The 276,704-nt window shown below is 43.6% G+C and overlaps 31 protein-coding genes and 5 long non-coding RNA genes across 59 annotated transcripts in view; 19 read left to right on the top strand and 17 right to left on the bottom strand.

The window, feature by feature from the left end:
* Positions 1–10,612: 10,612 nt before the first annotated feature.
* Positions 10,613–39,930, top strand: LOC121600219 (protein pangolin, isoforms A/H/I/S-like). Its single transcript, XM_041928632.1, has one exon. It carries the CDS (start codon positions 12,638–12,640, stop codon positions 15,455–15,457), a length of 2,820 nt encoding a protein of 939 aa, XP_041784566.1. The 5' UTR covers positions 10,613–12,637; the 3' UTR covers positions 15,458–39,930.
* A 20,798-nt stretch (positions 39,931–60,728) lies between these two features.
* On the top strand, positions 60,729–64,585 carry LOC121599944. The gene is made up of 2 exons (XR_006005761.1): positions 60,729–61,228; positions 61,319–64,585. It is a non-coding gene; the product is annotated as an uncharacterized LOC121599944 (long non-coding RNA).
* A 13,441-nt stretch (positions 64,586–78,026) lies between these two features.
* Positions 78,027–80,424, top strand: LOC121599184 (mpv17-like protein). Its single transcript, XM_041926779.1, has 5 exons — positions 78,027–78,707; positions 78,782–79,007; positions 79,091–79,179; positions 79,798–79,910; positions 79,983–80,424. Exons 2-5 carry the CDS (start codon positions 78,879–78,881, stop codon positions 80,201–80,203), a joined length of 552 nt encoding a protein of 183 aa, XP_041782713.1. The 5' UTR covers positions 78,027–78,707; positions 78,782–78,878; the 3' UTR covers positions 80,204–80,424.
* A 99-nt stretch (positions 80,425–80,523) lies between these two features.
* LOC121599186 lies at positions 80,524–83,357 on the bottom strand. Of its 2 annotated transcripts, XR_006005646.1 has the most exons (4): positions 83,128–83,355; positions 81,420–83,069; positions 81,143–81,341; positions 80,524–81,076 (listed from the first exon to the last, which is right to left on the bottom strand). It is a non-coding gene; the product is annotated as an uncharacterized LOC121599186 (long non-coding RNA). The 2 variants fall into 2 exon arrangements; XR_006005645.1 differs by having other exon boundaries at positions 80,524–81,341; positions 83,128–83,357.
* Positions 83,358–83,365: 8 nt separating this feature from the next.
* On the top strand, positions 83,366–86,174 carry LOC121599183. The gene is made up of 4 exons (XM_041926778.1): positions 83,366–84,615; positions 84,693–85,263; positions 85,349–85,512; positions 85,607–86,174. Exons 1-4 carry the CDS (start codon positions 83,737–83,739, stop codon positions 85,943–85,945), a joined length of 1,953 nt encoding a protein of 650 aa, XP_041782712.1. The 5' UTR covers positions 83,366–83,736; the 3' UTR covers positions 85,946–86,174.
* Positions 86,175–86,237: 63 nt separating this feature from the next.
* On the bottom strand, positions 86,238–90,303 carry LOC121599185. The gene is made up of 5 exons (XM_041926780.1): positions 90,115–90,303; positions 89,888–89,966; positions 88,144–88,280; positions 87,478–87,537; positions 86,238–87,415 (listed from the first exon to the last, which is right to left on the bottom strand). Exons 1-5 carry the CDS (start codon positions 90,164–90,166, stop codon positions 87,240–87,242), a joined length of 504 nt encoding a protein of 167 aa, XP_041782714.1. The 5' UTR covers positions 90,167–90,303; the 3' UTR covers positions 86,238–87,239.
* Positions 90,304–91,622: 1,319 nt separating this feature from the next.
* On the top strand, positions 91,623–94,036 carry LOC121599387 (gonadal protein gdl). 2 transcript variants are annotated; one of them, XM_041927144.1, is made up of 4 exons: positions 91,623–91,815; positions 91,885–92,045; positions 92,117–92,437; positions 93,208–94,036. In XM_041927144.1, exons 1-3 carry the CDS (start codon positions 91,655–91,657, stop codon positions 92,392–92,394), a joined length of 600 nt encoding a protein of 199 aa, XP_041783078.1. In that variant the 5' UTR covers positions 91,623–91,654; the 3' UTR covers positions 92,395–92,437; positions 93,208–94,036. The 2 variants fall into 2 exon arrangements, with proteins under 2 accessions (XP_041783078.1, XP_041783076.1); XM_041927142.1 differs by lacking the exon at positions 93,208–94,036 and having other exon boundaries at positions 92,117–93,097.
* A 389-nt stretch (positions 94,037–94,425) lies between these two features.
* Positions 94,426–96,098, bottom strand: LOC121599386 (peptide methionine sulfoxide reductase-like). The gene is made up of 4 exons (XM_041927141.1): positions 95,953–96,098; positions 95,674–95,876; positions 95,336–95,596; positions 94,426–95,013 (listed from the first exon to the last, which is right to left on the bottom strand). Exons 1-4 carry the CDS (start codon positions 95,962–95,964, stop codon positions 94,779–94,781), a joined length of 711 nt encoding a protein of 236 aa, XP_041783075.1. The 5' UTR covers positions 95,965–96,098; the 3' UTR covers positions 94,426–94,778.
* A 494-nt stretch (positions 96,099–96,592) lies between these two features.
* Positions 96,593–98,273, top strand: LOC121599385 (peptide methionine sulfoxide reductase-like). The gene is made up of 4 exons (XM_041927140.1): positions 96,593–96,745; positions 96,822–97,024; positions 97,102–97,362; positions 97,686–98,273. The coding sequence occupies exons 1-4, from the start codon at positions 96,734–96,736 to the stop codon at positions 97,918–97,920; spliced, it is 711 nt and encodes a 236-aa protein (XP_041783074.1). The 5' UTR covers positions 96,593–96,733; the 3' UTR covers positions 97,921–98,273.
* Positions 98,274–100,327: 2,054 nt separating this feature from the next.
* Positions 100,328–105,446, top strand: LOC121599693. 3 transcript variants are annotated; one of them, XR_006005721.1, is made up of 6 exons: positions 100,328–100,526; positions 100,841–101,359; positions 104,081–104,735; positions 104,803–104,972; positions 105,046–105,257; positions 105,354–105,446. It is a non-coding gene; the product is annotated as an uncharacterized LOC121599693 (long non-coding RNA). The 3 variants fall into 3 exon arrangements; XR_006005720.1 differs by having other exon boundaries at positions 105,335–105,428; XR_006005719.1 differs by lacking the exons at positions 100,328–100,526; positions 100,841–101,359 and adding an exon at positions 102,353–103,315 and having other exon boundaries at positions 105,335–105,428.
* On the bottom strand, positions 100,778–105,542 carry LOC121599692 (DNA-directed RNA polymerases I, II, and III subunit RPABC3). Its single transcript, XM_041927711.1, has 3 exons — positions 105,332–105,542; positions 104,947–105,227; positions 100,778–100,992 (listed from the first exon to the last, which is right to left on the bottom strand). The coding sequence occupies exons 1-2, from the start codon at positions 105,540–105,542 to the stop codon at positions 104,986–104,988; spliced, it is 453 nt and encodes a 150-aa protein (XP_041783645.1). The 3' UTR covers positions 100,778–100,992; positions 104,947–104,985.
* Positions 105,543–106,367: 825 nt separating this feature from the next.
* On the top strand, positions 106,368–107,892 carry LOC121599556 (COP9 signalosome complex subunit 7). Its single transcript, XM_041927433.1, has 4 exons — positions 106,368–106,655; positions 106,725–107,198; positions 107,269–107,407; positions 107,646–107,892. Exons 1-4 carry the CDS (start codon positions 106,458–106,460, stop codon positions 107,669–107,671), a joined length of 837 nt encoding a protein of 278 aa, XP_041783367.1. The 5' UTR covers positions 106,368–106,457; the 3' UTR covers positions 107,672–107,892.
* Positions 107,893–107,992: 100 nt separating this feature from the next.
* Positions 107,993–109,992, bottom strand: LOC121599554 (maltase A3-like). Its single transcript, XM_041927430.1, has 3 exons — positions 108,826–109,992; positions 108,650–108,757; positions 107,993–108,583 (listed from the first exon to the last, which is right to left on the bottom strand). The coding sequence occupies exons 1-3, from the start codon at positions 109,945–109,947 to the stop codon at positions 107,996–107,998; spliced, it is 1,818 nt and encodes a 605-aa protein (XP_041783364.1). The 5' UTR covers positions 109,948–109,992; the 3' UTR covers positions 107,993–107,995.
* A 7-nt stretch (positions 109,993–109,999) lies between these two features.
* On the top strand, positions 110,000–112,663 carry LOC121599555 (maltase A3-like). Its single transcript, XM_041927432.1, has 4 exons — positions 110,000–111,019; positions 111,117–111,683; positions 111,766–112,373; positions 112,442–112,663. The coding sequence occupies exons 1-4, from the start codon at positions 110,540–110,542 to the stop codon at positions 112,584–112,586; spliced, it is 1,800 nt and encodes a 599-aa protein (XP_041783366.1). The 5' UTR covers positions 110,000–110,539; the 3' UTR covers positions 112,587–112,663.
* Positions 112,664–113,661: 998 nt separating this feature from the next.
* Positions 113,662–115,738, top strand: LOC121600473 (probable maltase). The gene is made up of 3 exons (XM_041929099.1): positions 113,662–114,792; positions 114,875–115,470; positions 115,545–115,738. Exons 1-3 carry the CDS (start codon positions 113,716–113,718, stop codon positions 115,624–115,626), a joined length of 1,755 nt encoding a protein of 584 aa, XP_041785033.1. The 5' UTR covers positions 113,662–113,715; the 3' UTR covers positions 115,627–115,738.
* A 150-nt stretch (positions 115,739–115,888) lies between these two features.
* LOC121600478 (exosome complex component RRP43-like) lies at positions 115,889–117,080 on the top strand. Its single transcript, XM_041929110.1, has 4 exons — positions 115,889–116,011; positions 116,081–116,550; positions 116,633–116,753; positions 116,839–117,080. The coding sequence occupies exons 1-4, from the start codon at positions 115,893–115,895 to the stop codon at positions 117,050–117,052; spliced, it is 924 nt and encodes a 307-aa protein (XP_041785044.1). The 5' UTR covers positions 115,889–115,892; the 3' UTR covers positions 117,053–117,080.
* On the bottom strand, positions 117,069–129,379 carry LOC121600472. Of its 3 annotated transcripts, XM_041929098.1 has the most exons (11): positions 129,213–129,379; positions 128,908–129,132; positions 127,744–128,829; positions 127,446–127,619; positions 126,449–127,354; positions 125,989–126,324; positions 121,670–125,926; positions 121,131–121,407; positions 120,788–121,054; positions 119,798–120,698; positions 117,069–119,719 (listed from the first exon to the last, which is right to left on the bottom strand). In XM_041929098.1, exons 4-10 carry the CDS (start codon positions 127,482–127,484, stop codon positions 119,830–119,832), a joined length of 6,951 nt encoding a protein of 2,316 aa, XP_041785032.1. In that variant the 5' UTR covers positions 127,485–127,619; positions 127,744–128,829; positions 128,908–129,132; positions 129,213–129,379; the 3' UTR covers positions 117,069–119,719; positions 119,798–119,829. The 3 variants fall into 3 exon arrangements, with proteins under 3 accessions (XP_041785032.1, XP_041785031.1, XP_041785030.1); XM_041929097.1 differs by lacking the exons at positions 127,744–128,829; positions 128,908–129,132 and having other exon boundaries at positions 117,069–120,698; positions 129,249–129,379; XM_041929096.1 differs by lacking the exons at positions 127,744–128,829; positions 128,908–129,132 and having other exon boundaries at positions 117,069–120,698; positions 129,147–129,379.
* A 1,504-nt stretch (positions 129,380–130,883) lies between these two features.
* LOC121600474 (alanine--glyoxylate aminotransferase 2, mitochondrial) lies at positions 130,884–136,667 on the top strand. Of its 3 annotated transcripts, none has more exons than XM_041929101.1 (7): positions 130,884–131,026; positions 131,109–131,166; positions 132,277–132,583; positions 132,661–133,489; positions 133,568–133,681; positions 135,337–135,471; positions 136,323–136,667. In XM_041929101.1, exons 2-7 carry the CDS (start codon positions 131,136–131,138, stop codon positions 136,440–136,442), a joined length of 1,536 nt encoding a protein of 511 aa, XP_041785035.1. In that variant the 5' UTR covers positions 130,884–131,026; positions 131,109–131,135; the 3' UTR covers positions 136,443–136,667. The 3 variants fall into 3 exon arrangements, with proteins under 3 accessions (XP_041785035.1, XP_041785034.1, XP_041785036.1); XM_041929100.1 differs by having other exon boundaries at positions 130,884–131,017; XM_041929102.1 differs by lacking the exon at positions 136,323–136,667 and adding an exon at positions 135,698–135,907 and having other exon boundaries at positions 130,884–131,017.
* On the bottom strand, positions 133,679–135,235 carry LOC121600476 (protein amnionless). Its single transcript, XM_041929103.1, has 2 exons — positions 134,185–135,235; positions 133,679–134,119 (listed from the first exon to the last, which is right to left on the bottom strand). The coding sequence occupies exons 1-2, from the start codon at positions 135,200–135,202 to the stop codon at positions 133,698–133,700; spliced, it is 1,440 nt and encodes a 479-aa protein (XP_041785037.1). The 5' UTR covers positions 135,203–135,235; the 3' UTR covers positions 133,679–133,697.
* Positions 136,661–142,935, bottom strand: LOC121600477. 5 transcript variants are annotated; one of them, XM_041929106.1, is made up of 6 exons: positions 142,719–142,935; positions 142,416–142,549; positions 140,938–141,882; positions 138,776–138,899; positions 137,852–138,019; positions 136,661–137,772 (listed from the first exon to the last, which is right to left on the bottom strand). In XM_041929106.1, the coding sequence occupies exons 3-6, from the start codon at positions 141,846–141,848 to the stop codon at positions 137,647–137,649; spliced, it is 1,329 nt and encodes a 442-aa protein (XP_041785040.1). In that variant the 5' UTR covers positions 141,849–141,882; positions 142,416–142,549; positions 142,719–142,935; the 3' UTR covers positions 136,661–137,646. The 5 variants fall into 5 exon arrangements, with proteins under 5 accessions (XP_041785040.1, XP_041785042.1, XP_041785041.1 ...); XM_041929108.1 differs by having other exon boundaries at positions 136,661–137,543; positions 137,634–137,772; positions 142,416–142,935; XM_041929107.1 differs by lacking the exon at positions 142,416–142,549.
* A 6,826-nt stretch (positions 142,936–149,761) lies between these two features.
* Positions 149,762–155,864, bottom strand: LOC121598782 (protein disulfide-isomerase). Its single transcript, XM_041926062.1, has 4 exons — positions 155,776–155,864; positions 155,225–155,450; positions 150,838–152,108; positions 149,762–150,760 (listed from the first exon to the last, which is right to left on the bottom strand). Exons 2-4 carry the CDS (start codon positions 155,376–155,378, stop codon positions 150,710–150,712), a joined length of 1,476 nt encoding a protein of 491 aa, XP_041781996.1. The 5' UTR covers positions 155,379–155,450; positions 155,776–155,864; the 3' UTR covers positions 149,762–150,709.
* A 50-nt stretch (positions 155,865–155,914) lies between these two features.
* LOC121598781 (tRNA (uracil-5-)-methyltransferase homolog A) lies at positions 155,915–158,300 on the top strand. Of its 2 annotated transcripts, none has more exons than XM_041926060.1 (3): positions 155,915–156,265; positions 156,337–157,657; positions 157,721–158,300. In XM_041926060.1, exons 1-3 carry the CDS (start codon positions 156,086–156,088, stop codon positions 158,017–158,019), a joined length of 1,800 nt encoding a protein of 599 aa, XP_041781994.1. In that variant the 5' UTR covers positions 155,915–156,085; the 3' UTR covers positions 158,020–158,300. The 2 variants fall into 2 exon arrangements, with proteins under 2 accessions (XP_041781994.1, XP_041781995.1); XM_041926061.1 differs by having other exon boundaries at positions 156,439–157,657.
* A 91-nt stretch (positions 158,301–158,391) lies between these two features.
* On the top strand, positions 158,392–160,496 carry LOC121598783 (beta-1,3-glucan-binding protein 2-like). 2 transcript variants are annotated; one of them, XM_041926064.1, is made up of 3 exons: positions 158,392–158,477; positions 158,618–159,525; positions 159,600–160,496. In XM_041926064.1, exons 1-3 carry the CDS (start codon positions 158,407–158,409, stop codon positions 160,154–160,156), a joined length of 1,536 nt encoding a protein of 511 aa, XP_041781998.1. In that variant the 5' UTR covers positions 158,392–158,406; the 3' UTR covers positions 160,157–160,496. The 2 variants fall into 2 exon arrangements, with proteins under 2 accessions (XP_041781998.1, XP_041781997.1); XM_041926063.1 differs by having other exon boundaries at positions 158,394–158,477; positions 158,615–159,525.
* A 135-nt stretch (positions 160,497–160,631) lies between these two features.
* Positions 160,632–172,005, top strand: LOC121599166 (zinc finger protein 260-like). Of its 2 annotated transcripts, none has more exons than XM_041926730.1 (5): positions 160,632–163,924; positions 166,860–168,533; positions 170,424–170,807; positions 170,873–171,151; positions 171,219–172,005. In XM_041926730.1, exons 2-5 carry the CDS (start codon positions 167,853–167,855, stop codon positions 171,543–171,545), a joined length of 1,671 nt encoding a protein of 556 aa, XP_041782664.1. In that variant the 5' UTR covers positions 160,632–163,924; positions 166,860–167,852; the 3' UTR covers positions 171,546–172,005. The 2 variants fall into 2 exon arrangements, with proteins under 2 accessions (XP_041782664.1, XP_041782663.1); XM_041926729.1 differs by having other exon boundaries at positions 160,632–160,837.
* Positions 172,006–180,195: 8,190 nt separating this feature from the next.
* LOC121599202 (protein pangolin, isoforms A/H/I/S-like) lies at positions 180,196–199,244 on the bottom strand. Of its 5 annotated transcripts, none has more exons than XM_041926832.1 (4): positions 199,003–199,244; positions 197,947–198,294; positions 195,683–197,879; positions 180,196–180,285 (listed from the first exon to the last, which is right to left on the bottom strand). In XM_041926832.1, the coding sequence occupies exons 3-4, from the start codon at positions 197,149–197,151 to the stop codon at positions 180,216–180,218; spliced, it is 1,539 nt and encodes a 512-aa protein (XP_041782766.1). In that variant the 5' UTR covers positions 197,152–197,879; positions 197,947–198,294; positions 199,003–199,244; the 3' UTR covers positions 180,196–180,215. The 5 variants fall into 5 exon arrangements, with proteins under 5 accessions (XP_041782766.1, XP_041782761.1, XP_041782762.1 ...); XM_041926827.1 differs by lacking the exon at positions 180,196–180,285 and adding an exon at positions 190,843–194,743; XM_041926828.1 differs by lacking the exons at positions 180,196–180,285; positions 199,003–199,244 and adding exons at positions 190,843–194,743; positions 198,618–198,995.
* LOC121599203 lies at positions 184,717–188,037 on the bottom strand. Its single transcript, XR_006005647.1, has 2 exons — positions 186,416–188,037; positions 184,717–186,347 (listed from the first exon to the last, which is right to left on the bottom strand). It is a non-coding gene; the product is annotated as an uncharacterized LOC121599203 (long non-coding RNA).
* Positions 199,245–200,724: 1,480 nt separating the features above from the next.
* On the bottom strand, positions 200,725–204,139 carry LOC121599819 (ceramide glucosyltransferase). 2 transcript variants are annotated; one of them, XM_041927904.1, is made up of 2 exons: positions 203,818–204,139; positions 200,725–203,244 (listed from the first exon to the last, which is right to left on the bottom strand). In XM_041927904.1, exon 2 carries the CDS (start codon positions 202,454–202,456, stop codon positions 201,260–201,262), a length of 1,197 nt encoding a protein of 398 aa, XP_041783838.1. In that variant the 5' UTR covers positions 202,457–203,244; positions 203,818–204,139; the 3' UTR covers positions 200,725–201,259. The 2 variants fall into 2 exon arrangements, with proteins under 2 accessions (XP_041783838.1, XP_041783839.1); XM_041927905.1 differs by lacking the exon at positions 203,818–204,139 and adding an exon at positions 203,376–203,498.
* A 3,774-nt stretch (positions 204,140–207,913) lies between these two features.
* LOC121598350 (G2/mitotic-specific cyclin-A) lies at positions 207,914–210,913 on the top strand. Of its 2 annotated transcripts, XM_041925032.1 has the most exons (7): positions 207,914–208,372; positions 208,484–208,775; positions 208,859–209,094; positions 209,169–209,591; positions 209,662–209,866; positions 209,943–210,190; positions 210,278–210,913. In XM_041925032.1, exons 2-7 carry the CDS (start codon positions 208,551–208,553, stop codon positions 210,447–210,449), a joined length of 1,509 nt encoding a protein of 502 aa, XP_041780966.1. In that variant the 5' UTR covers positions 207,914–208,372; positions 208,484–208,550; the 3' UTR covers positions 210,450–210,913. The 2 variants fall into 2 exon arrangements, with proteins under 2 accessions (XP_041780966.1, XP_041780967.1); XM_041925033.1 differs by lacking the exon at positions 207,914–208,372 and having other exon boundaries at positions 208,382–208,775.
* A 59-nt stretch (positions 210,914–210,972) lies between these two features.
* On the bottom strand, positions 210,973–212,537 carry LOC121598355. Its single transcript, XR_006005547.1, has 2 exons — positions 212,376–212,537; positions 210,973–212,308 (listed from the first exon to the last, which is right to left on the bottom strand). It is a non-coding gene; the product is annotated as an uncharacterized LOC121598355 (long non-coding RNA).
* Positions 212,538–212,596: 59 nt separating this feature from the next.
* On the top strand, positions 212,597–215,078 carry LOC121598349 (N-acetylgalactosaminyltransferase 6-like). 3 transcript variants are annotated; one of them, XM_041925031.1, is made up of 2 exons: positions 212,597–213,032; positions 213,111–215,078. In XM_041925031.1, the coding sequence occupies exon 2, from the start codon at positions 213,126–213,128 to the stop codon at positions 214,953–214,955; it is 1,830 nt and encodes a 609-aa protein (XP_041780965.1). In that variant the 5' UTR covers positions 212,597–213,032; positions 213,111–213,125; the 3' UTR covers positions 214,956–215,078. The 3 variants fall into 3 exon arrangements, with proteins under 3 accessions (XP_041780965.1, XP_041780963.1, XP_041780964.1); XM_041925029.1 differs by having other exon boundaries at positions 212,598–213,043; XM_041925030.1 differs by having other exon boundaries at positions 212,598–213,010.
* A 21-nt stretch (positions 215,079–215,099) lies between these two features.
* LOC121598353 (mpv17-like protein 2) lies at positions 215,100–216,367 on the bottom strand. Its single transcript, XM_041925035.1, has 2 exons — positions 216,009–216,367; positions 215,100–215,931 (listed from the first exon to the last, which is right to left on the bottom strand). The coding sequence occupies exons 1-2, from the start codon at positions 216,169–216,171 to the stop codon at positions 215,510–215,512; spliced, it is 585 nt and encodes a 194-aa protein (XP_041780969.1). The 5' UTR covers positions 216,172–216,367; the 3' UTR covers positions 215,100–215,509.
* Positions 216,368–216,651: 284 nt separating this feature from the next.
* LOC121598351 (DNA-directed RNA polymerase III subunit RPC7) lies at positions 216,652–218,781 on the top strand. Its single transcript, XM_041925034.1, has 4 exons — positions 216,652–216,829; positions 216,902–217,056; positions 217,119–217,247; positions 217,324–218,781. The coding sequence occupies exons 2-4, from the start codon at positions 216,904–216,906 to the stop codon at positions 217,696–217,698; spliced, it is 657 nt and encodes a 218-aa protein (XP_041780968.1). The 5' UTR covers positions 216,652–216,829; positions 216,902–216,903; the 3' UTR covers positions 217,699–218,781.
* Positions 217,674–220,799, bottom strand: LOC121598348 (exocyst complex component 1). The gene is made up of 3 exons (XM_041925028.1): positions 218,800–220,799; positions 218,200–218,710; positions 217,674–218,121 (listed from the first exon to the last, which is right to left on the bottom strand). Exons 1-3 carry the CDS (start codon positions 220,611–220,613, stop codon positions 217,774–217,776), a joined length of 2,673 nt encoding a protein of 890 aa, XP_041780962.1. The 5' UTR covers positions 220,614–220,799; the 3' UTR covers positions 217,674–217,773.
* A 301-nt stretch (positions 220,800–221,100) lies between these two features.
* LOC121598354 lies at positions 221,101–221,880 on the bottom strand. The gene is made up of 3 exons (XM_041925036.1): positions 221,729–221,880; positions 221,448–221,617; positions 221,101–221,234 (listed from the first exon to the last, which is right to left on the bottom strand). Exons 1-3 carry the CDS (start codon positions 221,769–221,771, stop codon positions 221,178–221,180), a joined length of 270 nt encoding a protein of 89 aa, XP_041780970.1. The 5' UTR covers positions 221,772–221,880; the 3' UTR covers positions 221,101–221,177.
* A 12,382-nt stretch (positions 221,881–234,262) lies between these two features.
* Positions 234,263–236,539, bottom strand: LOC121600496 (feline leukemia virus subgroup C receptor-related protein 2-like). Its single transcript, XM_041929145.1, has 5 exons — positions 236,479–236,539; positions 235,084–235,259; positions 234,920–235,014; positions 234,677–234,854; positions 234,263–234,608 (listed from the first exon to the last, which is right to left on the bottom strand). The coding sequence occupies exons 2-5, from the start codon at positions 235,138–235,140 to the stop codon at positions 234,414–234,416; spliced, it is 525 nt and encodes a 174-aa protein (XP_041785079.1). The 5' UTR covers positions 235,141–235,259; positions 236,479–236,539; the 3' UTR covers positions 234,263–234,413.
* A 17,770-nt stretch (positions 236,540–254,309) lies between these two features.
* The window catches only part of LOC121599936, a 34,628-nt gene continuing 12,233 nt past the window's right edge, over positions 254,310–276,704 (top strand). Inside the window, exons 1-10 of the mRNA XM_041928089.1 lie at positions 254,310–254,479; positions 254,672–254,854; positions 263,054–264,767; positions 264,834–265,015; positions 265,100–266,822; positions 267,067–267,303; positions 270,496–270,627; positions 271,174–272,106; positions 272,176–272,310; positions 276,444–276,506. Of these exons, the coding sequence (XP_041784023.1) occupies positions 254,820–254,854; positions 263,054–264,767; positions 264,834–265,015; positions 265,100–266,822; positions 267,067–267,303; positions 270,496–270,627; positions 271,174–272,106; positions 272,176–272,310; positions 276,444–276,506 (5,154 nt within the window). The 5' untranslated portion in view covers positions 254,310–254,479; positions 254,672–254,819. The remainder of the gene's footprint in view (positions 254,480–254,671; positions 254,855–263,053; positions 264,768–264,833; positions 265,016–265,099; positions 266,823–267,066; positions 267,304–270,495; positions 270,628–271,173; positions 272,107–272,175; positions 272,311–276,443; positions 276,507–276,704) is intronic.

Consider the following 276,704-nt stretch of genomic DNA (forward strand, 5'->3'; position numbering starts at 1 on the left):
GGATTCCGGGAGTTGCAGAATCACCCAGAACTGCGACAATAACACACACACAACAACGAAAAAAAAAACTTCTAAACCTGTTTCCGGTTTATTGTCAGCGCCACGCTACGTTGGGAAATAAAAATTCACCCAAAGGCTTCCGGCTCCGGCAGCAAAACTTGTACCATCAGGCGATGGAGGGCCAAAATGCAAAAAAAGGGAAACTTTTACCCGACCCGAACCCCACCACTACCCACCGGGTGTCCCCTGACTGTCAAACAGTTCAATAGAGGTTGCGTACCACAGGGGAGGGGAACGCCGGGCGACGAGTGTCAGCTTATGCAGGTGAACTTTTCCACTTCTGGCCCAATCAATTCAATCAACTGCTGTATTCTTAACTACTTCCTACTCCCCCCCCCCCTCCCCCAAACACACACACACACACTTTTGGCCGACGAGTTGAATCGCGCCACCCAAAAAGTTGCCCACCTTATCGTGAGTTTGTAAAACTCGTCTCCGTTGCATTGCGATACACGCACAGTGCCAGCGTTCCCCCGCCGTACTGGAGGGTGGATTGTGGCAAAAGGATTCGAGCGAAATATGGAACCGCAACTTTGCCTTCTGTCACCGGAAATGCAAAATATCAATTCTTGGGTGACCTGACCTCGTTGGCGTGTTTCCCCCGTCTTGCTTGTCATTTGGTTTGAGTTGTTGTGTGGTTTGGCTTCGGAACATGAATGGAACGGGAATAAATTCAACGCAATGGCCGCTCACATTGTGTTGCGTGATTTTTGTATGCCTCACGGGGAGCCTCTAAACAAGCATCGGACCGGCCTGGCTAAAAACTAGATTAGGCAACTTTATTTTATTTATTTTTTCCTCACTCAATCTCCCTGCTTTGGCAAATACCAGCCCTGCAGCATTACAAGCCCTGCTACAACAACAACAACAGCAGCATCCAGCAAAAAGGATCCATCCCATCGATCCGTCCGTCTCGCCGCCTCCCGAAACTGTCCGAAAAGAACTTCCCCGCGCCCCCAACCCCTTCTTCCCATCCCTAAAAACGGCCCCCGTTTTTCCGGAGGGGATTGAATCTTGCTTCTTTTTGAAATATTGATTAAGTGATCCGCCCTTCTCGACAGGGCGCCACGAAAACATCGGCATCGGTCGGATTTTGCAAGTAGTCACGTGGTTGGGAAAAGTTAACGAACTTTCCGGTCAGGATTTTCGGCACTCTCCCTCCCCTTCCGTACAGACAAATCCACTGCCTTGCGGAGACCGGCCGGACTGTTTCCACTGACCGGGGCTGCTACGATGGTGCGGAAGCGCGGCTTTGCCCAAGGGACCGCAGATGCATTGCAAATGGTGTAGCCATAGAAACCGCTGGTAACCGTAGTGTGTGTGTGTGTGAGAGTGTATGTGTGTTGCAAACGGGCGTGCTCGCAATGCAATGCCGATTACATGCCGATGCTGGGTTGCCCTGTGTGCGATCGGGCATGGTTGTAATCAAACGTAACGAAGCTTAAATTGACAAGCAAATTGACACCCTTCGAGTCGGCCGTACCGCCCGTGGCCATTCTTGCCGGCGCACGATGCAAAAGAGGGCGAGAGAACGAACAAAAAAAACCCCCCCGAGAAACTAGGAACCGAGCCCCGGTCCCTAAGCACTTTGGCGTTTAATTAACGCTCCACCGGCCTTTGACGAATGGGGACGGATCCATCTATGTACACCGCTCCTGGGGGAAGACGATCCGGTTCGCTCTTTCGCCATCGGAGCGGTTGTAACCGACATCGAACAACAAGGACGACGACGACGACCATGACAAGTGTCACTAATCCCTCAGGTATCAGGATCGCGATGGTCACCAGTCATTACCCAACTGCGCCGGACACGGTTCACGTTCCTGCCATACCTCCGTGTGCCGCCAGTCCGCGGGATGAGTTTTGAATATTGCATCACTGCAACATTGCACCGAGCACCGAGCACGGGCGCACGGGGGTTGGAAATGGAAAAATGGCTTTCTCCGGGAATCGATTCCCATCCAATCAAATTCTGATCTTTTTCACCGCGTTTCTGTGTGTCCAGCATTGAATCGAACAAAAACGACCGCACCTGCTCGCATGAAAAACATATGACAGGGAGAGCATAGCTGGCAAGTCACAGGAACACATGCGGGATGTTTTTTGTTGTGTCTTTGCGCTGAGCGGACCATTTTCGGTATTAATACCGTCGTCCTCCGCAGAACGTGCATCCATTCATGTTCGGTTGAAAGCGAGTTCCAATCAACATTTTTTTCCAAAAACACTGAACGATTCATTCATTCCCTTGTCCCCGTCGGTACGTTTTTTGATAACGCTAATGTTTGATCAGATTCCCAAAACTCAGCGAAAGTAATCACAAAAATTACCCGCCCTTTAATTGAACCCATTCGGCTGGAAGATGGTTCGGGTTCACCGACATGCTCTTTATGATTTGGTTCTCGATTCCACCCACCATGTGGAGTTACAAAATAGCTGATATTCTACACATCCCAACAAAGCACCCCCGAGCAAATCCCCAGCAATCCGAACGGGCGTCGGCAGCAGCCAAAACAAACCCAGTACAACTGGGCGTCAACATCTCCCTCCCTCGGCCGCTGTAACGCATGATCCGGTTGAGGCCCGCTGGCGCTGTGCTAATAAATTGTCATGTTATTATTTTACGACTTGTTTGTCATAAATCCGATCGAGCAAAACGGGCTGGGAACGAGATCGACAGCAGGCAGCAGTGTAATCGTGGACATGACAACTGGATTGTACCATGAAACGGGGCTTTGGATCTATCATTTCAACATCTTCATCAGCAAACGAGCACTGATTCGGTCCGTTGCGGAGAAAGCGGAACGGTGACAAACCGGCAACTGACCGCACAATCCCGTGAATGGTCCGAATGGACTCCCGAATGGCTACCCCTGGTGGCTGTCAGGACGTGATCAAGTGCTGGTTGGTGGGATTCAAATTAGAACCTTCTCCGCCGCCCCGCATCGACAAATACCGCCGGAATCTGGGCAAGGATTAGCGCACGGAACACGTTTTACTAGCGCGCGGGGCAGCCCGCTCCTCGCCCAGGCTGTGAGAGAACCGGCCTAGTGGCAAGTACCTGTCGGATTAGCGGCTTCAGTCGCGTTTTCTTCGCTCGCCGGTTGCCTTCGTTCGATAAATCACCCTGTTGCGCGTCTCGCTCTCTTGCGCACTGCGCCGTATGCGGTTGGTCGGACGATGTGAGACGCTCTCGTCGGCTGGCTGGTCGTCTTTGTCATCAACGCCACGAGCAGTACGACGCGTAAGAAGCATTCCGCTAGCGAGTCATAAAACCATAAGTCTATAAAACGTTCCACATTCGAAACCAACGAAAGAGGCTAGAGGCTAAGGGCAAGGTAGTGCCAGCTGCTCTTACCTCGAGCGCATAATTCATCTGAAAACATAAAAAATAACTAACGGACACACGCACGCACCGTGCTGATGGCCGCAGAATGTTTTCCTGTGGCCAGTTTTCATCGCATTCTATTGACGCGACAGGCGAGACCGTGCTGGTCATTTGCCGGAACAGCCAAACCCGGGGAAAGGTCGGGATAATTTGTTTGGCCTGGCAAAGCACTGTTTGGGCGGAGGCGCGAGATCGCCATCGATAAACTTTTGTCAACAGAATGTTCATTTTTATCACCGTTCTCTCTCCCGGTCGACACTCCCTCTCCTCCCCCTCCCATCCGACGACCGCAAACGGACGCACGTGAGCGAGCAAAAAGGAATGCGAGAGTGGAAACGAATTTCCCTCATCATAAAGTGGCACGCACACGGTTCGTTTACGGCTGCCTCCTGTCCCGTCCCGTTGCAGGGACTGTGTTTGCTCCCGTAAACATCGTAAAGAAATGGAACGCCCGGCCACCCCATTTGAAGTTGCAAGTTAAAAATGTGGCGAAAATGGAAGAAAAATGAACAACTTTGTTGGAGCGCTGACTGCTGGAAAATCATAAAAAAGATGAAATAAAATGTTACAAATACTGTACTCGCTCCCTTCTCCGCACCCGGCACCAAACATTGGCTCGGTGTGGACTGACGAATGCGATAGAACGGACCGTTTCGTTGGAATTGGGTGTCAAAAAGTAAAGAAAAGCCGGGGGAAGACGATCGTGTGAAGGAAAATTTTTGACTGAAGGCAAATGAATTTGCTTAACTGATTTATGGCTTGCACGAAAGAAAAGAAAAGTCGCCTGGGCCGGAGGATAAAAAGGTCACCCGGAAGGGACCACCATTTCCTTCGGCCCGTTTTACGACCTGCTGGCCATTTCGAATCTTTTATCCACCATCACTGTCCCGTTTCACGGGAGCGAGGCCGGGTGTTGGCATTCAGTAAGCCGTTCGGTAGCGTTTCTTCGCGAAGCGTCTCGTTATTGGGAAAGTTTTGCAGGGTTTTTATTGCGATTGTTAATTGTGATTGGCTCCGAACAAAGGGCCTCCAAGAATGTTGCCCACGATTGCAGGGTGAAAGGTGCTCCTGCTTTGGTGGACGGAATTGCGGAATGATTACTTTATTTACAGTCGCTACACTGTTACGGCCAGTAAATTAAGAAAAAAATGAACAAATTGGTTTTTTTACGATACAAAACACAAAAGAGCCTTTTTGTGCTTTAAGTGTTGCAAATCTATAGTTTTGCTAGTTGAAAAGCTGCTATAAATTAGAATAGAGAATAGATGCAGTTCTGCTTACACTTTACCAAATTACCCCTCAGTGTATTTGCTACTGAAAGTATGCAATCCGCACTACACTCATACAGCTTCATAACGCAACGCCTGACAGTATGCAATTCAAACTACTTACGCTTCGAAGCACGTTCGCGCAGAACCGCCGAATATTGAAAGTGCTTTTATGCAATTGCAATTTGATTTGTACGTTTTGCTTTTTCGTTGAATATTTGAAATGTATATTTAAATGAAATAAATCATAAATTCCCAGTTGATTCCTGTTTTTTTGTTTATGTCAAGTGTTCCAGATAAGTATAGGGCGTTTTTTGTTTAATTATTCTGACGGATACACATCAGACTAACTGCTAGCAATAACAAAGACAAAATATTTTTAAGGCAATTAGGATACCTTCTGATTCCAGCTCAAACAGTTTTGTTCCTCAACTAATCACAAGTTGAATTATCCAGCGATATGTTATCAAACATAATTACTATATTAATTTGAAGTTATATCAGAGAATTAGATTGAATTCTAGTCTTAATTCTGAACACACGAATTCAGCAGTTACAAACGGAAACGTCGATGCGTCATACAAAACATGAAAAATAAAGACAAAAACTCATCATTATAATAGAAGGCTGCTCCCGAAATAAATTTTTGAAATGCTATTCTTCCGTTGCATGTCACTGGCGACTTCATCCAACTACCGGCGCCATACAACTGTTCCCCACCAACGAAATGTCTAAAATCATTTGCTCAATCTTCCAACAGCATGCGAGACAAATTAACAAGCCTTACCACACACAGCGCCAAGCTTCTCAGGACCTCCTTAACAAGCCATTCAGCAAGGCAAATAAAATCGCTATTTCATCGCTGTGCCTTTAATCCGCCGACCGCCTTTAGACACGAACAATTATCAAATCATCATTTTCTAATGCCGTACACAGCGCGCACCACCACCCTGCTCGATCGCAAACAAGCTCCGGCCACTTTGGCGGAGTGTTTTGTGTAAACGAACCAAACAACCGGATCAACCAACCGTATAATTTCCTTTGCGCACGAATATGCCGCCGAGGAGCGGCGAAGAAACGCCCGTAGTAATTACCACGTTAGCCCAAAAATTGACATACGATCAGCTTAATAAGCGCATCGACTACCAAACCCTCCCCTGCGAACGAGTCGAAATTTATTCTCCTTTAAAACGGAACCAGAAACGAGAAAAAAAACGAACTACAAGCCACACACATGCACAACCGAGACACGGATCCTCTACCGACCACCGACCGCAAGTGTTTTGACATGTTTATAATATTGACACGGTTCCGTAACATCATCATCAACATCATTTTCGGTTTTCATCAAACACCAGCTTCATCTTCATCATCGGCCCAAAGAGGGCCCAAAGCAGTGACGAGACAGGGAGCAGGCTTCCCGTCTATCGTGCCGTGGTCTGTTGTCTCGATCCTGTGAGCATATCCTTCTATGGGGCGGCATTCGGCACTTTGATCTGCTGGAGAAGCAGGGCGCGTGCACGCTTGCGTCACTACGCACGTTAGAACAAATCGACACGCTGCGCCTTCGGCAACATCTAACGATCGATAAACGATCGTACCATGGCATGGCTCGGAGGCTTTATCTTGTCCTCCGTCCTCATCCATTCAGCGTAACGAGGTGGCCGAAGAGACAACAAGAGAAATTGGGTCAAGGCTGAGATCAAGGACGATCCGCGGCCGGGTGCAGTGAACCGCAGGATTGGCCACTTGACGGCAAACGTTCCGATCGCTTTTGGCACCTTACGGGACCACATCAAAGTCGTCCGGTGTGCATACATGTCGTTCATGACACCTTGCATGAATGCCGCACCTTCACACTTCATCTTCAATTTGGCTATTGTATCGTGAATACCGAGAGCAGGATTGTGGCAATGCAAAGCTCATCCCTGGGCTAATCCGCCATCCCCTCGGGAGGAGTTGCCGAAAAGCCACTGGTTTCGGCAAAGGCTCGTACTGATGCGGCCGCATTCAACAGCGCAGTTAATCCGGGGAAGCCGATTTCCGGAGGCTTGGCGAGCTCGCAGCACATGCAGCGCTAAGCAGGAAGCCTAGCGATCGGTGTAAGCCCTCTTCTCGATCGTCGGATGACCAGCAGCTCGAATCGCTTCACAAAGGCATTTTGTTTGCATTTGTTGATGCTCGCACGCTAGACCGTGGTCCATGAGGTTTTGTTGGCGTTTGTATTTCGGCCCATTCTGGATGTAGAAAAAAAGCGAAACGCAAAGCCGAGCATAAGATTGTTTTCTTTTCCTTTCTCTTTCGCAGCCTTGTTGTTGGTCTTAGAACACTGGACTGATTGTCATAAATTACCCATAGAATTTAGGGATTCGGACGGTTGTTTTTTGTTTTGTTTTACTCCATTCCAGTTCATTCTTTACGATGCTCTTCCTCCGTGTGTGTTAAACTCCGGACCGGACAAACGGATGGACGTGATGGAAGGAAGAAAAAAAATAATGTGGCATCCAGAACCGGTTGCCAGGGGAGGAGAAGGAGCAAACGCGGGAATAGAGGCAGGAGACGATTTACGAGCTAACCGGAGAACGGAGCGGGAACGCTGCGTGAACATGAGAAATCCTTGCAGTGGTTCACGTCGTTCAACGACTACCTGCTCCGGAATCCCATTGATCCCGTTGCTTCACTAGACCGAAGGAAGGGAGGTTGGAGGGTCGAGAGGGTTCGCGAGACGGTGGTGAAAAGCCTAGCCCAGCGTCAGACCCCTCGTTGCGTTTGCTAATGATTCCGGGATCCCTGGAAGGATCTTGTGCTACGCAGCGAGAGAAAGAGAGAGAGAGAGAGAGAGAGAGAGAAAGAGAGAGAGAGAGAGCCGTAGCAACCTGCTACGCGAGAACAACATCACGCAAGGAAACGGACGAAATCGTTCAACAAACCAAAAGGACTCTGCGCTGTAAGTTTTCCCTTGCTTGAAAGACGTAAAATTTGCCCCTTTTGTTCAGCTTGATCGCTAGGAATTCTTCAAGCGTTCCCTCCACGAAGACTCATACCCACTGACACACACACACACCTATTATCCTTACCAGCCTCTCCGGACGCCTAGAACGTGCACACAATTGCCAATTTTGATGGGACTGATCAAAACCTGGCGGGTGGGCTTTACGGTGAAAATTTCTCCGAGGGAAAACATTAATCATTCGCCCAATTGTGATCCGGCGGGGGTTCCTTTTCAGGTGCGTAACATGATACATTCGAACCTGATCCTGCGCATACACCAGAAACGATCGAGTGACGATGCGTGATGAGGCGTAAATTCGGTGCAATACTTAGGGTTTTTTTTTTTTTGTTATTTGCTTCCTAAACGCGCCTCATATGTTTTTTATTTTTCTTTTCTCGGAAGGGAACGCTTGTATTTTCGGGTCGTTCAATCTTTGCGATACCCGAGGGAAAGCCAAAACAAACTGCAATAGGAATTCGTCGCTCGGCATAAATGGAACGACAGCCTGCAGGCAGACGCCGGACCGAATGTGCGAAGAATTTCCAATCCACTTCCCTGGAAGCCCTCATATACGCATCATTTACAGCGCGTCTGCGGAGACCTTTCGCCGTGTTCACAACCTGCCACAATGTGTGGTGTCGCTGGTAAGAAGCTGCAAGCCGTTTTTGATTATCACACATCGCCCATCGCACACCATTTCGATAGACAATAAATAACAACAGAAATGCTTATGCGGAGAACGAGGAAAAATGCTTGTTATGCGTCCAAACGCCTTGGCCGCTTGTAGGTGAGCTACGCAAACAACGGAGAAAGAGGAAGTGAAACCATTGAAAATGCTGGAGGACTAGTGCGTGCGAAGGACGGCAGGGAACACAATCCGTAGAATGACCGTCCCGAATCCCGGGCCCAGGGTGAACCGTACCAAATACCGAGAAATATATTCGTTCTGGTAGATTAAAAAGTAAACATTCGAAAGACGTCGTACAGACACCACCAAAAAAGGACTCGCTCCCCTGGATGCCGTACGACGATCGAGCCCTTCCGAGTCAGGATCGAGGTGTAAATAATATCCTTCGAGCTCTACCGTCTTGCGCCTCGTCCCGTCCGTTCCCGGGCCCCTATTTTGTGCATCCACCAATCGGCCAGTTTGCGTAGGACTTCGCTATCGCTTTCACGCATTCTGGAAACCCTTGGACAAGCCTGTGAACCCTGTGAGCCCGGCGGTGCACCAACAACGCAGCTTTTCTTCCTCCAAGAGACGCTGCAGGCAAGCAAAAAGGATGGGACAAAGATAAACAAGTGCGTACCAATAATAGATATTGAACCATATTTGCACAGCATGATAACAAAAGGTTTTACTATTTATTTGTACCTTTCCCTCCCTGTCAGTCTGCCTGCGATTGAGTCTGATTTTTGTCGCGTCGGGGGACTAATTTCTTCCCTGTTATTTTTTATGCCGATGTGGCCCTTTGCGTCGTCTTTACCTGTCCGTTGGGCCAGCGACGGGCGACGAGGACACTAGGGTCCGGACGGAGTGTGTGTGTGCTTGGGCGGTGGTCTGCCGCGACACCATGGCGCGACCAACGGGAAAACAGTGCACCCCGTCTGCAGTGACATTTAAAAAGTGCATTTACAAGCCCGTGGCGACGGTGTGCTTAGAGACGGGGTTCGACCACCGTCGAGGTGCGATGAAGCTGACCAGAAATGCAAACAAGGCAATACGTTTGTTTTGTTTAAGAATGGTTCTTCCTACGGGGTCCTCGATCGATCCCCACAGCCGTCTCCAACTGGCACAGCGTGCAGTTTCAGGGAAAGCTTATCCCGCCACAGATGCTGTGAGCGGGAAATAAAAACCCACAAACCATGAACACGTGACATCTATTGTTTTGCTTGCTTTGGCCTTCGTTTATGGTTTGTTTCATTTATCGATTGTATAAGGTATAAGTTGCAAGTATTCTAACATTAATACGGACATTTCTCGTCGCACTTTTCGATTATTTATTTTATATTGCAAGCACATGTATATGTGTATTGAGGTTTTACCACCTATTTTTTTTTTGTCTTTCAGTAGCGTATAGTTTCATAAAACGGATGTCAAACCCTCTTCTCCAATTACATTATTTGCTATTGTTCCTTTGCCGTCACATTAGTTCGATCATTTCAGTGCCCATAACTTACATTGCTATTCAATGTTATGTTTGACACTCGTTTTCTTTTACCTGTAATCTGTAAGCAACTTTTTTTAACTTTTGTTGGATGACATAATCAGCGAATAAATGGTAAAATATTTACATTAGACAATTTTATAAAAATTTGGATTTTAAATTATAAAGGAAATTCAAAATTCAAAAATGAAAGCTTATTTTTTATTTGCGTATTTTTTTTTATCATCTTTCTTTAACATTTCCTAAATATCATTAACTCCACAGCATAGTGAATTATGATTGTGTTCAATTCATTCAAACAAGAAAAAAGATCAAATTGCAGAAAAATAAAATTCAAATTTAAACCACCTTCGATCGTTCGTTTTCGCCAGCAAGCGTTTACACGAAGGAGTTTAATTCTTCAATTTACTTTAGTCTTTAATTCTCAATTTTAAAGGAAAGAACTCGAACGAAAATGCCATTAAAATTATTTTAAAATATTCAACTTCATTTAATTGCATATTTTAGCATCGATTCGCGTTTAAAAAGAAAACTTTGAATATTTCTAACAACATGTATGCAACCGACCTAATGTGCGCCCGCTTTTTTCAATCCCAAACGTCAGCGCCATGTTGGAAGCACTTCGGCAATCTTCGGGTCTCGCATTTTTTCGCTCTGGAATTTGACGTCGGGTTGATGGGCCCGAGCGGGGAAAGAACGGTGCAGCCGGGGGAAACGCACCATGAGATGACGAGAGAGGAACGTCACCTGCTCTCTCTCATTCATTTTCTCACCACCATCGGAGTCAGGTCGCTCGCGATCGGCGCGCGCAAGAACAAAAACAAGACGAAAAACATTCAAAAACGCACGGAAAATTGGGAAAACAATCGTTCGGAAAATTGGGAAAACGTTCGCGACCGAGCAGTGCAAGTGCCTAACGTCTTCTACCACACGCAGGTCAAGAGCGGCAGGTGCGCCAGCCCAGAATCAGCGCAAGTGTACAAGTGCCGTCGGGAATCATAACGATGCTGTGAAGGTGTTGATCCGACTGATCCGATTTATTTTTTCACCCCAACACACGAGAACCAACAACCCCGAGTGTCGCTGTGCAGTGTCCCCTGTGGTGTCGCTACTTGCCGCAGCTCTGCGGCCCGCAATATAGCCACCGTGTGGCTGCACCGTGAAAGAAAAGAAGAAAAAAACAAGGTGTGTCTTATCGTCGTGGTGGTTCGCGGTTGTGCGAGATGTGCTCCGGTTCCGGGTGCTTGTGCGGGAACGTGATGTGAATGGTGCAAAACAACGGCGCACATACAAGTCGCTAACAAGCCGTTAAGAATCAGCTTCCCGCGCCTCCGCTACCCGGCCCAAGTGTGTCTCGCTCCGTGTTGAAGCTAAGTCAATAGCCCAGGCCGTCGCAGTAGTTAGTGTGCGGATGTTGTGTTCGTAGCCGTGGAAGCTATAAAGGGAGATAAAAAGAAGTCTCATTTCCGCGGCCGGAGATTCGCCCCATTTGTCGAGAGTCGGTGTCTCGCGTACGCGATCCGTAGATTCCGTCCAGTGCCAGTGGCGAGTACAAAAAAAAAACAACAACCAAAAGCATCCTGAGCGTGCGTTGCGGTGAAGGCCATTTTCTATCGCAACAAATGTCATAATAATAGTAAAACGCACGCAGACAGGCCTCTATTACTCATCAAACGCCCCGCGAGTGCTCAAGTGTGTGCGTCGTGTCCTCAACCCGTCGGTGTCGGTTCTAACCGCTGTGTGTCGAGAAGCTCTTTGTCGCGCCAGGAGTGTGTGGAAGAATCCAAGTGTGTGTACATCGGCTAATTCCGCGAGGAGATGATGACGGCATCGTCCCGTCGCCCGGTAAGATCAGCTAGCCGTGGGTCGTGAATGCCGCAGTCGCGTCACATGCGGAACGCATTAGCATCAGCGCGGGCCGCAGCGCTTTGCTAATCTGCCGCTGCCGGGGACACACCGGAACATGATCGGACCGTCGAGCGCGTTCGCTCGGTCTCAGCCACGGAGCAGGAGCGGAACATCCGCGGAGGACGACGGCCGGGGCCGCATTCGATGGCGCCGATAGACCTCCGACCGGCAACGGATTGGCAAATACACAGACACCGCAAAATCCGGCGCACTCCGGCGGACTCGGCCGCTGGCGAACAAAGTGACGTGTGAGTGCAGTGCGTGCGCGTGTGTGTGGGTGTGCGTAAAGGGGGAAATTTGCATCTGCGAGGCGCCACCCAGAGGGGCCGGGCCTGCTGCATACCCGAAGGTGTGTAGCGTGTGTGAGAGCGTGTGCCGACTAGGAAAACCCGAACGGGGGAAGCCGTAGGCAAAAAGTGCAATTTGCAGTGTGCAAACGAGAAGAAAAAAAAAGAGTAAAGGTCCCCGTTTTTGTGCGTTTGTGAGCGAAGAAGCCACCTAGAGGGAGCAAGTGCAAAACCGTGCTAAAGAAGGAAGAGTGTCAAGGGCCCCTTTACAACAACAGCAGCGGCAGCAACAGCAGAAGTCGTGCCTTTTGTGGGGAGACGAATGCGACAAAGAGGAGTCTAATGATTAGTGTTTCTGTTGTAGGGCCCAGCTAGTATCCAGCATTCGAATTCCAAGTGCCTTATTCTATGCGAGTGCGTGTAAGAGATCGTTACGATCACATTTTGCTATATAGTATAGTAATTGCATATATTAGTGTGCGCGTGTGCGATCGTACGGTCGAGAGAAAGCGTTTGTAATTTATTAGTGATTCTATAGTGGTGGCAGTCAAGCCGCGAATAATTGTGCAACAATGCCACACAACAGCTCGACCGGCGATGAGCTGGGCAGTACGGACGAGGTGAAGGTGTTCAAGGACGAGGGCGACCGGGACGACGAGAAGCTGTCCGAGAACCTGCTGGAAGAGAAGTCCAGCCTGATCGATCTGACCGAGAGCGAGGAGAAGACGGTCAAGAATGGAACCACCCGCCACGAAAGCTCCAACACCCTCTACGGCGGAAGCGGAGGTCCCGGTGGCGCGGCCGGCCCGGGCACTAAGCTACCGCACGGTGCACCACATCCCGGCTTCAACATGGGCTACATCGTGCCGCCCTACTCCTACCCCAATGGAGCGGCCGGTGGTCTGCCGGTGTCGATGGCGAACAAGATGAGCTTGCCGCCCTTTTTCTGCCACAACGGCGACCATTTGTCTTCGCCACCGCCGGCGCACTGTGGCATCCTGCCGTACCAGCTCGACCCGAAGACGATGAGCCTGACGAGGCCTCCGCTCTACAGCTTTCCCACCAGCCAGTACCCGTACCCGATGATCAGTCCGGACATGCTGCCGGTGGCTTCCTCCTGGCATTCGCCCTCGCTCTACAGCCCAGCCGCCGGGTTCCGCACGCCCTACCCCTCCTCGCTGCAGATCTACACGTCGCTGTCGAGTGATTTCTACCGATACTCGCCCACCCTGCTTCCGCCGAGCATCCACCCTTCCCATCCGGTGCTGAATTCGGGCCATCCGGCCATCATCACTCCCGGTCCGAAGCAGGACATATCCGGCAGTGGCGGATCGTCGCATCGTGGTGGCGACCGGCAGGGAGCGTCGATCAAGCTAGAATCCTCTTCGGCCGGGAACGATCACGACAGCTCGTCAGGCCATCATCATCATCACCATCGGTCGTCCTCCTCCTCCTACCATCATCACCGATCGAGCGGATCGCATGGTGATCAGCACAGTAATAACAACAACAGCAACCATCACACGAACCACAACCATCACAACCACCACCAAAACCACCACAACAACAACAACGGCAGTGGTGGCGGCGGCGGCGGTGGCCACAAGCATCAGTCGCTGGCGGAGCGGGAAGCGGCCCTGGAGAAGAAGCGCAGCCACGTGAAGAAGCCGCTGAACGCGTTCATGCTGTACATGAAGGAGATGCGGGCGAAGGTGGTGGCCGAGTGTACGCTCAAGGAGTCGGCCGCCATTAACCAAATTCTGGGCCGCAAGTGGCACTCGCTGTCGCGGGAGGAGCAGAGCGTGTACTACGACAAGGCGCGCCAGGAGCGGCAGCTGCACATGGAGCTGTATCCGGGCTGGACGGCCCGGGACAACTACGGGTATGGGGCGAAGAAGAAGAAGAGGAAAAAGGACCGCAGTCCGGCGGATCCGGGCGGGAACAGCATGAAGAAGTGCCGGGCACGGTACGGGCTGGACCAGCAGAACCAGTGGTGCAAACCGTGTCGGCGTAAGAAGAAGTGCATCCGGTACAAGGAAGCGGGCGGAGGGGATCGGGGAGGCGATGGCAGTAGCGATCGTGAAGGAGGCCGAGACCGGGGCGATGGATCGGATGACGCGATCGGAAGCTGTGGAAGTATGGAGGACGATAGCAGCAAATCACCCGGCGAGGAGGATGAGGATCGCGAATCGATCAACCAGTCCCTGTCGAGTCCGCGGTGTCTGAGCGTGCTGTCGAGTCTGCAGTCGCCGTCGACGAGCATTGCGTCGCCGTTGAATCTGCTCGCCAGTCCGGCCACGCCGACCAACTTCTACCACCACCACGATCATCTCGGGCTCGCGTCCATGATAGCGTCCGCGCAGCAGCAGCACCAGCAGCAGCAGCTCCAGCAGCAGCTCCAGCAGCACCAGCAGCAGCAGCAACAGCATTACCTCCACCAGCACCATCACCATCATCATCACCATCACCAGCAGGCGGCGGCGGCGGCAGCGGTGGCCGCAGCCGCCCTCCAGAACGTGAGCGACAAGCTGAACAACATCAGCAACGATTCGGGCATCGGCGGGTCGCAGCTGAACAACAGCTACAGCAACAACTTCAGCCCGTACAACAACCACCACACGATGCGCACCAACTCGTCCTCTTCGTCGGCGAGCAACGGCAATGGGGGTGGTGGCGGTGGCGGTGGCGCTAGTGGTAACCTCAACAGCAGCTCCTCCAGCACGACCAACGGCACGGGCGGTGGTGGTGGGCTGGGGAAAAGTCCTACCGCGATGCTACTCCCACCAACACCCTCCACTCCGACCCTTGCCCCACCCACGCCATCCTCCTCATCGTCTTCGTCCTCGTCGTCCTCGTCCTCGTCCTCGTCCTCGTTGTCCTCCTCGTCGTCTTCCACCCCATCGCTCCAGATTCCGCCCCATCTGCAGCAGCTTAATCTGAAGACGTCACCGCCCCTGCTGCCCAACACGCCGCCCTCGTCCGGCGGCTCGTCCGTGTCCTCCACGACGGCGCTCACCATCAAGGAGGAGCTCCCCGACAGCAGCACCGGCAACGGCCCGATGGGCTCGCCCTCGTCCGGCTCGCTGCATCCGACGTCCTCCTCCAGTCCGCCGACAACCACCGGCGTTGGCGGCGGCGGCGGGTTCCTGCTGCATCCTGCCCACCATCATCACCACCTCACCACCCTCCATCAGCTCGGCCATACGCAGCTTCACGCGACCAGCAAAACCAACGGTGATCTCTCCCCCACGACGACGACGACGACGGCGGCTGGCACGGCGGGTGGGGTATCCAACAGCGGCGACGGCGGTCCAGCAGTCGTCATCAACGGCAGCACCAGCCGGAGCAGCAGCAGCAACAGCAGCAGTAGTCAAATCGCTAGTGATAGGTAGTGTACCGATAAACAAACAAACAAACAAACAAACGAAACATCACACACCCCACACACACTATACTACACTGTCCTCAACTCCCAAATCCTACCCACTTCCCTCAAGCCCGAAGGTCCTTTTCCTTCGTTTCCCATGTGCAGTGACGGGCTTCCTGCAGTACGGTTCTTCCATTGTTGTAGTTGTTGTTATGTTTAGCGCGCGGGAAAGTTGTGTAAATGTTTAGCTTAACTGTTTTGTGGCCTTAAACCCCAAGGGATCCCCGGGGGGGGTGGGGACTATTGTGCGCTATCATCCTGCGGCACCACGCTGCCGGGCGAAGGTCGTCGTCGTTCTCCGTCTGTGCGTTTTCTTTTTAAATATCTTGTCCCGTGATAATATTCCTCTAGACGGATTTATGTATGTATGTTTGTATGTATGTAATATGTATTTCATGTATGCTGTGCGTGCGTGCCCCAAACTGTTAATAGTTGTAAAGCTCTCCCTGTGTTAAGTTAGTCAGTCTCTATGTGTACATTGTTAGTTGTCCTCGTGTGCTTTAGAATAAACCCCGTTAGTAAGAGCCGAACCGGAGTCAGGTGTAGCGAAAGGGCAATCATCATTAGCGTTGTCGATGCGTGCAGATTTGAAATGTAGTCCCTTGCTACTTGCAGTAGCCCGCGATGGCTGAGCGTTTTGTCCTCAGTGTTTAGATGGTTAGCAACGCAGCGAAGGTTACAAAAGAAGGGATAATTTAGAGAAAAAAAATATCTAATTGACGATATAAAAGACTGAAAGCCAACAAGCGACCAACCAACAAACGGTTCGATCAGTGATGCAAGATTAACACACTCTCACCAGAGCAAAGAAGCAAAAAGAAGATGAGAAGTACAATCACGAACGGACCAACAACAACAAAACCCCGCGTCGTTGTGTAGTGTGAAACGGAGAATCAAAAAAGCAAAACATGTAAAAAGGCAGAATAAAGTGTACGCATGCTTGTCTGCATGCGTATGTCGCTCTCGTAATGTGCGTCTGATGCGTGGAAACGATCAATCTGTCTTCCGAGAAAACGAGCAAAACTGCGGGCGAAGCTGCGAGAGGTAGAAACGGTGGTGGTGGGTAGCTGGATTGTGCAGCTCGGGGTAAAGGGCACGGGACGAAGGCAGGAGCGACAGTCCGGGGCACCCGAAAAAAGAACGCTGGTAAGAAACCCCTGAGCTTGGTGGTTGATGGCGCAGGTTGCCGGTGTGTGAGTGCAAAGGGAGTGAAAATCAGTGGAATGCTTTGGGATGAGGATCGTAGGCTCGCGTTGCTTTTTTCCCTTTCTCCTGTCGTGGGAGGCATACGCATACTGGGACGTATAACCCGGGCGAGCGGAGCAGGAGGGTGACCGAAAGGACGAGGGCAGGGAACGAATTTCCAAAACAAGTTTTTCCCTCTCATTCATTCCCGGGGTGATTCCGGGTTGTTTTCGTTTCCAACCCCGTTGCGCCCCGTCTGGGGAGTGGGGGCATGGTGCTGCAGCGGCATGGAGCGGAGACGGGAAGGGAACGATGAAATGATTGGATGAGTTGTTTTTTTTCCCTCTCAATTTTTGTTGGGCTTGATTTCGAGAAAGCTCAGAAACAATCTGATCGCAAGAAGCGAAGAGATCGAGCATGGAAACGAGCTCCGGAGCGAGCTGCGAAGGAGGAGAAGAGCGCGCAGCGAAGAAACGGTGGAGGAAAGAACAAAATCAATCAAGTGTGTGATAGTAGAAACACACAACACAACTTGGGACTAGGAAAGGACCTGAAAAAACGTTGTGAAATATAATGAGATGAGCAGGATGAGGACGATAAAGGAGAAATGAGAGAAAAAGAACAACGAAAAAATCCCTGCCCGAGCGTCGCGGCCCAAATCAGCAGGAGACAACCAAGCCCGAGATCACCGGGGGAGAGAGCGAAAAGGATGGAAGACGTTAAATGGGAACGGGGAGTGAGGGCAACGGGCCAGGAGCGTGAGGGCATGGGGGTGTTTGGCAGGTTCGTTGGCTGGTTTGGTTGGGTTTGGGAGAAGCGATGAGCAGAAGGAGAAGCAATAATGGAGGAAAGCCAAAGGAACGGAACATAGAACATGGTTCTGGAGGACCATAACCAGCCCCGAAAGGTCGTAAAGAAACGAGATGATCGCTGGGTAGAATCAGGAGGAGCAAGATCGCAGAGCAGTGTGTGCAAGAACACAGGAAAGGAAGCAATAATACTTTTTTCGTCATTCGTTAAAAAGGCTACACGAAAAAACGCAAAACAACAACCCTAGCGCTGGCCGGGGCAGGCCTGTCCCCGGGGCCAACAGCGTCCACAGCACACAGCGCCAGACACACACTCGCACACAGCGGGTCGATAGGGGTGGAAAGTATTGCTGGGCAGGGGGCATGGGTTGCAGGAGCGGTGGAATAACGAAGAATTTATGAAGTGTCAGTACACACAGCCTCCCTCGTTTGGCTGTGGAACGGAGGCGATTCAGGCGAGGGGAGGGCGATGGAAACGTTGCGGTGTTGTGTTGGGATGGTGGAGCAGCGTCCAAGTGAGTAAGACAGAGAGAAAGAGAGAGGCACACATACTCACACACAAACACATGCACGGCTGGCTCCAAACTCCAGCCGATCTCCAGCCGGGCGCGCAGCCGCGCACGCTGTGGCGAGGAGCCTTGAATGGCTGAAGAAGGACGATCCCCGGTGGAACCAGAGTGTGTTGGAGGGAGGTTGAAGGGGCTGCCACGGAACGACAGCGAATATTTCATGTCTCGCGCGAAACGGGAAGTACGTACGTACGCGATCGTCTGCTGTGTGGACGATTTTCCACTCGCTTGGTTGGGTGTGCAGCCGGGGTTGGGCAAGAGGTCGCCGCGGCGCAAGGAAAGAGTTAACCGGGTTCATTTGTGATTTGTCTTCCACCTTTATTCTCTTTTAAAAGTTTGGAAGAAAGAAAAAAAAAAGAACGCTACTTTTTACCTCTCTTTCGCCTTCCTTTTCTTTTCCATCCGTTTTTTTTCTTTTCTTTTCTTTTTTTTGCACAATTTCAACCGTCCCCAATTCACGGATGCTGCTGCTCTCGTGGGGTACGTGGGACTTGCACGGAGATGGATGGATAATTGCGCCTTTCAAGTAGTTTGGCCACCGCTGCCACCGCTCCTGCCTGGTTCATCGTTGCTGCGGTCGATCGGTCGCCTCGGTCGGTCGCTTCTTCATGACCAGGCAGGGCAATGTCGATCGGCGGACTCCTCTCCTGCCCGGACGCTGCCCTTCCCCACTGCTCCCGTCGATTAATGGACAATCGAGATGGCGTTCTGGCTTCCCTCGAAATTCGTGTCGTATTTTTTCTCCCTTTTCCTGTAGGGAAGAACCGTGAAATCTCGTTAATTATCGGTTATTGTTGGTAGAAGGTGGTTAACGATCGACGAGTGATATTGAAATGTGTGAATTTGACGATTGTACACTGACCTGTTTGGGTTGAAGGGTGTATGTGTGTGAGAGAAAAAGAGAGAGAGAGAGCCGTGTGTCGGTCACGGTACGGTTGTGAGTGGCTAGTGCATGCGCACGATAATCATGAGGGCAGAATAGATCATCGATCATCATTTCCCGATTGAGCGGGCGTCTCTTTCGCACCCCGACGGAATGTGAAAAGTTCCTCTTTTTTTCGAGACCGTACAGAAGTAAAAGCTTTTCCCAGTACGGCAACCATGGCGCGCGATCGCGATCGACCGATGGTTGGGCCAGAATGCTTTAAGCTGTTTGTTAAGGAATAGCTTCATCTTCGGTCCACTGTTGATCTTTCCTCTTCGGCTGATTTTGTTTTATTTCTCCCGAAATGGAATAAACTTCTTAACCATCTACCATCGGCTTGGGTCGGCATAACCTGGCCGAGCCGGCGTGCTGCCATAAAAAGGGTCATTTTGTTGCAATTTGTAAAACCAATTTCACATTTTATGGTTTCTGGTTGTATATTTTGGACGAGATGGCGCATATACGGTTGCCCTGACCGCTTTGTCCGATAAATAAGGTGCGCGGAAAGCCGATCGGCTAAAGATCCCCTCGATCGGTCGCGAACGGATGGCTGGAGTGGAGCCTTCCTGCGCTTGCATGGGGGCAGCGTTGCGGAAGGTGATAGCCGGGCAGGCTGTAAAGTCTTTGATCCGGCAGTAACTTTTATTGGGTGCAGGATCACTCGAGCTTTGCAGAAAAACAAAGAAACATGCAAACCCTTCCACCGCTTCTCAGCCTTCCATCGCCATGGAGTTGTGGACGAATGGTTTTTGGCGATCTTTCTTCCCGCCATAGTGAAACAATCTTTTTCTCCCTCTCCCTGGATATGGCGTCGTCTGCATCGAACGGTACCGCCCTCTCCCTTTTTTACTACTACTATTTCACAAAAGCGGAAATACCAAAAGAGGATCGATTTATGGTGACGAATGAGAAGCCATTAGAGAAATATGAGCCTCTTTCCTCCTCGCCATCACTTCACCCAGCGCTGAGTCGGAGCGAGCGCCGTGTACTTTTGTAAGCCCCATTTAGTGGTCGGTCTGGCGCACATGAACCTTCTCCGGGCGGGCGAATCGGTGCCCCAACCGTACGGTGAAGCGTACGATCGAAGAAGGTGTGATATGGACAAACATAATAAATGGCAAATATGCCAGCATGCACTACCTGTGTGACGGGCTTGAAGGTGCCTGGACCTTTTGTCAATGAACTCTGGGGATGAAGATTCACTGCGAACAGCACTGTGCAGAGCTATGAAGGACAGCAAGTTTTAATTTGATTTTCACTGAGAAATACACATCGTCTGGGCTTGTTGCCCAAAATTGTCCTGATATGGTGTATCTTATGATAGCGTTTCCCTTCTCCTACTATTTTGTTGTTTCTTCTATTCTGATGCAGTTGATTGTCGATTGTTCAATTGAATTATGTGTTACAGTAGCTATAGAGTAGAAGTATTTATGTTCAAAGTAGATGAGTTATATGTGTTTCGTCGTTTCGTGTTATTTCGTGTGCCTACTCGCTTCCACTCCAATCCACTGCAATGAATCACGTCCACGAAGAAATCCTTTGCATTGCGCACTCCGGTTCTGAATACGTTGCTGTCTTGTTGTTTTCTCTTCCATTTAGTTTTCCATATCTTCGCTGCTGGTGAGCCACCGTAGCAGTGCGTTGCCAGCGCATCGGATTTGGTTCAATGCAAGGGACGTGAAAGGGCCGTGATCCTAGCAAATCAGTTGCAGTCGACAGGAACCCAGCGGACAACTCCTCCGCATCACAAACCAACAATGGTTGGCAAATCACAGTCACAAAGTAAGTCTGCGAATGTGAGCAGAACCAACGTAAGAGGAAGAAGGCAGAAAAAGAGAGAGAACAACGGGCTCGGTAGGCGTTACGTATGAGTCACCTTGTGGCGATTGTCTACCGAATGTTCTCAATCACACAGGGCACAATAATCGAGCCTATCTTGATCTTCCAGCAATGATTCCAGCGCTGGTGGCTCTAGTCAAGAAAACTAGCCTGCCAAGATGTCCTAGAACAAAGAACCTTCACTTTAAATCGATAAGTAAAACACGATCATTGGAAATCGTAGACAGTTAGGTGCAGAGCACAGGCTACGTTAAGTGCATTCGTTTGCAGTCGAAATCAATGCCAATCGATCGGATCGAACCTTTCCATGCCCCAATGGGGTACTGTTGAAAAAAAAAGAAGTTAGTCAAACGGAGCGGTATGTCCGTGATAAACGATAATCACATGCTCAAATATCCCCAAAATCCTACCATAATGTGTATAGCAAATCAGAGGCGTTTGGGATTGCATATAAGGTGGGAATATGACAACGAATGAACCCTTCTGCGACAGAAAGAGACGTAGAGAAAGCTAGCAAAGACAGAAGATGGAAAACAGTGGAAATAATTGACATTTGTGTAATGGCTTTTTGAGTGCACATGGTGTGCGCGGCCATGTAGTTATCTAGGTACAGTGAGATCGGATAAGCAATCGAAGTGCAAGGGAAGCGATATAAACTACCATTACCCCCAAATGGGAACGCAGCAGAAGAGGAGGTAGCGCGAAGAAAATCGAAACGAACAGAGAACTCGAAATTGAAAGCGAAACGACGATCGCCACTCAACGGGCCACATTGTACAAAGAACGGAACGGCAGCGGCAACCCAGTCGAGTGGGTGGATGCATCGCGTATCGCGTACGGCCACTGTCACAGGACCCGAACGGTCCGCAACCCAGACGACGGTCCGCAGTGGCGATCGTTTTCCCACAAAGCGAATGGCTAATAGCCAGATCGCCAATGCGAAAGAGACGCCAGAGAAAGAGACACCAACGGCAGCAATAGCAACGAACTCTAGACGACGGACATGCAGTCGGTGAAGTTTGAAATGGTGGCACTGTGGGCGAGATTTGACTCATGGAAGCGAGTTTTTCTTCCAGCATAGCCCAGCGACCACGCCACACATAAAAGGACAACCTTTAGAACGACATTTTTTGCATCGAAAATGGATGCGAAAGGTGGAAGTGATTGCGATTTTCTTTTTGTGCGCGACGAGCGTACTCTCCCTGCCTTATTCCAGTGAGATGCGCGATCACCCTCAATGTGACCATTACAGCAGGATAAAAACTCGATCACTCGAGCCACCTTCTATGACAACGATGGTCAAACAGTTTTTGAGAGGTTTTCACCAAAATCTGCTCGATGCAGTACTCTGCATGTTTTTGACAGTATGGGAACACACGATCCCACCGATAACAGACAACCCACGGTTCTTTGGAACGTGGTCATGAGCTCTGGACGAGTAAATGGAGTCGACACTCCTTCGGTGTGCGTATGACTAGGTAAACTTCTTACGCATCGAATTGTGTGCGAATGTGTAGTTTCTATTGCTGTCGTTGGTGTTGCAGTGTCTGCATTCTCAAGTGTCTCAAATTAGGGAAAACGAATGATTGAAGTACGCCTTACACTTATACCGGAAAAAATCTTGGCAATAAACATGTTACCATTCCTCATTGCAGCCAACAATTAGTAAAAGTCTTCTCCTTTCTCCAGTGTTTGTGTGTGTGTCTGGTGTTCGGCACATGGGCACATCAGACCACTTTTCAGTCCTGACCACTTATGTTCCATCCCTTAAGTGGATTTTACTAAGGACGAGGGAGCCACGACAAGGGCTTGGGATTTTGGGAAGAATTTACCACATAACGTAGGAGCGATGCTCAACAGAGAAAAAAAACATGAACGGGTCAAATCCCGAAAGATGCAAGTGATTACGTACCACGATTTTTTCCGTTACTCTACCCCGAATTATGCGTGTGTTAGCTTTCGTGGAGCGTTGCCGCTACTCCGCAGGCCACAGCCCATATCATTGTTCCAGCCCGTGGACCGCAAAGACACAAGATTGCAGCGTGTGTATGGAATCGTTTTTCGGGACGGTCGGATTGTCGCCGTCTGGCGCGTGTGGGTCGTGGCATGGAAGCCATTAAGGATTCTTCGAATTTTATGGCTTCACTGCACACGGAGCGAGCGAGACGGCCATACCCAGGCAGTGCAGTGCACACCGCTTCGCGAGCCGGGAAGCAAACTTACTGCTGCACAGTTACGATCACGGACGGTGATTGACAGTATATACGCGCTTCATAGATCCACTTGTTTGCCTACGTTCTAAGCGCCTTCTGCGCCACCCTTGGCATCCAACAACGATAACCAGGAGCAGTGCAAGACGATGTCACCCTTTCCACCATTTTTATGGTTTCTTGGGGTGGAATACAGCCCGGAGAAAATATGGGACACTGCGGACGAATTCCGGACATCCAGCGTCTTTGTTCCGAGAACTCGCGTCCACCGCAGATTAGCCCGTGCCCTGCCCTGTGCTCTCCGTGGTCGCTCATGCGGGCGGACCATGCAGCTTTACGATTTTATGCGATCCTGGAAAATGGTAAGCTGCCTGCTCCTCGACAGCAGCAGCCTTGAGCATCTATCTCTCTCTCTCTCACTCTATAGGTTGGCTACATCCGCCCGGTTGCGTGCCGACGACCCGTTCCATGAAATAAGACTGTTTTCGCGTCGGAGTGACATTTGTTTGTCCTACCAAAATGATTCCTGTGGTGCGGTGGCAGGGGTGAGTAAGTACAATCCTTTGCGAAACCTCCGCTGATCGTTGCCTCCTTGCTTGACCTTCTTTTCACCCTTCCGTGAGGCGTTTTACGGCGATGTTTCTGCACCGCTTCAACGTGCGATCCCGTCCGTTCGCGTTTGCGTTCGCGTTATTTGCGCATGGCCTCCGATCGCGCCAAGCCGGTTTTTTGAAATTCTCGTTATTGTTGATCGCGCGTTCGCGCGCTTGCGGACCCGCGCCGCCCTTCCGCCTAACCGCCGCACGACAGCAGGGTTTGTTGCTGGTGGTGATCAGTTGTGGCTGATTATCTTGCGGTCCGCGGAGCGCTGTTCACCTCGCCGCGCTGGGGAACGTTGTGCTATGACACACGCACACCGACGCACGAGCAGGGGGCTACAAGAACGTGACACTACCAATACTACCACCGTTCGGCTGGACTGGAGCCATGATGGAGCCCCGATTCTCTTGGGCAGATTCTGGGTCTGGCGTGGACTAGCTGCTACTGCGGCTACTGAGCGCGCTTCGCGGACCGCGGAATCTTCGCTGCCATGTCTTTGCTGCTGTTCTTCTCGCCATCGTTGGCTCACGTCACCATTGTGATTGTCTCTCGCTCTCTCGCTCTCTCTGTCTCTCTCGTTCTGTCCATTCTTCTGTCGGTGGGGCGTAGCAGGCGTAGCGTCTCGCGAGCGTGCTGTAATAATACTACACCAGCCAGAGACGCGGGAATGTGGCTCTCCAGTTCTGGTTGCGTTATTCTATGCGGTTGGTGCGAACGGGGTGAAGATGGCAGACGGGAAGAAAGAAAAACACCCGAATGAGAATACAGTAAAAAGACGCACACACGAATACTGATTCACTTCGAAGCAGCAGCAGAAAGGCAAAAAAACTCGCCCCGATCGAACCGGGGTGGAGTGTTTCGGAAACGAGAACCTTTTTAAATAACATAATTTATGGCATGTTGAATAAACAAATAAATATTGGGTTTTCTGAATACTGGGCAAATGTGTGTGGTGGAATCACCTCCAGTGGCCGTGGTCGCCGTCGTCGTCGTCGTCGTCGTCTTCATCTTCTTCTATTTAGTTGTGCCGGCCTGTTCGTGCGCGATAGCTGTGTGGTTGATCAAGCACACCGTGGCGGTGAGAATGGGGGGGGGCTCAGGTATTGTCCGAGCCCGAGAGCCGTGCCTTTCCGATCGAGCAGCCAATCTCGAGAAGGATGCGCTACTTCGAAAGGTGTGATCTTTATCTTTCCTTCCCACCAATCGCGGGCTTCATCGAGACAACATTCGGTGTTTACCATTATCGCGCTCGCCGGATCGACCCCTAATGCTGCTAATCTTTTTACTGTCAAAGTGTGGCATATGTCAACATTTGGTTGGCTCGAGTGGTCTGGTCGCCACGAGGAAACCTCGCCACACACTGCCAGTCCGCTTCAAGCGGGGGGCTTTAGGGCGCTTCAAATCACAACGTCTTCCTTATCCGCCGATATTTGATAAGAAAGGTGTAAAGAGGGTGTTAAAATGTATTCGATAAATACAACGCTGACACTGAAGATGGGTCAGCCCGGCAGCTCATGGACAGCACGCTACGTGTGCTATGATTACATTTGTAAGTTAAAGTTGATTGCATTGCCGTTTGTCGTTGGGTCTTTCTTTTCCACCACCCAAGCTGATTATTAACGCGTGATTATTAGGACTAGCAGAGACGCGAAAAAAGACGCTCAATCAAAATGTCTCTCCATCGACGGATCGCCTCCCAGCGGAATAGTCTCATTAAAGTGAACCGATTAAAACATTGCGCGCTAGAGCTGAAGCTCAACTTTCCACCACACTCATACGGATTGCGGTGTGAAGAAACCCCATCTTTGGCGAGAGCTGCCACGACAGCAATATCATAAAAAAAAACAGACACACTCGGTAAATTGCAAAATCACTCACTCCCGTGGGATGACAGTCAACAATTATGACTCTATAAGGATGAACAAAAAAGACGCACACTCCTTAGTCCGTTCGGACGAGATGGCAGAACGGTGGCGAGAACGGTCGAGAGGTTTCTCGGCTCGGGTTGAGCGAAGCTCTAGTATAGCCACCCCGGTGCACTTTCTTCCGCGTTTTACATGACCGCTTGTTAGTCGTCAGGGGGACGTAACGAGGTGACAGCGCACGTCGAATGAGTAGCAAAATTCCTGTCCAAAGCGCGGGATCATTGGGAAGGTGGTGTGGTCTCTAGGCGGGTGCGCGAGCTGCAAAAGGTGCGGAAACCCCATTGCATAGAACCGTAGTGAAGGTGGGACGAAGGTGAAGATGGGGCAGTGGCGCGGGAAAGTCACTGTGGTTACACTCACGAAAAAGCCACAAGACGACGCAAGTAGTAGCAGCAGCAAAACGAACAAATTAAATTGACGCTATCTCCTGGCCACACGGAATGTGCGCGCCCCGCGTGCGTGTGGGAGAGTCGCGCCGGGCCTGTGTTGCGGAACGCGGTGCTACGAGGTCACACGGGGAGGTGTACCGTGGTGTTTGTGGTGGCAGCGGCGGTGGGTCGGTTGCGCTCCGGTCGCGATGTCGTTGTCTAATCATCACCCGGCTTCGACGCCTTTTGCCGTGGCCCGGTGCAGAGTGAGAGAGGGCTACAAAAAATGCGCTCCAAGCTGAACGGACCAAGCGAGTGAGCGGGAGAGAGCGAGCGAAAAAGGCAATTGGAGTGCTCTGGGTTAAATAAGGGCTCTCGGGGCGACAAAAAACGGTGGGCCGGCTAGAAGGGGGTTGGGAGACGCACAGAAACAACACACACCGACGAGTTGTGCTCTTATCAGTGAACTCACGGGGCTACACGAACGCTAACCAAACGTTTCACCGATAGAGTGTCCTCTTCCATCACGGGAGTGTGTGTGTGTGTGTGTGTTTTTGTTTGTGTGAACCATGCCCAGCTAGTCCAGATCGAACGGGGGTAGCAAAATGGCGCGTATAAACAAGCGAGTGTTTGACTAGGCTCAGCTCCCCTGTATGGCCAACCGTGCGCAGCAATTAAAGAACGATCTTACGGAAACGGATAAAAGAAGTCTTAAGCCTCATTCAGAAGTAACTCTTTCTCTGAACTGCTCCAACTACGGCAACTCTTCATCAGGAGCTGTCAAACGCCTTTCCGTTTCCGTGGACAAGGGCACCCGTCCCAATCTACATCCGACCGGCTCGGACTCGTGTGATGTGACGTTTCGGCGTTATCATTGCACCGACATTTGACAGTCGGTTCCCATCCGATATGGCACCTTCCGCTTGGGGCGGGCGTGAAGCATCACACTGATATTTCTTAATTTTCCAATTGGGCTGAACTGAATTGGAATTTTTTGGCCTCTCTCGCACCCTCCCCTGTGGCTTCAGTTCTGTTTTTTTTTCTCCTCTCTCGCCTGTAGCGTGAATGACAGAGCATGATGGCTTCCGCTACACCACCCATCTTTCGTTATCATGCGTTTAGTTTAACAGACAGATAGAGAGAAACCAGAGCGAAAAAAAGCATGTTCTTCTCCCATACTCCCTTCGCATCCCCTCCGCCCGTTTCCTATCCTGTCGCGTATCTCGCCACCCATTAGCTGCCGGCGTTCAACCCCACAACGGCTTGCGTGTGTTGCGACAGTGATGATTGGAGCGCATCAGATAATTTTGTTGCTCATCACTCGGTCCCCCCCCCTTCCCACTGGCTGTCCAGGTCCAGCTCCAGGTCCGTTTCGTCTCCCTCATCCCCTTTCTCTTCCGCTATCCAATGAAAGAGCCCTTTTCCGATTCCTTGTTTGTACTTGGCTTTAAAACCGTCCTCCCGCTCCCCGGGTGAACGCATACACATACAAACCGATTGATAAACACGATGGCAATTGCTGCTTCTGCTGCTGCAGCGCGCGCTACCCTATCATTATTGGGCACCACAAACACACGTTTTGTGTGCTTCAACCCATCGTACAGCCCTCGGTTCCGCTGTACAACCCCTCTCCCCGATCCCTGTCAAATAGATCCCAAACTAGAACCAGCGAAGGGGAGCAGCAGCAGACCACTTAAGCATGACTTTTCATCACGGCCACCAACCGGCCCGAGGGGCCTGGGACCGATCTGTTTACACGAGGATTTGCGTATCCCATCGCACTGCTCCAGGCGCTCCACCCTTACTCCCTCTCCAGGGAAAACGGGAGTGAAAATGAAAGGAAATAAATTAATATAGGGAAATTTCTCATTCCGCCACAGTCGCCGCGCCTGATCGATCGTTTGCTGCCCTCCTAATGCTCGTTCGACATTCCGAGGCATGGCGATCCCCGCGCACCACCTCACCGAACTCGCCGCACCCGATAATGTTTGGGTCAGAACGAATTTGTGCTACGAACTATTTGTAACCAATCAGCGAACGTGTTGAAAAGTAACTTCAATCTATATTCGCCCCCACACGCCACACGCCTGACTCTCTTTCTCTCTCGGGGGAGAGAGAGAGAGACCGCGCGACCGGCCCTGGAACCGGCCGCATTTCCGCAAGACGATTTGTTTACACATTGCAATGTGAATGCGAATGGCTTTGGGACTTAATTGAATTGCGCAAGATGGAAAATGGATAGAGCGCGACTGGTGCGGCGATCGTTTCGGACGCGATAGGTTCCATTTGTGTCGATGTGCCGGCAAAGAGCGAATAAGCGGCCCAACTTTGGTACGATCATGTTGACTTTTCTGCAATAGAATGACGACGGCGTCCGGTGTTCAGATGACACACGCCCACCTAATCAATTACCACACGGCTCTTATCGGCCCAGGCCCGTCAATTTGCTGTAAGCATTATCGTGCAGCTCCGTTGAGCCGTCTTGAGATAGTTCCTATTTTGTTTCTTTTTTTTTTGTGTGTTTTTGCTCATCCGTCTATAGATTGTCAGCGACCACCACTGGCCATAAAGGTCGGAATCAACGAGAAATTCGAAGAGCCGATAAACGTGTCGATTATCTGTCGTACGTGTTTCGTCGCCAACCGCTAATCTAATGCGCGCGAGCGTGTGTAATCTTTTTATGTGGCGGTAACGCTGTGGTGGGGTAGTTTATGTCTCTGCCAACGATGGGTCGGCATAAATCGTACGCACGTACACGCCCGCTCGGTTTACTGCCAATCGGATTCGAGCCAATTGGTTGTGGCGTCATCATTGTGGGGGGGGGGGGCGATGCGACGGAACAATTAACCGAACTGCGGAATTGTAAGTTCCGGCGACTTATTACCAGGGCAAGACGCCAGGTTGACTTTACCAAATATTGATCAGTGCAGCAATTCACCGACGGAACGGTCGGTGCATCGCATTTTGTTTTGCGCTCGTACTTGGGCTGGGTTGAAGTCAAACAGCTTGTGCTTGGCTTTCTTATCGGCGCCTGCGAGTGATTTATTATGCATACATAGCCGTCATTAGAGCGAGGTCAAAGCAATTCTAATTGGCCGCACAAACACAATCGCAAGGTGCAATGATGCTGCATGTTGCGCGCGCGTGTTGCCTGCGCAGGAGTGTGAAATGAGTTTGGAGGGCATTACTTCATGCTTAGCTGCTCATAAAATCCGTTTCGATTTAAAACAACATACGTCTGACATAAGCGAGGAAAGGCGCTGCGCTGCTACGGTTAAGAAAATCATTACAAACAGATCGACGTTTCCTTCCGTGTGGATCGTTGGTGGTCCTTGAAAAGCTCGTTCCACTGATGACAAGCGTAGACAATCCAACAGACAGCCGGCGGCAGTAGTGTTTTTCTTCTTCTTCTTCTTCTTCTTCTTCTTCTTTTTCTTCTGCTTGCCTCACACTCTGGCGCCGGATCGACACTAGCACGGCCTCGACGAATGGGCGCTGCATCGTTTGCAAATCTCCCTCGGCTCGTGTGCCTCCACGGTCAAAGAGCCTTACGCCCTCGCATCGACTGGAACTGGAACTGTGTATGTTTGTTGCCATTTCTCGATCTGTTTCACATTCCCTCGTTTCCCTCCGCCATCTGTGTGCCATGTTTGTGCGCTTGCATGAGACGCGCGAGAGCACATGGGCGCAAAAGCGTTTGCGCCAACACGTTGCATGGCGCGCATACGACCGTGCGTAAGCGGGGCGCAGACTTATCGCTTTTCCAAGCTCTTGCGCACCCTTCCGCTGCTTTTCGTCCGCTTCCTCGTGATCGATTTTCGTTATGGTGAGACTAGAAGAGAAAGGGGCCCAGGGGGGGGGGGTATGCCTGGGTAAGTGATGAGCTGTCGATCAAGCCGTCGCGGATGAAGCGAAACCTATTCCTCATCGACGGGTTGATCGATCGTGGTCCACCGCAGCGCACGGTATCGGCTTTCCAGCGTCTTACCGCCCCAAACCACACACGCAACGTGGGCCGCACGGTGCGATGTAGCCGGGAAAAGAGCATTAACGATGACTAACGACGATCCCCGCCGGCCCACCCACTAGCAGCAGGGACTCAATATCAGTTGGAAGTCCTAATGCTATCCACCCGCTTTAGCAAGCGAGAGAGAGAGAGCCTCCCAGGGGGTTCTAAATGTTAAACATTTCGTTCGATTTCGCATCGATCGCAAACCGGAAACTCTTCCAAATGTGGACTTCCTAGAATTTTGGGCTGCCCGAGCTGCTCGCCTAATGAGGCTACATTCCAGCAGTGCGTCAGCTGACGCTTTCGGTGCTCGGTTATGAGTTCCATGTTTCTTGGAACATGTAAAGCACAGCTCGGCATCCAAAGGAGGTGATTTTATCGGTGCTTAATTCAACCCGGTTTGCTCTCCCCGTAATGATGCTGCCCCATGGTACGGGCCCGGCCCTCTAGGAATGCGCACAACGCCGCCGTAGTGCAATGGGAGGGAACGAATAAGCGAAAGAGAGCGAGATGGCAAGAAATATGGAGGGAAACACATTGTACGACACAGGGCTCTGTTAGTAAGTACTAATTATAGCATAATTAATTGCTCAACTATAAAACCGATACCGGGGAGTTTTGTTTTGCCTGATGGGTAGTGATGTTTTTTTTACTTTTTATTTGTTGTTATGTTGCCATTGCGCCGTCCTGATGCATCACTACACGGTGCTTCCAGGTTCCGGCCTTGGAATGATGCTGAACCGGGTGATTGCGTGGCTGCAAGCATCGACATGCATGCACCGTTAAGAGGCACGGCGTGGTGTGTGAAGTCACAGAGAGAGAAAGAGAGAGAGAGAGAGAGAGAGAGAGATGCGTTTAGAGTTGTTGGGAAAAAGAGCTGCTAGCACACAGCAATGCGCCATCCCGTCCCCCCTTCGCAAGCATCAACAGTAGTAAACAGCGTTCGGGGGAAGTGGCGCTGCACCGTCGGAAGGAAACGGAACCACCCGAAGGGAAAGGAATAATAATAACATTCATTTATTATCATAATTACTATGTGCGCAATTATTACATTTTTTGAATTTTCGATACCCTTTCCACGCAGTCCCACACAAACACACACACACACCGAGAAACGCACATATACTAGCGCAAGAAGTGCACGAAAGCGCAATGGAAGAGATGGGCCGTTCGTTGGCGATTCGTAAGTTTCGCGCGCCCGTAAGCACACCGGTGGGTAACTCCGGTAGCTAATTACTTCTTTTAAGGCTCAGCTAGGCCCCCCACAAATGGGCCCCGCAAAGTAGCTGGTTTGCCATCCTTCGCTGGCGTCTAAGTGCCCTCCCATGGTTTGCCCACCACCGTGACTCGCGCGCGCTCGTGCCTTCCTTTCCTTCCGACGAAGCCTCGAAACCTTTGGGATCCGTCTGGTGGAAAATATATTAATTAAATGCTCACACACAACACAACGAGCATAGGAGTGAAACCTGCGCCACCGCCAACCGGCGGTGTCGAGCGCCTGGGAGCGGAATGCCAACACTCCGGGGCAAACCGTTCCTGTCTCCCATTTCCCTCGTTTAGCGCTGTGGTGTTGGTGGTGTTTTTTCCTGCCACCCCTTTTGGTTGCTTCTGCTGCTACTACACATCTGTCGAACAGGTGAGCACAGGTGGCAGCAAAGCTTTCGTTCACTTCTCCCTTCGCTGAAGCGATAAGCGAACGTGCAGGAGTTGCGAAATGAGCACCCTTGACCTCCCCCATTCGGTACGCGTGTGTGTATGTGTGTGCGGTTCCGGGGGAGAGGGGAAGGGCGCCTTCATGCACACGACGGTTAATACCGGAGACCCACGCACCGAAAAACTTAACTCACCGTGAAGCTGATGAAAACTTTGAACACAACTATTACCTTTTTTTTGCCAAGTTGGTGTAGCGGGAAACAGTTTAACGTACAACACACAGCCAGCCAACTCACAGGTGAGGAAAGCAGCAGTCTTTCGCTAATGAAAAAAGAAACATTACAATTAATTACGCTTCGGACGGCTAAGAATTGGGCCGAATTGTGCCTCGGCTCAGTAATTGAAACCTCGCTTTTGCTGCCTTTGGAAACTCGAACAGGCAGCAGCGCGAGGTTTGATGAACAAATCGAAAGATCGCCATCGCCATTATCCTTATGATCGCGAACATGGTTCCGTTGGATGCCCGAATCAACTGCCCTCCCCTCCCATCTCTTTGGAGCTGCAAAACCCATCGCTGCCCCTCTCTCTCCCTCGTTCGTTCGTTCGTTCGTTCGTGCTCTACCTCAAAACCTCCGAGTGAAGGAAAAAGTATTTGCAACAAAATATTGACACTATGGTGCACCCACCCACCCACGCCAACAACTCGTTCGCACTCGTTCAACCTGCTGCCTTCGTGAGAGGCGTGTGCGGAATATGTGGCCAATTAAAACTGCTCATTCCGACAGTAGCAGTAACAACGGCGGCCGCCGCTCCAATTGACCGTTACGCTCACGTAATAAGCTGCCGCCGCTACCGATGCCGATTTGCCGATTTTTCCGACCGGGTGCGGCCACTCCAGGCCTAGTTTTTGAACACCCAGTTTCGTGGCGTTGATGTTTTTCACTCCCTTGCTTTTCGTAACGGACGCGGACACACCGATCGGACGGAGAAATTTGCGCCAAATGAGGCGCGAAAACAATGTCTTCGCCCCTTTCTCGCCTGCCGCGCGAACGCATTCCTTTTTCGGGGAGTGTTGGTGGAAAGAACCTGCCAGCGCCGAGAGTTAATATTGAAAACACCTCTTCCTTCTGTTTCCCTCCTTTGGTTCGTCAGAGAATATAAGGCGAAAATGTTTGCGCAGGTTCAAGCGGGCAAGAAATATTGCCCCCACCGTTGGTAAATGATCTATTTCATAAAGTGCCGGCAAACAGAGGGCAAGAATCGGCAACGAATTCATTTCTTACGGCATTCCATTTGTGCCCGGCTAAACCTCCCAATATGAGTGTAATAAAATCAACAGTAGTGCCACAGGAGGACGCTTTAAGCATACTCATTCATGCGGTGGTACGCGCTCGGCCCATTCAAGAGCGATCCTCTCTGCGAATATGCGCACCCAAGATGGCCATGCATATTAATGATCTTTTTTTATTGACAATAATCTATCGGGAATAAATAACACGACAGAGAATTGCCATTCCGATCGCTCACGGAAACCGAACCGCCCCATCCCGACGCCCGAGCGAGCTGTTCAAACCAAGGGAAGCTGCCGTATGTCGCAGGACAGGTGTGATGGAAGAGATAATGGAACCGAATACTTTTCAAGACAGTCTAAGTAAACAGTGAGTCGAGTTCATCGCCTTACCCAGTCGCCCGTTTGTATACACACACATACACACACGTACACAGTGTGGAGCTTTGTTTTTTCAGCATTTAATGAATAGTTGCGTAGCACCATACCATACGGAAATGTTTGATAGAGGCACCGGTTCGGGTATGTGTGCTTTTCGTCAGGTTTGTTTTCCCTTTTTTCATGTGTAAAGTGTACTATTCGTTAGCATACACGCATATGCTGTGAATGTGTGTCAGGCCCGAAGGCTTTTTTGACGAATCAAGTGAAGCTGAGAGGCAAATGCTGGCCGGGAGAAGAAAAAGTGAAAACATACAGTTTGTTGTACCGTAACCCCGTAATCCCGAAATGCGTATACCACACCACAGAAACGCACTCGCGTACACACAGCCATTTGCTTTGGCTTCTTTCGACGCACCACCATAAACACTGGCATCAGCTGCAAGTGCAACGGGGTTAAAAAACAAAACAAAAGCTGAGAGAAAGAAGAAAAAACGGTTAGGCAAACATAATTTGTTCAAAAATCAATATTTTACGTTTAAATTTCTCGCGCAAGTGCTCGGTCTGGAGCGCCCTACGAAGCGGGTGAAACGCACACCACAATGCACTCGGTTGGTGCACTCGTAACAGATATTGTTTTAGAAGCGAAGAAATTGAACGATTACGGAACGCAACATTTCACGCTATTGCTGCGTAGCCAAATGCCCGATAAGAACTGCCGCCGATACTGGCCCTTGTTTGACAAACAAAACGACGGGACAAAACGACCCCCTCCGGCTACCTTTAGCTTCAGTTAAGCGAGGATCGATTTCTTACCGGGACTACAGAAACTTCATAACAAACACCATGTTCGGATCGGGCGCTATTCAACCTCTTTAGCCTCTAATGCATGCATGATGCATCGATCAACCGAAAAAAAAAATCCAGAACACATTTACTCCGGCAGTGTTACGAATCAAGCGAAAGGTTTAGTCAACGAGCCCTTTCCCGCCTGGGCACGGAAAACTGTCACATAGTGCCCGTGCCTTTATCAAATCAAATCGAAACTGTGGGGAGGGCGCAAAAAAAACTACTGAATTCAATCAATAACCGTCATTCAGGCAAACCCGCTTGTCCCGCTTAGCACAGCAAGATCCGTGGCGCGAACGGCCGCGCGAGGAAAGGGTCGGAAAATGCGCACGGGTAAAACATGGTGCAGCAAAACAGCACAAACCCGTCCTCGATGCTCGATGCCCGGGAGCGATAGGCGACGATGTGTTTAGGTGGTCGGCCCGGGCAGCGATAATGGCGATAACCGTCGCGATGTGGCCCCGTGTTCGGTCACAGGCGACAAAATCAGCAGCAGCGATGGTTTTGCTGGTGGTGGTAGGCTCAAGGTGATTGGATTCGAGGTGCGTCCGGCAACGGGTTGAAAAAATGGGGTGCAGGGGTTTTGACGCGATCGTAATTATTTCTAATCAATCAAAAAGTAAACACAGCACATACAACAACCACTTGTATGTATGTGTATGTGTATGTGTGTGTGTGTGTCACCCCGTGAGGGTGAGCAGGGCTTTGCTGTGAGCTGTGAACGATAGTAATGAACGAGGTGAGATCGATTCGCGCAAAAGGTAAGAGTGAGAAAATCCGCCTACCTTTGGGCGGTAGAATTTCATGCCCCAGTCCATTTTCTACCCAACATGGCCGGGTTCGAAAACTGCGTCAAAACACAAAAGAAGAGAGTGTACATTATCTTTAAACTGGCTGGATTGGTAGCACACGCGTTGAATAATGAGTGGAATTGACGATGGCGATCGGGACGCCATACCGCATGCCCATTCACCGCAAATGAGTGGGCAACGAAGGCGACGAACGCATTTGAACGACACCATCAGATGAACAACAAAATACATCCACACACACACATCCGTGCACAAAATTGAAGAAAACTACATAAAATAAAGACGTCGAGAAGGGGACGCTCTCTTCTACACTTGTTTGCTGTCGATCACAAGTCAATCGATCGCGACTGGACAGCGGGCCATCCGAAGAAGGGTGCGCGGTGCGGTACGGCAGTCGGTTACGGAATTCGGGTTTGTGTACCGAAAACAAAAAAACCGTACAACCCCCTTGAACCACCCAGTGCTACGGTCAAACAACTCCGCGAGCGCTGCAGAACAACGCGCGCCCAAATCCATTCCCATTGCGTTGCTTCCGTCTCGTTGCGCATATGTTGTTTTTGTACGTCTTCTGATGATGTTTGCTATTTCACAGTGTTTCAGTTGATTTTATCAGTCCGCTCGACAGTATTTAGTGTGTGTGTTTTTATCGTTTTTTTGTTATTCGAATTCAATTGTTGGCCTTTCAAATCAGGGTACCACCGTTAATGCCATCGAAAAGCCAAAGCAGCGAATTATCGCACCGAGCGTACCGGTCGTCCGAGGGCAGAGGCGTGGACGAGCGTTTAATGTGCGAACTGAAACGGTCAACATTACATAAAGCTCTAACTTGGCGGGCGCAGAAGAGTGCAGTCTTCGATCTCATCCCTCACCACCAACGGACAACCGATAGAGATGGCCTTGCCACACGACATTCGCTCTTCTTTGCCGCCTCGACCCCCCCCTCCTCCCCCTCTCTCCACCATCGTTGGGTGGGGTGGAATGCATATAGATTTTGCTTGAGGGGAGGGAGAGACGGAGATGAGCACGAAGAGTCGACAAAAGTGCCAAACGATTGAACAAACGGAATGGAATCGCGTGTCCTGGCATTGGCAAGGTGATGGAAACAAGTGCAAGACGTGTTCACGTTCGGCAGTGTCTTTTGCTTTTATGGCACGTTAATATTTCGAACAGCTTCGTCAGTCGAGCACATCAAGTGATGGTTGTTGTTTTTTTGTTTTGTGCTCGGTTGTGTCACGCCAATATGAGTGCAAAGTTGTGGCGTTACTGTAGGACTGCAGGGGATTGACGATTTGCGCTGACACACAATACCGATACAAAAATGCGTTCCACTGAAGCATTTCGAACCCAAAAACTAATATCCACAGTTTGTAGCACAATTTCCTCGAAATACTTAGCCTAACTAAGCGCTCATAAATACAGGCTTTTCTGTGGTAATATCGAGGGAAAGCGTTCCGCCGTAACGCTTCCCCCCGGCTGGCTTGAAATATGAACTAGCTTAATGGCTTCTTCCTCTGATTTTTTAAATCTACAAATCCAATCATACCTGAGACTTATCCACGGTTTTAAAACAAATCACATTAAATGCACATCCCATCGGGACTAGAATAACACATCTACTTCTTGTGAGTAGCGTGGTGGATTGTTCTGGAAACAAACAAGAAATCCCTCCACTTTTTAGTATCAACTTACACCGTGGCCGGGCTTGGAGAACGTTGCTTTCGCTTCCGACGTTTCGGTAAGAAGTTGAAAACTATAGCACTGCTAAACCCTTACCAACACCTGCTTACCACAGGGTAAAGTTCATTCCGAGGGCTTCAGCAAGGACCGTTGACTAAGCTTCTACTGCTTCTTGACCTCGTTCGTGTGTTCCGTACACCCCCTGCTCGAAGTATTGAGGAAACCCGTCATGTGAAGGAACGCTCCACGTTGCCCGCATTCGCATTCTCAACTGACCGGAGCGCTATCTTCTTATAGGTTTTTTTCTCGGTTCAACCCAAAAAAATACTATCACCAGCTCTTTCACCCTTGGTTCCGGTTTTACTGACGCGACAACGCTCGCGCTGTAATCGTTTCTTTCCTTCCCCCGAAAGCGCAGCCTTTGCCATTTATGCTTTTTTAATGAGCATATATGTGGTGCGTTTGATAATCTGCTAATGAATGGCACTTTTAAAAGATGCTTCTAATAGTTGAGCGTCGTAGTAACCGCTCGCCCGAGAACCGCTCAAAAGCTCCAGAACACACCTGAAACGATGCACCATAAACCAAGATAAGAGACTACCGGGCGTGAGGGAGCTGGCCATCGTTGCATTTCCACCAACCCGCGCACACCCAAACGGCATGCAAAAAGCCACAGCAAACGGGTGAAGAAAATCAGTTAACGAAGTGCCAAACTCTGTTATGAGGATTATTTATTAATGTTATAATGATTACCGGTCTCATTAGTTGCGCGCTGGGACGCGAAAAAGGTGGGAAAGAACTGATCGTCGCAATCGCACTACCGAACGGCTAATAACGAAGCATTAAAGAAAGAGGAAAATGACGCCAACGAATTTGATTAGTCAAGCAAAGTTGTGGAGTGATGGAGGGGGAAGGAGGACGATAGGGAAACAATAAGAAGTTGAAATGAAACGGAGGGTGGGGAACAAATCAAGAACTGAACAGACGAAGCGAAAAAAATGGACTGCAAAGTATATGTGTATGTGTGGGTCTTTGCTTGTGTCTGGGACTTTCATTAGTCGTAACATCGCATTTACTATAGATAAGAAAAATCCACCCTACACACCTACGCCTCCGCTGTTTTCAGGTGGATTTCGGAGCTTGTTTTTGAGTTGTTTTTTATCATCTCTCATTTTCCTTCCACTTTTCTTCTCTATCGCTCTTCTAACGCACACGCACGCACTGAGAAGCACGTACACAAATAGACGATTTAGAAAATGCAAACAGTCAAATCGGATAGATAAAAAGCAACCGAATGAGCGTGGAAAGAAAACACAAACGCGCTGTTTTGTCCCTCGAGCGTCTCGAGGCAAAAGGCGCACAGAACTGATTCGGTTTTATTTTATCTTCTTGTTAACAAATAAAACATATTTAAACAAAACGAAATCAGACAACGGCGGGATGAGGGCAACAGCGCACGGCTCATCATCATCCCTGCTGGGCGAGCAAACCGGGGTGGGCAAGCCTATTGGGATAGAGTCAATGGCACGCTGAAAAGGAGAGTGAGAATGTGAAGCAAAAAAGGGCTGACTTTAATGAAACAGAACAACAAAAAACCCCAGAGGCAGCTACTTAAAACGGGCAAAAAGCATGCCTCTCATCTTAAACGAAGTGGGAACTCTGCTTAAGATGTATGCTCACACCCATACCTACCTACCAACATACATCCATACATACATACATACATACATACATACGTTCGCGTACATACCAAAGCACACAGGCATGCGCGCGGCTGCGAGATGATCAAATATTTGAATATCAACTTCCACGAGAACGCACAAGACGAAGCCAAATCAAGTGAAGAAATGGGTTAAAATTTTCAACAACTCTTACGAAAAGATCCGCCGCAAAAGATCCCCCTCCCCCCTCCTCCGTGGCCCGTGGAACGCGCAAATGGATTGCGCAAACATTCGGCGCAAATCTCGGACGCCTTTTACGCCATGCATGTTCTGAATTTTATGCTCTTCCTGCTTTTCTCAGTTTCGCCTTCCATTAGCAGATTTGTTCGGATGTTTCTTTCTTTCTTTGAGATTTCAACTTCATCGATAAACTTCCACTTGTGGGATATGGTTTCGCATGTGAAATGCAAGGCACGGAAGATTATCGTTATACCAGAACGGTAGAGTGATGAAGCCAGCATTAGAACTCAATTATTCCCATTGAACGAAACAAAGGTATGTTTTGTAAATCGACTGTAGTTTTGCAATCTTTCCGTTTTTACCACACATACAAATACATACACACAGTGGGTGCAAATTTAAAGATAGCAATAATCCGTACTTGGACAGCTGGTAATCCGTACTTTGTAGCAGCCCTCCAAACATCTTCCCTGTCCCTCTCCTTATGCGAGCAAACACTTTAACTGTAAAAGGAAAAAAAAAACATAAAAAACAGTAAAACGATCCTCGCTCCAGGAGGAAAGAAAACTTTGAAAAAGTATACATAACACCACGATTGTCTTATCAACGGTTGTTGACAACGGTTCTTCCAATCGCCCGATGCACGTGCGGGCCCGGGCAATCGATTAGATGCTAGTGCAAATGGAGAAAGGCTCTCCTAACTTTCCTAACCTTGTTGATAGAGAGACAGATTGTGCAAGCAGATGGTGGTCACGGTTGGCCAAAAGAAAAGCCTAGCAATCCAACCGGCTAGCCACCATTGTTTGTTCCAAGCGAGCTTTCTGTTTGCCTTACTTTAGCTATATTTAGCAACCAAATCCTAATGCCTTCCTCCTACCCCGCGTTAGCCTGTAAGCATCTGCTAAGCAAGCAACCGAAGGACTCTAAACATTTGAATATATTTTGCTGTTTTTATAGTTATTAAGTAAATCGAACAAAACAACATACATAAACGAACTAGAGAGAGAGAGAGAGAGAGAGAGAGAGAGCGAGAGAGATCGCGCACGGTCTGTGTAATAAGGTACAATAAGCTAATTTAATCGATGCCTTTCAAACGAGCGATAGACGTTAGTTTGCTAGTAAAATCGACAGTTTTAGGGTGCAACGGTAAAGCGGCACACACTTTCGCAAAAAACAAGCAATCAAACAGAAGTAGCGTTACGCGAAAAATGTAGAAAAATCTTTCCCAACGGGGAGGAAAATCGTATCGTAGAGCAGTAAGAGAACGCGCATCTTCCAAAATAGGTAGAAGAATTAATAATGTACGTTATAAGCATGAGTTATGCTCGCGGGGAAAGCAACGAAAGAGCAACGAACGTATCCATGTATGGATCACGCTACGGCAAAACAACAACCAACATTGTAAATAAAGAGTTTAAAAGATACACTTTGCAAAATTGAATTCTGATGCTTTTTTTCTCTTTTATGCTCCCAGGCCGGTACGTCCGAAACCCCCAAGCAAGCAACCCCAAAAAACAACGTAGTTAATTTTATGCTTAGCTTACTCACAGGACGGCTCTCTCAGGATATCTTTTGTGCAGTCGTATCCCTACACACATACATTGTTGTGCTAGGAACGTGATCTCCAATTTAACTTTACTCACATTTAGATGAGGGACTTAACTAAGTCCCTGTGTCCGGAGCGTACCCCCGGTGAGCAAGCGTAGGGAGGGGTGGGGGGGGGGGGGTGCAGCCCGTAAACCCGGTCGGACATTTAAATAATTTTGATGATGATTTTATAGCCCATATTTCATGCGTGATGTGTCCGCGTGCCGTCTTTCCTGCTCCATCACAGGGTGGCCGTGTGCGTGCCGTGTACGATGGCAGGTATGCAAGCGGCGTCGTTAGTTAGTTTACTGCCGAAAATGGTCATTTTGTTGCAAAAGGGTCGTGTTCTCATTTTGGGGTCCATTTGGGGAGCTGTAATTAAACAATCCCATCTATTTCAATTGAACTTTCATACCGAGCTCCGGGCGGCTCCATGATCATGCGGTTTCGACGGCCAATGGTTCACGCTTCCACAGTTCCCAGCAGGGTATGCAAGGCAGCACCGGGAAGTTGTGTGAGCAGTAGTTGTAAGCACTCGTACGTACACATTCGGCAATGCTCTCGAATAGTAGTGCCGGTTTGCAGGAAGAATAACGTTGAAATTATAATTTCTGCAACATTTACCCCATTCAAAGGACGGCGAGCGTCCAGGGAAGTGGCAAATGGGAGGCTTCCGTCCCTCCGATTTCGAGCCATTTGTACGCGTCTTCCCCTGCCCTATGGTTGGCAGGACGTGTGGCAAATCAACACGCCAAACGTCACCCGTCGTCGCCGGAATGTTCCGCAATGAGCCAGCAAACACCGAGGCAGCGAGGCATCGTCCAACAGCGCAGGGAAGGGAGACATCCTGAATGAGTCGTAAAAATTGTTTGAAATTTAATGGAATTTTAATATTATTGTCCGCTGTAAAACCATTTTATGGTGGATCCGCTTTCATTTGCTGCCTTTTCAGCTCGCCGTACACGTTTCATCGCTCAATCCGATGATGGGGCCACTACCAGCTCGACCCGATCGCAAAACGGTTATAGCAAACGAGAATATCTTTCATTTTATCCCCTCATTAGAGACCGTGTCCCTTCCGGCGTGTCCGTGCCGCTGCGTCCCCGCCATCGCCGGCCTGTGTGCAGTATGGAGAGTCTTTCCTTTTGGGAGGATATTATTTTTGCATTGTTAGGTTGGTCTCGTCTCGGCGCACCGGTGGGGCAATGCGAGCCGAGTTCCTCTGCCTGAGTTACAGCCCGAAACTCTGCGAATGCTGTGTTCTTATCCCCGGTGAGTGAATTCATCACGTTTCCTTTCCCATTCGGCTTATTATATTACCCATTTTCCAGGATAGAAATGCTTTCGGGGTAGTAAAACCGACTCTCAGCCAACATCCCAACCCGCCAGCCAGTCGCTGACCCCGTGCAATAGAACTCATAATGATGTTGGCATTGGAAGGTAGCACCAAACGGTATCCTCTTAAATTCTTACGAGTTGATGAAAACATGTAAAGCATTCTGTAAAATATGTTTCCAAGAGTTTTCGACGACCCTGCCGAATACGCCAAAGACCCGCTGACTTATCTCGGTTTCAATTTAAACTCGTTCGAAAAATACTTTATGGACGAAACGGTGATTATTTCGCGCCCTTAAATTGTATTACACAACCTAAATGTTGTTGCCTTCTTTCGATTCGCCTTTTCCCTATGCTTTCAATACTCACGAACAGAGAAGTGGATGAGATTTGTGCTTCATTTTTATGTCCGTTGTAGTACCTACAGTCTCGATTTGATAATCAAAAGCTTGCCCCTGATGGATTGCTACCAAAAGCTTTGTGAAGCAAGGGACAGCAGAAAAAAAGCCTGACGATGATTCCGGTGTGCCCCCTCCCCCCTGGTTCATTACTATGTCGACGTGTCTCGCCTACAACGATCAGCTCACGCCTCCTCGGGAAGACGAGTCGTGCAGCATAAAATTTTAAAGCAAAGAAGCTCACATCGATCGTCCATTCGCGGAGGTCTGTGCCTAGCAGTAGGATCGATTCTGACGAGCATGCAACCGACCATCACTTCCCATCCCAAGGCAACAGTGTCTGTTCGCGTACGCTCAAACTCTCGGAACGTGATTAGAGAACGCGAACATTTCCCACTCTTTGGGGTCTGCTGCTACTGCTGCTACCACCGGACGCCTCCCGTATGGGTTGGGCCAATCTATCCGCACGCTTTGGCTTTCCGCCAAATCCGTTTCGTCGCTTTCCGTGCGTTCTGTTGGAAGTTTGATGGGTGTTTTACGACCACGCGTGTGTGTACCGTTCCATTCCACACAGAAGAACTGTATTGTTTTAGTTATTGTCTTTTTTGTCATCCTACTGTTTTCTTTTTTCTGCAAAAGCTTTTTGGCCGTCCCTTCGTCAACGGATAACGTTCGTTCAAGACTCGAGTTGTGAATTAAACCACGCTCATTTTCAAAACCGTTTCGTTTTCACATACATATCGAGAGCAGCTAGTCCGAACGCCCTGGCCACAATTGCACGTACAAGAACAGGAAGAAACGAAACCGTCGCTCTTTTGGGCATTTGCTTTTGCTAATTTACGGGAACAGGAGGATTCATCCGTTGGCGACCGAGCGACAACAACATAATAAACTCTCAGTCGAAACACTCGAGCGTAAACAACAAACGAACAAACAAACAAAAAACAAAATACCTGCCATTGCCTGAGAGAACGGCTAAATAAGCAAATATCGTACGACGACAACTGTTTTATGATTCAACGCTTTGCTGCAAAATACACCCCCTTCGTCCCCTCTAGCGCACGTGCATTCCTGCCGTGTCTTGCGGTGCATTTCATTCGATAACGGCCATGAAATGTGTGAGAATATTCAGCCAGAGTACGCTTCAAGCACGTTACACACCGTTTTCGCAGGACCTTGCGCATGGGACGCGAGCGAAATGCAAAATCCCCATTCATGCTCGCAAAACCTGGAGACCCTGGCACAACGGTTTGGGAAGAAACTGTGGGAAAAGCCTGACGAACTTGCACTCATTACTACCTGGGACTTCTTGGGACTGGCTGATGTCGATCAGCACACAGTAGAGTGACATAGATTGGATTAAAAACGCACACACACACCTCAGGCGTGCAATGTTGTTGCTGAAGAATGTTTGTTCAACTGCCAGGTGCGCTATTATTATTGATTTCTCCCGCATTAATCGCTTCAAACGGATCGAATCGATGTGTTTCACGAAAATAATGAGAACGATTAATTTGGTCGAAAGGTTGTTTGCTAATATTTTGCCAGTTTGTTGTGTGCACAACGTTTGCGCTAAAATATGCGAATCGCTTTTGCTCGCCCCATACGGTCCCGTATTGCTTGTGAAAAACGTGACACACTGTGTGCGCACCGTGTTTTTCCATCCCCGCGCTCTAGCAGCCGCTCATAAAATGCACCTCACTGGCATCAACAAATGCGCGGAGAAAGAGGAAAAATCCCACGATACACCCGTCCGGCACATCCTATGCTAATTTCGTACACTTAGCGTTCTAGCTCGCTCTCACTCAGCGGTCGGCCCACTCGGGCGTATCCCACACCATCTTCGCGATGCCGTTGGTGCGATTTGTCGCCCAAGGGTCGCTAAGGAAATGAGGATGAGCAAGACAGCCTGAATTGGCGTGAAATTATTCAACCAGACCATTCCGAGGCCTTCTTGCGGACGAGACAGGACAGGGAGAGACGTTCAGGACTACAAAATTTACGACTGGACAACAGCCCGGGTGAGAAAAAGTTGCATTATCCGCACGCTTTCCGAAAGGGCACTGCTGTTGGTGCACATTTGGTTCTCGTTAGAATACTTTCAACAAAGACACGCGTGAAAGAACGCGTGTCGTCAACAAACTAGGCAGTGTAGTAGTAGTGCACTGTATAAACCACAAATAGAGATGATACAGGAAATTATAAAATAGGAAACACGCGCGAAACGACAAACACATTTATTCGAACATTGCAACATGTTGCAGTTTGCATCTAGTAGGCTATTTCGAGAGCTGGGTGTTACCTTGTTCTTCGCAAACCCACTCACTCACTCACTCACTCACACACAAACAAACACGCAACTGACACTTACAGCCATCTCCAGCCGATATTGGCGTTGGTTATTATACCGAACGGGGGGACACGTCAACAGGGCAAATGGTTTTTACGTGAGGGGAAGAATTATATCGATGAGTAGTAGCTGACGGTTACGAGAGCTGCTACCGGTTTGACAGTATCTGCCAGGGTCTTAACTCGAGCACAACATTCTCAGGCGCATTTCCTTGCATCCGGTTGCTGCCAGCGATCCACCAGCGGCGAGTTAATAACAACAGTTAGCAAGCAGAGGTCTTCGGTTCGGCAGCACTTAGGAAAAGTAATGCCACTTTGAACCCTTGAGTGTCTCTCCGTCCAGAGGGGGGCGGTGGCGTTCGTCAAAATAATTCTGCATTATAATCAACGCTTTGTTTCGTGCTGTTCGCCAGTGCAGCTCATGAAGAGTTCGTAGACGGGATTACGTTGACGCTTCGCTCGCTCTATACTGCCCTCACTAGCGTCTACCGCTCGGCAGTGCATGCAAGGGTTTGGACAGTTCAGCATCTTCTGCTTGGACGGTTCTCTCGCACTCCCTTGTCGTCACATTGCGTGGAAGTTCTGCAGCGACTCCAGTCCTCCTCTTCCCCCTTTTTTGCAGCCCGGCGGAATGTAATGGAAGCTGAGGAAATGGTATCGTTTAACTCATTACTTACAAGAACCGCAACTGGCCCCGTTGCAAACAGCAGCCAATACACACGCGCACACACACACGGCGAAAACATTGCCAACCGGTACGGACATAGAGATGAGAAGATGGCATTGTTTTGGTTCCGGGGCTCACGCATCAAGCCACGCCAAAAGACACCGAGGAGAAGGAGAAAAGCCCCTTCAGCTGGACTCGGACCATTTTATGCAAACTATTTCTAAATGATGCACGTGAGCGTTGGAGCAACCGGGGACTCCGGAAAGCCCAGTCATTGCCACCTGGAGCGCAAGCATTGCGCACTGCATTGCGTCACGTAGCGCCATCCATCGTGGGCTGCCCGGCACCCGTCCTGGGAATGGGCATCGGCGTCGAGCGTAATGGAGCATAGTTGCTCGCGAAGCTCGTTGAACCTGGCCCCGCCTCCCCCCCCCCCCCCTCACCCCCTTCGCCTGGCTGAGGAATGAACGACGAGCATCACCATCCCGAACCCTCGATCCAGACGCCCTCCGCCCGCCAACACACCGGTGTAAGTGGTGCAACCGATCACGATTCGCATCGAACAAGATTTTGCTCTTTTCCAACCGGGCGCGACCGGAGAAGACGGTCCAGTACGGGTCCGACACGTTTCCATCGGATCGAGCCTGCACTTTACGACCATCTTAATCCGACAGTTCGTCCGATCGAATGGGGACACGGCTTGGCGAAAAGTGGACAAGCTGCTCTCGTTCCGTGCCCGCCTCACTAAAGGAAGCGATTAGGAAAGAATCTCGCTGCACACAAGCACACACAGCTTCGAACCGGAAACCAGCGGCCCACCCGCTTGCATCACACCCGCCTGCTTCTCTATCGACACTACTTAACGGATGGATTCTTATGCCATGTGCCAAAGATAATACATGATGCGTGTTTCGAACTGGCAAACGGCGCCCTAAACACACACACACACACACACACACGCACACGCGAACCATCAAACCGTGCAAGTTTAGTTCGGATGGGATGATAAACTTCACGACAAACGCCTCCCGTGTGTGTGTGTGTGTTTGAGTATGTTTATTAATGTATTAGAAAGGGGCAGGGTCGTAACAACGGAGGGCACATAAATTATGATCCAAACGAACAGACCACGGATGAAATTAACCTGCCATGCGCGCCAATCAAACTCTGAGGAAAGGTGGGGCATCGCTTTGGGGCCCCGTAGCTTCTGCCTACCAGTGCTACCAGGGACAGCACGCCGAAGAACGGCTCGAGAGCAAAAATTTAGTGACTCACGAACAAAACTTGTGCCGCAGGCAGACAGCGAATATCAACGCAGGCCCATCGTAAAAAGCGTACCAAAAATCTTATCGAAATAACGACGCTAGAACTACAACCGGCAGCCAGCACCGGCACTGGCCAGTTTAGAAGGAGCACTGCCACCGCAACCAGCACCAGCACAAGAGAGAGAGAGAGAGAGAGAGAGAGAGAGAGAGCAAGCCGGGCAGGGCCAAAACAGGGTGAAAGAAATGGAGATAGTGAGCTCGGTGGCCGTAAAATTTAATTGTGTCCATCAGCATTAATTAAATTATACACACATGCACGGTCGGGTTCGGGCAAGCGAACGTTCCGAAACTCGCTAGAAAGAGGTCCCCAACCAGAGAGAGGCCATCTCCATCTCCGCACGCGTCCGTCAGCGCGCTGCCTCACCACCCCAACAGAAAAGCATCGCTCTCTCCCTCCTGCTCCTATTGCACGCTTTGCACGCTTTTTTGCACTCCCTGCGAGTACGTGTGCAACGCGTATGTGTGTATTAGTGCCCTTTCTCTAATGACTCGTGTCCTGATGACACCGAAACCGACCTTTGATTCGAGCACGTCCGGCAGCCCCGGTCCAGTGTATTGTATGTGTCCCCACTAGCCGGCGGCACACGTACGCACGGAAGCACGCACGAACGAGCGTTTCCATCCCGACCCCCTTTCGGTTGCCACCGGGGAGGATGAAAAACAGTAGTTTGGTTTTATCCCAAATTGGCCAGGGGTCGTAAAAAATTTCCACCACCCTCGGGCACTACGGGAACTACGAAAAGTCGAAGCTGTCATTTATACGATCCGAAGCTTTCGAAAATCTAGATCGGACCCGGACCCGATACACCGTAGGTACGGTGCTCGGCTGATGATGGTCAAAGCTGATACTGGCCGTGGCCGTGCCCGGGTCTCGCTACACCTATGGGGGAGGGGGGCTAAGATTTATAATCAATTCCCAAGAGCGAAGACCCACTACCCCCGTTGGGCCTGCCGGCTACGTAGGAGACCAGTTGAATCAGCATCTCTTTCGAAACGGTTCCTTTTTTCGGGGCTTCTTTAGCTTTCCGCAAGTCCTCAAGATTCCTCACTGGCACGTTAGCGTTGGTTGGGCTACCTGATTGTATCTATTCACTTTTTGCATTCTCTCTATCTCTTTCTTTCTCTCTCTCTCTCTCTCTCTCTCTCTCTCTCTCTCTCTCACTCTCTCCCCGGCGTCCGTCACGAACGATTGGATCTGGACCTAATGAAACGAAATTTCATAAAACTGTTTATCACTTATTTCGATCCAAACGCCGTACCGAGAGCCCAAGAGAACAGCCCTCTCCCGGCGAGGTGGGAATGATGAGTTCGAGCTCCCAGGAGGCGCGTTAACCAACTCATCTGCAGCGGCGGCCATTCTGCCGAGCTAAATGGGTGATCAATTTTTATGCTCTTAATTTGTGCAAAATTGGTTCCGAATGTTGCTTTGTTAAGGTTCACACCCTCCTCCCCCTCTTGGTAATCCCAATCTAGTTCAGAGTTAGAGGCATGTGAGAGCTTTTCGTTTGTTGTTTTATTTAGTAGAAACAGTCGTAAGGTCATATGGCTCCTTGTGAAGTTTATGAGACATGAAATTTCACCGTACTCCTCATCGGTATGTGAGAAAGGATCGACCCATACCTCTGCTCTGCTTGCAAATGTCCCGAGTAGTTTCAATCATACAAAAGTGCTCTCATAACAAAGAAATCGTAAATCCCCCAAGAATGCAACAAGAACGAGCGCCCCCAACCAGCGTCCAACCGAGGAAGAAAATCAATAACATTTTAGTGTTTGCCAACAATGCGACGCGTTAAAACCGAGCACAGTAAATTATAGAAAGATGCCTGTAATGCGATTAGCCGAACCTCTCGACCAGATTGGCCGCAAATAAAAACATTCCCCCATTTCCCGATTTCCCCCGCCAAGCCTTCCGGTGTCGATCACGATGCTTAATCTGCGTAGCCTCAAACAGGTTCGGTTCGCACGAGCCCTCGGCCATCGGTTGGTAAAACTGGGCAAAATGGGTAAAACATGCACACACACACAACACCCCCTATAATAAGGACATCAACACATAGTTAATTCTTCAAAAGGTTGTCGGATTTAGACCCGGTTACCCGATTCCCCGCCTCCCGGGTGCGGCCGTCTTTCGTCCACCGGTTGGCTCCTTTTGGCTCCCTTTGGCTCCCTTTCCCTTCTCTTGCCCATTTTTCGCCGTTTGTTTTCGTATACACAACACATCGCTTCGCCGGTTCGATTTTCCACGGTGCCGGTTCGGTGTTGTTTTTTGCAATCATGCTTCCCTCTTTTCTTTCTCGCCTTTATGGGTCGTTTCCCTAACGTAACCCTTAGCAAACGTTCGACGCCTCGTTTGTTCGATTTCTTGGCTTCTTTTTAATTCCAACATATCGTGGCTGCCTGTATGCGCTCGTACACGTACACACACACACACACACCACACACACACACACACACACACACACACACACACACACACACACACACCACACACACACACACACACACACACACACACCACACACACACACACACACACAACACACACACACACACACCACACACACACACACACACACACACACACACAACACACACACACACACACACACACACACCACACACACACACACACACACACACACACACACCACACACACACCACACACACACACACACATACACACACACACACACACACACCACACACACACACACACACACACACACACACACACACACACACACACACACCACACACACACACACACACACACCACACACCACACACACACCACACACACACACACACACACACACACACACACACACACACACACGCGCGCGGTACACACCCCGACCAAAGGCTCCCCCTGCAACGGTTCGCCTGGAACTTGAGTAGAAACAAAAGCTTCTTCCTCCCTTGGGATCCCATTTACGCCAGCCAACGTTAGAGCAGAAAAGGTAGAAACATAAGAATAACACAATACCACCAACCCCAGCGCTGACCGAGACAAAAAAGAGAGAAATAGAGAGAGTGAGATAAAAAGAGTATTCCACCCAGTTGCTCCACAACGAAGACGAACCCTGTACGGGGCTGAGAAAAAGGTGAGAACAAGGAAACTTTTCTCGGTCTCGCGCTAACGGGGAGATTCCGGTGCCTTCAATGTGGTCGTAGCAACCCGCGTGTCACGTTGTTCTTGGCCACATCCAAGCAGCCAGCCAGAAGGGTTTTGTTGCAACTTCACGTTCCAGCAACCGGCTAACAAGCCTGACAACCTATCAGGCCCAAGACAGAAAGAGAAAGCGAGAGAAAAAGAGAGAAAGTAAGGAAAGAAGAGAGGAGGAACATGAACACCAATACAGCAGCAATTGCAATCGAGTGAACAGAAGCAAAACAAAAAGAACAGTCCACGGCACCTTTTCCTGGGAGCTTTTCTACTCCACCCATCTACCGTCGCTCCCTCCCCGATCGCTCCCTACATTATGGAGCTTCCCTTTTACACCCTTTGCTGATCGCAAGCTCTTAGCTCTGTCTGCTCTTCTCGCTGCTTACATGAGGGCGAGGATCGCGTCTCGCCAGCTTTTCACCTGCCGCCGCCCACCGTACCTCGTTTCAAGCCGTACCAGCGTACCACGGGAAAGGGTACGCTTCTTCCCGCGACCGAGGCTCAAGATTCTTGCGCGTTCTCGGGCAGCAGCGACTCCGCTGCCTATAATCATATTCTTATTAGACAGCCCAAGTTTTTCGTTTGGCCAAGTGGGCTCGCGATGGTTTGCCCCAGCTCTTTGCTTGCGCGTTTGGGTTCGTTCGCTCCTTTGCCTTCGTTCTTTTTTGCTTTCAGTAGTGTTTGGTGGTTTCCTTTTCATCCCCAATTCGTTCCCGGCCAGCCACTTCGCTTGCTGCTGCTGCTGCTGCTGCTGCTGCTGCTGCTGGTGATGTTACTTTTATTTTCTCGCTCCTCTTTATCCCCACTAATTCGTTTCTTGTTAAGTTCATTTTGCATCTTTGGGCGAAGCCCAAGCAAACTCCAACAGGGAGGAGGAAGTGGCGAACGATTCAGTGTAGTAAAGCGTACGTCGAATTGAATGCCAAAAGCGAATGCGCGATGGTAGATTTTACGCGGGTTCAGCTTAGAGGTTGCACCAACCGTGGGGCACAAGGGGATGGGAGTGTGGGCTGTTGGTTGGTGCCACAGCCAGCCACGACGTCCGATGAGCTTTGAATGGGAAATAGACTATAAGCAGGAGCAAAAGAAGGAGCCAAATCGAGAGTCAGGTCGAGGGCGAGGGCGAAAATAGAATAATCGGAGTTACGTGTTCGCACGAAACAAATCCTCCTAACAGGCTGTGCACCGGTGCAAAAATGTTGTACAGGTGGGTTTGCTGTATTGTTGTGGACAGTTTGATCATTAGCTTGAGCAATGTAAAAAATAAACCATTTTTGCACTCACTTCAGCGTGAGCTCATGTTTGGGCAGCATAAACGCCCTTCCTGCTTTCAGTTGTGCAGTTTTCTTACCACTGTTCTTGGCAATCATAACACTACCAGAAGCACAACGGAGCATAATTTGAGCGCTTGTTTGTTGCCATCAGCAACATCAGCGGGAGCCACGCAAGACGATCACCACCATTCGCACGGCAACACCGATCGAACCCTACACCACCATGCGAACTCGCCCGATTTCCACTTCTGATGGGTACGTTCAGCAGAATAGCCATACCAAGCGAAGGGGTAGTACTCTTGGAAACGTGAATACACTCACCCTTCTCCCCCAACCCGGTACCAGCCCACAGGAAGAGGCGTAAAGAGCCCAACAACACGAAAAGTGTTCTCGACGAAACGAGCGAACGTCGAAACCCCGAAAACGAACCATCGAATTAGCAACGAGAAAATAGGAGTCCCGCAGAAGGAGCTGAAAAGAGACGAAAGGACGCATGCGAGAGCAAAGAAAGACGCAGCAGAAACACACACACACACACAAACACACACAGAAACGCAACAAGGTAAGGAAAAACGATCAGCATCCGTCCTCGATGCGCCCCTGCCCTCTGCTTCTTGCCTGGTGGTGTGGTACGGTTCACCCGGAAAGGTGAGAAGAGTCGATAAGGGTCGATGAGGATGAGATTTTAACGATCGAGCCCGGGAGAACCCGGTTGTAGCCGGCTGGGCCAAGCGATCGAACTGGCTCTCCGCGCGTGTTTGTGTTTGCGTGTGAGGCAAACCGAGCCAGCTTCGCGGTTCAGACACGCCAAGAAACCAGCGTACAGCAGCATCCCGCAGCATCACAATAGCCACATTCGCGCGGGAACAAAAAAACGTTTTCGAGAGGGATGGAGGCCCGTTTGGTACGGGCTGCTCGTGGAGAATGACGGTGCGTACCAGCATCACCAGATCGTCGACTAGCTGGACTGCGGACTGCGGACTTGTGTCTGTGTTGGTGTGTAGTTATTCGAACGCACAATCAGGTATTGACACGATCATCGATCGACCGAGGGCGCGCGGGATACCCTCCGTGCGAGAATGCTGTTTTGCGCTGAGACCCACCCGTTACCCCTCGTTCTTGGTGTGGCTCCATTGGACATGGTTCTCCCCCCACCCCCTCCCCCAGACAGGTTCATCGACGCGGAAGGTAGTGTGTCGGTTTCCCGTTCTTAAGCTCAGCGGCTGGTCGATCAATTGCAAAACGTAAAGGTACGCACAATTACAGCAACGGCTCGAGAGCCCGACACACACATCAAACATGCTTCAGCAAGGGGTGAATCGATCGCTTTCGGGCATTTAACACGATCGTATATTCGACACTTATGGGTTTGTAATGATTTTTACTAGCCAACCGAATCAGCTACTGGCTTGCTGTTTGATGTTCCCTCACCATTAAACATAACCAAAGTTTATTGCGGACCGTGCCGTGAGCAGATCATCTCGTTGATAAATGCACATCCTTTGATGAATTCTGACAAAGTAAAGTGCCATCTTTTGCTAGGCCCACCCAGTACTGGAACTATAATTTACATTATTTTTTACCACCTTTTCATCGACAGCACGCAACGGTCGTTTCATTGCAGATGCATGAACGATTGTTGACCATTCTATAGTCGTTACCATCAGCTATGGTCCCATTATCCATTTGCACCCCAAAGGGAATCACGGGGAGAGGAAAACAACGTCTCAAAACAAAACATTTACTCCTTTTGCTTACACACACACACATACACACGCACTCTACTCTCTGTAGCTCGTTACGGAGTGTATGTTTTCTATAATTGCGGGCCATAAATTGTTAAATAACACATAATACGCAGGTTCGGAGTGTTATGTTCGAACGATGCGGAAGATTTTTATTGCACCTCCAGCATGACTCCCCCCTCCACTCTCCACTGCCACTGCTGCGCCACTCACGACCGCACGATTATCGCACTTGATCTTCGTCGCGCAGATGGATCGTGTCGAATCTGGGTTGGCGTGCCAAAAATTCGAGTGTTAAGCCACAGCACGCACCGATCCTGCCCGTCTCGCCGCATGCCTGCCTCGACAGGACATTCTGCAACGGATGCTTGCGATCACCGACCGACCAGGCGCCGCAGCTCCCGGGCCCAATTGTGCCTTCATCTCGAGTGAGGGAAAAACGTAGCGAATCGGCGAAGGACGAACGAGAGCAATCCAGGGACGGTTGATGGCAGCGCAGACGAACAAGTAAAAAAGCAAAGAACTACACAAAACTATATCCCAAAACCCATCCCAAGACATGACACGTTGCCAACGGTGCGGCCAAGAAGCCAGAGGGGGCAAAGAGGTTAAGAAAAGAGGCAGCAACAGCAGCAGCAGCAAAAAATAAACCAGCCGCGTATGCTCAACACTCGCACATAACGAGAGCCGGAGGCACCACCGAACCTCCGGGCGCGAAGGAGCAGGCGAATGCGAGAGGACGAAAAAATGCAATAATCTAAACAAATATTCATTCCCTCGTTAACATAAGACGATCGCGGTGGCTCCAGTGCGTGATGGCCCTGGCGGCCCTCGGTCGAGATCCTGTCTGGCGTCGACACGACCACTACTACGACAGTCAACCGCTCAGACCGCTCGGAACGACCACTAGCTCTCTGGTGGCGCATGCATGTTGGCTCCTACGAAACAGAAGAAACACGACGAACCCCGCGACTGGATTCCTTTGCTGCGTGCGCTGCTGCTGCTGCTGTTGTTGCTGCGGTCGTTCCCAAACTCTCAATTTCGGCGCTAAGTTTTCTCTCTCTCTCTCCTGCTCTTGCTCTTTCAAATGATCATCTCACGACAGTATTTTTGAAAAGAAGATTTTAATTGTATTTCCGAATCAATTAACTGCCACTCAACCGACCCTGACCGTGGAGAGCTGACAACGGTAACATCAACAAAAAAGAACGCCTTACATAATGGAAAAATTTATTGTTCAATCAAACGATTCCGAGGATTGGGTTTGCATAAATCGGTTTTCCGTAGAATCCCGGCACCACAAAACATCGCCACATTTTGCTCATTGATTTACGACCCATCCCAGAATTGGGAGAGTCATCATCGCAAAAAAGCAGATCGTTAAATATGACTGTATAAAATGGACGGGCCGTCGTCTTTTTTTTTTACTTTCTGGCACCCTTCCCAACTCCCCTAGCACATGTCGCTGGATGCGGGGTGGGTAAAAATATTCAATTTATTTGCTTCTCGCATTGTATCAACAACTCAATATGATATCACCCATCTGTATGGCTCGGGATGGAAATAATCACACGGGCTGGAGCAAAACGATGGACCGAAGTGTGTCAAAACGGTTCGATTCGTTCGCACAATGACCTTCAGCATTATTATCATATTTCCCACCGCACGGTATACGCGAATTTTTAATTTGTTTCCCCTCCCTGTGTCCGATCATCTCGATCAGAGGAAAACAATAATTGCGGGAAAAGATTCACAGCATAGCTAATAAAACTTCACGAATCCTACCACCAACGAGGAACCCCATCATCCGCAGCAGCAAGGACGATTGACCTGCGCAATAAGGCTGGCTCTTTTTTCGGCTTTTGACAGTAAATCTTGAAATTTAACGCGCGTATGTTTTTCAATCCGCTCCTTCCGCTAAACCGCTTTGGCAGTGGGTCCCTCCTGTGTCCGCGCTGGCACGAGAATCCATTTCTTGCCCCCTTTTATGGAGCTTCTCGCTCACTCCCATTCGTTCTTTCGGTCTCTCTCTCTCTCTCCCTGTCTCTCTCTCTCTCTCTCTCTCTCTCTAAATCCATCTCTTCCTCAACGCATATCCCGAAGCATCCGGCGAGGTACGACGGCCAACAGTGCGAAGAAGAGGAACCGTTTCCACCCACTTCCGCCAAACACCGTGCTGGTTCCTTTCCCTTTCCGACCCTGGTATGCTTGCACAATCTCGTCCGGGCTTCTTCATGCCGATGCCATTGCGGCTGTGATTTGTTTACATATTTTGCTTCCATGTATAATAAAACTCGCACAATCCTTTTCTTTATGATTTTCCATCCCCGATTTCATATATCTTCCGTTGCCGCTTGTTCCCGTTGTATTGCGAGCAAAGGGATGCTACGATACGGGGTACGGTTGCACTGCCTTCTCTGTTGCTGTTGCTGCTGCTGCTGCTGTGTTGTTGCTGGACCGTTTCGGCCGTTTTTCCATTAAATATTATTTTATTCCCCACCACACTACCGCCGCACGATCCCCGCGGCGCATCCATCATCGTGCGCCGGATCCGTGACGGGTTCCGTGCCCGTACCCGAACCCGTTGAAAGAAATCAACGAAAGCGAACAACGAAATATCTACATCCCCGAACAGCAACGCCCGGAACCGTCGTCATCCAAATTTGGTCGTTCCCCGCGGAATCGGGCAAAGGGCGAAACGAAACGCTGCCCACGGCGGCGGTGTCCTTCCTGCGTGGTACGGAGGTGGGATCCTACCCGGTGCTTTAATGCTTGTTGCCCAATATCGCGCGCGCGCACACACGGATAGTGAGAAAACATATTTTACTAACACGCACCATCCGCGGACGGCGCGGGGGCAGTAGCAGCTCCACCACATAAACCTGGAATAAGAGGGAGGGAGTCCGGCGAGCAAACAAAAACATTACAGACACTGGCAACATAAATAGAGATTTTGAGTGTGTACGTGCGCGCGAGTTGGTACGAAAACGAGACAACACACGCACCAAAATCACGCTGAGAGGCAGGCATACGCTTTGGGGAGAAGGTGGGAATCGCAGCAAAAGTGTTGGTGTGATACATTGGCTTCGGTGCAGCACAGACACTAGCTGGAATTGCTGGCTGCATGCTGATTCGGGCACCGGTAGGAATTGATCCGAAAAATGTTTTCGTGCTCGTTTGACAGCGGTATTGCTGTTGGGATAAAATCCAGCAAACCCAACGCCTAAACACCCGGACAAACGGACACCATTGCCCAAAACCAGCCGGCCCTGCAACATGGCGTCCGGTCGGTCGGATAAGCGGGGACACGGGAGATCTGGTCGACAATCGATAATGATGTTGCAATTATCTGATCCCGTCCTGCAGTGCGCTGGACAGGTACGCAGGGCAGCAGTGCATCCTTTCGAAAAGGCTGAAGTATTTACAACGACATCGTGGCCGTGGCGACCCCTTGCAAATGCACAGTGCCGGGAGCGTGTGGTGCAGCCCGGACCCGTCCCGGAGAAAGGAGCTCGGCAGTAAATATTTGCCTTTAAAATGCAACCATACACATACCTGCGGCTAGGCCCGAGGGACCACACCGGCGATGGGCTAGTCCTTGGAAAGAAGGGAACGAATAGACCGGAATGGGAAACCAATCGCCCAGCACACAGCGCACTACAGTGCAGTAGGTCAGTCGTAGGCGATGGGCTGTGCAGCAGAGGGATGTTGTTTTTTTGTACTCTTTCCTTCCACCGGATGTGCTTTGTAATTGTTTTTATTGGACGAGAAGGCTAACAAACCTAATGTAAACCGTTTTTTAAATATCACCAAAGCTCAAGCTCAACGTCACGCTAGATACTGGATGACATGTTTAGTTTAGTGTATGATGTTCGTGACTACATCCTCCATCGGTAGACTAAAACTGCAAGCTAGAACACACATACGTTTTTGCTGTGCAGTGTGTAACATTCCGACAGCACAGGCCCGGATTCAGACCCAGGCACTGCACCTCTCCGGTACACATCGGGACTAGATTGAAGCCGATTGTGGTGGACGGGAAAGATTGACACGTAATTCTTCCAGTGCGTCATTGTCCTGATCGATTTCCCACCGGGCTCAGCGGTCAGGTATGTGGACGGTGCTCGCTTTGCCAGGCCGAACGAACGCAAGGCCAGATTGCTTAATTTTTGAGCACCGAGAATCGCACTTTTTGCACTGTTTTGATCCCACGCACATCCCACGCGCTGCATTGTGCGAAGGTGATGGTGTTTGGTGCCGTCCCGTAGCGTCCGTAGTGTGTTTTGTCCCTTCTCTGTGTGGCAGGACATTTGTTTCGTAGAAAATCACACATCGTCCAGCCTGACACAAAGAGGACCGAGGCCGGAGGAGCACATGATGTGAGATGTGTTTTGTGCAAGGTCTTTCCTAAGGCTCGTTTTGTTCAACACAAAGCTCACACACACACACACAAAATCCATTGCCAACGTTACTTGGCCCTTTTCCCATGGCGTTCGGAGCTGGTCTTTTGGAACTGGAAGGAGCGAGGACCGTTCCATGGTTCCAAGCACGGTATGGGCACGGGAAAAGCGCATTGTCGCCAGCTTCGGTCGTAACAAACCATCCTTTTTTGTTAGACACTGGGATAAAACATATAATAAACGACCGTCCCTTTCGTTGCACGTGCATTGTGGCTTCGTAAACATTTTGATGGTTTGATCGTTCCATCAATCCCGAACCTAACTACCTTTCCCTCCCACTAATCACGCTAGCTTTGGTGCCTCTGTGTGATGATTTCTGTTGCAAACTGCTTCAAACTAACTTCGCCGGCAATGTGTGGGACAGAAAGACCGCTGCGAGGCGGCGCACAGCTGGAGCCGAGTGTACCTCGAAACGGGATCCACCACCAATGATTGAAACACAAATTATGTTGATGCATTTAGCGTATGCAATAAAACAAAGCAATGATCTATGCTGTGTGGATACTGTGCTCTTTGATCCGAGAACAAAGTCTACCGTTCAGAGCAAACAGCTTGTGCAGCCCAGCTTAGAGTCGCCCGATAGCGATCGGCACAAAGCATGGCAGGGAAGTACGAAACAAAACACGAACAAAATGCTTCCAACTTGATCATGATCGTTCGCAGAGAAAATAGTTCACGATCCCCAGCCGTTTTGCCGACTGGCAGGGGCTCACTGTACGAAACCTGCACGAAAACGGCACAAGAAGCTCGTGAAGGAGAGGAAAAGAGGGGGGGGAGGAGAGCGGTTGGCCTGAAAGAAAGCAGCAGGCAAAGGGATGTTTGTGGCAGGGCACACGAGCAGTAGGAGCCAGAGGAGCATCTTTTGCACGACGCGAGAACAAAAAGAAAAGAAATTATTCATAAAATTTAAATTGATGGAAGTAATCGAGGAAAAGGCGAAAGATGAAACCCCCGAGATAAAGGAGCATCGTTAGGCGGATGAAGTGAACCGGAGCTGCCTGCAGTTTGCCGAGGGAGGAGATTGAACGATCGAATGACAGATGAGGCTTACACAGACCCGGCGGAGTGATGGCTGATAAACGGCACGGTGGATGGCCCCTCCCGGTCGGGCGGAAGGGCGGGTTGGGGCCGAACGGACAAAATAAAATGGTGAAACACATCTCTCACTTGCCAGTTGCCACACCGTGGCTGTACTGTCGATTGTCGTTTATATTCATGCGCGCACATCAAACAATCACAACCATGGTTATCCTTGCCTACTCTAGACGCGCTAATCGCGAGCGAGCGAGAGCAACAACGTGCCCCGGGAGCGAGCGAGAGCAACAAACGCTGCGTACTGCCTGCTAGGGTCGTTTTGGGCGAGCATTATGAGCGAGCTCTCCACCGTAGCGAAGGAATTTCGATTATGCACCGTGTCGCCTGCATCACTTTCGTTGCACTCACTGTCAGCACTGCATAGCGCACCTCTCGCCGCTTTGCATACGGGCAATTGATGTGTGCATAATGTGCGCCCATTTATACGCACCGCATGAAGGCGTCATAAATGAACACACAGACACGCACTGCTTGGTGCTGCTTTTTACCCTCCTTTGCCACCACATCCAGGTGTAACTCACTTTAAATGCTATACACATTCACCTGAAAATAGACACGCACAGGAAAAAAAACCAATCGCACGTATCACAACGCGTGCTTCCTTCTACCACCGGCAGGTAACCTGGAATGAATTTGTGTCTACTATGCAAGAAAAAAGGTTATATTGAACACATTTTAGTGAAAAAGTACTTCTTTCTCGATTTTGTCAAAACCAAACTCAGAACAACCCAGACACCTCGAGCAAGCACCGAAGCCTGATAATAGTCCGCGCTTCCAACATTACTCACTTTCAGCGAACGAATTACCCGTGAGTCAACGAACTTCCCACCTTGGGCGCTCAAAATTAATTCTTGGGCGTTTTCTAACCTTCATCCCACACAAAACTTCTCAGCACCAAACATAAAAAAACAACACTCCCTCCAATCTTGCATTCATCAAATGTAATGTTCCCCCATGCTCTCCACACCTCACTGTCCGCTTCCTCACCCCTAACACACGGTAAGCCCATCAATTGGGAATTATGAAAATCATGGAATAATTACTCTAATAGCACTGGAAATCAATTTGTTTTTCTCTTGTCTTACTCACCGATTCCGCCAGTGTGTCGCTCGCACTACGCACTGCTCTGCACACCAACCAGAATCCAAACATACTTTTTTCCACAGCACCACCACCCAAAGGCAGAACGTGTATGATTACATTGTTGTTTGGGGCTATTTAAATTCATTCAACTTAATTATCCTGACCATTTTAAAATACATAGCATTCCTCGTGTTTCATCCGTCGCCCTGAAGCTTCGCTTTTATTTCGCGCAACATTTTAACCCCCTCGACAACCAACGATGGATTGGCAATGTTTTAGTGCAGCATGAAGAGAACACTGCTCGTCAAAGGAAACTACAACTCATCGGAACCAAAACAACAAATGGCGACAACCCGGTGCTGGCATGGCCCTGAATGGCGAGTTGCAGTTCTACCATCTCCGCAAAGAGTGCCAAATTGCAATCATACTTCCTGTGCACCGTCGTTTTGGCTAGACGGTCACGTGTTCCCTTTGATTCGAGGATGCTCGAGGGGATGCTCGTTTTCTCGAACGTTTCTAAAACGGGCATATCTGGCATGACGAATTCGAGGAGCCAAGAGGGTAGTAATGGTGGTGGTACGGTAAAACTGAAAATAATTCTCAATAGCGGATGAAACGGCATTACAATGCAACTGCAATACCGTCCGCATTAACCCGAGAAGCGATACTTATTCGTCCTGCATTTTTGGGACAACGCTTCCTGTTTCGTGCTTTTTTTCAAGTCTGGCTTATGTGTGTGTGTGTGTGTGTGTAAGTGCTTTTTTGTACAGTTTCTTTCTCCTGCAGGGTAAAACCTTTTTTTCTCACTCATTTCCTTTCCTTTCTTGGTTTCGGGGGCTGGTGCCAAATTTGGTCGACCGAAAACCGGCGCAAGATACTCCGTGCCACGGCCCGTCCTCCTGCCAGCCTGTCCATGGGCGTATATAAATAGGGCAAAACAAAATATAACCCTGTCGCCGTTAAGTAATTTAATGATGACAACGATGGCTGGTGAAAACAATAACAGCACCAAGCACAAGCTACATAAAAGAACACGCACTCCGGAGCGGCGGACGATCGAGAGGCAGCGCAAACAAAAACATACAATCGTTATTATCACAGGCGTGTGCGGCGGAGGAAACAGCACCGCACAACGGAACGCATCGACTGCAACGGACGCGTTCAGCGTCCAAATCGAACCTGTTTGCGAAAGCGATGGCGATTCGAGAATGGAACCGTACCACGGGCCCACCACGGTATACCGGTCCAGGGCCCGTGCATTCTGGCGCAGCACGGCAGACAGATCAGCAGCTGAAGTAACCGAAAATTGGCAATCGCTGGAAAGATGTCGCCACACGAACCAACAACAACCGCGCGCTTGTAGCGTTGAAATTTGCGAGATGTACAAGAAATCTTCGAATCGAAAATCAACTTCAACAGGAGAGAAAGACAAAAAACAGCTACCACATCGGAATACAATTCGTGTAAAAGCGTGCATTTCGAAGATGTTTTTTTTATTCTCCAAAACGGTAGTCCCAATATACGCAAGGCAAAGATCTACAACAACCATACCTAAGCGATCGGCCGCGAACGACTTGCAGGGGAGCAAACGTAACGTTGTCGAGATGTGGTTACCAATGCACTTGAATGAGTAAAAAAGTGCAGCTCATGGAAGGACAAAACAGTGTACAAACAGAACAAAAAACACACTGACGTTGCTTATCTACAGTAAAAACCATTCCGGACATGCAGAGCCTGTCGTCCTGGAGATAGCTAACGGAGCGACAGAACCTGGAAGATTTTGATTTCGAGAATCGATAAATGTCTCGATATCGAAAACTACCACCAACATAATTTTGTACAAGAATCCTTTTCCTACTCGATCGCCGAAAACAATTCATCCCCTTTCCTTGGCCCTAAGATTGGATTTAGTGATCACCCAGTAACCACAGCTTCAATAACCGCCTTCCTCCTTCCACTCGACACACGACACAACACAACTACGCAGGCGTGTCAGTCTTCCGTCTTGACCGTGGCATGCTGCGGTTAAAATTGAGTGACAACTTTGTTATTAAAACGGTGTCCGAGCAGCAGATTAAAACAGGCTGCCAAGCCATTTTGCCCGCCGCACACACAAGAAAACAAGATCCCTTAGTGTTTCCCGCGTGTTCGCGACAGTTTTCACGCTTTATTAAAACATTATCTGGATTTTCCAACCAGGGCCAGACATGTTTTGATTGAAATGTCAACATGTTGGAAGCAGGAAAACAAGACGGTACGAAAAAAAAAACCAACAATCTCTCGAATACATAGCATTGCATCAATAAAGACTCATCAAGACTTTGCCATTTTTCATGAGATTTAGTTTGTTTCAACAGCATAAATACACGAAGGGAGTAAAAGTTCGGAACACGTTTGCAGCGCACATTTCACATTGGAAAACAACTATGAACCTATGTTTATTCACACCCAGGCCTGCCAGCCAGCCAGCCAGCCAGCAAACCTGCCATCCCATCATGCCAATGGTGCTCGAACATCAGTCTTACAAACAACAATCCCATGTCTCCATGTGCTGTACCCGCAGTGCAACTTGCTTCTGTTTCCATTCACAACTGCATGCCTGCGCATCGCAATGCTTTGCACTTGCGTCACGGCGAATTCTAGTTCAACAGTCTGCAGCAGCTCTCCCATCCATCGTCATCATTACCGTGGACGACTCTAGGCGACGTTCCCGACGCCTCGAGGCCCAACCACGACGAACAAGTTTCCACAAATGCCCAATCATTTTACACCGCGAAGGCAGAGCACTAAAATACCAATCAATTAAAACCACCTTTTCGTCACCTTGCTAGTCTTGGTCGATGGTCGGCCGGAGCGAGAGAGGACAGCATGGAAGGCTCCACTGCAACCAGACGCATTGGATAGGCCTAGGGTACTGGAACATGCGCTCGAACGTCTCGAGGTGTGATGGCTACACGGCTCGTTCGTCACGGTTTCCGTGCATTCGGAGGCTTCTTAATGCGTGCCCCATCGAAACGCTGGCCCTGCTGCAAGGCGCAACCTCACCGGAGGGTAGGAACCGGGAGAGGGAGGCGGTCGGCGGTGTCGACAAGAAAGCGATTAGCTTCCCATTCGCCATTCCGGTTTTCCGCAGGGCCGAGTCTGGAAAGATCGCATACTGGATGCCGGCCATGGAAGCCCACGATGAATCACGGTAAGCACAAACGACAACGGAAACATTCGTTCTCTTGCCACCATGCCGAAGTACACTATCCGTATCCGGAACGGATGGGCAGGAAATTGAAATTGAAGCAAAAGCCCCCCACTCGCCCAACGTCTCCGGCAGCATAAGCAGACGGAATGAGATCATTTGCGCAGAGGACCAGGCCGACACTTATTGGTAGGCACCCCGTTTCGCGATATCACATCTCCGAGTCCTGACCAAGCTCATCAAACTCTGCTGCCATCAGTGGAAACCGTGACCGATGGTTTAACATGTTGTACCATCGGCTTTTCCAGCCGTGCCAACCATTGAGCGATCATCAGTAAAAGATCACTGCACCAAAGGGAGACTCCAACAACCCTTTGCCGGGAACAGGTCCATCTCAACGCTAAATAAAGTAGCACTTGCGTCGAGGTGCAAACATGCAGAATTAAAACGGGAACTGACAGCACAACACCACTCGAAGTGATTCTTCACCAATGTGTTCGGTTTCCCGCGATACCGAGATAGCAGCTCTCGTGAGGCACACAATGTTTCATATGCCGTCTGAGCTGATTTTCCGTGCCCAAGATTAATTAATTTCCTTCTCTTTTATACGATACGAACAATTACCGCACTAGCTTAATGAGCAGATATGTTGCACTGGTAGATGTACATGGTAATACCTACGACGAACTTAGGTCCTCGAACGATTGCACCAAACAGTCGTCCAACGATCACCCTCGATCGTGGGCTAAACAGCGAGAGAACAAAATTCCAAGTAAATTTAGTTACGGTCGAAACAGAAGAGGGTGAGCATCATATTGTTTAGGCAATACTAAATCAAAATCTGTCAATCAGTGTCAGACCGTGTTGGGCATCGGACCATCGGATCGCTCACCCTCGCCACAAAGAGCATCCCACCTCCTTACCGTCGGCGCAGGGCACGAGGACGATCCCGCTAAAGGAAGAACGACCACCCAAAGATGGATGCAAACGGACGCGATCCGTCGAACCGAAATCATCAATTCCGTGATCCGCGAACGGAAATGGCATCACGCACAGGTCCCCCTCTTCTCCAGTCCTGAGTCGCACCACAATGCTCTGCTGAGATATTCATGCAAGTGTCAGTGATCCTGTTTTATTCTCTGGTTTGGTCGGTCCTAATGAACTCGCGAGCATCAGTTTTGGAGAATGATGCACAAAACAAAACCATCCATCTACAGCGCGCCCCCAATAAGGTTCGCATCAAAACGGATGAATAATTTCCATTTTGGAGCGCGAGTTCTTCTGCACACGCCAGCGAAGCTATTTGAGTCCTGTCAGGAGACTCGACGGAACAACATTCACACTATTGTATTTTGAAAGTAATGCAGTTTTGTCTTTTGGCTTGTGTTAATCATCGCATCGAAAGTACCAGTTTCTCAAACATTCAGCGCTCGTCATATTCCCCCTTGCAAAACTGAACACCGAACTGAATTATCTGGTGGCTTTAAGTGTTGATCCGTGGTTTAATTTCAAACTAAATACTTCCTAAAAGCCTCAACTATCAAAATACCACACCCACGGGTGACAACACACACTTCACTCATGGTAATAAACTTGTCCATTAGCATACCATCGGAAGTAGGAAATAACTTGAGTCCCTCGCCCCTATGAACGATAGGCACGTGGTGGTGGTGTATGCGAGCAACCCAGCAGGACGTCGCACACCCAAGTGCTTTGACCGGAGAACAATTCATCCCACCCGAATGTTTCGTCCTGCATCAAGCGAACGAGACAAGAAAACTCTTTCGATGGCGGTATCAGCAGTACAAGAAGTTTTGCTGTACCGAAAGGAAGTTTGAAGACTGTCCAATTGTCTCGCTCGGGTCTGTGCAAGCCTGCAACTGCATCTCGGCTATTATACGGCGCCCATTTCGAATGACTTTGGCTTTCGGCACGGCTTCCGGTTTTGCGGAGTTCCGTGCATGGCGGCTAAGAAACGAACGGTGCTCACTTTTCATGTATGACAAATGGTGTCTAATCCCAAAACTGTGTGCTATTGTAAAACAGGGGCTATGCACTGGGCGTTTGAGTGTGTGGTCAACGGCATTATCGCTGCTCCTGATATACGGACTGTTCTGCAGACGATGGGTTGTCAAAAGTTTTGCATACGACCGTTACCATGGGCCGAAAGTGGACCTAACAAGTATTTTCGAAGCGTCTCGTGAACTTCGTTATTTAGCGCTTTTCAAGTTTCTAATAGGTGGTTCCCACTCAACCTTCATTTTAAGCTAGTTAAGACGCATAGACAAACAGACAGACACACACATACACACACACACACGCGCATACGAATGAGCTCTTCTCGTTCTAGTGACTTGAAGGAAACATAATTTATCCCAAAAACGGGTCAAATTAATGTTGGAAAGAACGAACGAAATCTATTAAAAAAGGTAACCAACCAACGAAGAGAACAGACGTAGACAAATCTTCGACAAAATTGATCATTAAACAAACGTTTCAAGCCGTTCGCTCGGTCCGGAGAAGAAGAGCTTCGAGTGGTACGAAATGCCCAGCACGCCCAGCACCGTAGCCGTGACCACGCAGGAAAATGAGGCAGAGAAAAGTTGAAACCTCATTCTTAAAAATTATGTTTAGCCTAACCACAAGAGCCTCATCACGGGCCAACAAGCCCGGTCCGGTGTACGATAGAGTCTTGGGTGCGGGAAGCTGAGATCCTGAAGATCGTACGGAGATAGGACCGCGCTGTCCACGCTGTACGATCCCCACCGTATCGCGCTAGGAAGATCGAGGGGAAATAAAACACTCAGATTCATAAGGCTGCTTACACGACCATCATCGACTAGAGCGCGGGATGCGGGAAATAGCTAAGCAGCCACTGGGAGTTTGGTGCTTTGGAGCCAACCCAGCCAGCCCGCCACAACCCCGAGCGGACCTTGACGGAGGGATAGCGTTCGAGGCGCAAAGGTACAGGGAGAAAACAAAATGAGTTTAAGAACAACAACAACAACTAAAAGGGACGCACAAACTCACACAGACGCTGTAGTCATTAACAATCAAACATTATTTGACTTTGGTCGCTGTTGATGGGAGGTCGAGTATTGGAAGTGCGGATATATCGCCGAGATCTTGGGGCGCTCAGTAACCTCATCATTTCACTTGACTCAGGTCGAGTTCCATCGCAGTGAACCTTCGTTGAGGTGGTTTGAGGTTTGGCAGCAGGAAATATGTGGTCAGTTCTTGTCAATCAACAGCAACGGGGGTAAAAAAAAACCTGATAAAAAAACGATCTTTTCAAGATCGGTAAACAAGAGTAGTGCCATTTGGCTAGACTTACAAGACATCCAGCTTCATACACCTATTTCAAAGCGTCAGTTTTGTGGTTTAAGATGATTTTGTTTGTTTTTGGAACGATCATCTGCTCTTAATGTCCAACGCTGGATGATCGCATCGTTGTGCAGTTATGCAAAGTATGATCTGCTGGTTTGGTCTTTCACATCATTTGCCTGAACCCTTGGCCACAGTCAACCCATCAGAACCAGGGCATCAACCGAACGATCTCACTACGTACAAAATTGACCTTCTCTGGATGCTTGGTGTTTTGGTATCGATGGAACGACGGGTGCCCGGGAGGTAAACCAAAACCCATCAACAGAATGATTATGAGCAATTTGAATCCCGCCAGACACTCGCACACAACACTCGTGTCTTCCTGTTTGCCCTTTCTCCATCGCTCGCTTAACCATCGATCGTGTCGAGCCGTCCTCTCCCGGCTGCATCCGGGCAGCAAGAACGCTAGCACCCCTTCTAGTGTTGCAAGAGTGTTTCGGCGCGACGCAGCAAAACATTGAACGCGATGCGTACTCCACCGAAACTCCCGCCCGACTTTCACCATACGTCACGCTGTGCCCCGCTCGGTTCAACAGCCCGGCCGGTTAGAATCGATTGGATTTGTGACGGAGCGGATCGTTCTCTTCGAACACAGGGGGAGATCGTGCGAAGAAAGTGGAGAAGAAGAACGACACTCTCGAATGACGCGAGCACACGCTGGACGCCATCAAAATCAAAAACCATTATAAGCAGAGCAATTGACCTTGGATATTTGAAGCCTTTTTCCCCTCCCATCCATACAGTGTTCACACCCTCCGGCCACGGGCAACGGATGTGCCAGAAGAAGACGACGCGGCAAGAAACCGACAGAAAAAAACCCAGAGGAACCGAATAAGGCACCCATCTATCGAGCATCGCGATATGAAATCGTATATTTCTTGGCATGTTTTTGTATACACAAAAACCAAATATCTTCGAACAAAAAAAAACCGGGAAGGTGACGGAGCAAGAGACCCGAAGATGACTTGACAAACAAGAAGAAGAAGCAAAAACGCACATCTCGACGATGAGCAGGGAATGATTTGCGTTCGATTTTCAATCCTCCTAGAGGTGGTTGGTGTTTGGATTTTACGGACCGAAGCTGACAATCTGCTGTACCAATGTTGCATCTTTTGCACTGCTGTGTTTCAAAACTGTTTTAACAACCAATGGTACACTAAGTACAATAACGTTTACAGCATGCTCAAGCTTTTCCACCGTAACAAAAGCAGCCAAAGAACACCTCCAATTCGGGATGGAAAGAGTTGTTAGCGGGTGGAATGAGATGCAGGAAAACACGCCACGGGAGGGTCGGTTGTGGAAAGAAAGCCCCAGACACGAGGGGCGAGGGAGAATAGTGGGACACACTAAAGAAGAGGAAACGACAAGAGCGAACGAACCTCAGCATAAACGAGATATAAATTTATTACTGTTTCTTACGCGAGCGCGTTCTTGTTCTTATCTCTGCTCTGCTTGGTTTCTTGCCAGAACCAGCCCCAAACTCAAACACAGCGGCCCACCACCATCGCACCTTCATCTGGCTGCTCCACTGTGGTGGCTCCAGTGTCTCGCGCGCTGCGATCGTAAAAACGAGGCCTACCACACCACCACCTGGACACCGCGCAGACCCATCATGATTCAGCTCCCTTCGCATGGATCTGTGTCGTGTCGCGCGTTTGGGTGTCGTATTTTGTGGCCTTCTCCCATTGCACGCACCCCCTCTCGCGTCTCTATTGTGTGTAGAGTGAGCGGGAACGAAAAATTGAAAACAGGTCTCTCCCTGGCCCACAGTGCCACTAGGGATAGGGAGCGCACGTAAGCGGGATTGGGCTCCCCCACGAACCCACCACAGCTGCGGTAGAGCTCACGCCAAGGGACCCAAGGTCTGCCTGCGAGCCGTAGAGTGGGAGCGTTTTACAAGGACCAGTCGTTTGTGCAGGAACGGATTTGTCTTTTGCATCTCAAAACAGGCCTCTCCTGTCACCATTGCCCGTAAGATAACCCTTGCATCGTTCCTTGAAGCGGGCAGCTGCCTCCGACACTCCCGCCCAGGATACAAACGGCAACAGTGGAGCGGATTAAAGTCTTTTGTGGATTTTGGTAATTCGGGACTTTCAACTAACTTTGTCGGAAGTAAAAAGATGTTCTATTTTTGTGTAAACTACTTACAGCGTCCTTGCGTACGAAGCTACATAAACTGTAAAAGGTTCATAATGTGAAATTCCACTTTCGCCAATATACAAAGCCGTTACTCGACTGATTTCGGTCCCTTTGCTAGATCCACAAACGCTCGAGGTGGATAAATATTTGACACCGATTTCAATCCGTTGTTCTACCGCATGTTGACTTCACAGCGCACATACACACACACCCAGCCCACTCCATCCCCGAACCATCTGTTTTTCAAGCCAACATCGCACAGCCATGATCTCCATGAGCCATGTTCGCGAATCGCGGTACGCGACACACCCGTCTAAAAGGCTCGCGCACACTGCCACCACTCGCTTGGGTTTGGCGGAAGCGTTCCGTCGCGCTTTCGGGGAGGGAAAGCTACAACAGAATGTCTAATTTATTCTAATCAGCTCCATTATTGCGGACTTAAAGGTGACACATTAAACCGTCCTAAGCTGGTGTCGTACCGCGAACGGTGTATGTGTATGTGTGTGCGTGTCTCAATGTGAGGTGAGTCTCGCAGCAACTTACCAGACACTCTGCCGTGTGGTTCATTCGAAACATGCGTGTGATTTACCGCCCGGCCCAGAGCAGCTATTGACAAATAACTTGCTGCGCCGTTTGCGTCATACATTTCGTTTAAATAACAATCCTTTTTGCCGTCCCACATCCGGCGTTCGAGCGCATTTTGACATGGCCACTACCTATGTTGCTTACAATTACCGTTGGCCATATCGGCATGTTTCTCAATGTACCAACGATGTACGATTTTGTGATTGGGTTTGTGGGCAATTAAAAAAAAAACTTTCCCCAACAGCAACAGCCCAGCCCAGTCAACTGCGGCAGCGCGTTCGTCGTTGCCGAGTTGTCACTCACTTCAACAAATATGGCTCGCGTACCACGCCCTGCAAAAGTGCGGACAAATTTCATCTTACGCTCAAAATCTCCGTAAGGGAGTATCAATAACAACAGCAAAAAAAAACGACTCAACTCCTTAAAATAGAGACACCCGTAGTTGACATGGTTTTAAATTAGCATAACGCGCATAGCGTGGAACGGCTCCTGCCATCCATTCGCCATCCTCCAGCCGGAAGCAGGCAGCATGGCAGTGAGATGAAGCAGAAGAAACAGAGAGAAAAGGAAAGAGAGGGAGAGCGAGAATATACAGCGAAAAAAATACAAATCACCAACCCTATAAAATACGTAACGAGCCAAAGAAAAACGACCACCAAACCAGTTCGGATCGTTTCGCAGATTCGACCCCAAAGGTAGCTTCTGGAAGACGGACATCTTTCGCCCCCTCCCTGGCCCGGTCGTACGCAGCTTGTGGGGATGGCATTTTATGTTTATGGCGTGTTTGCTCTTTTTTTTTTTTGCTTAGCCCCTACACCATGTCAAAATCGGTCCATTGTGGAGGACGGAAAAGGGAGGGGAAGCGTTTGTTCTCAGACCTGCCACCCATGCCAGAGCCAAAGGATTCGAATGACAAGCCAATGCGTGATAAAAGCATGTTTATCATGCGTTCGCACGCTGGAAAAGAATCACGGCGACACAAGCAGATCGTGAAGACAAACCCTCACACACACACACGATGGCAGAAGTAGAAGAATTGTTATTCTTCTAATGAGATTAACACCGATCTGGTTGGCTGGTGCAAACCGTTTCTTTGTCTGGCCTTCTGCCATCGGTCCATCAAGCACCCAAGCGCGCCCAACATCCGCATCCGAATGATTGTGCTTATAAGGTTTCAATTTACCAAATATAACACCATCGAGTTTTAACCAAGCCACTCATGAGTGCTAATGCATAACCCACCAACCAAACCCTTGCGGCACGAACGAAGGCACATTTGCTAGAAATAGACAATATTTATCATGAAGCGCGATGGCCTTGAATTTTCGACGCACGTGACAGAGGACATGGAAATGCGAAACCAGTTTGCTTTTTGCAACCTTAAGCTAGTTCAACGACAAATACTGAACGTGTTTGTTGCATTTTGCCAAATGTCCACTCACACCCACAGACAGCCACAAACGACGATAGGCAGTGTCAATAAGCAAGCTAAACCGTTCCATTCAAATGAGCTCAAGATCGTTGGGTTAAAATAAATTGCACATTAATTTAGCAGTATTTGAGACATCGGTCCGAACCTTTTTACGCGATCCACGCTTAAACTCGGTCCTCAATTAGTTTATCTTGCCGTTATCAGTCGCCAGTAACGCTTGCCCTATTCACGCATCGCACTCTGCAGCATCTACAGCGTCTTATGCTAACCGACGTCGATGAGTCATTGACACATTGACATCCGGGGCAGCGCGGTTAGCACGAGGAAATAGTTTTAACGCCTTATTTTTGCACACGCGCTAGCAAAAAGCAAACGCTCCGATCAGCATAATGAGGAGTCTGTGGGTTCTTTTTCCCCTGGCCAGACTAGCCTGTCGCTTCTAAATTATGTGCCTCCATTCGCTTTGCTGCTGGGCCGAGGGGTTGGATGAGGGGGGGGGGGGGCATTGTACGTTCGATTATCGTTTTTGACGTGTTATCGTTTGTTTTGCCTGTCTTTTTCGACGTTTCGATCGAGCCTCGTTCTGCTGTGGCTCTGGCCAGCATTTCCCTCCCATGGGGTACACCCTGTCCCAACAACCAGTCTTCCATGGGTTGATTGCCATTCGATTTTCTCAATCTTCGCACACCCATTCCATCGGCACCCCACACGCCCTTCTGCCGCCAGTGTGCGTTTCCGCGCGGGATGATAATAATAATCATATCGTTTGTTATGTTTCAAGCGTGCTCACGAACGGATGGGTCTGTGCCGAGTGGCTCTCCGTTTCCTCACACTGCTACGAACAGCGTCGATCGCAGCGGAGTGGAGAAAAACGACTCTAACCATTGCCGAGGGAAGGTGATCGATCGGTCAATCGATGAGACGCGATCGCAAGCATGTGTAAAGTTGGTGTGGCGCGCTTTTCTCTGTTTTGTTTCACCCTCTCGCCCGATCGGTCGATCAATTTGGGCGCATCCGTCGCGGGTCTGAGGTGAATTAGCCCATCCAGAAAAAATAAAACCTAAGGACCCATCGACAATGGCAACCCTCCTAGCTAGTAAGAAGCGGAGAAAAAGGGTTGATAAAGGCAATTTTCAGTGTTAAATTGTAGCCCCAACAAAGGTAACTTCGTTGAAGCTGTTGGAACAATTATGCTCATCATTACGTCATACTTAGGAGCAGGAAACCCTTCGTGTAATATTAACCTCAACATCCCATGATTGGATTTTAATGAAATTACAGTACCTCAGTACCTAAACCAACATAGAAAAGCGTTTTTTACTGTACGTCAACAAACGAATTACGGCACAGTTATTGACCGATTACCTTTTAAAGATGCATCAAGCGGGAGTCGGGAAAAAAACCGGGGCAACCCGGTAAATAAACTCTTTCCACCCCCTGCCCCATCGCATTCCTAGCGCGATTCCATTTTTGGTCAACCCGGTGGCACTTCGGAGAGCATTGCTGCCGGTGGACCAGGCAAGGTGTGCGCACCAAACTCCCCCAAGTTGCCCGTGTCACAGCAACTACGGGGCACAGCCGAGAACAGTGTTGCATTCGGTCCGAGAAAATGCAAAACAAACACATACACCTCGCAGATGTGCAGCTGTGACGATGCGAGAGGAAGGTTCGACCGTACCGTGGCATGCCCTCCCCTCGGCACTCGATGTGCTATGTGCCCAATGCATAAATAATCGTTTACAAATGGTTCACTTCATTTTATTGATACATTATGGGTGCGCTCTCTTAAATCAACTCTCGGTGCCGCCGTTGCGCTACGACTCGACTAAGGGTTGCGGCGTAAACGCGCGTCGCTTAGCGCGGCGGCTTTTGCGCGCCAGTTTCGCGCGAGATACCGGACCTCTCTCTCTCTCTCTCTCTCTTCCTCTCTTTGCCGGCCCTCTTTCGTTCGCCCACGAAACTGCATTCGGCCAGAGATTAACTCAAGTTGCTGCGAAAGCAGTCGCTAGACGCGCGGCGAGAAAGGACGCGGCGGGCCTTTGCCAATGCCGCGCACACATGTGCTGCAGGCCCGCGGGTGTGCATACACGGGTACGGATCGATACTTAACATTTTACATACATTACATTTTAAGCCGCGTCGAACGCGTTGTGAGTGGTGCGTAGTCTATGCGCGTTTCGCTCGGCTGCGGTTTCCATGCGTACGGCATTTTAGGGGCTGCTGCTGCTGTTGCATTTTGTCGCGACGCAAAGACGACGCAATGCAAGCAATGAAGGGCAGCTTAAGAGGTTCATGTCTTAAAGCACACAAGCTCCGGCACTCGTCATGATCCATCTCGACCCATTTGCCTAATCACGCACACGAGCAGCACACACTCGCGCGCGCTTGTTCGCTCGCGTCGTGTCTGTGTGTGTGCTGTTCGTATGGCGGCCAGCACGGTTTCAGCTAAAGTCAGGCTCAAGTGGCTAGAGCCACTCCAGGGCACGGCCAAGGATACTCCTAAAAGTTGGATCAAGCACACACCTGAGTGCTGGGCGGAGAAAAGAAAAGCAAAAAGCGAAAAAAATTAAAACAAATATTTACCCCGTTACACATATTGGACCAGGCACCATCCACCCCACCCCACTATGGGTAGCTGATGGAAGCGAGCGAGTGGCAGCGTGTCTGCCAAGGGCCCAACAGCGTAGAAGCCCGAGTGCAGGCCGGCCGCAATGTAAAACAATCTTTCCAACACTCGGCACACACGCCGCCTATAGGTGGCCCGCTGAAGTGCTGAAGGCTCTTGAAGATAGAGAACGACGCAGCGCGCACTGCATGTGTGTGCTGCAACAAGCCCGCCCGTACCCATTTGGGGCCTGCCTGAGTGTTTGATCTAAAATTTGATCGCTCGAGCACACGGAAGATGAAAATCGTTCTGCACCATTGCACGAGCACGACCAAAAGGAATGCACCGGGTGACGCAGACGCAAGCCGTCAGGTCCGTTAAACAAAAGAAGAAGAGCAGCGAAACCGAAACGAACCACAAGAGTAAAGTTCCAAAATATTTCAAAACACCTCCTGCGCTGCGTGGTCGTAAATTATCCTTGGTAGAAAGAGAGATGACGACGACGAAAATACGCATAAAATGTTCCAAGCACCAGGAAGAACGAAACTCCAGAGAACATGATTCTCTTCGCCCCGCCCGGCTCCTCATCCCATTCTCCACCTCCCTCCCCCCAAAAGGGCATGACCGACGGGCGCGATCGGGCGAAAACGAACCATCCAAAGTGGTGAAGGTGAATAAAAACACCTCCGGCGATAGCGAAACTTGATCCGATGACGACGAAAACGGCACGGTCGGGGCTGGACGCAACCGACGAGCAAGGTGCGCAGTGCGGGGAAAAGGGCGGTCCGCTAACGAGTGCGCGCAGCCAGCACCCACCCGCCCCCTCTCCTCCTCTATCTGCCTGCTTGCGTGCAGCACACAGCGCCGTACGATCCGGTTGTAGGGCTCGTTAGAAGAGTTGAGTTGGGTCAATTAGCACATGGTGAAAACAGCTCCACGCTGATGGATGAGCCGAGGCGCTGGCCGCAGCAAGCCTCGAACGATCGTGGCGTGGGCATACACAGCTGCACCAGTGTGTGTTAGAGAGAGAGCAAAATATAGAGAGCGAGAGAGAGAGAGAGAGAGAGAGAGAGAGAGAGAGAGAGAGAGAGAGAGAGATCAAGAATGAGAAGAAAAGAAAATTAAAAAAGTAGAAAACAACAACAACAACACCATTCTTCGCCCTCACTGTGCAGATCGTCATCTCCATTTCCATGGGGCGCTGAGCGGAGCATTCAAGTTGGTTCAACCGATGGCGGCCCTAGGGTTGCAAGCCCCTTTCAAAACGGGGGCTCGGTTTTGAGTCTCGGTCGCTCTTGCCCTGCTCACTGGTGTGATCTCTCGACGATCGTCGATCCCAAATGGACGACCGACGTTGTCCGAGAACGATCATCTGTGTGAGCTTTTCCGCCACCACCGGCACCCGGTTGGGCCAACCGAGGACGGAGGCGCGCTATGACCGGGACTCAGCACTCCGGTTGGATAATTAAGTGAATGATGTCTAATCGAGCGTAATAATTTTTATGCTCTCTCGTTTTCTCCTTCACGCCAACCTTCCATTTCCATCGGGGAAGCCCCATCGTTCCAGACGCCCGCGCGGGCCCCTCGCACACTAGGTGCGTGTGCAACATGAAACCGACCAGGAACGGCAGCACCAGCATCAGCCCCTTTTACGTGCAGGACATGCAGACGTCAGCTTCTGCTGCTGCTGCTGCTGTTTTTGCTGTTGCTGCTACTGCTACTGCTGCTAGTACCACTCTGCCATGATGATGATACCGTTTCGCCATTGCTCTTAAGATAATTTTCTCGTGGCCTTCTTACCCCTTGCCCTAACCGACTGCTTGTCCCAAACGCAGACGCTTTCTGCTGCTGTCTGCTACTTAATGCGCGTTTACGCTCGCGCTCACGTTACGCCGCTCTGCCTTGTTTCCATGCGCGCTCACACAAACGCGTGTGGAAACGCATTTTCTACCGTCCTGTTATCGGTTCAATTTGAGCCACTTATCTGTTCTGCACACTTTGGACGAGCAAATTGAATCTGCTTCTCAGGTGCGAGAACGACCAATTGCGCCTGTGCCACCGAACTGCCCTGGGAAGTGTCAAACCTGGCGTGGCGGGTTCATTGAGCTCAGCTCACTCACCCATCATGTCGCTATTATCTTCGATCGGCAGCGAAGCGCCATCAGTCCAGGCGGCCATTCTGAAAAGCCGCATTCTAATAACGATGCGTTTTGCCGCTCATTGCATCATAGGTCGGGCGGCACCCACCCGAACCAGGCATAATCAATAATTGACTTCCTTTTTGTGCAAATTCTCTCTCTCCACACACACACACTCATAGGGGCGTGCGCGCGATACGCACCGCATGCATAAACAAGGCGATTGCAATTGATGCACTCTTCCCCGGTATGCCGCCTGATGCACCACGAAAAGCTCAACTCCGCTACGCGCGACTCGGTCACATGTCGTTCGCAAGACCGCCGCGGCATTGAAGCCAATCGTTATGCATGCCAATTATTACCCTAGCCCCGACCGATGCAAGTGCATCTCTGCAGTGCGATTGCACACTGCCGGGCTGCATCGTTTATGCATCGGTTTGTGGTGCCACTAGGCTGCACCCGCTAGGGCCACCCCGAAGCCATTGTTGGGTGGTGGCGGTGCCGAACAAGGCGCGCACCCGTACATAAAATCAAAAGGGAAGCCACACCGGAAAAAGGAATACTGACTGCTTCCTGAGCGGAAGGCATCGCGCAAATCGCAAAATCGAACGATCATTGAATGACTACAGAGAGCGGGAGCGAGGCAGAAAGAGAGAGAGAGAGAGAGAGAGAGAGAGAGAGAGAGAGAGAGAGAGAGAGAGAGAGAGAGCTGGAGAGGTGATCTCTAGCCCCGTTCCCAACACGTTCACTCACTACCTACCATGTTTTCCATCGTGTTTTGCCTCCACTGGCCATACCAAGGACAAGAAAGGATTACAATGAAAATAATGCCATGCACTTCGCATCCCGTGGTCCGTGGGGTTCCTTTTTCTGATGGTTGCTCCCCAGGCCAGGCTTACCGATGACGCAGCCCGTTTCGCCACTGATCGGGCAACATTTTATCTGCTCGGTTCACGATCGCGCTCAGTCCTCGGGCAAAGTGTGGACGTAAAAGTGGGGCGCACGGTTAGCAGAACGAAGCAAAACTGAGCAAAAGCAAAAAAGCAATACATAGTCTCCAGGCCGCCGCCGCCGCAGCAAATGCGCCCAGCATCCAGCCAGTTGCGCATTTGTGCCATTTGTTGCGCCTCACCGCTCGCGAAGGCGTGTTTTGCGTCTGTCGTCGTCTTCTCGTTTTGTGAATAAATTATAATTATGCACTTACATCCATTGTGTGTGAATTTCAATTACGCTTAAATTGTTTCCAATGGCACGCCGGAGTGGAGAAACTATCTTTCCACCACGAAGACGCGCCACGATGATGCTTTGCGCTTCCCTTCCACGCATCCTTCCGTCGACGCCGAACCGGCTCGATGAGTCAGGATTTCGGACGGTAATCACGGACTCCGGCGCCGGAGGTATTCTCTCGTTCGGCGTTCGGCGACCGGAAGTACTTTTCCCATCCAGATTGCCTCCCTCTCCTCGGTTAGCAGTGGTGCCGGGTTTTCCGATCTTACGAATCGCAGCTCATCACGGATCGTTCTAGCGAAACCACCTCCAGTGCAATGTGCTACACCCGTGTTGTTCGCTTGATTAGCACGGGGTAATGCTGGACGCTGCTGCTCAATCTAATAGCAACTGTGCTGCGCCCTCGCTCCCAGAATTTGTAGCATGATCACCCGCACTGGCAGCGCATGGCTTTTGCTTCCGATCCTTCGCCGTAGTGCGATGGGTCTGGCTCTGGGAGGAGCAGACGATCGAACACCAATAGGGGTTACCTCCCCCATCAGCTGCCGGTCGGATGTGGGAAATTATGAGGTCCGTTCGCCTCTACTTCGGCCTCCCGGACGTTTCTCATAATCACCGTTTGGTACTGCCAGCCTAATCCAGCTGCTCCATCATTACCGCACACACACACACACTCACTCATTTGTGTGCGATGTGTGCTGGTGAAGAATATCACTAATCACTCGCTTTGCCACGAGTGCGAGCTGACCCTGTAAACATCAGCGAATGAAAAACGAAGGTATATATGCTCGCAAGCGTGCAGAATACGCTGGCCTCTTCGCTTCGAAAGCTCTTCAGCGCCACCCAATGCCAACTGGACTCGGACTACCGACTTGAAGCTGTAGAGGAAGGGCGGTAGGGTGGGGTGCACATGCGGTTATTCAGTCATCTATATCTGTTTGTTTTCGTACGCTCCGCGAGTGCCGTTGGGAAGGAAAACATATCAATCTTCCATTATTTTATTTGCCAACACCATACACGAAGGGAATTCAGCGGCCGCTTCATTACGATCTTTTACGTTCGGGTGCCATTTTCGGGGAGTTGGCAAGAAGCGACAGCCGTGCCGTCGGTACCGTGTTTTATCCGGTGCGCACCGTGTACGTGACATCAGGTTCAAAGAAACTACCGGCTATACTACCACCCTAATGGATGTAGTGCAGCAACCACTGGCATGATGTCATACCACCGACCGATTGGTGGTGAGGTAAAGCGAAAATTCCATCCCCAATATGCAGCACACAGCAAACGCCATGCTCATGGCAGAAACGTCTACATTAGACACAACCATTTCGTGGCCACGAGGCTCCTTGCGAGTGCGCATTTTGTACATCTTATAATCGCAACAATAAAATTAATATTTATCACTCGCTGTAGATTCGGTAGCCGATCGCGACCAGGAACACACTTTGTAAAGCAGGAACACCACCGCTTAACCACCGCTGCGCCACATGTCGGCTACCCGTCTATTAGCCACGTGGTTACGCACGACGCTTGCGCCCCTTGCGCAAGGCGAACGCTTGCCATCGAATGTCATCGAACGATCATCTGGCAATATCTGGCGCCATCGTTGCAGGCCAGCCGCTGCTGCGGCACAGCTATTGCCTCGCGTTCTAGCTGCGACGCTCCGTTCACCATTGTGACCCCGTGCCAAAACAAGAATACCAGTGTCTCGATGCGTGGGCCGAGGCGCTTGTTAATGTCGTTAACTGCACCGCGGCTTCCAACTCAAACACACATCGAGCAACTGCAACGTTGTTGTTGTTGTTGTTGGTTCGTGGTGCAAGCCAAACGGCACCCAGCACAATTAACAGGGCAAGCGAACGTACGAACCAACGGTTGAGCAATACGTCACCGGTAGAGTTCTATCGAACCAAAGGAATAGTTGTTTTTTCTTCTCACTACTGCTACTAAGCAAATAATTGGATATCAATTGCAATGTGCAGTTTGATCAGCCTACGAATTGGAACGTTCGATGATATTCTTACGCCATCAAATCAGTGCAAAGCTTTTGAATGCTATCGCCACCAACACCTTCGCCACGCACGTAATGGTGCGCAGAGAAAGCAACATCCAGCGAATGCATTTGCCAATTACAAGCATGTCTTTTCTCGATGGGCACGACACGTTAGGGTGCCGCCGCCGAATCAAAGCCCGAACCGTCCGCCGCCCGCGACTGTTTTCTCTTGCCGCCCGATACTATTCGGTCGATTTCAATTTAAAACGATCGTGGCGAGTTTATTAGTATCAATTGACGGTGATTACTCTCGGCCGCAACGGTCGCGTTTTGAGGGCACCAGCACCGGCGCACTGTTGTACCGTCTACCAGTCTATCGTCCGACACCACAACGATCTGTTCTCGTATGGTCGTCCGCTTCAACCAGGGGGACCTCCGGTTAGCCGTACCGTTTCATACCCAAAGGTAAGCAGCGCTAAACACGCGGCCCTACTGCGTGACAGTATCACAACAAACGGGGGAAATGTCAAACACAGCAGCTTGATGCGTGGTAGCAATATCCCAAACATGCTTGGTGCGTTCTGCGCATGAACGATATCCCCCACGAGTTGTGTATGTGTGTGTGTGTGTGTGTGGTGCTTGTGTGTAAAGTGTCTGCAGGCATGCAGCATTGATTTGCTCTACCGCTTGACAGCTCAGTAAATCGGTACGGTCACGTTAAACTCAGCTCCCAGTGAACCGGGACCAGGACACATTTTTGCTTCCGGACACCTTACGAAGCACACATACAGCTTTTCTCCAACAGGCCTATCGCCTACTTGACTACACTTCCCCAACCGAGCATGGTGAAATTGTGATACGGTAGGGTCACCAGCATCAGTCCACGCGGGCGTTACCGCCTTCTCCCGATCAAGGTTTTCCGAAACTCGAACAAAGCGAACCAAAACGTTGCCCTTTGGCCGTTGATTTTCTGCCACTGTTGCACGATCCGGTGCGTTCTGCCTGTGCCTGCGTGTGTGGGGCGGAAAAAGCGGCACGTAAGTTATTGTCTAGTTGACTAGTTGTCCTGGTGCTGATGCACGCTACTCACCTTATTGATTATCTTCACCAGAGTTCACCGAGAGCGCAGCCAGCTGGCCAGTGAGTGGTCCGTGCACTGCAGTCAGTTTGGCACGCTTTCCAAAATACAAAGCGAACGCGCTGCTGCCATGGCAACGTTTCTGCGAGCGTTCGGTCGCTTTTTCACAAAGCACCCGTTGGCGGGAAATGGACTCGTGTACGGCACGCTGTACGTTGGTGCTGAATTTTCGCAACAAACCATTACGCGAAAATTGTTGGTAAGTATTGACGGCTTCGGTTGCGTTTCGGCAAGAGAATTAGTATATAGTACTTATTTGGCCATTTGTTTGTTTACTTTTAGACTGACCCTCCGCAAGATATCGACCGCCCCACACTGGCGCGGTACGCCGTTATGGGAACGTTTATCTACTCTCCCATACTGTACAATTGGTGGGTATACGTTCGGCGTTCTACGAGTATTGGTTTATGATTTCCAATAACTAATATATGCAACAACATATGAACAAATGCACATTTTAATTGAACATTTTTTCCCCCTAACCATGTTTCATCAAATGAACTCTTTTCTTGTTTATTTTCCCATCTCACTTTCTTTCTTTCTTTCTTTTCAACATCATTCAATCTGCATGCGCCTTAATCGAATTGTTACATTCCACGGCACAGAAATAAGCGCGACACAATAGCAAATATCACACATTTCCGCCACCAGCGATGCACAATGCATCTCGTATTTCTCATTATGCCATCGCTTGCACATCATTTCCACCTAGAAGCCTGTACAGGAGAGCAAAGGGGAAGTATAGCTGAAACAATTTGCTCATCGAAGGTAATTGCTTCACGTAATTGTCGTGAAAGGGGAAAAGTCTGTATGATTTTGGTAATAAGATTGTTTACGCTGCCGGAAAGGAAATCTCGCAAAGTATCTGCATCTGCTGCTGGTATACTGAAGCATCGTTTACATATGTATAATATGTTTGTGTGTGTGAATGTGTCTTTTAAACGAATTCCCTCCGTTTTCTCTCACATATCCCACATATCCATTCTTAGGTACAAGTGGCTGGATAAAACATTTCCCGGCACCGCCAAGCGCATTATTGTGAAGAAGCTGCTGTTGGATCAGTTCATTCTTACGCCACCATTGTTGGTCATATTTTTCACCGGTACGTATGACATAGTCCAACCAACATTAGGATACCATACCAGCACCTAACCACCGCGTTTCACCCTGTCAGGAATGTCTCTTATGGAGCGACAATCATCAATCACCGAAGAGTGCCGGCAAAAGTTTTTGCCCACGTTTGCACGATCCTGCCTGTTCTGGATGCCAGCCCAAACGCTCAACTTTGTTCTAGTGCCACCGAAATTCCGCGTCGTTTACGTGGGCTCCTGTGCCTTCGCCTGGGTCAACATCCTGTGCTGGGTAAAACGCCAGAAGATGTTAAGCTCCAACTAAGCATAAGGAAAGGCACAACAACAACTCATAGAATGTCGCCAGTAAGCTTTTAGATAGGAAAATCCAAAGGCCATACATGTTTTACCAAATGAAATAGGTCGCTAGCTAGGTGAAGCGCTTGCACAGCATTGCGTTTTATACGTCTCTTACCAGTAGCATAAGCCGTTGCGAATGTACGATGTAAACATATTTATTATTGCTATCTCAATGCAATAAATGCCTCTAAACCGAAACGCCGCAACCGTTAGCATGAATTACAACCCCGGCAGACAAATGGTTCGAATCTGCTTTCGAGGTTCGATCGCTGGAGAAAAGTTATGCGCCCAGCCCATCCATTCCTTTCCACGCATAGCATTAGAGTGCGTTCGTTCTACATCAGCTAGCAAATTGTAAATAGTAAATCTCCACTCCACTAGACAGTTTTGTCCATTTTCTCAGCTGTGTTGTGCTCCTGTTTCCCATCGTTTTTCTCATTCCCTTCCTTCTCCCCGCAAACACCATCGGGCCCGCCAGAAGCCATACGCACGGCGAATAGCAACGTAGGTGGGAATGGTATACTAATATTAGCCACGATTTATAAAAATATTTCACACCATGCGCAGCTCCAACTACTCTCCTCATGATACATACCAACCACCCCCCCCTCCCTCCGCAACTGCTCACTGAATTAATACAATTCCACATAGACTGCGTGGAGTGGTAGCGGTTTACGGTTTACCGTACGCTGGCCATATCCTAAGGTGTACACGTGAGCAGCAAAGAATCGAACCTGGGGGGCTGACTGGCTGGTTGACTGGTTGACTGGTTGGCTGGCTGGCTGGCTGGCTGGCTGGCTGGGAGGTTCGACAACGCATTTCGCTGTTGTATACAAAACTGAAAAATTGATTATAAACAAATGATTTTACTCGATCGTATTTCGCTCTCATCACCTTACCTTACCGTGGACAGGGACTGCCGGAGATGGTGGCGGTGAGCTGATATAGCCGTGTAAAGTGCACACGGACATCTAAACCCTTTACTGCTCAGTGGTACATTGTGCAGCCACGCACTGCCATTGCACGTCTCGTTATTTTTGAACTTATTGTTGGCCTTTTCTTTACAGTTACCTTGAAGCAACCCATGTTTTGTTGCATTCCAGCTAGGAAATGATTTAAAAATTTGAATAAAGTGAGGAAAAACTGTGGCAGCACTGCATTTTCTTTGCACAGCACTGTACCTGTCTTCAGCATCTCAAGTCATCGCGCACTACCTTCTCGCCCTCGGAGCGCTTTCTGCGTTCATCCAACCATCCATCCATCCATTGTGTATAATAAAAAATTAAGAATAACAAAAACAACGCAGCATCCAGTCAAGCTCGATCGTTTCAAACACCACACAATATGATCGCTGTACAACAGTAGTAGTGGTGGTAGTAACAGTAGTATCGCTGCGCTAGAACGCGAATAGGGGATGCAGCAGGGCCTGGGGAGTTCTTGGGTGGTTTCGAGTAGGATGAAAATATGCACCATGCAGGGGGGGAGGGGGGAGGGGGCACACACTCAATAGTGGACAATCCGGCGCACACGCGGACAGAGGGCGGCGGTGTACGATTTATTTAACGATCCAACAGACGATGGACGCGCGTATTTAGCGCCTCGGCTCCCCGTCTCGTCGCCTACCGCCATCGTACACGCGTGGTTTATGTACACGGGTGTATTTTGTCGTAAACCAAACCGCATGGCGCAGTTTTCCTCTCCCAAAAAGAAAAAAAAAACACCCGCACGCATTTTCCACTGACCAATGGGAGCACAACTGGGGGCGAAAATAAACTCGCTCCTATCACACCAATCCCAGCCACCTTCCTCCAGGCAATGCTACAAACCATATCTTTAGGACAAGTGCAACAATCCCTTGGCTGACCATGCTGCACATTCATTGTAGGACCACACATTGAACAAAATCTGAGGAGGTAGAGGGGGATCGCTTCTTTTTTACTGTATGTTTTCAGCGATAAAGTTCGTTCGGTCTTAGCTGCGCAGAAAGACGCACCAGCTATCGAGGCTGTGCTGGTGTTCGGTGCTATACTGCAAAACAAACAACATCTAAACGACCAAAACCCCAAGCGACACGCTGCGGGTGCACAATGTAACACGTGTTTCATATTTAACCACGTTTCTTCCGCTATTTCGTCCACTTCCTGGTGCCACAGCGGGCCCTTCTGTTGGCCCGTTGTGGCACACCGCAGGATACGAACGGAGGAAAAAGGGCACATACACCGATACGCCAGCGTAAATTTTGACCGATGCGTAATTATGTGAAGCGGCCGCCTGGTTATTGTTGTGAAGTTGTGTAAGAACGAGCTTAAATGCGCTATCCAGAAAATATGTTTTCACAACAGCGAGAGGCCTAATCTTTTACGATGTGTCCTTTCCCAGGCACTGCGTAGCAGTTCCATGTTAGGGCAGGCAATAGCTCCCTATCTGCAGCAGCATTAGGCCAAAGCATAGTTTCCAAATTACTATTCAGAACGTTACCGCAGTTGATACTGGGTGCTAGGTTACATGACACACTGCTACAAGTGCGTCAGTAATACTACCTCCATTTACGGCACTTTAAATAATTGCATCACTGACATCAACGCAAACATAACTGCATTTCACCGGAACCATTTTGCGCAACACTGTTGCATACCACATAATGGTTCTGTTCGTTCTTTTGAATGGAACAAAAAGAACATAATACACAACACGCGCTAAAAAGTAATCTACATATTAACCCTAAAGGTCAACATCCATTGCGCAAATTGAATATTTTCGAGCTTATCTACAAATATGTTTTGAGGGCTTTTTTCAGCAACCAAGCAATATATCCGCCTCTTTACACGTTGCTATAAAAGAAAAATAAAGGATAGTTATTGCAGCAACTGTAGAGCACGATTTGCTTACAATTTCTACCAGATAGTGCCCAGTAATGATTGTCTCGCTGACTTCGCCGTCGCCGTTGTCACAGAATTGATAAGGATTCCTGCCACCGAGCGCGACGCGAAGCTACTGTCGTTTAGCGCTACAGCACATGTGTTCGGTTATATACCCACAAACGAACACAAAGCGACAAAATGCATTCGCAATAGCAACTGCTGGGCAGTCAGGACAGTCGCAATACCAATAATTTAATATACATCTTTCCGTGGTTCGTCAACGGAGCCGTTAAACCCTCTGCCGGTGTCTACGTGCTCGGGGCGAAAGCTATAAAAACCCTGCCGCAACATTTCGCTCAACTTACTTCGCCCGCGACGGATCCCCTGATAACACCGCTCCACCAACGACCGTGCTGTGCCAACGACGGAAACATCCTTACGCATGGTACACTAGCGTGTGCTTCGCGTCGTGTAAGTCAACAGCTGATTGCTGGAATCGGTGCTTCCGCCACTGACCTTTGCCAAGTGATCCTCGCATTTTTGTGGTTTTGTGTGTCGCGTTCCGTTGTGAGAGCGTTCGATCGATCAAGTGCAAATTCCTTTCACCAATCCTCAGTTCCTGCTATACGCCGAATCAATGGCGCTCGAAGCTACCACATTCTTCGATTGGGCCTCCAACCAGGGCGTTTCCTTCTGGGAAGTTGTGTCCCGCAACTTTACCCACCCTGGTCCCTTCGGACCGGTGCCAATATCAAACGGTGCACAATTAGTGCCGGATGAAAATCGGCTCGATCTGCTGCTATCGCCGGCGCAGTTTGGACTACTTACTGGTGTTGTTTTGTTTCTGTTTCTGCGACACAAAATAGCCCGATGGAGGGAAGAACACAGCCACCTCAAAATGACCAGCAGCGCAGACATTCGCCGGGCAGCGTACACCTTCCTAACGTTTCTCGAGTTCCTGGCGCTCGCTCCGTTCTTGTGCACGGTTCTGCTCGTATTCCAACTGTACCGTACGGTGATAGGAGCTGTGCTAAAACACCGCCATGGGAAACATTTCAAGGGCTTGCTGGACGGTGCCGATGTCGTTTGGGCAATTGAAGATCAAAACTCTCGTGGCATGATCAACATCATGGCGAACGTAGAGGAGACCGTTGCGACCTGGACAACCGGTGAGGGCTCGATGAGCGCGGAAATTCTGCTGACTTTACGCAAACGCATCTCCTCGCGACTCATGCGCAACTACCGACCGCATCCAAAGATGTTCTGGAAACGCAACGTAGAACTTGGATACTACTTTTGGTCCGACCAGTCCGAGCTTACCGTAGAAGACTACATTCGCTATATGGATACAATGCCCTTAGCTGATGGAAAACGATTCATCGAGGAACAACAGTTGCGGAGTTTGCTGAGCAAAATTAACAATCGACACCTTCCAGCAGATCACACCTCCTCGTGGGAAGTACTCGTGGGCAGGCAACCATTGCTTGATAAAGAACGCAACATTCTCCAGTATCCGGTACGTCACGCAATACCACCGCCAGCACCGGAACAATCTTCTTTAACTTCTGTTCTGTTTTGCCCTTCCTCACACAGATTCTCTTCCGTGTCCATCATTCACTAGGAGACGGAGTGGCCCTGATGCGTCTGCTTCTGGAAGCTATTGTCGACAAGGAAGTACCATCGCGCTGGAAGCACCTGTCCAAGCTAAAGGTGATGAACATCGACTACATCCTGAAAGAACAGAAAGCCTCCGATCATCACCATTTGACTATAGGCGAAACAATGCTCCAGCGCATATGGAAAAAAATTCCCTCTCTCACCGATCTAGCAACGCAACGGGACCACATTTTGCGAATCCTTTGGACCATTTACACTGCACCTGCCTTCTTTCATGATGTATCTAGACGTCAGGTCGATAACAACTGCATTCACGCTTCACAAATGGCCAACGAGAAGGTGGTCAGCTGGATACACGAGGATCATAACCGTGATACACGCTGGGTTGAGATTATCAAGCGCACTAAACGGCTTCTGCCTGGAACGCGGTTCTCGGACGTTTTCCTCACTGCACTTTCCTCCAGTTTGGAAACATTCTTTACCAGCAAAAATGGTACATCACCAAAAAATCTCACAGTCGTGCTTCCTGCAAGAATCGAGAAAGAGTGTAAGTTTACGATACTGAACCATTCATGGAATACTATTTCCACCTCACAACTTCTCACTACTAATATGTTCGTGTCTATCTGCAGCTCCTCACTTAAAGCTACACAATCGCTTTTCGGTAGCTCTGCAAACGCTACCAATTACTCCCGGTATACAGATGAACGACACCAATAGGCATTATGCACTAACGAAGCGTATTCTGGCGGTTAATAGTTATTCCGATGTATTGCGTTCTTCGTCCGACTATTTGGTACGAACATATACAATCAAACAGACAGATAGCAGATATCGTCATAACAAGATAACAATCTGCTAAATTGATACCCTTTCGATACCTTTCGCAGATTAACTATTGGATCATGTCTAAAATGACTTGTCTCTTTCCGGAGACCATACTAAGGAAGATTCTCAAAAGCGCACACAGCACGCTGGCGATCTCGAATCTACCGGGACCGCAGCAGATGCCCCGTATTCAGGGCAGAGAGCTGAAGAATCTCTGCTTTTTCATTCCCAATCTGGGCACCACTGCCGTTGGAATTACGCTTCTTACGTACGGTGGTAAGCTGCAGCTGGGTATACTAGCCGATCGTGCGGTCATTCGCACAGAAGACGAAGCCCATAGCATTCTTCGTGGAACGATCGAGGAGATTGAACGTATGGGCCAGTTATTAGATGAAGTTTGATGAACTAAAACTTGTGATTTTTAATTTTGACTGATGTGTCTCGCATTTAAAATATACTATCATTATTTTAATCAAAATGTTCAACGTATGTGTTTTGTCCGCAAGCCGTTCGGTGTTACCTAATCAAACGATGCCGGAGTGCCAGCTTTCCTGCTGTTGGAAGTTTGACCACGATTATAATCTCGTACAATTTCGACTAGATGTATCATTATATTATCTTAGGCCTGGGTATGTAACAGTTTTCCTATAAATGGTCATTTCTTTCTTAACATTCATATTCTATAAGGTTGTATCAAATATGGTGATTCTATATTTTCATATTTTTCGCCACTTGCTTAACCAACGCAATTGCATATGCAATATGCAACTAACTTGTTCAATCTATTGCAACTAGCCCACTTCAACACAATCAAGACAACCGTATTACGATAAGCAATTCAGCCTATTATTTTTCTTCAGCCTTCTGGAACCTATTATTTTCACTTTACAAACTACTCTCAGTTATCTAATATCAGCCTAAATAGTCAATATCCAATATCAGGATGAATTGTATGCGTTTGTCAAAAGATGTCCTTGTAAAACCATGAGTCTATTTTTGTTTTCTCTTTAAATCAAAGTGACCTGAACTTTCCACAAAGAAAATTAAAGTTCGGTAGAAAATAAAACTATTTCAAAACCAGCAGGTATTGATAACTGAGAGCAGCATAGGCCTATCGAACCTGTTTATTGTTCCAAAAGAGCACGTCGCGACTACACTGCCTCACTCCAAATAAAAACAACTGAATGAAGCAGCTAACCAACACGTGCTCTTGTGAATCTTGATAATTAATTGAACGTTGCTAACAAATTTTGCAGGACTGCCAGCGAAACAGTTTCCTGTTTACGTTTCGTACTCTAAACGCTAATAAATGATCATGATGCATGACAAACGTATGAATACATTTCTTCGATAGGAACTACGTAGTAAGATCTAGGACTGGGTTTCATCTGAACATTTGCGAACTAAAACATATTGCTAACAGAACGTATGACAAAGACTAACAGAACGGAATCTACCGAGAAAACAGAAGATAAACAATGATTCCAGCATATTTTTCCCCCCGATATTTGCTTCTCAATCCATCAGCAATCATCGCGTGCATCTTGACGCATACATACATTCACAATATCGCAAGCCTCTATCAAAGCTCTCGTTTCCGCGACATCTTTGCCTCAAGAGACACACGTCAATTACTAATTAGCTATTCGTTTAAACGCTTAAAATACACATGATTAGGTAAGCAGGGGAGGTAATTCACAGACTTTTGGTTATGTTGTTAAATATTCTTTTCCCCCACCATGTCTCAAGGTCGAATGGTTTGAAATCTACTAGCAGCGGATTGGGTGGTTCATTATAATACACTGTAGACGTGCTCGATGTCGACGATACAGAAGATGTACTGCTGTTAGAAGATAGCGAGCAATTCGATCCTGAAAAGCAGATCTAACCATTAGAACAAAACCGGTATGATCGTTTGTTGCATTCGTCTTACCCGTACTATCCGGTGAACCAGGTACATCGTAAGGATTATCAGCTACCACCATATTCCATGCTGAAAAATAATAACATGATGTAGGTTAGATCGCGCAACGTTAGATTCGCAACCATAGCAGCTGATGTCGGTAGCTTGCTTGCAAAACGCATAATTCGAGTTCAATGAACGAACACCTCCCATCCATCCTACCGACTAATGAATGTGCCAAACCGTGCCAAAAATAATACACTTTCACATGACCGTTGACGTAAAAGCACGAATGAAGTAACAAACAACGCGCACACGATCAAATGTGAATCACGCTAGTAGAGAGAGAACCTGTTGTTGTTTCGCTAGCTACTGAGATATTTTACTAAAAGGTCAAGGCGCGTTATGGCCCCATGTGCCTTTCAATTTCACTCTTATCACATACATTGGTGCCGTTCGCGCTGTAACATCACAGCACGAAAACCACATCATCGATTCATTCTCGTGCACAATCGAGGTACAGCACAGCACAAATGGTACAGAATTTTGGAACTTCGAACAGGATGTTCTGCCACGCAAAAGGATGGATGGATCAGATAATCTTTATTTGTTTAGGTCGTGAACCAAGCGATAACGAAATGATTATCTAAATGGTTGGGCGATTGCTTCAATAACGGCATATTATTGAATACCTACAATCATTGATGTATTTGATGAGCTCTTCATGCTGGGGACTGACATTCTGTTCATGCTGCTGCTGCTGTTGCTGCTGAGCCTTTAGATACTGTACTGCAGCGGATTTTGTGGACGCTTGAAACACAGGCCGGGGCACACTGCAACAGAAGAGAAAACGTAAATATTTAAGATACGGCTTGCAATATAGTATTTGTACAGACTCGTAGTCGCACAAAGTAACATTAAATATTTATTTCGCACTACACTTCCCCCAACGGCCCTGCGCCTCACACCCATATTGTAACAAAGCTTGTGTGAAGCTGCAATCCAATGAAATTTTTTCACAATGATGAAAAAAAAAGCTTTTCCTCTTGTTTGCATTGTTACGCTTTCTTTCCTGCTTTGTACATCACTGATTTTCAAATTATTAACATCCAACGAAAAACTACCTCGTAGATAACGGCATGCTATTTGCTCTTCCGGAATTTTACGGATAATCCGGACACAAACCCACTACTAACGATGTAAAAAAACTACATTCCGGATAATAGGACACGAAAACAAGATGTGGTTTAAAGTTTATACTTTCTCATACTTGCCAGACTAAAACCACCACGACGAAAAATAATATTTTAACCTCAAACGACAACACTTATACCAATTAAAAAAAAAAAAAAACAATCAGCATTTGAACGCGCCTCACAAGTTACTTTTTGCTTACAAGGAAGTTGTTTAAGGATGTGAAACATTCTTTGGGTGCAGTCCAATGCAACTTTGAAACGTATGTTTCATTGCAAATGATGATGATCATCATCATCTCGAGGGCACAAAGCAACCTTAGTGTAGCAATCATGATAATGGTAACAATCTTCTCGCACATGCCGCTTCTAAATGGACCACTTGAGCCGACCTTGTCAAACAAATCTTTACTTCATTTCATTTTTCTTTTCATTTTGCCCCTGCACCTTATCATTTGCTTATGCTTTCGGCGTCATAAACATCCTCTTAAGAAGTTTCCCTTAGCAACCAAACAGTAATACCTGATTGTTTTCCTATTGGAACCACCGTACAATCATACATTCATCGAGGGAAAAGAATTCATCGTTGAACCGGCATTCCGTAACTTTAAAAATAGTTCTGTCAATCATTTTCCATGCTGCCGCTTCTAAGTGTGGTTCATACATCGTTATATAAAAAAACACCACGGTCTCTGCCCTGCTCGTAAACACGTGACTGCCATACGGCTGCTGGGCACATCTTAGCAGGAGACGGAGTTGATTTTTTTTTTTTGTTTTTGTTACATTGCGCTACCAGCGACTAGTCGTTCCTGTTTCTTTTTTCTCATAAATCGTGGAACTGATTCCTGGCATTTAGTGGATTAGCTGTTTCCATAACCCGTGTTTCGATTACCACGTGTAGTTGATGTTTCACCTCTTTGCTTAATAATCAGAACGATAAGGTGTTACAGCTAACATGTGAATTGAATTAACACCTTGAAGCGTTTGGAAAACTATCCCAATAGTGCTGAAACTGATGTACTGAATGCAATTGCCTGCATGGGTTCAATTTCGAGCACCGAATAGAGCGATTTTACCCATTACATAATACTAGCTCAAAGCACGCAGTCAGAATATATTTCAGAAGTCACTCTTCGCCGTTCCAATGCAATTGTCCCGCTTACTTCCATCATACCGTTAACCGTTCCTCACCACATTGCCTGACGTTAGCGGGTTGTTATGTAAACTTTTGCGATTTCTCCACTCACCTGAATTCACTGCTAATATCACATTCTTTCCGGCCCAGGTCACGAAACAGTTCGTATTTTTCATAGTTTTGTGGTATTCCTGTGGTCACAAATGAGAATCAACATAAAATTATGTCCTGCAGATACAAAAATCACATTTTCCGTTGCTTTTCGGCACCAAATCTATTGCACAACATTGCTTCAGCTGTTTTTCGGCTAACTCCTGCACAGTTTCTCGCTAATCTTACCTCTCCGAGTTTTTGCCACCAATTTACTAGGCCCTTTCGATACCGTATACATGATTTGTACTGTCCACTTACACCACGATTCAACTCTTGTTTCAATAATTTCAATTCAAACAAATGTCCCTCCACGAAAACAACTCACTTCTTGCGACGACCGAACTTGCCCAAGTGACAATTTCAAGTGGAAATCGTGAGAGTTTCTCCCTCTCTACACGCTCCCAAAGCATTGATGCTCTGTTTGACAACCCAATTGACACACAGAAAGCGCCCGTTAACAATTCAACTGTATGACTGTCATTTTGGAAAAAAATATCAACATACATACCTAAATTCAAATGCTATTTTTTTTTATTCAAATTTGTTTGTATGGGATTTTTTAAACTAATACATAAAAACCATCTACCAAAAAGAAACAATACTTTCTTGTTAATGTGTTGCTACTGAGTGGTTGTTTTTTATTGTATTATTGCTTTGATAAACTGTGTAACAATTAAAGCCGCAGATATTTCCTTTGATTATTCGGTTGTCTAGTGTGGATGCGTTGATATTTTATTGCCGTATCTGGGGATAGTTTCACCGGTGCTCTTGGAGTACGTATGCAGTCGAACTGACTGAGTAGATGATGATCAATTTCATAGTCTTTTCTCCGCTTACTTATGGATTTCAGGAACTCCTCTTGGATGATTTCCTCTTGTTCTAAATTGTATATACTGGAGCAATTGCTGGGTTCCAATGTGTACATTAATAGACTATTGCTAGCACCGCTACTCAACACTGGTGTCGATGTAAGCAACGTCACTCGTTGACCATTTTCTCTCTCAGCATCTCGATTCATCTCAACAACGCGTGATCGCTCCAAATGTGTACTAACTTCGTCATCAACTTCTACCAACTGTTCCGCATACGAAGTAAAATACGATGGATCTGATGGACGGTCGTGCAACGATTCCATTGTTTGCCGCAGTGACCATGAAATTTTAATCACAATTGTTACAACGATCGCACTTATCCACTCTACCAACTCCATGATGTGACTGAAGCGTCCGTACTCGGTTATTTCAGAATAGTAACTGAACACATTCTCTATGGTTTGCATAGAATTAAACTTTGTAGCTCTATAGTCTTTGCTGTTATTGGGTGTGTACCATTTTCAAACTCAACCATACATAAACGATTATCACAGGTAGTTTTACAACTTTTTAATGTGAGCTAAGACGAGACGAAAAAATAATAATTGTACCCAGCACAGCCGCACTGTACCTTTACATGCAAAATACTCATTCCTAACAGCCCAAAAATATGTTGATTTAGGTAATTTAATGTAGGGTCATGTTTCTAAAGATTATTACGGGTACTAAATTTTCATCGTTTTTGTTACATCCTGTACAATATAAACTGGAGAATATTCGTATCTGGAGAATAATATCTAATGGTAAATGTGTTACATGGGTACAGACGAATACGCTTGTCCAATAAGGCTCCCACTGTGTGCTTTAACTGCTGTCATTTAAGCTAGCTTGCACTGTGCCGGTGGTTTGTAAACATGGAAAACTCGAACAGCACGGAAAATGCTGCAACAATCAAACCAGATGCAGGAATACCACCAGACACTGTTGCAGATCCGTTCAGCAATCAGGAATATCTCCAAAGAAAACTATACTTCCTTTTAGAGCATCTTAAAAAAATGCACAGCGATCTGCCAGAGTAAGTATGTTGCTTACATCGAACAATCGCACGGCTGGTGTAAAAAGGCTCCGTATTTCTCTTTTTCAGACAGTATCAAATGAGAATATCTTACGATCTATTAGCTGGCCTAGCTAACTCTTTGCTAAACGATACGATCTTTGAAATCGTAAAAGGATTGATGGAAATTCAGCATGTAACCGAGGCTCATTTGATGCAAGTGCGCGAAAAAGTCGAAAATGACCACCAGCGTACGTATGCACCAAAGTGAGTAATTGGCTCAAAGTTCTATCACAATATTTTTTTTCTATATTCGCTACAGTCGAACTGAAACAATGGGAATCGAAAATACAGGATCCTGAAGAGCTAGAGCATATTGTGGCTCTGATGAAAATCAAGCATGGAAAGAATATGAAGGAAACCGATATGAAACTAGTTCTTCATCTCGATCAGAAAGTAAAAGATCAACAATCTACTCTGGAAAAAGCAGGCGTTCCTGGATTTTACGTCACAGACAATCCAAAAGAAATCAAAATCCAGATGTATTTATTGGATTTCATTCTCCGACTTAGTCGCATTAAGTTTGAATCGAACAAATAGCATACGGATGAATTTGGATAAATACTGGCTGTTCCGGAGACAGGTAATTTTCTCAAGCTTAGCTAATACAAGAACCCAACACTAGAAAAGGCCTTTCGCCTGGATAACAATCATTACATGGTAGTGGTGAAAATCGGTTGGTTGTGTATGGGCAGTTTGTGCATGTGTGTATGAAAACATTGACGTCGGCAGCTTTATGCTACGATCTCGAACATGTGGCTGTAGGAGACGGGAATAAAGCAAGCCGCATCTTCCATAGCTACTACACTTTTTGCTTCTTTAAAAAAACTTTGCTGATTTTCGCACGCTTTATGTCATTCGTTTGAACAGCTGATACAAAATTGTAAAACTCTATACATTCAGTACATGTAAATGCTACATATGCTAAACTACAACTGCGTACGCCAGCTGATGTATAGCATAAGGTCAATGACCTATTAATACATAGGACATAAAGCAGTTTTTTGTACTTTTAAAATATGTTTTGTACAATCGTTAAAAGTACGTGATCGGTTATTTGGGCGCCTTTTTGTCTAAGAAAGCAATTATCAGCACATTTACAATCACGTTATCAAACCAAAGCAAAAGATGCTCTTCTTGTATAAAGCATCATATATGCCGCTCTTCGCAAAGACTTAATTATTTGTAAGTTATTAAACAACATAAACCTATAAAAATAAAAATCCTAGATATAAAAATAATATATCTGAGTAGTTATGCATTAATATTCAGTTTCATAGTTACACGCATCACAACCTGTATCGAAATAAAGATCTCGTTTCACCCTTTCCGAAAAACTTACTTTCACTCCAGTTCGCCCTTTGGAACTGGCTGAAATCGCGACGAGAAAAATAATTTGAATGAAATTCGCCATCCCACATCGGAAGCAAGTGCGCGCCGTTATCATCGTCACGAGCAAGGTATTGCCCCGACCGACAGCGACGGAAAGTCTTGAATCACCGCCAAGCGAAGCGAGAACGACAAGCAGCGGTTGACGCCGGCAGGGAGAGGCAGCACGAGACAAAGACGAACCACGCCGGTAATTGCCCATGCGCACGGGCTAAGCGTGGTTTGGCGGTGTGATGATCTTGAAAAAAAAAACGTCCCACTGTTTCTTTGCAACAGTAATGGACGGCTGCGAAGCGCGAGCTTTCTGAGCCGGAAAGGGAGTCACAATTCCTTTTGGGAACTGACCTCACATTGGTACCGCCAATATGCGAGACATTTTCTGCGACGCAATAAGGTTTTCTTGTGTGAATTGGCGAATGTTTCTTTTTGCTCAAATTTGATTGGCTTTGATTATCACAGAAATAGACCCATTTCATCCCCTCCTGAACTTGTCCAATGATTGCTAGTTCACGTGCACATTGAAAGCTTGTAGCACACACTTTCAAATCTCACCGCATGATAGCTCAAACACTAGCACACGGTACGCGCACACCTTCAAGTGAACCGACGGGCACATCAGCGCACAGCTGGCACCCCCGAGATAACCTCATCATCACTTATCGCTCACGAAAGTTGCAAATCATCTTATTTTTCCGTCCCATTTTTATTCATATTCATATACTTGACATTCAATTGTACAACAATCATCAAATGCCATGCGTTTCGCTATCCTAACGAGATATTATTTGATAAAATAAACCGTATGGAACTGTCCTGTAGGATAACCGGAAAACGAACAATTAACAAAATCCCATTCTGGATTTTAAATCTCATATGTACCGGTCCCGAGGGAGGTGCATCTGAAGTGTGCTAAATTGTTTCATAAAGAAAAATCATAACGCTTAGTTGGTATGACTCCGAGAAACTTAGACTCCTTTGGACCTCTTTCGTCTCTTAAACCATACTAAGGCGCACTAGCCACAAACAGTAAATAAGCCCACCGTAACATTTGATCCCCTGGAGCTGAAATCGCTGCTAGGATCACCTGATAAGACATACTGTTTCGAAAGTAGTAGTAAGTTTCTTCCTCTTTTCGGTTTTATCAAGGCCCAGTCCATCAAGATGCAATACGACGTAGCTGTGTTAAAGTAGTGCAACACTTCAGTATTTTATTCAATTACTTATTATCTATTGTTGGCATCTTCCAGCTCCTAACACCTTATCACAGCAGGTTTATCAAGAACGAATCTGCCATTTAAAAAACATCTTGCTTGTAATCAGTATGGCTAACATCACTTGTCAAATCGCATCGTAGCGATCGATCGCTAATCTATCGGCGATCCAGTTTTTAAATGTAAAAATGACAACGCTTTATGAAACCGTTGTCAGCAATCGCTCCAGCGACAGAGAAAGCCTCACTGTGTTCAGTTCTCCATCAAGTCGAGAATGGATTATATACACTGTTGTTTCTTTCCTCACAATGCGTCCGGAATGCTTCAACAAAAAATGCCACCGCCCTCGTTCTGGATGACGTACTCGCGGACGTACTGCACCTGATCCTTACTCAATCCCAGCAGATCGGCCTCATCTTCAAACTGCTTCAGTCCGGATACGCCGATGAGATATCCGTTCAATCGAGCCGCCACGTGTGACGTATGCAGCAAGTCCGGCGTGAGTCCGATGCCCTTGGCCAGATCGGTGTGGCCCTGCAGGCGGTACTTTTGATGGTAGCTGAATGAGGAACACAGAACGAATATGCCAAACATCGTGAGTATCTCGTGATTGCACAGAAGGCCAGTGTATGATGAGCGAGGGGAAGTGTTAGACGAATAGACGTGGTAGTGCGTTAAATGCGGTGAATCTCTACCGTAGTGGTGGTGTTTTCGCGCTTTAGCTGCGAACACAGCTTGTTTGATGTTGGTGAAGCCTTTCGCGACGTCGCCATAGAAACTGAGCTGTGACAGTGAACTTGTGAGATCGACTTGCGGCACACGCATCAAGTGTACGACCCTGAAAGTTGAACGATCTTTCGCGTTCGGCAAGAGATACTCACTTTTCGGCAGGATAGAATGGACCGGCTGGTGCAATTTCGGTGATGATCTGCTCCGGAGCACGCTTCACCTGCTCCTCTGCCCGGCTCGCTTCCGCAATTTGACGTTGTTGCTCGTTATGATACAAAATCAGCGACATGTACTGGCGCTTCATGCGAGTGGTCAGACCGTACTCGTGGTTGTTCCAAAACAAATCCAACAGATCATTGTAACTGATCGTTTGAGGATCATAATCAATTTCGATGACTTCCGTGTGATCTCCCCTGTGGAAAACAAGACACAGCAAACCATTAGAGCTGTCGGTCTGATCGACGCACTATGCACAGGAAGAAATACGTACATCTTCTTATAGGCCGGCGACTCGGTAGAGCCTCCCGCATAGCCTACACGTGTCCGCAGAACTCCCTTGGTGGCGCCAAAGAGTGAGTCACATCCCCAAAAGCAACCCATTCCGAAGGTGGCCTTCTCAAAAGGCGTGTCGATCTGATGCAGCGGCTGCTGGGGGATATTTTCCAGCCTTCCAGCTTGATCGTGTGCGTGTTCCTAGAGGGGCAAAGCGTCAAAGGAAAGATTTAGCGTCGACCATTGATGCAGCAGTCCTCAGTCCGCTTCTACTTACTGTAGCTACCATGTTGATGGTTTTGACCAAATTAGCAGCGATCGCTCGGATAAATAACGCGTGTATGATAGTGTTCACGCAGCTGTCTGAACGATTGTGACGATCGCTCGACACAAGCAGTGACTTGGGTTTGATGCTGCGGTTTCTCGCGCGCCAGATTTATATACATCCCCCACCCCGCTCGGGGTGAAAACAAACCGGTCCGCTTGTAATACTCACACAACTAACTGGTTCGTTTCGCGATAAGGCATTCGATGTAGCTACACAACTTGTCGTTATTATATGAGGTTGAATGTATTGTGCACGAACATTCAACGATATTTCTAGCCAGTGAAACATTTTTTTAGTTTTCAATTAGATAGCTTCTACAGACGAGAGGCAGATACAGGCAAGATGATAAAAATAACCAAGCAGGTAACCCAGTTTTTCGCGTACAAAAGGTTTTTATGCCTGTAGCTTTAAAACGCTCATAGACAACTCACACAGATCTGCTGGCATATGCGCACACAATACATTCCTTATGTTGTGAATACGATTGACTCGGGCCGTATTCGGACACCAACCAGTTAGCTGTGTGAGTATTACAAGCGGACCGGTTTGTTTTCACCCCGAGCGGGGTGGGGGATGTATATAAATCTGGCGCGCGAGAAACCGCAGCATCAAACCCAAGTCACTGCTTGTGTCGAGCGATCGTCACAATCGTTCAGACAGCTGCGTGAACACTATCATACACGCGTTATTTATCCGAGCGATCGCTGCTAATTTGGTCAAAACCATCAACATGGTAGCTACAGTAAGTAGAAGCGGACTGAGGACTGCTGCATCAATGGTCGACGCTAAATCTTTCCTTTGACGCTTTGCCCCTCTAGGAACACGCACACGATCAAGCTGGAAGGCTGGAAAATATCCCCCAGCAGCCGCTGCATCAGATCGACACGCCTTTTGAGAAGGCCACCTTCGGAATGGGTTGCTTTTGGGGATGTGACTCACTCTTTGGCGCCACCAAGGGAGTTCTGCGGACACGTGTAGGCTATGCGGGAGGCTCTACCGAGTCGCCGGCCTATAAGAAGATGTACGTATTTCTTCCTGTGCATAGTGCGTCGATCAGACCGACAGCTCTAATGGTTTGCTGTGTCTTGTTTTCCACAGGGGAGATCACACGGAAGTCATCGAAATTGATTATGATCCTCAAACGATCAGTTACAATGATCTGTTGGATTTGTTTTGGAACAACCACGAGTACGGTCTGACCACTCGCATGAAGCGCCAGTACATGTCGCTGATTTTGTATCATAACGAGCAACAACGTCAAATTGCGGAAGCGAGCCGGGCAGAGGAGCAGGTGAAGCGTGCTCCGGAGCAGATCATCACCGAAATTGCACCAGCCGGTCCATTCTATCCTGCCGAAAAGTGAGTATCTCTTGCCGAACGCGAAAGATCGTTCAACTTTCAGGGTCGTACACTTGATGCGTGTGCCGCAAGTCGATCTCACAAGTTCACTGTCACAGCTCAGTTTCTATGGCGACGTCGCGAAAGGCTTCACCAACATCAAACAAGCTGTGTTCGCAGCTAAAGCGCGAAAACACCACCACTACGGTAGAGATTCACCGCATTTTAACGCACTACCACGTCTATTCGTCTAACACTTCCCCTCGCTCATCATACACTGGCCTTCTGTGCAATCACGAGATACTCACGATGTTTGGCATATTCGTTCTGTGTTCCTCATTCAGCTACCATCAAAAGTACCGCCTGCAGGGCCACACCGATCTGGCCAAGGGCATCGGACTCACGCCGGACTTGCTGCATACGTCACACGTGGCGGCTCGATTGAACGGATATCTCATCGGCGTATCCGGACTGAAGCAGTTTGAAGATGAGGCCGATCTGCTGGGATTGAGTAAGGATCAGGTGCAGTACGTCCGCGAGTACGTCATCCAGAACGAGGGCGGTGGCATTTTTTGTTGAAGCATTCCGGACGCATTGTGAGGAAAGAAACAACAGTGTATATAATCCATTCTCGACTTGATGGAGAACTGAACACAGTGAGGCTTTCTCTGTCGCTGGAGCGATTGCTGACAACGGTTTCATAAAGCGTTGTCATTTTTACATTTAAAAACTGGATCGCCGATAGATTAGCGATCGATCGCTACGATGCGATTTGACAAGTGATGTTAGCCATACTGATTACAAGCAAGATGTTTTTTTAATGGCAGATTCGTTCTTGATAAACCTGCTGTGATAAGGTGTTAGGAGCTGGAAGATGCCAACAATAGATAATAAGTAATTGAATAAAATACTGAAGTGTTGCACTACTTTAACACAGCTACGTCGTATTGCATCTTGATGGACTGGGCCTTGATAAAACCGAAAAGAGGAAGAAACTTACTACTACTTTCGAAACAGTATGTCTTATCAGGTGATCCTAGCAGCGATTTCAGCTCCAGGGGATCAAATGTTACGGTGGGCTTATTTACTGTTTGTGGCTAGTGCGCCTTAGTATGGTTTAAGAGACGAAAGAGGTCCAAAGGAGTCTAAGTTTCTCGGAGTCATACCAACTAAGCGTTATGATTTTTCTTTATGAAACAATTTAGCACACTTCAGATGCACCTCCCTCGGGACGTGTATATATGAGATTTAAAATCCAGAATGGGATTTTGTTAATTGTTCGTTTTCCGGTTATCCTACAGGACAGTTCCATACGGTTTATTTTATCAAATAATATCTCGTTAGGATAGCGAAACGCATGGCATTTGATGATTGTTGTACAATTGAATGTCAAGTATATGAATATGAATAAAAATGGGACGGAAAAATAAGATGATTTGCAACTTTCGTGAGCGATAAGTGATGATGAGGTTATCTCGGGGGTGCCAGCTGTGCGCTGATGTGCCCGTCGGTTCACTTGAAGGTGTGCGCGTACCGTGTGCTAGTGTTTGAGCTATCATGCGGTGAGATTTGAAAGTGTGTGCTACAAGCTTTCAATGTGCACGTGAACTAGCAATCATTGGACAAGTTCAGGAGGGGATGAAATGGGTCTATTTCTGTGATAATCAAAGCCAATCAAATTTGAGCAAAAAGAAACATTCGCCAATTCACACAAGAAAACCTTATTGCGTCGCAGAAAATGTCTCGCATATTGGCGGTACCAATGTGAGGTCAGTTCCCAAAAGGAATTGTGACTCCCTTTCCGGCTCAGAAAGCTCGCGCTTCGCAGCCGTCCATTACTGTTGCAAAGAAACAGTGGGACGTTTTTTTTTTCAAGATCATCACACCGCCAAACCACGCTTAGCCCGTGCGCATGGGCAATTACCGGCGTGGTTCGTCTTTGTCTCGTGCTGCCTCTCCCTGCCGGCGTCAACCGCTGCTTGTCGTTCTCGCTTCGCTTGGCGGTGATTCAAGACTTTCCGTCGCTGTCGGTCGGGGCAATACCTTGCTCGTGACGATGATAACGGCGCGCACTTGCTTCCGATGTGGGATGGCGAATTTCATTCAAATTATTTTTCTCGTCGCGATTTCAGCCAGTTCCATAGGGCGAACTGGAGTGAAAGTAAGTTTTTCGGAAAGGGTGAAACGAGATCTTTATTTCGATACAGTTTGTGATGCGTGTAAACATGAAACTTAACACATGCATTGCACAAATTGATGCGTAATTACTCAGATATATTATCAGATATAATACTTTCATTGTTATTTTAAATCGAAATTCCCAATAATTCTTTATAATACACACTGAGTTCAAGGAAACACAGACGCCACTTCATTCATGTAACACACAATGTAACACATGTGCGTTTCATTTAATGGTTTGTTTTATTTAAATTTCGCCTGTCTAATCAAATGTGCTTCCCGCAAGCTTTTTTAACAGATGATTGAGCACGCACTATCACTCTTCAAAACATTTTAGATTGCAAATAATCGGTCACATGTGCTTTGTCTATTCGCACGGTACATGTATGCAAAGAATGCGATCGAGCGGACATTATCCGAGTGATGTTGAATTTGAACTGCATACATGATCAAATATCATTGGTGGGATTTTATACCATCAAACTTTTCGGAAATTAGGATGAGATTAAAAGTGCGAAAACCCCGCAAACAAAAATGTTTTGAAAAAAAACGAAACGTGCTGCAGACATACATTTGTTTGTATTCCCGCCCCGTTAAATAGATGTGTTAGTGTATGGTATGGTGCTGCTTCTCAACACACACATACACACATTACACAGTTCTTAAAATATTACTCACACATACGCAGCCAATTAAAAGGCCTTTCAAACGGTGCGATGAAGGGCGAGAGATTGTTGCATAGGTTGTTGTATTAGCTAACATTATAATGCTTCGCTTGAGCTAGCACCGTTACTTGTTTGACAGATTGTTACAGCTAACGTCTGTCAATCGTAAATCTGTCCATGTTTATTTTTCACAAAGGCTGCTACACCAATAGGCTCCATTTTCATAACCTGGTAGACATTATTGTTGATAAAGTTTAAATTATTTCCCCTTAAACAACAGTGCCAAAGCAATTCCGCATACAAAATGTGCAAATGCATCGCTGGAACATGTGTCTGCTGGTAAGAATTAGTTACTCACATTTCACACACATTTGTAGCGCAGCATCTATCCATACTCAAAAATTAGCGCCTTTGTTATAGGTTTTCACTTAATTTATTACTTTGCATTTTCTAGAAAACTGACTAAAGCTCCCATGAAAATAGGGATATGAACCTTTTTATCGCGGAGCTATCATAATCAAATCATTTCTTTCTATTCCCAAATGCATGTCTCAACTCGGTCAAATTTGAAACCCATATGCCATATTACGTACAAGCAAACATTATAATGGTTTATTAAAAGATACATTTAATTTTCTTTTCTATTTTAACAGTTGCTGCCAATGCGCTATGAGCATGTTCATATCGCTGCTGTTTGTCTTCATACTGATCGCTGCAGCTGTCGCATTAGGAATTTACTTCGGACTGCTGAACGTGGACGATACAGCTCCGGATGTATCGGACTTCGTGCATAAAACTGGCGATTCTATAAAAGATAGCATTAAGGATAAGTTCCAATAGCTCCTCTCCGTATTCTATGGTTACAACATAATTTTAAAGTTTTTACATCACATTGTGAATCTCTCCATAATTATACGCTATGCACACCCGAAAAAAGGGTTAACTACCATTGTAAACCAACGATAGTGGCCTACAGCAATTAAGCTACGCAATCGTACAACACATAAGTGCTTTAATCGTCTATGCATGAAATGGTCAGTACGACCAGCAAACGTATTATTCATCGCTGCAGAGCCATCCAGAGAAACATAACAAGCATGATAGAAACATACATTTGCTCAGGAACAATTACCACTGCTCCGCTCTTCATTCCAAGGTGCTTCATTGACGTGGTAAGTTTACCAAATTTAAATTCCATCTCCGGTCCTTGCGTTATTATTTCCATTCGGTGACCGACACAATTCACATTCAGTTGGTTCGCCATTCTATATGATTCATTCAAAACAACTGAACCAATAGTATGTATTGTCGTTAAACGATTTCACACTGCACACTGAGAGCTTAGTACGCCCAATACAGACATTGAAGTTAACGCCAGTTTTTCTTTCAAATGTCCCACAAAACATGACCTTAGTTTTCAGTAAAGTATGCTACCGCACTCATAAAAGGAAGGAGCTTATCCTTGATTTACAATGCCATCAAGGTTCAATGGTCTTTTTTAACCCCGGCTACCTGTAGAGCAAAAGTGGTGAAGGATATCGCGATGCTTGCGTGCTAACTGATTGGAACAGTGGGCTGGTTAACAGTTCAAGGGCAGGTATGTCCATAATTATTTTGAGCTAGACATGTTAAATACATCTATGTTACGGATACAAGTTCACAAACTATCATATTTGAACTCCATTTGCTATAAAGAAAGTTCTTTCTCTTTCGATTTGCTTTACGATCACTGTGTAAAGAGGAAATATCACGCAGCAAGCGCATTATAGGGAAGGGTGTTGCTAGGGTGAAAATAACTCATACCCTCTACCATACTACTGTATATTGAATTAAAAAGGTGGGATAATGGCTTCAAGCGTTCCGACTAGTGTTGGCCGTTCCGGTTTGAACCTAATAAAAAAGGTCCTTTCTTTTAATTGGCCGTTCTGTTTCGATCCCTTATACAAAATCGTTCCGTTCCGTTCAAATCCATTCATTTCGTTATTTCCGTTCCTTCCGTTCCGTTCCTTTCATTACGTTCCTTCCGCCCCGTTCTATTCATTTCGTTTGTTTCGTTCATTTCGTTCGTTTCGTCCGTTTCGTTCATTTCGTTCCGTTCTTTGCCGCTTCAATATTGTTAGTAAGGTGCTCTCGTTTGTGCGTTCCGTTCTTTAGAAAAAAAAAACCGGTTTGGTCCGGCTGTTGCTTGCTGCTTGACAGATGACTGTTCACTCTTTCTCGCACATAATCTCTGTTGCTTTCGCTCGCTCACATGCTCCCAAGAATATTTATCGCACTTCGTCGCTTATCGTTTACACAAATCGCGGTAAGCGAAACAGAAAATGGTGCAGCATATAGTATTATGATGCAATTTCAATATCTGTTGTACCTTGTGTAATTAAATTATCTTATTTTAACAAGACAAATGGTTATTCTAATATTTGAAGCTACACTCATACATAGAACAGGTCGGAAGAGATTGGAGCTTGAAGGCAAGAGGAGTCGATAAAACTTTCAATGATTCGAATTTATTGGCATGATTGCAATATTTGGCCATTCGATTCCAAGCAACAATTTGTTTAAAATAATTAGTGAAATTAAAATAATTAGTCGTTCTCGTGATTCACTCGTCAACTCGTACGACTTAACAACATGCTCGTCTCGGATTAAAGCCTCGAAAGGACCGTGCTCCCATACGTAGGACTGATTATCCTGCTACGGGTAATTAATAAGTCACTAATAGCCAAGACTTAGTGGTACAAGAAGAATTTGATCGACAATTGTTGTTGCATAAAAAAAGGAAAAGAAGTTTGAATAATGCTATTTAGCTTGATACAGCTGGTACAGCTCATTGGGCATAGATAGCTGGTTCACATTCCGTTCCTTTTCAAAAATGAACTAGTTCCGTTCCGTTCCTTTATTTTAACTTTGTTTTCCCAACACTAGTTCTGACGTATATCAATTGCTTGTGTAGTGGTGAAGCATCAGACACGTTTGAGTGCGATCGTGGTCGCATAAACATTGGCATTCATTACAAGGCTCATTGGTCGAGATCGCAAGACGTGTTTTCTAAAGGTTCTTCGAAAAGTTTTGCAAGCCATAGGGAAAGGAGTTGCAAAAATGTGTCACTGTGGAACAATTATTGTCTGGTAAATAATCAAGTTCGTTGTTGTATCGGGTTTCGAACAAGTGAATAGAAATCAGTACTTTCCTTTCGTACGCCATAGCCATCAATCATCCAAATGAGCAACTTCATTCCAAAACAATGTCATATTACTCAGAGGAAAAGGCTTTCAAAAATAATGTTTACCGTCGATTACTAACATAAAAATGATTTCCGTTTTTACAAGCATGTTTTGCTCTTCCGCTTGAAATCTAATATTGTGCAAGCAAAACGTGAGTGTAGTGTACACTTTTGCACGGCTCTTCCCCCACTCCCTCATTTCAACTCAAGGTTATTCTTGTTGAACAAAGTTAATTGAGTTTTTGTGCACAAGCAAATTACATCATGTGCAAATAAAACGTGGGAAACGTGTCTGTGAAATAGAAAAATAGGCTCAACTTTCAATTGCAAAACAAACGTATGAAAAGGAAATACCCCAGCGGAGTCAGAATATGTTACGCTTCTCACAAGGTAACAGTGATACAGTGCCTCAATCGGAAAAACGTACAGCTCAATAAAGTTTTGTCTTGTTCAAAATAGTTCAAACTAGATTTGTCTAGTTTTCCGATTGAGGCACACTGTATGTTATTTTCTACGATCTCAAACCCACACAACGACAACGAACAGCCAACAAAGAAACTAGACTTCGGAGTTACGCGAATCATGAATCACCATACTATCACAAACATGCATGCAGTAATAGCAAAAATATGTATTATAAATTGCGTTTGTAAACCACTTCTCATTTCAGTTGCATTCTTTTCGCTATCGCCATTGCCGTAGCCGTTTACTATGGAGTTATTCACGTCGATGAGTCCGCTTCCGATGTAATAAAGGACACTGGATCTAAGATTAAGGATTCCATTAAAGATGGCTTTAAAAAGCTAAGCGACAATTGAGCGTGTTTGCAAATGTTACAACACACAACACAGAAGATGCTACCTGAAAATGGAACACCACCTCACTACCAAAAACGTGCCAGCTATTACGCATACAGATATTTGCTCCCATCTATACAAACACATAATACTATTCCGTATAAAACGAAGCATGTAACGCACCTACCTCGAAGGTAGGCCTACAATCACTAACAGAGATCTGGTATTAATCTCAGCAGATTGCTAATTTATTAAATCCGCGATTCAAAGGAAGCTTTTTATGAAGAATTTTTGCGATATTAATTGAATAAAATTTCTATTTAACATGTAATCGTCTAATTTTGCTGAGTTTCATGTTTCTTGCATATCTCTGTTCAGAGATCGCTTAACAACTAGCACAGCTGACGTACCCAGATTTGGTAACAGATATCTGATCCTCAGTATGCTTTGCATGCATGGAATAACCGTTGCTCCTCCACCAATGGATTCATCCCAAATTTCCGAAATCCAACATACTTCTTGGTTGTGGTAAGTTTTTGAAATCACGAAAAATCAAATGCACATGCCTAATAGCATTTCTAATTATTAATTTCAGTCTCATTTGTACGACACTGGTGATTCTGGTGATGACAATAAGTGTCGCACTTAACATTTTTTTATGGATACGACTTTCAAAAGCATTCCAGCAATAGTGATCATCATGAACCGGGGTAAAATAAAGTAGATAAACTCAACTCACGTTTGTTCCTTGTTAAGTGTACTCAGGTACGAATACAAACTAAAACGCCAGCTTCTTCATTAGCAAAAACATGTGTTGATCAATTTCAAATCCATGTAGATTGTTGGCATCTCCCTGCAATCGCATCAACAGACCACCAAACGAAACGTACGCCGACAGCCGATTGGAAGACTCGGTCTGTGAATCGTCACCTTCAATCCTGTAAACCTTGCCGAACATTACGTACTCGAAACTGTCGGCACGCGATCCTTCTATTTCTGCAGCGTTGTACTCCATGCTGGCTGTGAAAGAAGCGACGTTCAAATACAATGGTAGGCAAGACTTTCTACAACAATATGTTCTGTAGTTGTACGTATGTATCTCTCGCCTCTTCCAACCCACTCACCAGCTGTTCCATCTTCGTGCAGAGTCGTTGCCAGAACGAGACGAAATTTGTCTCCCAGTTCCAGAGGGTAGAGCCACGAGTTGATGTCTAATATGAGATCCATTTTGAACGATTCGGATTCACAGTGAAGCCGGCTAACTCGATCAAACTTTTTCCCTTCTGGGTCCATGTCCTTCACATTGAAAATATCTTCGAACAATATTCCCGACATTCTGTTGCCAATGTGAAGCGCGCGTGCCTTCCAAACTTGAGGTTATGATGACCGGTTATTCGGTTTCCAAAGTTAACACCACAAACCAGTCCGATTTTTGCTTGTTAATGTATAAAAATGGCGTCTAATGTTTATAAGACGCTATTTTGTACTTAGTTTAATTCGATTGCGAGGAATTAACTTTGTTTTAAATGTGCTATTTCGCGATTGCTTGTGGCAATCTCGTTGCCGCACTTGTTTGTTTATTTCTGTGGCGTTGCCATTTTGACGTTTCCGTTTTAGCTGATCTACACCGTGTATTGCAAAACTTGCCCACATCATTGTCTGGCAAAGTTCATCGTAAAATAAATGAAAATATTATATATTACAGTGGCTGAATCAAAGTGCCTATTTCTGAAATATTTAATAAAATTGTTTATATTTTACCAGTGAATGCCACAGTGTTATTACTTCCAGATCAAAATTAGCTAATATAAACTAATATCATACAGTCTGCTCCCGAGTTACGCTGCTTGTGCGTTCCCGAGAAATCCACGTAAGTCGAATTTCGCAGTTTTAGACCAAACTACAATTGGTTACTCAGTATTTTTTATTCAATTTAATACTTTTATACATTTTATCATGTATTTTATTCGATTCGTGCAGAACATTCTGATATTTTTCGCTTGTAAGTGGATTAAATTTATTAGTTAAAATGCAATTTATACTGCATTAGGAGCAAATTGTACTGATTTGACACTTGATCTATAAAATTTTGAAAACCGCGTATCTCCGAATCCGCGTAAGTCGAGAATCGCGCATCTCGGGAACAGACTGTATCTGCAGATCGTAAATGTCAATCGATGTTTCCAAACCATTTTCACGCGGAGTAACAAATAGAACAGGTCGTTTGCAAGAAAAAGTACAACTAGCGCAATGACTCCGGAATTATCGAATTTTGAAACCGACTCTCCGGCCCGTCAGCAGTACTCAGCGCACAATCCAATAGAGCAATACGTTTTGCTCGCTAAAGGAGCCAAAGGTGCGGCCTGTACGGAATTGATCAAACAGGTACTGGAAGCACCGGGAGTTCACGTATTTGGAGAACTGTTGGCGATGCCCAACATTGAAGAGGTAAGCAATAATGGAAGGAAGATTGTGTTTGTTGATGTTTTACTACTGTACCTGATGATTGCCTTTTAGCTACAAAATGGTCCACACTCTAACTACTACAACACACTGAATTTGTTTGCCTATGGAACATATCGTCAGTATCTAGAGAATCAGACGAAACTTATACAGCTTTCCCCGGCAATGCAAAAGAAGCTGCAACACCTGACGGTGGTATCTTTGGCGATTAAAAGCAAATGCATTCCGTACAACGAGCTGCTCGATGAGCTGGACATTAAAAATGTACGTGTGCTGGAGGATCTAATCATCGAAGCAATTTACGCCGATGTGATTCATGGCAAGCTGGACCAGAAAAATAAGCAGCTGGAAGTAGATTACGCCATTGGACGAGACATCCGCAAGGGTGATGTGAAGGAGATTGCCTCCACCCTGCAAGAATGGAGTGATTCGTGCGAAACCATTCTGCTCTGTCTTGAGACCCAAATTAATCGAGCCAACACTGAAAAGCAGAAACGTATAAAGCACAAGGAATCGATCGATCAAGAGGTGCGTTTGTAAGGGTGGGAGCGATGGAAGGATACGTTCGAAAAGTAAATTACCATCCTTTCTGTTTCAGATTGCCAATTTGAAAAAAGCGATAAAAACTCAAGCAGTAGAGTCCGACGAAGCGATGGCTACAGACACATGCCGGGATATCGTCGGTGGGCTGGATCTGCGAAAAAAACCAGCCAAATCGAAGAGCCTTAAAGGTTCCGGTAAGTCGTGGTTTAAAAATTTTACCTAAGTTAACTTAAAGGGCTATTTTGTATGGTCAGTTATAGATGATTTCTTGTTGCTTTACACTGGTCTTACGGCCTGCTACCGAAAGCATCCATTTCATTCCGTTGAGTGTCAATGACGCTCTCTGTTCTTTCATTGTTTCTTTCAACATTGTTTTATTATTTTGTTTTGATTTTGTTTTTCATACAATTCACTTATTTTCTCATTCGAAAGGTCCAGGAAAGTCAGTATCGAAATGATTGGCTTAACTCCCTCCCAAGAAGACACACGCGCCTCAGCCTGCTAACCAAAGGGCAGCTTTTGGGATATTAATTCATGAGTGTCTTTTTACTTTACTTATTCACATTATTTATTCGACGTTTCGAGGAAAGACGGTACACGTGGTGCCGTTTCTTTATTTTTCTCATTACTAAACTATGTAATGCAATGCGCGAATAAAAAAATATATATATATCAGCGATTCAAAATGAGCGAGTCTAGCAAGCTAAGGATAATCCGAAAGAGTAACTCTATGCCAATACAGTGTACTATTTAAAACAATGAGCCATTCTTGAGATGGAAGGCTAGATTTGTACAACTTCCGGCTGAATATGGTATGCCACTAGAACGAACGATTCCTTCGGTCCCACAACTATGCTATCCATTAGCACTGGTTCATTTTTCTCATGAACAGAATTGACACTCAAAATCGCAAGCAAGCCCACTTTCAGGGACGGTTCATACAGAGTAAGATTGATTGTTGTCTGCTGATTTCCAATGTTTGCAATTGTGTAGACAGAGCTTAGCGTACCACCTATATTGGCCTGTCGCAAGATGATTAGTACATTATCTTGCACAAACGTGGCTAAGGTATGCGGAATATATGAAACTTTCTGCTTCATTTCAACCAATCTACGATAAACGTGAAGGTGGCTATTTTCATTTTCTTTAAGCTGCTTTTCTACATTCACTAGTGTGTAGTTCGGTGAAACTGGGAGCCATGTATGGTTTGCTGTCGAGAAGCCAGCATTCTTAGACGAATCCCACTGGAAAGGTGTCCGCTCCGGATCGCGTGTTGTATACTGGTAACGATCTGGGCCCGCATTACAAGCCGCTGGATCTACAGTGTCGTTGTACGATATCCATACGTCGTCCATACCTATCTCTTCACCCTAAAAGTATATGCAATTTTAGATGCTTTGGTTTCGAGCTGATGGCACAAATCTGTTAATGCGTACATTGTAAGTAATGGCAACACCCGGCAGCGAAAGCATAATCATATTCATGGAATCTATCATATCTTCGCCAAATCGACTAGCTACACGGTGTTGGTCGTGGTTTCCTAGCTAAAAAGCATACAAGATGCATTCGAGATTAAATGTAATACAGGCTTCGTACAAGCTATTACACCTACCACCCAATTTGGAACGACAGAGTCCATCGGAGGCATATGGTCGATCCAGTAGTTGATAGTATTCAGAAAATCCTGTGCCGTAGAATCTTTATTGAGATCGGTTATGAAATGAAAATTGAACGGAATTTGTGCTCCAGGCACGGTTTCATTGCCGTAATACTTCATAACGATATCAATAGGCGAGTATGTTTCCGCCATAATAATACGTTCCCGTACGCCGTATTGCTGCTGGAACTCGTCCAGAACGGCACGCCACTGATAAACCATATCAAGCGTTTCGTTTCGATCCTGTGTATAGATGTGCACCAGATAGCCAGGGTCGTCCGGGTCATTGGTGTTTCCACTCAGCGGCTCATCCGGGTACTGGCCATCGGCATCAGGAGCTACTTCGAACAAGGTCGGCACCGCATCAATGCGAAATCCTGCTACGCCGCGTCCCAGCCAAAATCGCATTACGTCTTTCATTGCTTCCACCACGGCTGGATTGCGATAGTTTAGATCCGGTTGCTTCACCGAGAATTGATGCAGGTAATACTCCTGGCGTGTTTTGCTCCACTGCCAGGCACTGCCACGGAAAAAGCTAACCCAGTTGCACGGTGCGAGGGGCTGACCGTTGGTATCGTTTGGGTTCGGTCGTCCAGGATGCCAGATGTAAAAATCTTCAAAACCGGGCACTCTTAGCTCGGATTTTTTAAACCATTCGTGCTCATCGCTTGTGTGATTGGGCACGAAGTCCAAAATTACCTCCATATTCAAATCGTTAGCCTTCTTTAACATTGCGTCGAAATCAGCCATGGTGCCATACTCTGGTTGAATTTTGTAGTAATCCGATATGTCGTAACCAAAATCAGCCATCGGAGATGCGAATATTGGTGATAGCCAGAACCCGGTGATGTTGTGAAGATCCAAATAACCCAACCGTGACGTGATGCCACACAAATCGCCTATACCATCACCATTGCTATCCATGAACGATCGCGGATAGATTTGATAGAATACAGCTGATTTCCACCACCCGTTATCATTTCTTTTATCATGTTGTGCACTTTGGGCGAGGAAGTTTCCTAAACCTAGCCAAAACACAAACAAAACACTATATACGGCACACAATTTATTTCTCATCTCACCGCAGCCGAGTGCAGAGACAGACTGAAGAGAGAACACGACCACATTTCTTAGCAGCACCCGCATTATTATGTGTGCCCGAAGGGAGATAAGATTATTACCCGAATCATGTGGTTAGCTATTTTTAGAACCGCATAACGAGTGCAGCTCACGCTGCTCACTCGTCTTTCCCGTCGTACACAAAGCATAGGAAGCGATTGAAATATTGTGATGCGATTGTATGCTTTGCACCCCAAATGCAATGCGATGAGTGTGTTTGTGTATCAAGACGCACTGCTGATGCCTTAGACGCACGCGGACTGACATGCTGGAAGAGGTGTTTTGAAACCTTTCTTACCTTCAATGTCCAATAGGAATCATCGAAAAGAGAAAATACTACATGCGAACACGGCCGTGTGATTCTGTATCCCCTCGAGAGCCATTGTCGAGAGGTTTGCAAATAGGAAACTAGTAATCAACGCTTTCCGCGATTATAAGATCCGCTCGATAACGGTAGTAGGTGTACCTATAAATGCAACTATGGTTTTGAAACACCGACAGCAGTTTGTTGAGTTGTGTGCACCTAACTACGTCTCAACTGTGTGCCAGCATGGCCCTGTACTACTGGCTAGCTTTACTACTGTTGGGCTTGTCTACTGTGACCGCCCAGAAGGATTGGTGGGAAAGTGCGAGCTTCTATCAAATCTATCCGCGATCGTTTCAAGATAGTAACGGCGATGGAATAGGCGATCTGAATGGCATCAGAAGTCGGTTACCGTATCTGAAGTCACTCGGCATAACTGCATTTTGGCTTTCCCCGATCTACCCTTCACCGATGGCCGACTTTGGGTATGATATCTCTAACTTTATGGACATTCATCCGAGCTTTGGAACGTTGGCTGATTTTAAGCAGCTGGTGGAAGAAGCAAAAAAACTGCAACTACGCATCATCCTTGACTTTGTGCCTAACCATTCGAGCGACGACCATGAGTGGTTCAAGAAAAGCGTTCAGCGAGTAAGTGGGTACGAAGACTATTACGTGTGGCAGGATCCCAAACCGGGCACGGAACGCGACCCTCCAAACAACTGGGTAAGAAATAAGGAATAAGAAAGCTTCGCTTTGCCGCTTGTTGTCGTATCGAAATTGTTCTTTTGATTTACAAAGCTCTGCTTTCTGCTTTAAAAAGGTTGCAGCATGGTACGGTTCGGCGTGGGAGTGGAATGACGAGAGAAAGCAATTTTATCTGCATCAGTTCCACAAGAAGCAGCCAGATCTGAACTACCGCAACCCGGCCGTGGTGCAGGCTATGAAGGATGTGCTTCGCTTCTGGTTGGACCAGGGCGTCGACGGCTTCCGTATTGATGCGGTCCCGTGGCTGTTCGAGACGGTGGGTTTCCCAGACGAACCCGTTAGCGGTCATTCCACCGATCCGTTGAGTCAGAACTACCTTACCCACATTTATACGCTCGATCAACCGGAAACCGTCGACATGGTGTATCAGTGGCGGGAATTGATGGATCAGTACAAACAGGAGCACAATACCACCACCAAAGTGCTCATGACCGAGGCATGGTCCTCGTTGGATGTTGTAAAAACGTACTTCAACGACAGTAATAACCGGCAAGGGTCGCAAATGCCGTTCAACTTCCAGTTAATCATGCGGCTGGATCAAAATTCTAAAGCATCCGATTTTCAGACGGTTATTAACTCGTGGCTGGATATCATTCCTCCTGGCCACACGCCCAACTGGGTGGTAAGTAGTGGATTGCTTCCCACTGGTTTGTTGTAACCTGACCAAATAATAAAATAAAAATTGTTTCCTCGTTTCCTACTAGCTTGGTAATCACGACAAACGTCGTGTTTCGTCACGAATGGGTGGAGATCATATGGTAGACATAATGGCTATGATCGAACTCACCTTACCCGGCATAACGGTCACATACCAGGGAGAAGAAATTGGAATGCATGACGTTGATATCTCGTGGACGGACACTCAAGATCCTGCTGCATGCCAGCTAACCGAAGAGACGTATCAGGAAGGTACACGTGACCCAGCCAGAACACCGTTCCAGTGGGATTCTACTGCAAACGCAGGTTTTACGAACGCTTCTGTAAAACCGTGGCTTCCGCTAGCTGCCGATTATCCGCTGGTGAACGTAAAAACACAACAAGAATCAGCCCAAAACAGTCATTTAAAGGTGTTCAAGGAGCTGATGAACTTACGCGGCACAAACACGCTTATCTGGGGCTCGTTTAAGTCACTGGTACTTGGCGAAAATGTGTACGCTATACTGCGTTCTTTCCCCAACGACAAACGAACATATGTCGTGCTGGCAAACATTGGCTCCAAGAGCGAAATAATTGACGCTACAAAACTGGACAACAGTTTGCCGAACGATCTTGTGTTTCGCGTGGTAAGCGTATCGTCAAATCATATCACCGGGTAAGACAATCCTCGCCAAATTTCTTTGCCCTGCACTACATCTATCGTTAAACTTATTTATTTTTTAGAGAATCGGTCGCAACAAACAACATTCTATTGCAGCCTTACGAAGCCGTGGTGTTGGCCAACCATGCAATTCGATTGGCGCAGCAGCTTTATGTATTGATCGGTGCTTTTTGTATGTTGGTGGGTGTGCAATTGTTTAAGGCGTAAACACAAAATTCGCTTAAAAGTTTAGCAGTGAAAAAATAAAAAAAGGAAGATCCTTCAAAATATGTAATTGTATTTTATCACATGTTTTGAAATATTATAAAACCTATATAAGCTTTGAGAAATGTATGATCCCGCTAACATGTACGGCATTAAAGGAAATTTGTTTGAGATTGACTGGTCCATGGGCCGGATTGTCTTATCTCTTCCGCCTGCCTGTACCACACTCCTGGGCATGGCTTTCAGTGACTTACTGATTCTGTACACATCGCAGAATAGTCAAATCAAGGTCCTATGCGGATGGGGTGAACGTAAAAACACAACAACGGGGGCACGATCCATTCGGGGTTTGAAGCCATGACGGGCATGTTGTTAAAGTCTTTGTCGTTGACCACCAGACCGGCCCAAATCCAAATATCTGTTATTAATATGTGATATTATTCATTCTTTCTAACCATGTTAAGTGTTATGGTGAATGGCTAGCTAAAGCCTTTTCAAAGTAGAAAAACCTTTAAGGGTTCTCATTGTTCGTCATTAGATGGAAGTAGATGTTATCGGAATCTCGAGAAATGTATGGAGGTTATGTAGTATAAAGTAGGTAGAAGTGTTTGAAACAAACAAGAATTTATTATCTTTTAGAAACTGTCGTAATAAAAATGATATATTCGAAACGATATAATAATTTGTAGCTCATTGATAGCATTGAGTTTAAAGAATACAAAATCAAATCACTCACTGTACTGCACTTTAGGTGGCAAGTGCAACCATTGAAGTCAAGAAACAATGCCACCCCCGGTGACCCCTTCCAAACCGTTAGTGGGTATAAAAAATGATCAATTTGTCGCCTCGTGAGTGTCCGGAAAAACAACACTGAACTCTGTGTGATTGTGTCTTATCAATCGGCAAACATCGTTCAAGTCATCGCGTTTAGCGATTCACTTCTATCTCGCATGCCGGTTTGCATAGGCATTGTTTAGTTTGTGCATCAAACAGCAAATACTCATCATCATCAAAAAGATCAACTACCGGTAGCTTCAGGGCGAGCGCGAAGGGAAGGAATGTAAAACGCCTATAAAAATAGCAGCTGCCGTATGGCCGGGAAGCATAGTAATTCCCCCGCCCAACGCAGCGCATGGTCGTGACAATGTGGTCCACGGTGATTCTTCTAAGTGTGCTTTTGATCGTGCCATCGCTGCTGGCCGACGAACACTGGTGGCAGCATGCCAACTTTTATCAGATCTATCCACGATCGTTCAAAGACAGTGACGGCGATGGAGTCGGAGATTTGCGCGGCATAATGGAAAAAGTTCCGTACCTGCGACGCGAGCTCGGCATCGATGCAATATGGCTGTCGCCGATCTTCAAGTCACCGATGGCCGACTTTGGCTACGATATTGCCGATTTCCGCGACATTCATTCGGAGTTTGGAACAATTGCGGACCTGGAAGCGCTGGCGACCGCTTGTAATGCAGAGGGGCTTAAGCTAATCCTGGACTTTGTTCCGAACCACAGCAGCGATGAAAGTGAGTGGTTTCTAAAGTCCGTCCAGAAAGATCCCACCTACAGCGATTACTATGTGTGGCATCCGGGTAAGACGCTGGCTAACGGGACGCGCGTGCCTCCTTCGAACTGGGTGAGTGTTTTCCGTGGTTCAGCCTGGGAATGGAACGACGTGCGGAAGGAGTACTATCTCCACCAGTTCCTGGTTAAGCAGCCCGATCTGAACTATCGCAATCCCGCGCTAGTACAAGAAATGAAAGATGTGATGACGTTCTGGCTTGGCAAAGGCGTCCATGGGTTCCGCATCGATGCCGTGCCGTATCTTTTTGAATCGCTGCCCGTTAATGGCGTGTATCCGGACGAGGAGAAAAGTGGCGAAACGGATGACCCAGACAATCCGACGTACTTGGTTCACCAGCACACACAGAATCTAGATGAAACGTTCGACATGATGTACCAGTGGAGAAAGGTGGTGGATGACTTCAAGCAACAGACACAATCCGAGGATATTGTCCTGATGGCGGAGGCTTACACGCCCCTACTGAACATTATCCGGCTATTTGGTAATGAAGTTTCGGAAGGAGCACACATTCCGTTCAACTTCGAGGTCCTTAGCAATACGTTCAAGGATACAACGGGACAACAGTTTTACGACAACATCAAGCGTTGGCTGGACGTGGTGCCAGAGAAGAGATTTTCCAACTGGGTGGTATGTACACCCGATCGACCCGGGCACCGCACGATTATGCCTTTCTCATACCGTTTTTCCCCTCTTATTTTGATCCGTTTAGCTTGGCAATCACGACAACAAACGAGTCTCATCGCGCCTGGGTGTTGCACGGGCAGATCTTTACCAGATAGCGCTGAACGTGCTGCCGGGAGTTGCTGTCACGTACAATGGCGACGAACTAGCGATGGAGGATGTCTTCATCTCCTGGAAGGACACCATCGATCCGGCAGCCTGCAATTCTAACCCCAAGGACTATCTGCTGTACAGCCGCGACCCGGTGCGAACACCGTTCCAGTGGGACGATTCGGTTAGTGCCGGTTTCTCAACCAACCGCACCACCTGGCTACCGGTCGCCTCCAACTACAAAACCCTCAACTACAAAGCGCAGAAAGCTGCGCCACGCTCGCACGTGAAAATATTCAAAGCTCTCGTTCGGCTCCGCAAACAGCGCACACTGCGCGAAGGAACGATGGAAATGCAGATGATAGGTGATAACATAATCGTGATTAAACGGCACCTGGAAGGAGCGAGCACAATTATTACCGTGCTTAACTTCAACAAAACCACCGAAACCGTTAAACTGTCGTCGGTGTTTCAAGGACTTCCATCCGCCTTTGAGGTGATTACCTCGTCGATGCAAACCAACTACATAGATGGGTAAGGTTGTTCGCTCAATCGACTCACCAATTACTTTCAAGATTAAACGAGTGGATTACCATTTCTAATTCCAGTTCCATCGTAGGACGAGATGAAGTTGTGTTGCCCGCTGACGCAGCTATCGTCTTCGAAGGAAATGTCGCAAATGGCATTTAGATCGCGGCTTTATTATCATTTGACTGTTGTTATTCAAAATATGTAGCAAACTTTAAGTGTATAAATTGCGAGTGGACAGTTCTTTCCACTAATAAAAAAAGAATAAAAACTATTCCGGAACATCACGGCACCCTTAGATTCTTCCCACTTCCGGTTACCATTCCTACTAAAAACTAGCCCGCGCGGCAAGAGTTTATATTAGAACCGCTGTATTGTTTTGATTGCGTATTTAGAACAACGTCGTTTGACGTACGCTTCGGTTCAGGATGACGTTTCTACATAACCTCCTCTCGTGGCGGCGCGCTGCTGCAGCACATTCATTTGTAAACATTGTCGCGAAACGATTGCCCTGCGGCCCCAAAACGATGGATCTCAAAACGTTCAAGTGGGTATTCACTCTTGCAATTTGCGCACTTCATGCAGTTTTAAAGTACGGGCCACTTATTTTATACAGATTGCTGCATCCTGTGAAGTACTACAAAGATTACCTCGAAAACAACATTCGTCCCGATGGGCGCGAACTGGAAGAGCTGCGGCCACTGGCTATTAGCTTCGATGTGATCAAAAGCGCGGATGGATCCGCAATAGTGAAAGTGGGCAACACAACGGTTGTGTGCGGAATTAAGGCAGAACTGGCCACACCGAACGCGTTAGCACCGGGGCACGGCTTTCTCGTGCCGAATGTCGATCTGTCACCGGTATCGTCACCGTCGTACCGTCCCGGGCCACCGTGCGATGAGGCTCAGGTGTACAGCCAATCGGTAGCGGACGCGATCAGCAATGCCCGCTGCATCGATTTGCAGGAGCTTTGCATCTCGCCCGGAAAGCTGGTATGGTGTTTGTACTGCGATTTAGTATGTCTGGATCATGACGGATGCGTCTTAGATGCTGCTATAATAGCACTCGTAGCCGCTTTCCACACAGGTAACGAAGAATGGGGTACCACGGATGCCGAGTGCGATGCATAATACTGCTCCAATGTTTGATAATATATTTCATTTTGCAGTAAATCTTCCCACCATTCAATACAATAGTGACACAGAGGAAACGGAAGCAGACCCATCCAGGCGTTTGCCGTTGACGGTTGACTGTGTGCCTGTAACGACCTCGTTCGTGATGGTTGCTGGGTAAGTTATAAATGACAACGCCCAACACGGTGAACCATATGTATGATTCGATAGTCGGAATGAGATATCATCTATCATCTTCCAGCCGCTTGATTGCGGATCCGACCACCGAAGAAGAAAAACTTGCGAGCACGACCTTAACGGTAACGGTAAGCGATGGCAAGATGAGCTTTTTCAACCAGTCCGGCGGCGATCCAATGGACAGCAGAACGCTTAAAAAGTGCACCGACAGTGCAATAAAACGCGAACGGTCCGTGAAAAAGATGATTCAAACCATGCAAAGAAAAGCATCCAGCTGAGCGCAAATGAAAATAAAACTATTAAGAATTGAGAACAGTTTCGGTCATGAGTGTAGCTCATTTTAATTAAGTTTCAGTTCATTATTCACTTTCGTAACAGAAATACATACACTTCGGCGTGTGGCCGTCAGATGAGTAGTATAAGTACCTGGGTGAAGCTGAGATTTCCATCAATAATTCATCATTCGGTCCAACCACAAGCGTCGAACATTATATGTCCGATGGATAGTCCGTTGTAGGTTTCATGGCTAAATCATCCGGGCTTATCCGACTACTAAATGGTTGCTCTCTTTAACTCACCCCTCCAGTCCTGTCTCTGCTTTCAATATCAAACCATCTGCAAGATTATTCAAAGCAGCATCGCCTCAAACTACATATGGGAAGCGTTTTTGTACATCAGGAACGTTACACTGTGGTACACTGTCTACGAACATCCAGATTCCATGTCTAACATATCATCTAGATGATGGCTTAGCACTGTTTATCGTTACACGCAGCAAATAGTAGTAGCAGCACGACACGCGATCCTGCTTCTCGGCGGGCAGTACAAACATTTAAACCAACTATCTGTTTACTCTCTTACATACATAATCACATACCTATGAATAATATTTTCTTAGCGCATGGGTCGACTCTTGGTTTAATCAATAGCGTTAAAAAAACTAAGAAACAATCGGGAAAAAATAACTGAAAAAGTGTTTCATTAAATAATACAAATTTTTATTTACACCAAAAATAAACCAGCTGCTTTGAGTTTCAGTCATACTATTTGTAACTGAATTCTGGCTATGCATTACACAAATCACGCTCGCCTGAGCATGCGTAACCAAATCAACTTAAAAAAAAAAACGTCGATCCATGTGTGGTGTCCTCGCTTACTATTGAGATATGTTGAACACAATACACCGCCGCTGCCTATCTGTCTCGTCCCTTCGTTTGTGAAGCAATTGAATTTTGCAAATTATCAGAAAGGTCAGAAACCCATTGGTTCTGCGGTTATGGAAGGCCTGGATTCATTCTGCTGCTTTACATTTGTCACAACGTCAACATTCCCTTTATACACTACGGCAAAGCTTTCTGCTACATGTACCTGGCTGTTCTGTCTTTCACACTGCAAAATGTATTGCATCGTTTCGAAACTGAAATTTGACAATTTTCTCTCGTAACATTCCTTACTCCATGGTCTATCTAACTTCTTTTTCGTCTTCTTCTTCTTTGCTCGGGTTTCTTCGGTGTTCCCGGTATGCAATGCCCTTTCCCAATTCAGCCTAACAGCGCATTATTGTATTTTCTATTTAAATATATTAAATTGTTATTACTTTCACGTGTTTCCGACGAATTTTCAATTTGTTTGTGTTGCCTATGTTACTACTTCTTTCACCCGTAGCATTCGGTACACGCAATATCAACATATTATTGTTATCCACGATTATGCTTGTCCTCATTCACATATCTCTGCCGTTTCCTACTACTCTATCGGTTGCAATCTTTAAGTTAGTTTGTATCGTGACTGGAGTTCACGAGTTCCAACACCACCACGACGACCAATCAGACTATTTCAATAGTAGTAGGTTCTGACTTCGGTAGCGGAATTACTGTCGATACCATCCATCCAACCATCATATCGGTTAAGCTTCACTTATCTACGTGTGCATTTTAAGATGAATGGTTTCAGTTAATTTATTTATGCATCGGACTACGTCTTAACATTAACGGCAAGGTAATTTTTACTTTTGGTTCTTACGTACGGTCTACAAAAAGTGTCGCACTCCTATCACGTATTGTTCGCTTTAATCAGGATCTAATTCGGACTAGCAGAGTGCGATCTGACTAAGATGATGCCTTTTCCTTGCCCCTGTTGACTCTACTCATGCCTAGTTGAAGCAACCATACGAGTTACCAAAAATTCAAATCAGCCCATTTGATCATTCAATCAAACAAATCAATTTAAGAACACGCGAAGTATCATCAATCCAACACGTGTGATATCGGCCCACTTTTCAGACAACGTATCAATTTAATTAAATTTGTACGACATATTGTTCCGCATATGAAGATACAGAATCGCAAGCACAGTTGCAAAAAGAAATGAATAGACATGCACAACCGGAAGGAGTTTTTAAAAAGTTGAGACAATGACTTTCGACTTCATTAAACGAACTAAAGTCTACAGGTACTGAGAAAAAAAAATCAGTAAGAATGTGTCTTCGGAAATAAAATTAAAATTTTACTCGAGGAAAGATAACAAACTATAGTAGCAGTAAAAATTAATCAATCTTATTACAAAAAGGTACATTAGAGTAAAATACGCCTCATCTCACTGAGTTTTGAGGAGTTTTGGCCATCATGCACCGTGTTATGCAGTATTTACCAACATTTCAGTATGCGCACTTAGTGTAACAAACCTCCTCATTGTAATGTTTTTACACATTTTTAGTCTACTCTCGGTAACCATGCACGGTAACCTGTAAATGTCTGTTTCATTATGTTCACTTTATCGGAACCAAGTAGACAGTAATACCAACTTTGGAGTTGGAGCAGTAACATGACAGGCAATATTTGAATGATATCGCTTTGCTTCGCATAACTTAGTTGCACTGCATACTGGGGGCTCGCCATATGCTCCGACCAACGTCCACGTATCGTGTTTCAGCTACAGGAGTAAAACTAATAATAGTAATACGTGAAACGATAATAGCGTTTTGCCAAAGACTTGATCACCTCTGACGGGTGTGTCAGACCTACCGAGGATTCTCATCTATTATCGAATACGTCTGCTACTTATTCATGTCAGCTGCCGATCTTCTCCTATGTTTGCTAGCTGCAGTAGCCGCAGTGATTGCGTTAATATTAGGATGAGCGGTCGCTTGGGACATTACTGCACTCGCCACTGCCACAGGGCTTGACATCGATAGTGGAGTCATCACCGTATTGTTTATAATGTTTATCTGCTGAGTAGCTTGTGGTTGTGCTTGTGGTTGTTGCTGCTGTTGTAACAATTGTGGCGTTTGTTGTGATTGCTGCTGAATGTGAATTTGGGTCGTACCTGGCTGTTGTTGATTACTAGCAGCAGCTATTATTTGCTGTGCCGGTTGTTGTTGTTTCTGCAGCTGCTGCTGTTGCTGCTGCTGTTGCTGTTGCTGTTGCTGTTGCTGTTGCTGTTGCTGTTGCTGTTGCTGTTGCTGTTGCTGTTGCTGTTGCTGTTGCTGTTGCTGTTGCTGTTGCTGTTGCTGTTGCTGTTGCTGTTGCTGTTGCTGTTGCTGTTGTTGTTGTTGTTGCTGTTGCTGTTGCTGTTGCTGTTGCTGTTGCTGTTGCTGTTGCTGTTGCTGTTGCTGTTGCTGTTGCTGTTGCTGTTGCTGTTGCTGTTGCTGTTGCTGTTGCTGTTGCTGTTGCTGTTGCTGTTGCTGTTGCTGTTGCTGTTGCTGTTGCTGTTGCTGTTGCTGTTGCTGTTGCTGTTGCTGTTGCTGTTGCTGCTGCTGCTGCTGCTGCTGCTGCAGCTGCTGTTGCTGTTGCTGTTGCTGCTGCTGCTGCTGCTGCTGCTGCTGAAGCTTTAGTTGTAGTTGTTTCGTACTCATGACCAATTGATTAGACGTAGTATTAGTAGTCACGTTTAAATTACTGCCCAGTTGTCCTGCATGATGGGAGGCTTAAATTTGTTCAATAAATATTTCAAGTTCACACTGGTAAGCACACATTGTATGGCAAGATATACAATCACACGACCAGATTATTTACCTGTAATTGGGGTTGCTATTTTCAATGTCGATCCGCCTGCTGTGCCCATTTGTTGGCGATGATGTAACACCCGCGCCGTTAACTGTTTGGTTGCCATCGCAGAGGTGCCTGTGCAGCTAACCACAGGAAGCTGTCCAGCACGTGGACGTTGGCTGATGTTCAACAGTTGAATTTGCTGACCCGGTTGACCAGTATTTACAGTTAACGGTGTGCCGGTTCGTATACTCTGCTGGCCAAGCCCTTTCATACCGGAAGTTACAATTTGAGCTGAAACAATCACGAACTGTTAGTAAAAGACCCACATGAAATGAGCTAAGTTATCGCTAAGGAGAAATACATTTACCAATTGGAAGAGAGAGTAGACTAGATCCACTCGTCTGTGGATTTGTAAGAACAACTGTTTGCGTCGTCTGCGAGTTGCCAGAGAGTATGTTGCTAGTACCACTGGCGTTGATGGTGTTCACAACCTGTGTTGTGTTAGTCACTGGGACAGACACTAGCAAGCTAGTTGTTTGACCTGCGTTGTTAGCAGCCGTATTGTTCAATACGCTCGTGGCACCTCCAGATGGTGTTGATGATAGGGACAGCGAAATAGGTTGCGCAAGTCCCGGAATTTGTACCTATGGTTGCGAAACAAAGCATTTTGTGTATTAATTGGATACGCCAAAAAGAAAACGAAACACACAGATGTTTCTCTTAGAAGCTGCAGCAATTGCTGTTATGCCATACTATCTCATTAACCATAATATCATTTATCTCATAGTCATCATCAAACTAAATGATGCTCCTGCATGTCAAAGAAGTAAAAGGAATAAATTCCCGACCACCGTGACGTCCAAAAGGAGAGTTTTTAACGAAGCACAAATGATTTAATATATTTACCTGCACATTTTGCAATCCAGGGATGGAAGTCATTGCGCCATGTAGGCTGGCAAAGTTCAAGCCTTGCAAATTGACTGTGGTAGGTTGCTGCTGTTGCGTTCCAGCTTGCGGATGCACCTGGCCGTGCTGTGATTGCTGGGATTGATGCTGCTGAAGCTGTTGGTGCTGTTGCTGCGGATGGATGGTGGAGGACTGTGGTGGAGGACTAGAGAGGGGCGATATCGAGCCTGCGGGTGATTGTATCTGAAGATGCGTTTGAGATTGCTGTTGAGGCGTTTTTGGCGATGGGATGGTAAACTGCAATCCGGGACTCGCCGCCGGCAGGTTACTATTACTAGTTAGATTTAAGCTACTAGATGAAGTCAGTCTTTCGATTAATGCTGAGTTTGTAGAGCTATTGCCGCACAAGGTAGCGTTGCTGCTACTGCTACTGGCAATGTTGTTGCTGTTATTAGAGTTGCTTGATAATCCACCTAGCCCGACGACGGTCGTTGCCCCAACCACGGATACAGGGTTCTGCATTGTCCCATCTCCATTGTCACTGGCACCGGTAGCTAGTGTGGGTTGCGTTACACCAGAACTGGCTGTATTTGCGAGCGAGGCGCTTAAGCCGGTCATGTTGTTAAAGATGATGCTATTTGCATTAGCACCATTCAATGTACCTACACTGCTACCAGCACCGCCTCCATTGCTGGCGAGTGAAGTGGACGATGCATTGGAGTGATCACTACCGGGCGAAGCAATGCTCTGTATCTGAAGCTGATCGGACACAGCTGTACGGCGCAATCCACTTTCTGACGTGACACTAGTAATATTGCTTATGTTTCCACCTGCAGAAAGGTTTGCCGAGCTTTGAGTGGCAGTGAGTCCCTGAATTTGAAGCTGTATGCCACCATCAGTACCCGTCGCAGGGTTGCCAGTCGCACTGACCCGTCGAATTGCTCCTCCGAAAGCGGCAGCAACAACAGCGGCTGTTGAGGTGGTTGTCGCAGCGTTGGTATTGATGTTCAACACACGCTGATTGGCGTTGTTTATTATCAATTTACTGCTAGAAGTGTTACCACCACTAAACGAACCAGTGTTTTGGGAGGAAACAGTAGTACCGGAAGCATTGCCACTAGATGTTGCTGCAGCTGCAGCAGCAACATTGAAGCTCTGGGGCAGATTGGAAGTAGTTAAGATGGCGGGTGGAGATGCCAATTGCGTAGCTAATGCAGACATAGTAACACGTATATTGCCTGGTTGTTGCGTTTGTTGCTGCTGCTGTTGCTGTTGTTGTGGCCCCATTGATTGGACTAATGTTTGTCCAGATTGATGTTGCTGTTGGTGATGTTGCAAATCGCTTGTTTGAATATTGATGAGCTGCGTTTGATTGTTGGTTCCAGCACCGCCACTGACAGTGATGAGATTGGCATGGTTGAGGATACGGTTTTGAGAGCCCTGTGCTTGTTGAATGTTTATTTTTCTGCCTCCCACACTATTAAAAAGGGCTGCAGCGGTACCTCCACTAATCGTTGTCGTTCCTACCCCTGCTGTTTGAAGATGATGTATGGTATGTTGCGGTTGTTGTTGTTGCTGCTGCAGTTGTTGCTGTTGCGGTTGCAGTTGCTGTTGCTGCTGCAGTTGTTGCTGTTGCGGTTGCTGTTGCTGTTGCTGTTGCTGTTGCTGTTGCTGTTGCTGTTGCTGTTGCTGTTGCTGTTGCTGTTGCTGTTGCTGTTGCTGTTGCTGTTGCTGTTGCTGTTGCTGTTGCTGTTGCTGTTGCTGTTGCTGTTGCTGTTGCTGTTGCTGTTGCTGTTGCTGTTGCTGTTGCTGTTGCTGTTGCTGTTGCTGTTGCTGTTGCTGTTGCTGTTGCTGTTGCTGTTGCTGTTGCTGTTGCTGCTGCTGCTGCTGCTGCTGCTGTTGCGGTTGCTGCTGCTGTTGTTGTTGCTGATGCTGTAGCTGCTGTTGTTGTAATTCTGTTACTGTTTTGCCAGCTGGTAGCGTAAGACTACTGCTCAATACCGGCGAATTGGTCATCGCAGCAGGTGCGCTATTCAAGAGGCTAAGAATTGCTGCATTACTATTCGATTTTGCACTGGACTGTTGCTGTTGTTGCTGCTGCTGCCGGTTGGTAAATTGATTGGCTGAATTCATTATGCTTATAGCAATTGCCTTGATCTCAGGATTTGTTGTGTGGATCGAGCTGGACTGATTTTGCAATTGCTGTGTGTGTTGAGTTAACTGCTGCGATTGCTGAATTTGTACCACATTCTGCTGTTGTGTTTGAAGTTGTACATGACCGGCAGATGTTGTTTGCTGGGACAGAGCGGAAATCAAATTTCCCGAAGCATCCCGTGACACCTTTGTGTTGTCCAGGCGAACGAGCAGCGGAACGGTGTTGCCAATTGTTCGAGCACCGGCTTGATTTATTATTGTAGCTGTTTGTCCACCCGATGAGAATGTAAAACTTTGCGCTCCGGTCACTGCATTTCCACCTGCTCCGGCAGCAGTTGCTAACAGTTGCTGTTGTCCGGCAGCATTGGTGGTCATTGTAAGATTCGATATTTGACCAGAAGGTTGCACGAGCAGCAACGATCCATTACTCAGACTGAGCGTTTGCTGTGGTTGTTGATTTGGTTGCAATTGCTGCTGTGGCTGTTGCTGTGACGATGGTTGAGTTTGGAGCGTAATAGTTGTCCCTTGTGAAGTCGCTATGTTGTTAGCTGTTGTGCCTGCACCAGTGTTTACGACATTGGTCGAATCGTTGCTTGTATCACAGGTGTTTGTGTTAAACATTTGCTGTTGGTGGCCAGAACTAGCTAGTAAATGTTGCGGTTGAATATGGATGTGCGTTTGCGCAGCCTGCTGAACTGGTGAGTGTAATGGTTGCGTAGCTGACGCTGTTGAACCAATACTTATAATATTTGGACCAGTAGTCGCTGTCGGTATAACCTGCTGGTGCGACAACGTCTGATGAACGGTAGCCGATGGGCTCGATGTAGTTTGCGACTGCTGCGACTGATTGCCAGGAAGTGTGTTAGGATTCGTTGCATTCAGTGTGATGCTGCCATTGACTCCCGTTGCTGTTGCTATTTGTGATGCCAAAGCTGGATTGGTCGCCTGTAACCGGGTAAGCAATGCTTGCGTTGGGTGTGATTGCAACCGTTGTTGAATTTGAGATATTTGTTGTTGAACTAGCGATTGCTGCTGTTGTTGCTGTTGCTGTTGCTTTTGCTGTTGCTGTTGCTGTTGCTGTTGCTGTTGCTGTTGCTGTTGCTGTTGCTGTTGCTGTTGCTGTTGCTGTTGCTGCTGCTGTTGCTGTTGCTGTTGCTGTTGCTGTTGCTGTTGCTGGTGCTGTTGCTGCTGTTGTTGTTGCTGCTGAAGTTGTTGTTGCTGTAATTGCTGTTGCTGATGTTGTTGCAACTGCTGCTGTTGCTGTTGTAACTGTTGCTGTTGAACGTTTTGTTCTCGCATACCAGCGGTGTGCAACACCTTGGGAATCTGCCCCGGTACAAGATGGGTTATTTTGACAGATTTTCTGCCTTCTTCAGTAAATATTTCCGTAAATTGTTGAATATACCGATGGGCATGAGCACGCGTTCCGAGCGAAAATTGACATGCTTCGCCATTTCGTTCGTTCTCGCGATAGTCTCGATCGACATACAGTTCACCAAGATATTCCGAATTGGATGGCCGCTGAAATATGGACAGCTTAATGTGATACACTCTTGTATCGCCCCGATTTACAACACGGTCTGTTTCCAATATGTATTCTTCGATCAGTTGCGGTATACAATCGCGACTTTCCTTGGGAGCCTCATATTTGCGGGCATACTTTTCAACGTTTACTTCAGAGGGTGTGGCCAGTTCGGGCAGCTCCAGGTTGGGTAGGTTCACAGTCGGCACCACCTCGGAAGGCTTTTTAGGTAAAGTGAAGCTTACCACACCACGCCGGATGTTCTGTTGGCGGGGAGGACGCGCCCGGTACTTATTCATAAAATCGCTAAGTTCCAGCCCAAAGTTGTGTGTGAACTGATCGGTTTTCCTCTTCCGGTTGACTGCGACCTGAGAGAACTTTTTCGCCTGTCGCCGGATTGGAGCTGTGTTGAGCAATTGTCTTCGATGTTGCTGGTTAATAGCCATCATCCCGACTGCCGGATTTGGATCGAGACATAACGGTTCCGCAGTTGCCAGTACAAGCTGACTTTCCAAAGCCAGCTTATCCTCAGCACTCCACTCTCCCTCAGCAGTCAGGATATTCACATCGGCCAACAATGTCTGAAAACAAAGATCATATTCTAAGCGAGGTAAGCCAATGAGCACCGCCGTGAACTGCTCACCTGATTGGTGGGTTTCAGCAACACATGGAAAGTATCACAGGTAAAAATAGGAAACGATTGTCGGTAGTCGCGAACCTCCGCCACCACACAACCGCAGTAAAACAGTGCCGGACACTTGCTCTCCAATATATCCACTAACACCAACGGCAGTTCCTCTCGATCGATGGAGTCTAGCAAATCCTCTTCCTCATATGGCCATCGGATGGTTTCCTGCAGGTTTTCACTATTGAGATCACCAGCATTCGACGTCATTGAATCGTTGCCGGACGGTGGCCCTACTCCTGTTCCCATCGACGAGAAACCCGACAGGGTAGCAGCAGCTCCACTTTTCGAGACCTAAAACCAAACATATAAAACCATATAAAGAACACTTAACACAGTTACACCAAATCCAGCAGAAGCTTTCCAGCGCTTCCAACGTTTACAACACAGGTTAAAACAATGATGAAATGTTACATACATTCCGACATCCTTCCTCCTGTGACCCGAGTCGAAATGCTAGGGAGTAGCCTTTATTCCCTGGGTACAGATTCACAATCAGGGTGTTCAGCTGCTCACGCAAGATGAGTTTTTCCAGCAAAAAAGATGTACTCCTTAGACTTAGTCGGTCACTTTCACTAGAATCCTCCGCAAGAAGTTCCAGAAATAATTCTCTTAGCTTGTCATGTATGTTTAATCTCTCGTGTGTGCCTCCATGCCCCGCAGAACCGCCTGACGTTGGCGAGGAAGTGCACAGGAGGCCATCGACAGTTCGCGATGGTTGCAGTACCCCGCTGGCCATAGTGACTCCATTGCCGCTGCCCGCATCTTCACCACTGTTATAGTTGTGATGGTATTGGTGCTGACGATATAGGACGGAAGACGACGAGGTTGACGCCGTGTAAACGTGAAAAGAGGATGGGGACGACGACGTCGAGGAAGAAAGCTTTGTTTTTTTCGAAGGAGTTCCACTCCCGTAGCATGACGCATCTGATGCTAAACGCTTTTCTACGTGTGGATGATGATTGGGAGCTACCGAAGATGAGCGGTTCGAGCTGCTGCCCGTAGGTGTAGTAGGTGTAATCGTTGTTGTCGTTGTGGTCGTCGCCGTCGTCGTTCTGGTGGTCGGTGAGGATGACGGTGAAGGTGAAGCTAGTAACGTCGCCGGCGGCGAAGTGGAGTGATGCCCGGCGCTTAGAGAGGCGAATGTCGTCAATGGTGAGCCAGGGTTCGGACTGTTGCCGGATGACGAGGTATTGAATAGTGGCGTGCTGTCGTTAAGAAGGGGACTGGGTAGATTGGGATACTGCGGCGGAGGATCAATCATCAGGGACGATTGCCGTGCGGGGGATTTCCTCAGCTTGCAGTAGGCATCATTTAGCATAAACTAGAAATGAACAATCATCCAATCGTGTTAGATATTCTATAACTATTCGCTGGAAGAAAAAATCTTATCAGCAGTGATCGTGTTTGCTTACGTCGGCTTCTTGGCATGATGTTGTTTCCAGACTTTGCATTGTGCTCTTTGCCACCACCGACCGCGACTGCTTGTTGATGCATTCACCCAGCAAGCGATTATAGGAATCGCACTCTTTGGATCGCAATGTGTGGGTATAGACACTTTTTTACATTGAACAGCTTACATAAGAAATCTGCAAAGAATATGGGATTTGTTTTCATTATTTCTAGCGCAGCTAGCAATACTTCATGTCCTGACACTACACCACAAGGTCGACTGCCTATTTTGCAGACTAATGCGCCATGTAATACATGTACCTCTGCCCGTCAGCCTACAGTACGCATGCAAAATTTCACTGATTCGGTAGCCGAGTTTTGCTTACAAAGTTACTTTCTCGATCTCTGATTCAATTAAAACGCATATGTATGCGAGCAATAAAGCTTCATTTTTATACCTTCAACATCGTCCTTGAATGTTCAGCACTTACAACGGAACTATGCGTGCATCCCTTTTGATTGTCGCATTTAGAGAATGTTTCGTGGAATGGAAGCTCATAGCAGCATCAAATAAATAAACATTTATCCATGCTAATCCTTACATTTCTTCCAACGATCTGCTGTTGTTGAGTCTGCTGCTCCTGCACTGGCGACAGTGTAGGATGCAATAATGATTGTGGAATCCGCCTAGTGCTACTGCCTACAATAGCGTTACCGCAGTCGCTTTCTTGCCTCTCAAAATACTGCTGTTTCGGATATGGGCAAGTATCGCGGACCTTTCCAGAAGACACTAGCAGTTCAAGTAAACGAAGTAATGTAAATTTCTCGTCGATTGCTTCGTCTGCCGAATAGGAGCATTCGGACAGCAGCAACAACAACAGAGACAGAATCCTTGTGGCCACTATGTGTACAGCATCATCACTCTGTATCCTTGCTATACAGAAGCATTTAACGCACTTTTGCACACGGTGTTGGATTCGCACTACCAAACGTGACGTACAGCAGCTTCACGGCGATCCTTTCTTTTCACAAAACATTCATTTTTTCCTCACGATTTCCTTAAGCCTCTTGGACTGCTTTTTCGTGCCTGCTTTTGATGGACTTTTCAGCTTTTCTCGTTTTCGCTCACACCACCCGTTTCCGTGGGTTCTCTGTTTCCTGCCTCGTCTTTCGTACCTTTCCCTTTCGCTCTCATGCGAATTTGACAATTCATAACTGACAGTTCTCTCGTGGAAAATCTGCACATGTTTACATTAAGGTGCTTGACACTTTAGCTCTGGCGACGGTTGCGGCATCCGCTCATTGTGTAACCTATTTTCATATCCATAACAAGCTTTACGCCTATAGCAGGAGCAAGACTAATCTCCAACAGCATTAGTAAGTTTAATTTTATTCCTTAGCTAAGCACTAAAAAAACACCAACATGAAGAAAAAAAACATACGCTTCAGCGATTAGGTCGTTTTCGCGAGCAAGGAACAACCTACTCTGCATGCCTTAGCATTCAGCAAACACGATTTGTCAAGCCAACCGACCAAAACATTCACTTTGTTTGGCCTGTGATTACCAATTGTTTTGCTTGCTTGTACTTTCCTCTGCGTTCGCGCAGCGTTCTGTTCATCACGACCCAGCACCTACTACCGTTGCTGGAGTACTTTTCTTTGACGCACAGCTACTAAAACAATCCCGCTGAGGATGTATGTATCGCTTTCCTGTAAATCCTTACTTTAGTAATGGTGTTCCTTGCAAATGACCACAATGCGTCTAGACCATATCGGATCTGCTCACGTACATAAGATCGAGACGTGCGTTTCGCGATTATCACTACCTCAAAACACACTACAAGGATACCGAAAGCACACGTCGAAATTGTTCACAGTCGTAACGAACGGGACGATACATGAATTGCTGGATGAAAATGGAACGAACACTTTTCTTTTCCGACGTCGCTTTCGTATATAAACATGATCATGACGTTTATCGTTCACCGCTAATCGCGTCAGGGCTCTTCTACACTGGACGAATGTGGCGCGTTCGCTCGTTTGACGAACTTGGCTCATTTTCAAATTTATGAATGAAAATCAGGCAGTTTGTGGTACTCGCGCACCCTTCAGGTGTGGACGCCACACGAAGTTTGTCGATTACACGTTCAAACCAAAAATCAAAAACTTTGTAAGAAAGGTAATTTTAAGTTGTTTTGATTAATGAAAATGTTTGCAACACTAGTGAACAATTGTATGTAATACAGACGTCACACTAGGCGTAAATTAAAAAAAATTACGCTTGATTTGTATGGGAGTGCGTAAACTTCCAGTCAAAAGGTTGTAGGGTTGTATGGCTGAAATCCAATTTACGCCAAAGTGTATGCTTCGTGTGACGTACCTATAACACATACAGTTTAACGCAGTTTATCCGGGTACCTTTTATCCGGCTTTCCGTTTATCCGTGCTGTTGATAAATGACATTTCAATACAAATGTCACCGCGTTCCGAGGAGGATATTTTTAAACACGGTTATCAAATCACATTGCGAGAGTAAAAAACTCTATGTTTCATGGAAAATTTCAAATATTCTCATTGGAAAACATGAAGTCAATAAAAATTGGGTATTTTTACCAAAACATAAAATAAATTTAAAAAACCATTATTAATGGCGCTCCACTGTATTAACATTTTTTGTCACAAGTCGGTTGAACTGTCCAGTTCGCAAGTGTGTCGAGAGTTCGTGCCAATTTCGGTATATTGAGCTACAGCCGGACTGAGCTACAGGTTCGTCGAACGCGCGAATTGTCACATTCGTCCGGTGTTCGGAAAGAGCTCTAAGCGGTGGATAGACGATGCTGTGCCTATTATCCCGCACAAAAGCCTGTTCGTCCGAAGGCATGCTGTAGTCGTTGTGGGTTTGAATTTAATCTTTGGCCGCTTGGATGTTAATTTGTGATTGGTAATCAAATAATACATTTTGCAATAAAATATTTAAATCCGGTATTCTCGCGTCAATGGCAAAATATCCAACAGGGAAGAGTTGCAACGCGTCTTATTAATGCAACTCACTATGAAATGCAGCTTAAGTGATCGCTTATGTTTACTTGGGTTTCTCAACAAAATCAAGTTTTTATCCAACTTGTGATTGATTACTCAAAAAAAAAACAAAATTATTTCCATCCTAAATCTAGCTGCTTCCATACTAACCGTCGCAATTTTGGAAAAATAAAATCCAAAGCATTATTTGCACATTTTTCTCTACATTTCTCATTATTTCTTTAAGAAAAATGGTAATGTAAGCATGAAGTTCTTCTGTGCATAAGATGGCTTCATTTTAGAATAAATTTTATGAGCCGTCCCGCAAATTGCGTGTGCTCACTTCTTCAAAAAAGAGCAGATCAAATGCACACAACGACTATTGCGCCCGTTCGTGGAACCCGCCTGGGTCGAGAGTAGTGGGTCAGAAATGTTCATTCAATTTCATCCGCTCACACCAGTCTTCCGTTGATCGTCGAGCGCTGAAGTTCATCGGTGCGGCACCCTCGAGCAACGTCGGGCGTAAATTGCAATCAAAACCAACACCGTGTGCGCTTGTGTGTCTGCGCCTGTTAACGTATGCCTTGTGAATACTGTTAATACGTCCCTTTGATTACAACGAGTGCTCCCTTTTCCACGTGGTATATTTTTGTTGTTCCCCTTTTCAGACGTTCAAAAACCACGACCGGTTTGAGATGCTCCTGATGAACCTACAGCGCTTATCAGGTTAGTCGGTGATGTTGATCTAGATTATACCACTACTGCACCAAAAACTACTAACCGATGTTAAACCGAAACGTGAAACTGAACAAACGATTGAGAATTTGTTTTGCTGCAAATCGCAAGTATGCTAACGGTTTTGTGAGTAGTTGAGATACACGTGGTTTTTTTTTTTTCGTAATGTTCCGTGGGCATGGATTATATGTGCGTACCTCGTACGTGACCATTATCTTGTGTCTACGTGAGCTTCTGCTTGCGCGAGCATGGTAGAGAAGCTTATGTGGTTCGAGGCTAAACTTCCTTAGGCGGGCATGAATGAAGCAAATGGTGATCTCTGGCACGATCATAAGGAAGTAAAAAGAAAAAAAGTAAACACACACACACACACGCACTGGCTTGTTTCCCTCAACAAAAACCAGTTGTAAACCAGTGACACAGCTTTAAATGGGGTCTTTTGCAAAAGATCCGTCGTCTTCAAGATGCGAATATAGTTCAGCACGCTAAGAACACAAATGGCCACGCACGCTATTGTGATGGTTCATTGGTTAACGAAGAATAACGCCGCAGCGATGATGATTGCCGCTCAAACTCGTGCTATTTTTAGCCACGCGATCGTATCGCGTTCTAACTGTTGATTAAGCGCCGCAAACTGGTCGACATTCTTAAGAGAGGATCGAGATTGCTACTACAGAAATGTGAATCGGTGACATTGCACACGCATTTCACAGCAAATTCATGATAAAACCCGCTAAAACAAGTTCCTTTCTTACGCTTCAAATCGCACAACTTGTGTCTCGCCTTTTCAGTTTTCACCGAACCGGTTTAAGCCCCAACAATCCCCCGTGCCCGATGGCAAATCCAACCCACTCGAGCGGTCGGAAATCGGAGGATTAAAGGGCATTTCCGATGCGCAAATAAAAATGTAAATAAACTTGACCTTCGCGATCTCTCGCCGGAGAGCACGAGGTGCGTTGAAATGTTCAAAATTTGGTCGAAAGACCCGTTCTCCTTGATATGCACCGAACCGGTCGATCGATGGCAAAAAGAGCAACCAAATCATTCCCTAGCATTGGTAAAACATAACAAAGGAATAATACATGTGTCTACTCCTAACAGCTAGTTCACTTGGAGGCCGATCCCTGTGCCGAAGACTCACAACTCAACCCAACACCCAACATCCAGAATCGGTAAAGCGGCAGCTACGACAGACCCAAACGCAGCATGAGTCGCCACCGTACAAGGGCCAAAGTTTCGATGAGGTCGTGGAGCTGCGTAAGCAGTACCTGACGCCAAATGTGACCTCGTATTACAAGAAGCCGTTGTTAATTCATAAAGGCAGCGGGTCACAGCTGTTTGACCAGGACAAAAGCTATTTGGACATGTTTGGTGGTATCGTTACGGTGTCTGTAGGCCACTGCCATCCGTAAGTGTTCCCTTCGTGTTTGTTGATAGCTGCAGTTTGCAACCTTTAATGCCATTTAAACGTCGTTCATGCGCTAGGAAAGTAAATGCCGCCCTCGAAGAACAGCTTCGCACCCTGTGGCATACGACGAACATTTACATGCACCCAAAGCTGCACCAATATGCGGAGAAGCTGGTCGCTAAAATGCCGGGCGATCTGAAAAACGTTTACTTTGTCAACTCGGGCTCTGAGGCGAACGATTTGGCCATGATGATTGCGCGCCTGTACACAGGCAACCATGACATCATCAGCTTCCGAAACGCTTATCACGGAGCGTCGCCATATACGATGGGCCTGACGGCGCACTCTACCTGGCGCTATCCGCTGCCCGGTCTCAATAGCGGCATTCTGCACGCGATGAATCCCGACCCCTACACGGGAATCTGGGGCGGCAAGCAGTGCCGTGATTCGCCGGTACAAACTACACGCAGTTGCGACTGCCAGGAGGGCCAGTGCAAGGCGACGGATATGTACTATGACCAGCTGGAGCAGCTATTCAAATACTCTCTGCCGCGCGGCAAGGTGGCCGGCATGTTTGCTGAATCGATTCAGGGCGTCGGAGGCACTGTGCAATACACCAAGGGCTACATAAAGCGGGCCGCCGAGCTTGTGCGAGCAAACGGTGGACTGTTCATCTCGGACGAGGTGCAATCCGGTTTCGGTCGCACTGGAGAGCACTATTGGGGATTCGAAGCCCATGACATCGTGCCGGATATAGTGACCATGGCGAAAGGAATCGGAAATGGTTTCCCTATGGGTGCGGTGGTTACTTCGCGCAAAGTGGCGGAGGTACTGTGCCAGGCCCTGCATTTCAACACCTTTGGTGGCAACCCGCTCGCCTGTGCGGTCGGAATGGCTGTTCTGGACGTAAGTTGTTGGTGGATATGGTTTATTTAACAAAAAAAAACCGAACATAAGCACACCCTTTCTTTGCCGTTGCTTCAGGTCATCGATGAAGAGGAGCTACAAAAAAACTCACTTGATGTAGGCACCTACATGTTGAAGGGATTGGAACGGCTCCGGGACAAGCACGATGTAATTGGGGACGTGCGAGGAAAGGTAAGACATTTTGCTGTTACTTCACGAGCAACTCCACATCATCGACCGCCTCCATTGCGGGATCAACCTTCGGCGCAGGCTTTTCGTACATTGGGTTATTGAACGAGGAAGCGTGATGGTTTCCCACATCATCACCCAGAGCTGCTGATTCTTCCCTTTCTTCGTTGGCTAGTTGCACTGCGCTAGGGTAGTTAACGTCCACCGAAAGCCCGTCCACATCATTGTTCGGATCGAAACGTGCAAACACAAAGGGTGTCGTGAAAAACTGACGATTGCGTACCGCCGCTCTAAGCCGCGGAAGCAGCACATCGTCATAGTAATACACATACATAATGCTGAAGAAAGTGGACGCTACGATAAGGGTTAGCATGACGAACGCCAACAGCTGACCTCCCTCCAATGGTGTATGCGGTTGACCGGCGTGTGTTACTTGAAAACCTGTGGAAATGGGAAGAAAGGTGTAACGGCTTCTGCTAAGACGGCATCAAGCACATGACTCTTACCTGAGGAGAATTGCTTCTCGAAGAATGGTCGCAAACTGTCCATCATTCGGGTACTCTTTTCACCATACTCGCCCTTGTCTACGATGATCAGCTGAACAACGTTCGCCCCAGTCGATCGATCCACACCGATATGAAACTCCACGCCGGAATCGTCCACCTCACCCGTATTGATCTTGCGTCGCAATTTGTCCATGAACGTTTGCATGTCAAACACGCCCTTGATCGTGGCCATATCCATGCGCAAACAACTACCACATATCGGACAACAGTGTCCCGGCGGATGTATAGGCGAAAGACAATGCGGTACGGTACAGCGTACGTTCGAGCAAATGGCATCCATCTGCCGTGGTTCTTGGCAGGGACATTTGTCCGCATTGGCACATTTACCTTGGCGGACTAGCGTGTCCTCGGCATTGTAGAACAGGAACTGTCCCAGCTCAGACGACATGAAGTTTTGAAAGCTGTCCAATCCTTCGATCGTGTCTCCAAAGTGTACATTTCCAACTTCGATCGATTCGTGGTACTGCATGTCAATTGGTTTCGGCATATTTTTTCCCACCTCGAAAACGGCCAGCTCATACTGACAGGGCACACGCTCGGAGTGCGGAACGGCGGCATTGGGTGACGAGTGGGTAGATCGTTGCTCGTCGTAAGTTGCCCAGTTGCTACCGGAATAGTAGGGTGTGCGCCCGGGAGCGTTGAAGATCGCTACAGAAATCGCCGCCGGGTCACGCGAAACGACATTCAGCGAAAACGAATGGTCAGGAAAAAGTACGCCACCTTGCTGTGGGAGTATAAGCGACGACACGGTCCAAATGCCCACCGGGAAACTGACGAGCGCGTTCAGTTTGCTGGGAAAGACGATCGTTTGGCCAGCGGTAGGCAAATTACCCGATACCCAATTCGCAGCGTCCGAGAAGCTTACGTGAGGCACCCAAATTTTAACACCATTGCTAGGATGATGGGTCGCAACTACTAGCAGTATTACAACAACACTAGCTGCGGGAGTTGCTTTCATATTGAACACTTGAAATGAACTGTATTCGTTCTATCCTGACCCATGATCAGAATGGGGCGTATAGCCACTGAAAACTACACACTGAATCAGCGATAACCACCCCAATCCCATGTGTGTTTTTTTGCCTTTTTCAGGGATTGATGATTGGTGTGGAGCTGGTTGCCGATAAAGAAACGCGACAGCATCTGAGTGCACCGCATTTTGTCGACATCTGGGAGATGTGTAAAGACATGGGCGTTTTGTTCGGCCGCGGTGGTCTGAATGCAAACGTAAGTATGTTTGCTCGTATGATTATTTGCGATCATTTCCAATGTCCATCCGTACATTCCGCCACAATCAATAGTATTCTTCAGCTCACCTCTTCTAACAGAATTGATTAAGCTTTTTTTTTTTTGTTGTTGCTGTATGGCAGTAGTAGATAACGAGCGACAAAAACACCGATAGTAGATAATATTTAACGAATTGCATTTCGTATTGTTCCCTTCCTCTCAACAGGTCCTTAGAATTAAGCCTCCGATGTGCATAACAAAAGCTGACGTCGATTTTTCCTTGCAAGTTCTTGATATTGCCCTGCGCAAACATTCGGAAAAAACACACTAAAATATCTGAGCTTCTGATTAGCACGGAATTCGCAATAATGAAGAAGATGTTCGAAACATACATACACTATTTGGCAAATAAACAATCAATTGAAGCACAACTCAATCAACATTCTAAAACAGTTTCGGAATAACTATTTCATTCGAATCTCCTATCAACTAATTGCTCTTAACACACTAGCTTTTCCTAATGCAATCGGGGCACTCATTTGATATTAACATCGTGTTTGTGGTTATACGTTTATCACGAGTGGACATGTTTAAGCAGAAGCACAACGGTATCAGTATCTTGCATTAGCTAGACTAGATTCTTTGCTTTATTTTGTGTCTGCATGCTTTTAACTAAGCTATCCGATTGCTTATCTAACCTAGCGCGCTAATTGAATCGTTCCATCCTTACTAACACAATACTATCTTCCTTGGTTTTGTTGCGTGGATTTTACCGGGCGTTTTGTATTTTGGAACAAACATTTAAATTTTTACAATAATCTCCATCGATTTGTTTGATTTGATTATTATAGGTATTGCGTATTAAACCGCCAATGTGTGTCAATCGAACGGATGCTGACTATGCACTGGCCGTCATCGATTATTGTTGCGATCAGTACATGAAGAAACAAAAGCGTGGCTCCAGACGCTGACTCTTGTCAAATGTGTTCTACTGTGATTTTTGAGATTCCCTTCAGGTTTTGGACACCTGCATATATTTTAAGTGCAAGTATTTTTTATGATTAAGTAAGTTTATGCCTGCTCTTACGAAACATTACATTCCATATTTTATCTGTGATGTAAGACTGTGAAACAATAAAAAGAAAAACAATAAATTCAACTCTTTGAGTGGATACTATTTCGGATAACAAATGAAACGAAACGGTGTTGTTTTTACTACTTACACGGCTCCAAATGGTTTAATAATTTTCTTTAGGTATCGTGGGATCGTCTTACTTCGATGCTACATTAAATTACAAAATTTAAAATGGGTCCACGTTATATATTTTACCGATAGATATGGAATCGAGGCAAAATCCGATGCCCATTAAAACTGCCTCTAAAACTAATTTCAACGCTCAAGCTCGCCAGCGACTCAAAACTTAAACGTTGAAAGGTGAAAAGAAATTATTCTTCAAAAATTATATATTGTATGTATGATTTTTTGTTTTACATTTCCACATATATGTTCGAATCTTAGTTGAGCCGCGTATAAACATATTGAACATACATGCACTTTACCAGCATTCGAAAAAGTCAGTAAAATTACACGTATGCAACAGCATTTTTGGTATGCTACAGACTTGTATCATTCATTTGGGAAATAGTTACGGCGTTGGCAAATGCATTGCAGAAAAATAAAACTATCTTACTTGCTTGCTTGTAACTGTTTAGTTCTTTTCTCTCACAACTTGCCACAACTTGTACACATTCTTATGGAAAATTAGCTCGTTGCTATTCCAGACGGAAATTAAAATGCATATAAATAGGTGAACAAAGAGTTGTTAGCCTACGGACGGTTTTTGACAGTCAAGAACGTGCTCGGTCTGATCTTCGATTGACGTGGTTAGTGTGATTGAGATTCTTTCTTTATCATAATTCATACGAGAGAATGTTTTTTCGTTGTGTGCATACAGACTTACAGCAATTACTGTTGGTTTTCAGTGGTTTCGTACATGGGTATATGCCTGCGAATGCGTTTGGGATCCTTAATCGCTAGCTGGGTCTGGTAGACCAATAAATATCACTATCACCTAGAACAATACAAATATTAACAACTGATTGACTTATTTCACTAGCCTGGCGTGGAAGGACTCGAACGATTTTTTGGAGTCGAAACTGACAGTCGTATCACAACTATGCCTCGATTTCGATCAGTATTTTTTCGTCCGAATCCGCATCGGTCGTAGCGAGCAGCGCTGCTGAGAGTTCCAGTCGCGCCTTTTGTATAACCCATATCATAAGAGCGGCGCCAACAATCACCTAACAATTGAAAATCGATCGATATTAGCACTTCAAACTTCCAGAGCACGCAAAAAGAAATGGTTTATAATGCTCTTACCTCCACCACAAATACGCCATATCCTGCCAGTCCCAGAGCAGCATTGTGGTCACTTAGTACCTCGTGAATAGAGCGTAGCTTCGAGCCAAGGTATACGTTAATAGTTTGCGCTGGGAGCAGTCCAATTAGCGTTCCAGCATGGTAGCTCCGGGTATTTACGGAGCTTATCTGTAAGATGAAAGGATTGACAGTATAATATCAGATGGCATGAACCACGTTGGACAGCCGAAAGCCGTTTTTTACACACTATAAACAATCCAAACACAGCCCTAACCCGAACGTACGTGCTCGAAGGGAAATAAACTAGCAAAATGGAAAAAAAGAACGTTACTGCTCACCATTATACCATTTCGAAAAAAAAAAAACTCTTTGAACCAATATGAGTGCACGAGTATTTTAATCTGATTTTATAAGATATAAATAGACATTTCTAACGACAACTATTCCAGCACTTTACTGATATTCTATTCAAGGTAACATTCACAAACAACAGCCGACAGAAAACGAGCGTGAAAAGCTGACAAAATCTCTGGGACGGTAATGATTTTACCAGCAATAGAATAGCTACAAACTTGAAAAGTTTATAATTTTACACCTTCGAGTAAAGTGGTCCATGGTTGGTTGATTGTGTTTGGGATGTTCATAATATTTGTTTTGGCAACAATACGACAATGTTTGCTCATTTTAGTATACGCATCTTTTTTCTCGATGCCATATGCAGTGACTTGACGCATTAAACACAGCCTGTTACAAGACTGATTCTACCAAGTGAACTATCACGCTTTTCTAGCCTAGTTGCATTATAAGCTCGAGAATAGTTTCTGGCCCGCACATCACGTGAAACTAAGCCACATGGTGTCACGTTTTACGGATTTCGTTCAAGCATGTCTACTCACGAGGCAACTCAGTCTAAAGTCAACTTACGCCGAATATGGTGTTTTGCAGCCCGAATGGTATTGGTGTTAAGCGTGCAAAGAGTACAATTTTGAAGGCCCTTGGTCCGGATATAACCCGCAGGATGGCACGGCCAGTTTCGTTTCTGATGAGCCTAGAAAGAGAGAAATACGACGAAACATTACCGAACGACAAATGCAGCTAAACACAACCAGCCAGATGTTATGTATGTTGTCAAGCGAACACAGACCGAAAGGCGAATTACGTTTCATGGCCACTTAATAGGGCCAAGTGTTAACCAGTGCGATTTAAATCACCACAACTCTCAATTCTACACACCCTATGGCTATGGGTAAAAAACCAAATATGCCTGACATATACATATATTCAAACTAAACAAATATTTATTAATTAACACGAACAGAGGAGAAGTCGAGCTTCTTTACAATCTTATACTACTGTTTCCAAATCTCTGAATTGATTCTTTTGAAGTATTAGACACAAACTTTGCAGCAATATTTTACTAAAACAAAACTAATACTGCAATGTTTCAATTATCTAGAGCGACTCTTTTAACATCTTTACTCGATTACGCTGCAAACGCACGTAGGGAACCACTTTGATCAGTTGTCAAAGCGGCTGACCTCGATATAAGCGTAACCTAAAACGAGTAAAAATTGAAGTGATGTTTCCACGTGCGGCTGCTGTGAGCCAACGCATACAACGGTAAATTACAGATACATACGAATTTACTAGCCTAGCTCCCAGCTTCGGCCATTGCCTTTATAATAGCTCCATGATGCTGTTTGTTTGTTTGTTCGACGTTAGTATTGGGTGCGAATGTCTCTCGCTGCTACTTATGGAGCATGCGTCTGGTGCTTTAATACATTCTAACGCTTCGAAGAATATTACATCAATTTTTGTGTGTAGATACTGTTTGCGTTGGTGCAAAAAAACTCTTATTCACATTCAATGCGCAATACACCGCAACGGTTTCCGAAAGCCAGTGATATTTTTAATTGGTAAACTACCAAGGAATGATGGATTTGGATAAATAATAATGACAATTTTGTTAACCGAAATTTAATGTTCATACTACAACTTAACTACAGTGAACCCTCTCTTATTTGACACCTCTCCAAATTGAAAAACCTCTCTTATTTGAACATTTTGCACAGTCCCTTGATTTCCAATACATTTTTGTTCCTCTAATTTGGAAAACCTCTGAAATCTGTGTCCCTCTTATTTGAGTATGGTGTTGCCATGGTTATTGAAAGATGTATGCTCAAATTAGCGATTCTGTTCGCAGTTTCCTATAGCAACAGTTAAGGCTGCATACTAAATGTTCTGTCTCTTTCTTGTCTTGTATGGACCTTTCATTCACTTTCAACCTCTGTAATTTGAAAACCCCTCTTATTCGACAGTCCCATCGCCTCTCAAATAAGAGAGAGTTCACTGTATTAGGCTTTTTTGGCTCATATATTATTTTTGTTCGATTATTCGATTCGATTGCCCGAACCATTAAGCGAACTTCAATTGCTACCTTTAGCAACTAGCAACTAACTCGCTATTGGGAGTCATTCTTGGTGAGTGTAGAAACACAAATAATTGTTGCCGCAAGTGTGCCATGGAAAAGAGTTTCAACTGTTCAATACCACGTAGCAACCGTTTAGTTTGCCGCTGTTGCTAACTTATTTGAACACATGCGCCACGTCACATCCACCCTTTCCTAAATTGAGACTGGTAAATTAATGTTAATCATGAGTAAACATATTCCTCTGCTTTAGTATGTGCCGTGTCCACTGCTATCTGTATGATCCAACAACAATTTCAACAATATTAGCAACAGTGGCGATTTGGCAAAAAGATTCATGTATCACCATAGTTCATCACGGTGAGTCAGATGCTTTACATTCTTAAATATTTGAAATATCGTATCTATTCAGCATTTCAATATTATTAAGGTAAATGTAATTATCAGCATCCTCCTATAACACATATAAGTGACTCCTTATCGATCACATGCGCTTAAAGCATGTTAAACTTTTGCGTAAACAAGTATACTTCTATCATCACATACCATCATGTACTATGTACAGTATTAATTTGCAGTCCCAGAATAACCGCTGGAAAAATAACAGCCTCAAACAGCCCCAACTGCTAAAGAAATGTTTGAAATAAATAATACTCACTTGTGTACGGGCAGTTTGCTTTGGAGCGATTTGATTGTATTGTGCGCAATGGTCACGCCAAGATTAGCGCCGATCACCACAGTCAGCAGCCCCCGAATGAACCCAAACAGGTAGCCGCTGGCAATGATCAGCACTAGATAACCGACCGTTACGGGAAAACTTACGACGGTGAACATGCACAGAAAGATGACAAATATTATCCACGTGTTTTGCGTTTCGATCCAGAACAGGACACCTTTGGCGGTATCTCTGAACGTGTAGATTAATAGCATGATCCCGATCAGCAGGCACAAGGGAAGCAGATAGCTGAACATGGGCCTACGCTGTGAGGCCACTATGCGCTGCAGCCGGTACAGCCAACTATCGCGCATTGCGATCGTGTCACCGTCTATCGATGATCGCTTCCTATCATTAGTGTTCGTTGCCTTGGTAACTGGCAATGAGGAAGGCCTTGATAAAACTGCTTTTGCGGGTAGTTCCCCGAACAGACTGTAGTTTCCAAACTGTTGCTGTTCGTAAAACGATAGACAGGCGCCGCTGGCCGTCTGTTGCGTCACAGGATCGTACTCATATAAGCAACTGCTCGGTTTCTTCTTTGGGCTAGTTCCTTCCAGTGATACTACTGTGAAAAATGCTTCTGTCGGTTGTACCAATGATACTGGCGATTGGTCCTTTACACTAGCAGTCGAATGATGTATGCCCTTAAAGAAAGGCTTATTGTGATGGGCGTTCCGGATCGGAGGCGAAGCAGGTGTTGATATCGTCCTAGGTGATGTGATAGTTTGTGATGCCGTTAGAACGAATGTCGGTGAGGTCAGTGTCGGCAACTGTCGAAAGTCCTGCGTCGTCTTTTGAACCAATGATAGTGCTTGTTCATCGAATTTGATTCCATTCTCGTTCGAACAGTTCATACTGGTTGCAAGATCCACGGAAGCACGCAGAACACTAGGTAGGATTAATTTAAAACGAATAAAACCAATCAGTACACACTATCAACGTCTCAAGTGAGGGCCAGTTAGTTATTCCCCTTTTATGTGAGATCGGTTACCGTAGCTATTTTGGTCGAATGGAGACCGAGAGAAAGTGAGCAAAATACCACAACCATCAACAAATGTGAGCAGTGTGTTAAATCGGTGTCGGAATGGCGACAAGCACTCACAAAAGAAATGAGTGAAAGTGGCACTTTAGCCGGAACTAGCCCACAGGAAAACAAAAAAAATGTACTTAACACCATCGGAATTGGTGAATCGTACTATTTAAGCTAGAAAACGCACGTTAAGGCAATTCTATATGAAAATAGATTCTTGTTCCACCACACCATAATCAAAATAAAACACGCAGAAGCGCATTCGCACTCAAACCCACTTCCACGTAGAAAACATATTGAATAGAATGAGATGAAACAATGGTACAAAATCGATCGTTTTAATTTACAGCAATCACCGTCACCATAAAAAGGCCCACTTGCACTCATTTACCACTGATGCACGAAAACGTGACGGAGGGGCAATATGTTCCCATCGGTGCTGCGGTAAATAAAGATGTATCTCCAGTAGCAGGGTCCATTTTCCAACCAAAAAACACACCAGTAAAGTTACATCTTCTTTGAAGCCTGCAAATCATCCAACGTTACATTGACATACACTGCTCGAACCACGGCACTATCGTTTTAGAGACTCGTTTGTTGTGCAAACTTCTCAAATGCTTTTAATTACACGCCACAACTGCATTGCGCGTATGTGCTCCGATGCATACACAGGAATCACGCAAAAAAAACTTACTTCGGCTTCGGAGTTTCAATGCACAGAGCGCGAATGTTTAAATTTTAACTTATTTTCGCACACATACGAACAAAGTTTTCTCTTTGCATTTAACGTAAAACGGAAGAATATACAGCACTTCACGACTCGCTCATACTTAACACACACTCCTTTTCTTCACAACAGACTACGTGAGAATACGAGGATGATCGCGCTTCCATCGACAACAAACCTTTTTTTTGTATTAATATTTTTCTTATTTTCTTCGCAGTGTCGTTTGGCTCCCCGTACAACATGGCGAGGGTTTTTGACGTTCGAATATCGTTGCACCTCGCTCATTTTCTCTACCTTCTTTTACTTGCCTCCAGTGTTCTTGCTCCAGTGAGCTTTTGTGCCCCCCTTCTCCCACTATACAACGAACGCTTCGTCCACCATTGTACATATATATATATATATATATATATATATATATATATATATATATATATATATATATATATATATATATATATATATATATATATATATATATATACCCAAGTGCCACAAATCCACTAAACGACCACTAAACGGCTTCTAAACGACTCAAGTTCTCTACCTAAACGGAATATAGAAAGACTTCGTTTAGCAGACGGCAAACGACTCATTCATTCTAAAAATAGCAAAAAAGCTGGTGGCGCTCTCTGTTGGTGGGATACCCCAACCAGTTGAGCTTCATCGCTTGGAGGAGAGCTTTCTCATTTCTTCTGTACTGTTGTATGGTTTCGCATTGAAGTTATGCATCGCTAGAACTAGAACGGCGATACGATTGTTTAAATACTAAACTCCAATGGAAACCACCAGTACTGAAGCAAGTGAGATTTGAGTAATGGTCGTTGGTGTTGATACCCATGTATCTGACCACAAGACCATTCATATAGATTTTTGCTCGGAAAGTTAGAAGGCTATATAATAGGTATAATAGCGAAACACATTGCAAGAAAAGGATAGCAATATAATGATGAGTTGTAATACGCCATCTATTGATCAAACCAATGAAGCTGTGGAGCTTTCATTTTTTTTATATGGATATTCAATTTTTCAGTCGTTTAAGCTTAATCTGTGGCGCTTGGGTATATATATATATATATATATATGTCATAAAAAAAATCAAAGCTACGAATGTAAAATGAGCTCGACGGCATCGTCAATCGATAGAAGAAAGTCTAATTTACGAACTCACTGCCTGCGCCTACACGTATGGTCCAAAACAACCGAAGTCATACAAAATCATGAAAAAGTCTGCGCCTTTTTGTTCCGGCGTCCTCGTGAAGTTTACCGAGCCGAACCAAATAGTTGTGTTCGATAAATATGTGTGCGTATCAGGTAGCAGCATTTGTACTGCTTACCTGCCGTATGCCGCTGCGATACCGAGCGAGACGCATAGACAACCCATCAACAGGACATGTGTAGCCGTGAGGAAATTTTTCTGTGTCTCTTTTGCCTTGTCCTTGCCTTTAGATCCTGATGAGTGAAGCATGCATACCTTTCGGGTACGTTCGGGGTATAAGCTCTGTCCCTCTCATGTTAATGGTGAAGATAGAATCGTATGCCATCGGCTCTGCATTCGGGCGTGGGCAGGCCCGTGGACGCCGTCTGTTCGCACGTACTAAATCTTAGCGCTTTCAACACACTTGATTTTGCACAAATCTACAATTTCAGGCGTATCGAGTACTAATCGAGCAGATATGGGAAAACAATTTCGAGCAAATGTCACTTGGGTTGGTAACAATTTACGCGCATCATATACCGAGGTGTGTATGTTCTCGCTCGTTGTATCATGCCATCTCGTTCGCGCATATAACGTAAAAACGTAAACAAACTTGGTGGTGGGCTAAATTTAGTGTGCCCAATTTTGCTCAATTATTTGCATCGGAATCGATAACAGTTTAGTACAAATGTAATTAAATTGCTTGTAAAGGGCCGTAGGAAAGTTGCGCAACCCGTACGATCTCAATTCAAAGAGGCACATGCAAAAATCGCCGCGAGAAAAAGTCCTGGATGACCAAATGCTTGATCTTTAAGCATTACATTAACAAGGCGTGATATTTTGCATCTTGCAGATCATCATTTTGCCTCTAAAGCGTAATGCTGCAGCGGGTACATTGCAAGAGATAGGATTTACAAAACACGCAGCTCAACCTGATCCAGCCCTCGAGCACGCTGTGCGATGCTGCGCATAGTACCGTACAGCATGTCCTATTAATCACCCTGACAACGCATGTGTCCGCTTTTTTGCCATTTAATTTTGTCCACCAACACAATCGCACACCAGCGCGAGCTTTTTAGCGGCCATCTTTAACCCTCAATAACCCTCACAATGACTTACGAAAACGCTCGCCATCGAGGGAAAATCGCACTGATTTGGAGCGTTGGCGAGCTCGTAACAACCGGTTTTTGGCCTTCGGGTTCTGCATCTATACTTCCAGCGCGAACAATCAACGATATGCCCATGCAATGCCATGTCGTTGTTTTGGACCTTTGAAAAATGAATACGAATTACAGTAGAACGTCGATTATCTGGGCAGCTCGGGACCGGACTATTGCCGGTTAATCGATTTGCACGGATAATCGTTCAAGAAATGTCAAATCCATATAAAATTTATAAAATTCACTAGTTTTATGATAAATTCACCTTGAATCAATGGATTTATCGTTAGTAGAATATTATTTTAATCAATAACTATAGGTTTAACAGCTGTTCATGAACAAAAATGAATTTCGAATATACCACTAGACACTACAGAGATGCACAAAAAACTAGGTTTCCACTTGACTATCGCTGCAAATGTTCGCCGTACGTTTGAACAGCTGTCACATTTATAAGCACGGTTAAGCCGCCCACCGGTTAATCCGCCTCCGGATAATCGACGTTCTACTGTAAAACCGTTAGATTGCTATGTTATTTCATTTATCACAGCGGACCTTCTGGCGTAACTTAGGCTGCGCTCTGGCACCAATCGAACACGACATCCGACTCGAACAAACCCATATAATCATATAATCATATCCCATTGTGCTGACACAAACAAACACAAAAGACAAACATGGCAAATCCCATACATTTTTCATGTTCGATGTCGTGTTCGATTGGTGCTAGAGCATCGGGCTAGGAATTAAGTTTTAGGTTCCTGCCGCAAATGTTATGAATTACAGAGTTGTGGTAGAGAAATTGTGTACGTAAAAGATACATTGTGTTGTATCTTAACTTTTGCTGTTTTTTTAACACTTAGTCAACGCGATACAGTAGAAAATTGAACAATTATCGACACTAATCAATACACTTAACGATACCGACCCAACGCAATGCCCCCGGACAACGATTAAAATGGGCTCATGGAACGTACGCACTCTTAGCAAAGCCGGAGCCTTGAAACAACTTGATGACGCCCTAGCCACATTGAGCATGGACCTCGTAGCTCTACAAGAGATTCGGTGGCTAGGGAACGGTGTGCACAACAGGCGTGGTAAGCAATGCTACGATATTTACTACAGCTGCCACGACCGCCACCACGTGCTCGGAACGGGTTTCGCCGTAGGTCCCCGGCTGAAATCCGTAATCATAGATTTCAAGGCTATAAACGATAGGCTATGCACCCTGCGCATGCGAGGCAAATTTTTTAATATAAGCCTCATAAACGTTCACGCCCCTACCGAAGATAAAGAGGAAGAGGAGAAGGACCTATTTTACGGCCGCCTCGCTAGAACTATAGATGCGTGCCCCAGGCATGACCTCAAAATCATCCTGGGGGACTTCAACGCAAAAGTCGGTAGGGAGCCAATGTACCGCCAATACACTGGCTGTCACAGTCTGCATGAGCACAGTAACGATAATGGTAGTAGATTGGTCCAGTTCGCCGCAGCGAACAATCTGGTTGTAGGAAGTACCAAATTTGCGCGGAGGGACATCCACAAAATGACGTGGGCGCACCCGGATGGCGAATCCTTCAACCAGATCGACCACGTGTTAATAAGCCGCCGACGACAGTCGAGCCTGTTAAACGTCAGAACTTATCGAGGAGCCAATATCGATTCCGATCACTACTTGGTTGGCTTAGTGATACGTTGTAGAATCGCCCGCCCCCGCACCAATGGGGGCGGAGAAAACACGCAGCCTCGGCTCAACACGGACTCTCTAAGGGACATTACTGTCCAACAGGAATTCAAAGCCGCTTTAGACGAGTCTCTACTACCAGAAAACAGATATGAAACTACGAGCGAGAGGTGGAACGCTCTAAAAACAAAAATAATAAACTGTGCAAGAAATATACTCCCACCACGTCGTGGCAACACCAAATCTGGCTGGTTCGACGATGAATGCAGACAAGTGACCGAACGTAAGAATACTGCATACCGAGCAATGCAGCAACGGCATAGAACGCGGGCATGCGCAGAGGAATATTCACGGCTCAGACGCGAAGAGAAACGAGTTCACCGCTCTAAGAAGCATGCTTTGGAAGAGCAAAACATGCGGGAACTCGAGCAAACCAGAGAGGCGTACGGACCGACACGAAAGTTTTACCAAGCGATAGCAGGTCACCGAAACAACGTGGTACCTAAGGTAACCTGCTGTCGCAACAAGGATGGAGATCTGGTTAGTAACCAGCCAGAGGTCCTCTCGCGGTGGGCTCAGTACTTTGATGAATTACTCAACGACCAGTTAAACGAACAGCTAGAAGCGCCACTAGCAGATAGTGTCATGCTACTGCCACCTAGCATAGAAGAAACACGAAAGGCTATCCGTCGGCTGAAAAATAACAAGGCACCCGGAACCGACGGAATTGCAGCTGAACTGGTCAAGAATGGAGGTGCACGACTAGAAAACGAGATTCATCAAATTGTTACTGAGGTGTGGGATAGCGAATCGATGCCTTGTGATTGGAATCTCGGCATCATCTACCCCGTATACAAGAAGGGAGACAGGTTGGACTGCAACAACTACAGGGGTATTACGGTGTTGAATACCGCCTATAAAATATTTTCCCTGATCCTTCAGGATCGCCTTGTCCCGCACGTCGAAGAGATAGTAGGAAACTATCAAAGAGGATTCCGAAACGGAAAATCAACCACTGATCAGATCTTCACCATGCGGCAGATCTTGGAGAAGATGGCTGAATACAAAAACGACACATACCATCTCTTCATAGACTTCAAAGCCGCATACGATAGCATAGCCAGGGTAAAACTGTACGACGCTATGAGCTCATTTGGAATCCCGGCCAAACTGATAAGGCTAGTTAGAATGACTATGACCAACGTCACATGCCAGGTGAGGGTGGATGGAAAACTCTCAGGACCTTTTGCTACCACCAAAGGTCTGCGCCAGGGGGACGGGCTTGCCTGTCTCCTATTCAACTTGGCGCTAGAGAGGGCCATCCGCGACTCGAGGGTGGAGACTACGGGAACCATCTTCTATAAGTCAACCCAGATCCTGGCATACGCTGATGATATAGACATCATTGGTCTGCGGCTCTCCTATGTAGCAGAAGCCTACCAATTGATTGATCAGGCGGCAGAGAGCCTCGGATTGCAGATAAACGAGGCAAAGACCAAACTGATGGTGGCAACATCAGCGGACCTACCAATAAATAATCCGAATCTACGTAGGTGTGACGTACAGATAGGTGAACGCACTTTTGAAGTCGTCCCACAATTCACCTATCTTGGGTCAAAGGTCAGCAACGACAACAGCATGGAAGCTGAGTTGCGCGCAAGGATGCTGGCTGCCAACCGGTCATTCTACAGCCTGAAAAAGCAGTTTACCTCAAAGAACCTGTCGCGACGGACGAAGCTGGGACTATATAGTACCTATATAGTACCAGTACTCACATACGCCTCTGAGACATGGACACTGTCCAAATCTGACGAAACCCTCTTAGCCGCGTTCGAGAGGAAGATGCTCAGAAGGATACTTGGCCCCGTATGTGTGGAAGGACAATGGAGGAGCCGCTATAATGACGAGCTATACGAGATGTACGGCGACCTCACTGTCGTACAGCGTATAAAGCTCGCCAGGCTCCGGTGGGCTGGCATTGTTATACGCATGGAAACGGACGACCCAGCCCGTAAAGTCTTTTTAGGCCGTCCACAAGGACAGAGGAGGCGTGGTAGGCCCAAATTGAGGTGGCAAGATGGCGTGGAGGCGTCCGCCATTAAGGCCGGGATAACGGACTGGCAGACGAAGGCGCGAGACCGTGAGCGGTTTCGGACACTCCTGAGGCAGGCCAAGACCGCAAAGCGGTTGTAGTGCCGGATAAGTAAGTAAGTAATCAATACACGTTAAAATACTAGACCGCACCAGCTGAACCGAGCGCCCCTACCGAGAGCTCCTGCTCGATCGGCCTTTATGCACATTCTGCCTGCCGTGCCTAGCTACCATGGCGAATTCAGTGGTCGGCACATCTGTCCACAACAGGTACAGTTCCAGGAACGGAATAAATTCGGGGGCTATTTCTGGATTGGTATATCCATATCAGTTCCAGGCTCGGTATGGATTCAGTATCGGTTCCAGGACCGGTATGGGTTCAGTATCGGTTCCAGGACCGATATGATTTCATGTTTTTTTTCCAGAACCGGTATGGCTCCAACTTCAACTCCAGCAGCGGTATGGGTTCATCATCATCCGTTCCAAGACCGATATGGCATTATGATCTATTCTAGGATCGGTATGGGTTCAGTTTCAACTCCAACACCGGTATGAGTTCATCGAATCGAATCTATAACTATAATAAAAAAGCCCATGCTACATAAGGCGACGCTCTAGCAGCAATCGAACACGACATCCGACACGAACAAACCCATATAATCATATGGAGGTGCACTGTCAGACACAAACAAACAAACAAACAAGACAAACATGTCAAATCCCATACCTTTTTCATGTTCGATGTCGTGTTCGATTGATGCTAGAGCGCCGGGTAAAGCTAGGAAAATCGTTGGGTGCAACCGAGCCAAACCGAGAAAATGACGCCGTTCTTTCTGAATATAAAAACAAACTTCGCAAAAAGCTGCAAAAAATCCGCTAATTTTTCAGTTTTGTTAAGTTTTCATTTTAATGCCTCGAGTGTTATTACATGGTTTGTCGTTGGTGTTTGTGTCTGTGAATGTGTGTGTATGTGGACTCTGTATCTTTGTTGTGTGAAGGAAGAATTCTTCTGCCTTTCGTCCATCGTAGAAAATCGACGGAGATGTATATCCTAATGTTAATATAACATTCTTCTCGGCATGTTCTTAACGAAGAATCTTATCAAATGCAATTTTTTGTCTGGTTTAGTCACTACCTGTTTCTCCATAGTTTTGGAATTTTCGTTTTAACATGGAATTCATACACCATCATACTGTGTTTGTTGCTTCTGTCCTAGTAGTCCGATCTTCCCCTACTGATGGATAACCAATTTGCTCGATTTTTTCGGCAGCGCTTCAGTGTTAATTACTCTTGTGGAGCTTACCTCTTATTTTGTTAAGCTTTCAAATTAACTAAGGAAGAAAGAGCGATAGTAGGGAAGGTCGCGAAAACGAATGAATGCAAACATAACTATTGCAAAAATGTAGAGATCTTGAATAGCGGGCCTATCAGATGTTCAGACGTTTTGTGTAATTTATCTATATCGCTTCATCTAACATATTACAGTTTCCTTCATAAAATATAGTATATTACAGTCTCTTTGCGATGTTTTATATTACTATTATGCATAAGCTATCTCTTCTATTCTTTTGAATTTTTATGTTGCTTCACTTATGATTTTTTTAGGCTTCACGGGCGTTCGTTACATGATGTTTCTAGTCGATAACGCTTGAAAACCTATGAAACTGAAACATTACTGTATTGTTTTGATGGTGATTTGGACTTAGAATATTTTTGTAGTTTGTTATGGTATTAATTCACTTTGTTGCTTTTCCTTCCCCGCAGATTTAACGATCTAGGGCAGACACTGTTGACGATCGTGTTGTTTAAAAGCCCGCTCTTCTCACGCTTATAGCTCGTCCTTTGTCGGTTTATCTTCCTTTTCCTCTTCTTCTGGTTGCTGTTTGGTGAAAAGAAAAATTCGGTTACATTAGTGTTACATGCCGGTAGCATAAAGCACTTGCAGTCCAAACGTACCTCATCCTTTTCGCCTTCCAGGAATTTAACGAAACCCTCCAGCGTACGCTCGCCCTTAAACTCCACCTTCTCGTTGTCGCCCTTTCGGTACAGGTAAATAGTTGGGAAGGAAGAAATCTTAGTATGCTCCAACTCGTTTGCAGTTGCGTCAATCTTAGCAATGACTACACTGTCACTGTCCTTGTATTTCTCTCCGAGCTTGTCATAGATCGGCACCAGCTGTTTGCAGTGGCCGCACCACGGAGCGTAGAATTCTACCAACACGTCCTTGGTTTTATCGAACGCAACCTCATCAAATTTGGTGGCAACAAGCACCTTCACTGGCTCTTTGTCCCAATCTTCGGGCAAGTCCTGTGACAGCAGGTGCTGCTTCACCTTGCCATCCAAGAACGACTGCACAAACTCAAGAATCTTGTCTGCTGATAGGTCATTCGTTTCGGGCTTGTACTTGGCCATGTCTTCCTCCAAGCGAATGATGCGGAGCGAAGGGACTTCGTCTTTCTTCATGCCGAAGAATTCTAGGATGCGGGTATGGTCCTCCTGATCGGCATCGATAGTAACGAACAAGATTTGTTCACGGAACTTCTTTGCAACTTCCTTGGCCGGTTCGACGAATTCCTTGAGGTGTCCAGCCTCCTTCGAGATGAAGAACAGAAGGTGGCTCTTGATTTCTCCACCGAAGATCTTTTGGGCCGTTTCATGGCTAAAGTCAACAATCAAAGGCAGGGCCTGAGCGGTGACAAACTTCTTCAGAGCCTCCTCAGTAGCTTCTCCTTCAAATACAGCCTTTCCTTCGTCGAAATGTTTAAACAGGATCACAGAGCCACACTTGGCTTCGTACTTGGCGTACACTTCCTCACTGCTGGTCACACCGAACGGATAGTCGTCAACAGCGACCGCCGTGGACATGAATGCCTTGGCTTCCTTTGAATCACGATCCTTGAAGAAACCAACCACAGCTACATTATTTTCCTTCAGGAATTCTTCAGCTGCCTCAACAGTTTCGAGCTCCTTCGCGGCCGGGCCAGTCTTCTTCTCCAGCCACGATACAATCGTGTCTTGTTCGCGTCCACCAGTATAATCGACCTGGGATCCACTGCGGAAAAATTTCAGAGTGGGGTATCCACGAATTCCATACTTCTCAGCAAGTTCCGGCTCAACCGTGGCGTCCACTTTGGCAAGTTTGATGTTTGATTCCTTGTCCGCGAGCACCTTGGCAGCTTTAGCGTATTCGGGAGCCAGAGCCTTGCAATGTCCGCACCATGGAGCGTCTGTAAAATATGTTTACGTTTATATTATTGGTATCAGCAATAAAATGCAAATAATACAATACAAATTGTGAGTACAATTATCCGTGTAATTTATTCATAGTTCTGAAGACAAGCGGTTCACATTATCATCAAATTGATGAGTATAATCTGTATGGTAAATTATATTTTAGCGAAACCACCGATCCCCCTTGCTCTTTCCCCTTTCACTCTGAACAAGATTATATGTCTTTTCATGCATAGTCAATTACAATCATTGGCAGTGTGTAATGAAGATAACAAAGGTTTCAATCCACAGATGGTTGCTGTGCTTTCCTATACATGTCTTATTGGTTTGATATCTGTGCATTACCAACTATAGAACAGAGCATATTTTTACATCTGTATGTTAAGTACATTCATTTTTACTTTGACATCAAGGCAACAGAATAAGTGAACAAAAGACCCTAGAATAGTAGATAGGACATTTTTGCTTCATTTTGAGAGGTTTTGAATAATTATTAAATCGAGTAAAACATTATGGATTTCCATATTATCGTATATTATACAACATTACTTAAAAAAAGTGCATGATACATATAGTGTTAGCAACAAAAGCAGCCGACGAAAACAGCATATATTGGAGCCACAAAAGGCCAAAGAAAACATTCAACATGACCCTGAACTTGAACTGAAAAATGCGCTGATCGAATCTAGAAGGTCCATCTATAATCGGCTGTTACTGACTAGAGGTCAGTTGACTCTTTTAAATCATATTTCTTGTACTTTTTGAAACAGTTTCCACGTAACCGGTACCGTATAGGGGTCGATGACCGGACACATAAACGACAGCGTTTTCGTCGTGTATAGGCAAGTAACTGTAAAAAGGCTGCGAGTTTCATCTCGATACAAACACACGTACACATTCGATGAAGAAAACACTATAAGATGCGAAAGCGGCGTGGCGATGCGGGATAGACCCTAGCCACTGACGCGTACAACATTCATGGAGAATATGTGTTGGTTTCTACAGTGTTGCCTCACCAATCGACACGTCACGGCTGCTGAGCAGCTTATTAGAAAAACCGGTTTACTGACGCACCTTAGTCTTCGTAGCTCCCGATGGTGCATGTATTCTCTACCTTATTTTGTCAATTTTCCTAATGGACGTTATGGAAAATATGTGTTCAAGAAACTACTAATGTGTATACACGTACGGCAATATCACGTCCGGCTTGCTAATTACTCGTATCAATTTTACAGCCGAAAAAATAGCTTTTTGTGTGGCGGAAATTCACAAAGAACGAGCGAATTTATCGTATTGTTTAGATACTTGTAACTGATATGAGAGCTACGAAGCTACACCGCAGCCCAATTGCTCCGCAACATTACACATTGAGACATTTGATAAGAAACTATATATGGTATTGCTGTGCAAGGGGCGGGCTTTAAGGAGACTGTTCGAAATTTACACCTTGGACCTACTGTTCCTACTAGGTTTGCCACAGCAAAAAAAAACAAGACTGAAGAATACATGCTTTGTATGTCACTTGTATGTTTTGCTTTCGGCCACGTTGGTGCTCTTCCTAGGGAACACACCCCAAACACTTCTCTTGTGATTCGTAAGATAAACAAGGTGAAAAAATACTCTGGCAAAGCAGCAACACACACATGGAAACACAAACATTTGTGTAAACACAGAGAAAAATCTGTATCATCTTTTTGTTTTTTACGTGTCTTTCAGTCCTCTTAGCATCGCACTGTGTTTGCACAGAAGTAGACTGCACAAAATGTGCCAAGCTTGTACGGGAACCTAATACACAAATTGGAGCGGTTTGATATGTACCTGATAAGAGAACGGGAAAGCGTATTATCGACGTGGCCTGCTGCAATCGACTTTTTAAATAATCGGAACACGTAAGCGGATTCGCAAGACGATGATCCCGCTTAACGTACACGTAATCGTAAAGGTCAATGATGAAATTCTTCGCCAACGTTTGGATAAACCAAGTGTAGGAGGAAAGTAAGAAAATCACATGTACGTATATATAGCACGTTTGTCACATGTATTTGAGTATGAAAATACTCAAACCTTTATTGTGAACTAGTAACATTATTCGTATATAGTTGAAAAATACATCACAAAACCGTATGGACTTAACCGAACGACGTCCATAATAATGTTTAGTTTCTTAAAGATTTTGAAGCCATGAACAGCTATGTCCGACCAGCGCATATCTTCTACTAGTAGTTTGAAGCAGCTAGTTTGAAAGTACGCATACAAATTCATTTAGTTGCCGGCCGGCTACTTAAGAAACCGGTTGAAATCATCAATTTTGCCCACCAATCCCAGCATAGTGAGTTGCTGCTTGCTAGGCATTTCCGCGATCAACGGGTGAAACGAGGGAAACAAGAAACTTCCACGTATACAAATCTTTCAACGAGACATGACCACTGGCCGTCTCGGTTCCACTAACAGACGAGCAGGCGCGTTCATGCTCCTACATGGACTGTTCCTTTCTTTGTTTCGTTATCGTTGAGAACTGATTGTCCGAAAGAGAGAGAGCAACTCCTTCAAGAACCACAGATAACATACTCCAACAGGCAGAATGTAGCGTTTAGGAACATACCGAAACATAGCCCTTGGAGAAATGTGGCTAAACTGACTGACATTGCGTTTATTGGCCGGGTAAAACCGCACGCAATTGTTGGCGTAATTATGCTAAAAAATTATGCTGCATTTATGCATTTCCATAACATAAGTAGTATAAGTTTGCCTTAATGGAAGGAAATACTTGCAATCCTTTAAATCCCAATTCGAACAACTTAAACTGCATTCCTTATAATAAACTGTACAATTGAGGTCAGTTGCTGCCTGTCCGATTTTTGCACTGATTTTTGCTCTGTTCAATCCACTTCAGGAATAATCGGCCAGAGAGTGGAACTTTTGCAATCAATGCGATGTAATAACGATTTATAATCGAAAAATATAAAAACTACCCGACTACATATCGTTTGTACTGCTAAACAATCTAGTAAACGGCTTCGCACTGACATCAGACAGGATCCCATATTGAAACTCCGATCCCCCCTCCCTCCCTACCCCGCAAAAAAGGAAAAATAAATCTACAGGTACTTACAGAATTCCACGAGCACAAATTCGTTGTCGGCGATGACCGAATCGAAATTGTCCTTAGTCAGTACCAGCACTCCATCTTCCGTCTTGACCTCTTCCGCTGCAAGCGCCACGGTGGCGAATGCAAGCACCAGCCCGAATGCCGACAGCAATCTCATTTTTACTCGATGGGGTAGGAAAACTGGAAAATGCACCTTTCGTTGATTCAAGGGACAGGGAACACAGGAAAACTGCACGCACGTTGGCGACAATGAAAGGACAAAAGTTAAAGTACCGTTAGCCTCGCATATAACCGAACTGCGGGGCACCACTGTCTCGAGCGTCGGATCGACCGAACCGGCAGACGAAAAGTTGATCAATGGAAGCTCGAAGGAGAACGGAAGCGCTTTAAGCCACTGTCGCCATGGAAGTGTTGCTGGAATCTGTGGTATACGTGGGACGCTGGGTGCTGGGGTACAGGTGGGAACCGTTTGTCAATACGGTCAGCGACAGAATCTGAGGCACGTTGGGGTCGAACGGAGAAATGGCGAAAAATCCAATAAAAATCGTACTTACGCTCACTGGATCACTTGAATTCACGAAAAAACGAACAATTGTATATTTTTTTATCCTCTGACGTGGCCACAAACCGACGGATGGCTGCACGCACACAATCGCAACGCACAATCCACTGAACTGGAATTCTATCGCAAACGTCATCGCAGTGGCACTGCGGCTCAAAATCCAAGGTTATTGAATGTGTCACAATTGATTGTGTCAGCTCACTTTGTTTACAAAACACGTGCTTTGCGATTTGTGAGCCGGCTGCATTCCTTGCTAAACTTTTATTGGCAAGAAACATACGAAACTTACAACGGCGCAAAATATGGAAGTAGAACATGATGCCGCTATCGCTGAGGAATCTCCAAAAGAAGAGGTGCCTAATAAGCATGACGATAAAAGTGAAATGAAAGGAGAAGAGTACGCGTATCTGGATGCCACCGGCTTCACCTCCGAGTTGTTCAAAATCGAACTTCGAGGCCTTCCCAAGTATTACGGAATTGGTGTAAGTAAAATGGAATCATTTCATGTTAAGCCCTGAAGCTTCCTTAGTTATGTCAATTATATTATTTGCAGGAGCTCAAGAAGCTGTTAAACGTGAAGATGAAGCTTTCTACGAATAAGATAAAAATTATGAAACCTGGTAGCCCTTTCATATTCATTTGCTTTCGCAATCAGGAAGATCGTGAAGCAGCCATCAAAGCGCTTGATGGGTACAAATGGAAAGGAAAATCGCTGTCTGCCTTTGAAGCTAAGCCTGCTCCCGATCCACTGATCCGTAGGCGCAAGGAAGCATCGACTGCGGAAGGAGAACCTTTAAATATAAAGCGACGCACGGTGGAAGCATCAGCAACGTCGCTTGCATACCTCCCGTATGATGAACAATTGAAGCAGAAACAATCGGAGATGGAAAATGTGTTGCAAAAGTTTGGTAAAGAGCTCTGGTCCTCCATTCCAACGCTACGAACTTTTGTAGAAAAACAGCGTCTTTTACACGGCGGCCTTCCTTGCGCGTTTGAACCGATTCGCCCGTCCCCAATGCAAGACGGTTATCGCAATAAGTGTGAGTTTTCTATCGGAAAGGATGCTTTAGGTGTGAAACGTGTGGGCTTTCGAGTAGGCAGCTACTCGAATGGATTTCTAGAAGTTGAATCGATAGCGCACCTTAAGCACATACCAGAATGCATGAAACAAACAGTCGTACTCTTTGAACAGTTTGTTCAAAGCTCTCCATTCGATGTGTATAGTGCCGAGACGTATCAGGGCCACTTTCGGCAACTGACCGTGCGTATGTCGCACGCTACCGGCCAGGTAATGGTAGTGGTTGGTGTGCATCTACAGTCATTGTCAGAGGAAGAGAAGCAAACCATGAAGTCTTCAATTGTCGAGTGCTTAACATCGGAACCGGGCAAACAAGCGGGCATCAGTTCGATACACTTCGAAGTGATTCAAAAACGGCAGCAAGGACAGTACACAAATCCTATAGAACATTTGTATGGGGACACACACATCGAGGACACAATTTTAGGTCTCACATTTCGTATCAGTCCTGCGGCGTTCTTTCAAATCAACACTCCTGCGGCCGAGGTGCTTTATCAGTGTGCAATCGATGTTGCTGCTCCAAGCAAAAGTACAAGCATTCTCGATATTTGCTGTGGCACAGGGACGATTGGGCTCTGCTTTGCCCGCCATTGCAAACAAGTTCTTGGTGTCGATATCGTGGAACAAGCCATTGAAGATGCGAAACACAATGCCCAAAAGAACGGTATAGCGAATTGTAGTTTTTTTGCTGGAAATTCCGATGATTTAATCATGTCGTTGATAAGGCATGCTAACATTATGCCGGATCAGCACGAATCTTTGATAGCGATCGTCGATCCGCCAAGAGCTGGACTTCGTAAGTAATGCTAAAAAAGTTGTTAGAACGGTTCAGTTTGATTCTTTACTTCTCTTCTTTCAGACATTCGCTCTATTACACAATTGAGAAATGCCCGGGGACTCGATAAGCTGGTGTACGTGTCGTGCTCTCCCCAAAGCGCTATTAAAAATTGGGTTGACTTAATGCGTCCCTGCTCCAAGCAACTTCGCGGGGAACCATTCGTGGCGAAAAAAGCAATGGCTGTTGATTTATTTCCACATACTCCACACACGGAATTGGTCGTACTGTTCGAACGTGAGAAGAAAAGCAAACAGGAACTCGTGGTAGATTCACAAAATATTTGCACCGATAAACCTGTTGATCCACAGCCGGAGACATAAAACAAAAAGATTAATATAACCATGGGGAAACCAAAAGGCCTAATGGTACACGTGCCGATTCCTTCGAAGGTTTGACGCGAATCAATCCCCATCTGGTCATTTCCCTCTGTATCAAGGACTTAGCTATCATCTGGTTACGTAATATAATCAAGTCGATGTAGTAAACCTTCTATAACGTCCTAACACCAAGCTAATGAAGAGGAATAATTCTATTGTTTATTCTATTGAAGCGGAAACCATGTTTATTACAGACTAAAATACATTTATGCTATACTACATAAGATTCGTTGGCATTTTAATGTTGTGACGTGTACCGATGACGCAGTTGCACTAGGGTCAGAGGTATCGTGTTGCGCTTCGATCTAAATCGCTCATCCATTATACTGTATGAATGGCGAATTCCCACGATTCGTTTCAAACGCCCTTCGAAGTAACGGAAATCCCATCTACTGGAAAAGGTATGCGGGTTAGCCTAGGTGTGAGGGTTTGTGTAAGATTAGTGAACAGCTACATCTACAAGCAGAATGAATCGTTTTCTGACACTCTTTATTTTACTTTTTGTGTTTCCCTTTTCATATGGTGATCCTCGTAAAAGTAGTCGCTATCAGCCGCCAAAGCCCCGATTTGAAGTGTTTGATCCGAAGGGATTGATTGTGTGGATTAACGCTGATCCAGGGATTAGTTCGTTTACATTTCACGGGAAACTTAATGAACAATTTGTACAGTACTACGATGTTGGACGATGGGCTCAGACAATAATTAAAATAAAAAACGGCCGATATCTTTTCATCGATCGCGAAGCAAAACTCGTACCAGGTGATACCATATTTTATCGTACAGTGATTGTTCGTAACGGACAGACCTACCGTACGAATTCCGGAGCGTTTACCGTGGAAGAGCTGCGTCCGGCCGCTACACCTTCACCCACATCCGCTTCCGGTATCGTGTCGCGCTCTGCTACGTCCGAGCTATATCCATATGTGCTCACCGCAAATGAACGACGAACTAAAGACGTGAGGTCAACCGCTACTCAAACTGATGATTACGAGGGAAATTCAGCTGAACATTGCGCTAAAGCACACACCACAGTAAATGGACGAAAAGTGTGTGCTGGTAAACTGTTGTTTGAGGATAATTTTAATGGTCGTTCGATAGATTTACGCAAGTGGCGCATTGAGAACCGTTTTGCATCTGACCCTGACAATGAATTTGTGGTTTATGCTGATTTCCCGGAAAATATAATGATACAAAATGGTCTATTAGCTATCCGCCCCACTCTGTTCGAGGAAAAATTTGGACCAGGTGCGACGACTCAGCAGTTTAGGTTTGGCGAAGAGTGCACGGGCCATAGCAGTTCGCGGGACTGTATCCGAGACACGAAGATTGATTTTGACATGATTCCGCCGGTACTAACAGCCCAGATTACAACTATAACCAGCTTTAAATTTACATTTGGAAAGGTGTTGATTCGGGCAAAATTACCGCAGGGTAGTTGGATTTTTCCACGTAAGTGCACTTCCCAGAAACTACCAAAACAATATCAAGAGCATTCTTATTAAGAGTATTGTAATCGTTTACAGAGCTATATATCATCCCTGCCACGAACTTTTACGGCCAAGACAGTTATGCTTCCGGATTAATGCGCATTGCATTTGTACCTGGTGGACCGCAGTTCAGGAATCAACTATCCGGTGGACTTCTTGTGAGCGACAGTGAACCTTTGCGCTGCTCTAAAATGTGCACTTTGAACAAAAATGTCCAATGGAGTTCTGATTACCACGTTTATGGGCTGAAGTGGACTCCAGAAGGGGTATGGATGGAAGTGGATGATGAGGTGTACTGTGCCATTGATCCTGGAGAAGGGTTATACCGAACCATTCAGTCTAGAAAGCCTCAAATTGCAAATCTGTGGCAATTGAGCGGATCTCGGATGGCTCCGTTCGATAAGGATTTCTATCTTGGTCTTGGAGTAGGTGTGGGAGGTCATTATGATTTCCATCAATTTAGCGGGAAACCATGGCAAGATTTAGGAGTAAAAGCCATGTTTACCTTTTGGAAAGCAAGAGACAAGTGGTATCCTACTTGGAATGTGAGTAGTACCATGTTTGTCGATTACGTTCGCGTTTTTGGTGTTTAACCATGTTTGCCTTCGTCGCGCGTCGAATAACATCGACTCAAACCATTTTCCATTCTCGAAATGCGTAAAAACATTTTTGCTTGATGTTCAGATGGCAGAAGAGTTATAACCTACAACCATTCTTGAATAGATATGTTCCAAATTGCCCTACAATAAATAGCCTTAATTTGATTTCAATTGGCAGCAAACAAATGGACTAAACAAGTTTCAATTCAAATGATCATTCACCAGAAAAGGTGGAAATGACATATATTGAATTCATACTACTATTAATTTTAAGTAAATTAGGATATGAAACTAAAAAATAATGTAATGCGGAACAATACATAATTTAAATTAAAAAAACCAACATAATAATAAAATAAATTGGCGTATTTTTGTCATTACAAATAGCAGCGAAAACTTTACAGTGTACGATACGGAACCAAATCATAAACTGGCAGCCCGGCCGCGCTTGCGCAAAACGTAAACAAAACAAGCTTGACGGTGTTCGTAGATGTCAAACAGCGGAAAGTACAATACAGTAGAAATTTAGCAAAAGTAAAATCCTATTGTACTGTATCGAAACGGTCTCCTGTTTTCGGCTCTCTATTTAGTGTTTAATGCAGTAATATGTACATTTGAAGCAAAGTCGAGTTTTTCAGCTAAGTAAAAAAGTGACAAACGCCCTAAAACGCAATCGTAAGTAAAACTTATCTTGTGTGTTCATGCGAGCAAGAAGACCCCGATTTGGTATGTTGTGCATGCAATTTTGTACAGTGATTCGACACTGCAAAAGAAAGAAACTCTCGTTTTATCGCCCGATCCCCGATGACGAACGCAGCTGCATGGTACGTACGCATGAGTTAGTTTTCTTACATTTTCACAGCCAACGCATTACAGTCTATTGTAATCAGTAGCAGAAAGAGACCTCACACAAACGCTGTCCCGAAAGTACAGACACTGAAACCCTCGATCCCACATTTATTCCAAGAGAAATATGGAAAACTTATATACGTGGCCGAAATCGTGTGATTCTTAGTCCCTCGAATGGCTTTCCACACTGATTGTACTGTAGCGAGTGCAGTTTGAACAGGAGCGAATCCTAAAATAGAACATTGCGTAAGCAACAGAAAACGAAAACTGAGATGTGCCGTGGCTGAGATGCTGCGTGAATGCATTGCTGTACGTCGAACCACAACTGAGGTATGGGACAGTTTTAGCAAATGAAACTACTCTTTTTATACGCGCTAAAACTCGGTCATAGAAAACCTTGAAACTCTTATCACTATCAATGTTGTAGGACTTTTTTCACCTCAACCATTATCTCCGCTCTCTACCTATCGCGCATGTTTCTCACCACCATAGGGGTGGTGCTTTCTTATCAGTTTAAAGAAATGTCGTGAACTAATGTCTAAGAAAAAGACTTCAATGCCCGGTATTGCCCTATGTTTCGTGAGGGCAAACGAGCCTCGATTCGGTGGCCAAGGGCTAGGTGGCCATTTTATAATCGGGCTTTAAAAAAATAACTTGTACGCTCGATGTCATATTGATGCCAAGCTTAATTGAAGAGCGCAGCCAAGTGCAAACTCTCGCCTTCTCGTCGAATCTGGAGAGCAAACCCAGATTTGAGGCTTTTTCACTATAATTAACCTTTTAACGGGATAGATTTAATTATCGTTTGATTGAATTTTTCTTAGTATGAATTAAAATTTTCAGATGTATAAATACAGGCTGTCCCCGAGATACGTTATTGATCTCGATTCTTTCACCTGAATTAAAAGCTATTATTCATGTGGGTAGAGTATAGATGTTCGCAATATTTGTTTTTTCCCTATACGGCATACGGGAATGTTGATTGGCAGGTCCTGGGAATTGATATCGGGCTGAACGTGGTATTTGTTTGATGTGAATCTGCTGTAATGAGTTTACAATTTAGCATTTATTTTTATTTTTTTTTAAATACGATTAAAAAAGGAATTTATTTTGCATTTGAAAATGAATGGAACAATTTGTAAAATTTAGACAACCAGGTATCACTGAACCTCTCCGTATCCGTGCTGCTTGTGTAGAGAGAAAATTTAACTACAGCCGTATTCAATTAAGGCCTGAAGTAATTGTGGAAACAATACTTTAAACTAATGTATGATGCGTTGAACCTATGGTGAAAATAAGGCAGTGTTTGAAGTTAGTGAAACAGGTGAACTAAATAGAGTTTAATTATACATATCAAATTGTACTTTAAAAATAAGATAATTTGTAAAATGTGTTGCTGTACTACCTACTTACAAAACAATCATTGAAAGAATAGATAAAATTACTGCTGAAGTTCGTTGCCTAAACAGCACTAGAGACTTGGTTTAGGTAATCGGCACTTGACAGCTATTTTCTACATGTGTCACTGCTAGAAAATAGTAAGCGAATCGTTAAAGAGTTTTCCTCTAGTAAATCTAAAGATACGTTCTACATTATCGAACAACCTCAAAACCTTACAAAAACCTCACAAAATGACACGATAGGACATACTTTCTACTGCAGTTAAGTTTCTTCAAGCGCCTCCGTATCGAAAGTTGAGAAAAGCATTGTGGGTATTTTGTGCTGTTGGAATAAATTGATGTCACCACCAAGAGACGTTGCAGTCCGCGTTGAGGCACGGAACAAACAGAAGGGAACCGTTTTATTAATTTATCTATCGCTACCACTTAATTAAACATAACACAGTTCGCCCAACGCTGTTGCACGTTTACACGCATACAAATGTGAAGCAGGCGAATCAAACAGGGTGGTTTATGTTTCCTGATGTATTCATACAGTACCAGTGTTGGTGCGATCGCTTCTGCTTATCAATGTAAGCAAGAAGCTCTTGGAAATGCACGTTTTGGGTATGATAGTATGGTGGTACCCGAGTTGTACCGGCAACACAAATTCAACCAGCCAAATACAGCACAAGCAATCAGAGGGTTGCCGCAGACCCGCCCGGACTCATCAGAAGTTCTTCTACGGGGTGGAATGAGGTGTGTCGTTGCACCACCACAATGCTGAAGGTCGCACATGTGTTATCTTCTCCGACAGCATGGAAGAAAAGTGGCGAATGGCTTATCTTGGCCCAAGGGAATGAGTTTCTAGACGAATGAGAATCGAACTATTGCTGGTACGATTGCCCAAAAAGTGTGCGATCGTTTATACTGTACAACAATATTAGATTAGTATGAGTCACTTGCGTACTTGCGGAACGCGTATGCGAGCGATAGTATGCGCTGTACACAAGGGAATTAAAACAGCGCACACATATTCTTACACAATATCGTAGGACAGTTACCCAGAGAACTAGCTGGCAGGGAAGTTCCTTACAGCTCGTAAAGATGAGCACTGTGAGTTCAATGTGCGGTCTTAGACGAATCCGTGTCGCTTTAAAAGAGGCGGGATGCTTATTTTTACCATTCTGAGCACTTTGGTGAGAATGGACTCTTGCTCCATTTGACGCTATATGTTGCCTTTTCTCCAGTCCGAGATTCTCTCTCTAACTTAACGCGAAGCGAAGAGTGCTCGATGTGTGTGATAGGACTATGCTGGTTTCAACCAACTCATTCGTTTGCGCTCAGTTAGGTCGATCGGTTGGACTTGCAGTGTACGCAGGCATGCGATTCGAACAGTAAAGCATGATCATGCGGTCGACTTTTTGCAGAATATTAGCCGACTTCTTTGAAATCAGTACATCCCCTAAATGAAAATAGTGTTTGGATACGTCTTCCCTACTAAATGTTTCATTATCCCAATGATGCAGCAAAGGTAAGTAATAGTTAGTAGTGATTACTGCTTAGTTGATTAGTGCGCTTGTGTATGTTCATGAATGTGTGTGTTTGTTTGTATATGTGTGTTGTATGTGGATCTCCCATATTCTACTATATAAGTATTTAAAATTAGTCCATAACAAAAAGAAGCATTGAGCCAATAGGATTTTCAGTGCGCTGCATTAATTTTATGAATGCATTATTTTAAAGAAAATAACCATTTGGGAAATACTTTTTGCTCATAGTGATACATGCGATCGTGACAGCAGAGAAATTAAGCCCATTGCACATAAGACTTGGTAAAATAAAATGTCTCGTTTTGATAAGAGTTTATTTACTCAATACCAACACAAGCAGCGTATCGCCAAGTGTTTGTTTTTAGATCTTGCTCGAGACGATGCGATAGCGCGTGGACGAAAGACTTCAACGAGGTTTACAGCCAGCAACATTAGGTACAGTATCATCGTACTGGTTTGAACAAAACGACTGTCCTCGTTTCCTTTCCAAATCTCTTCGAAATGAATTTGGAAGTATTAACTACAGTATTAACTCTCACTGGTTTGAATATAGAGCAATATTGTTCAAACAACATTTTCTACAAAAACGAACAAAGAATCGGTGAACAAAATCGTTTCACACAACGACTACACTTATAACGAGTAATATTAATATATTGGCCTCGGCGTATAGAGCAGAAGTAACAAAAAGAAGCAAACGCCGAACGGTTGGCGGCGGCCCGGTTTTGTTTTTAATCATTCAAGCATTGCATATGGATATGTTTGTGCTCTCGGCTGAGGCGGGAATGTATCAAGCATCGAACCGCGCCTTCCACATTGTATGCATGCTTTCCAGAGCTACAATATTGCGCGTGTCATTTTTATTTTTCTTCTTTCAATCGTTAAATCAGTACGCTTCAAACCCAAGAATATCTTTGCCAGACGCGGCAACAGTGTTCGTTCCATCGTTGGCTACTGAATAGATGCATTTCCTGAACGGGCATGGTCGCTTCTTTTCTCTGTAGGAGGTTCGCGAGAGGCAACACAAACTATATTGGCCTCCCCTGAAGCTTCGGTTTTCACTACCACCATAAACTGCGTTTTCAGCTCGAACTGAACAAACGGGTGGAGTTCGAAATGATGGTTTCCTTTTTGCTGACCTCAGTCAGACGCCAGCGTATGCCACACCAGATCTTTAACGCTACGACCGAAGTGGGATGTTGGCACTCGAACCCCAAAGAACAGTAACGTAAGATCTCTTCCAGAACACACGCAATAACATTTTGGGAGAGAAATGAATCAGATCGTTTCGTTTTTCGTCACGAGTGTATACGTCTTAGATTGATGTTATGTTCATATTTCTCCCACTACATGTTTCCTACTCGCTCGCGCCTCACTGCAGTAGCAGATAAATCCAAAAGATCTTGCATTTGTTATCGTCCATTGAAGGCAAAGATTTCAACGATCTCCACCAGAGAAACCCTACCTCCATGGCGGATCGCTGCGCAAACACATCGAAAGGGAAAGATGAGATGATCTAGCTACCGGAAATAAAGCATTGCCGAGCGGTTAGGACTGCATTCTGAAACAGAAACACCAAATGTGCGACACAGATGTGGGTTCGCGTAGCAAACGATGTGAAATGGAAGAGAATAAATGTTTACCAGCACCCGAAAGCCGGGCGCGTATGGCATAGCGATATAGAAACCAAAGAATGGTCCTCATGGATGAAAGGGAAACAAGATATAGAGTAGGATAGATTGCAAGAAAGGATGTCGTCACGCGTTGGCACGTGTGTTGCCTTTATTGTGTTGGTGTATTTTGACTGCACAATCGTGTAGAGCAGGGGTCTCCAAACTTTTCAGCTCGCGGGCCGCATTGCTGCAAAAATAACTATGTTAAGGGCCATTTGACGCTACCTTTAACTAATGGGTGAATGTTTAAATCTCGTTTTTGTAACAAAATACTAACGAGACTTGTACCGCTTCGTATTGCTATAGCTAGATTTTGTCTAAGAAAACTAAAAAAATACAATTTTATTAAAAAAAGGCAAAATAATTTAATATTTATTTTAAACTTTTACAAGTTACATGATCAACATGATCAATCGTTTGTATGCTTCTATTTGAATGCTATTTTCTACCAGTGATCATAACACACATTCAAAGAGAACGGTATTACGCATCGTAAACATTGGAAATTTAAAATATATGGTTCTTTGCTTGAGCTAATGCATAGGCCACAGTATGGGGTTCTAGCTTGAAACCGTGTTTAAGTTATTCTTGCGCTAAGGGAATGTTTTCATATTTTAATTCAAGGGGTCGTTTTATATACGTGTGTCTGTGTATTTAAATGTGTTAATGAAACCGTAAGCATGTCGTCTAGATTATGTGACGATGGGTCAATGCAGTTGAAATCTCCGCCAATTTCTTGGTTCATGTATAGAACACGAACCCTATTATTAATTTTTTCTCTATGCGGTACAATGAACGAACCTTTGGATCTATTTTTTTTTTGTGACTTCTTTATGTCTCCGCCATGGAACCGATCATGTTGAACGTGACATTTTATAGATGAGGGTGTTTTCCTTTATGTTAATAGCTGGTATGGTATAGAATATGTTTATTCAGCTTATCTGAACAAACTTTAATAGTTTACATCACTGTATTCGATTGCTGTACGGGCTCGAAATGATTAGATCGATGCTAGTGTGGAAACAAAATAAAATAAAAAAAAGAAGGTTGCCTGTTGCTGCCAACCGATGTGGTGTTTAGTCTGATAATCCTTACGGCTACAAAAGGTAACTGTATGTAAAAGAGTATTAGTTATAGTTGTTGCTTGTTGTTGGTATGCGAGGCAATATGCTTAGCTCAATGCTTCTCTTTCATTATGCACTTGTTTCAGTATACTAATAATAATTTCTATTCATTTTCACAGCTCTCACGAAGCATTGACAATGTAAGTGTGGTCATTGCGCATGGTAATAGCCTATATTGAGCAGTCTTTAAAGGAAGGAAGACAGGAAGAAAGGAAGAAAGAAAGACATATAACGCGACAACGGATGGTAATACAGGTCACCGAATGGGTCAAAACGGTTAAAGGCCAATCGTTGCGATCTGATCGAGACGAAACGTGTAGAACACACAACCGAAGCGTCAGTCGTTGAAATGTGATGCATGCATAATATCTAGCTAACCTCGTTCATCGACACCGAGAACAGCGCCGGAAACAACAATTGGTGTGACTTAGTCTTCGAGAAGCGCATTTGGAAGCAAAGCAAAGCAGCTCCAAAAGAACATAACAACCAAAGTTTAGTCAAATGGTTGTAACCGCGTAGAATGTAGAACAAGTCCGTTAAATATTAGAAATGGCATCGTACCTAGCACACGGTGTGCCTTTGTATGTCTAAACCATTGTATTTCTTAACGCCTTAAGCCTAGTGGTGTGTGCAAACTGGTGACATAGCAAGCGCGCCCAAAAGACCATGTGTTAGTGTTATAGCGCCATATGTGATCTCTTCCTTTCTGATGGTGGTGGTGGTGGTAATCTATTAGGTGCATTTCTTAAACTAACGCTGCTGATGGTGAAGGTGATACGGCTCTTATCAGTAAGCTCGAAACTCTTTCCACTAACACGCTAACGCGGTGGACACTCTTACTTGGTGGTGGTGAAATACATTTGTGTTACTAACGAAACTCAACAATTTCGAAAACGAACTACGTGTACGTGTATGCACCGATCGCCTATTAACACGATTCGATAAAACACAAACTTCTCTCCCCGGGAGAGCAGTTTGAACGAAGCGACATCGCGTCGTGTTTGTTTCTTGTGAGTTTGCGATAGTTAACAGCGACGTGAAGTATACCGATTACAAACCCGGCGTACGAAGGGTGCACACTGTTCAGCCAATAGTTGTTATCGTGCGAAACGATGAAGAAATCAACGCGACAAACTCGAATGTCCCGGTACGTGGGGAAGCATTCGCCTAAAATCGCATCTCCAGAAGAAAGCAACAATAATATCAACATCAGCAAGAACCCGATCGAAAACGTCCCGAAGGTAATCAGCGGTGATGAAGTGATGAGCGATCTCCCTTCGTACATTGTGGAAAAACCGAATGGATACGACGAATCATCTGCGGATGATGAGGAGGATGATAAGTCGATAGTGAAGAAACTAGTAAATGCGTCAGTTGATGCCGGCGAGGGACGAGACGGTGCAGAGTCCGGTAGTGGCACTGATGCATCCGTATCATCGACCGGTGGGTCTTCGTCATCGAAACGTGGCCGAAAACGTCGTGAACGGAAGCTGTATCAGTGCGAGGTGTGTCAAAAGGACTTCATGGGCACCAACGATTTGCGCAAACATTTGCGAATACACAACGACGAACGGCCGTACCCGTGTCCACACTGCAAGAATCGCTTCCGGCAGGCGGGATGCCTGAAGAATCACATCGCCTCGCAACACGGCACGGACGAGCAGTATACTTGCGACCTGTGCGGCAAATCATTCCCGATCAAGGAGCGTCTACGGTTGCACATGCGTATCCACACCGGCGAAAAACCATACAGCTGCTCGCTATGCCCAAAAACTTTCGCACGTGGTGGTCAAGTAAGTACAAAGTGATATTTCACAAACAATGAATAGAAGAATGTAATATTATTATTTTTGCATTGCGATGGCAGTACAAATCAAGTTTCTAGTAAGACAAAAAAAGGATCGTTGTATCAGGAAATGATAATAAGCAGAAGGTGTTGCACGTCTTTCACGTGTAAGCTATAATCACTTAAATTATCTAAATATTCGCTTCTGTCTGCTCTGTCAAGCAAGGTTTAAAGTCGATTAAAGCATCCATAGGAGAACGCTTACAGTCGACAAATTCGAACTCGCTGTAATGCCCTCCCAACAATAACAGGCCCAGATCCTGCAGTCTCAGAATATCATACTAGCTGTTTGCTATCCTTACTGCAGAAGAAAATCCTTCACCTGCGTTTGATGGGTGTATTTTTTCACGATCGGAGATGAAAGCAAAACGAATGTTACTTGTGCGACTGTGCTGTTGTGCTGTTATTTTCCAGCGGAGGCACCACGGTAGTCGTTTGCTTACGGTAGAGTGAAAAGTCAACAAAATAAACGAAGCCAATGCACAATTTTTGGGGGCAGATTATTCGAAAGATCTAACAGAATTTCGATGCGCACAAAGTATGTCACAATTTAGTTCGCTATGTTTGCGATAAAAAAAGATTTTTCCGTTTACTTGGTGATTCTTTTTTACACTGCCAGCCCATGACTGCGTACACAACGATTGCTAGAGCAGGATTGGAAGTTGTATCTTTCTCAGGTTCCCTTACGCGTACGTTGGAGAACATAACGTTCGACGAAAGGACGTCGACAAACAAGAAACGAAGCAATATTTGTACATCTAATCAAATCGGCGTCTTTTTGATTACAACCAAGTTGTACTGGTTTAGAGCTTTGCTCTCTTCGATAGAACAAACGGAAACATTTGGAACAACATATTGCCAGTTTGCTTTTGTTGTTTTTTTTAATCACTGAACACAGAACGATTTGTATGACAAAAGTTTCAGCAAAAATAATCAAACACGAACTTATCAGAATCACTCAAAAAAGTATATATTAGTTATGTAAAACACAACGCAGATCTGCACATAATTAAATACTTTGAATAACAATAATAATAACAATGAAACTACTCAAAATCGTTCAAAAAAGTATACACAAATTGTCAAAATTTTGAATCAACTGGATAATTGCAGAAATTAGGAATACTTGGCAATTACAACTTTTGGCATCAATGTGAAGCTCGCATTTTTAGCTCTTGTGACTTAATATAACTGACTGATTAATGAGCAAATGGCGCGATTGGTGGGAAAGGGATTGAAATGTTGTGGAACGATTGTAAAAACAGATTATCCCAGTTAAGGGAAAAGTGATTGGGAAAATTCATCGCACCCGAAAGATTGCTTGTCAAGGTTTAAATGAACGCGACAAGTCCACGGACAAAACGTTCCCCCTAAAAGCGAAAGAAGATGAAGGAGAAAGATAGGATAGATGGGATAGAGAGGAGAGTGTCAGAAACAGGAAAATAATTTCGAGGAATGTTCAGCGCATAATTCTGCAGCCTCTCCTGCGGTTGAAAGGTGGCCGGCGATAAAATGATGTGCGTAGAGAGCAACTTGAAACAGCAATGTTCTATACAGTGAGCTAGGTATACTGAGGTGTCTTCAAACTGCTGTTCACTCAGGATAATTTGGTTAGCTTTCTAAATAGAAGCGGCAGCAGATATCGTGACTAGAATAAAAAGATTTTGACATAATATACCATGGTAGCATAACACCTGCTACAATGCTCTCATGCTCGTTAGTAAATTTCACTGAGGGTATTATAAAAACATGTTTAGTTTTTCGTATGGGTAATTTGCTGTTTTGTCTTTTTTTCGAACTTTGTTTAACTATCCGTTTCTTGCATCTTTTATTACAGTTGACCCAACATCTTGCTACACACAACGGTGTGAAGAAGCACAAATGTGACCAGTGCACGGCAGCTTTCTCCTGTGCGGCTAACCTGAAAATGCATCTTAAAAGCCACATGGATATTCGTGACTATACGTGCCATATCTGTGGCCGTGGATTCTATAGGCCAGATGCTTTGAAAAAACATCTGCTTTGCTATCATGCCAACCTGAAGGCATTTCACTGCAGCATTTGCAATAAAATGTTTAAGGGCCATTTACCACAGCACATGCGAACGCATCTAAAAGTTCGTCCTCACGGTTGTGCTGTATGCGGTTCGGTGTTCTCTCAACGTTCGCAGTTGATCGTTCACCAGCGAATTCATAGCGGTGAACGTCCCTATCGTTGCCAGGTAAGAGCATAGGACGACGAACTTTTTCGTTGCACGTCTTAATCCTATCTTTTCGCGCATTGCAGGTTTGCTGGCAGGCGTTCGCACACTCAAGTGTGCTGAAGCTGCACATCCGTAAACACACTGGCGAAAAACCGTTTGAATGTCCGCTTTGTTCATCAAGCTTTTCACAGCTACCACATTTAAAGAAGCATATGCTGTCTATACATCAGCAGGACAAATCGTACCTATGTCAAAAGTGCAAAGAATTTTTTAAAACCAAGATGGATTACCAATTACACGTTACGGCGTGTTACAAGGATCCGGCAGCTGTGAAAAATCTCGACAATATGATGGATCCAATGGTAAAAATCGCTGTGCGTTCGTTTTAATGAAACACTAACTAATCGAACTTTTACTATCTCCATACAGTATCGACCGACCGAAAACAATGGCGTTGATCCACCAATGACTATTTCTAGAATGCGTTTTCTAGTGGCCATTTTGTTGAAGAAAATTTCTAATGAGGATCGGCTGAAGGAGCTGGGCTTCGATAAGCGATTGATTGACAATGTTCTCATTGATTCGTTAAAATGTGCTGGCCGAAAGGTTTGCGATGACAAATCGTATGATCCTTTGGAACGATTGAAACTAAACGTACAGGAGCTTCTCGAATGGACAGTGCCGCCCAATTACATGGAAGAGTTTCGTGGTGCCAATCGTAGTACGGAGGAGTTGCTTGAAGAACTAACAAACTAAGATCGTCCCTTCGTTCATTTGCTTTTTCCCGGAGGGAATTTTATGTTTTTTTTTTGAATTATTCTATTTTCCATGCCCCATTATGAAATTATTGAGAATTTTCCACAGATAAATGGAAATTTACATTCTTTCTTTCTTCTAACCTATCACTGGTGGTGGAGATTTTTTTTAAAATATAATTTGTTATTTTTTTCCTATCGTTGCCAATTATTAAAAAGAGCCGTATAGTTGTATTAATAATTTCTAAAGAGTGTGGAATTTGTAAAATGTTGAGTAACATACTAATATCTTTTAACTCTTCGAACTTTCTACTAACACGAACAAAAGCAAACTATTTGTGGGACTTAGCAAAGCATGGTACAACAAGAACGCACAAGCCAAAAACGTAAAAAAACAAACAAACAAACAAACCAATGAATGCGCACACAAACGGTGCATAAAAGCCATGCCAAAAATGTAATTTTGATGCCATGCAACTTCTTATGTTTAATTACGTTAATTGAATTATTATGTTTTGTTGAATTATGCATAAGTCGCTTAAAAACTACTTGCGAATGATTTTTTGTTGTGAGGGGAAAAAAGCATTTGAAAAGCATTGTAGAAAACTACACGGTTAGAGATTTTTCCGATAAATTTGCATATCTGCCTTAACACACACAGCTAAGTTAGGCCGCCATTGTTATCCTAGTCTATTTTTTAATGACAATCCGTGAACGATTCCAACGAGAGTTTGAGTTTCGGTACGATTGGAAACCTATTCTTGTCAAATGAAACTCCAATGCTAATTGCACTCGAGTACAAAGTCAAGTAAAGGGAGGATGTATCTTAAACTACGAACTATTATAGATTTGTCACTGATTTTCTTTGGGATTTGTTTGTTTGTTTATAGACGTTATTTAACCATTGTATGTATGGTTCCAAAAAAATGGAATATTTCAGCTGAAAACCAAAAATGAAAAGTAAAAAATATGAATTTAATGTGTCACGATTATTGTTTCCTGCGGGTAGCACTCAACAACAGCTATAGGAATAGTGCTCAGTACTGTTATCTTGTTCTCGTAGCTTTCCATAGTTGTCTGCAGGAAAAAAGACCGAATACACGCATTAGTCTGTACAAACAGTGAATAGAAATCAAAAAGAATGACCGTAGCCCAGTGTACCAAAAAAAAAAAAAAACAAAAAGATCAATTTTTAAACGATCTCCTTTTATGTATGACCATATAATGACAGCTTCACGATGGGCAATTTAGTGACCACTCATGCTCATGCCCAGTCTTGAGCGGTTTCATATTTAATTTGGAACGCAGTAGTTTAGTAAATTTTATATCTCATTGTTCAACTGGTGTCTATGTGCCGATCGTTGTCTCGTACGCCTATTCAATGTAAAACCAAACATGGTACCAAGAACTACCAACACAAAAGTTTACCATCTGTGTTTCGCTAACGAAAAGTGAAACGTTTTATCTATAGGTAAAACATATAGTGTATAGTGACTTCTAGTTAAATGTAGTAGTATTTTGTGTGGAATACAAAAATAAAAACACACGTGCAGAACATCTTAGAATTAATGTGAGTAACTCAAATTTTTCGGTGGACGTTTATTATAACCATTGATATACACTCTGCTGCTTCAATATAGCAGTGAAATTGTACGTTAACTATATCTTAGCTCAGAGACAAAGTGTATTATTTGTATGAAAAGTAATATACTATGTGAATTGTGATGTGACCATAATAAAAAATAAGCGTTTGTGAATTTAATCCGAAATTAGTTTTATATCCTACTCACGTAATTGAAGAGCGTACCTGTCTATAGGTTACCAGTTGAAACAATGCAACTAATAAAATCATCATCATGCATTCCCGTTTTATTTGACATACTATCTAACCTGAGAGAGCATGAAAGCATTTGGTTCGTTGGAAAGACTACATTTCTATAAACCTTACAATAATAATCATGATTTACTATTCTACCCTAGGCTCTTCCACAGTCAACATCTCTTCTCTATCTCCATATACTTGAAAATCTCGTGTCAAAGTGTTGGTTGCTAGCACCCTCCGGCTGGATCATTTTCAACGAAACTATATACTTTTTGGTGGTACTTTTTGGTGCCTAGCGGTTTACACTCGATGTAAAGTGGCAAGCGGTTTACGATCCTGTCTCAAATATCCCAATTAACAAAGCAGAGATGGCATATTTTAGTTATTTGAGAATAACTAGGTTTAGTGGGCTAGCTAGTTTATATATAATTTTCCCGTTTGCTGCTGAAAACTGTGAAACTTTTCAATAACGAGGGTATACTCAATTGGTTTTGCAACAAAAAAAATTGAATTTAATTGCGTTACCATATGCAAATCTCACACCATCATGTCCCCTCTTCATATGCGCTACTGAATAATGATGATTACTTGCGTAGCCGGTAGGGCTCTAATCGAATTGCTCAATTTTTGTATCTGTTATCCAATGCACCAAACTGAACAGCAGTTTTCAATCTTGTATGCTTTACCTAAGGGAAGCAAGTGAGTATTCAATCATGTAAAGCAGGGGTCTCCACGCTTTTTACGTCGCGGGCCGCAATGCTTCACAAATATCGGTTTTGAGGGCCATTTAAGCGTCACCTTTAGCTAATATTCGAACGTTTAAATTTCCTTTTAATGAGAAAATACCAACTGAATCACCATTGTACAGCTTTCTATCATTGAAGCTATATTTTAAACATAAAAAGTAAACATTGTAATTACGATTAAAATAATCATACTAATAAAATGTGTGTTTTAATCTTTACAAAGCTATCACGGGCCACATTATAGGCTCTCGAGGGACGCATGCGGCCTTCGGGCCGTAGTTTGGAGACCCCTGATGTAAAGCATTGCAAGTTGTGTATTGAGCTAACGGTTGTAGATGAGTCATCATGACCTGAGTGTGTTTTTAAGGATTTGTGTTGCTATTTCCATCTTCAACATAAAAATCAACCGTCCTGGGAGCAAATCAAGTGACAAAGATGCATGTAATGTTAACATAAACCTTTTGTTTGACAGCAATTTTTTGTTGTGAAACGCTCATAAACTCAGAAACATATTTCTCTACGTGCAGCATCAATTCAGGGGTCGTGGTTTTGCCGCTTTTACCTTACCTGGCACACACAAATGAATGGGCTGAGGAAGTGTGTGCGACACACGTACAAGCACACGTACGTTGGATCGAGGTACTTCAGCGCTTTCAATGCGCACACGCTTGCAGCTAACTTTATGGGAATCAGTACTGGTGCCACTGAAATACAATGCAGACGATGGCTCTTTTTGCAAACGATGGTAGGATGTGAACCGGAAATGGGTCTAGCGCGCACCCTTCAATAGGAGTGAAGTAGAGTAGAAATGAATGCAGGTTGTGTAATGCATCTCATACATTTACATAGTATGTCGGCCTGATTTCCCTTCCTTTCTACGGATAATTGCTTCTTGTACGACAGCTTGTTCCGTTTCGGACGATGATCCGATTTGTTTTGTGGAAGTTTCGGTAGATTGTATTAAATTTAACATTTGCTGTCGGTTGCGCTTTGCCAACAATGCTGACATGGTTTGAAATAGCAAAGCAATCCAATCTCCTTCTAAGCGAGACTGGATAACTTCTGCATGATCTAAGCTATGTAAAATATATTTTTTGTTTTGTTATTGTATTGTAACAGCGGGTAGCTGAAACGATCTGAATAATTTTTAAGATTTTCTCCTATTAAATATTCTCTGCGCTGCCGTGTTTTCCCATTTCAAACCGCCAGTTCGTTCCACCGGATGAATTCAATAGCAATACTTCAAATGCATTCAAATGCACATATGTTTACCACCCCCAGCACATTCGCATGCGTTGACTTTTATCAGCATCGTTTCATCGTTGAAATCCCCTTGTTAGTCCTGTGCAACTTCTTGCCTCATTACATTCCGTCCTTGCTTATATAATAACCATGATGGGTTGAAGCGCTAGCATTCCGGGCGTTGCGCCACCATTCCGCAGCAGAGTGAAGCCGAAGCACGTCGAAATCAACATGAAACATGAACACGGATAGTTCAGTGGAGTAGTTTCTGTTTGCGTCAGCATAGTCAGTAAACACCGGTAGCCAGTTGCTCCCTGCCAACATACTGACTGTAAGGTTGTGGTAACAAATGTACGGTAGCTCTCTTAATTGATCGCTCGCAATTCATCGGCTGGGCGACGTACGACTCCGCTTCATTGCCATCCTGTACGGTATCTATCGACTGATATCACCAATGAATGATGGAACCATTTTCCATTGTGAACTGGCCCAATCGGAAATAAATGTTCTGCATTATAGAAACATCGCGCACAAATAATGCTGACTTACATGTACAACATTATCATATGCACAACCTCGACGTCGTTTAACATGCTGCGACAGAACAACCACCATCAGCTAAGCTAACAGGACGACAGCGGATTCGACAATTTTCAGACTTTTCCCCAAAATGTACCAATCTCTCGCTCCGCCATCACTAATGCCTCATGCCTTTTCTGTAAAATTGTGGGCCCCGAGATTCCTTTTGCTTTTTTTTTTGGCTCTGAACTCAGCAAGCCGCTTTGTACCATTTCGAGGCCATTTTTATTCACCATTTTACGGGCCACCTTCTTTACCCATCCAGCCTCTCTGTGCCATACTGTGTACTTTTTTTTGTCGCTGATTCTACTACCATTCCTTGCTCAGTATTTTACTTCGTCAAGCTCAACAACCCTATTCCAATTATTTTTACATTCTATCAACTCTCGACTCGATTTTCCGCCCCATTCGAATACTTCGAATTTGCCCGTGCCCAATCATTCAACGAGACCACCCGCCTCGAAGACCCGCGCGCTGTGTGCACTCCCGCCTCGCTTCCCACATCGCATCGGATCGTTTCGTGCTACCGTCAACAACGCGGATGACGACGAGGCTCGATGTTCAATGAAGATTTTCCTTTCAATCGTATCAATGCTGATTTTCTGTTTTACATCCTTCCTGCTAGATTCCGTTTGCCCAAGCTTCTGTTTGTGTCTCAGCCTTTCCACTGGATACTAACGAGTAATCAGACGGATGGCATGGTGCACGTGGTAACTGGAATGCCAGAAAAGCTTGCCTTTCTACATAGCCGATAGTAGGAGTAGAAGGTTTTCCTTCGATGCTGGATGACAGTTTCGGTCATGCGGCCATTTTTTTGTTGTTCCCCTTTTCCGTCTTGCTGAAGGTTTTCCGGGATTTCCTTTGTCCCGTTTCATTGTCGGTACAAGCTGAAATGGTGTATCAACCGCCGAGAGCAGTTACGGGTAATGGTACGCTTGAAGAAATTTCGAATCGTTTTTATCGGATTGGACTAGACGCTGTGCGCAATTCGTCATAGAATTGGGAGACGTAATTGAATCATTTAATTGGTCACCAGCAAGTGAAACGTACAACAAATATCGGCTTTTGCAAACTATTATTAACAAACGCAAATGGTCGATGTGGCTTAGGGTTTATCCTGACACATCTTTGGCGTTATTAATGTTGCTTACTTAGTAAGCTTGCAAAGGGCACAAGAAACTGAGGAACAACTTCCCACAGTTGCTGTAGCTTGTACTGCGTGTTATGGTTCCGATGTAAGTCGTTTTACAAACAAAAGTAAGGGAGCGATTTTTTATTTGTGTATTTGTTCGATTGTTCTGTCGCCTAATGGTTCTTTTGCGGGTTTCGATCCGCAAGAAGTGAATAGAATCGTCATCGATACTTCCTTTTTTTCAATTCTGCACGTACATGCGGAGTTCTTCGGACGGAAATCATTTATATTTTATTATTCTACTCATTTATTCATTTCTTATCCGCCTCGTCCGAAGCTCCAAACCCATGATTTAGTCCTAGGTTTTTCAAAGACGGGGGGTTCAAAGGCTCTTTGCAGGTGGTATCATACAGTAGAAAGTTGGCTTTAGTACTGCACTTCGTCAAACGACAGAAGGCAAAAGCAACAGCAACAGCAGCAGCAAGTAGGATACGTGTATGTACTATGTTTGGAGCTTACCGCAGGAGCTTCCCTATACACCTCAGTATATTTAACCCCAACATAGCATTTTATTCGTTTAGCACATACCTCCTGACTATGAAGCTGTGCGACATGGTGGCGACAACAACGGGCTTTCGTTCGCGTTTCTCATTCCCATGTTAACTCAGCCTTCAGTTGCAGCTTCTTTGAGCGATGGTTTTTTATCGTCTCCTTCCATCAGGCACTCGATTGGTGGGTGGAAAAAGCTATTTGCCTTTTATTCTACGCAACATTTTCGCTTTTCAATATCGATTATTATGCGTTGAGGCGTATTTCGCTTTTCCCCGTGCGTTGCCACTACCTCGCGTCAGTTAGCTTTATGAAAACCCTGCTTCTGTGCCTCATATTACATTCCTTTTCGCTGCACCTTCTCACTGCCAGTTGTTGATAGCCGCACGTAAGAATAAGATGGGTTTTTCTTTCCCATAACGAAGACGAAACAACCTTCGCAGTAAATATTTTAGCAAGCATAGGGACTGTTTTTATTCTGGCTTTTCATAAAATACGATAATCATGGCTACTATAGGGTGCATACCAATATCTGTGCCAGAATATGCATTAAGTCTACTGCCATAATGTTTGTTTTGTTAGTCATTTTTAAAGTTAACAATTCAGTCGTTAGCAATTTAACAATTGCCGCATTGCAATGCAGCTGATCCCGTGGTGAAATCGTCGGCTCGCACAACTTGAGACATTGCTCGTCGTGGGTTCAAGCCTCATATGGACCATCCCCGCGTAGCAAGGACTTTTGACTATCCCATAGCGTCAAGTACCACACAAGTCTTGAATGCCTGTATTATAGCCCGGCATTTCCGCGTAGTACGTTAGGCCAAATAGAAGAAAAATAAATCGACAAAATATAAAATCATAAACTTTGAGACATTAATCTGTGTTTAACTAGCGTTTATTTTGCAGTCTCTTAAATAAACATTATTGTTCATCATTTACGTATCTACTTTTCAATAAAACCGTATCTGAAGGGGTCGAGAATTGATCAAATTGCACCTAAGATTTTACATGCACTTCGTATTCACTTTGCTATGCATTGGGGCAAGCTGTATAATTCTTCTCCTCATAAGTCAACTTCGAGATATTACAGGGTAGCAATGCTTCTCAACCTCACACGTGGGAATTGTTTAAAGTAGTCCTTCTTTTTCGTACCTGCATTCTCAAGAATGCGTTGCGAGATGCGAAACAGAGAGAGAGAGAGAGAGAGAGAGAGAGAGAGAGAGAGAGCGAGATAGAGCACTTGCGATTATTGTACGAACTTGTGCTAGATTTGATCCAAGCAGCCTCCGATACTTCTTCCACATTACTCTCCCAATATTTCTTGCTCATTTTTCTCATTTCTGTTGTATCCTTTTCTCATTTTCTCTTGTAGCGTACACTATTTAATACGAGGGAAAAAGATGAAGTTAGTTTGTAATTTGTCTGCCAGTAGCCGGGATCGTCTGTTTGCGTGGTATTTTCCCTGCCTCCCTTATAAGGGGAAGCCGTTACAGCGCAGGTGAAAAAGGCGGCAAGGGGTTGCATTCGCGAAAGTTCACTCATTCGTTCGCTCGTTAGTTCCGCGTGTTTCTGGACTCAATTTCTCAGCGCTGAACGCGATCTCGTTTGTATATGTGTTTCCTTACAATCCTCAGCAATATGTATACTGTAAACGGTGAGGTATGGGTTGATCGGTGGTGAGCATGAGGAAAGTTATGAAAAGATTGCAACCCCGTTTGAAGAGCGAGCGAACTTATGCACGGCGTTATAATATAACATCTCACCGTAACTTTTCGAAACACGCGAAATGGTAAGGAACGTAGTGTGTGTGTGTGTGTGTGTGTGTGTGTGTGTGTGTGTGTGTGTGTGTGTGTGTGTGTGTGTGTGTGTGTGTGTGTGTGTATTTGCTGGTGTAGCACGTACGACGAAATTTCCTTTTTTCTCTCAATATGAAGACTGTTCTTTTCCATCGTTTTCTACAAACCTCCTACATCGTTCTTCGCTTGACCTACCATTCCCTCTTGCTTCCAAGCCCTATATCTCGTCTCTGTGTCATGTACATTAGTCAGATTTTTGTGCCATTGTAATGCATGTACAAGCTTTCCATTCATCCACTTTCTGGCATTGGAAGAGGAAATGGCGCGCAGCCAAGTAAGTACGTGGGAGAACAAACCATGGATGGAGGGGAAAAGCATGCTGCCACTTGCCAGAACCAGCACACTATATCAAACTCATCCAACAAACCCTAAGGCCGCATCGTCGATGGAGCCCGTTATGTTATAGCATAACCTACCTGCCCACTGGCTTCCGCATTTCCTCTTTCGCGTTGCTCGTGGAACAGTTCAGCCTCGGGCGGGGATGTATTGAAACGGGAAGGGTAAGTTGATGGCAAACCATACCGACCGTTCCTTCGCATCCACCTAACCATTGGACTCGTTTCCACCGTTCAATTTCCATCTGGATTCCGGATATTTTCCTTCACCAACAGCATCACACGGAGTAACACGGTGGCGGCAGCTGCAGCCATGATTTGGTTTGGTTCAGTACAGCTCGTTTTGTAGATTGTTGCGCTTGCGAGATTTTAATCAATAATAGTAAATTGGAAAAAGGCAACATTCAGTTTCAGCTTCTTTTCAGTTTCAGCAATAAGGTAGTGTAGCGGAAGAAAAACCAAGCGTTGTGACGAATCGTACTAAAACGGCAAATGGACAAAAGATGCAAACGAATGCATTGGTAAATGAGAAAGTTGAAATTTTTCCAATCGCAAAGTGTACATTTTTGCACACAAACTTAATTTTTACATTCAATCGAGCTAGTTTGACATTTGTTAAACAGTATGTATTACGTTCTCAGTTAAAAAATGTTAAAAATGTTCAAAATAGATAAAAAATGTTCTCAGTTGCACACTGAGTTTTGAACGTTGTTCGAGCAAAACATTTAAGGCTTCAATTTTTTGTTGTTAAATATTAAATGTAAGGTACTAACGTACAGACATCATATATGGAATATGATTATTATTATTATTAGTATTATTATTAGTATTATTATTATTATTATTCTTTATATTATGTATATGGTTTTTTATTATGTCCTTATGTTATTTAATAAATCATATTATCAGTTGTAACGGAATCCCCTGACAATTGATTAAACTGATGTACTGAAAGTGTGCAATTCGAATCATTAAATTTTGGCAGAGGCCAGAATCAGCAAGTGTTGATTGAAATGAATTTTTCGTTTGTTGACTAATTATATTACATCTTCAAGTTGTTGCGTAACTGATTAGTTGAATGTTCTATAGATATTCCATCTACTTGTTGGTGTATCCATTCATCTCTTTGTAGTTGTAAGCAAATGTCTAATAGTCTGAGTAAGAGAAGGGTGAACCGGTGCAGGAAACAATCAAGCTGATCTGTTTCCTTTTTACTTAATGCTGTCATCGAATCTGCTCTAGCTACTGCAGGGGCGTGGCAGCAATGGATGTTTGTTTTCCAAATATTTACAATAATAATCATGTAATAATTCATTCAGTTCCGGCGAGGTTCGAGAGCAGCAAAGGAGTGAAATTGAAGCTGCTCAATAATTGACAGTTTGCATTCATGAATATACTTTACCAAACTAAATGATGGCCAATAGTATGTCGAATAACATAATAAAAAGGTGGAACAATTTTAATACGCGAGATAAAATTAGAAATATGTAGACAGGGGACCTGTAAAAACAGGGGACCTAAAAATTGACAGGGGACCTGTAGATCATATTGTTACAAGTACCGGTAATGATAGCATTTTCATTATTCCATGATTCAAAACATCATACAAACCCTGCGTTACATGTTTACAACAAGGCGCTATTTTTATACTTCATACACATTTCCTGCGGCGCTTCGTGTGTTTGTGTGAAATTTGTTTACATCCGATCACTTCAAATGGCACTGGAACGCTACGCACCACATGAACCAGGTTGTAACAAAACTGCAGGTGGGCTCAGTGGCGAAGCCATCCGTTATCATTGTTGTGACTAATTGTATTAACACTCTACGCATTCACGCGGCCCAAAACAGGTCTGTTGGCGGTTGGTACACCGAAGAGTGTTGATTTATATTGGCGCCAGTGGCATAAGTGACATGATGACAGATCGGGCCTGGCGATATCACGTCCGTTGGTGGAAGTGCAATTTTTTTAATCACTCATGCTTTGTTTCGCTTCTCGAGTACTGGTACGCGATGAATGCAGCTAGATTCTTTTGTTTCATTTTGAAAGGTGCACTATATCCCATGAGGTGCCGTTCATTAATTGCGAACCAGTTCTATTTATCACTTGCCCGTCGCCTCGAATACGACTGAAGCACCATTTGTTTCCTCTTATGGTATTGTCCCTACCGATGCCTTCGGCGATGTCGCTGTTGCTTTTTCACCCACAAAACTTTGACACCCTTGGATAGGCAACATAACATGTAACCCAAAGCAAAAAGAAATCAGAACCTTGCTATGTCACCGATTTTACTCTTTTCGTTCCTTTTATACACAACGGCATGGCATGGAGAAGCTGCCATTCGACTGCACCAAGAACCAAAATTGTTATTCCCTACCGAGAAATCACTCACGCACTTGTCGTGGAATATCTTCGGGTAGTGTAGAACAATGGTCTGTGGATTTTGTCATTTTCTTGCACCCTTTGAATGCATGTCGTCCGCCAGCTCCGACCAATTATCCTTGTCTCATGAACAATTTCTTTGGCTTTTTCTATGTTTCTTTCATATGGAATGAAAAAAAAGGAAATGAATAAAATACCGATAGGGAATCAATGTGAGAATGATGAACTCGATAAAAATTTACAACCAATTATGTAACTCTACATAAGATACATTCTCCACACCAGATACTTGTCTCCTTATGATTTATTCGTCACATTTCTAAAGGGTGCCAGAAATGCGCACCATTATCCTAGTGGAAACTTAAGCATTATAATAAAGAAAAACGATACGACTGTGACAATTTGCACGATTGCATATAATGGTAGCATTCTACAGCTCACTTGTCACCGGAAGTTGAGCGGTAAAAAAACATGATAAAAGCCAAAAAGAAAACCCTAAAAAGATACTAAAAAGAAAGCCCTTACCACATAGGTGCCAACAATGGAAGACTACTAAAAAATAAGGTTACATACTATACTATATAAATTATAGTAACTAGCATTTCTTTAAATGTAGTATCGCAAGAATGGGTAACGAGGTTATGACCGAGTATACTAAGGCAACATAGAAATGTACACTGTTTCAGATTTCAATATCTATTTTTTCAATTGCAATCGCAGAATTAAAATGGAACAATTCATTTCGTCAAAAAGTACTTACAACCCAAGCTGAACGTAAGTCTTAAAATGACCATGCAAAATGACTGAAAATTTCTGTCGGTTGGACCATAAAGTATGGTACAATGAGTTAGGTTTAAATTTTGAGTGATTAAACATAATAGAATACACTTAACGTAATCCGTGGTCCAACTCTAGCAAGGTTTTCAGTTATCTAGTATGCAAAATTGGAACTGTTATCATTTACACAATGCCCCGACCTCCACGCATAAAATGTGTAGCATAACAATCGGAGCGCAACTGTGTCAAATACCGGGCGTCTCCATGCACTGTTGACATGTGGCATAGGCACTGTTGCAAGGCGGTGAATAATTATTCTACAACACGAAGTTTAGTACCAGTAGATTGCAGTTTTAAGCCAGTATCGTGGTACAGTCGTCAACTCGTACGAATTAACAATATGTCCGTCATGGGTTCAAGCCCCAAATGGACCGTGCCTCCATACGTAGGACTGACTATCCTGTAATGGGGGAAATCAACTAGTCACTGAAAGCCGCCCACAAGTGGTACAGGCAGGGCTTGATCGACGAGGGTTGTTGAGCCAAAAGAAGAAAAAGATGGAGATTGCAGTTTTAAATAGCTTTTGGATACACATGTCACTACAATCACAATCACAACTGTAACATATTAAACGTGTAATGTGAATTATTTATCGGATTTACATATTGTTTTTCCTTTTTGGCAATGAAAACTCCTACATAATCATTTAGCAGAGGTCCGACTAACAAAGGATTGAAAGTAGTCTTTGGCGTCAATAATGTTTATGTAAAATACCGTGTCTGTTTTATGTAAAAAATAAATAAGATATAGTGTAACTAATAAACCATGTATTGAACCTTTCATTACAAAAAAATACTTACCCGAATGTGGATTGCATTGATGGTGATCCGTATAATCATAAACAACGGAGACGTATAAATCAAGAATTAAGTTTTAAGAGAACAAAATTTGAAGTATTTCTCAATTTTTTTAATAAACTAACACATAAAAATATCTTAATCACTTGTCAATGATTACAATAACATGTACAATGTTTTCTTCTAATGTGGCTTTGCAGATCATTGTTTGCCCGTTTTTGTATGTTTCTTTTTCATCCTTAAATTGTGAAATAGATGTCTTGCAATTTTCGTTTTGTTTTCGAATCCTTTTCTTCTACTCTTGTTGTATATATAGCTCGTTTATGTTCACAAATATTTCATTTTTGTATTTACTCTCATTGTTCATCTTTGCATGTTATTTTCGTTATCTTTGTGATGTGGTTTTTGTAAGACAACAAAATACAGAAAATGTGTTGTAGCTTCTGTATTTTTTGTGCAGAAGCTTTACTTTTGTATTTTACCATATTTCTTGAGTAATAGCTTTTCTATTGGATTCGATTGCTCACGCGTTGTACATACAGCGCATTGTAGACATGCCAGAACTAGCTTGACATAGTATTTACATTTTTTATCATAGAGTAAAATTTTGTGATTCAGTGTTACGGATTTTACTGCGCCTATTTTCTAATGTTTTCGTGGTTGGAAAATATGTGTCACATTTTCTATCACCATTACCAATAACTCACATCTCCACTGTTCGTCATTTAATCGTCATTTCCATCATTTCGAATTTCACAACATTCTCTGTTTTTCCCTATTTGTAACATACACCCTGCTTTTTATCGGTACACATGTAGTTTACCATCTTTTTATTAAGCTCCAATAAAGGATTGTTTACAAAAATTCTAAAAAGTCATTATTTTAAATAATTACTTTGTGATAAATTCGATCGTTTTGCCTCTTTTTGTTCATAGTTATCTATGACTGGGTGTTTTTTCCCTTTGGCATTTAAATTTTTGGCGTCCTCCCAAGTTCTATGATGAAATTGAAATGGTTGTTTTCTTTAAGGATGTAATTAGCATTCTTTTACAGGTATTATGCCGAGCTTACGGCATTTGAGCGACCATATGAACTTTTTTTTTATTTTCTGTCATAATCAGTACATCCTTCGACAAACTAAGTAATAATATATGCTTTTCAAATACATGCTCGCATTCAGCGATGAGATTCCAATCGAAAATTCTCTAAGGAACATACAATAGGAAAAATCTCGATAGTGCTTCATGATTCTCATTATCGTTTACAGGGTTTCTCTAGCCAACTGAACACCGTAGAATTCATTTTCAATCTGGTAAATCCGTATATTTCAACATTGGCAACTACATATTTCATGTAGTAAAATCAACTAATGACACATCATTCGAGCTACCATTCCTAACCCGTTCACGACCATAAGATTTCGAAAACTAAATGTGGCAATGCTATTGTGAATATAAAGTAAGAGACTATTACCAAAAGGTTGTTTTATTTTTTATTCCTTCAGAACTACATTTGCCACCTTTGACAAATGTTTAATTTTCACATTTTGTCAATAAACATATCGATTTAATAATAATTTAAAAACCTATGACAAGTTTTTTTACAAGGGAAACATATTTCCCGTGGTTGTGAAATTGGTATTGAGCTGTCTATAGAAGTCCTATAATGTGTAATTTTGTTACTGAAGCGTGTCACACACATTTCATAGCATATTTTTTTCAAATAGTACCATTCCATTTTAGAAAATTAATATGAATAATTTCACGATTGCAAAATGTCCCCTTGCATGATATCTTATAGTTCAGCGAATTTCCCTGTATTTCTACAATCAAGTCTCATTCTCTTGTTTGCTTCATGGGAAAATTATGTGTTAGTCTTTTTTAAACAATGTTTGAAAGTATTCTACAGCAACGTAAAAATCCAACAAACTAAAATAAGCCATAAAACTAATTTAAGATAAAATTACTAATAATCAACAAAAAACCAAATTTCATTGTAAATAAAGTAATCATTTGCATTACATTTTTCGTGTTACCTATTTTTTTGTCCTGTTACCTCTTGACAAGCTAAAACCAAATGATGTTGCTTAATTGTTTAAAAAACATACTTTGGCACAATTTACTCGACGTTTCAATTTATTGTGGTTGTTACATTTGTTTGGTTTTCAACAGATTTTAAATTTTTGATAAACAGTTTCAATTCGATTCATTCTCAACCATGTAAATTATAGTTGCATTTTGTCTATAGTCATTTGCATAACCGGAGCATGATTGTTGGAATATTTTTTCCATAGTTTTAACATTATAGACGTGTTTGTAAGCTACATCACCAACAGCCGTTACAGTTGGAGGAAAATATGTTAAACAAACAGGCTTTCATCTTCCTCTCTACCGTATCATTCCGTCTTTATCTCTCTCTCTAGCTTTCCTACTCGCTTCCTCATTCTCCATCTTCGTTGCCGAATCGTTACCGTTACCGTGCCGATACCCAACATAACACTGTTCGGCTCGATGGCTGATTTTATGCTATGGGTAAATAATCATTAAAAACTTGCTTGTTGATCAGTAAGCCATAGGGTGGAACTAACACAAACCGGGTGTTGTACAAAAAAGAAGATTGTAGGAACTGCGCACTGAATCGTCTCGCCACTCTTACTACTCTTAGGCTACCTCTCTACTGGTCCCAAGGCAAACTGCGATTGAATATACCTGTTACGTTACAGTCCAATCATCCATTTTCGTGACCGTACAGACGAAGCAGATTACAAAGCTCAACCACAAATATTTGTAAAATTGTCTGATTTAAGCCTCTTCAACATTCCTACACATTGAACATAAAAAAGTCTCATTCGACCAACTAACGAAAAACTCAATTGAATCACTAATTGAGGAATGACCCAACTGTCAGGCTTTTAAAATAAAACATTTGTTTAAAATGTTCAATAAATGCTGAACTACTAAAGAAACTTAAATGACCCAGTAGCAAAAAGTACGAACTGTAAAAATGAACTGCTCCAAACACAATGGAAAAGTCCATTGCATAGCAGTGAAAGGCATGTCTTAAAATATTTCAGAATAACAAATAAGCGAAATCTGTTCGAGGCATGTTATAATCTCTATTGAAAGTAAGCAATATAGAATGTTTGTTACCACTGTACCAGACCAGCAAGGTGATCACAGTTAGGCTTGGTCAAGACTCTAAAAGGAAGTGATTGCCTTCTACCTGTTATGAAAAACCCGACGAATGCTCATAAAAACCACGATTACTTAACAGGCGGGGAATAGGCGTCGCACTATTTTGAGCAGTGAAAGCACATTTTAGATTGCATGAAAACATGTATACGAAAAGCAAAACGAAAAGTCAGTACAAATTAGAATAAAGATTGAAAACGCTCTCTGTTATTCCATCACAAAACACCAACAACATGTGCGTTAAACGTATAGCGTTTCTGAATAAGCAACGCTGGTGTAGAATAAGGAAATATCATAGGCAAGAAAATAACAGGTGTGTTCGCTTGATGCTGATTCTTTTTAGCTGTCTACAGCCTACAGCGGATTTTGCACATCGTAAAAGTGTATAGTGCTTCCAATCTGCGGTTACATACGTAAGCTTGTTTATCAACCCTCTACTTCTGTAAGATTTAGATTGAAGCTTTTTTCATAATCAGGAGGATTAGGTGATGCGGTCGGCCTTTGTCTGACGGCAGAATTGTATGCAATGTGTCCACAAGAATGTTTAGTGTTCCCACACTATGTTCAGATAAACACTATTTATTCCATAAAACTTCAAAGAATTTTATGGAACATGCATAAACTCCTACAAATAAAAATGGAGGTAGTTACGGTGATTTGGTTTCAAAATACATTGAACAGATATTCTTGGCTGCTCAACTTAAAAAAATAGATTTATTGTTATTATCAAGAGTATCCGATTATTCTGGGAGAACAAAACGTTTTTACGTATTTTAATACCCTTTCCATAATTGTTACTGGCGGCACGTGACCACGTTCAGAAGCGTGCCGTAGCAGTGAATGATCAATGTGGTGTGTTTTGCATCCGTTTTTGACAGTTTTGAAACGGGTAATAAGAGAGTAAGTGCGCGCCGTAACCGTTTTTGTTCCACTAACAAATCACAGCGTGATTTAAATTGAACATTAAATCATGGGCCCAAAAACTTTTTTTTAAATCATACTGGTCTCTCATAGCTGTTATTGTTAACAGATTGGCAAACATATATATATATATATATATATATATATATATATATATATATATATATATATATATATATATATATATATATATATATATATATATATATATATATGGTGTATATATATATATATATATACACCATGTATATAAGACATTTACAGCTCCAATATTATGCATTATTGTTACTCGTTGTGTTCCATACATTATAGATTTACGGGTATTTATCTTTTGGTATTGGAGAAGTTGAAAAATATCCTGTGTCAAGTGACAAGGAGCAGGAGGGTTTTCCCTGTCTTGACAAAACATACACATGCACGTACACATTCACGCTCGTGACGAACTGTGATACCAAACTTTTTATGAATGTTCCGTGCTTTCGCTATTCTTTTGTCGTTTGTGTTGTAGTGCACATTTTAACCAATCTTTTAGCATGCTCATAGTAGGAAAGAAGGGGACCGAAATCTGCTACGGTATGTGGCTATAAATTTACAAGGTACTGAAACCGAAGCGCAGCAAAAGGCATAGATGAGCATTTTCGTCCTTTTAATGCGCTTAACCAAAAGATAGTGCTAGCGAACAGTGGATTGAAATGCTCTAGATATTCTGTCTAAGATTCCAGATTATGCTGGTAGGTCTACCATTGTATACATTCTTTTTACGAGACGGTTGCATAGAATTTGCAGATTTTTTAGCATGCTGGATGAAATAGTATGCGTGTAGAGAAAAGAGAGGGGCGGTCCCGTGGTACAGTCGTCAACTCGAACGACTCAATAACATGCCCGTCATGGTTTCAAGCCTAGAATGGACCGTGTCCCCGTAGCAAGGATTGACTATCCGGCTGCATGGTAATGAATTAAGTCTCGAAAGCCTGTATAGGCCGGCATGTCCGCGTAAGACGTTTTACGCAAAATAGATGGGATGATGATGTAGAGAAAAGACATGCATGGCATAGCATTTGAACTAATATTGCATACAAATGTAAAGAAGCGCTAAATAAAAATCAATGGTTGCGTTGTTTACGTTAAAATTTGGTGATATTCAATTTTACAAACATAAGACGAGGGCGCTTTACATGTCTGGTCATAGACACTTTGCATGGTTACTTGTTTAGTGGGATTTTTAAGATAACACCGATCCAAACATGTGCCAAACAATCTGAAATCTAACTGTTTGAAAAACTCTAAACTACCAGGGAGATATGTTAGGTAAAACCTAAACACATTTGAAAGGATATTGTATATCTACTATGCAGTATAACAAGCGGTCTAGTGGCACAGTCGTCAACTCGTACGACTTAACAACATGTCCATCATGGGTTCAAGCCCCGAATGGACCGTGCCTGCATACGTAGGACTGACTAACCTGCTAATGGTAATCCATAAGTCATTGAAAGCCAAACCCTCTAAATGATACAGACAGACCTTGACCGACAACGGTTGTTGTTGTGCCAAATGAAGAAGAAGAATTTTGTGTTCAAGTATTATGATATTTTCAAAGTAGCTGTTACTCGGCTACAAAGAATGTAAAACTGTTGGATGTTGTTATGGTTTATCAAGCTGCACGTGTCGTTTTCGCTTTGTTTTAGTGCAGTATTTAGTGACAAAACTAACGAAAATCATCATATTTTCACATTCCAATGCATACAACGCTTTACTATATTGCTTCAGTTTAGTTCTAAAGAAATCGGATACCAAAGTCGTGTTTCTGCGATACAGTGTAACGCATAGGGAAAAAGATGGTGGTCGGCATACATCACAACAAAACATTCATCTTTTTGTTTTTGTTTTGTTTTGGTTATTTATACATCGAAGGGAGTACCATACATCGATATTTGTTTATTTAACTTCCGCTTCCTTTCAGTCCCGCCCATACCTATCATCACGCAGAGAAATAGAGATGCTTCATGGCTTAGGTCTGGTCAACACATCCTAATCTTACAATACCGATTCACTCGCTTATAGTAATTTGTTCAGCACTGTGGCGTTTGATGTTTAACACACGATTACATATACTGTGAATACAAAATAATGACTCACAATGAATGTTGGTGCAGGTTGATAGTTGAAATCTGGTCTGTTTTTGTGAATATGGTTTCTGAAAACACGTGTATCGCATTGTACATACGTACAAGCGTGATTAAAATCATTTTTAGTTATCTAAAATGCTGAACTCCCTGCTACCTAAACTTAGAAAATTTAAAACAGGCGTTACAGTAAGAAATTTATATTTTTTAATTCTTTTGCCGGTCTGGTGGTACAGTCACCGACAAACCGACGTGACACTTCGAACAAAATGAGCTTCAAAAGTTGTCTCCTTATTTCAAATGAAAATACGTTAAACACTAGCGCCATCTCTATAATGATTCGCTTACTACACTGACACAGAGAAGAAACTGCTAATCCCCCTTTTTGGTTTTCTTCGCAAATTCGTATGCGTATTGTTTTATGTACTTCTCACATCTTTTGCATTGATTTGGAAACTTATAAAATGATTTTCCTGGGTGTTTTGTCCAATAATTCTCACAAAATCTTGCCTCACACTTCCTTTGCCATTTGTATTTAGAAAAGTTGTTTACATCGAAGCAGCAGGGAACAGAGCTTACTTTGACAGAAGTGTTCGCCTCACTGGTAAATGACAGTACTTTCGTGTGGGACACTTTTGTAACGCCAGTGTCATGTCGGTTTGTCGGTGGTACAGTCGTCATCTCGTACGACGTAACAACATGCCCGTCATGGGTTCAAGTCCCGAATAGACCGTGCCCCCATACGTAGGACTGACTATCCTGCTATGGTAACAATAAGTCACTGAAAGCCAAGCTCACTTCATTAGTGGGTACTGGCAGGCCTTGACCGACAGCGGTTGTTGTGCCAAAGAAGAAGAATTCTTTTGCAGTACCTTCCCCTCTCCTCTCCTACGGTATAGATGTATGCATTTCTGGTGTATTTTTTTTCATTTTGAAGGAACTTTTAATGTATTCTCATTGGATACTAACAATGCCACAATTTATGTTTAACTTCATTTACAACCGGAAGAACAGATTACACATTCATCCCTCACTTTTATTTTCTTTTTGGACACGAGGCTGCACATGTGATCATCTCTGCTGCCGTCAGTTCAAAAACGTCAACAACAGGAGAGAGGGTTTACATTTTACCGCACGCTAGGCTTTCCGCAGTATTTCTCCATCATCATGCGAAAGGATGATAAAAAATCCAAGTTACCTATCAGTTCCCGTGTGTTTGCGAACCGAGAACGAAGCAGGGCAACAGGAGTACACGAATGTGCCTAGACTATTGTTTACAATTATATTTACATCCTTTTTTCACAACCTTCACTGTGTCTCCTACCACACACAGTTTACTCTCGCTTGCTCTGTTTGTTTCAAATGATACAATGTGGCCTTACGCAGAAGTGCAAGGAGCACTGTGGTTGTTGTTATTGTTGTTGTTAGAAGTTTCCGCTTTTGTTTGCTTTTCTATTGTAAATATGTTTTGGCCCTTTTCAGAGCTCGCCCCTGTATGTATATGTAAGATATACATTGCACTCACCGATTCCCTTCATTCCTTGGAATCATTTAAAGATTAAACCCATCCCCTGCATTGATCCGACGTCGCATGAACGTCGACACGGTATGTGAAACCCTACAAGTAGGGTAAAGCCCTATGCCCGGAAAGGAAACCAGCAGCAGCAACCCTCTCGTTGCGAAACGACACATCTATGAATAACTCATTCGCAAGTAAATTCATCACGAAAATAATACTCTCATCATACACTTGTGTTATTTCACATTCTCTAATATTGTTCATTGCACGACACGAAATGGCTTGTCAAAATGAATGTGAAATATTTTTTACCAGCCAGTAAGTGAGATAAAACCAAATTCATTCCTCTCATACTAGAAGATAATGAAATATGGTGTAATTATGTCGAGCGTTGTAATATGTTATATTTTCATGTTAATGTAATGATTTAAAAAATCCCACACATTGATCCATGCATTTTACATTATAACGCCCCGAAACTTCTTTTAATGCCTGCTTAATTATTTAAATAAATTTAAAACTCTTGTTAATTCAAAAATATTCCCATAGTTGGATTCCGAACCACATAACATTATGGCTTTTTGGTCACTTCACGGCAATGTGTACGTCGCTGAAAAGTACATACGTTTCCCCTCAACAGATTCTAATTTAGAAGATTAAAATTATTCATTCATTGTCCCATTACACTACTTACAATTCTTTCCTCATCTTGCTTTAAATAAGTGGTATGTTTCCATCTCTATTTATTATCAATACCTATGGTATAGCTTCTTGCGCGTATTACTCTTCACTAAAACCGATTCTGATGATGACGATGCAAAGGGCAAGTCGCGAAGGCAGCAAAAGACGCGATTTAATTTCCCCTAGTTGCTGTGTAGCCAGAGCTTCGGTTGAATTCATCTGTCCCTCGCAATCCACGGGACGCAATTTACGTCCGTTTCAAGCCCAGGCCGACCATACTGCAACCCGATTATTAGCAAATGCTCTAATGATGACACTACCAATGGCTGCAAACGGTAGCACTAGAACTGAATGAAACCATTTCATATCCGATTCGGAGGCATGGCACATACACACACATATTTTTACTTTTACCCCTGGTTTAATGCTGGTTCTGAGGGATTATGTGTCTGATACAAAATAGAAAACCAAAAAAACATCCAACCGAACTGGAGCACGGCAAACCAGAGGGATTGGCAACCAAATTAGGAGAGCAAAATGGCGCACGACCATCATGTAGCACCCACGTAAGAGCGAAGGCGAAGAACGACCTGAACTATTCTCTAACGGTAATCATTGAAAGGTTGTATTCAAAATGAATGATGGAAAGAGGACTCCGGCTTGGTTCCACGGAAGTTTTTAATTAGCCTTGTTCCGGTCTCATCTATTGTTGGGTTATAATCGAGTAGAGGTGAGTTCGAACAGGCAGTTCGACACCCTCGTTATCTGTAAAAAATTATCTACTGCAACTTTGACGAAATATTCGCTCTCCAACAAATTAACGTAGTTCTGGCTGAAGCGTTCGCTTACCAAATTGGCAGGTGATAACGATTAACGTTATCTCAAGCAAAAAGCGCGAATTGAATTTTATTGTGCATTGTTTAACTGCGTGTCGGCAGATAATGGATATGTTTATGGGGGGAAAATATTTTTACAAAATAGACAAAACACGTTTATATTACTCTTGGATGCAAATGAGATTGGATTGAAACCTGCTATCAATATGTAAAAATGATACTTTTGATGTTAAGAAAACAATTAGAATACTCTCAATGCAAAGCAATGTAATAAAATTAAACCATTACAAAAACGATAAATTGTTTTAAAACCTCCTGCTACTACTTCCGATTGCAATCTAGGCTTTAAAATGCCATAAACAATTTGAAATTTGACATTGACATGTTCTATTACTCGCATTTTGGCTTTTTACTATCAGCTATATTGTTACACATTTTTATTTGTCTCTTACGTGCTAAAAATACCTATTATGTATATCTATATATAGTATGTATATAATTATATTCAAGCAGGATCCTTTCTAGCCTGATTGGGAATCATCTTTGTGTGCATGTAAAAAAGATTCTAGCCTGCAACCATTACCCATTAGAAGATATTGACTTATGGATTGACTATAGCTTATTTGTGCTGGTTGCCAACAAACACTTTCGTATGATGATTAAATCAAATGACCGAAAATTCATTCTGGATGAGAAACATCTTATGAAATATTTCATAAAAGACAAACTCTCTGAAAGGCTTGTGCATCAAACATTAGAGACACAATTAGAGAAGTGTATATAGCCTTTCTATTGCGCCATCGATGGCTTCCCTGTACTGGTATATTAATTCGACTACGTCGGTGGTATAACCGAAAAACATTATCATCTTGAATCTAAACTGCATTTACATATTGTTCAAATTCTAAAATGCACATTCTTTTACATTTGATACAGTTCCAGTTTTAATGCGGCACCGTATTAAGTACCATTTATAAACTATTTTTGTAATAATTTCTTAAAACAGAAATTAATAGTACACACTGTACATGATCCACATCTTTTGTTAAAAGTGCATTCTGAGTTGTTAATTGCACATAAATTACTTGCAACATGTGCATTCTCTAGAATATCGCTTCATTACTGCTTAAATTATCTTTGGCCAATGGTCTTTTCTACCTAGCATAATCGTACGACAAAGTAAAAGAAATCCGGTGAGTTTAACGTAAGAGTCGATCGATATACACACAGATGGCGTACGTTAATATGGTTTAGGTAAGTGAAACATTTGTCGATCTCCGCGTAAATTCATACAAAGACATCTTACTATCGTTGGGTTAGGCTGCCTTGCTTCGCTCTACTTCACACGATCATTTATCTTATGCTTATATTTCCTACACATATACAAAGTGTCGTTTGAAGTCTTATTGAGTAAAGCTTCGCAGTCATGCGTTGCTCTTGCCGGTGCTACTTCTATTAGGGATAGGCAGCCGGTACTCCCGGTTCTCTAAAGAGGCATCATCGTGACGGCCTGTGGGCATGGAAGGTGGGGGTGTGTTAGAGGTGTTTTATTACACCACTGTGCCATAGCTTCCCATGTACTCGTCCGACATACGCGATCCATCGTAGTTGTCAGATTCCTCGTTACGTATACAGATTTTCTTACGCCTGCAATAAAGTGGATCGTTTGACGGTATTTTGATTTCATTTTCTGTTTTAGTTATTTCACATATGGCTATGCTAATATAATGGTAGATAATAAGAAGTGATGTATTATGGAAAACGGCACGCGTGTTGCTGATAAAAAACACTATAATTAAACTAGTTTTATCTTCAGTGTATTTAAATATTTTTGTAAGAAAAAAAAGCCACAATTGTTTAATTCATTAATTTCCTAGGCACATTTTGATATCTAATAAACCAACGCTGAGTTATCCAACAAAAAAGGATGATGTTACATAATAACATTTACTCACACAATATCTTCAATATTATACGACTAATGTATTGGCGATTACAGCAACAGCAAAACAATAATAATAATGATCTCGGCATCATTCATTTATGCTGCCGTTCTGAAAAACTAAAACAAATAAAAAACTATATGTCTGCCTAATCGATTGCAGACGCAATTCCAACAAAATATTATGAACAGTGCCAGTAGAAGCTACAATAATGATATTGAAAGCATGGTATGGTGTAAAAGCAAAAAAACTGCAATTAATGATTGTTTTTAACGCTGAATTTCATCATCACTTTGGAAACTGTCTAAAATGTGTTTTTTTTTCATATTGTGTACCATACGTTGTTTATGTTATGTCTTGGACGAAATAAACGGTAAACCATTTGGTCGTACATGCCAGAAAACATGAAATAATGTAGAAACCATATGTCTAGCCTTCAAGACGATTTACTAAATATAAACGATGTTTTTGAAATTGGCTGGAATGATGGGTATTTCCTACATCCATCTCACTCTCTATGTGTCTATCTCTATTCTCTAAATATTTTTTAAATTATTTTTAGTTCGAATCAAAACTACAATGTATATAGATTATAAAATTTCTTATATCAGGAAGGAAAAAAGAAACTACCGTTTAGACTTACCTGCTGGGTGGTTCGCTGCCCAGTTGGTCCTTCTTTTTCGCTTTCCGTTTCTTTTTCGAGCCATATCCATAGTTGTCTCGAGCCGTCCATCCCGGATACATTTCCATGTGTAGTTGACGTTCCTGTCGCGCCTTGTCGTAGTACACGCTCTGTTCATCTCGTGACAAGGAATGCCATTTTCGACCAAGGATCTGGTTTATTGCAGCAGATTCCTTTAACGTACATTCAGCTACAACTTTCGCACGCATTTCTTTCATGTACAACATGAATGCATTCAGAGGCTTCTTGATATGTGGCCGGTTTGGTTGTTGCTGGTTCTGCGGCTGCACCTGTTGCTGATGACCTCGCTCGGATGAACACTTTTTCTTCGAACCTCCACTGGATGTTCCGCTCCCGCTACTTCCACCACTGCTAGCTCCGTTGCCGATTGCGCTACCGACACTACCTCCACCACCGCCACCACTGCCGGTACTCCCAACACTCTGGGCACGACCGAAGCGATTCGTTAACTCCTGCGGTAGATCAACAACTGCGGACTTGCTTCCCGGACTATGCACGTGCTGCCGAACACTGTAGTTGTGTCCAATCCCTAAATCTTGTCCTATACCGTTTCCACCCGCTCCTACCAGACCCGTTTCCTGTTTCACCTGTTGCAGACTCTGATTAAGCACGTTATGTGAGTGCACCGAGTTAAGCAGCGACTGCGAGGATTGATAGCGCGAGTATAGATCGCTAGCCAACGTGGTGTAGATCTGTAGCGAAGAAGGATATGAGTTGCGGAAACTAGGTGCAGTAGAGTACATGGAAGGCGAATGCCATGATGGCGGTACTGGCAACATGTTGGAGGATAGAATCGATGGATATGGATACTGGCTGGTGGAAAACGAGTACAATGACTGCCTTGCAGAAAGGCCGATAGCTTTTGAATCTAGTTGATACGGCAGGATACCGCAATGAGCGGGAGGTGGGTTAGAAAGTGGATCATCGTTGCAAAAAAATTGCGTTAAACCCAATGCACCCTTGCCCATTGAACCGGCCGCCTGCAGTGCGCTGGCTGTTCCGCTCGAATACTGATACGGGGGAAGGTAACCCATTCCGCTGAAGCCCGGCGAATGGTCCGGTGAATTTAGTTTTCCGGCGCTGCTAGTACCGGCACTCCCAGCACCCGTACCGCTACCAGTTGGGGTGGGCTCGGAACGGCTAACAGGTGCATATGAAGAAGGGCTGAGGTCCTGCCGAGCCGACGAATTCTTCACCAAGTTCTCAGCACTTTCGGTAAGATCGATCAGATTAAATTTTTCCTCGAGTAAATTTTCCGACGAAGCCTTTTCATCCTCACGATCACCTTCGTCCTTGAATACTTTCACCTCGTCTGTGCTACCGAGGTCATCCCCAGCATTTGCTGCTGCAGCTGCCGCCGCCACCGTCGTAGTCGTGCCGGAATGCGAGCTTTCGTTTGTGTTGGGCATTCTGTGCACATCAAACCGAGCGTTTTCTTTGCGTCGCTTACGGTTCGGTATGGTTCTCGAAATGGCCGTTGTTTTACACCACCTCCACCGCGGAAACCGTCCTGGTGGCCACTGTACATAAATATTGCACAATGCCTCACTCTGCCCTGATCAACGTGCTCCACACCGTTAAATCAAAGAATACTAGTCAACACTGTTGTAATCCATCGGTTATGCTTTTACTGGCGTACATCTCCAAGTTTTTAGAGTAACCCAATTGAGACCAAGAAAATATTTGTCGCAATTTAGCTGATAATCATTAGAACGCTCTTAGCAAACCAATTATGCTACCCACTTTTACACTTTTATTGAAAGGAAATGTAGAACATATTGATATAATGTGAACTACAGTTTCCCCTAGCACTAATGCACACGAACGGAACTTACGTGGCACACTTCTATTTGTTTTACGGGCACTTATTACAAAATGAGAAAACTTGAGAAACACAGATGCAATACAAACATTTACTTTTCACTTCATAACTTCCTGGTCGATTTTTCACCATTTAACTTTCTTGCTAATTGTAAGGTAGAATTATGACCTTTTTATTCACTTTCCACTGCACTCCACAGCTCAAACGTTGCAGCTTACTTTAGCTTTACAATTTGTTTAGCGACCTTCACTTTTTAGCAGCCTGCGCACACATCTATGACTAGATAGGGAACTATCATTATTGCACTTTTTCAGCCTATAGTGGAATACGGAAAATAAGTCACACTTTTCTGTTAATTTCATACGCTTCTTAAACCTCTTACCGAAACCTGGTGCTCATTGTAATCTTCTTTTAGTATTTTGCTCTACTTCATAATCTTTACTGCGCACCGCCGATGCAATCACTTTTTCCACCATATTCTAACAACAAAAGCTTATCGCTCGAATGGTTGCATTCTCGCATGTTTCTTTTCTCTTGTGGCAAATACAAACACCTTCACACACATGTATACACACATACACAAACTACGTTCACATACGCACGCTCGAAATCGAGTAATGGATTGCCAGCAGCTTCGATTAATGGTGCATTTCCAACATGCTGCTGATGGAGACGCCTTGCATGGCGTTCTTTGTTCAATTATCTAGTAACCGTTGCAATAATTTGACTCCTATACAAATGTGTTAGAAAATTTGATATAAGGTAAACGATATTAAAATTGATTTGATCGAAAATCTGCTGTTTGACTCATTTTGGACACATAAAAATATGTACTGGGTTTGTAAGACATTTTCAATAGATTAATATGTTGATATATGATGCTGTTATGTGTCACTCAAAAAATGCTATACACAGTGGATTGCAATCTCAATCGATGAGCTGCATACTCTATTCTTGTTACATCAAAGTCATACACAGATGGTGTAGATAGCATGTTGACTCGTGGTGCCCGCGCACATAAGCATAAATTTATGAATGTTCCAACACACGTACGCAACATGCGAGTGAGCAAGGCAGTTCTATAAATAAACGCCAACCCGTCTTCACGCAGGTCTCTCCTCCTTTGCAACTCGGAATCCTCACACAGACACTTCCATACGCAGCAAACCCGCTTTGGTGCTGTAGAAGTAGCAAAAATTGCAATAAACGCAACAACTCCAGACTGGCTACGAATATGATTTCACTTGCTGCTCAGGTTACTCTAATCTCAGTGATAACAAAATGGTTCAAACAGATATTCCTTTGGTAGCTGGTCTGGTATCGCCTGGTATTATATTATCGACTTGCTTTTGTACACATAGTAACAGCACAATACTTTCTTTCTTTTGTCTACGAACCACGAACTCACATACAGAGATTATTCCATTTTATGCCTTACCAACAAAGTGAACCATTACAACTATTTCACTTCCTCTAGACATTCACCAACTATGCACTCTTCCTCAATACGAACGTATTTGAGACAATTTGCAATTAGTGCTACTCTTCTAATATCGACATATTAGACGTTGTTGTTGCAGCTATTGATGTTGGCCTATAGTCCTGTGATCCTTTCAACACTCGTGTGCTCTGCTCTCACCAATTCCGAGTGTTGTTGCTTCAACAGAGAAAAAACTTGTTATCGTTAATCCGGGGTTTTTCATTCTAGGAAATTCACGAATAATTGAACACCACGGATTATCCAACAACTTATCGTTAAAATTTGTTTAGCATGATAAGTTCAATACTAGAAGCATGTCGAATAAATGTTCCTTGTGTTAGTTAAAAAAGATGGTAATTTCCTCAAATTACAGTTAAAAAAATTAACATTTTGCCTATCTCGTTTGCAGCACAATAAAATGCAATACACTAGTCTGATAAAAAAAATACTCGCGAATGCAGTAGGGTACGTATGTCTCGCTTTAAATGTAAGAATGTTGTTTGCAAACTTTTAATTACATTTTTACGCAATAATAGCATCTACATAAATTTGACACATAGATTGTGGAACGAGGGAGAAACTTTTTTTTTCGAAAAACGCATAATGACTAAAATTGTGTCATTACTTTCAAAAATTTGGTCTCATACTTTAACAAATATAAGTTCATTTTTGTTCTTATTCTTTATTTCAATGGTGACCTAATAGCATCCCGTAATGAGGTTTTTTCGCACTTTCAGTTTTATTTCCCTTTCATTCTGACACATGCCCATTTCCTATTATTCTTAGTTCAACGTTTGCAGGTAACCTCATTCGGGCTGAACCAACTATTCTATAAAATCGCCTATAAAGTAACTTTAGACAAACCCCAAGGTTTGTTAGGGTAGACAGTGTCAACTCGCACGACTTAACAGCATGCTCGTAATGGGCTCAAACCTCATATGGCCCGTCGCCCCCGTAGCAAAAACTGTGACTATCCGGCTGCGTGGTACTAATAAGTCTCGAAAGCCTTTATAGGTCGGTATGACCGCGTAGATCGTCACGCTAAATAGAAACAAAAGCTAGGTTAACAGAACATGCTTCCTTGTATCAATCTAATAATATAGCTTTAAGTTCGTTATGCTCTAATTAGCAGAACTATTGCCAGTATAATCAATAAAAAAAAAACTAAGAAAACAAGTATTCCAATACTTTTCATATGATTTAGTATGTGGCTTGTTATTAAGATATTATTTTCCTTGCTATTTACGTCCACAGTTTGTAATTCATAAGATAGGTTACCGAAGAATCTTGCTACACATGTTCGACCTCTTATTGATAAGAAGAAGTCATTTGGTTGGTTACAAATTTGGTGGTAAAGAAATGTGATTTCATCGGTTAATATTTAAATCGTATCACACTTGCCTTTTGCAAGCCGTTCCTAGAACGCACATCGCTATCAGTTCGTACATTTCGTTAATCTCAGGTTTCTTAACTACAATAGCCATCAGACAAAAAACTCACATGATTAGAAGCGGTAGAAGCGGTTTGGTGCATAATACAAGTCCACAAATTTAAAACTTTGATCAAACAACATTAACGGGGATGATACTTAGCATTGAACATATGTTGGAGAGATACATTATTGTCAGAAAATTTTCTTTCTCTATCGTATCATCGTATAGCAAGACATTCATTAATTTGTTACGTTCAGCTAATTGTTTTATTTATTCCAAAGTTGGTTCTAACTTAGTTTTCACAAGATTTATAAATAGTATATACATCAAACAGTGGTAAAGTAAACACAAAAACATAAACTCGTTTAATCAAAACTTATCCACGGTGATCCTTTGATCGAGATGTTTCATCAACATCGCAAATTAACATTTATATTGTATGCAAAATGAAACATGTACTGAATATATTGAACGTCGATGGTTTTTACGATACTTCTAGTGAAATAGCGAGTGAGTTATAAACCGAACATTTGTTTTCGTTTGCATACATTTACTAGTAATAAGACGAGGAAAACAATCGTGTACGAAAAAACAAACTGAACAAAAATCTGACACCGTTCATGTATAAACCTATTCCATACAATGCTCTCTCGGGTGGGGTATTTATATTATGTGCGCTTGCTTTTAAAAAAATGGCTCACTCATGAAGGTTTTCCTTATGAACGCAATTTGTTCGAATAGTAGAGACATACGCATAGAAAATTAAATAACGTAAGCCCAAATTATGACTTAATTTGAGATGTAAGTTCATACGCAACGCCCCCCCAAGCAAGCTTATACACACGAGTTCGCCATCTTATAGCTGGATTCCACAAAGCATTAAAGAATAGGTAGGGTCCGCTGATCTCGCGAAAAGCCCATCCGACGAAAAAGGTAAACTTATTAAATGGTAACGCCCCATTCTGGATGATCGACAGCAATACCCAGTCAGACAGAAACCACACTAGTGTATGAATGAGGAAAAACACCAATGGATTCCATCGGAAGAGTACTTTCGCGGCGCCGCAAGCAAACATACCGACGATGATGCACTCTGACATAGGCTCGAGGAGGATGGTCGTTGGCACCATGGCGACTCTCAGCTTTGCCCATCGTGTAAGGCGCGCCTGAAAGCTGCTAATATCACAAATGCCAGAGTTCTGCCATGCAGGCTGGCTGCTGATCGTCAACTTCCAATTATGATCGTGGAATGCCTTGGCTAGAAAAAAATCTTCGGCCAGATAGCAGCCAAACGCCTGGACACCTCCCAGTTGATCTAGCACGTCCTTGCGCATTAAACAGGACATTCCCGTATGACAGTTAATGCCGAGGAGATCTGCACACAAGTAGATCCGCGACTGCACTGTGCCGAAGTATATTTTCTCAAACGCTGCTGCAAACCCCTCTCGGTCGCATACGAACGGCATCTGATGCACTAATCCAACCTTTTCCGTCATATGGTTCACCATGTCGGTCAATGTGTCACTCTTCATCCGAATACCTGCATCGGAAATCATTATTAGCTCATATTGAGCCTGCATATAGCCCGGATAGAGATTATTTATCTTTGGGTTTACTCCCACGTTCGAGCCACCGACAAGAAGCTTAGCTTCGATGCTGGGATATTTATCACACAATCGTTTGACAACTTCAACCGCTGGGTCATCCGGGGATTCGATGCAAAAAAGCAGCTCGTAGACCGGATAGTCCATGAGGAAAAAGGTTTCCAAATTGTTCTGTAAATTTGGATCGACTCCCATTAGCGGCTTCAGAATCGACACCGAGGGATACGGAGTTTCTCGCGGCTGTTGGGATGCTTTCTTATGTAGTTTTATCTTCCCATACGTGATGGCAGTCAGATGAATGATCCATTTTCCGCACCAAAATATCAGGATACCGATAGCCAAGCAGTGTATGATGGTTATCATCGTTGGGGACATTGTTTCATGATTGGACTGTTATACGTTCTTCTTTGCACTAATGTGTCCTTATTACACAAACACACACGCACGGCTCCGCTTAGATGCACAAGCAGTAGCACAGATACTGTATAATTGTTTTAAAAAAATATGTCAAACTGTTCGCTGTTCTAGATTGTATCAAATTCTCGCATAACAGGTCGGTTGCATTCACAGTTTTTCGGGACACTTCGTTCGGAACTTATCACGTAACAGAAGGTAACCACCTTTAATCTTTACTTATTCTCAGCTTTGGAACAGATAACAGTTTGTTGCTAGTATGATTAACTTGACTCCACTCGCTTGATTACTGAACTAGCGGTTGCTGGTTGAACACTGGACAAACCGTGGGCCTTTCAAACGACACAGGCTTTCTGATAACAGATGATGACTCATGCCTTGAAAGTGATAATGCCAGTACAGGCAATGAATGAGTTGCTCCAAAATAATGCATCCCGCGACGAGACTCACACTTTTGTTGTAGTTTGTTCGACTGAGATCAATCGGGGCTACCAACAATGTTTCTGCGCAAGCCAAAATGTACAACAAATCGCCACTAGCGTGTTGTCTATGTCCGTTCGTCAATTTTGGGTTATCATTACGCAAGATTTAGTTGTCAGATGTTGTTGGTCAAACTTGAAGTTAATTAAGAACTGATGGCAAAAAGAGAACGATTGCTCTCCGTTCCCGGAACAGGTCGATGATGGAATGTCAATTCATCTGGCCCCACTCAAACGCGGGTATACTTTTCTTGGAAGTACGACAAAGATCTGTTAAATAAGGAAAAGAAAAGATTAATCATTAAATGCATGTACGCGTGATTTGACTATGCAGCAACTGTAGAAGTCCAGCATTAAACTGTCACTTAAAAGCGATAGGATTGAGTCACATAAATAAACACCTAGAATGTTGGGTTCCCAGTGATTTACTTTTACCCTCACATGATCACAAGTCTCATTTAAACTATACACATAATACCATTGCGGATGCGACATTGAAATGAATATCTAGCAGCTTTATACGGACGTCACACGAGGCGTAAACTCAAAAAGTTTACGCTTGATTTGTATGGGAGAGCGTAAACTTCCTGTCAAAAGATTTCAGGGTTGTATGGCTGAAATCCAGTTTACGCCAAAGTTTACGCTTCGTGTGACGTCCGTATTAGATGTTTGAAAACATACATGCACTGTATTAGCTATCACATACTCACACAAAATCACAGAAAGCAACAAATTTATTAGGAATATTTTTTGCAACCAATGTTGCTTCTTTCTAAATTGACAAAACAATGCACTTCAATTGTCAGCTTAAGTAATACGATTTAGGCACAAATAACAACTTACCTGAAGAAGTGCTGCTGAACGTGTTAATTATTGTTTTACAGCAAACATTTATTTTGTACCCAAGGATCCCAAGAGATACCAAGAAAGAGAGATTTGCAACAGAGCTGGATGTTAGCACACACACACAGAGCTGAGAAGAATAGGCAAACACAAAACTGCACATTGGCAAGATTGTAGAAGCAACTTTATATGTTTGGAAAATGTTTTTTACAAGACGTTCATAGCGATTTCGAGGTTTTTGGAAGGAATTGCTTGAAACTATAAAAACGCAGCCCTCTTCTCGCTGTCATGAGAAAAGCTTTGACAAATCACACGCACAGAGTCAAATCAAGGATATGGTTTGGAAAGATCATGTGACAGTTCACAAAATAAATGTTCGACGCAAGGTGTATTAATGAGATTAGGTGATGGAAAAGCGTCCTTGTGGCGGGGGGAAGGGAGGTCACAATATTTGGGAGACCTTGGGTTATTTTAAAACCGTTAACAATTACAGGTGTCCCCCGAGATACGACTGTATTTGGGACCGAAAAAATGTCCCAAGGCAAGGCGTAAGTCGAAAAAGTCGTATGTCGAATATCTCTGAATATAAAGTTTATAACCGAAATTGAAGAGTTGGAATTTATGATATCGTGTATTTTATTTAAAATAATGTTCGATAATGTAATAATTATATTTAAAAAAACCGTACACAATATAGATATTCAAGATCAGGTAGTTTTGGAATCTTTGGAAATGTGTGTATAACGTTTATCAGCCAGATATTCAAAAAAATACATCAATTTCTTGTCAATGACAACTTTTAACTGTCAAAATCAAAATCGTCGTATCTGCGAATCGTCGTAACTCGAGGGGGTCGTAACTCGGGGGACGCCTGTAGTCAAACGCCGCACATGAAAAATAGGAAATAAAACAGAACAGATTTTTTCTAAAATAAAACAGAAACAATCTGACCCTACCAGCATTAAACGGCTTTGAAGGCATTCAGAAGGCATTTAAGGCCTTAGTCGCCTTAGAAGGCGAATAAAGATTTCAACCGAAACTTTCACGGCTGTAACGGGTTCTCTTCGAAATCTTTCAACTTTTTGATTCAAGGAGAACAGATAGCTTGCCGCCATCTTAGCTTGTTTATGTACTGAATTTGCACCTGTACCAATGTAACTGCCAAATAGAGCAGTAATAACGCTTTTGGTTCCGAATCGAGAAAGCGTGTGTTCAAATCCAGATTTTTATGATCTTTTTTCTGCGTTTATTTCTTTTTAAATTAATTTTTTCTTACTATAATTACTTTAAACAAAATTTATGTGAAGCGAAATTAAAATAATACCTTTAAAAAAAAAATAATTACACTATGTTCACCGTTCATTATCAGGATGGGAGAAATATGTATCTCATTTTTCCTTTTATTTTAGTTATCGAAATGAGTTTGATATATTATCACCTTTCAATGAGTTGGTCTTTAACAACCGAATAATGTAGACCATCTTTAATAAAGTGAAATAGCTCAGAGCTTAACGCAAGAGAACATAACACGTAAATCGTGCTATCGAATCTCACGCTCATATCTGGGAACACTACAACAGTGCAGTGCTGAAGACGCTTGTAAGGTTTTCTTTTGACAGTTGCAATTTCAAATTTCAAATTAAAAGCGAAATTTTTCATTGACATATTTCAAAGGCATTTAATTACTGCTAAATGCACTGCTGATCGCCTTCAATTCGCCGGCGATTACAAGGCGATTAGAAGGCATTTAACGGAAATTTGCGGGTAGGGGAAAAACTACGCTACATGTGTAATATACAGTTCTCAAAATTATAAGGGGAATTTTGCCGTGAAATTTTGTAAAGTACTGAAAAAAAAATTTTTTTAAGTTTTGTATTCAAAAAAAAACCCCTGTCAATTTTGAAAAGCTTGCCATAGAAAAAATAACAAGTTGAACCGATCTATGCGCAGTTATGAAACTGCATTAGTTTATTCTATTTTCTTCAGAATATTGCATGGATATTGGATTGCCCATTCAAATGTTATAAGACTCCAAAGCCGTTAGCTACCCGTGTAGCCCGGATGCCTGGAATAGGGGTATTGAGAAAAATAAAAAAAAGGGTTATTGTACTCGAAAAATTTTATGAAAAGAGAAAAAGATGGCTATGGTATACACACATATTCCAAATTTCAATTCAATCGGATTCCTAGAATCAAATAAATAATCAATACAAATTGATTAGCTACCCGTGTAGCCGATTGCCTTGATCAGGGATAACCTTTAAGTTGATAATCGGACACCCGAGTATTTTTTCAACTTTAAACTGCAATAACTTTTGATTCATTACTTTTATTCATTTGAAATTTTTCATAGCCGCCCAATTTTTAATTTCCGATGTTTTTGGTGCATAAATTGTAATTTTCAACAAGCTGTAAGTATTTTATTTTGATTTATTTTTAACTTTACCACGTATGTTGGCAACAAGCTTACCTGCGGGTATTCCATTACGAGTTACATGCGGTCCCCGAGATACACGGTACCTCTTATACGCGGATTCGGAGATACGCGGTTTTCCAAATTTGACAGTTCTTTGAGCAAATTGTACTGATTTGACACATCCATTGTGAAATACCAAATAATTTCCGTATTGAACGAATGTAAAATACTATTTGAAAAGGTTTAAAATTGTTCAATTCAGTAGAAACATGTCAAATAATTAATTTGGTGGCGAAAACCACTCCCTACTTGCAAAATTGCATGAAAATTAGTGATATTTTGGCTGGAAATCACGAGATTCGACTTACGCGGAAATTCGAGATACGCGGTATTTTGCGGTCGTTTTCGGTCCCCATTAACCGTGTATCTCGGGGACCGCCTGTACACGGTTCTCGACTTACGCGGTTTTCTAAATTTGACAGATTATATGTCAAATCAGTACAATTTGCTTCAAGTTCGGGAAAAATTGCAGTTTTGCTAACAAATTGAAACCGCTTGAAAGCCAGAAATATGAGAATTTTCTGCACTAACCATATCAAATAAATGATAAAGTGTATAAAAATCAAGGACCGTAAAGATATCAGGTCAAGTTATAAGCCCGTTTTGACAGCTAGGTGGAAGAAGAATCAACGAAGAAAACTGACAGTTAGTTTTCCGCGTTTGGCGAACGCTTCTAGTTCTCGAAGGAAAATTTCCATTTAAATCACGGGCTGTGTTCTAATAAACTAAAATATTCACCCAAATTGATCTCCACCAAATATTGACCATGCAAAACGTAAACAATCCATCAATACATATACAAGCGGAAAACCATCTGTCAAAATCGGTGCCCAGGGGGGGGATCGCCAAAAGCGCTATAACTACACCTCATTATATATTCCACCTTGATAAAAATACTTAATTACATAAAAAACTACGGTTTACATATGTAACCAAGGTGTTTTAATATGACAAAGTGAAGTTGTTCAGAACAAAATGACGTTTCTCGACTTGACATAACTGTTCCGGGGGCTCCGGTATAAAAGTTGATGAGGGCTGGTGCGGACATGTCTCGCACAATGTCGCACAGCAAAAGCGATAAAAATCAACCTTCTAAATCTATACACCTTGTATGAAACCAGTTATTTTTTGTGTCAAAACGTGTGGAAACCCGGGTATCCCGATTGCCAACTTAGGCCAAAAATACTCGGACCGGAATTTCGCGGCCGCGGAATTCCGCCTGCTGTCAAACCCATGTACAAAGTGTCAACGGCAATTTTCGCGAACTGTCATATCCATACATTTTTCAGCAAGCGGAATTCCGCGGCCGCGAAATCCCGGTTCCCTGTATTTTCGGCCTTAGGCCGCAAATACACGACGCGCGTTTCCGTGGGCGCGTTCAAACGCTTATAACAGTTCCGCAGAGATATCCAGCAAGAGCATCTCTGCGTTTCCGCGGTAGCGCGTTCGAATGACGTTTGTTTGTTGCCATCTCTACGGATAAAACAGATCTGAAAATGTAAAACACCTGATATGTTTTATCCACCTTGTCTCCACCACCTGATCTCTTTAATCCACCTTGGTTCGACCTGATCATAATGAACCACTGTGACGTCACAACGCCGCACAGTTTATTGCAAACCATTGACTAGGTGAGACCGAAAAACCGTTGCCGACAGCTGTTTGATTCGTTTGCCTCCATTTTCTTCCCTGTTTAAAAAAGGAAGCGCTTTCTCGTCAAGCAGTTCGGCTTAGTTCTAGTTTTTTTCGTGTCCTATGTCCTGTATTAGTGATTGAGTGTTTGTTTCGATGTGATGTTAAAATTACATTATATTTGATGGAAATTTGTTTCATAGTTGTATGAAAATACCCCATCTCTAAAAATAATGCGCTAAGAGGCATTCTCAAGCCAAGCGCTAAGTTCGGCACGCACGCACTAATCTGCTTGCAGCATTATTTGCTTGCATATCTCAGAATTTATAGGTCTTGTCCTCTATATATATATATGTATATACATATATATTGCAAGATACACGCAATTGAATAAACAGGTGACAATCTGCAGAAATATCTAAACTAATAACAACCTGAAGCATTCAAGTGCGTAAATAGTTGGCGAAGCCCACACATACATACATACAACGAAGCTTCCTTCGTCTTATGCGAAGCAACCTTAGACTCTCAATACTAATCAACTATTTTCCTGCTTAGAAAGGTAAAGAAGGAACAAATAATAAGCTGGTTAACTGTGGGAAAGCTATCCACAATAGTGTTAAAAATGGCGACGTTCCGAATTCATGAAGATGTGGAAAAGGAGAACCGCGTGCTGGCGCCTGTGGGAGGAAAGAAAAACGCAATCCTGGCATCTAACAATGGCGCTGCGGGGCTACCAGCTGGAAAAAATGTTATTTTACATTCCATTGGCATTCAGCACCAGCAACAACGGACTATGTTCAGCGTTCTCAGCAATGTCCAAAGCAATGTGGCGAATATGGAAAAGACTGTAAGTTTAAACTTAAACTAGCTGCCTTTGCAAGACATGTGCAGCTAAAGAAACAAAACAAATTATTCAACAATTAATGACAGGTAAAGGAGGGCAAAGTAAAAAGTCAACGTGCAGGCGGTGCTGTTCTGTTGCCTAAGTCTGGAAAAGTGAGTGACGAGAATGCTGTGGAAGCTAAGCAGAGTATGCAGGTTAAGGCTGTTAAGAAATCATCCGCCCCAAATGAACCGTTCAAAGGGTTCGAGATATACGACGAGTCGAAAGAAAATGTTAAGGAAATGTGTGTCCCTAAGAAAGATGACGTGATCCATGAGAAGCGGTAAGTAGTTGGATGAAAATTACGAGAAGAAGAAGTTGGTAATAATGGCAATTATGCATTTTTGGTATCCATAGCGCTCCTTTGCAAGAGCTAAAACATGCAGAACTGCTCGAAACTCCCATGTCGGTGGGAGAAAACTATTCTCCAATGTCAATAGACAAGTCGACTAGCATAATTGTCGAAGAAGGACCCATCCCTAGGAACGATCGTGAGCGTTTCTTCGAGGTAGAAGAATACCAGGAAGACATACTAGTTTATCTTAAAGAAGCCGAAAAGCGCAATCGTCCAAAGCCGGGATATATGCTTAAACAGACTGACATAACCCATTCTATGCGCACAATTCTGGTCGATTGGTTGGTGGAGGTTTCCGAAGAATACAAACTGCAGGGAGAAACACTTGCCTTAGCCGTATCTTACATCGATCGATTCCTTAGCTTCATGTCGGTAGTTCGTGCCAAGCTTCAGTTGGTAGGCACAGCCGCCATGTTTATCGCAGCGTAAGCATAGCATAGCATAAGTATTAACCGCATTATTTTATAAGCATCTTACTTCCATCACCAATCGCAGAAAGTATGAGGAAATCTATCCACCGGATGTGAGCGAGTTTGTTTACATAACAGATGATACGTACACCAAGACCCAAGTGTTGCGAATGGAGCAGCTCATACTGAAGGTTCTTTCATTTGATTTGACGGTACCAACTTCGTTGGTATTTACTAATACCTATTGTGTGATGAACGACGTACCAGATAAAGTGAAATATTTAACGATGGTAATATTTCAGCTTTCTTATGTATTTCACTTGTTTTAGAGACCATTGTGAATTCGTTTCGATTTTCATTTTGCAGTATCTTTGCGAGTTGTCATTGCTGGAAGCAGATCCATTCCTAACGTATATGCCATCCAAAATTGCAGCCGGTGCATTGGCATTAGCAAGACGCACTCTCGATTTGCCAATGTGGTCTAAGATGTTAGAGAACAACACTGGCTACAAACTGGTCGACATGAAAGACATAATTTTAGATCTTAACAAAACTCATGTCGATGCAGTAACAATGCAACAACAAGCAATACAGGAAAAATACAAATCCAAAACGTAAGCCATTTAGTCTAGGTTTAATAAAAAAGAAGCTCCAATGGACAACATCAACATGTAATTTAAATGTTTTTTTTCCATTTTTAGATACCATGAAGTCGCATCCTTACCTGCTACTGAGATAACAAAAGAATCTTTTGATAAGATATGCGCTACATTATGCAATTCTTCTGCTGCAACACTGCTACTTTCTAACACCGACAGTGAGTTGTTGAAGGAAATGGGGCGAGAAAATCCGTCAAACCTACTTTTCGTTTAGACGCCGTTAAATTAAGAGGCCCTTTTGTCCCGTTAGAGATTATGTTTGCTTTTTGCTTATTTATACTTGATCTTCATGTCAACACAAATATTCTTGATGTATTTGTGTCATGCATTCTATCCTTACTTATGTATCGTTTACTTTTTGTGTAATGCTGAAAAAACTGTATTATTTTGTATCTTTTTATAACGTTGCCGAAACTATGGACGAGTTTATTTATAAACTTTTGCTTATTTAATGGCTTTGTCTTTCTGGAATCGTTTCCCATAAAAATTGTCTTTTCCTGTCATTTCCCGTCAAAACTACATTTTCGTCTAAGGCAGACTATAGTATGCCAGTGTTTTTGACCATGTCTAGTTCAGAATAACAGCACATACAAATAAAAATGACCATTAATGCGACGATTGAACATAAATCATGAATATGGAATACGTTTGTCGATCTCTCAGTAACACCTTTGAAATCGACGCATCCGTATAAGAAAGGTGGGTAATAAATAGGAAACGATGACGAAGTACGACGATGGCGATTCATACTGAAATTATATTAAATAAAAAAGAATGCTTAGAAACTTAAAAGCGATACATAGTTGAAACAAAATCTTAAGGATTAAGACATTACATTTTTTTGTTAAACATTTTACAGTGAAATAAAAGATACAAGTAAGACACAAGTAAGAACAAATGCATTTTCTTCTTAATTAGAAATATAAACTACATTTGAATATCTTCTAATCATTGTCGTCTATCGTAGGGAATTATATGTAAAATTGCTTTTCATGCATTTCAGGTTGATGCATTCGTTCTTATCTTTCATGTTTTTCGGGAACTTAATCAGACGTATTCACTCTCTCGCTGTCTCTTGTTAGCCTGCTCACGAGCCTGGAGCACGTCATCATAACCTAGCCCGGTCAACAACTATTCTTCAGGATGCTCGGTGGCTGGTTGCAGCCTATCATCCATGTAGGACACCCGATCTCAGACAGGTCCCATCCAGCCATTGAGCTCGCTGTGCGTCCCTGCACCTAGTGCCGAACTGGGGGTCGCTGTCGAAAACCTTGGTGGGGAATGAATCCGACATCCTCATAATATGCCTCAGCCATCGAAAGCTTTCGCCACCGTCAGAATGCTGGGTTCGCCGTACAGCTAAGCAAGCTCGTTGTTCATCCTCCTCCTCAAAACTCCATGCTCGAATACACCGCCAAAAATGGTCCGGAGGATGCGTCGCTCTTAACACGTTCAGCATGGCGCTGATTTTCATAAACTTTCCATTCCGCCGGCATCTAGAACGCAAGCAGTGGATTTTGAACCAATCACGCATGTAAAAAAAATGAGTTTTTTCACCATAATTTCAACTCTACTCTGTTCATCAATACTGTTGTTTTATCAACCGCAATAATTCTTAGAACACCGTTCTTTTACTTGCCCACTGCTGCTATTCATGCGAATGGAGTACAATTGTTTGCAATGTTTGTTGTTTTCCTGGCAAAAGACCAATAACAGGCCCCAGGGCCTGTCATCGGCATACGGGAAAGTTCACTGGCAGGCTTTGGGGCCTGCCATCGGACTGGACGTGTTAAGCTATTTGTTACCGCTGGTAACTTGCCCAGAGATGGCAGGAAACCTTGTCGTCTGTATCATCGCTCTCGCTGGTGTGTAACATTGCAGTGCTCAACGCTGCATGTAAAGGGGCTGAACCAGATTCTGCTCTGTAGAACACCACCGCTTGCTACAGATCGCCAGTAATCGATCAAATATCCTTGAAAAGATGCTCTAAAAATGTCGCGATTGAACCACCACCCTGTCCTGCTGAGCTCTCCGGTGAGCATTCTGACGGCAGACGCGGAATGGATGCGACAGCTGGAAAAAAAATCGTAAATGGTCGACAGATGATTGATTGATGACATCTGTGAGAGATGGGTTATACCATTTTCTCCCAATTGGACTACCAATATTATTTATAATAATTAATTGGATTAGGCCACATCTTCATGCTACTTTTGGTAAATTATTTCGAAAACGAATGACTGTACATGCTACTCGAGCGGCCGGTATACAAACAAACACAATGCATATAAATGTCAAATGAATTCACCGGAAGCATCTAATGACGCGAACCACTTGTTGCCATCTTGCTCAGCATAAACAATAATAGAGCAATATAATCACCTTTTGCAACTGAAATGCTCCTGCAGTGTTGATCAATGGCAAGGAAATAGCCTTCCTCGAACAGAAAAAAGGAATTTTTCTTTAAAATATCAAAGTGATTGTTTGGCCATAATTTGACAAGAAGTCCCGTTATACCGGTTTGGAGCTTCTTTTTGTGATTTGTTGTTTTTATCATTGAATGCCTCGTCGATTCAGTGAAAGGCGTCGCTGGTTAAATTTTCTACAGATTGAAAGCTATCTGGTCTCCGAGCGAAGAATGAACCGTGTGGAGTTCTTATTTGCTTTGCTTTCTGCACCGTGTAGCATTTTTACCTCGTTCTGAAAGCAAGTGAATTGTTTGTCCAAGTGTGTGGCTGCATTGGGGCACAATTGCCAGCTCATCATATTGAAAAGGTTTGCCACGATAGCGATACCGGTACACGAGTGGTATTTATGAGTAGTATTGTCCATTTTTAGCCATAATATTTGATTGTTGGTGGTATTCTCTTTGTAGGTGTGCAGCTCGGAGATGAGGAGAAACGTACGTACACTGATAAAGTACTTGTTTGTATCAGGAGGAGCGTTGTTGTTTATCACATTGCTAATCCGTTCATTTAGCGACAATGCTAAAAATACTCTCGATGGGGTGTTTGGGCCGGAAGCACAAATGCAGAAGGAATCACACGCAAGAGAAGGATCTTTCTTTAACAATCCATCTAAGAATGTGCATCAGAAGCGGATCGATTGGCATAACTATGATCTCATCCATGAAGAAGCCAAGCGGAGCGGTGTCGGGGAACATGGAAAAGCAGGCCAGCTTGATAAAAGCGAACATGAGATGAAGGATAAATTATTCAAAAAGAATGGATTCAATGCAGTATTAAGCGATAAAATTTCTCTTAATAGATCGCTTCCCGACATAAGGCATCGGGGATGCCGAAAAAAACAGTACTTGAGCGAACTTCCCACTGTAAGTGTCGTCGTTCCATTCTACAACGAACATTGGAGTACTCTGTTACGGACTGCTTCCAGTGTCTTGCTGCGGTCGCCTCCGGAGCTCATCGCCGAAATTATCCTCGTTGATGACTGTAGCACAAAGGAGTTCCTGAAGCAACAGCTGGATGAATACGTCGCCGAAAATATGCCAAAAGTGAAAGTAGTAAGATTGCCAGAACGCTCAGGGTTAATTACTGCTCGACTGGCTGGTGCTAAAATTGCTACAGCTGATGTGCTTATTTTCCTGGATTCCCACACGGAAGCGAACGTGAATTGGTTGCCTCCATTGCTGGAACCTATAGCCGAAGACTATCGCACATGTGTCTGTCCTTTCATCGATGTAATCGATTGGGATACGTTCGAGTACCGAGCGCAGGACGAAGGAGCCCGAGGTGCGTTCGATTGGAAATTTTTTTACAAGCGTCTACCACTTTTGCCGAGAGATTTGCAAAATCCCACTGAACCATTCGAAAGTCCAGTAATGGCCGGCGGACTGTTTGCTATAAGTGCAAAGTTTTTCTGGGAAATCGGAGGCTACGATGAGGGCCTGGACATCTGGGGTGGAGAACAGTATGAGCTGAGTTTTAAGATATGGCAATGTGGTGGCAAGATGTACGATGCTCCATGCTCGCGCGTCGGTCACATATATCGCGGATACGCTCCGTTCGGCAATCCACGCAAGAAAGATTTCCTCACGCGAAACTACAAACGTGTGGCCGAAGTCTGGATGGATGAATACAAGGAATATCTGTATATGCGCGATCGCAAGAAATATGAAAATACGGACGTAGGAGATATTTCACGACAGCTGGCGATACGCGAGAAACTGCAGTGCAAACCATTCAAATGGTTCATGACCCAAGTGGCATTCGATCTGATTGAGAAATATCCCCCAATAGAGCCACCAGACTTTGCGAACGGCGCCATACAGAGCGTCGCCAATGCAGCCCTCTGCGTGGATACGCTAAATCATGGCGAAAAACAAACAATTGGGTTGTACTCTTGCGCTGAGGACAAAAAACAACCACAGCCGAATCAGTTTTTCCAACTATCCTGGCATCGCGATCTACGTATCAAGTTCGGTGAGCTTTGCTGGGACGTATCGGAGAGTGTGCCAAATGCCAAAATTCTACTGTACCATTGTCACGGCGGGCAAGGTAATCAGTTGTGGCGGTATGAGCCTGAGACGCAGATGTTAAAACAGGGCAAAAATAACCGATGCCTCGATATGAACCCCAATAACCGAGAAGTGTTCGTGAATCCGTGTGATCCTACTAACCCACGACAAAAATGGCGTTGGGGTTTCATAAATGCGACTTCTATAGCTCAATGGAATTCATACGGCGCTAAGATAATCGAGTAGATAAAACATATTATATTTTAAAACAGAACTGCTGTACAGTGGTTTGCTCAGTTCTAGTTGCGAAGTAATTAGAAAGTTTTGCATTGGTCGGCAGACCGGGCACGCTATCATTAGTGAAAACTAGAAACATTTGCTCAAAGCTGATGAAATTTTAAATAAATACTTTATTTCTATTCTGCCATAATAAAGTGCTGTAAGATAATAACTGTTCTAGGCATTGTACAGTTTGGACAATATGAAAAACAAAATGATAACGATACTTTGTCGCTGGTCGGATGAAAGCTCCTATAGATTTCAGCGTGCAAAGTATTACTCTGCGCTTACCTAGTTGCTGATAGGCCGAAGAGAAAATACTGTTCTTGTATTAAAGCTAAACAGCTTCCATCTTTAAACAAATATTTGACCATAGGCAGCGTAACAATAGAAGGAATAGTGAAAGATTTCAATATAGCATGCGGGTAAAATAAAACAATAAATAGGGAAAAAATAATCAGTAGATTTTTTTCCATGTATGTGTGTTAAGCTGTCGATTGTTGTCGATTTCACTGTTCATATCATTCCTGCTTTATCGATTTCATTTTTTGTGTTATTTCAGAAATGAAATCATCGTTATGTTTGATGTAGCAGAGAAACACGTTGTACAGCATGGTAATGGCATTAATATAAAGGACACGATATTTTGGGCTAAGTAAGTAGAAGTTTATAAACTGTGTCGGAGGCCATACGAGCCAATCCGCTGTATAGATAGTCCAGTACTTGTAGCGCAGTTCGGCGTTACAGTCCTTTACAGAAGCACCTTCCAGAAGACCAGCGCTGTATAAATATGTAACGATGAAGATGGGTGATATAACAACCTGATCGATGGCAATCTTTTTGAACACCGTTCGTACGGTAGCGCCGGGAAGATATGCGTCCATCCATTTGTAAAGATAATGATGCAGTGGGCCTTGGGAAAGGCCTACCAATGTCATATTTACTGTGCCATGAAATATAAAAAATAAACTATAATAAAAAATTGCTAATAGCCCTGAAAAGGGGAACAGTAATGCTTACAGGCTCGCTGCCTTTCGAGGCCTTCTGAAGCAGATGTAGTTTTCTCCTGTCGTCGTTCAATTTCTTGAGCCGCAACATCTCCCGCCAGCATCAGTACGCCGGAACTAATAGTATTGGTAACTAGAAGATATCGCCCAAACAGCAGTTTCCAAACTCCTCTCATCACAGAATGATTGTTATATGTAATTGAATATCGCAATTATTCCCTCAACCTTTTACCATACTATTTGGCCCCCAGGATAGTTATTTTTGAAATGCGGACGCACTCAACAAATCGGAAATAATATCATTACATGAATGGAACGAGCAAAGTTTGTTTACGTTTGTCTACAAAAAAAAAACTTGCGTAATCACCAGCTGATCAGAAGTCAACCGCATTCATTACGCGATAAGCGAAAATGATGTCAAATTTTTGTGTCGTATATCCGAACCTATACAATGAATTAAAGTGTTTAAGTACATTCATTTTTATATTCAATCATACAGCTATATTTGCATTTGTATTTATATTTGAACAGCTAAAATATGCATAAAGAATTACAAGTCATATGCAGCATATGAAAGACATTTTCAAAAATATCAGACAAATTGTTCTGGCAACACTGTTGCACAATATGACAGAAAACGTCTAAATGTGAATGACATTATAATGTTTACAATTGAAATGTTAATAACATTGGGCAATGAAAATAACTAGCCAGCATTGCCGCATATTATTGATAGTTTGCAATTTCGCATACTACGGGAGACACTCTAGTGTTTAGCAAAGCAAATCATCACATTTCTCTATAACCGCTAGCAAGTTACTGAATTAAACTAAGGTATGTAATGTACACGGTTATGATTAGTAAAGCGAAGACCACGCTCTATGATAATTGTACATTTTCGTGCAGATATGGCTGGAAGAGGTCGTGGTAAAACGAATGGGACCTTGACGCAAGAGCAACTGCAATCTTTGGGAGTCACAAGCAAAGAAATGCAGACCGTAACATCGGCAGCTCCACCTCCGTTGTATCCAGCATTGCTAGCGAAACCTGTACCTTTGGAGGTAAGATTGGTAACGTATGATCGTTGCGAGACAAAATTCCTACTATTCCAAATTCGTCTTAGTCTAGCGCCGATCGGACTTACAAAATACTCTGGAAAGAAGATTTTATCTCGTATCTACGTGAATCGACCTACTACACTACAAAGAAAAGTTCTAAACTTCATGTACAGCGATACAGCGATAAAGTAATTGTAAGTACCACTCCGTGCCACATCAACGTACCATGTGCCTGATTTCGCTTATCTTTATGCTGTGGATTCATTTCAGAATGTTATAGAGAACGATCCGAAAACTAAGCGAGAGGGAGATTTTCTTTGGAAACTAATGCCTGCGGAACTAAAACCGAGCTACAAACGAGTAAAAAGTTCATTGGGACCAACAAATGCAAAGCGACTGCGAAGTGCCGCAGATATTGATGCAAAGCTAAAAGCACTAGAACAGAAAGAATCATCTGGCGACCGTTCGGATATTGTTAAAAAAGAGAAAAGTGACTCGGAAGATGAAAAAGATGGCGATGATGCTGATGAAGAATTGGTTGATGAAGAGATGGATGACGACAATGATTATGGTAATAACTATTTCGATAACGGAGAAGCATATAATGACGAAGACGATAATTTAGACGATGGGCCGGTTTATTGAAACCGAAGTACTCTTCGATTTGTATGGATGGCCTGTTTAATGAACGTTTTATTTTTGTCCTGGCTCTTTTTACGCCTAATGTGACTGTGCTATCTCAGAGAAAAAATCCAACAGGTCGTTGATGGTAAACTCTAGAGTTATCATTGAACCGGCATAACAACGTTGGATCCATTGCTCCAATGAGTTGTACTGGTTTATAAATTCCTGCTGCATAGCTCGCCACACTACTTGTAGCAAATTTTCTTCCTCACAAAGATGTTTTTCTACCTTTTTGTACAGTTGCTCAAGTCCTTTCTTTACTTCACGGGCTGGATAAAGACTTATTACTTTACGTAATTCTTGCTTAGAGTACGCCATTTGGTAGCTAATTTCGGTATCTTTCACACCTTGCTGCACACGCACTTGTATTCCTTCGAAAAATTGCTGTAATTATAGAACCATTGATTAAATATATGTCTGCATATAAAATACGACAGCTTCTCTTTACACAATAATCCTTACGTTTAGTCGTTCTAGCGGCCGGCCAAAGTATTTAGTAACGTATGCTTTCTGTGCATCATTATATCGTGTTTTTGCTTCCTTTCGCAATGATTCCAAAACTGGAATCTTTAGTTGAGATAACGTGGAGTGCATTCGATGATAGTTTTCCATTTTTACTACTTGGTGCGGCGTTTTTGAATGTTCGGCGGCGTGCACAGAAATGCGTTCGAAAATTGCTTCCACCAATTTAAGGTACCATTTATCAAGATCATTCCGGCGCTCCGTTTTCTTAAAAATGTTCTCAGCGGTTGCGGCGAATTCTTCAAAGTTTTCCACGTAAGGTAGAAGGCCACATTTAGAGCGCTTCGGAAGCTTAGATTCATCAATTGACTGCAACTGTGATTGCATAAATTTATCAAAGCTTCGTTTCACGTGTATAAGAGCTGAAGCAAACGTCATGCTTAGAAAAGACTGTGCGTCTTGGGCCGACATTACATGTTGTGTAAGACGCACTAGCACGTACAATGAGTAGCTAAAAGAAACAGTAAAACAATGTAAATAATGTTGTATATATTTTTCGAAGGAAAATTACTTCCATAGTCATCTTTCCAGTGTACTTACTAGTTATCTAGTTTTTCAAAACTCAAGATAAAATTGTTTATTTCCGTTTCAAGGTTAGCAAATAGTTCCCCCATCATCCGGCGGACATCTTCGTTAATTTGACGATCAAGCCTTCGCTGTGGAATGTGTAGAGCTGTATCTCGTTCATCCTTTTGGTTCACTGTTTCGTTACTAGCAGCATCCAGTGTTGTTTGCGTATTTTTAGCCGTAGGACTAATTACGTCCAATTGAAAAAACGCAATGCAAAAATGCTGTTCGCTTAATGCCACTGGTTCTAGTTCCGCAAGCACCTTTTCCAAAATTGAATCAAATCGTTGCCGCTCAATTGCTTCTGCGCCTGGAGACCACATCTCTTTGCTGGTACCTAAAATGCCGTACGGTTGTGCTGGTTGTTTATTTGATTGTGGACCAAGTTTTATCTTGTTGCTTATTGAACTATTGTTAATATCCTCTCTAGAGCTGAATTGCTTAAGTGTCAGTGCTTGTTTAGCGTTTTCGAAAAATATCTGAATGTCCCGGTCGTAAACTTTGCTTAATGAAGCAGTGTAAACTTTAATAAGGGCATCGTAAGCCTTTCTATCCATAGTTTTCATCCAGTGCATAAGCTCCATGAACGTACATAGCTCTTTATGCACGTTATGGTGCTTTGGAAGCGACAATTCATTTGTGAAAGGTGTTTGCGAATCTCCAAGATTGCCAAGATGGATGAATAGATTATTCAAATGACGGCTTATTGTTTGCGAAAATTTAGCCTTCCATTTTTCGAATCTTTTGCGCTGATCTTGAACAGCTGTAAGTCGCAAAAGTGCAGGGTCGATGTCACTGTTCATTGCCATCTGCAGTGCTTTCCCTGCTGCTATAGCTGCTGGCAAACCCTTTGGAGTTAGATCCGTATCTGTCAGCGCAAGCTGGTGAACATGCGGCAAATCGAGCTGCGTAACTACTTTTTCCAGTTCTAGCAACAGTCGAACATTGTTGGTATTGGCAATCTCGATCATTTGATTCTTTTCTCCCATCTTTTCCATCGTATCTCTTACGTGACAAAGTATTTCGTCGTAATCGTCTAACCGTTTCTCTACCTTTTCAGCTTCTTGAATCGCTTCTTCGATCCTTTCCATTAGCATTTGAACTTGTTTCTCTGACTCTAGAACGCTTTGTATATTTGCACCATCCAGTTGCAAAAGGTTATGACTCAAATCATCCATAAACAATTCAGCATTGCTGATCGCGTAATCGCATTCTGCAACAAGTTTATTAAGGTGTGCTTCTTCCTTATCCGTTAGGGCGTGGAAATCCTCATTCTCAAACCCTTCAATGTCATCTTCATCGTCCGCAGAAACTGCGCCCCCGCGATTAGGGTATTTTTCATCAATTTGTTTTTCGGGCGATTTTTCCGAAAGCCACTGTTTGGGGATGTTTTTGAACACGGCCCTCTCTCCAACGGTGCAATGTTTATGAATTTGTTTCCATAAAACCGTAATGAAGTTTTGTCGTTCATGTAAATTGGCTGCAAACCATCGGTACGGTTTATCCAGCAACACATCGAAGTCATGCGTGTCCGTAGCTTCGTTGCGACCATCGACGCACTTTATCTCCTCCAATGACCAGGAACGTTTTTTCTTATATACGGCCTTGTCGTACTGTTTTATCTGGCAAACACTTACTATAACACTGGGTTTGATAGTAGAAACGATACACAAGTAAGAAGTTTTTTTCCTTTTATGCAATTTGCTAACATTGCACACGGATAAAATGCGTTCATCAAGTGCATCGAACAGTTCCTTCTGGAAGATGTATTTTATTCCAGCTGCCATTTCACAGGATATAAATCAGCACTTTCTCCAGCAGTCAAAAATGAAAAATGGTATTTTTTCTTTATGTAGCGCTCCAGATTTGAATAGATGATAGAATCCTAGTGTTTTTGCTCTGTATTACTACAGACGTCCCGTTTGTATAGATAAAATTTTATGATGTGGATCAGTGGTCTGTCATACTACAAATGACGCATTAGCAGCTGTCAAACTCAATCTCGCTCAAACACCACAAATAACAATTGAGACAATAATTTTATTCGAGAACCTGCGAATCATTGGATCTGGAAATTTTACATTCAAGTTGTACGTCATTAATGAACTGCTTATTAAATATTCAGTTTTTTCCATATAAGAAAGATTAAAATTGGTGACACGACCAACTAGGCCATTCATAAGAGAAAAAAACAGCGTAACTCGTCCTTCTCCTCCATGTATGTTTATCCAAGTTTGTTCTTTCATTTCATGACTGAAATCATACAACATTAACTATTTTCATTTAGATTGATTTATTTTCACGAGACATCTAATAGGTTGTTTACAACACATCGCCATCCTGATCCCCACTTAGTCCAGGCTTTTCGGCGGGCTGTAATTAAGATAGATCAATCCGCTCTCCTTGGCCTATAAAAAAAAAATAGTTCGTCAATGATTCTCTTTTTTTACGTATGCGAGAGGTTTACACGTTCGTACAGGGCAACCGGGGTCGACCTAGCGAGATGTCAAATCGTATGAAAAATTCATCTCGGCCGATCTTGGTTGCACTGCATAGCAGCAAAATGAATGGATACCATTCATTCCATTATCTGTGAGTACGAGTAACTCCGTTATACTAACCACAGTCAATGTGATGCCAAAGATAACAATACCCGCAGCGAGCACGGTATTGTACACCCGATTCTTGCGTCGATGTTCTTCGAAGAAGTCCCCTTCCGGGACAGGCATGTCGTTCATGGTGTACACACGGAAGTTGTTGGGGCCATGGTATCCACGGGACAGGAATGCCGCTGGTAGAGTACATAATGGAGGATGGTTATATAATAACCGAGCAAATGAGTGAAAAGCACTAATTTTATTTTGCGCTTTTCCTCATATCATTTGATTAGTTTATACATTACCGTTGCGGATGGATAAGTTTGCAATAGAACGAACGGGCAGCATTTTCCTTCCTCGGTAGATGTTTAGCAAAAACGTAGGAGATCCGATCAAAGCAAGACACAGTTTCGATTTTCAGCAAACCTCAGAATTTTTGACAGCTAAATAAAAAAACGAAGTGACATTTGCTAAAGACGATTACATGTATTCTCCGATATACGCCATACTCGATTTCGCCGACGCGATTTCGCTATACGCTATATTTTAAATTTTACAGTTCTTTTAGCAAATTGTACTAATTTGACATATCAAAAATGCAAAAATAAATAAATATAGGTAAATTCAAAATAAATTCTCTTTTGAACGAATTTTAAACACCATTCCTGAAGGTAAAAGATTGTAATGTTCATTTAAAATTAGATAAAAAAAACTAACTTTATGGCTAAAATCTACCACTTCAAGCAAAATTAATCGAGAATTAGCTATAATTTCACTGGAAACCTCGAAACTCAACATACGCTATTAATCGAGATACGCTATTACCTCCGATCCGCATTAATAGCGCATGTCGGGGAATACCTGTATTGTCATTACATCAGACGTTTAGGCAAGTGTGGCCAGATTTTTTGGCGGTTTTCGGTAGGAGCGTCAAAATTTTATCGGTAGGATAAAATAGTTTTAGGTTGGAGTTTCAATTTGTATCGTTAGTTTTCGGTATGTTTTGAAGTGATAAGTGGAAGCGGGAGGGGGTGGCAAATCTGCACGAGAAAATACATCCTTTTTATTTAAAGGAGATGCAGATTTGGTTCGTATTTAGGCTGACCACATGAAGTTTATGAAAAAACGGGATACATCCCAACCTAAGTAGCCTTACACTGCTTCTAGACGAAATTCGCGCCTTGTTTATAACAGTTGTAAAACAGTGCTGTCAAATCTTCCGTGCCTCCAATCGCGCCTGCTGTTTCGCAGAGATACCCCAAATAACCAAATCGGCCTTAACCGTAGAGTTGGCAACCAGATTTACACACGTAAGTTGGCAACCGGCATACCCGGGTATTCCACACGTTTTGATGCAAAAAAAAACCGATTTTCATAGGTAAACAATGCTTTCTATATTTTAATGCTGTAAGCAAGTAATGCCGACCATATATTTTCTTCTATTTCATTTATTCATTAATTTTTTTCATTTTATTATAAAAATAAAGGTCAAATTGAAATTTGGAATCGCTTGAATTTGATTCAAAAATAAGCACAATACGAAAAGAGGAAGAAGAGAAACGTCATTCTCCATACAAAATGTATGGAATACCCGGGTATGCTGGTTGCCAACTTACATGGTAAAGTTAAAAAAAATCAAAATAATATACTTACAGGCTGTTTAAAATTACAACTTATGCACCAAAATATCATAAATTAAAAGTCGGGAGGCTACGGAAAATTTCAGGTCAATAAAAGCAATGAATCAAAAGTTATTGCAGTTCGAAGTTGAAAAAAATCCCGGGTATCCGGTTGCCAATTTAAAGGTTAACCCACTGTAAAGCCACTTCAAACCCACGTGGGTTAGATGTGGTCGATTCAGTCGTTAACCCACCAAATTTTAGAACAATTGAGAGCTGTCAGTTCTAATAAGATGTATTGACCTTACGCACGCTTGGCCCACCTGTTCCAAACATGTTGACGAGAAAAAGATTTATCAAGTGCGGGCTAAGGTCAAAATGCTGAACATGATTTTAACACATCGATTTCTTTAACTCATTCACTTACCGCAGGACTCCACACAGCATAACACGGAGCGCAACATAACAACTGACAGCTGTCAAACGCTTGAGAAAACGCTTGGGAAAGGAGGTAATGCGTTTCATTAACTGTCGGTCATCGCAGTAGGTTGGTAGCTTTTCAACGAGAAATGAGCGGCATACCAAGGTGTTTGATTATTAGGAGGTGAAGTGCTTCAGAGCAAATTGATATTTCACGACTTGACATAACAATACTGGGGGCTCCGGTTTTAAAATCGGGAAGGGCTGGAGGGGGGTATAGAAAATTGTATGCGATTTGACAGAACAATACTCAATGATGGTGCCCAACAAACGCGCTAATAATTCACCTTCTAAATCAAGATCTATTAAGGAGAACAGGTCGATGCAAAGCCCGTTGCTACCCAAATAGCCAGAATTGCTTAAGCAGCTCATTTTGGCACGCTAAAGATCGCTGCTCTAATTCGCCTTTTGCAGTAGATAAACAGCATCAAAGTTCTATGTGGGTCTTTCAAACAGCGCCTAAGCAGCTTCCTTATGCCACGATGCCAGGGATTATTTTCTTTGTGTTTTATTTTCAAGCAAGCGTCATCGATGAAATAAACAACAAGATTTGTTTCGTTTAAACACATGTGTATATTTTTAAATTTTTTGTATTGATGAATTACACAAAATGTCACACAATTTACTGATAATTCACAATCACTTCACTCAATATTCATTCTTCAATTAACGAATCTAACTTGTGCAGCAGCAATGAGATTATTGCCGGCGTCCGTCTTTGACACTTTGACAAGAGCCATCTCGTACCGATGTCATGCATTAAAAAGCTATAAAGTTCCACCAAGTTCGGTACGCTTTCTTAACAAGCCTTCAAGTTCCACCATGAACCCTACACATAGTGCTAATCAGCCGCAAAGTTCCAAAAAGTACCATGTGCCTGTTAAAAAGCTCCATAGTTCCGCAAAGTACCGTCTATCTCTTAATCAGCCACAAAGTACGACATCGGAACGATTTTTCGTTAAACAGCCCTAAATCAGCTATAAAGTACGAGCTGGCTATTTGGGTACCCAAATAGCCAGAATTGCTTAAGCAGCTCATTTTGGCACGCTAAAGATCGCTGCTCTAATTCGCCTTTTGCAGTAGATAAACAGCATCAAAGTTCTATGTGGGTCTTTCAAACAGCGCCTAGGCAGCTTCCTTATGCCACGATGCCAGGTATTATTTTTCTTTGTGTTTTATTTTCAAGCAAGCGTCATCGATGAAATAAACAACAAGATTTGTTTCGTTTAAACACAAATGTATATTTTTAAATCCTTTGTATTGATGAATTACACAAAATTTTACACAATATACTGATAATTCACAATCACTTCACTCAATATTCATTCTTCAATTAACGTATCTAACTTGTGCAGCAGCAATGAGATTATTGGCGGCGTACGTCTTTGACACTTTGACAAGAGCCACCTTGTACCGATGTCATGCATTAAAAAGCTATAAAGTTCCACCAAGTTCGGTACCCTTTCTTAACAAGCCTTCAAGTTCCACCATGAACCCTACACATCCCAAATAGCCAGCTCGTACTTTATAGCTGATTTAGAGCTGTTTAACGAAAAATCGGTCCGATGTCGTACTTTGTGGCTGATTAAGACATAGACGGTACTTTGCGGAACTATGGAGCTTTTTAACAGGCACATGGTACTCTTTGGAACATTGCGGCTGATTAGCACTATGTGTAGGGTTCATGGTGAAACTTGAAGGCTTGTTAAGAAACCGTACCGAACTTGGTGGAACTTTATAGCTTTTTAATGCATGACATCGGTACGAGATGGCTCTTGTCAAAGTGTCAAAGACGGACGCCGGCAATAATCTCATTGCTGTTGCACATGTTCGATTCGTTAATTGAAGAATGAATATTGAGTGAAGTGATTGTGAATTATCAGTAAATTGTGTAAAATTTGGTGTAATTCATCAATACAAAGGATTTTAAAAATATACTTATGTGTTTAAACGAAACAAATTTTGTTGTCTATTTCATCGATGACGCTTGCTTGAAAATAAAACACAAAGAAAAATAATCCCTGGCATCGTGGCATAAGGAGGCTGCTAAGGCGCTGTTTGAAAGACCCACATAGAACTTTGATGCTGTTTATCTACTGCAAAAGGCGAATTAGAGCAGCGATCTTTAGCGTGCCAAAATGAGCTGCTTAAGCAATTCTGGCTATTTGGGATAGTGCTAATCAGCCGCAAAGTTGCAAAGAGTACCATGTGCCTGTTAAAAAGCTCCATAGTTCGGCAAAGTACCGCTTCATCTCTTAATCAGCCCCAAAGTACGACATCGGAACGATTTTTCGTTAATCAGCCCTAAATCAGCTATAAAGTACGAGCTGGCTATTTGGGTAGGTTGCCATTTTCAGCTCGCTTTTGACAGTTTCATGAAAAAGTGTTTACAAACAAACGGCTAATAGTTAACGCGCAAAAGTGGACGAATTTACTATTATGAAGGTTATATTGGTTAAATTTCTTGCGGTCAATCTTTTCTGGATGTTGTGGGCAGCCGTGCCGACCCCTGGACTTGCCGTGGCAGTTGCGCTGCCACCGGTCAACGTCCAGGAGGACGACAGTGTGTCACACACACTGTCGCACACACTAAGCAGCGCAAGGCTTAGTGTGTGCCGAGCGCACAGTTAGAGTGTGTTAGCGAGCCGATCGAGCAGGAGCTCTCGGCAGGGGCGCTCGGTGCGGCTGGCGCGCGGCCTACGTTTTAACGTGTTTGTATTTCGTGTATATTTATTATTATTTATTATGTAAAGTTTTAAAGTGTAAATAAAAGTAATAAGTGCAAAGAGCAAAGACACAACAGTGGCGACGAGGATGGGATCCTCCTGCGTAAGGGGGATCCAACAAGAACCCGCGGAACGCCATCGCGATCGGGCCCATCTCGTTTTTGCTGTATCATCGCAGCGGCCATCGCGTTGGCACCGGTCCCCGTGCTTGCGGGACACCGCGAACGGTTTGGGTCGCCACCGCCGCCAACACCGAGGCCCCCGGCTGCCGTCCCATCATTGGCGACCACATGGGCAGCCGAGCACACACTCTCGGCGACAAGGAAGGTCGTCGGGCTGCAGCCCCAGCAACGCCAGCAGCACCACAGGCGAGGTAGCTTTCCGCCTTGCTGCTGGAACATTCGGATGGGCGTCACATCCGCCCATGCTGCAGCCCAAGGTTTCACGGGTGAGGACGCATTCCACCCAGCTGCAGCAGCAGCAGTGCAATGATCCATCGGCGACGAGCAATACCGCCCGGCTCGAGCTCAGCTCATCATCGGCGAGGCACAAATTCCGCCGCGGCTCGAGCCCTGCCTCACATAACGGCGACGTAACATTCCGCCTCGGCAGCACAACAAGGATCCATCGGCGACGAGCAATACCGCCCCGGCTCGAGCTCAGCACATCATCGGCGAGGCAGCAATTCCGCCGCGGCTCGAGCCCTGCCTCTCACCACGGCGACGTGACATTCCGCCTCGGCAGCACAACAGGATCGGCAACGCACAAGTTGCATCGGCTGCAACACAGCAGCCCACATCAGTGCGAACGTTTTCACCCTGGCTGTAGTCGAACAGGCGTCGCCAATTGCGCCTCGGCTACAGCCACAATGTCCAGATGGGACGAGGTTGCATGCCGTCCCGGCTGCAGTCGAACGGGCGTCGTCAATTGCGCCCGACTGCAGCCACAGCAAAAAGAAGGGCGATGAGCCAACGCATCGTAGGAGGGCGAGGAACAATGCCGCCCGAGTATTTTCATCTCTGCCGCCCGTCATCGAAAAAAAAAAAATACATCGCTGCTGCCCTGGGGCAAGGATCATCATCATCATCGTCATCATTATCGCGGCATCATCATCATCGCGGCACCTTCATCATCGCGGCATCATCATCATCATCGTTATCATCATCGTCATCATCATCGCCGTCACACCATCGCCGCCGTCCCAGGGAGCGGCACAGCAGCAGCATCACCGCCGCGTCATCGCCATCGCGGTGTGGCCCGAGAGCAGCAGCCAGCGCTGCTCAGCGCACCAACATCGGGGTCCCCACATCTTGGCAGCATCGGTCGGAAGGGTTCACCACGCCGGTATTCCCTTAGTGGAATACCCCCGCGTCGGTTCGAGCCCTTCGGTATTAAAAGGGGGAGATGTTGTGGGCAGCCGTGCCGACCCCTGGACTTGCCGTGGCAGTTGCGCTGCCACCGGTCAACGTCCAGGAGGACGACAGTGTGTCACACACACTGTCGCACACACTAAGCAGCGCAAGGCTTAGTGTGTGCCGAGCGCACAGTTAGAGTGTGTTAGCGAGCCGATCGAGCAGGAGCTCTCGGCAGGGGCGCTCGGTGCGGCTGGCGAGCGGCCTACGTTTTAACGTGTTTGTATTTCGTGTATATTTATTATTATTTATTATGTAAAGTTTTAATGTGTAAATAAAAGTAATAAGTGCAAAGAGCAAAGACACAACACTGGACAATAAAGGAGAAGTAATTGCAGTCTACTCTGTATCCAGAAACATTGATAACCTTTTTCATTGTTTGCCATTCCGTGACCACAAACCACTACCGTTTGCAACGGTCCTGCTGGAAAAACTAAATGTTTAACATGTTCAACTGAGTTAAAGAAGTCCTTTTTACTTTCAATTGAACACTGAGAGTAAAATGAAACATCCAATCGACACACACTGGTACAATATGCATACCGTCATTTACTTATAACCCGTCTACGAATGATAAAAGAGATCCTTGGATTGTATCAGTCATGTAATATTCTAATTGGATTCCAATTCATCAAATATTCTAACAGGAATTGAATGTAAAATGCTCAACAAAACTCTCATTCACTCCATAGCAACGTCCATCGCTAAACATAAACAATGTTCACTTTAACTGTCAAAATTTTCCCATGGCTTTCTGTCAATTTACTCTAAGCGCTTCGACCTGTTCTCTTTCAAGGACCTTGTTCTAAATAAACACACCTTGCGGCCTACTAAGGATACAGTCTGTTCCCGAGTTACGCGGTTTCTGCGTTCCCGGCGAATCCGCGTAACTCGAATATCCGCGTAAGTCGAATTTCACGTTTTTGACCAAAATACTATTTATCACTCGCAGTTTTTTTTTATTTAACTTAGCTTTTTTATACACTTTATCATTTATTTCATATGATTTGTGCAGAAAATTCTAATATTTCTGGCTTTTAAGCGATTTCAATTTGTTAGCCAAAATGCAATTTATACCGAACTTCAAGCAAATTGTACTGATTTGACATTTACTGTGTACCTATTTTCGGCAGCATTTAAAGTGAAAAATAACCTGTTTATCGTAATTTTAAAATTCCGAACAAGTTAGAATAAATTAAATAAGCATAAAATCTTTAATATACACCACTTTTTCATTGTTTTACTGTTCTGATTCTCTTAATCACAAAACCTGCCGAACCATTGGCTGACAGCAAAGCTGCCGAAAAAAAGCACAATTTATTTGATATTTAGAAAAATACGTAATGAAATGGTGTGAAACTTCGTATGTGAATATCAAATAATTACACTTTCACTACAAAATTGTGTTTTGTGAAATTTTTTACCACATTTGTGCAGAATTTCACGTTTTTAGCTATCCTGCCGAAAATAGGTACACTGCCGAAAACTGGTACAGTTACCCTACCGTGAAAATCTCATAAATACGAATTTGGATCCCAAATAACTAAGATACCGAAAACGCCACCAATTTCCTGTACTAAAAATCCAGTTGCATCAAACAAAGCCAAAAAACTGCCAGTTTGGTGGATTAAACCACACATTTCCAGAAGTGACCACTTCAATGTTTGTTAAAGTCAGTTTTTTACGCACGGGTAATTTACTCCACATGTATCACACCAAAATATGTTTAATTGTCCAAAGGAAGCAATAAAACTTGTGTGTTTAAGTTCATTTGTTGTGAAACATATTTGTGTAAGATGTGGATGCGTGTGTTTGTTTGCTTGCAAATGGACTCTTTCATTTCGCTGGTCAGTGCCCAGTTAATTTATTAATAATATTGCCGAAGTTATGTTGTGATGTAAGTGAATGAGTTAAAGAAATCGATGTGTTAAAATCATGTTCGGCATATTGACCTTAGCCAGCACTTGATCTGTTGCGGCAGCAACGGGTAGGTTTGAGGCGATTTTTAAATTGCAACGACTGAGTTGAGGAGATTTAAATTGCAACAAATATTTCATTTGCAACGGCTAAGTTTGGGTAGGAATTCGAAACTATTGTAACTTATCGTATGAGAACGAGATCGTTGGCCTAAATAAATATACATTTGGGAACGGCCCGTTTCTTGAGTTCATCGATAAGCATAAGCCACTCGAACAACGTGTAGGGTAATAAAAATATATAGAGCTGGTGCCGGTAGGCAGACAGAAATTAGGACGAAAACATGCATATGTGCATGTAACAAATTCTTTCACCAATCGACCAAAAACGAGGACGTTAAGGCCGGGCTACATTGATCGTACTCTCTGGTGTATTTTCGATTTTCACTAACGCATCTGGCGGCGGCTGACCGAAGCATTTTGCCAAACAATTTGGAGCCGCTCCAGAAAATATGTTATTTTCCCATGTTTTACTTTAACTGGAATGGAAAAGCAAAACATTTGGGAAAGGAGGTAAAGCGTTTCATAAACTGTCGGTCATCGCAGTAGGTTGGTAGCATTTCAACGAGAAATGAGCGGCCTACTAAGGATATTCAAAACATGGTACCATCAAAGTAGCGTTTTCTGAAGCGTTAGGCAGCTGTCAGTTGTTATGTTGCGCTCCGTGTTATGCTGTGTGGAGTCCTGCGGTTAGGATTAATCTAGAATGCGTGGAACCGAAAAATAAACAAAGCAGCATATGGAAACATAAAGATTATAAACAAACCGTTGCATGCTTCGCCAAAAAGGGCCACGGTACTTTCACACACTGGCACCAATACAATTAAACAACGTGTACGGACACGTTTCAACACCATCAAAAATGTTAGTATATAAGATCCAATTTTGTTAAATAAACCTCAGATCTAATTTAGAAACTGAACGGAAATCGTCTCGATTTTCTTTGAACGTCTTGGCATTTCCTACACAGAAAACTTTTTTTACTGAACTTCAGTAAAATTTTACTGAAATTTTTTTAACTGAAGTTTCAGTAATCCTTTCAGTAAAAAGAATGTTTACTGAATCATTCAGTAATGTCCGGTGCTCACCATACTGACAGCTCGTTTACTGAAACCGCAGTAAAGCCATTCTTATATTACTGATTTTTCAGTAGTTGGTTGCGATTAAAAAATGACGAAATATTTCTTTTAAATTGAGTTTTTATTTACGCTTAGAGATTGCCAGTTCCTCAATTCATGTTCACACATGTTTTGTGTTGTTTTATACACTTTTATACTGTATTTTGCCGCCGCCGAAGTGTAGCTGGTTCAGTAAACGCTCACAGTAAGCGCTCAAATTTCAGCAAGTACAGTGGGTTGTAGCAAACATTGTACATACCAACACGGCTGTCAATAATTTTAAATTATTCCCGTAAGCCGAAATATCACCTGAAATTTCACCAGGGTGCCTGTAAGCGCCTACAAAATTAACTTTTTGCACATCACGAGCTAGTGGGTACCGCATTGTTTTGTTTTGATGTTCTGACTGACAGGTCGATTTGACAGAAAGAATTGCTGCATTTTCAGTAATTTGTTTTACTGATATCCAGTGAAACGACTAATTTGACCTGGCCTGAGTTCCGTCGTCAACATGATTGTTAGGAAAAGGCAGTGCTATAGATGAGTCCAACCCGGACGTATAAACGAAATGAAGTGAAATGACAGCTAAGGAAAGTGACAGTTGAAATGACAGGGAAACGGTTGCACGCGCTTCAGGGCAGTAGCGAACGAAGCGAGCAGCAGGTGACACCGTTTTAAAGTTATTTGCTATTTTATTTGGATTTATTTGTATTTGTCTTCAGGAGAATAAATAGTTAAAACTAAAACTTTCGCCTTGTGGCTGTTCGCTCTCACTCTCAAAACTGTGTTTACAATGATCCATCTTTTTCTTATCAACATGTTTGGAAATGATGGGCCAAGCGTAAGGTCAATCCCTACCCGCAAATTTCCGTTAAATGCCTTCTAATCGCCTTGTAATCGCCGGTGAATTGAAGGCGATCAGCAGTGCATTTAGCAGTAATTAAATGCCTTTGAAATATGTCAATGAAAAATTTCGCTTTTAATTTGAAATTTGAAATTGCAACTGTCAAAAGAAAACCTTACAAGCGTCTTCAGCACTGCACTGTTGTAGTGTTCCCAGATATGAGCGTGAGATACGATAGCACGATTTACGTGTTATGTTCTCTTGCGTTAAGCTCTGAGCTATTTCACTTTATTAAAGATGGTCTACATTATTCGGTTGTTAAAGACCAACTCATTGAAAGGTGATAATATATCAAACTCATTTCGATAACTAAAATAAAAGGAAAAATGAGATACATATTTCTCCCATCCTGATAATGAACGGTGAACATAGTGTAAATATTATTTTTTTTAAAAAGGTATTATTTTAATTTCGCTTCACATAAATTTTGTTTAAAGTAATTATAGTAAGAAAAATTAATTTAAAAAGAAATAAACGCAGAAAAAAGATCATAAAAATCTGGATTTGAACACACGCTTTCTCGATTCGGAACCAAAAGCGTTATTACTGCTCTATTTGGCAGTTACATTGGTACAGGTGCAAATTCAGTACATAAACAAGCTAAGATGGCGGCAAGCTATCTGTTCTCCTTGAATAAAAAAGTTGAAAGATTTCGAAGAGAACCCGTTACAGCCGTGAAAGTTTCGGTTGAAATCTTTATTCGCCTTCTAAGGCGACTAAGGCCTTAAATGCCTTCTGAATGCCTTCAAAGCCGTTTAATGCTGGTAGGGATACATCTTATTAGAACTGACAGCTCTCAATTGTTCTAAAATTTGGTGGGTTAACGACAGAATCGACCACAACTAACCCACGTGAGTTTGAAGTGGCTTTACTGTGGGTTAAGGCCGATTTGGTTACAGTAGAACGTCGATTATCCGGCGGGCGGCTTTACCGTGTGCATGAGTTTGACAGTTGGTCAATTGTGGCGAAGATTTTCTGCGATGGTCTGCTTTGCAAAAACATTTGTTGTGGAGTTATCTAGAGTCTAGTGATATTTTTTAACTTCATTTTTGATAAAGAACAATTGTTAAATACAGTGGAGCGCGGTTTATCCGGGTACCTTTTATCCGACTGTCCGTTAATCCGTGCTGTTGAGAACGAAATCGCACGTCCGACGTTATCTGTCAAATTGCATATAAAATTTTGATAGGCCTTCCGATAAAATCACATCCGGTGGAACACAGACACGGGCCTTATGAGGAGGATATTTGAAAAGCGGTTATAAGAGCACATTGTCACAACAAAAAACACTATAATTCATGGCAAATTTCAAATATTCTCATTGGAAAAACATAAGAAGTAATAAAAACTGGGTTATTTATACAAAAAAAATGAAATAATTTTCCAAAAATTAAGCAGGAATTGGTGATCTTCTTCTTTGGCACAACAACCGCTGTCGGTCAAGGCCTGCCAGTACCCACTAATGAAGTGAGCTTGGCTTTCAGTTACTTATTGTTACCATAGCAGGATAGTCAGTCCTACGTATGGGGGCACGGTCTATTCGGGACTTGAACCCATGACGGGCATGTTGTTACGTCGTACGAGTTGACGACTGTACCACCAGACAGGAATTGGTGATAAAATATATAATTTTACCTATTATCCGAGTTATTGGGATATCCGGGCGAGGTCAAGTCCCGAGAAGCCCGGATAAACGGCGCTCAACTGTATATTGTTATTGATTCTAAAAATATTCTATCGGTGATTAATGGATTGGTTTAAGGTGAATTGTAAGTAAAACCAGTAAATTTTATAATTATTATATGAATTTGACATTTCTTGGACCGTTGTCATTTCTTGGGGGATTATCCGAGGAAATCGATTAATCGGCATCCGCCCGGTCCCGAGCTGCCCGAATAATCGACGTTCTACTGTATTTGGGATAAGCTTTCTTTGTACAACATGAAAATGTAAGTCCAGTAGAGCGTCGTTTATCCGGGCTTCTCGGGACTTTACCTCGACCGGATATGCGAATAACACGGATGAAAGGTCAAATTATATATTTTATTACCAATTCCTGATTAATTTTTGAATTATTTTTTAGTTTTTTGGTATAAATAACCTGACATTTCTCAACAGCACGGATTAACAGACAGTCGGATAAAAGGTACCCGGATAAACGGCGCTCCAAAGTAATGTAACAATAAACTCATAAACTGAGACAAAAATAAGAAGTTTAGAAAAAAAACACGACAAAACGAAATTCAAACATCCGCACTAAATCAAGTGCAGATTGCCTAGCGTAAAGTGTATGTATAAAATGTAGCCAGCATTATATTAAACTTAAAAAGCGGTTTCAGAATTCAGTACATAGCAAGGTACTCCTTATTTAATTCACGAACTTAAATATACGATACTGTCTGTTTCCGCGATTAGTGATTGTTGTATTCCCGAGGTATCCACCTCACTCGAATGTCCGCGTAAGTCGAATATCACGATTCTCATCCAAAATACATACAATAAATAGGTTTTTTGGATTTCATTTGGCACATTTCTATAAACATAATTTATTTAATAAGCATCAGGTTATTTTTTTATATTTATGTTTTTAAACGGTTTATTTTTTTTTGCAAAAAGCAATTTACTTTACATTATTGAAGCAAATTGTACTGGTATGACACAATATCCAAATACGCGTATGTCGAGATCCACCTAACTTGGGAACAGACTGTATAGATAAAGATGACTATTGGACACAAAGCTAGAAATTCTACTATCAACTGCAGCCATCTATTTTCAGTTTTAAGGGAGAATCTTCATAGTTTGAGATATCACCGTAGCGTACACTAGCATCCTCAGCAAATTCCCTCGCAGCCTCGCTTTCTATTTCCAAATGAGTATTATAACGTCGTAAATCTGATCGAATCAGAGCGATGATATTTCCATCTAGTAAGAGAAATGCTGCGAAAACCTTGACACAAAAAGTTATGAATAAAAATATGATTTCGATTCTAAAAAGAAAACTTTTTCTTTACTCACTATATTTCCTACAAGATCTCCGAGAATTTTTTGTATTCCGGATATCATCAATGTTATAACTATACCAAATATCTGCGTAGAAATATTTAAAATACCCATTACTGGCCCATCAGGTTCGGGAAATGTGAGCTCAGCTGCAAACTCATATCCTATTGGTTGAAACCCTGTCATGAAAAAGCTAAGAATGAACCGTATAAGTATTTTTTCGAAATATTATTCATTATTCAAATGGATAAACTTTACCCAAGAAACACGGAGGCTACTGCCAACAATTTTTTGGATCGACTTTCCAAAGCCAGTGCAAATATGACTAAAGTTACTGCTGAGAGCCGACAGACCTGTAAATTATAAAAAAACACAGCAGTTTGTACATTTAAATTTCATTAAATCAGGTTAAGTGCACCTACCCATACAGCAGTAGCTTTATACTTGTGGCTTGTGTCAAGTAAATAACCAAAAACCATCGAGCCGATCAATCCTAATACAATTAATGCTAAACCTATTCTTCCAGCATCGGTTGCACTATCAGGAAAATAATTTAGCACGATTTGATTGAGCAATGTCGAGAACGCATTGAATAAGCCTACGTTAATTCCATACGCGATTACCAAAATTAGATAGTTTTCATCTTTTAATAGTCGTGCTACAGATGGCCAGTAGTCTTTGCGTCTTGGTTTCATTGTTCTTTGTAAAGCCTGCACATGGCTCGGTGCAAATGGTGGTTCCGATTTAAATACAGCTATTACCATGCATGCTATCATAGTGGAGATTCCAGCTACTCCCATAAGAAAAACTTGTAGATCAATACTAATTGCACTAAGCTCTTCATGATTTACAATGACCATAGGTGTGAGAAAAAATCCAATGGCAATTCCTAATTGAGCTCCAAAAACTCCGAACGCACATACTGAAGAAGCTTCCTCAGGAGAAAACCATGTAGCAGATAAACGCGAAGGAATGCTAAGTAAAAATACTTGCGCAACTGCTGAAATAATTTGACCAACAATAACTATTTGAAACTGAGACGGGTCTGTTGAAAACACTTTTATCCATGCCCCAAGCGCTGTTCCAACTGTACCAATAACTGCGGACTGCCGCATGTTTCTTACGTCCATGACGTATGATACAGGGAACACTGCAATAATATAAATCACCATAAAAATCATGGATGTCCAGTCGATCCATGCTGATGAAATGTTATAATACTTTGCCATTATATTGGCCACTATACTGTATTGTATCCATTGCACATATGATACAGCTATATTAAGAATGGTCAAAACTAGCAAAAACCACCGTCGCTTGTAGATTTGAATTTGCACTGAAGTAAAACTATAATTTTCAGGAATGGGCAGTGTAGATTGTGAAACACTTTTAGTTATTGTTTGATAAGCTGTTGTATGTTTAAATTCCGTATGAATAGCAATGTCATCGAAAGGCAATTCCACTCCCATCTCGGGCAGATTTTGCCTCATCCCACTATGAATCGCTTTTGGAACACACAAAAAATTTTCATTCTGCGATGGAATGATGGGGACCGAGAGCGACTTTTTTCGATTCAATGAACATGCACTTTTGTTTGATTTAGCGAATGAATGCACTAAGAAGCTAGATTCGTCGAGAGTATGTTTCACGTCCATTTCACAGTCCATTCACAGAAACACGTTCTCTATTTCTAGGGTGAATTGAAGCAATGTGTAGCACCAATGTCAAACACTCACTGATCTGTTGCTACACGTTTCATTAAAATATAATTCTTTGTTGCATTACTCGTGTATGCATCTTTGATGCATTTAACAAACCGTGAAGTGGTCTAGGGAAGCTGACGAAGGATGAAGATGAGCTGATAAGATTGTTTTGATTGTTTATCTTTCACATGCCCTCCTCGTTTCAGTGTTTGCTCTAGCCGATAAGATGCCGTACACACTGTTGCTGAAAAATGTGGTAGGAAGGTGGTAGGAGAAGGTGTATTGTTCTAGGTATTGTAAGTCTCAAATGTTAACAGCGTTGTATGAAATATGTTGAGCGAACGCTGTGAGAAACAACCAGAAACTAAATAACCAACTTATCTCTAGTGTATTTGAAACAGGACTAGCTATAACCCAAATAGCCAGCTCGTACTTTATAGTTGATTTAGGGCTGTTTAACGAAAAATCGTTCCGATGACGTACTTTGTGGCCGATTAAGAGATAGACGGTACTTTGCGGAACTATGGAGCTTTTTAACAGGCACATGGTACTCTTTGGAACTTTACGGCTGATTAGCACTATGTGTAGGGTTCATTATGGAACTTGAAGGCTTGTTAAGAAAGGGTACTGAACTTGGTGGAACTTTATAGCTTTTTAATGCATGACATCGGTTCAAGGTGGCTCTTGTCAAAGTGTCAAAAACGCACGCCGGCAATAATCTCATTGCTGCTGCACAAGTTAGATTCGTTAATTGAAGAATGAATATTGAGTGAAGTGATTGTGAATTATCAGTAAATTGTGTAAAATTTTTGTAATTCATCAATACAAAGGATTTAAAAATATACATTTGTGTTTAAACGAAACAAATCTTGTTGTTTATTTCATCGATGACGCTTGCTTGAAAATAAAACACAAAGAAAAATAATCCCTGGCATCGTGGCATAAGGAAGCTGCTTAGGCGCTGTTTGAAAGACCCACATAGAACTTTGATGCTGTTTATCTACTGCAAAAGGCGAATTAGAGCAGCGATCTTTAGCGTGCCAAAATGAGCTGCTTAAGCAATTTTGGCTATTTGGGAATGAACATTTAGTTAAGACTACCATGATGTACATTCACGGTTTTCGAAACGGATTCAACTATGAATTACATACATACATAGGCGGTCTCCGAGATATACGGATAATGGCTGGCTGCAACGCTGCAAAACGGCTGCAAAATACTGCGTATCTCGAATTTCCGCGTAAGTCGAATCTCGTGATTTCCAGCCAAAATGTGACTAACTTTCTTATACAGGTAGTCCCCGAGATACATGGTACCTCTCATACGCGAATTCGGAGATACAAACGGTCCCCGAGATACACGGTTGATGGGGACCGAAAACGGCCGCAAAATACCGCCTATCTCAAATTTTCGCGTAACACTGCTTCTAGAACAAAATGAAAGGCAACCGTGATTGTCGCAGGTTTGTGAATTTTTCACAGAAAGGCAATGCTCGCGTTTCACGACATTACGAGTGTTATCGCGCGGCTACATGAGGTGAAAAATACAGCGAAATTAACTATTTGACAGGTGAAATATCTGACAGGTTCAGCTAAAGGATTGGGGAAGACACAACATCCGCTTTCAAAATTCTATTAAAAATACAGGGTTTCCCACGATTTATTGGTCGGTTCCCATCAATTTTTGGTGGGTTCCCATATTTTGTTGATGCGTTCCCACGATTTTTGGTCGTTTCCCAGAATTTTTTGGTCCAATTGTATTGATATCCAATCGGAAAATACCAATAAATTATGGGAACGAACCAAAAATCTATGGGATACGACCAAAAAATCGTGGGAACGCACCAAAAAATCATGGGAACTGACCAATAAATCGTGGGAAACCCTGTAATATCTTCTTAAGCAGAACATTCCCTAATTGGAAGAAATAATAAACTGTTGACTCAAAATTGACGAAGCACTCGATATTGAAGTTATTTAATGGATTTAAATACGATTTTGTGCACGTTATTTGTTTACATAGAACATCAGCTGGTTGCTGTGATGCTTTATCCGTCAGATATTTCACCTCGTGTGGCCTCGCGATTACACTGCCTATAGGCGACCCTTTGAGACGAAATCTTCCACGACAATTTTTTGGCGACACTTTCTATCTGTCAAACCGTCCTTGTTTTAGCACAAATGTATGGCTTACTTCGATTGTAATTATCCCCAAAAAGACCAATGAAAACCAGTGAGGACGGGAGCTTGGGTAGGAGGAATTGGAATGCTTCTATTAAGACCGATGCCAGCCCAAATAACCAAGATACCGAAAACGCCACCAATTTCCTGTACTAAAAATCCATTTGCATCAAACAATGTTAAAAATCAGTTGAGTGGGTTAAAACACACGGCCATAGAAGCGGCCTGTTCAATGTTGTAGAAGTATATTTTTATGCATGGTTTATTCATTTACTCAACATATTTCACCCCAAAATGTGTTGAATTATGCAAAGAAAGTGATTAAACGTGTGTTTGTTAGTTTTTTTTTGTGAAATATACTTCTGTAATATGTGTTTGTGTGTGTGTTTTGTTTACTAGCAAATGAATTATTTAATTTCGCTGGTCAGTACACATTTTATTGACTTATGATATTGTCGAAGGTATGCAGCAACGTAAGTAATTGGGTTAAAGTAATCGATGTGTTAAAATCCTCTTCAGCATATTGGCCAAGCGTGGGCAACGTCCAAGGTGCGTTTATTTAGAAGGTGAATTATTATCGCGTTTGCCGGGCGCCATCATTGAGTAGCCAAATAACCAAGATACCGAAAACGTCACCAATTTCCTATACTAAAAATCCGGTTGCATCGAGCAAAGCCAAAAAAACTGTCAGTTTGGTGGGTTAAACACACATCTACAGAAGCGGCCACTTCAATGTTTGTTAAAGTCAGTTTTTTTATGCACGGGTAATTTATTTGCTCAACATGTATCTCCCAAAAATGTGTTTAATTGTGCAAAGGAAGCAATAAAACTTGTGTGTTTAAGTTCATTTGTTGTGAAACATATTTGTGTAAGATGTGAATGCGTGTGTTTTTTAACTTGCAAATGGACTCTTTTATTTTGCTGGTCAGTGCACAGTTAATTTATTAATAATATTGCCGAAGTTAAGCTGTGATGTAAGTGAATGAGTTAAAGTAATCGAAATCATGTTCAGCATATTGACCTTAGCCCGCACTTGATCCATCTTTTTCTCGTCAACATGTTTGGAAAAGGTGGGCCAAGCGTGGGCAAGGTCAAAACATCTTAATAGAGCTGACAGCTCCAATTGTTCTAAAATTTGGTGGGTTAACGACTGAATTGACCACCTCTAACCCACCTGGGTTTGAAGTGGCTTTACAGTGGGTTAAGGCCGATTTGGTTATTTGGGTATTGTTATCCCATGTGCCACAAATCTACTAAACGACTACTAAACGAGTTCTAAACGACTCAAACTCTCAACCTAAACGGAATATAGAAAGAATTCGTTTAGCAGACGGCAAACGACTCATGCATTCTAAAAATAGCAAAAAAGCTGGTGGCGCCATCTGTTTGTGGGATACCCAAACCAGTGGAGCTTCCTCGCTTGGAGGAGAGCTTTCTCCTTTCCTCTGTACTGTTGTATGGTTTCGCATTGAAGATATGCATCGCTAGAACTAGAACGGCAATACGATTGTTTAAATACTAAAGTCCAATGGAAAACACCAGCACTGAAGCAAGTGAGATTTGAGTAATGATCGTTGGTGTTGATACCCACGTATCTGACCACACGGCCATTCATATAGATTTTTGCTCGAAAAGTTAGAAGGCTATATAGGTCATGATTAGATGAAACTTGTCGAAACACATTGCAAGAAAAGGACAGTAATATAATGATGGCTTGTAATACGCCATTTATTGAGCAAACAAGTGAAGCTATGGAGCTTTCATTTTTTTCTATGGATATTCAATTTTCCAGTCGTTTAAGCTAAATCTGTGGTGCTTGGGATGTCAAATCGCATACAATTTTCATTACCCCGCTCCAGCCCTTCCCGATTTTAATACCGGAACACCCAGTATTGTTACGTCAAGTCGTGAAATGTCAATTTGCTCTGAAGTACTTCACCTCCTAATATCCATTCACCTTGGGCAACGTCAATACATGTTATCACAACTGACAGCTGTTGTTCTAAAATTTGGTGAGTTACCACCCTACTCGCAAATTTTCGTTAAATGCCTTCTATTCGCCTTGTAATCGCAGGCGAATTGAAGGCGATTAGCAGTGCAGTTATCAGTAATTAACCGTAGAGTTGTCAACCAGATTTACACACGTAAGTTGGCAACCGGCATACCCGGGTATTCATTTCATTTTATTATAAAAATAACGGTCAAATTGAAATTTGGAATCGCTTGAATTTGACTCGAAAATAAGCACAATACGAAAAGGGTAAGAAAAGAAACGTCATTCTCCATACAAAATGTATGGAATACCCGGGTATGCTGGTTGCCAACTTACGTGGTAAAGTTAAAAAAAAATCAAAATAAAATACTTCTGCCTGTTTAAAATTACAACTTATGCACCAAAAAATCATAAATTAAAAGTTGGGAGGCTACGGAAAATTTCAGGTAAATAAAAGCAATATTGCAATTCATATGAATCAAAAGTTATTGCAGTTCGAAGTTGAAAAAAATACCCGGGTATCCGGTTGCCAACTTAAAGGTTAAATGCCTTTGAAATATGTCAATGAAAAATTTCGCTTTCAATTTGAAATTGCAACTGTCAAAAGAAAACCTTACACTGCACTGTTGTAGTGTTCCCAGATATGAGTGTGAGATTCGATAACACGATTTACGTGTTGTGGTCTCTTGCGTTAAGCCCTGATCTATTTAACTTTGATGAAAATGGTGTGCATAATTCAGTTGCTAAATACTAACCCCTTGAAAGATGTTAATATATCAAACACATTTCGATAACTCTAATAAAAGGAGAAATGAGAGAAATACACATTTCATTCTAATAATGAAGGGTGAACGTAGTGAAATTTGTAAAGTTATTTCAAAAGTTTGGTACCTTTTGAACCAATTTTGCTAATCAATAAAGTTTGTTTATACGAATTATAGCAAGAAACCAGTCGAACACGACTTCGAACATGAAAAATGTATGGGATTTGACATGTTTGTCTTGTTTGTTTGTTCGTGTCTGACAGCCCAAGTGCCACAAATCCACTAAACGACCACTAAACGGCTTCTAAACGACTCAAGTTCTCTACCTAAACGGAATATAGAAAGACTTCGTTTAGCAGACGCCAAACGACTCATGCATTCTAAAAATAGCAAAAAAGCTGGTGGCGCTATCTGTTGGTGGGATACCCCAACCAGTTGAGCTTCATCGCTTGGAGGAGAGCTTTCTCATTTCCTCTGTACTGTTGTATGGTTTCGCATTGAAGATATGCATCGCTAGAACTAGAACGGCGATACGATTGTTTAAATACTAAACTCCAACGGAAACCACCAGCACTGAAGCAAGTGAGATTTGAGTAATGATTGTTGGTGTTGATACCCACGTATCTGACCACACGACCATTCATATAGATTTTTGCTCAGAAAGTTATAAGGCTATATAGGTCATGATAAGATGAAACTTGTCGAAACACATTGCAAGAAAAGGATAGCAATATAATGATGAGTTGTAATACGCCATCTATTGATCAAACCAATGAAGCTGTGGAGCTTTCATTTTTTTTCTATGGATATTCAATTTTCCAGTCGTTTAAGCTTAATCTGTGGCGCTTGGGAGTGCACCTCCATATGATTATATGGGTTTGTTCGAGTCGGATGTCGTGTTCGATTGGTGCCAGAGCGCAGCCTTAGTGTGTGCGAAAGTGTGCGTGACACACTATCGTCCTCCTGGACGTTGACCGGTGGCAGCGCAACTGCCACGGCAAGTCCAGGGGTCAGCACGGCTGCGCACAACACTATCTATTCTCGTTGAATCAATAAGATGAAAGATTTCAAAGAGATCCCGTTACAGCCGTGAAAGTTTCGGTTGAAATTCCCGAGATACAGGCGGTCCTCGAGATACACGGTACCTCTTATACGCGGATTCAGAGATACGCGGTTTTCCAAATTTGAAAGTTCTTTGAGCAAATTGTACTGATTTGACACATCCATTGTGAAATACCAAATAATTTCCATATTGATCGAATGTAAAATACCATTTCAAAAGGTTTAAAACAGTTCAATTCAGTAGAAACATATCAAATAATTAATTTGGTGGCTAAAACCACCCCCTACTTGCAAAATTGCACGAAAATTAGTGATATTTTGGCTGGAAATCACAAGATTCGACTTAGGCAGCGGTCAGAACTGCGCCGCATGCGATTTTGCCGCAAGCTTTTGTATGGGATTTGACGTTAATGACAGCACTTGCGAATCTGCCGCATGCGCCGATGCGGCAAAATCAAAATCATTTGATATTACCGCATCGCCGCATGCGATTTTATTTCAGATGTCAAATGTCTAAAATCATATCAAATAATTATTATCTTTATAAAGAACCAACAAAATATCATTATAATATCTTGAAAAGCTAGAAAATCGAGAAAACTATTTTCTTGCCGCATGCGGCAAAATCGCATGCGGCAAAATCGCATGCGGCGAGGTTCTGACCGTTCCCTTACGCGGAAATTCGAGATACGTGGTATTTTGCGGCCGTTTTCGGTCCCCATTAACCGTCAACTCTACAACCGGATACCCGGGTATGATTTCGATTTTTAATCTTTAATAACTTTTTACAGACAAGTCGCAGCGACAAAAATTGCTCATGTATCCTTAGACTTTTTTATTCTCTTTATTTTCGTGCAAAAAACATAATTTTTAAAAAACTCGAAATATTTTTTTCTTCGATATACTTTTTGCATCCCTTACCTCTACCTCTACAACCGGCATACCCGGGTATCCCATACATTTTGTATGGGGAATGAAAGATTTTTATGCTAAAACTTTAATAACTCCTGTTCTAGCCGTAGGAGTTGCATTAAATTTGAAGAGAAAGTGTATACATTATTATTCTTTGCCTTTGTTTAGTTGATATAATTTTAAAAATTCTTTTGATTTTTTTATCCTTCAACTGATGATCACTCAGGCGGTAGAGAACCTCGGATTGCAGATAAACGAGACAAAGACCAAACTGATGGTGGCAACATCAGCGGGCCTACCAATAAATAATCAGAATCTACGTAGGCGTCTTGTACAGATAGGTGAACGCACTTTCAAAATCGTCCCACAATTCACCTATCTTGGGTCAAAGGTTAGCAACGATAATAGCATGGAAGCTGAGTTGCGCACAAGGACTATATAGTACCTATATAGTTCAGGTACTCACATACGCCTCTGAGACATGGACACTGTCCAAATCTGACGAAACCCTCTTAGCCGCGTTCGAGAGGAAGATGCTCAGAAGGATACTTGGCCCCGTATGTGTGGAAGGACAATGGAGGAGCCGCTATAATGACGAGCTATACGAGATGTACGGCGACTTCACTGTCGTACAGCGTATCAAGCTTGCCAGCCCACCGGAGGCTGGCCATGTTGTACGCATGGAAACGGACGACTCAGCCCGTAAAGTCTTTTTAGGCCGTCCACAAGCGTGGAAGCGTCCGCCATTATGGCCGGGATAACGGACTGGCAGACGAAGGCGCGAGACCGTGAGCGGTTTCGGACACTCCAGAGACAGGCCAAGACCTTCTCCCTATGTCTACTTCTACCTATGACATGGAAATAACAGGACCTAAGAATAAGCCGGTCTCGTAGTATAGTCGTCAACTCGTACAACTTAACAACATGCCCGTCATGGGTTCAATCCCCAAATAGACCGCGCCGCCATACGTAGGACTGACTATCCTGCTATGGGGGGGGAATCAATTAGTCACTGAAAGCCAAAGCCCACAAGTGGGTACAGGCAGGCCTTGACCGACATCGGTTGTTGTTGAGCCAAAGAAAAAAAAAAAGAATAAGCCTAAAATGATCGACGACTACAACAAATTGAAAGGCGGTGTCGACAATATGGACAAGTATTTCTCAGAAAATATTACAAAAAGAAAAACCAATAGGTGGCCACTGGCTTTTTTACAATATGTTAGATGTAGCAGCTTTTGCTGCATTCATATTGTACAAAGAAAATAATCCTCAGTATAACACGTCCCCAAACAAGAAACGTATGTTCCTTCAACAACTGTGTGAACAATTGTGGCCCGTGTCTGTGCTCCATCGCATGCGATTTTATCGCACGTGCTGTCAAACGCTTTTTCGTATAATATTGCGATTATTTGGATGATTTTAATAATATAACGATTATGAAAAATTAAGTTGAGATTGTTCCTACAAAACACCACACATTTAGTTTGACCGATAAAATCGGATGCGGCGTCCGACGAAATCAAAATTTTTTGATTCCGTCGAACGACGAAATCGCACGTCCGACGTTATCTGTCAAATCCCATATAAAATTTTGACAGACCTTCTGATAAAATCGCATCCGATGGAGCACAGACACGGGCCTTAAAGGTTAATGTAGGTCGATCGTGTCAAATGAGCTAATTTGATCTACGCGGAGTGAAATTTTGAGCTATTTTTTTGTCGGACGCGACGTTGTTGTTCTATGTCTATTTGAACGGTTACACGGGAACGCACAAACCGCGTATCTCGGGAACAGACTGTACTGCTTTGGAAAAATAAGATCTGAAAGTCATGAGTGATTTCCATTGTGCTGAATATGATTCACTGTCACCTTGTATCTGTCATTTAGTGAAATCAACAGCATCATTGCGAAAGCTAAGATGCCTTGCCCCAAGCGTAAATTAAAACCCAAAATAAGGTTCAAAGTGTCGCAAACAAGACTTTCGCAAACTTTAAAGAAACTAAAAATACCACTAGAATTGACAAACAGTTCGGGAACATTTTCATCCTGCAACACTAACATTATAAAACAGCTGAACACCAACACTTTGCCGCAGCCCATTGAATGGAGACAAAACTGGTTGGAAGTTTTTAAAGGTACCATTACTCGTCACAATTGGGAAGCATTCATAAGGACTCTCAGATTGTCTTCTCAAAATAACACATTTTGTGGTCTGGACAACTTATTACGGGTTTGTTAACGATAATAATGTAAGCTTAATTTCATATTTTTAACATACTATATTTTTCTTACAGAACTCTTTCTTGAGCATTCTTACACATGAAATCTACTTGGATATAAAAGCTTTTCGTTTATATTTGTACACAATTGCACCATGTCGTAATGAGCATGATATAGAATTTTGTATTAAAACTATACTGCGGATATTCAATGGTGATCAAAACAAACCCGTTCAAAAAACGGAGGAAAAACAATAGATAGCGCTAGTAATTCAGATGTTATTCAAAGCTAAATAACAGATTCACACAATGAGATGATCACAATTACGATACATTTACTGTTACAAAGTAAACTTAACCATCTCAAATTGAGTTTTCAGTTTTAATATAGAATTGAGATGATCAACCGGTGTTAACAATTTTTGTAATATTTCGTCCTAAAATAACTTATTATTATTATTATTGTTATTACACGTTTTTTCTACTGAAGTGGCTTATTTTTGGCCATGAAAATGTAATGCTCGTCACATCGTCGAATTTTCCTAGCATTATTCTTACCAACTCTCTCAAATTCATCTTACGTTCTAGATTACGCTTCAGAAAATACGCAAAAAATGATGTCAAACTTCTTATATGAATAACAAATGAGTATACTTTTACTACAAAATTGTGCTTTGAGACATTGTATCACATTTGTGCATAAGTTACCCTATGTAGTCATATGAAATTCCTACAAGCGGCAGCAATTGCAGTTGAAGTAATACCCTCGCGGGTGATCCGACTAGCAGTTCCTTTGTATGCGAGGGAGTTTTCACCGGCTTAATTTGCACACACTCTAAGGCTGCGCTCTGGCACCAATCGAACACGACATCCGACTCGAACATACCCAAATCATATGGAGGTGCACTGTCAGACACAAACAAACAAACAAAACAAACAGGTCAAATCCCATACATTTTTAATGTTCGATGTCGTGTTCGATTGGTGCTAGAGCGCCGGGTAATTTCTATTACCGACTACAGTGGTAATGAAGGTTTCTCCCTCGGTTAAACCGATAAGGCAGCGGTAATCGCTGATGCGGGCGTGCGTGCGTTTTCTGAAAATGTATGGAATTTGACACCCGCAGCAGGTGACAGCCCGCAACCGCATGCGTCAGAATAAAAAAAATTGATTTTTCCGCACGCACGCCCGCACGCCCGCAGTAGCGATTACCGCTGCCTAAGTGGCAGCCATTGGCCGGGGAAACTCGAACCTTCATGAGCAAGTGAATTCAGAAAAATAAGCTAGAAACACTCGTTAACATATACCACACACTTATGTCTCACACAATAAAACAACACTTTTCCTCCTGGCAATAGTGTTATACAAGGACCGTAAAGATATCAGGTCAAGTTATAAGCCCGTTTTGACAGCTAGGTGGAAGAAGAATCGACGAAGAAAACTGACAGTTAGTTTTCCGCGTTTGGCGAACGCTTCAAGTTCTCGAAGGAAAATTTCCATTTTAAATTACGGGCTGTGGTCTAATAAACTAAAATATTCACCCAAATTAAACTCCACCAAATATTGACCATGCAAAACGTAAACAATCCATCAATACATATACAAGCGGAAAACCATCTGTCAAAATCGGAGCCCAGGGGGGGATCGCCAAAAGCGCTATAACTACACCTCATTATACATTCCACCTTGCTACGAGCTTAAAACGGAAAGGCCCCCATTATGAGATTCGACTTACGCGAAAATTCCATGAACAGGTGGTCCCCGAGATACACGGTACCTCTTATACGCGGATTCGGAGATACGCGGTTTTCCAAATTTGACAGTTATTTGAGCAAATTGTACTGATTTGACACATCCATTGTGAAATACCAAATAATTTCCGTATTGGTATTTTGCGGCCGTTTTCGGTCCCCATTAACCGTGTATCTCGGGGACCGCCTGTATGTCGAGAACCGCGTAACTCGGGAATAGACTGTACAGGTATTCCCCGATATACGCCATACTCGATATACGCGATTTCACTATACGCTATATAGTTTAAATTTGATATTTATTTGAGCAAATTGTACAAATTTGACACCTTCAATATCAAATGTAAAATAAATTCCCTTTTGGTCGAATTTTAAAAACCATTTCAAAAAGTATAAAATTGTAATCTTTAATTAAAATCAGATCACATAACTAATTTAGTGGCAAAAACCTACCACTTCAAGCAAAATTATACGAAAATTAGCTATAATTTGACTGAAAACCTCGAAATTCGACTTACGCTAATATTCGTGATAAGCTATTGCCTCCGGTCCGCATTAATAGCGTATATAGGGGAATACTTGTACACAATTTGTTCCGTGGCCGTCTAGCACTCAACTTGGGGATATGCATTTGTGAGATCCTGTCAAAAAATCAGTCGGCATTATTCGTGCAGCACGGATAATCAGAATTCAACATATTTGTAATAAAAAGTTTGGCACTTTCGGACGTAGATGTTGCGATATTGAATATAATTTTTCTCATTTGTGCCGGTTTCGCGTGTTGCTAGTTGAAATGTCTTTGAACTCTATGTAACGAGTACTCAAATAGAAATCCATAATTTATCGCTTAACGAGTGAATCGAAAAGGTGTAGTTTTTTGCATTATAATCGTAGCTCGAAGTGTGATAAGAGCCATAAGGTGCGTGCCAAATTTGTAGTGAAAAAACCCGTCAGTGCTTTTATTGCGATTTTCCAATATTTGCTACCATTGAATGTTACGTTATGCATACGTCATACATGTTGGCACAAGAACAAAAGAGGAATGTTGTTTTTGAAGAAAACACCAACTAGATCGATATCTGCTGCAATACTTGTCGTTCCTGGCACTCTACCCTACTGCGAAATTATATCCCGTGCCCTTACCGTCATTCCATCCTTACTGATGACATTGGCTGATGTGTGGTGTAAGCAATTCTAAAATTGTGGTTGAGGGTGTGATGAAAACCTTATTATATTTTGATAGTGTGAAAGCGTTTTAGCTACTATGAAGCGCAGCAAACTTTCGCTCATAGCCTTGTGAAGCGAATCGCGAATCGTGTGGCGAATGTGGTATACTGTTCGCATTGTGCGTGCATAAGTGAATTCACTGTGAATAAAATTCTCGTAGGGTATCCAGTTTGTGTGGTGCGGTAGTGCTGTATATTTCCCTCTATTTTGAGTTATGACATTTAAAAGGTGACGAATTCTGTCATATTTATCGCATTCCCTGTTACCTCAAATAAGTAATTTACAACCAAATATTGTATAGAGCTAACTGTTATACAGCTATAATTACGACCAAATCGGTGGTTTTTCATCCACTTAAAATAAACCGCTCTAATTCCAGTGACGTAGCGCTTATCATTCAAAACAGGAGGTTTTCTCTTGTAAACAACTGGGGGTAAACGGGGCAAAATGGATACCCTATGTTTAAGCATTATTTCAAAGCAAGGTAAAATTCCAAGGTATAAAATTGAATAGTGTTCTATGAACACCATGTAAGTTTTATAACCAGTACTTAAAACTAACCATGAGAAAAAAAAACAAAATAAGATTTAATAGAATATTGATGTAATTTTTACTAAATGGGCAGATGTTTTTAGCATATGGCGCTTGATGAGGCTATGATGTTGTATTGGTCCACACAATAATGCTGACAGGCACAACTTCAAAAGATTTGTCGATTGAAACGTGTAAAAAGTGTTTTAATATTAATAACATATCTTTTGGAAAAAATAAGAACTTTTCCTTAACAGCAAAATATAAGATAGGAAGAGAATACATTTCACGAAACGTGCGGAAAAGCTTTGACCATTACCTAAGCGCTGTTTTTGTGGCCCTTATTGCCTCAGTGTTTTAACGTTTCACGTTTTGCTTGCATAGGGTAACTGTACCAGTTTTCGACAGATTAGTGCAACAATTCTCAAACCCTGCTCATATATTTACACTTTTTATAATTCTTAATGAATGTGATGTTATTTTGGTGTGGTTATTTGGATGTCAAACACTATCGTACTACGTCATGCTATTTTTGATGTGCCGTTTTAAAGGCATTTTTTTTTTATTTTCGTGAAAATATAAACATTGATTTGCTGCTATTTTCGGCGGTTTGTTCCGCTATGTTCAGCAGGCTGTGTTCCGATTTTCGACAACGCGAATATAGGTCAGAACATGATTTATTCAATAGAAACAGGTAAAAAAAAACATGTCTATAACAGTTTTACACTCTAACTTTCCGAAGATTGGCGTTGAAAAGCACTTTAATTATTTGTTTTAAAGTGGCTTATCTTGATAATCGAGCTGGCAGTTCTGATAGTTTTTTTTATCTGAGTTTAAGATGCCTAGATTGAGTGCAGGTGGTCTCTCTCTAAGCTATGATTTTGGATGGAGATTTCTATGGAGATAGGAAGATAGGTAGTTGGGTTTACTAAGGGCTTTGCTATTTATGAAATTTTGTTCATCTTTAATTAAGTTAGATTTTAATAATCATTATAAAAATAATTTTCTTATCCGAATGTATCGTTTGTTTCGTTGAATATGAAACAAAAAATAAAAATTAGCGATTCTCGCTGTATCGAGAATCCGCACTCAAAAAGCGGTGTGTCAAAATGCTCTACATTCCACCATCTGGTCTCTTATAACATTCTGGGACGGATTAACCTGTAGAAATTTATGGACTTGTGTGAGTTACAAACAAAACAGTCTAAAACTGAAGTGAGTGTATATATCAGGTGGGCTTATGGTGTTCTTTCTCACCAATACATCGACACACAATTTGACGGTTTGTTCCATAACAAAATCTAGCATGCCTTCAAGTTTAAACGAAATCTCGGAGAAATTGTATGTGGTTTTACTCAGGCGTAGCACGAAGAAAGAAGCCAAAAAACTTACGTGGCAGCCAGTTCTTGGATTAAAACGAAGATTTGAAGGCTATAGATTAAAAAAACATTTCCTTCGCCAAATCTGACACATAGGCAACAATTATTGAATCCTTTCTGCCAGCAAGCAAGGAGAAGTGAACCAAATATGATTTTATACTGAAAGTGAGGAATTTATCAGAGTGCCTGTGCATATATTCTTTGGTCCTGATCTCAAAAATCGAGTACAATTGTGAAAATTTTGGATAGTGTTAGGAGTGACTCCATAGAAAAATCATCAAAGCATCCAGTTTGTTATGGATCTAACTGTCAAACAAGGTTTTCTTCCTATTTTCGTTTTTAGACGTCAAATTGCACTGGATAAGCCCAACTGATATATCAACTAACTTTGCAAAAAAACGAATGTTCTGTCATGGCAGGGATCCCAAAATATGTTGAAATATCAAAATACACAGTTTTCTTTGCACCTGTCAAAAAATTATAAGAAAAGATTTGTGCCATCCAATCTACATTGGATGGCAAAAATTGCACGAAAAAGATTCACCGAACTATGCTCGATTATCCGTTACCATGGGAAACGGTGATTTTGACAGGAGCATTCAAGCAGAAATAGTTCCGTCAAAACAAGGCTACTGAGTTACAAATAATTATTTTTCTTATAATTATTTATGTCGAAATATGTATATGCATATGTAGTATATCTCGACATACGCAATGTAACGTAACTATTGTAACCTGATCAAGTTTTAAAGGAATGTTCAGCCCACAGCATTGAACTGTCAAAAATCAACATTTACGGTGTACTACCTATTTACGGTACCAATTAAAGAAAAAATAACTTGTTTATCGTGATTTTAAAATCCCAAACACAACTATGCGAGCATAAAATCTTTCATCAAAACCACACTTTCATTGGTTTTCCGTTCTGGTTCTCATACTCACAAAACCTGCCGAACTATTGGCTGATAGCAAATCTGCCAACAAATTTGAGCTCTTCACTGTTTATTTGATATTTTAGAAAATACGCAAGCAAATGATATGAATTGTTGAAATAATATTTATGATATAATAAAAATCCGCTTTTTTTGTTTTTGTGCATAATTTCACGTTTTTGGCTATCCTGTTAGTTAGTTAAAACTGGTACAGTTATCCTATCTTCATCTTCAATTTTAATCTATAGTAATTGTTCAAAGGAATATTTACTAAATGCTTAACATGCCCATTTTGCTCCGCTTTCCCTAGACGTTTTGTACTAGTATCTGCATCAAGCCATCCAATAGCGCCCAAAAGCGTATAAAAAACCAAAAGCCAATAGCGTATTAAGAAAGAAAACCATATAGAACTACAGAGATTCCTAACTAAAATAGAATTCTTAACTGTCAAATGAAGAATTGTTGAAGTACATTTGAAGGACCGATCTGTAGTAATTTATGGACCTTTAGCAGCATAATTTCACGTTTTTGGCTATCCTGTTAGTTAGTTAAAACTGGTACAGTTATCCTATCTTCATCTTCAATTTTAATCTATAGTAATTGTTCAAAGGAATATTTACTAAATGCTTAACATGCCCATTTTGCTCCGCTTTCCATAGACGTTTTGTACTAGTATCTGCATCAAGCCATCCAATAGCGCCCAAAAGCGTATAAAAAAAAACAAAAACCAATAGCGTATTAAGAAAGAAAACCATATAGAACTACAGAGATTCCTAACTAAAATAGAATTCTTAACTGTCAAATGAAGAATTGTTGAAGTACATTTGAAGGACCGATCTGTAGTAATTTATGGACCTTTAGCAGCGATCATTTCGTAAAAACAAGCATACCCTAGTTTTATCAATAGGTGGGCAAATAAATAAACAAGCTTATTATTAAATCCGGAGCCGGTCTCGTAGTATAGTCGTCAACTCGTACAACTTAACAACATGCCCGTCATGGGTTCAATCCCCAAATAGACCGCGCCGCCATACGTAGGACTGACTATCCTGCTATGGGGGGGAATCAATTAGTCACTGAAAGCCAAAGCCCACAATTGGGTACAGGCAGGCCTTGACCGACATCGGTTGTTGAGCCAAAGAAGAAGAAGAAGATTATTAAATCCATTGTTGTTACAAAAAAAGTTTTTTAAACTCTGATTGATGTAAAAAATAATAAGATAATAATAGTATCATTACTTTTTTTATGCTCATGAATAGTCAATCAATCTTAATTTTTATAACGATTTCCTAACATTAAAATAGATGTTTTGCTCATTATTACATAAAAATAATCAATATTAAGACATGATTATCTATAAATTTGCTCATCCACGACGGTTAAACAGGCATTCAAAAAATGCTGGTTGACTTTGATATTGAAAAGACTAAAAAGTATTTAAAGATATAAAAGGTAGTTTAATCTACAATTTATTCAGCTTCTCATTCGATCCCCACACTACGACCGTCACCAGCTAAGAGAGCCGCAGTTTCTCTCCATCTCCTCGATCACCCCGATATTGTCTTCTTCGTCATCTTCGGCTTCGTTTATTCGATCGGTCGCGCTCGTAATCGTTGACCGCCTCCTTATCATCGGCCGCCGTATTAGTAGCCGCCGCATTACCAGCCGAAATCGTAGCGGCCAGGCCAAGGTCGCTACAATATAAACAGGCGTTACGCGTAACGCTAGCGTAACGTAGAGGGCCTAGCCTTGCCGAACGGCCAGACAGGGTGAAATATACAGCGACATCAAGGTGGAATGTATAATGAGGTGTAGTTATAGCGCTTTTGGCGATCCCCCCCCTGGGCTCCGATTTTGACAGATGGTTTTCCGCTTGTATATGTATTGATGGATTGTTTACGTTTTGCATGGTCAATATTTGGTGGAGATCAATTTGGGTGAATATTTTAGTGTATTAGAAGACAGCCCGTGATTTAAAATGGAAATTTTCCTTCGAGAACTTGAAGCGTTCGCCAAACGCGGAAAACTAACTGTCAGTTTTCTTCGTCGATTCTTCTTCCACCTAGCTGTCAAAACGGGCTTATAACTTGACCTGATATCTTTACGGTCCTTGAGCGACATACAATTATTTGACAGGTGAAATAGCTGTCAGACTTACAACCAGCTGATGTGTAATGTAAACAAATAACGTGTATAAAATCGCAACTAAATCCATTAAATAATTTAAATATCATGTATTTCGTTAATTTTCAATCAACAATTAATCATTTCTTTTAATGTTATGGTTAAAGCGATATTCTTTTAAATTGAATTTCGAAAGCGGATGTTGTATCTCCCCTAACCCTTTAGCTGTATCTGTCAGATATTTCACCTATTAGAATAGTTCATTTCGCTGTATATTTCACTCTGTTTGGCCGTACGGTTTCTTTGACCAATAAGCTAATATGATAAGTTTTACGAATATTTTGATATGAAACCGAAAATAGCCAGATTATTTTCTTAATTTTGATTTTGTGTGATATATATATGTATATATATGTATATATATATATATATATATATATATATATATATATATATATATATATATATATATATATATATATATATATATATATATATATATCCGGTTTTAGAAAATTTCACACAAATCTCATGGCTTCTACGATCGAATCGTGTGCCGCTACCATTTAATTTCTGAAAGGTAGAGCATAGTAACTGTTTGCAAACTGCTTTCTTCTTCACCGATGGCAATTCGTTTGTAAATTTGAAACAAAATGTAATTATTTACTGACTACTCATAAAATCCTTGTTATCAGCGAATATTCATGCTTCCTCGTTGGTGATAAAATTCTTGTTTTCAACTATTATTCGTGGGTTTTACCCATAATCAGTGAATAATTACCATTAGTATTTTACAAACGAATTGCTATCGGCGAAGAAGGAAGCAGCTTTCAAACGTAAACACAAGACTTGTTATACTCTACCTTTCAGAAATCCAATGGTAGCGGCACACGATTCGATCGTAGTGGTACACGATTCGACCGTAGTGGAAAGCGATTCAACCGTACTGGCACGGGATTCAACCGTGGATACACGCATTCGATCGTAGTGGCATGCGATTCGAAGCAGGCGGTTTGCGATTCGAACGTAGCTGGAAACAGGTGTATATTCCGATCTGCCATTATTCAAAATCCTCAAAGAAAACACAAGCTAGTACTTAAATAAGGATTTCATTTTTGAAACGAAAAACATTAAGACATTCTGCAGAAACTTTCAAGTGATTTTAGCAACAACAGTAAAAACAAAAAGCATACACAATACTTGTTGTTTAACTTTGTTTTTTTTTTCACGAGGTTTGTATAGTATCCAGCGGAACATCGAAGAAACCCCATTTGGGGTGGGCAAAGACCACAACCGAAACCGAATAGCTGATGAAGATATCGTATTGGAATTGCAGTATCAAGTAGATTGGAGAGTTTATGTTGCAATAATGCCTTACAAATGGGAGCCACGAAAAGAGCTTGTTTTGGCCGAAGGTAAGTCATTTATTAGTTGCGTTTTCACAGCCTATGTTGTGCTATAAAATATCAGTCAAACACACTTTTTCACTGAGATAGGGGAAGTCTAGTAGGCTTCGGCGAAACTTTTTCGAGTAGGGTAGGTGTACCAATTGTTCTGCTAACACCAATTGTGCTATTCACAAAAAAAATCTAAATTAAGAAAAGAATCTGACTATTTTCGATTTCATATAAAAGTATTAGTATAATTTATCAAATTTATAATCCTGATTTTTTTAATTTTATAATCCTGATTAGCTTACAAGTTTAACAATTTTTCAAAGTCAGTTAATCAGATACAGTCAACTCTCCCTTATTTGAGTAGCGCTGGGACTGTCGATTAAAGGGGATTTCAAATTACAGAGCAAAGTGTATGAAGATCAGGTGGTCTCATAGCCTGTTTTTATAGTAAAAGTTGAACGTCACTTTTTGACAGCATGGGTGAAAACATTTCCCCAAACAAGCTTTCCGACGACTTGCCTAATGCACAAACAATCTTAGAATCTTCGTTATTTGCACTTAAATACTTTAAAAAGCACTTAAAATATTTCTTATTGTGAGCTAAACCAAATCTGAACCAATTAAAATCCATTTTTGGATCAAAATAATGTCGTCGATGAGGACACCAATGTGTACTACGTATGTTTTGCTAAGAACAAAGCGAACCGTTCCTATGGAAATTCATTTCACCCATTCTGTCACAAGGAGCTTTTTTTGATTCCGAAATTAGTTGTCAATTTGTATGGGACGAGACCACCTGGTCTTCATACACTTTGTTACAGTGGTTGAAAGTGAATGAAATGTCCATACAAACAAGAAAGAGACATAACATTTAGTATGCAGCCTTAACTGTTGCTATAGGAAACTGCGAATACGATTGCCAATTTTAGCATACATCATTCAATAACTATGGCAACACCATACATAAATAAGAGGGATACAGATTTCAGAGGCTTTCCAAATAAAAGGGAAAAAATGTACTGGAAATGAGGGGACAGTATTTTTTTTTTAATTAGAGATGTTTTTCAAACTGGAGAGGTCCAATAAGAGAGGGTTCACTGTAGTCACAATAATTATTATCACATTTATAATACATTAAATTTCAATTTATACGTAAAGTAGAGTAACCTACCTGTGCCGTTCTGGTGGTACAGTCGTTAACTTAAACAACTCAATACCAAGGCCGTCATGGGTTCAAGCCCCAAATAGACCGTGCTCCCATACGTAGGACGTGATCTACGTGACTATCCTGCTATGGTAACAATAAGTCACTGAAAGTAAAGCTCACTTCATTAGTAGGCAGACCTTGACCGATATCGGTTGTTGTGCCAAAGAAGATAGAAGATAGAGCAACCTAATTCGATCCGATTCGTTGCGATTCTAATTCGTTTAAAATTCGATTATGATTCATTCACATTGAAACAGCGCAGTTTTTGATCGTTTAGTAAGGTTACATAATGATTTTAACCAGTTGAAAAATAGCACATCAATTGGTGCAAGAAAAACTGTTATGTACCAATTGTTGTGCTATCCTCATGTCTATAAGTTTTGCTGTCAGATATAAAAAAAATAGTTGGGTTGCAGTCAGGTACAAAAAACGCATTGATTTTCAATATTTAATTAACAAATTTGTAATTTTGTAATTGTTTTGTCAGATTAATCAATTCTAGCGCATGATTTGGACTAGAACAACAATTGGTACACAGCTAGCACAACATTTGGAACACATAGGAGAACAATTGGTACATGGAAGATGTTTTGGAAAACGGCTAAAAGTTGTGTAAAAAGTATCCAATTTACTAAATGTAAAAGCAATAATGTAGCTAAGATATGTGTCTATCTACTTCACCTTTGTTTGTGAATTTTTATTCAGTACCTCACATTTCTTGTTTTAGTCCAAACGCTGTACAAACACCGACAAACCGACGTGACACTTGCGTTACAAAACTGTCCCACACGAAAGTACTGTCATTTGCAATGAAGGCGAACACTTTTGTCAAAATGAGCTCTGTTCGCGGCTGCTTAGATGGAAACAACTTTTCCAAGTACAAATAGCGGATAAAGAGTGAGGCAAGATTATATGAAAATAATTGGACAAAATACCCAGAAAAATCATTTAATGGATTTCCAAATCAATAAAAATGATGTGAGAAGTGGAGAAAATATTCTTCGTTGGAAAAATAAAAAGGGGTTTTAGCAGTTTCTCCTCTGTGTCAGTGTAGTAAGCGAATCATTATAGAGATGGCGCTAGTGTTTAACGTATTTTCCAAGGTCCTTGAAAGAGAACAGGTCGACGCGCTTAGAGTAAATTGACAGAAAGCCATGGGAAAATTTTGACAGTTAAAGTGAAAATTGTTTATGTTTAGCGATGGACGTTGCTATGGAGTGAATGGGAGTTTTGTTCAGCATTTCACATTCAATTCCTGGTAGAATATTTGAAGAATTGGAATCCAATTAGAATATTACATGACTGATACAATCCAAGGATCTCATTTATCATTCGTAGCCAGGTTATAAGTAAATGACGGTATGCATATTGTACCAGTGTGTGTCGATTGGATGTTTCATTTTACTCTCAGTGTTCAATTGAAAGTAAAAAGGACTTCTTTAACCCAGTTGAACATGTTAAACATTTCGTTTTTCCATCAGGACCGTTGCAAACGGTAGTGGTTTGTGGTCACGGAATGGCAAACAATGAAAAGGTTATCAATGTTTCTGAATACAGAGTAGACTGCAATTACTTCTCCTTTATTCTCCAGAAGTGATTGACCGCAAGAAATTTAACCAATATAACCTTCCTAATAATAAATTCGTCCACTTTTGCGCGTTAACTATTAGCCGTTTGTTTGTAAACACTTTTTCATGAAACTGTCAAAAGCGAGCTGAAAATGGCAACCTAGCAACGGGCTTTGCATCGACCTGTTCTCCTTAATAGATCTTGGTATTTTCTATGAAATAAGGAGACAACTTTTGAAGCTAATTTTGTTCAAAGTGTCACGTCGGTTTGTCGGTGGTACAAACTCGTCTTTAATTGGTGCACCTATCCTTATCAAAGCTATCTATTAGCCTTGATTCGAAGGAACGATTACTGTTTGAAAACTTCTGTCAAAATCTTCGTTTCCCATAGCAACGTAACATCGAGCAGAGTTGAGCGAATATTTTTCGTGTAATTTTTGCCATCCGCTGCAGGCTGGTTAGCACGAATCTTTGTTTGTAATATTTTGTCAGGTGCAAAGAAAACTGTGTGGCATGCGGCGAGGTTCTGACCGTTCCCTAATTCAGAGGTCGAGTTATCCAGAACATTTGGTCAAAAGGCGTGGGAAAGTTTTGACAGCTGGATGAAAAAGCTTGAATAGTTTCATCGCAGCATGCATTGAGGTTTTAGTTGTTGTGCATGAAGTGGTCTGAATGCATTTTCGGTAATTTTTACGACGTAATTTTTACGTGCCCGAAATTACGACGGAATCATGTACAGTTCAAGAGGACCAAAGCTAAGAGGCTAGATTTCTGATTGTGGTCGTTTTTAAGTGATGAATTACTGAAAAAAAAAAACTACTCCATGCCACGTTCATGAGAAAGAAATGTATAGTTACACTAAGTTTTGTGCACAAAATGTACAATTAGCACTGAAAAGTGTTTGGTGGTTTGGAATCGTTTGTGAACGCTTTTTCATCTAACTGTCAAAAACAAGCATTCAAAATGGTGAATAAAAATCGAGCTATGCATTGACCTCTTTATTATATAGACTTTGCGTAACCGCGCGGCTACATGAGGTGAAATATACAGCGAAATGAACTATTCGACAAGTGAAATATCCAACAGGTACAGCTAAAGGGTTGGGAGAGACACAACATCCGCTTTCGAAATTCACTTAAAAATAATATCTTCTTAAGCAGAACATTCCCTAATTGGAAGAAATTATGAATTGTTGACTCAAAATTAACGAAGTACTCGATATTGAAGTTATTCAATGGATTTAATTACGATTTTGTAGTCGATATTGAAATTATTCAATGGATTTAGCTACGATTTTGTACTCATTATTTGTTTACATTGCACATCACCTGGTTGCTGTGATGCATTATCTAACAATTATTTCGCCTGTCAAATAGTTCATTTCGCTGTATATTTCACCTCATGTGGCCTCGCGGTAAGTATCAAGGTCCTTGAAAGAGAACAGGTCGAAGCGCTTAGAGTAAATTGACAGAAAGCCATGGGAAAAATTTGACAGTTAAAGTGAACATTATTTATGTTTAGCGATGGACGTTGCTATGGAGTGAATGAGAATTTTGTTCAGCATTTTACATTCAATTCCTGTTAGAATATTTGAAGAATTGGAATCCAATTAGAATATTACATGACTGATACAATCCAAGGATCTCATTTATCATTCGTCGCCGGGTTATAAGTAAAGGACGGTATGCATATTAAACCAGTGTGTGTCGATTGGATGTTTCATTTTACTCTCAGTGTTCAATTGAAAGTAAAAAGGACTTCTTTAACCCAGTTGAACATGTTAAACATTTCGTTTTTCCATCAGGACCGTTGCAAACGGTAGTGGTTTGTGGTCACGGAATGGCAAACAATGAAAAAAGTTATCGATATTTCTGAATACAGAGTAGACTGCAATTACTTCTCCTTTATTCTCCAGAAGTGATTGACCGCAAGAAATTTAACCAATATAACCTTCCTAATCCCGGGGGCCGGTCTGGTGGTACAGTCGTGAACTCGTACGACTTAACAACATGCACGTCATGGGTTCAAGTCCCGAATAGACCGTGCCCCCATACGTAGGACTGACTATCCTGCTATGGTAACAATAAGTCACTGAAAGCCAAGCTCACTTTCACTAGTGGGTACATGCAGGCCTTGACCGACAGCGGTTGTTGTGCCAAAGAAGAACCTTCCTAATAGTAAATTCGTCCACTTGTGCGCGTTAACTATTAACCGTTTGTTTGTAAACACTTTTTCATGAAACTGTCAAAAGCGAGCTGAAAATGGCAACCTAGCAACGGGCTTTGCATCGACCTGTTCTCCTTAATAGATCTTGGTAAGCATAGTAATATACTATTGAGGCGATTATTTCCGTCAAAATTAGCTCTGTTCGCGGCTGCTTAGATGTAAAAAAATTTCCAAAAACAAATGGCGAAGGAAGTGTGAGACAAGATTTTGTGAGAATAATTGGACAAAATACGCAGGAAAATCATTTTATAGGTTTTCAAATATCAACAAAAGAGGTGATAAGTGGATAAAACATTGCCCTTTGGAATTTGAACAGGTAAACAAGAAGGAGGTTCAGCAGTTTGTCGCTCGTGTCAAATTAGTAAGCGAATCATTATAGAGATTATAGGCGCTAGTGTGTAATGTATTTTCATTCGAAATAAGTAGACAACTTTTGAAGCTCATTTTGTTCTAAGTGCCACGTCGGTTCGTCGGTGGTTTAAGTGTCAAACATCTGTGTTGGTCAGGGGCCTCAAAAATGGAACCTACAGGTTTTTGTTGATACCTGTGATGGAGAGAGAATCATTCTCTGGCTTTTAACATCAAAACTGTTTTACATTGACAGCAGCACTCTGCTGGGTATTTTACACTTACCGAGCGGTAGTACATGTATGATTGGTACGGGAAGATGTTCATCGTCTTCCCATACTTGATTTTACGTTTTCTTCAACATCTTGTGTGTCATGTGCACCAGTCCACCATATTGTAATAGTTTCGGGTTTTTTTATACGCTATTATCCAAAAAATATTTTCGAAATAAAGCACACAAACGTTGAAAGCACGTTTTACAAATGTAAACAGTTTGTTCATGAATGTTCTCCTCAAAAAACTCCAAAATCCGACCTCATCATGATTTCTTAATGTGAGCGGCTGTTGCCCGATCATCTCATTACCGCATGGCTGAAGGGTTGAAGTAGATTCAACATCCGCTTTCGAAATATTTTCTTTAACAGAACATCCCCAAAATGAAAGAAATGATCAATTGTTGATAAAAGATTAACGAAATACTTTACATTGCAGTTGTTTATTGGAGCTTTGAGGCTAAAACATCCTTACTATTTTAGTTACCTTAAGAATATTCCTTAAAAAATGTGTTTAAAATGGCAAATCAAATTTAAAAACCATTACATGTAAAGATGAAACCCTCTTATCCGCGTTCGAGAGGAAGATTCTCAGAAGGATACTTGGCCCCGTATGTGTGGAAGGACAATGGAGGAGCCGCTATAATGACGAGCTATACGAGATGTACGGCGACCTCACTGTCGTACAGCGTATAAAGCTCACCAGGCTCCGGTGGGCTGGCCATGTTGTACGCATGGAAACGGACGACCCAGCCCGTAAAGTCTTTTTTGGCCGTCCACAAGGACAGAGGAGGCGTGGTAGGCCCAAATTGAGGTTGCAAGATGGCGTGGAGGCGTCCGCCACAGTGCTGCAAAATGTCATGAGTATCACGAGATTTTCACCAACGAAAACAATGAACATATCCCAAGCGACAAAATCGACATGCTTTCTCGCTCTCTCAGGTTTACTGATCTATTGGGTAGAATGAGAAAGCATGTCGATTTTGTTAGTTGGGATCCGTGGTAGCTTGATGCTCATTGCCAATAAAAGTGCGTCATGACATGCAGAACACGACATGTGAATACTTGAGTCCAACGCGATACTCTGACTGACAAGCTTAACTTAATGCCGGAGCAAGCATAATCATTTTTTTTTCTGGCTGTGAACAGTGCTGCCAAATGCCAATGTTTTAATCATCAACACTCACGACTGAAACGAAGCTCAAATCAGATCACGTACACAACTGAGATGATCAGTGACGATACTCAAACAGTTGGAGAATCAATCACATGCTTGGTGACATTTAGTTTAGCACCCAACTTTTGGTCACTCCCTTGGTCACGACATTGTTGTCGGCGATAATCGCGACATTCTTGGAATATACTTTGCGCGTGGGCTCTAGCAACAAAATGAGCATGCTTTCTCCCTCTATCTGTTTTGATTATCTGTCGGTTGATCATAGCGAGAAAACATGCTCATTTTGTTTCTTGGAACCACTCGCACGCACCGCATATCTCCCGTGACCATCGCGATGATTACCGACTGAAAATGTCGCGACCAAGTGATTGAACACGATTTGGTTGCACACAATGTCACCAAGACGTCCGTATGAGGCTCGCCTCTGATCATTACAGTAGAGCTCGTGACGCTGAGATGATTTTGTTTCGGTCGGAATTTGTCATGACTATGTCAGTGACATTTTGCAAAACTGATCACAGCAAAAAAAAGTCGTGCTATAGTGACTGACCAAGCGATAGTCGCAAACATGTCATGAGCATATATTAGTCACACCAACCGTTCTGATTATCCCCTATGATTATCACAATTGAGTACGTGACGCTGATATGGATTTTGTTTCAGTCAGATTTTTGTATGACATTGACAGTGACATTTTGCAGCACTGGTCCGCCATTAAAGCCGGGATAACGGACTGGCAGACGAAGGCGCGAGACCATGAGCGGTTTCGGACACTCCTGAGGCAGGCCAAGACCGCAAAGCGGTTGTAGCGCCGGATAAACAAAACATGTAAAGATGCTTTATCAACCAAAATGCCATCAGTTTCACGAAAAATAATAAAAAAATGTAAACGTGTGAATAGATTTTGTGAAACAGCTGCTCTAGTCTGCCTAATACTGGTATGATACTGGTATCTGATTGAGAGGCATCTTATTAGTCTTATATTGTATCATTATTAAATTATATTTATTTCAATTGATTGTCTCGAGGGCTGTACAACAAAAACTTAAAGCTAAACCTTATCTAGCTAAACCCTAATACTAAAATGGAGTTCATAGACAGTTTAAACATCTTAAAATCTTAGAAAAGGGAAAATCTGGTCAGGAGTCATGGAAATATTGATGGTACTGGGAATGTTATCTTATTGAGAGGCATCTCATTAGTCTTGATCACACAACTTATCCTGCTATGAAATATCTTTTGAACACACTTTTTACGAGGTTTAAATGTTAGTGGATATTGGAGCTGGTGTGCTTTTGTTCTGTGTACTTGAGCAGTTATTGGGACATGATACAATACATTTGAATTAATCACTTCTATTCTAATTTACTACTATCGTATGTTTAAAAACAAACTGTAATAATTCCTTTTTATTGCTAGCAATTCAGTCCAGGCTACTACATCAGTAGGCAACAGCCAAGAAACACAGCAAAACTTGAGAGTTTCTTCGGGAAACCAACACCAGCACAGCAATCGATTGAGAAGATTGCGCTCTGCTAGTCAATCAACTTCTGCAACTAGCTTGAACAATTTAAACAATAATAGCAACAACGCAGGGTCTACCTCCTGCTTATCTGCCGGTAATAATACAACGAATAGTACTGGCAACTCTATCATCAGCAATATTACCAATAATATTACAAGTACCACCAACAACAATACTATTACCTACAACCACAACAATTGCAGTACGCTGAGACATCAGCGCCATCATCAACATCATCTGTACACGATCCGATCTAGTACTTCTAGTACAACTTCAACAGCAGTCAACACGGGGGGTCTAATATCAAGAGTATTTGATCATAGCAACAGTAGTGGCAGAAGCGATAGCTCTCCTCATTGTACCAACACCACTAGTCCAGCTGCTTCTGTTACCAGCTGTACTACGATATCATTACCTGTCGTCTCTGAAAATTATTCTAGTAGTAGTAGTGTACCTGGATTGGGTAGTACTGCCACTGGAATTGGAAGCAATTCACGACGAGCTTCCCCTAGTGAAAAAAAAAAACATCTCCAAAATAAAAACGATGATAAGATGGATGAAAAAAAGTCACAACAACAGAAACCCCCTGTCAAACAGCATCAACACCTGCGTGATACAACCCCAATTAGTCGGAAAGGGGGAAATCGCAAAGATACAGAAGCAGAGGGAGGAAAAAGTACTTCGGCCATCAATGCAACTTCACCAAAGAAACGTAATACAGTCAGATATCACGGAATGATATCAAAGATATCCTCCGTACCTACTGATAAAGAAAAAAAAGAATCTACCGAGTCCATGGAAGATTACAAATCTGTTGGCGATATAGAAGATTATGAATTAAGTAGACAATGCCAGGAAGATGCAATTATCGCAGAACAAGATAATGTTAAAGATCATCCTTCATCTACATCAAACACAGCACATCTTGAGCATAATGAAGAAGAAACCGTGTCCAAAGACGGTGGGATACATTCTGTAGTGAATGTGAAAGAAACAAGTTGTTCGAAAGCGCTTACTAACGACTCTGGAATTGATGGTGAACAACAGTTATCCAATCCTCATTTAGATGAAAATGGAATAGTAGAAGATGAAGATGATGGGGCTTTTGGTAGTAATCCATACGACAGGAATAATGAAGTTCGCCAGAAAGATACAAGTAAAGTTAAATTACTGGAAGATGGCTCACGTGGGTCGGACAGTTCACAAAGTCGAACTATTCTTCGCTTTGTACGAAAAAGCCTGGAAAATACGGCTATGTCAGTTATATATTCGAAAAACTTCATCGAAAATGAAACGATTGAGACAGAATACCCCCGCAATCTGGACGATAATATTGAATTATTGAGCAGAGAAGCAGAAAACTTGGCTTTGCAATTTAAGCCTTCTGAAGAAAAGCTAGTGCAATATGGTCCAATATTTGATCTTGAGAAGTTTGAGGAACAACGCAAGCAACAAAAAAAGGAAGACGATGAAGATGAAGCGATTGGCATTTCTCCCTGTGGGCGTTTTCTGAAATATGATAAGGAAGTCGGAAGGGGATCATTCAAAACCGTGTATCGTGGGTTGGATACCCAGACTGGTGTTGCCGTTGCATGGTGTGAATTACTGGTGAGTAAAATATTCATCGAGAATAAGCAACATTGAAATTTAATCCGCCTTTTAATAAAATTTTAGGAAAAGAAAGTAAATCGGGTTGAGCGAACCCGATTTCGGGAAGAAGCGGAAATGTTAAAAAAATTACAACATCCAAACATTGTAAGATTTTATAATTACTGGGAAGCGGCACCAACGATTGGAAACAAGAAGAAAAATATAGTTCTAGTTACTGAGCTTATGCTTTCCGGCACATTGAAATCGTAAGTATTAGACACACAAGAAATATAATACAGAAAGTTGGTTAAAATTTAATTATAATTGCGGCATTAATAATGTTATTATAGATACTTGCGACGTTTTAAAAAAATCAATCCAAAAGTACTGAAGTCCTGGTGTCGGCAAATTCTAAAAGGGTTGCATTTCTTGCATTCACGCACACCGCCTATCATTCATCGTGATTTGAAATGTGATAATATATTTATAACTGGTACGACAGGGAGCGTTAAGATAGGAGACCTAGGATTAGCCACATTGAAAAACCGTAGCTTTGCAAAGTCGGTTATTGGTACACCAGAGTTCATGGCACCCGAAATGTATGAGGAACATTATGACGAAGCAGTTGATGTGTACGCTTTTGGCATGTGCATGTTGGAAATGGCTACCTCAGAGTATCCGTACAATGAATGCAATACACCAGCACAGATTTACAAAAAAGTGACTTCTGGTGTAAAACCGCAAAGTCTAGATAAGGTGGAAAACCCAGAGGTACGTGAGATCATCGAACGATGTATACATGATAAAAAAGAAGGACGACCAACGTGCAAGGAGCTTTTAAACTGTGAATTTTTTTGCGAAGATATTGGTATTCGGTTGGAACCTATGTCAAAAGATATTTTCCTAACAAATCCTGAAACCGTCCGTATGGAATTTCGGCTACGTATCATGGATCCTAAAAAGCGTGTTAACAAACACAAAGAGAATGAAGCCATTCAATTTGATTTCGACATTCGAGTAGATGATGCTGAAGAAATTGCTAACGAAATGTATAGATCGGGTATACTAATGGAGGATGATTCTAAAACAGTAGCAAAAATTCTCAAAGTTCAAATTCAAACATTATTAAAAGAACGGGAAGAAAGAGCTAGGCAACAACAGGTAGAACAAGAAAAAGAGACTCTCCAAAAGCAAGCACTCATTGCACAACAACTTTACCAACAGCAGCAATTGCAACAGCAGCTGGAAAATGACTTGCAAGTGACTGAACTGCAAGTTCCACAGATGACGCAACAAGGAGCTATTCAACAATCACAGCAGCAACTCTCACAGGGATATTATCAACCTTCTTCGCTTCCATCATCACAAGCACAACAAACAATATACCAACAACAGATTTCCGTGGGAAATGAGCAATTACAGCAAAACTTTCAGCAACATGCAGTTAGTAGTCAATTTGCTTTAGGGCAACTACCATTGCAGCAACCCATGTCGCAGCTGCAGCAGGAACAGCAGACACTTAATCAAATGGCTCCGAGTCAACCAACTCAAGCTAATATAGCTCCAACACAGCAACCTAATTATATTTCACAGCAAGTATTTGTCGATTCCCAGCAACAGCAGCAATATCTCCTACAATTACAACAGCAAACGACACATCAAGGACAATCTCAAGGAACAAATCTGCAATATATAAACCAAATCGGTGCACAACAACAATTGGTGCAACAAATTTTACATCTACAACAACAAAATTTAGCTATGATGCAACAACAGCAGCAACAAGCCGAGTTACAAGAACAAATATCTACCCTAGAACAACAGCTCCAAGGTATCATACCAATTCATAGTCAACCAGCTCAAACAGCAGAACAGCAACAACTACAGCAACAAGAACAACAACAAGAACAGCAACATGAACAACAACAAACGCAAGGACAAGATGAAAAACAAACGCAAGAACAAGATGCACAACAAGCACATGGAAAAGATCGACAAGAAAAACAAGAAAAACAACAACAACCGCAAGAACAAGATGAACAACAAACACAAGGAAAAGATCAACAACAAACACAAGAACAAGAGCAAAATGAACAACAAACACAAGAACAACATGAACAACAAACGCAAGAACAAGATGATCAACAAACACAAAAACAAGATGAACAACAAACACAAGAACAAAAGCTAGAGCTAGAGGAAGAGCAAGAGCAAGAGCAGCAGCGGCAAGAGCAAGAGCAGCAGCGGCAAGAGCAAGAGCAGCAGCGGCAAGAGAAAGAGAAAGAGCAAGAACAGCAGCGGCAAGGGCAAGAGCAAGAGCAACAGCGGCAAGGGCAAGGGCAAGAGCAAGGGCAAGGGCAAGGGCAAGGGCAAGGGCAAGGGCAAGGGCAAGGGCAAGGGCAAGGGCAAGGGCAAGGGCAAGGGCAAGGGCAAGGGCAAGGGCAAGGGCAAGGGCAAGGGCAAGGGCACGGGCACGGGCACGGGCACGGGCAAGGGCAAGGGCAAGGGCAAGGGCAAGGGCAAGGGCAAGGGCAAGGCCAAGGGCAAGAGCAAGGCCAAGGGCAAGAGCAAGAGCAGCAGTGGCAAGAGCAAGAGCAAGAGCAGCAGCGGCAAGAGCAGCAGCGGCAAGAGAAAGAGCAAGAGCAAGAGCAGCAGCGGCAAGTGAAGGAGCAAGAGCAGCAGCGACAAGAGAAAGAGCAAGAGCAGCAGCGGCAAGAGCAAGAGCAAGAGCAAAAGCAAAAGCAAAAGCAAAAGCAAAAGCAAAAGCAAAAGCAAAAGCAAAAGCAAAAGCAAGAGCAAGAGCAAGAGCAAGAGCAGCAGCGGCAAGAGCAAGAGCAGCAGCGGCAAGAGCAAAAGCAGCAGCGGCAAGAACAAAAACAGCAGCGGCAAGAACAAAAACAGCATCGGCAAGAGCAAGAGCAGCAGCGGCAAGAGCAAGAGCAGCAGCGGCAAGAAAAAGAGAAAGAGAAAGAGAAAGAGAAAGAGAAAGAGAAAGAGAAAGAGAAAGAGAAAGAGAAAGAGAAAGAGAAAGAGAAAGAGAAAGAGCAAGAGCAAGAGCAAGAGCAAGAGCAAGAGCAAGAGCAAGAGCAAGAGCAAGAGCAAGAGCAAGAGCAAGAGCAAGAGCAAGAGCAAGAGCAAGAGCAAGAGCAGAGCAAGAGCAAGAGCAAGAGCAAGAGCAAGAGCAAGAGCAGAGCAAGAGCAAGAGCAAGAGCAAGAGCAAGAGCAAGAGCAAGAGCAGAGCAAGAGCAGAGCAAGAGCAGAGCAAGAGCAAGAGCAAGAGCAAGAGCAAGAGCAAGAGCAGAGCAAAAGCAAGAGCAAGAGCGCGGCAGAGCACAAGCGGCAAGAGCAGCAGCGGCAAGCAGCAGCGGCAAGAGCAGCAGCGGCAAGAGCAGCAGCGGCAAGAGCAGCAGCGGCAAGAGCAGCAGCGGCAAGAGCAGCAGCGGCAAGAGCAGCAGCGGCAAGAGCACAGCGGCAAGAGCAGCAGCGGCAAGAGCAGCAGCGGCAAGAGCAGCAGCGGCAAGAGCAGCAGCGGCAAGAGCAGCAGCGGCAAGAGCAGCAGCGGCAAGAGCAGCAGCGGCAAGAGCAGCAGCGGCAAGAGCAGCAGCGGCAAGCAGCAGCGGCAAGAGCAGCAGCGGCAAGAGCAGCAGCGGCAAGAGCAGCAGCGGCAAGAGCAGCAGCGGCAAGAGCAAGACCACCAGCGGCAAGAGCAAGAGTACCAGCGGCAAGAGCAAAAGCAGCAGCGGCAAGAGCTAGAGCAAGAGCAAGAACAGCAGTGGCAAGAGAAAGAGCAAGAGCAGCAGCGGCGAGAGAAAGAGCAAGAGCAAGAGCAAGAGCAAGAACAGCAGTGGCAAGAGGAAGAGCAAGAGCAGCAGCGGCAAGAAAAAGAGCAAGAGCAAGAGCAAGAGCAAGAGCAAGAGCAAGAGCAAGAGCAAGAGCAAGAGCAAGAGCAAGAGCAAGAGCAAGAGCAGAGCAAGAGCAAGAGCAAGAGCAAGAGCAAGAGCAAGAGCAAGAGCAAGAGCAAGAGCAAGAGCAAGAGCAAGAGCAAGAGCAAGAGCAAAGAGCAAGAGCAAGAGCAAGAGCAAGAGCAAGAGCAAGAGCAAGAGCAAGAGCAAGAGCAAGAGCAAGAGCAAGAGCAAGAGCAGGAGCAAGAGCAGGAGCAAGAGCAAGAGCAGCAGCGGCAAGAGAAAGAGCAACAACAGCAGCGGCAAGAGAAAGAGAAAGAGCAAGAGCAAAAACAAAAGCAACAGCGGCAAGAACAAAAGCAGCAGCGGCAAGAACAAAAGCAGCAGCGGCAAGAACAAGAACAGCAGCGGCAAGAGCAAGAGCAGCAGCAAGAGCAAGAGCAGCAGCGGCAAGAGCAAGAGCAGCAGCAACAAGAGCAAGAGCAGCAGCAGCAGCGGCAAAAACAAGAGCAGCAGCGGCAAGAGCAAGAGCAGCAGCGGCAAGAGCAAGAGCAAGAGCAAGAGCAAGAGCAAGAACAGCAGCGGCAAGAGAAAGAGCAAGAGCAAGGGCAGGAGCAGCAGCGGCAAGAGCAAAATCAGCAGCGGCAAGAGCAAGCGCAAGAGCAAGAGCAAGAGCAGCAGCGGCAAGAGCAAGAACAAAAGCAGCAGCGGCAAGAACAAAAACAGCAGCAGCAAGAACAACAACAGCAGCGGCAAGAACAAGAGCAGCAGCGGCAAGAGCAAAAGCAGCAGCGGCAAGAGCAAGAGCAGCAGCGGCAAGAGCAAGAGCAGCAGTGGCAAAAACAAGAGCAGCAGCGGCAAGAGCAAGAGCAGCAGCGGCAAGAACAAGAGCAAGAACAGCGGCGGCAAAAACAAGAGCAAGAGCAGCAGCGGCAAAAACAAGAGCAAGAGCAGCAGCGGCAAGAGCAAGAGCAGCAGCGGCAAGAGCAAGAGCAAGAGCAGCAGCGGCAAGAGCAAAAGCAGCAGCGGCAAGAGCAAGGGCATCAGCGGCAAGAACAAGAGCAGCGGCAAGAGCAAGAGCAAGAGCAAGAGCAAGAGCAAGAGCAAGTGCAAGAGCAAGAGCAAGAGCAAGAGCAAGAGCAAGAGCAAGAGCAAGAGCAAGAGCAAGAGCAAGAGCAAGAGCAAGAGCAAGAGCAAGAGCAAGAGCAGGAGCAAGAGCAAGAGCAGCAGCGGCAAGAGAAAGAGCAAGAACAGCAGCGGCAAGAGAAAGAGCAAGAACAGCAGCGGCAAGAGAAAGAGAAAGAGCAAGAGCAAAAACAAAAGCAACAGCGGCAAGAACAAGAGCAGCAGCGGCAAGAACAAAAGCAGCAGCGGCAAGAACAAAAACAGCAGCGGCAAGAACAAGAACAGCAGCGGCAAGAGCAAGAGCAGCAGCAAGAGCAAGAGCAGCAGCGGCAAGAGCAAAAGCAGCAGCGGCAAGAGCAAGAGCAAGCGCAAGAGCAAAAGCAAGAGCAAGAGCAAGAGCAGCAGCAAGAGCAAGAGCAGCAGCGGCAAGAGCAACAGCAGCAGCGGCAAGAGCAAGAGCAAGAGCAAGAGCAAGAGCAAGAGCAAGAGCAAGAGCAAGAGCAAGAGCAAGAGCAAGAGCAAGAGCAAGAGCAAGAGCAAGAGCAAGAGCAAGAGCAAGAGCAAGAGCAAGAGCAAGAGCAAGAGCAAGAGCAAGAGCAAGAGCAAGAGCAGAGCAAGAGCAAGAGCAAGAGCAAGAGCAAGAGCAAGAGCAAGAGCAAGAGCAAGAGCAACAGCAAGAGCAACAGCAAAAGCAGCAGCGGCAAGAACAAAAGCAGCAGCGGCAAGAACAAAAGCAGCAGCGGCAAGAACAAAAGCAGCAGCGGCAAGAACAAGAGCAGCAGCGGCAAGAACAAGAGCTGCACCGGCAAGAACAAGAGCAGCAGCGGCAAGTGCAAGAGCAGCAGCAGCAAGAGCAAGAGCAGCAGCAGCAGCAGCAGCAGCAGCAGCAGCAGCAGCAGCAGCAGCAGCAGCAGCAGCAGCAGCAGCAGCAGCAGCAGCAGCAGCAGCAGCAGCAGCAGCAAGAAGAAGAAGAAGAGCAACAACAACAACTACCGCAACTACAGCAACTACAGCAACAACAAAAGCCAGAAAAGTCACAGTATCAGCAACAACAGCAACAGTTACTACATCAACAGCAACAGTCTCTACGGCAAGAGCAAGAGCAGCAGCAGCAAGAAGAACAAAAAGAGCAACAACAACTACAACTACCGCAACTACAGCAACTACAGCAACAACAAACGCCAGAAAAGTCACAGTATCAGCAACAACAGCAAGAACAACAGCAACAGTCACTGCATCAACAGCAACAGTCTCTACGGCAAGAGCAAGAGCAGCAGCAGCAAGAAGATGAAGAAGAGCAACAACAACTACAACTACCGGTACTACAGCAACTACAGCAACAACAAAAACCAAAAAAGTCACAGTATCAGCAACAACAGCAACAGTCACTGCATCAACAGCAACAGTCACTGCATCAACAGCAACAGTCTCTACAACAACAAACACAGCTCCAATCGCAGCAACAAAAACATGTTATGTATGTGCATCATCAAACCCAACAGGCTACCAATAATCTTTTGCATAATCCGGCAGTTCAATTACAAGCAAAACAAAATAAATATACGCCCGAAAATGTTTGCAATAACAAGCAGTCATTGTTGCAGCAAAATACTATTGTCCAACATCATACATCGTCAATATTACATCATTTAGATTTACAATCAGATGAAATCAACTCTCAAATTACCAACACGATACCGATGCAAAATTCTCAGACGATACAACAGTCTTTGCCTGTTCCTGGAACCATCCAGCAAATAGTAATTTCGCAGTCTATATCAGAAGTCACTTTTCAACATGATCAGGATCCTTCAAACGATGTCCTAAATCGAGCTGTGTGGGATAAAGACAAACCTTCTCGCGAGGGACAACTACAATATCAACAGCAAATTATGGAAAAGCAATCAATGCATACCATTCATAAAAATGTTGGAAATCCAAAGACCATAACGTCATTTGGCGTAACACAGTTACATCCAAGTGTACCCTCGTCCAATTCTTGCTGTAGTAGCAATAACAATACTCATCAAGGATCAAATGCAATACATATTATTGAAACAACAGCTACTGGAAGTTCGAACACTTCATATGCTATACAAGATCAGATAGTATCAACAGATTCCCCTTCCCTTCAGACTGCGTTGCCAAAAAGATTTACTAACGAAATGAAAAAGCGTCGTAATCATCGTTCGACGGAACGAAACCCAAAATTACACGTTCTCGGATACCAAAATAATGTCATTGAATGCGAGATGGAAAATCGACCAAAAACTATAAAGTTTAAATTCGACCCAACCAATGTTAACCCAGTTGAGGTAGCTCAAGATCTTGTAAGTATAATTTTCTATAGAAAAAAATGAAATGAAAGTAATCAATTGATTAAATTTGGCATATTTCAGGTCAAACAAGATTTACTAAGCGATTCGCAGACATCAGTTTTCATTGATATGGTTCGCGATATTCAACGACAATTAAAGGAAAATCCAAATCAACTACCAATTGCTTCTCAATGCTATCGTCGTTCCATGGAAAAGGTAAAGAAAACTAAATTTTTAAAACGTAGTTTCACGATGGTTACATGATCAGTTTATCAATTCGAATCCATTGTATGTACATGTTTCTTATGGACTTCAAAATTAATCCGACATCTTCCAAGTCAATCACTTGATACAACTAACTTTGAAAGTGTATCATTAAAAACCAAACGTTAGGTCAATGTTGTGAAGAATGAGCAGCACAATATAACAGGGATTTTATATGCAAATGCTACATTTATATATGCATAAGCATTTTCTACTTATGCATAGGCATTTTTGTGAATTCAATCAATTTTTTTAACATTATTTGGTTTTACGTGTGTAACATAAGATAAATTTTCGAATATCCACGTTACGTTTTTAAAGGAAATTCTTTGAACATGCTTTAGATGTTTATACTTAGCAAAGTTAAATTATTTTGAAAAATGTAATGCTATAACATAACCATGGTGTCTTTGTTTATTAATGTTATTTATTAATTTGTACACATTTTACTACAAATCATTTCCTAGTGAACGTTGGATTTATATTAATTGGTTTGCTTATTCAATTGTAAAACTTTTATTTTTATAATTACCTTGGATTATTTTTAAGTACCCACATTCAAACTAGAACACTTTTACATAGAGCTAAATACATTTCAAGTCTTAGCTTGTTTTATCGTATTCGTCGTTTAATCTGACAGCATTGTTACAGTGCTCTATGCGTCACAGTACGTTTACGAATCATCTTCTCGGGGTAACCCAAAGCATTCTCCATGCCATGCATGTAGATGTTGTTGTTGTATTATAGAGATTTTCGACCTCGTTGGTTTATTTCGTCCCTTTGCATGTAAATGGGTAGCAGTTGCATAAAACGTCATAAACCAGTGAATATCAACATAGGATAGTTTGCCAATTGTTGCACACTACCCAATTATTGCACACTGCGTATAAATTGTGTATCCATATTTTAAAAAACATTCATGAAAGCTAGCATATTTTTCCTTGAATATTGAGCATTTTTGCCACATATTCCACGATTTTATTTTTTTAAAGAGCATTTTTTCGGTTTTTAAACACAAACGAAAATATTTAGACTGATTTCGATAAAAACAAATGGATTTCTTAGCAAAATAGCTAAGAATTGTGTCTCACAATATGAGGTTTTCCTGATGGCCCGCCATGCAAATGACAGCATTTTGCGAGGGCTCGCACGCCATACAAGTTTACAGCCCCAGACCTCGCATTAAAGAGCTTGCGAGCCTACCCGTCAAACATTGCGAGGGTTGTGAGTAGTATCATCTCCTCGAAATCTTAAGGTATTTCAAATAATATTTATGTTGTTTTCATACATTATTTTTTTTTGTAATGTTATTCGTCGTAAAGAACACTGTTTCAATTTTTGTAGATTTCTGTAAAATAAAATTGCAAAATTCCGGTGTTAAGTATGCTATAAATTGATCTGTTATACCTGCTCTTGGGGTGCTATAATTTTAACTGGTAAAACTAGCCCGTCAAACATTGCGAGGATTGCGAATGGTATCATCTGCTCGAAATCTTATGTTATTTTCAATAATCTTTGATTTATATTCATAGATTATTTTTTTGCGGTAGTACTTGTTGAAAAGATCACTATTTAATTTTTTGTGGATTTTTCAAAATAAATGGTCGAAATTCAGGAGTTTAGTATGCTACAATTTGCACTGTTATACCTGCTCTCGGGGTGCTATAATTATAACTGCTAAAACTAGGAGTGAAAAAACTACCAAGGCTCGCAAGCTCTTTAATGCGAGGGCTCTGGGGCGGTGAACTTGTGTGGCGTGCGAGCCCTCGAGCGCCCTCGCAAATCGCTGTCAATTGCATGGCGGGAGGAGTGAAAAAACTACCAAGGCTCGCAAGCTCTTTAATGCGAGGGTTTTGGGGCGGTGAACTTGTATGGCAAGCAAGCCCTCGCGCGCCCTCGCAAATCGCTGTCAATTGCATGGCGGGAAGCCCTCGCGAGCCCTCGCAAATCGCTGTCAATTGCATGGTGGGTAGGCAGTTTTTTCGCCCCTAGTTTTAGCAGGTATAATTATAGCACCCCGAGTGCAGATACAACAGTGCAATTTATAGTATACTATACCCCTGAATTTTGGCATTTTATATTGAAAAAATCCACAAAAATTGAAATAGTGGTTTTTTCGACAAATAACACCACGGAAAAAAATTATGAATAAAAAACAAGCATTATTTAAAATACCATAAGATTTTGCGCAAATGACACTACTCGAAACCCTCGCAATGTTTGACGGGGGGATCATTTTGACAGTGTTTTGTTTACAATTGGCGTGCGGTGGCATCCCGCCATGCAATTGACAGCGATTTGCGAGGGCGTGCGAGGGCTCGCACGCCATACAAGTTCACAGCCCCACAGCCCTCGCATTAAAGAGCTTGCTAGCCTTGGTAGTTTTTTCACTCCTAGTTTTAGCAGTTATAATTATAGCAACACGAGATCAGGTATAACAGTGCAAATTGTAGCACACTAAATAACTAAATTCAGACATTTTATTTTGCAAAAATCCACAAAAATAGAAACAGTGATCTTTTAGACGAATAACACGGCAAAAAAAAATTATTAATGAATAAAATATAAATAATATTTAAAATACCATAAGATTTGGAGCATATGATATTACTCGCAACCCTCGCAATGTTTGACGGGATGTGCAAGTTTGCTACTTATTTTGCAGTATAACGTATAACATAACAGCGTCTCGTATTGTCCTAAACACGATTCGATAGAAAGCGTCCATCTCAGGGCTCATTTTCTCTATTTCGGTGTATTGGAAAGTGTGCAATAATTGGATATAACGTGTGCAATGATAGAATTTGGAGTTTTTGTTAGTATGCAACAATTTGATTTTTGAATAGGTTTAAAAATCAGATTTTCTTGCCATTATTAATCATTTTTATCCCTAAATTAAAATATACATATTATTTATGAAACAATAATAATGTGTGCTAGACGCAAATAACAAGAATATTGTTGTTTTATCCATCTCAAACATATGAAATACGTTGGACGTTCCCTTAAGTGTGCAACAATTGACAAATTACCTTACTGTTGCTTTTTTTATATCAAATTGCCTTTTTCGTTACACAAAAAAACCTGTTTTCTTTTAATGATTTTGGATCTAAAATTGGCCATAGAATCAGTTTTAGAACAATTGCAACTACAAACTGGAGCAGTGCAGAGTGAATGTATCTGGTTACCCCGTGAGTAGGATTCTCTTAACGCACTATTTCAGAGGTTAGTTAACAGTTAGTCGCGAATGTACAGCGTGTATTTGCCATTAAGAATCCGTCTACAATTACACGTAATCTACAGGGTGTTCAATGATTTCGAATACACTTTCAAAATGTGTTTAAAAAATAAGTAAACAAGATAGACTTTTTCAAGTCATTTCCTATGGAAGCTCGTCTCGTCCCAGATCTAGGAAATAACCTTCTTAAATTGCTCCATAGTGTACGCTTTATGTTCGCTCTGCTTGGCGAACATGTATGACCATATATAAAAGTCCAGTGTGTTGAGATGGGAGGAGTTGGGAGGCCAGAAAGTCTTATCAAAAAATCATTCAAATTGCCTCGACACCACGCTTGGACGATACTCGCCGTGTGGGCCGGAGCACCGTCCTGTTGAAAGACGTAATGATCTTTCCCGTACAGTTCCTGAAGTGCTGAGGCCACAACCTTCTCCAGGGCCTTGGTCTTGAGTACGCAGCATTGATTTTCACGTTTTTCTCTATGAATACGTGGAGCTTCCCACGTTTGGTTACACTAAGTGCACATGGTACAAAGCTACACAACGATGAAAAGTTGTATTCGAACTTATTGACCACTTATTCAATAAAATACTTTTGAATAATTAATGTTCGAATAATTAAATTGCCCTTCTTGCAACTTTCTTAACAAATTGTATAAAAATCACTTTTATTTGATTCTAAACTAATAATGTAATAATTATATTTCTTATCCTTATTCATTCCATTGTTCCGCTAACGCGTTACAAATTTATGCTAGTTTAATATGACTAGTTTATTATTTTAAGCGTAATCGTTGTATTTTTTTTTTTTGTAAATTTCAACAACAACAATCATCTATCTCTACTAGGTGCGCCATGCGTCTCTAACACGCCAGCGATCGAATTTTAAAACACATCAGAGACATAGATCTGTAAGTTAAGAAAATTAAATCTATTTTTATCTTTTTTAAACCTTATTAAACTTCTTTTTATCAGCCTGATTTGTTTGAGTATTGTTTATATAAAAATTTTCCTGTAGCATGAAGGGTATAAAACTTATTATTATTCTTGGATTTGCGGTGATTTTTTCTTCTCTTTTTAGTGCTCATGCTAATGGACCTCCTTATAAC

Source organism: Anopheles merus, chromosome 3L (genome assembly GCF_017562075.2).
Source record: "Anopheles merus strain MAF chromosome 3L, AmerM5.1, whole genome shotgun sequence".
NCBI classification, from domain to species: domain Eukaryota; kingdom Metazoa; phylum Arthropoda; class Insecta; order Diptera; family Culicidae; genus Anopheles; species Anopheles merus.

What these genes read in the sequence shown, in the direction of transcription:
- LOC121600219 (XM_041928632.1), top strand. Translation starts at nt 12,638, where the DNA reads ATGCCACACAACAGCTCGACCGGCGATGAGCTGGGCAGTACGGACGAG.
- LOC121598354 (XM_041925036.1), bottom strand. Translation starts at nt 221,771, where the DNA reads ATGCTGCCCGTTCGTTCTATTGCAAACTTATCCATCCGCAACG. An exon ending in AAACTTATCCATCCGCAACG is followed by an intron (nt 221,618 to 221,728) that starts GTAATGTATAAA and finishes GTACTCTACCAG; the next exon opens with CGGCATTCCTGTCCCGTGGA. An exon ending in TTGGCATCACATTGACTGTG is followed by an intron (nt 221,235 to 221,447) that starts GTTAGTATAACG and finishes TTTTTTTTATAG; the next exon opens with GCCAAGGAGAGCGGATTGAT.
- LOC121599385 (XM_041927140.1), top strand. An exon ending in TCGCCGGCCTATAAGAAGAT is followed by an intron (nt 97,025 to 97,101) that starts GTACGTATTTCT and finishes TGTTTTCCACAG; the next exon opens with GGGAGATCACACGGAAGTCA. An exon ending in CCATTCTATCCTGCCGAAAA is followed by an intron (nt 97,363 to 97,685) that starts GTGAGTATCTCT and finishes TTCCTCATTCAG; the next exon opens with CTACCATCAAAAGTACCGCC.
- LOC121599692 (XM_041927711.1), bottom strand. Translation starts at nt 105,542, where the DNA reads ATGTCGGGAATATTGTTCGAAGATATTTTCAATGTGAAGGACATGGAC. An exon ending in GCACGAAGATGGAACAGCTG is followed by an intron (nt 105,228 to 105,331) that starts GTGAGTGGGTTG and finishes CTTCTTTCACAG; the next exon opens with CCAGCATGGAGTACAACGCT.
- LOC121599554 (XM_041927430.1), bottom strand. Translation starts at nt 109,947, where the DNA reads ATGAGAAATAAATTGTGTGCCGTATATAGTGTTTTGTTTGTGTTTTGG. An exon ending in CTGTCGTTCCAAATTGGGTG is followed by an intron (nt 108,758 to 108,825) that starts GTAGGTGTAATA and finishes TATGCTTTTTAG; the next exon opens with CTAGGAAACCACGACCAACA. An exon ending in GTGTTGCCATTACTTACAAT is followed by an intron (nt 108,584 to 108,649) that starts GTACGCATTAAC and finishes ATATACTTTTAG; the next exon opens with GGTGAAGAGATAGGTATGGA.
- LOC121598781 (XM_041926060.1), top strand. Translation starts at nt 156,086, where the DNA reads ATGGAAGTAGAACATGATGCCGCTATCGCTGAGGAATCTCCAAAAGAA. An exon ending in CCAAGTATTACGGAATTGGT is followed by an intron (nt 156,266 to 156,336) that starts GTAAGTAAAATG and finishes TATTATTTGCAG; the next exon opens with GAGCTCAAGAAGCTGTTAAA. An exon ending in TCCGCCAAGAGCTGGACTTC is followed by an intron (nt 157,658 to 157,720) that starts GTAAGTAATGCT and finishes CTCTTCTTTCAG; the next exon opens with ACATTCGCTCTATTACACAA.
- LOC121599387 (XM_041927144.1), top strand. Translation starts at nt 91,655, where the DNA reads ATGGAAAACTCGAACAGCACGGAAAATGCTGCAACAATCAAACCAGAT. An exon ending in ATGCACAGCGATCTGCCAGA is followed by an intron (nt 91,816 to 91,884) that starts GTAAGTATGTTG and finishes TCTCTTTTTCAG; the next exon opens with ACAGTATCAAATGAGAATAT. An exon ending in AGTCGAAAATGACCACCAGC is followed by an intron (nt 92,046 to 92,116) that starts GTACGTATGCAC and finishes TATTCGCTACAG; the next exon opens with TCGAACTGAAACAATGGGAA.
- LOC121600476 (XM_041929103.1), bottom strand. Translation starts at nt 135,202, where the DNA reads ATGAAAGCAACTCCCGCAGCTAGTGTTGTTGTAATACTGCTAGTAGTT. An exon ending in CGAGAAGCAATTCTCCTCAG is followed by an intron (nt 134,120 to 134,184) that starts GTAAGAGTCATG and finishes CCATTTCCACAG; the next exon opens with GTTTTCAAGTAACACACGCC.
- LOC121598349 (XM_041925031.1), top strand. Translation starts at nt 213,126, where the DNA reads ATGAGGAGAAACGTACGTACACTGATAAAGTACTTGTTTGTATCAGGA.
- LOC121600474 (XM_041929101.1), top strand. Translation starts at nt 131,136, where the DNA reads ATGCTCCTGATGAACCTACAGCGCTTATCAG. An exon ending in GAACCTACAGCGCTTATCAG is followed by an intron (nt 131,167 to 132,276) that starts GTTAGTCGGTGA and finishes TACTCCTAACAG; the next exon opens with CTAGTTCACTTGGAGGCCGA. An exon ending in TTGGGGACGTGCGAGGAAAG is followed by an intron (nt 133,682 to 135,336) that starts GTAAGACATTTT and finishes TGCCTTTTTCAG; the next exon opens with GGATTGATGATTGGTGTGGA.
- LOC121598348 (XM_041925028.1), bottom strand. Translation starts at nt 220,613, where the DNA reads ATGGCAGCTGGAATAAAATACATCTTCCAGAAGGAACTGTTCGATGCA. An exon ending in TTTGAAAAACTAGATAACTA is followed by an intron (nt 218,711 to 218,799) that starts GTAAGTACACTG and finishes TGTTTCTTTTAG; the next exon opens with CTACTCATTGTACGTGCTAG. An exon ending in GGCCGCTAGAACGACTAAAC is followed by an intron (nt 218,122 to 218,199) that starts GTAAGGATTATT and finishes CTATAATTACAG; the next exon opens with CAATTTTTCGAAGGAATACA.
- LOC121598351 (XM_041925034.1), top strand. Translation starts at nt 216,904, where the DNA reads ATGGCTGGAAGAGGTCGTGGTAAAACGAATGGGACCTTGACGCAAGAG. An exon ending in CGAAACCTGTACCTTTGGAG is followed by an intron (nt 217,057 to 217,118) that starts GTAAGATTGGTA and finishes AATTCGTCTTAG; the next exon opens with TCTAGCGCCGATCGGACTTA. An exon ending in GATACAGCGATAAAGTAATT is followed by an intron (nt 217,248 to 217,323) that starts GTAAGTACCACT and finishes GATTCATTTCAG; the next exon opens with AATGTTATAGAGAACGATCC.
- LOC121598353 (XM_041925035.1), bottom strand. Translation starts at nt 216,171, where the DNA reads ATGAGAGGAGTTTGGAAACTGCTGTTTGGGCGATATCTTCTAGTTACC. An exon ending in CCTCGAAAGGCAGCGAGCCT is followed by an intron (nt 215,932 to 216,008) that starts GTAAGCATTACT and finishes TTCATGGCACAG; the next exon opens with TAAATATGACATTGGTAGGC.
- LOC121598782 (XM_041926062.1), bottom strand. Translation starts at nt 155,378, where the DNA reads ATGAGATTGCTGTCGGCATTCGGGCTGGTGCTTGCATTCGCCACCGTG. An exon ending in ATTTGTGCTCGTGGAATTCT is followed by an intron (nt 152,109 to 155,224) that starts GTAAGTACCTGT and finishes CATATTTTACAG; the next exon opens with ACGCTCCATGGTGCGGACAT. An exon ending in TGGAAGGCGAAAAGGATGAG is followed by an intron (nt 150,761 to 150,837) that starts GTACGTTTGGAC and finishes TTCACCAAACAG; the next exon opens with CAACCAGAAGAAGAGGAAAA.
- LOC121599166 (XM_041926730.1), top strand. Translation starts at nt 167,853, where the DNA reads ATGAAGAAATCAACGCGACAAACTCGAATGTCCCGGTACGTGGGGAAG. An exon ending in AACGTCCCTATCGTTGCCAG is followed by an intron (nt 170,808 to 170,872) that starts GTAAGAGCATAG and finishes CGCGCATTGCAG; the next exon opens with GTTTGCTGGCAGGCGTTCGC. An exon ending in ACAATATGATGGATCCAATG is followed by an intron (nt 171,152 to 171,218) that starts GTAAAAATCGCT and finishes ATCTCCATACAG; the next exon opens with TATCGACCGACCGAAAACAA.
- LOC121599202 (XM_041926831.1), bottom strand. Translation starts at nt 197,151, where the DNA reads ATGCCCAACACAAACGAAAGCTCGCATTCCGGCACGACTACGACGGTG. An exon ending in GGCAGCGAACCACCCAGCAG is followed by an intron (nt 194,744 to 195,682) that starts GTAAGTCTAAAC and finishes ACTTTATTGCAG; the next exon opens with GCGTAAGAAAATCTGTATAC.
- LOC121598350 (XM_041925032.1), top strand. Translation starts at nt 208,551, where the DNA reads ATGGCGACGTTCCGAATTCATGAAGATGTGGAAAAGGAGAACCGCGTG. An exon ending in TGGCGAATATGGAAAAGACT is followed by an intron (nt 208,776 to 208,858) that starts GTAAGTTTAAAC and finishes AATTAATGACAG; the next exon opens with GTAAAGGAGGGCAAAGTAAA. An exon ending in GCCGCCATGTTTATCGCAGC is followed by an intron (nt 209,592 to 209,661) that starts GTAAGCATAGCA and finishes CACCAATCGCAG; the next exon opens with AAAGTATGAGGAAATCTATC.
- LOC121600496 (XM_041929145.1), bottom strand. Translation starts at nt 235,140, where the DNA reads ATGGTTTTTGGTTATTTACTTGACACAAGCCACAAGTATAAAGCTACT. An exon ending in ATAAAGCTACTGCTGTATGG is followed by an intron (nt 235,015 to 235,083) that starts GTAGGTGCACTT and finishes TATAATTTACAG; the next exon opens with GTCTGTCGGCTCTCAGCAGT. An exon ending in GAGATCTTGTAGGAAATATA is followed by an intron (nt 234,609 to 234,676) that starts GTGAGTAAAGAA and finishes TTTTGTGTCAAG; the next exon opens with GTTTTCGCAGCATTTCTCTT.
- LOC121599555 (XM_041927432.1), top strand. Translation starts at nt 110,540, where the DNA reads ATGGCCCTGTACTACTGGCTAGCTTTACTACTGTTGGGCTTGTCTACT. An exon ending in GCGACCCTCCAAACAACTGG is followed by an intron (nt 111,020 to 111,116) that starts GTAAGAAATAAG and finishes TGCTTTAAAAAG; the next exon opens with GTTGCAGCATGGTACGGTTC. An exon ending in TCGTCAAATCATATCACCGG is followed by an intron (nt 112,374 to 112,441) that starts GTAAGACAATCC and finishes TTTATTTTTTAG; the next exon opens with AGAATCGGTCGCAACAAACA.
- LOC121599819 (XM_041927904.1), bottom strand. Translation starts at nt 202,456, where the DNA reads ATGTCCCCAACGATGATAACCATCATACACTGCTTGGCTATCGGTATC.
- LOC121600477 (XM_041929107.1), bottom strand. Translation starts at nt 141,848, where the DNA reads ATGAACTGTTCGAACGAGAATGGAATCAAATTCGATGAACAAGCACTA. An exon ending in AGCAAACTGCCCGTACACAA is followed by an intron (nt 138,900 to 140,937) that starts GTGAGTATTATT and finishes CTCTCTTTCTAG; the next exon opens with GCTCATCAGAAACGAAACTG. An exon ending in ATGGCGTATTTGTGGTGGAG is followed by an intron (nt 137,773 to 137,851) that starts GTAAGAGCATTA and finishes TTCAATTGTTAG; the next exon opens with GTGATTGTTGGCGCCGCTCT.
- LOC121599556 (XM_041927433.1), top strand. Translation starts at nt 106,458, where the DNA reads ATGACTCCGGAATTATCGAATTTTGAAACCGACTCTCCGGCCCGTCAG. An exon ending in CGATGCCCAACATTGAAGAG is followed by an intron (nt 106,656 to 106,724) that starts GTAAGCAATAAT and finishes ATTGCCTTTTAG; the next exon opens with CTACAAAATGGTCCACACTC. An exon ending in GAAGAGCCTTAAAGGTTCCG is followed by an intron (nt 107,408 to 107,645) that starts GTAAGTCGTGGT and finishes CTCATTCGAAAG; the next exon opens with GTCCAGGAAAGTCAGTATCG.
- LOC121598783 (XM_041926063.1), top strand. Translation starts at nt 158,407, where the DNA reads ATGAATGGCGAATTCCCACGATTCGTTTCAAACGCCCTTCGAAGTAAC. An exon ending in AATCCCATCTACTGGAAAAG is followed by an intron (nt 158,478 to 158,614) that starts GTATGCGGGTTA and finishes TCCTCGTAAAAG; the next exon opens with TAGTCGCTATCAGCCGCCAA. An exon ending in GGGTAGTTGGATTTTTCCAC is followed by an intron (nt 159,526 to 159,599) that starts GTAAGTGCACTT and finishes AATCGTTTACAG; the next exon opens with AGCTATATATCATCCCTGCC.
- LOC121600478 (XM_041929110.1), top strand. Translation starts at nt 115,893, where the DNA reads ATGACGTTTCTACATAACCTCCTCTCGTGGCGGCGCGCTGCTGCAGCA. An exon ending in ATGGATCTCAAAACGTTCAA is followed by an intron (nt 116,012 to 116,080) that starts GTGGGTATTCAC and finishes TATTTTATACAG; the next exon opens with ATTGCTGCATCCTGTGAAGT. An exon ending in TCGTTCGTGATGGTTGCTGG is followed by an intron (nt 116,754 to 116,838) that starts GTAAGTTATAAA and finishes ATCATCTTCCAG; the next exon opens with CCGCTTGATTGCGGATCCGA.
- LOC121599183 (XM_041926778.1), top strand. Translation starts at nt 83,737, where the DNA reads ATGGCGCTCGAAGCTACCACATTCTTCGATTGGGCCTCCAACCAGGGC. An exon ending in GCAACATTCTCCAGTATCCG is followed by an intron (nt 84,616 to 84,692) that starts GTACGTCACGCA and finishes TTCCTCACACAG; the next exon opens with ATTCTCTTCCGTGTCCATCA. An exon ending in TGCAAGAATCGAGAAAGAGT is followed by an intron (nt 85,264 to 85,348) that starts GTAAGTTTACGA and finishes GTCTATCTGCAG; the next exon opens with CTCCTCACTTAAAGCTACAC.
- LOC121599184 (XM_041926779.1), top strand. Translation starts at nt 78,879, where the DNA reads ATGGCAACGTTTCTGCGAGCGTTCGGTCGCTTTTTCACAAAGCACCCG. An exon ending in TCTCCCATACTGTACAATTG is followed by an intron (nt 79,180 to 79,797) that starts GTGGGTATACGT and finishes ATCCATTCTTAG; the next exon opens with GTACAAGTGGCTGGATAAAA. An exon ending in GTTGGTCATATTTTTCACCG is followed by an intron (nt 79,911 to 79,982) that starts GTACGTATGACA and finishes TCACCCTGTCAG; the next exon opens with GAATGTCTCTTATGGAGCGA.
- LOC121599185 (XM_041926780.1), bottom strand. Translation starts at nt 90,166, where the DNA reads ATGTATACGGTATCGAAAGGGCCTAGTAAATTGGTGGCAAAAACTCGG. An exon ending in GATATTAGCAGTGAATTCAG is followed by an intron (nt 88,281 to 89,887) that starts GTGAGTGGAGAA and finishes CTTCTGTTGCAG; the next exon opens with TGTGCCCCGGCCTGTGTTTC. An exon ending in CATCAAATACATCAATGATT is followed by an intron (nt 87,538 to 88,143) that starts GTAGGTATTCAA and finishes ATTATTTTTCAG; the next exon opens with CATGGAATATGGTGGTAGCT.
- LOC121600472 (XM_041929097.1), bottom strand. Translation starts at nt 127,484, where the DNA reads ATGCAAAGTCTGGAAACAACATCATGCCAAGAAGCCGAC. An exon ending in CATCATGCCAAGAAGCCGAC is followed by an intron (nt 127,355 to 127,445) that starts GTAAGCAAACAC and finishes GTTCATTTCTAG; the next exon opens with TTTATGCTAAATGATGCCTA. An exon ending in TGCTGAAACCCACCAATCAG is followed by an intron (nt 125,927 to 125,988) that starts GTGAGCAGTTCA and finishes CTTTGTTTTCAG; the next exon opens with ACATTGTTGGCCGATGTGAA.
- LOC121600473 (XM_041929099.1), top strand. Translation starts at nt 113,716, where the DNA reads ATGGTCGTGACAATGTGGTCCACGGTGATTCTTCTAAGTGTGCTTTTG. An exon ending in AGAGATTTTCCAACTGGGTG is followed by an intron (nt 114,793 to 114,874) that starts GTATGTACACCC and finishes TGATCCGTTTAG; the next exon opens with CTTGGCAATCACGACAACAA. An exon ending in CAAACCAACTACATAGATGG is followed by an intron (nt 115,471 to 115,544) that starts GTAAGGTTGTTC and finishes TTCTAATTCCAG; the next exon opens with TTCCATCGTAGGACGAGATG.
- LOC121599386 (XM_041927141.1), bottom strand. An exon ending in TCGCCGGCCTATAAGAAGAT is followed by an intron (nt 95,597 to 95,673) that starts GTACGTATTTCT and finishes TGTTTTCCACAG; the next exon opens with GGGAGATCACACGGAAGTCA. An exon ending in CCATTCTATCCTGCCGAAAA is followed by an intron (nt 95,014 to 95,335) that starts GTGAGTATCTCT and finishes TTCCTCATTCAG; the next exon opens with CTACCATCAAAAGTACCGCC.